This window comes from Pantherophis guttatus, chromosome 1 (assembly GCF_059756535.1).
Source record: "Pantherophis guttatus breed Tessera chromosome 1, ASM5975653v1, whole genome shotgun sequence".
In the NCBI taxonomy this organism is placed as follows: domain Eukaryota; kingdom Metazoa; phylum Chordata; class Lepidosauria; order Squamata; family Colubridae; genus Pantherophis; species Pantherophis guttatus.
The window spans coordinates 212400930-212689287 of record NC_142063.1 but is presented as its reverse complement, the minus strand read 5'-3'; the positions used below and the strand labels follow the sequence as shown (position 1 = coordinate 212689287).

At 39.4% G+C, this 288358-nt stretch overlaps 5 protein-coding genes and 1 long non-coding RNA gene across 19 annotated transcripts; 5 read left to right on the top strand and 1 right to left on the bottom strand.

Moving 5' to 3' along the window:
* Positions 1-24323: 24323 nt before the first annotated feature.
* KCNF1 (potassium voltage-gated channel modifier subfamily F member 1) lies at positions 24324-27071 on the top strand. Its single transcript, XM_034432094.2, has one exon. It carries the CDS (start codon positions 25032-25034, stop codon positions 26493-26495), a length of 1464 nt encoding a protein of 487 aa, XP_034287985.2. The 5' UTR covers positions 24324-25031; the 3' UTR covers positions 26496-27071.
* Positions 27072-123820: 96749 nt separating this feature from the next.
* CIMIP5 (ciliary microtubule inner protein 5) lies at positions 123821-136612 on the top strand. 3 transcript variants are annotated; one of them, XM_034432097.3, is made up of 4 exons: positions 123821-123948; positions 129772-129930; positions 132025-132064; positions 134721-136612. In XM_034432097.3, exons 1-4 carry the CDS (start codon positions 123887-123889, stop codon positions 134910-134912), a joined length of 453 nt encoding a protein of 150 aa, XP_034287988.2. In that variant the 5' UTR covers positions 123821-123886; the 3' UTR covers positions 134913-136612. The 3 variants fall into 3 exon arrangements, with proteins under 3 accessions (XP_034287988.2, XP_087738521.1, XP_034287986.2); XM_087882395.1 differs by lacking the exon at positions 123821-123948 and adding an exon at positions 129026-129634; XM_034432095.3 differs by lacking the exon at positions 123821-123948 and having other exon boundaries at positions 129026-129930.
* A 4362-nt stretch (positions 136613-140974) lies between these two features.
* Positions 140975-155762, top strand: SLC66A3 (solute carrier family 66 member 3). Its single transcript, XM_034432098.3, has 7 exons — positions 140975-141284; positions 147671-147753; positions 147840-147909; positions 149444-149501; positions 151828-151948; positions 152553-152594; positions 154838-155762. Exons 1-7 carry the CDS (start codon positions 141136-141138, stop codon positions 154924-154926), a joined length of 612 nt encoding a protein of 203 aa, XP_034287989.1. The 5' UTR covers positions 140975-141135; the 3' UTR covers positions 154927-155762.
* Positions 155763-161407: 5645 nt separating this feature from the next.
* ROCK2 (Rho associated coiled-coil containing protein kinase 2) lies at positions 161408-256076 on the bottom strand. 7 transcript variants are annotated; one of them, XM_034432100.3, is made up of 34 exons: positions 254685-256076; positions 216638-216719; positions 215258-215358; positions 213707-213844; positions 212725-212985; positions 204561-204705; positions 200327-200465; positions 196917-197008; positions 195129-195288; positions 194578-194659; positions 194307-194318; positions 193314-193402; positions 188985-189033; positions 186651-186786; positions 186111-186202; positions 185674-185920; positions 185302-185408; positions 183819-183978; positions 180958-181118; positions 179280-179464; positions 177139-177208; positions 176086-176189; positions 175783-175969; positions 174933-175026; positions 174756-174850; positions 174458-174637; positions 173868-174033; positions 170818-170888; positions 169893-169981; positions 169258-169336; positions 168264-168525; positions 167363-167591; positions 163545-163679; positions 162373-162509 (listed from the first exon to the last, which is right to left on the bottom strand). In XM_034432100.3, the coding sequence occupies exons 1-34, from the start codon at positions 254829-254831 to the stop codon at positions 162506-162508; spliced, it is 4350 nt and encodes a 1449-aa protein (XP_034287991.1). In that variant the 5' UTR covers positions 254832-256076; the 3' UTR covers positions 162373-162505. The 7 variants fall into 7 exon arrangements, with proteins under 7 accessions (XP_060545272.1, XP_087738517.1, XP_034287991.1 ...); XM_087882392.1 differs by lacking the exon at positions 254685-256076 and adding an exon at positions 235818-236362; XM_060689289.2 differs by lacking the exon at positions 163545-163679 and having other exon boundaries at positions 161408-162509; positions 254685-255151.
* On the top strand, positions 255189-266564 carry LOC148116763 (uncharacterized). Its single transcript, XR_015731311.1, has 2 exons — positions 255189-255329; positions 265988-266564. It is a non-coding gene; the product is annotated as an uncharacterized LOC148116763 (long non-coding RNA).
* Positions 266565-278132: 11568 nt separating this feature from the next.
* E2F6 (E2F transcription factor 6) lies at positions 278133-287049 on the top strand. Of its 6 annotated transcripts, XM_087882386.1 has the most exons (8): positions 278446-278588; positions 280068-280140; positions 281087-281270; positions 281376-281592; positions 283157-283317; positions 283477-283589; positions 284278-284421; positions 286279-287049. In XM_087882386.1, exons 4-7 carry the CDS (start codon positions 281381-281383, stop codon positions 284404-284406), a joined length of 615 nt encoding a protein of 204 aa, XP_087738512.1. In that variant the 5' UTR covers positions 278446-278588; positions 280068-280140; positions 281087-281270; positions 281376-281380; the 3' UTR covers positions 284407-284421; positions 286279-287049. The 6 variants fall into 6 exon arrangements, with proteins under 6 accessions (XP_087738515.1, XP_087738511.1, XP_087738516.1 ...); XM_087882385.1 differs by lacking the exon at positions 281087-281270 and having other exon boundaries at positions 278190-278588; XM_087882388.1 differs by lacking the exon at positions 280068-280140 and having other exon boundaries at positions 278434-278588.
* Positions 287050-288358: the final 1309 nt, after the last annotated feature.

The window sequence follows — 288358 nt, the reverse complement described above, 5'->3', positions numbered from 1 at the left end:
ATTTTCATTTACTCCATAATGGCAAAGAAAGAATCTAGTAGCTTTATTTGAGATAAGTAAGCAAAGAAAGCAAAGTCAAGGTTTTGTAAGATTCCATAGCAATAAGGAAGATCAACATTTAAAACTTAGCTAACACATCGTTTCAATAAACATTTGTAAACTGTGGTTGGGTATGACTCAAGATATGAGGCTAAGCAGAGATGGGCTCCTTAGGCTGGCTCAGCAAATTGTGTGTACCAGCCAGTCAGTGATGGGTTGCCCCCGATTCACACCAGTTCTATAGAACCGGTAGTAAAACTGGCGGGAGGCTCCGCCCACTGACCCAGACGTCATCAGAACGCTACTGCGCATGCGCAGAAGAGCATGTGCGCGGTCCTGTTGCAAACTGGTAGTAAAGTAAGTAGAACCCACCCCTGCAGCCAGTGTAGTTATTTGATGTTTCCATTTGTTATATATATTATGTATTGTGTGATACATATTATGTGAACCAAATTATGGTAACTGTGGTGGCATAGTGGTTAGAATGCAGCATCGCAGGCTAACTCTGCCCACAGCCAGAGTTCAATCCTGATGGGCTCAAGATTGATTCAGCCTTCCACTCTTCATAGGTCGGTAAAAGAAGGACTCAGATTGTTGGGGGCAATATGTTGACTTTATAAACCCTTTAGAGAGGGCTGTAAAGCATTATGAGGCAGTATATACTGTAAGTAAGTGCTATTGCCAATTAATTTAGTACGTCATTTTAACTACTTCATTTATTTATTATTCAAATTTTTATAACTGTCCATCTCATTTATACTTGGCTCTTGGTGGCTTACAAACAATTAAAAGATATAAAAATGACAAAAAAGCACAACCATTTAAAAAACAAGGAAAACAATATACAAACATATAAAAACATAAACATTCATAAAATTAATAGCCAAGGCAATTTGATACACACACACACACACACACACATACACACACACACACACAGAGGCAGGCGGACAGACATCCTATTTTTTTTTTGAAGAAAGTCCCATGGATTCTGCTGATTTGCAGCTTCTGTAACAGAAATTTTATACATTTTATTTATTAATTAATCAAATTCTTATTCCCTTGCAATCACAGGATTATGGCAGCTGACAAAATAAAATAATTAATAAATAGAAGAACATAAATGAACTGAATCCCAGACAAAACACATGGTCTTCACAAGTTCTCTGAAGTTTGATCTTCAGCTATTTCCAGAAAATGGACAGTGTTGGAGACAAGACTTCCCCTGGGAAGTGATTCCAGAGGGCTGGCCCCATCACTGAAAAACAATGCTTCTGGGCTTCAGCAGGCACCTGGAAGCTAATAGGAAGCCAGTGCACGGTCAGCAGAACAGGCGGTAATATATGAGCCGCTTTGATCCTGTGATTAAGGCACCAAGCTAGAATCCAGGAGATTGTGAGATTTAGTCCTGTTGTAGGCATGAAAGCTGGCTGGGTGACTTTGAGCCAGTCCCTCTCTCTTTCAAAGTTACAACAGCACAGAAAAAAGTGACTTCTGACCATTTGTCACACTTACGACCGTTGTAGCAGCCCCATGGTCACGTGATCAACTTTTGGATGCCTGGCAACTGGTTCATATTTATGACGGTTGCAGTGTCCACGGGTCATGTGATCACTTTTTAGGACCTCCTGACAAGTAAAGTCAATGGGGATTAATTTAACAATGTTACTAACGTAATAACTGCAGTGTGGCAAGAAAAGTTGAAAAATGGGGCAAAACCCATTTAACAACTGTCTCACTCAACAGAAATTTTGGAATTAATTAGTCATCATTTGAGGACGACATGTACATGCTAAATAACAAAGGGAAGGGAACTAACCCTTTGAGGCACCCCACAAGGGAGCAATCACACTATTGATCTCTCGATCTTTCGATCTCTTGATCTCTCGGTCTCTCTCTCTCCCCCCCCCATCTGGCTGCCCTATGTTTTAAATTCAATTTACAGGGAAACTGTAATTTGAGTAATCATGGGTTTTATCACTGAGCATTTAGTATGCCATTATGATTAAGCTTTGGCAAGGAAACGAGGAAGGTGAATTTGCTCACAAGGGTGACTCATACTCTAGTGAAACAAAGAATGGACTCCATGTTCCATTTGTTCCAAAGGGTGGTATACAAACTCAATTATCAGGCCTCATTATCAACATCTCAGCAAAGTTGTCAGAGCATAGTATTTCAGGATGGGTGCTCTCCAAGATACTAATGAGATTCCCAGAGCTGTATAAAATCATTACAATATTTTTAAAGTGAACAAAAAACTGTTCCTTGATGAACAATAAGCAATGACTAATCTTTCTTGATTTAACTGGAAATGTATCGTAGGGGATAAAAGGGTCCCTTTGCAATTTTTTTTTTACAGACCTACAATAATTTTCTCCACAATACTAATAATGCATGCAGGCAATAATATGGAAATATTATGTTTTATAAAATAATATCTATGTTCTTAATAAATGTTCAGTATTGTTTTACTTTTAGTGTTCTTCTCAGGCATGGCCCCCCCTTGTGAATTGTATTGAGTGAGATGAGCTATTTTAGTGATTGATGACCTTCAAGGGTTTTGCCATCACAAGCCTTGGAGGATGATATATCTCCAAACGTGGCAACTTTGAGACTTGTGATTTCAAGTCCCAGCATGGCTGGCTGAGGAATTCTGGCAGTTGAAGTCCACAAGTCTTCAAATTGCTGAGTTTGGAGACTCCTGAAATATAAAACGGAAGATACTAGGTCTATAATGTCCAAGCACTTACAATTTTCCAGATTCAATGGAACTAACCTGGAGTATAGGCATTTTGAGAAGAGCTCTTTGTCACTACAAACAGTAAAAACAACAACAACAACAAAAAATAATCAGCTCTCTTTTTAACTTCCCCACTTCAGTGTCTTCCATGAAAGAAAAAAGGGACAGAATCAAGTTTCCTTCCCTTATTTTCTTATTTAGAAACCTGGCTCAGAACCAGCAGGACAGCTGGAATCCCTTCTGAAAGTAACGTACAAAAAGATCCACAGAACCTGAACATTATACCAAAACATTTGCCACCTCTTTGCCAACAATTTTCTTCTTGTCCATTCATTTCATGTTGACTTCTGGAACCACTCCAGAAATTTGGCTTCAGCTGAAAGTTGATATTTCCTCTTCAGAATTAAATTACATTTCCATTCATAGTTCACAGTAGGAATTGGGACTTCTTTTAAAGGGCCTTACTTCAGCAATACAGTATGTCTGTCACCGTTTTATCATTCTTGTAACTTAGCACAGTCCCAAAGAATTTAAAGAAGTTGACTATACATAGGGATGTTCAACAAGCTTATTAGACTGGTCTAAGGTGACCCGAGGGCTATATTTGCACAACATGCCTACTCGCTGTTCAACTATCCTGGTAGACTCAATTAACCCCATTTCCTGCTTTCATAAGCTATGCTGTGTCATAAATTAACAACTGTGGATTGACACTGGTAAAACGTGGTTGGTTTATTTATGGATTAATGTGTCATATCAACCATTGTGTTTCTTGAACAGGTATCTGAATTTCTCCAATTCTGGATCTGAAATGCTACTCACTACACTAAGATATATAAACACAAAAGAAGAACATATGTTGAAACCCCTTTATTTGCTCCAGAGTGAATGCTGGTTTTCATCCGATGCAAAAATTTAAATCACCTTATTTATATCTAGATGATAAACCAGCCTAGAGTTCAAGAAGCTCCTATTTTTACATTTTCATAGCTGAGACACATTAGGGTCCCACTTCTGATTTTCACATCAACCCATACCGCAAAATGGTAGCTTCCCAATTGTTGTGGGTAAAAAGTGATGTGGAAAAGTTGGTTCTCAATGGATTAGCATCTTTGTTTTCAATACCTCGGTATCTGCCATTGTGACTTTTGTCTGAAAATTGCGCAACCACAACCAATATTGTGATGCTTCTGTCCCTTTTTGGAGAAGAGCTTTCCCTCTGATATCTAAACTGCCCCATTTTAGCTCAACTTTGGAGGAAGATTGAAGTCATGGCTCTTTAGGAAAGTGGTTGGGGAGAATGAGGATTGAGTTATGTCTCATTGGGATGGGCCATGAATGGATATCGTTTTCCTTATTGTGATTCCATGTTGAAGTTTTTGTTGCTTCTTGTAAGACACTTTGAACCACATGGAGAGGAGCAATGTACAAGCCACAATAAGAGTAAATAAAATGAATGTCTTAATATCTCTTAAAATTATACACATAAAGCCATCAGTACAGTATTAACTAAAAGGCTGATTTTAAGAGATTTGAATCCACATCACAGGAGTCATGATTACCAGTAGTCAGTTCACTAGTTTGACAGATCACTGTGTATATCAGTGGTTCTGGTGACATCTTCAAAACGGTGCTATTAAAAATGTATATAATCTGGGTAAGAAATGTAAAATTTACACAAGCTCAAAATTTGAGAGAAAATTTTTATAAAATGTTTTATAGATGGCATTTGGATCCCAAAAAGTTAGCTTGTATGTACTCAAACTTACAACCCAAATGTTGGAGATGTGATTGTGTTGATGCTACCTATTTTCATGTTTGGTGGACTTGTAAAAAGGTTAAAGCATTTTGGATAAAAATATGGTGGATTATTCAAAATATTTTTTAAAAAAGGATAAAGTTTACTCCACAATTGTTTTTGTTAGGTATAATTACAGATTGTACGGCTATAGAGACTAATTTGATTCTGAACTTAATAACTGCAGCAAGACTCTTGGTGGCGCAGTACTGGAAGAAGGAAGATTTACCTACTATTCAAGAATGGACATTAAAAGTAGTAAATTTAGCAGAAATGGCGAAAATTTCAGCATATCTAAAGGACCATTCAAATGAGAAATATATGTTAGAATGGAGAAGATGGATTGATTATATTCAAGGCAAATATTGGACTAAAAAATTTCAAATAGCTTACGAATGATCAAAGAGATTTTATAAAGTACTTAAATTTAGTTTAGTAAAAGGGGAGTTAAAAGTTCAACAGAGGAATAGGAGGCTATAGATAATTAGCTTATGTTAGCTTATGATTGTCAAATGTTATACCCTGTATTTTGCTCTGGGAAGGGGGGGGAGGGAGGGGAAGGGGAGGGTTGGAAGGGGAGGAGGGGAGGGGAAGGGGAAATGTCTGTAAAACTTTTAAAAACTTTTCAATAAAAAAAAAATGTATGTCACAGCCACAGATAGTATTAAGGGCACTTGCACCGATGGTGATTGCAATATTCTTCTATTCTTTTTTTAAAAAGTTAGATATTCTAGGAGAACAAAAAAGACTGGAAAAAGGACTGGAAACTAACTGGGGGATCAAAAATGATTGATGATCCTACCTGAATCTGACTCTAAAAATTAAATTAAGGAAGCTATTCCAGATTAAACGACTCCAGAGAAGACAGCTCTCATATATATTTTTTCCTGTCGTCTCCTCATTAAAAACTCCCTCCCCCAAAACCCCCCAAATCATCAGTGCTTAAAGACCACTATTTAAATCAGTTTGGTTTCTCATCTGACAATTTGGTTGGAGTAATACAGTTGCAAAACTGATTTCCACAGCTAACAGATGCCACCTCCGGATTATAATTACATCCTTGTTAACAGAGGAAGAAGATTTGAACTGTCTGGCACTTCTTTTTCTGAAAGCATTTATTAAAAAGTCCCACTATTTTCCCTTACTTTAAAATGAGTGCCTAGTAGTTGTACAATGAAGAGAATCACAAAATGCAAAAGATTGTCAAACTGCAATCTTCACTCACTAGCAGTCACCTGTTGTCCTTCTCCTTGTCCTCTCTTTTTTTGGAGTGGGGTGGGTGGGCTTAATCTAATCATGGTTTCCACTTACTCCCCTCTCTGCCTGCTGTGGTATAGCCCAGCAGGCATTAAGCAGTGTATGACAAACACCAGGTTTTGGAGCATCTCCCACGTTGCTTTGGAAACATAACTTCTAGTTGAGGAGATTTGCACTATACAACTGAAATGGCCTAGATGAAAGAGAGGCACAGGTTTGTTTATACAAACCTTTCACTACCACTGCAGTTATTGCTAATAACCTCTGGCATTTGCTCACATCAAGGATTGATGAAAGACAGGTGTGTTTCCATCAGGGCCTAAAAGTGTGAAAGCAAATCGCTTGTAAAGTGTACTGGTAGAGAACACGGTCATACTGGTACCACAGATTCCAAATCTGCCTCAGAGCAGCTAATTTAACTTCCAATTGGGCATACTTGTAGCAGTCCCACTGAAGTTGATGGATCCCATTCTGACTGGAGGCATTTAGGATTGTCCAGCAAATGTATAATGGGACCCTTTGGTCCCCTATATAATATATTTCAAGCAGGAATGGCCATGACATTTACAACAGATGCTGAATTGTTCTGTCTTTATAGCAAGGTCATACCATTGAGGTTTGGTGATACCAGCTAGCCTTGCTTTAAGCAGTTGTTTCCACATCTTGGTGAAAAAGCTTAGGTATGTTACCAAAGCTAGAAATACGAAAGAACTAGTACAGCTTGTTTAGACTTAAAATGGTTTCTTCCAGATATATTTAGATAAGAACACCAGTGATCTCTGATTAAGATGAAGACATTTGATGTACAGATTCAAACTTTGATGGCCATTGGATAAGATACAGAGAATTGTGGACCAATATATCAAGAGGGTTCCAGATTGAGAAAAATAGCATATATAGATTTGGTAGAGCAGTGCAAACAGTTAAAAAGATTATGATGGAGCCTTACAATCCTTATTTCTGTGGAAACTACAGCACTAAAGCAATTAAAAGAATCCTTAAAGAAAAAGCATGGCTGTCTATGAACATTATTCAAACAAGCTTCAAGGATATGAATACATATGCACATTCATATTTTCAATTATTCATTTATAGTTTAGCCTATTTAAATCTCCAATACACTGGATTTTAACATAGGGCTGTCATATCTGAGCTGTAAGTTCTGGTTTACTCCTACATGGAAATTGTTCCGAAGACATCTTATGTTCATCAAGTTTTTTCAGCCCAGTTTCAGGGCAAGGTAGAAGGAAAATGAAGTAACACTGGATGGGGGAAAGATACCTTATAACTTAACTTTTATTTCAATATATTTTTATTGTTATAGTCAGCATTAATGACTACTATTTAGTAGAATCTATTATTTATTCTGGCTATAAATGAAGAAAATAGAAGTAACTCTATGTATCGTTCTTGGAGCCTGAAATTAATCTTGTCAGATTAAGGCAACTATTTGCATAACTACAGATATATACTCGGGGAATCACTAGGGAGGAGCCATTTTAACCCTCTTCCCGCTGACCAAACTTTCCAAGCTGCACTGCCTCTTTACCCTCTGGAAAACAGCCCCTCCCTACTGGGAATCCAGACTATATTCCATCACAGTTACATATTCTTAGCTGTTAATGTTCCTAAATTTGTTTATCTCTGTTCTCCTGTGCAGCTTGCAGCCTCAAGAATACTTTCCCACAAGAAGTTATATTCCTTAGTATTTTTCTCTTTCTCCCCCTCTTCCCCCCCTTCTCTCCTCTGTATGTTTTTGTATTGTTTTTATGTATACATGGCCCTCCCTTTCATGGGATAATCTTCCTAGGCTTGTTCATGTTCTGATTGCCAAGCAACCCCTGGTCCAGTACCTGATACCTTGCACCATTCTGGAGCTCCTCCAGACTATCTCTCCCTCTATTGTCAGTTCCTATCATTAGCTTTCGATTGCAGAAAGGTACCAATTTAAATTGCTGGTTCAACTCCATAGGCCTTGAGCATAGCCACACCAAGTGATTTGGAAAATCTGCTTGTTACCTGTGCTTGTGTGATCAGCCTAATTGTCCAGCCAGACCCAACTGGCATTTGTTGGTGCTAAAATAGCACTGTCATAGTTGAGAGCTTTTTCTCTTAACTGAAGCTGGTTTAAGGATAATTTAAAGAGGAGGAAGAAGTACTAAGTATTTTTGCTGCCTTGAATTACTTATAAAAGTAATAAAGGGAGGGGGGATAAACATCTAATAAATAAATACGAATGGTGGAGACATATATGAATATGTTGGTTGAAACTAGTTTTATCTCTGTTTCCTTTTCTGTTTTTTTAATCTCATGATTTTAACTTCTTTGGTTTACTGTTTCTTGCTTACTCTGGAAGGGAGTAGTGTTTTTTATATATATGTAAATATGTGTTTCTGAAAACTGATGTTGACAATCTAGAATTAGTTATTAATTCTCATTTGAACAGTCAATGGTGAATCAGTAAACTGAAGGCTTCTGCTTTAAAATGCCAGTTATGTTCCGCAAAATGCTGCAGGTCTGACTATTTTTAGATTATAATTATGCCCTCCACTAGCCACAGCCAATTTCATATGAAATGCCATGAAATCAGAGAAACCTTAAGGCACATACTTAAAACAACTCAAGCTGCCTGCTAATGTGTGATATTTTTGGTTCAATACTTCGGATTTGAGCACTATGAGAAAAGCAGCCCTGAAGCCAGCGGAAGTTTTATCGAAGTGAGAATTGCGGGATTAGATCAGCATTTACTGTTAAATTTGTCCCCCCCCCAAATTTGTGTGTGTGTGTTGTGTGTATATAATGAATAGAACCTTTTCACATTAAAAAATTGATATGGGCCACAGGGTTTAGATTTAACCTTACAGTGCTATATTAACCTAAAGTTGTGTTTATGAAAGGAATCAAATAGGATGACATGCAAGTAATTTCTGATGACTAAATTCCCTTCTACTGGCAGAATTTTATTCTGTGGGATTGGGAAACATCCCATTTAAAATCTCACCGATCTGCAGACAGAGAAATCAGCCCCTGGATCTATAGGCAGAGAGGATATAAAAATATGATACGGAAAAAGCAGAAGGAGGATGTTATAGCTAAAGGTAAAATCTGAGGGCAGACTTAATCAATGCATTAAAAAGGCAAACAACTCCTTAATCGCCCCTTTGAGGCATATCCTGAATCTGAGCCACCAAATGGCTAAGATTAAGATGGAATACAAATTGCCACAAGTCAAATCTTGATTTAGATGAAGTAGAGGCAATGAGGAAGACCACTGTAGCTTTGAGGAGTTTTGATTTCTCCTTCATATTAAGAAAAGTTTAGAAGTTTGGAGCTCATTCTGAGCTAACCTTGTTTTTTGCCCTTTATTTCCTGAATGAAGGACAATGGGTCGCTGGTGGGAAAATCTTCACATAGCTTTTCTTGCTGTGAAAGTCTCAGACTTTCAACTCTCATTCCAGTTGTTATGTATTGAATATGAATAGTTGTGTTAAGCCCTGCTAAAGTGAAACTAACCTTTAGATGACCCTAACTGTTAACTCCCAACTGTTTTGGAGGGAAACTTAGAACATTCATATTTGGGCAGGCTTTTTCAAGGATTATGACTGGTTAAGGCCCTGTGGGCCTAGAGTATAAATTACAGGCATTTGCCTGCTGTTCCTCAGTTCCAGTTTTGAGCCAATAATGTTGTAGCTATGCTGGTCTGCTTCTTGCCTACTGAAGCCCACTACAGAATACCAGTCATGTGTCACCCAATGAGGGTCAGGTCTTCCAGTCTGTTGACCATTGCTGTATCCAGGCTCCGCTCCAGTCTACAGATGCAGCCATGCTCTGGTTGGCTGTTTGTATTCAGCCACGAGTATATAAGGAACTGTCAAAGGCTGACAGCTGCTGCTCCTGTTAGCCAAGCAGCCATTGCTGGTCGCAATGCTAGCAAATCTGTTAGAACAATGTTAGTGAAATAAATCCTGTTAGCTTTTACCTCAACCTGTCTTGCCTCAGTCTGTTCCTCCCTAACAGGGACATAACAGCTGGCGATGGAAGGTGGGATAATTATCCCGACCAAAATAAATCCTGTTAGTTTTTACCTCAACCTGTCTTGCCTCAGTCTGTTTGTCCCTAACAGGGACATAATAGCCATAAAGTCATGGAGCCAGGTTTTGATTAAAAAAAAACCCCTTGGGGTTATTGTTGTTTGTCGGGAACTTCTGCATGGAACCTAGTACTGAGTACTGTGGAAACTGGTCACTTTTGGGGTATCTCTGCTGTTGTTATTAAGGAGATCCTGGCAGTTTGTTAGAAATTTGGGTATTGCTTGATATGTATGCTTTTTATATTACCCTTTTAACTTTGTTTACTTGAACTAATAATAAAACTTAAAACCCCTTTATTTATTGGTATGCTTATTGTCGCTGGATCCAAAAGAACCAATTGGCTGGGTACCTGGGCACTGCCCTGATACTTGGCAAAGCAGTTGGCATCTGTCCATTCTGGCTAATTAGGATTGGATTGTTATTAATACTAACTTTCGTTCTATTTTATTTATTTATTCCTCAAATTTCTACACCGCTTATCTCACTTAAGTGACTCTGGGTGCTTTAAACAAACAACACCATAATATAAGAATGTGACTAAAGCACAATTTAAAGCAGAGTTATGAACAGAGTTAGAATTTACAAGTTAAAAAATAAAAACCAAAGTTAAAATGCTAACAAGGCTAAAAAGTTAACAAGGTGGAGGGAACGCCCTCCAGTCTCCAGCCATTCCCAAGGTAGCATAATAGTCTTGGATTCCCTCTCCACCCCAAGCTAATTGGTAGAGCCAGGTCTTAATACTCTTCCAGAAGACCAGGAAGGATGGGGGCTTGCCTCAAATTTTAATCAAACTATGCTGAAGTATCACTTAAGGTAATTTCTGAACTAGTGGCTTATAGCATATTCCTTGTATCACGTAACTAGTATTGAAGTGGTAAAAACCTGTCTGCATTACTATATTACTCACACACCTAAATTATCTGATACAGAAGGGAGAGAGAATGGAATAACTTGATCATACCTTTGTTCCCCAACAAAGCAGGGGTGGGTTATACTTACCTTTACTACTGGTTTGCAAACAGGATTGTGAGCGCGCGCTCACTTCACTTGTGTGCGCACGTTTTTGCGCATCCGCAGAAGCTTCTGCACATGTGCAGATCACCTATGATGACATCCGGGGTGGGGGGCAGAGCCTCCCGCCGGCTTTACTACCGGTTCTTGCGAACCGGTCAGAACCGGGGGCAACCCACCACTGCAACAAAGAACTGAAGCTCTTTGGTAGAATGGTTTGTCCAGTTATAATTTTCAATTTTAAAAAAAGGTTAATAGATTTGTCCTTTGCCATTAAGCAATTTTCTGGTTTGCTGACTCAATCCATGGGGAGAGACATTATTTCTAAATGTTCTAACCTAAAGGATAAAAAAGACAGAAAGAGAAAAGCGAAAAAGAAAGAGAGAAAAAACAAAGCTGTGATTTATGGAAGGCTAAGCACTTCCACTTTATAAAATTAAATTGAGAATTATGATGTTTGGAAAAATACACATCTGTCTTCCTGAACAATTTGTTCTCACAGTGATGATAAAGAGACTGAAAGGATATTATCAGATGTTATCACATATCCCAGAGTTCCAGATAATTTCGCTAAAACAGATTTATAAATAATAAGTTAGCATTACATTTTAAGTGGAAATTTCTTAAAAGGTAAGGGACAGGCAGCAATCACAATTTTATTTCTCTGGCACGATGGTGAACAGGAACATATGTATGTGTGTACCAATCTCATTAGGATTTACTTTTACACTGAGATGTAAGCAATGCAGCAATATTGAGTTAACAAGTCCTTTGAACCTGTTTTAGTCATTGCCAATGTTGATAATTCAAGGCAATTGAAGTCTCCCATCCCTGAGAAATGTCTTACCCTGGGAAATTCATAAGATGTACTCCCTTTTGTTGTTTAGGAAGGTGGTGAAAATGAAGGTTTTTCATAGTCTTTTAATTCATAATTTGCAGGTGTTTGCAGTGCCAACTGGATACATTCAAGATCTTTTGAACTATAACTTCCAAAATTTCACCTCTATTGGTTACAATTGAGGAATTAGGGAATTATATCAGCCTATCTTAAAGGCAGAAGGTTGGGAATACATACTCGTCTAGTCAAAGCCACCTGCTCAGTGAAATGTCAAAGAAGTGTCCTTGCACAAGAGGGCTTCTGTGACTATGTTTTGTCGAAGAAAACCCATTCATAAATTAATTCATTTGCTTCTACTATTTTAAGCCATCAGATATAGCATTGCCACGACTTACTGTCTAGTAAGATGTTGATGACAAAACCTTCTGCCTTAAGTAGGTATTTGCAAATTATAACAAGTAGGGTGTATTTGAATCTCACTTGAAGAGAAACAAAGTGTGTTTTATCTCAAGCATAATGGGAAAAGTAGCCTTCAGAGGTTATTTTTATATTTGATGTACAAGCAGCGGTCATTCCTTCTTTTTGCTTCATTTTAATAACCTTGGGTGCTGGGAATTAGTCTCTGAGTAAACTAGATGAGATTTTGCAAAATAAGCTTGAATCGCAAGTCTGCAGTAAGAATTTTAAAAAATTGAAAGTGGAGATTAAACAAATACACCAATTATGTTAAGGGTACATTACATAATAAAGTTTGTGTGCGCACACAAGTGTGTGTGTGTGTGTGAAGCTACAGTGCCGGAATGTAGCATTGGTTCTATTTCCTCTGCATTTCTGCATTTATTATTTTATTTATTAAATCTATATGCCACCCATCTTGCCGAAGCGACTCTCTCTGAGCTGTCCCTGACACCATCACCTTAAACCATGTGCCACAGTTGTTTAAATGGAAAACATAGGAAAATTGAAATGTCAGTTTTATATTAGTCTTAACGCATCAAAGCAAAGAAAGAATGATCTGAAGATCTGGCTCTTTTCCCAGACCTTTGGTGAGGATGCCTGAAGCTGCCTTTTGATCTAGATTGTCTTCTCTTGTTCCATCCAGTTCAGGGGTGGGTTCTACTTATCTTTACTACTGGTTCGCATCGCGCCTGCGCCCACTCTTCTGCTCATGCGCAGAAGCTTCTGCGCATGCGCAGATTACCTATGTTGACGTCCGGGTCAGTGGGCAGAACCTCCTGCTGGTTTTACTGCCAGCTCTTGTGAACCGGTCCGAACCACCACTGATCCAGTTGTATTCTGACATCATTATCCTTTTTTGCTGCTTTTTTTTTTGCTTATTGTTTTTAGTGTCTTATTTTCATGTTCAAAATCATGTTCAAAATCATTTATAAACCACTCAGAGACAATGGAAGTCGAGCATCATATTGTATAAATTTAGTAAATCTTCATCTTATCAACCAGGATAATATTGAGCATTTTGGCCTCACGCATGTGATATTCACAGCTCTAGCTATATAATATCACCTACTATCCATTACAACATTCTTCCTGCACAGATTTACACTGGTGTGACACAGGTTCACATTGACATAATATAAATTTACAGTTCATATGTAGAAAATTAAAAACTACAGTACTAAAAGAACAGCTGAGAGAGCACAAGTGGCAACCAAGATGAACCAGTATCAACATCACCATCCCCGGGTCTGACTAATGCTCCTTGAGAATGCCCCATATAACCCAGGAATAGAATGCATTGGTCAACCTGAAGCAGTGGAAAGAACTTTGAGATGGTGCCACACGATCCAAGATCTTGTCCTGACGTAATATTTCCCAAAGCTAAACCTCATGAAATTGTAGAAGGTTCATTTTCACTGCTGCTTATATCACAAGACTTATTTTCATGGGGGAGATAAGAGAGCTAGATTAATAAGAAAGAACAGACCGATGCAACAGTAGTTTTAGTCAGTGAGGTGACTGGAAGTTCAGAAAGATAGAACTTCAAGAGATTGATTATACATATTGTAAAATTGGAAAGCAGCGAAAATTGTATTTGCGCAAAATTGGAAAGCAGAGAAAATCCCTTTAGAGGGAGAAGTAATTATGAAAATATTGGAATGTGCAGAAATGAATAGATTAACATTGGTAATTAAAGAAAAGGAAGAACCGGAGTATTTTAAAGTATGGAGGCAATTATATCAATGGTTAGAGAAGAGATATATATATAAAAATTTAGATAATTGATGAATGAATATAAACGTAAGAAATTTGGGAAGAATGATGTAACAATCTAAATGAAAATATAAAGGTATGATAGAAATATAATATGAAAATGATGGAGGAGGGAGTAGAAGACACAAAACATGTACTCAGATGAAACACTGAATGATTAAGGATGTTTTGTTTGTTTGTTTGTATGTTTGTTTAAAAAAAATAAAAAACTTTTTTTAAAAAAAAAGAGAGAGAGGGGGGGCTATGTTCCAGGGGTGGTCTCTAAATTTTTTTACTACCGGTTCTGTGGGCATGGCTTATTTTGTGGGCGTGGCTTGGTGTGTGGGGGGGTAATGTGACTGGGTGGGCGTGGCCAACTTTTTTTTTTACTTTTAAAAGCATTTTTTCTACAACTTTAAGAGGTTGCAGAAAAAAATGCTTTCAGAAGCCTCTGACGATCCCAGCTGAGCCGCGTGATCATCAGAAGCTTTTTTTTAACTTTTAAAAGCATTTTTTCGGCAGAAGAGGTTGTAGAAAAAATGCTTTTAAAAGTTAAAAAAAAAAAGCCTCTGATGAGGTGGGTGGGGTAAGTGAGCAATGACCGGGCTGGGAACCGGTTCAGGGGCATGGCCAGCCAATGTTATTACCGGTTCTCTGAACTATTACAAATTTTTACTATCGGTTCTTGCAAACCCGTGAGAACCGGGAGCAACCTACCACTGCTATGTTCCCAATATCAGAAGATTTCTGCTATAAAACTAAATGATTTGGAGGAAGTTTGTGAGTGCCAACACTTTCATATGGGAAAAGGACAAATATAATTACACATGCAGCAAGCAACATGCTAATTATTCGGCTATAGGATCTGTTAGATGACATTGTGATGGAACTAATGCTGTCTCCAGCAATGACTTGATCAAACAGCTGTCAGGACCTACTGCCAAAGGGGAGGTCCATTGCCAACTCTAGGCTTACTTGGATTTCCATTCAGTGCACCCAGCAGCTTCAGTGTTTGGTATTATCTTAGGGCCTTTCTATATGTAAGAGTTACACTGCTATTGGGAATGGCAGTGCTCTCATGCCCCCAAGAGAACTGGGGACCTGAGCTGGCATCTTAGCTAATTAACCATCACCCCAATTCTTCTCACAATAAAAAGGTGCTTCCCATATGAACTGGCAGAAAAGTATCAGGAGATGTGAAAACTGGTCAAGAGTTGAGGGAAATTATAAAAATGGACGGGAACCCTAATAGTTTGGAACAGTGGTGAAATCTAAATGGAAATCTTTGGTTTTCTACAACCGAAGAGGTTGTAGAAAAAATGCTTTTAAAAGGCTCTGATGATCCCAGCTGAGCCACCCAATCATCAGAGGCTTTTTTTTTCTTTTAAAAGAATGCTTTTAAAAGGCTCTGACGATCCCAGCTGAGTTGCCTGATCGTCAGAGGCTTTTTTTTTTCTTAAAAGAAAAAAATGCTTTTAAAAGAATTTTTTTAACAATCTCTTTGGCCTAAGTGGTTGTAGAAAAAATGCTTTTAAAAGTAAAAAAAAAAAAGCCTCTGATAATCGCGCAGCTCAGCTGGGCATTGGGGGGGGGGTAGGAATTTTTGCAACCGGTTCTCCGAATCGCCTGATGCCATCGCTACCGGATCGGGCGGTCTGGTTCAAACCGGGAGCATTTCACCCCTGGTTTGGAGCCCAAGTCCATAATGTGATTCTTCTAGAACAAGAATCTGGCTTTGACCACAAAACTTTGAGGAGTGTGTATGTGTAGCTTTTAATTCAGAAACCGAAGAATACAAGTTGTAAACCTACATTTGTTTCTAAGTCTCCTGAGTTTCTGGATCAAACAACAACAAAAGTAGATGTTTCAAAAAGATCCTTTTTATCCTCAGTTTGACTTCTGTTTTCCCAAAACTCTCCCATTTAATCCTTTTTATGCAATGGCATAACTGGTAAAAATGCATTAGCACCTGGGTCATTCAATCAGAGAGTCATTAAGGAAGTGGATTATTTGAGCCATATCAGAGATGGTGCAGAAAAGCCATAGATTCCCAGAGAGACAGCTTATCTATAAACTTGTGAAAATAATACTCAAAACAAAGAATAAATAAGAAGTAAAGAAAAGCCAAAAAGAAGTCTGGCTATTTCTGTCAAATCAACTTCTCTCTTATGAATTCTGAACATATTCTGAAAATCCAAGAGCTTATTAGAGCAGGGGTATCAAATTCGATTTCATCAAGGGCCACATTAGGGTTGTGTTTGACCTTGGGGGGCCAGGGGGCGTGGCCAACTCAATGTCACTTGTGTCGGGGGTGCCTGTGGTGGCCCGAACGCTCTGCCAGCGAAAACGGGCTCCTGAACATTGTTTTTGGCTCAAAGGCTTTCTGCAACCTTCTGCCAGTGAAAACAGAGCTCAGGAGGGCTACCCATGGCCCTTGCGAGCTCTGTTTTTGGCTGCGACGGCCTCCTGCAACTCTGCTAGCGAAAACGGTGGTCAGGAGCTCCGTGGGCGGCCCGCCTGAGCTCTGTTTTTGCTGGCAGAGGCAACACGGGCCGGTCCTTTGCTGTTTCCAGGGTGGCCCCGTAGGCCAGATCTAAGCATCCTGTGTGCCGGATCCAGCTCCCGGGCCTTAAGCTTGACACCCCTGTATTAGAGCCACCAATATGTAACTAATTTATAATTAATTTTATTTGGATTGTTTTCCTTTTTATAACAAGAGTTTTAGCTTCTTTGTTTATAAGCTAATTTTGTATTAAAATCTTACCATGCATAAGACTGCACAGTTTAAACAGCAACCCCTTGTTTCATCACGAAGTTCAAAGTTTAAATTCTATACTTCTTAAGTCAGAACTGAAGAAGCTTTTTGGATGATAAAGCGAAACTTCTTCAAGGAAAAACAAAGCCCAATTGGGGATAACCATGACCTGGATGACTCCATTGTCTCCAATGACTCCAATGCATCTCCATTGATATATCCTTTTTAAGCATCTAACAATCTAAAGCTTTGTCCTTTCTAATTTTCTTGTTGAATCTAAAGAACAAATTGACTGGCCCATCACTGTTAAATTTTACTCCCCTCCTCTCAGACAAAATGTATTTTATACTGACCCCATTTAAAACTCAAGAAATTTTGGAGGCCCAAAAGGTTGCACCTTCTCCCACTGCATAAAGACCCAGTGTTGTTGTTTTTTCTATTCCCATCTGTTGTGTTCTTTTCCAAACCTATATTCTGAAAATATCCCAAGGTTTTCCTGTTTTGCAGAACTTTCAGGGAAATCTTTTAGCAGCATCTCAGTGCCCCAAGCTTTTCCTTTTATTGGAATAAGTGTTTTTCCCCTGAAAGATTCCTAGTTCTAGCAGTCAAAGGGCACTGCAGTTATTTCTTCTTTTCCTCATTAATAGATTTTCTCAACCATCAAGTTAAGAGCCTTGGTGGCGCAGCAGACTAAAGCACTGTTAAATAACACCAGCTGCCTGCAATTACTGCAAGTTCAAATCTCACCAGGCTCAAGGTTGACTCAGCCTTCCATCCTTTTGAGGTAGGGAAAATGAGGACCCGGTTTGTGGGGGCAATAAGCTGACTTTGTATAAAAAAGAACACCGCTTGGGCGGGGAGCGAAAGCCCTACTAAGCAGGTATATACAAAAGTATGAAGGCTATTGCTTAACGCATTGTAAGCCACCCTGAGTCTCCGGAAAAGGGCGGCATATAAATCGAACAAATAAATAAATAAATAAATAAATAAATAAATAAATAAATAAATAAATAAATAAATAAATAAATATTACTAATTAATGTATTGTATTGGATGATGAGGATGGAACAGATAATTGAAAAAAGCAGAATAAATCGAATGAAAGACGTTTTTAAAAATACCATGCCTAAATTAGACAGATTAAGCATCTGCATATTTTTGAGAAGAGATTCAGGGAGATTTCTCCGAAGACAGTTATACTTTCCGAGATGCAAAGCCTGGAAGAGTGGGATGGTGAGCCAGATTGGGATTTTAAAAAATCGCTGCATTTCAAAAATTTAACCTTCAACAGCTCTGTTTGTACATGTCACAAAGACACTTGGAGGATGCTATGCCAAGCTAAATAGCTTGGTGACATCTTTCCAGCAAGATGGCCAGTTCAGTTATCATCAGCTGCTTTCTTTTAGCCACTCGGGCCTCGCAGCAGCTGTTTCTGCTGGCTGAGAAGCATGTAAACAGGATGACAAGCTATTTCCTCACTAATAAGTTATGACTTCCTCCAGCCACTAGTGGGGCAGTGTGACCTCTGTTTTCATTATTGCTATATTGGCACAGAGATAGTTGGGTGGCACCTTGAGATTCTATAAATTGCCAGTGAGGAAATGGCCCAATAATTCCATTACATTTGGCATGATTGGCTTTTTAAAAATCTATTACAGAGGCTTTCAGTTGGTTTTAGCTGATAGACATACTTGAAATGTTGAGAGTACGTTGTGGGCTTTTTCACAAAATGAAAAAGGGGGGAAACTCACACCATGGGTAGTGTGACCTGTCCCAATCTGATGGCCAACTCATCAGGGTGCTTCCTCTCCTGCTATCTTGAGTCTCCTGTCTTCCTTGTCCTGCTTATAACCCCATTTTTTTTCTCTTCAATTCAATTGTATCAGATACGCAGGGATTATCTGGAGTAGTTCCTGGAGTTTTCTTGGCAAGGTTTTTCAGAAATGATTTACCATTGCCTCCTTCCTAGGGCAGAGAGAACTGGCCCAAGGCTCACCCAGCTGGGTTTGGGCTAGAAGTCAGGTGCTTTAACCACTACACCAAACTGGCTCTCAGCCCCAATTTACATTTTTCTTTATTTCTGGGCATAGCCTATATCTCAACAAAGCACCAGGCCCACTTTTATTTTTTTCAAGAAATGTATAGAGGACCCAAATATTTTGTGGTAAATAAACACCAATATTTATCAATCAATAAATAAACAAACCTTAGTTACTGGAGGCTGCTTTAAAAACCAATTTCTGATTTGCTTTTTTTAAAAAATTAAAATTAAACAACAAACGTGTAATTTTGTGTTGGATAATGTAGGAACCTTTGCAGGTGCCATAGATAATACTATAGGACCAGTAGTGGGTTCCACTTACCTTCGCTACCGGTTTGGAACTGTGAGCGTGCATGCGCAGAGCGTCCATGGGTGGGTGGGCGGAGCCTGCCGCCGCCGCCACTACCAGTTCACCCGAAGCAGGGCGAACCGGTAGAAACCCACCACTGTATAGGACCCCAATCTATCAGATGGACCTCTTGCTATTTTTTTAAAAGCTGGGAAAACAGTGGAACCTACTTTAAAACAACATCAAACTGTGATGTATCAATCATCTTTGGTGATTTCTGGATTCTGAATTTGGACATTAGTTCGAGTTTGAAAAGATACATTATGTGCTTTGGTGGGTTCCTCCCGGTTCGGTCCGGTTCGGCCGAGCCGGTAGCGGTGATGATATGACATCACTGAACCGGTTCTCCCCCCCGCCCTCCCACCCCCCACCCCCCCATTATTCTTACCTTTTATTTGGTCCCACCCCCAATCTATTGCTGCCTCCTGAGTCCCAGCTGATGACTAGAGGAAAAAAAACTGTTTAAACTCTTGCCACGGGGCTTCAAAGGGCTGTCCTACAGCTGATCAGTGTTAAAAGCAAACAAATGAGTCGGGTCGTAAGTGCGAGGACTGGTCGTAAGTGCGAGGACCTTCCAGAAATGACTCTGACCAGCTAGCCACGCCCACCTAGTCACATGACATCCAAGCCACACCCACAAAATAAGCCACGCCCACAGAACCGGTAGTAAAAAAATTTAGAACCCACCCCTGATTATGTGTAACTGGGGACTCTAGGCCACTTTATCTCACCAAATCCATATGATACATGATAAAGTTCAACCTATTCTTCAAAGCACCTGAAGGCAGGATAAGAACCAATGGATGGAAACTGATCAAGGAGAGAACCAACTTAGAATTAAGGAGAAACTTCCTGACAGTGAGAATAATGAATCAGTGGAACAGCTTGCCTTCAGAAGTTGTGAATGCTCCAGCACTGGAAGTTTTTAGTGATTGGACAACCATTTGTCTGAAATGTTTGAGCAGGAAGGTTGGACTAGAAGACCTCCCAAATCCCTTCAATCTCTTATTCTTATATTTGTTAAACCATGGGTGTCAAACTTGCGGTGTCACATTGCCGTCATGTGACATTTCATGACATTTTTTTCCCTTCATGGAGCTGGGGTGGCCATGGCCTATGCATGACGCATCAGGCCCATGGGCCGCCAGTTTGACACCCCTGTAAATAAATCAAAAGAAAAAATGAAGATGGAGAAGATGTATTAAAGCTACAGTCTATGTATTTAGTCATTGGTGACACTAAATCAGGGGTGAAATCCAGCAGATTCTGACAGATTCTGGAGAACTGGTAGCGGAAATTTTGAGTAGTTTGGAGAACTGGCAAATACCACTTCTGGCTGGCCCCAGGAGTGGGATGGGAATGGAGATTTTGCAGTATCCTTCCCCAGCCATGCCCACCAAGCCACGCCCACCAAGCAACACCACACCCACCAAGCAACACCCACAGAACCGGTAATAAAAAAAATTGGATTTCACCACTGCACTAAATGTGACAGAAACTGAGATTAAATTCAGAGGAATTGGCAGCTTTTTGACCTGTTCAGGGGTGTCTGCAAAGTAGGACAGAAAAAGTCAAGTGGATTGCTTGGCATGATCAAATCGCTGCTATTTTTATGCATGACCCCAGAGGTTCAGTCACAATGATGTGGTCACCAAGTTTGACTTTTTTGACCATATACTCTTTGTCTCTTGGCTGCTGAGAAGATGAAATAAGTGGATTCCAGTTATACTCACCTGTTGGAAAGACAGTATATAAAGGAGTAAGCCAACGAGAAGGGAAAAACACCATATGAAGAAAACAATAACAGATTCATAATTTCAAATTCTCTTGATATATCTACCTCTCTATTTATGCCCATTATAGCTTTGTGAATAAATGTTTTTTCCCTTCCAGTGAAATTATATGACTAAGATAGAAGAATATTTTAAGAAGTGTAAACCACATGTTTTCATGCTTTTTTGGTTTGATTTAAGCAGTTATTTATAGGATCGTGGCTCAATTAATTGTTTTGTTCAGAGCAGCCCACAAGTGACAGTAATTATCTAGCAGATTTTTTTGTCCTCTTGCAGTGTATACATCCTCGTCTCGCTTATGCAAAGAAAAGTGTAGGTATGTGGGCATGATGTTACTTATTTTTATTTGTTTGTTTTGATACCCTGGTGTGGTAAGGACTTTGGCGATTGTGCGGAGAAAACTGGAGGGTGAAAATACAAGTGCATCCATGACAAGAGGAAAACAAGTGTGTGTGTGTGTGCGGATGATGGTGTGTTGATGGGAATAAAAACAGCTTTTTAAAACAGGAACTTGGCTTGTGCCTTGTGAAGTGTCTAAGTTATGTATCTATCCATCTCTGTGACTGGCAACAAGCAGGCAAGATTAGACCTCCAGGGAAACAAAACAGGCTTAGCGGGGAAGAATCTGCCAGGATGATACAGATCGCATTTCCGAATGCCTTCCCCTTTCTGATGGTGTCTTTTTCTAGTTTTTTTCTGGAGTTTGAGCTGTCTTGGTGAAGTATCCCTGTGTCCCTGTGTTGGTAGTGGTTTGTTCTCTGAGCTTGTTGTTTAGTTTCCGAATGTTTCTTAATCAGGCTAGGTAACATCATTGGGTTGAAGTGTCTTGTTTCAGTTCTGTTCTGTTCTGTTTTTAGTAGAAGTATCCCTGTAATAGAAAAGCAACCCACCAATGGCAAAATAAACCATTGTGGTTTTTTTCCAAGCAGCTACTATAATGCCTTGGTAAGGCCACACTTGGAATACTGCATTCAGTTTTGGTCGCCACCATGTAAAAAAGATGTGGAGCCTCTAGAAAGAATGAAGAGAAGAGCAACAAAGATGATTAGGGGACTGGAGGCTAAAACATATGAAGAATGGATGCAGGAACTGGGTATGTCTAGTTTAATGAAAAGAAGGACTAGGGGAGACATGATAGCAGTGTTCCAATATCTCAGGAGTTGCCACAAAGAAGAAGGAGTCAAGCTATTCTCCAAAGCACCTGAGGGTAGAACAAAAAGCAATGGGTGGAAACTAATCAAGGAGAGAAGCAACTTAGAACTAAGGAGAAATTTCCTGACAGTTAGAACAATTAATCAGTGAAACGTCTTGCCTCCAGAAGTTGTGAATTCTCCAACACTGGAAATTTTTAAGAAGATGTTGGATAACCATTTGTCTGAAGTGGTGTAGGTTTTCCTGCCTAAGCAGGGGGTTGGACTAGAAAACCTCCAAGGTCCCTTCCAACTCTGTTATTCTATTCTATTCCTCTAAAAATGCTGTCCTTGATTAACGTGAGATTGTGGCCCTTCCCTCTATCTGAGTGCAGGCTTGGATGATGTGAGGGTGACAGCAAAAATAAAAATGCATCCATTGTCCAGTAAAAGAATGCCCATGCCTCGGTTGGATCCATGATGTTTCCTTTCTTGTCTCAAAGTGGTCAGTTTTTCATCTGTGAACATTTGAGGAGGAAAAGAACAACATTCTTCTACCTAATCACATAATGATCTCCCTGGTTCCTGAAGAGCATTTTGGAATAAATTCAGTCTTCACTGACTGAAGGATTTTACAAAGGAAAACAATCTCTAGTCCTAGACTAAATTTGTGTCTCTTTTGATAATTCTTAGATTCTGCTGATTCTAAGAGTTGAAAACGAACAGCAGTTTCCTGTATTATCAAGGAACATAACAACTGCATGAGAAACATGTACGGAGACTTATCATAGTCTTAGCCAGCCAGCTCCTAAACTTATCCCTCGCTAAAACACAGCTTCATCCACATATTACTATGATGATGCTACTTTGGATCACTTTAAACTTCTCCTCTGTAATAACGGGAATGCATAATCAAACTTCTTATCCATTGCCACTCCTTTGAGAGGCATGTGGAGGAAACCTTGATTCTGCGTCCAACACAATATTTCACAGAAAATCAGTTTTTTAATCATATCCAAACTCTTTTGAAGTCTTCCTTCCTCTTGCTGCTGCCTAGATGTCTGTAAAGGAATGCCATAATGGGAAATATACTTTGGGATCTCACATTGTGCGAAGCCTTGGTTTGTTTTAATTTGTTGAAAATGGTATGGTGCAATAGTCTATATAAAATGCTTAGACATGAACTGCTGTTAACAAACTACATATAGTATATCTAGAGGTAAATAGCACTGTAATTTAATGAGCTCTTAAGTTTTGCATTTTCTCAGTCAATGTCATTGTTGAGATTTCATTTTAAAGGCACATTTAAGTGCACAAATGTTATCATTAATTACTCTTAATTGAGCTAGAGATCAGTCTGTATGCATGCACACATATGTTACATTTGGGTTTATTGGAAATAAATACAGATAGCTAAGAATGGATCATATTCTTCTTTGAATTAGCTACCCAAAACAAATTTTGAGTAGCAAAAATCAGAATTCTGGTAGCACCTTTTTCTGATACACAGTTTTTTTTTTTTATTAAAAGCCATACATTTTCATGAACTGTAGCTTACTTCATCAGTTATATGGATGTTTAGCAAAACAGATTTATTAGAACTAGAAAATAAACTATTCAAAACGCACTGCAAGGGATGTGCAAACTCACCTGGAGAATACAATACATTAAAATCGTGTCATACATGGTAAGTGTAGCCTCCTGCAGCGGAATGATAGTTTGTGGGTTTTAAACAACTCCTCTTCATTCGACAGTGATTCCAAGAGAAGCTGAGAGTGTCATCTTGGGACCTGTCAATTCTAACTGCACAAGTAAAGACAAATGAAATTGCCCATTTAATTAAGGTATTGCCAATTAGTTCATCGAGGCAGTAAAATCAACATAAGGGAATTAGATCGTGGATGAGGCGAACTGAATTTAGGATGGTGACTAGGCTCAGACGGTAGGTGATAGTTTTGCTCACACCAGGACATGGGGAAATGATCTGCTCCCTTCCTTAAGATAGTCATTGTGCCTATGGACTGGCACTGGGGAAGGCATATTAATCCCCCCCCATTATGTCACATATAATAAGCAGTAACATTTTCCTTTTAAACAGCCATTTCTTCTCCAGCTTCAGTTTCTTCCAGCCTTGGAGATAATTGCCAGTCATTTAAGACCCTTCAATCTGTCCGGATAGCAGCCAGATCCTATTGTGTTTTTCCACAGATCTTGAAAGAAAGAGACCGCGAAGAAGAAAACGGTGCTGTCTATGCTTTTCATTTGCAGTACAAAAACGTGTTTTTGCTTTATTCCACCAGAAGAGGGTGGTCTTTGAAAAGCACTTCGCATCAGCCTGGGATTCCTATTGTGCTTAAAAACAGCAGAGGGAAAACAAGCACAACTTTTCTCCTTGGCACCTTGCTAGACCTTGCCTGGAGCAGACGGTGAAGAAAACACCTGAAGTCCTTCATTACAAAAGGAATGCAAAAGATTTTCCCTTGGAAGCTGGGGAGACACGAGATCGCAAAAGCTGCCAGTGGAACTTAAGATTGTTTTCCTCTCCCTCTCTCTCTCTGCCAGAGCTGTCCTGTGTGGGTACTTTTTGTTCTTCAGGAATACAGCCTTTTCTCCAGGGATGATCTACTTCTGATGGGGAATCTATGCCACTTTGGAAAAAGACAAGAGCAATTCCCCAGCGCTGGGTGAGTTTCCTTAAGCATTTCTTTCTCTGCGTTGAAATTTGTCAGGACAATTCAAATAAATGTGCTCTGACTCAGCAGCAGCCAGATGATCTGTCTCTTTACCGAAGCTTGTTGCACACTTCGCAAGGCTTCGCAACCTGCAGATAGATTTGGGTCCCCTTTCCTAGCCCTGCTGAAAGTCGTTGGAGTTCAGATTGGCTAAGACTCAGTGAGCGTTGGCTTTTTGCAAAATTACTCCAGGTTTGTCCAAGGGAAGAAGCTGCTGGAAACACAGTTGCAAGAAATTTTTAAAAAATGACTGAGGGTGTTAATTTGCAAGAGCTGGACAGCGACAGGTCAGAAAACAGTGAAGAGGTGGAGATTATTGTTAATGTTGGAGGAGTAAGGCAGGTGCTGTATGGGGATCACCTGAATCAGTATCCCGACACAAGGCTAGCAGAACTTGTGAACTGTTTATCGGGAGGTTACGATACGATTTTCTCACTTTGTGATGACTACGATCCTGGGATAAGAGAGTTTTACTTCGACAGAGATCCAGATGCTTTTAAATGCATCATTGAGGTTTATGATTTTGGGGAGGTTCACATGAAGAAAGGCATCTGTCCCATTTGTTTCAAAAATGAAATGGAATTTTGGAAAGTGGATCTGAAATTCCTGGATGATTGTTGCAAAGCACATCTGAGTGAAAAAAAGGAAGAGCTTGAAGAAATTGCCCGTCGGGTCCAATTGATCTTGGATGACTTGGGAATGGACTCCTCCGAAAACAGCTGGACCAAGTGCAAAAAATGTATCTGGAAATTCCTGGAAAAACCTGAATCATCCTACCCGGCTCGGGTTGTAGCCGTCACATCTTTTCTACTCATCTTGACCTCATCGGTAGTGATGTGTGTGGGAACCATCCCTGAACTGCAGGTGCTGGACTCTGAAGGTAAATCCGTAGAGCACCCAGTTCTGGATAAGATTGAAACAGCTTGTATTGTCTGGTTTACTCTTGAGTATGTCCTCAGGCTCATCTCTTCTCCTAATAAGTTGCACTTTGCTCTTTCTTTCATGAACATCATTGACATTTTTGCAATCCTTCCTTTCTACATCAGCCTCATCCTGACCCATTTGGGCACCAAATTGATGGAGTTAACCAATGTACAGCAAGCTGTCCAAGCACTTCGCATCATGAGGGTGGCCAGAATTTTCAAACTGGCACGCCACTCCTCAGGACTACAGACATTGACCTATGCACTTAAGAGGAGCTTTAAGGAACTGGGGCTTCTCCTGATGTATCTAGCAGTTGGGATCTTTGTGTTTTCTGCCCTGGGTTACACAGTGGAGCAAAGTCATTCCGAAACATTGTTTAAGAGCATCCCTCAGTCCTTTTGGTGGGCAATCATCACCATGACCACCGTGGGTTACGGAGACATTTACCCAAAGACAATATTGGGGAAACTCAATGCTGCTATCAGTTTTCTTTGCGGGGTCATAGCCATTGCCTTGCCCATCCACCCCATCATTAACAACTTTGTGCGATACTACAACAAGCAGAGAGTGCTAGAGACAGCTGCCAAGCATGAGTTAGAACTGATGGAGCTCAATGCAGGAGACCAGAAAGGCAGCGGTTCCCATGATAAATCAGCACACCTTCTGGGGGATGGAAACGAACATTCCCAATGGAGCAGACACCAGAAATTCTCCCATAGTGACACTTTCATTCACCTTCTGTCAGACGACAACTATTACCGAACCAGGCTTCAGAGTTGCAAGTAGTCTGGCTCCATTCAGAAGCCTGGAATAAAAGAGAAAGAATAGAGAAGACCCCTTTGAGGTCAGACTTTTCCCCCCCATAGGCTTAAAACATGCAAATGTCTCAGCGTCTCCACTTTCTTTTGGTAAGTCATGGATTAGAGAAACTGAAGAGTGCAGAGAATGTATAGCCAACCCTGCTGATGCAGACTGCCACTTCAGAAGCCAAAATGATAAATAAAAATAAAGATCTGTGCGTCTCTTGGCCAGTTCATGTTTCATGATCGCTTATGCAACCTTGTAAAATCACAAAAGATGTCCTGCATAAAAATAACAACGAAAATATATGTGTATAGAGCTGATCAAAGATCTCTCTGAGTTGCTTGATGGAAAAGTCATTTCAACATTTCTGAAAACTTGGTATGTATAGCACAGATGCAAACTAGGATTTTTACAAGTGAAATCCAGTTGCATATATAATACTCTGGGAAAAGTGTTTTTAAAAAACCTGTAAGATTTGGTGATATAAAACTTCCCTTTTTAGCAAAGAAAAAAGATTGCTTCTGAAGGAACTATAATAAAATAATATTTATGCCAAACAAGAGGATCTTCATTGGATCTGTTTTTCTTATTATAATTTCATTCAGTTCTTTGTAGGAAAGTTCCATACTTTAAAACTTTACACCAGCCTTTCACCCTTTTACAAGTAACACTAACATTCATTTGCCTTCAGTCTTGCCAAAAAGGAGAAATAAAAGTGATCAAAGAAAAACTAGTCACAACAGCATGTATTCTATTTATAGTAGTAAGATGTTTGTGCGGTTTCTAGCAATACAGCATTTGATTTCTTAACAAGGGGACAAATCTCTCATGCAGCCTAGATTCTGAAGGATGGGTATACAGTTTGGAGAATTTATGCGGTGGTATCTATGGACCTAGCCAAATATAGTCAAGCAAAACATCTTATAAAACTAAGGGACTTTAAATGGCCAGAGCCATTTACTTCTGGATGGGGTGGCTTCACTGTGCTTAGAATTTCATGGTACAATTCAACCCCAAAGTGTCATTGATAGTTTACATTTCAAGAGTGGCGGAAGAGAACTGAGTAACTGAAGTTGTGGCAATATCAAAAAGGGTACCATAAATAGGTAGGTTTAAGCCGCTGTTAAAAAAAAAAAAGGAATAATGTTTTCTGATAAACAGAATGGCTAGAGTTGTAATGAAATTTATTGGAACTGGAGTTTGATTTTGAAAACTTATATTTCACTCACCAGCACACTCAGTTTTACAAGTCATGTGATAAGAAAGCCTTGGATCATTTTCTTATGTGAAGACTGTAGACTTCCTTCTCTGAGAAGCTCAGTCACATTGTCCAAGTCTGGATAGCTGAGGCAAATAGAAAATGATGACAGTCTTTTAATTTTGTAACACTCTTTTGACAGATGTAATAAGAAGAATGCAAATGTCCTCTGCCATTGTACTTGCTCTCTTATGTTCAATTCTGATCCATTATATTGGAGGGTAATTTTTAAAAATTAATCATCATGCTTCTACTTTCTTCTATTACTTGGAAGATCTCGATAAGATGGCATGCTATTTGTGGGGCAAGTGGAAAAGGGTTTGAGGCAATGTTTAAACCCCTCAATTTTTTTAAAAAAAACCCTTGATTTTAATTGATTGCATTACGAACAAACAAAGTTGCATAGAAGGTACTCCCTCTTTTTCTAGTCTGATATCCACCCCATAAGATCAATGGAGGCAGAAGCAGCGATTCAGCATTGGTTGAGCATCCATTAATTATTTATTTTTCAAATTTGCACCCAGATTTGAAAGCCAAGAAAGTGAAGCCCATCGTTCCTAGCTGATTAGCAATTGTAGTCTAAGGCACCTGCTGCTTCATCTTGGTTATTCATAAAGTATGATAACCCGGGGTGTGGCACAAAGGCAACACAGCCAGAAAATAAGTACAAGTCCCTTTATTAGCTCCAAACTTTGCCCCCAACGTCCCTTTACTCTCCGGTCTGGAGAAAAACTCTTCCACAAACCTGTAAGCAGACAAAACTTCCAACCATAAATCCAAGATAAAGTAATTAATCCGGCAGGGCAAGCAAGATAAGGAATTCCAGAATTGAAGTAGCATGGACATAAATTAAACCAGTTGGGAGGATGCCAGGAACTCAGATAAAGCAGTCGACACGAACATGCACTCAGCGTTTGTTCCCGACAACCGCCCCTCCCATTTGCCTCTCCTTTTAAACTCCAGCTCCAGGTGTATCTTGTGAAGAGGATCAGGGCCCTTTCCTCCCTCATAAGCCACACAACCCACATTGCTCTCTTCTCCGTTCTTCCTTGCGTGCCCTAGGATGAGGAGGGGGTGGACTTTGGTCTTCATCCGAACCCCGTCTCCCTTGTTCTATCTCTCCCCTGTTCTGCCCAGCCTGACTTTGCTCTTCCCCAGTTTCCTCCACAGCCAACGAAGCCACTCTCTCGCTCTCTGTCAGCTGTTCATCTTCCATCTCAGAGTCAGACTCCAACAGGGGCATGACATAAAGTCTTCCTTCATAGCTGTAATGCTGGATTTTGACTAAGTTGGCCCAGATTCAAGTCCACCTTCAGCATGTAAGTTCACTGGGTGATTTTTGGGCCAGTCACTCCATCACAATCCAGTCTATCTTAGAGGATTGTCATTGTGGGATAATGGATGGAACTGGTCCACCACTAGAGGAAACATAAGTGTTGTGGCTCACCAGCAGCCTGTGCGGATCATGGCTGATCCCGACGACGAGGAGGCTGGTGTGGTGTCGTGCCAGCAGCCTGCGCAGCCGGTGCTCGCGTCGGACAGCGAATAGGCTGAAGAGGATGTGGTGCCAGAGGCAGAGACTCAGCCAGGGCCTTCAGAACCTCCAGAGGCTCCTTCAAGTGGAGATAACGAAGTGGAGGAGCCTCTCCTCAATGCTCGAGCACGCAGGGGTGCCAAAAGGCAGGAGTGGCTACTCAGGAGGAGGAGGTCTACTCGAGAGTAAGGCTTGAGGATAATTGGCCACTCCCTTAGCCTATTTAACATGCTGTTAGTAAGTTTCTTGCTAGAAACAACTTGTAATTATCATCAGAGCATTTTTGGAAAAGTCTTATCGTATCTAGTTTTCTGGTCTGGTTGCCAACCTTTGCCGGACTTTGGTTTATTCTTGCTACTTAATAAATTCAATAAGGACCGTTGGTGTGTGTCAATATCCTCGGGAATCCAGAGCTAGGGCAGAACAATAAGATGGAAATGTATCACCAAACAACCTTGCCTTGAAGTATTCATTAAGTTGTTAGAACATAAACAGCAGCTTATAGTTTGTCTTGGAATAAGGATCTTGAGCTTCCCACACTTATTCTGTTTCTCCAAGCAATGAGAAGTTCAAGAGATACAGCACTTATTGAGATCTCGCTATATTTGAAAGAAAGCCACTGACTTTCATAATTTTATAAATTTATAAAAAAACATTGATTCAATACAGTTAATCATATTGATGACCACTTCTTCCATTTCAAGTCTTGGAAGAAAGAGTTACTCTCCCAAATGCCTCTCTCAATTTTCTGTAGCTCTTTCTTTCTCTATTTTGTAAAAAGAACAGTCAACCGTAGCCCAGTGAGATAAATGCTTATCTCCCTTCTTTCAGGTGAGAGAAGATTTACAGGTAAAAGAGATTGCTACACCAGTCCAGCCAGGCCTGCTGTTTAAATATAATGTGAATTGACTGGAAACAACCTCAGATCCTCAGATCCCTATTTCTGCAAGCCAAACATGCTGGAAGAGGGCTCATACTTCTCTTCCCCTCTGCCCAGCTTCTCCACCTGCTTTCGGTCTTGTGGACAACAGCTTTACCATGTTGCATAAACATTAACTCTGGACTGAATCAAGAGATAGCTGCATGATGCACACGAGTAGCAGGACCCTACAACATCCCTGGATCCCCAAAATTAAACAAAAATGCATTAACATATATCAAATGTTATATTAAATAGTTTTAATATTAAACATTAAAAGTAGCAGAGATCTTGAAAGATCTTAGGCTTTTGGCTAGATTTGGGACATTTTTCATGCATTTTTTGACTCCCTCATCTGCAGAGATGGTATTCAGCCGGTTCGGACCGGTTCAAGTGAACCAGTAGCGGCAACTGTGGGTGGGGTGGCCCCGCCCCTGCCCTGCCCCTCCCCCACCCAGACGTAATGCCATCCAATTTAGCCACGTTTTTGAGGCCGGATGCATATGTGGAATGCATGTGCGCGAGCAAAGCACATGCACAGAAGACCAGGCGCATGTGTCGGGCGCACTCACAGAAGGCGCATACATGCAAGCGAAGCGAGTTTGTGCACGCGCGGCAAACCAGTGGCAACAATATGTGAAACCCACCCCTGCTCACCTGATAACCCACAGTTCCTGTGGCTTGTTTGCCTAAACCTGGCAGGGAGAAGCTGGAATGTGGGAAGAATCTTTCTCTTTCAACAATTTCACTGGTGTTACTGGCCTCAAGCGGACTCCAGGCAAAAGCCTTGCTCAGGAGTCTACAACATACAGGGGACTATTCCACTATTCCACTTTTCTATCTCTTACTATTTGAAAAGGGAAGTTGTGTGCTACCATTGCATCCAACAGCATTTTCACTCCTCCAGAAGATGAGAGAAGAAGAGGAGGGGGGGGGGAGAGCTGAAGACAGAGTCTTCCTTGGTACAGATTGAGACCTGGTGATCTGTGATCTGTGGCACTCCATAAATTTGCAAGTGACATTTATTTTCCTCCAAAACACTGAAATTGGTTCGGGGCCACAGAATCAGCTTATCCGTTTGCAGAAGCATTATGAAAAAGCAACGTTAAGGAGCCCCATTTTAAGAAGTTCATTATGGAACTATCTCACGTCAGGAAAGAGGAGTTCAATCCTCCTTCACATGCCGCTTTTTCCTTTTACCATTCTGATTTCCATATCCTTCTCTCACCGTGAGAAGAGTGTGCCCTTCATCTAACCCCTTCAAATTTGCTGTTCTTTCATTTGAAAATACTAATGCTTTCCATTGTACTTTAAGCAATCAGGGTAACATTTTAATGGAAATGAGTTTAAAATGAAGATGAATTCAGAATTTGTGTGGGGGAAGAGTAGTCCTCTGCCAGTTATATTACACTAAGATATTTACAAGGAAAATGAAACAGGCAATCTTACGCATGTTATATTATCTGATGGAACCTCCATAGAACCGAGGCAAGCTAGATTGGATGACTGCTTCGGTCCTAGATTACATTCTCTGGTAAATATGCTACCATGTCAGCAATGCAGCTTCCTGGGGAGAAGACTGCCCCCAGATCAAGTGGTAACCAGAGGTGGATTTCACATAATTTTACCACCGATTCACCACGTACCAAAAATGTGAGCACATGTGTGCCTTCTGTGCATGCCCTTTTCTCGCGCACACAGCTTGCATACATGCGCGTGGCTTAAAAACATGGCTAAATAGGGCGGCATAGCATCGGGGGGTGGCAGGGGTGCCCACCCGCAAGTCGCCACTACCGCTTCGCCCAAACTGGTCCAAACCTACTCTATGGTAGGACAGCCATGACTCTGCATTGTGCATAATAAAACGGAATCTTTTATATTTGTTCAATTTTACTGTTTTTGGGTTTGAGAAACCACAATATAATATGCTTTCTAAGCCAACTGAAAAGAAATATTTCTTGTGAAAGGCAACATATACATTTTAAAGATCAAATATAAATATTCGTTGTTGGGTTCAGGATTCATGCCGAGACTGGGAACTGCATTTTGTAGAGAGATTTCCCCCGGGTTATGCTTTTATCTTCAAAGTGTTAAAATAGCATAGTTATTCAATAGCACATGGATGGGATGTAAGTCTATAGCAGGAAGGCAGACACTTGCGCTCTCTCAAAGTTTTTGGACAACCTAATGTCCTATTCATGTCTTTTAGAAGCCTCTCTTAATTATAAGTTAAAGTCAGGTTGATTGCAAAGCTGTTCTACTATCCTGATCAGTGAGCATTTCAATCGATCAATCAGAATAGAGCTGGAAGGGAGCCTGGAGGTCTTCTAGTCCAACCCTCTGCTCAAGCAGGAGACCCTATATCATTTCAGATAGGTGGCTGGCCAATCTCTTCTTAAAAACCTCCAGTGATGAGGCACCCACAGCTTCTGAAGGCAAGTAGTTCCACTCGCAAATTGTCCTCACTGTTAGGAAGTTTCTCCTTAATTCCAGGTTGCTTCTCTCCTTGATTAGTTTCCATTCATTGTTCCTTAACTTGCCTTCTAGTGCTTTGGAAAATAATTTGACACCCCCCCTTCTTTGGGCAGTCCCTCAAATAGTGGGATATTGCTATCACGTCACCCCAATTCTTCTTTTCTCTAGAATAGCCAAACCCAAATCCTGCAACCGTTCTTCATATGTTTTAGTCTCCAGGCCTTTAATCATTTTAGTTGCTCTTCTTTGGACTTTTTCCAAAGTCACAATATCTTTTTTGTAACGTGGTGACCAAAATTGGATGCAGTAATCCAGGTGTGATCTTGCAAAAGATTTATAAAGTGGTACTAATACTTCATGTGATTTTGGTCCTGTGCCTCTGTTTATACAATCAAGAATTGTATTAGCTTTTTTGGCTACTGCGACACAGTGCTGGTTCATATCTAATTGATCATCCACTAGGACTCCAAGGTCCCTGAATTTGGAATATATAGAAGAAACACAGAGCGGAAGCTCATAGCTCTAACAAGATCCAGTCAAAACAGGTAAGGACAAGAAAAGATCTATAGCAGTCAAGTCACAGTAGGCAAAGTGGAGACATAGTGGTACAATCAGCAGCAAAAAGACAGAAAGTTGAGATGCCTGCATATGGTCATTAGATCTGCTGAAGAACTGAATCCAGGGCTGTATCCCCAAGCTGGGAGCTACCATCCTTCCCTTCCTCTGGATAACATGATGGACATAGTTTTCCTGAAAAAGAACCCTGAGCTTCATCCTGATCAGAATCTTGTCCAGGAAGCAAAACATGGGGTGAAATCTGGACCAAATGTGGCTTATGAAAATAGTCAGTGTACCATATTGAACTCTTCAAAATATAAAAACATAACCACCAAAGCATAAATGTTATTGTGAAAGCGTCAATCCAGTCCAGTCCAGTCCAGTCCAATGCAATGCAATGCAATGCAATGCAATGCAATGCAATGCAATGCAATCCAATCCAATCCAATCGTTTTATCAAATAAATTCAATTTTAATGTTAGTGAATTTTATATGTAATTTTAATAAATTGAAAGCAAGTATATTTTATTTTGAGCCCACTTTATTTTGAGACTTGTGCCCCCTTACCATGACATTCAAAATCAAATTCTTAGACATTTAAAAATGCGATTCATGAATGAAGGTGAATATATGTATCCCAGGATAATGTTGCAAGAACCAATCTGGATCAGTCACTAGGACCAGAGGTTTTGTCTTCTGAGCTCAGAAGAAAAAAACTTTGGTCCCAATGACCAGCCCAGATTGGATCCTGCAAATTCATTCATTATTATTATAATGCCTAGGAGGAAGAATATATGACATCTGCCACAGTAGTACAACTACCATTTTAAAAAAGTTCACTGATCTCCATATGGCAGATGGTGCTGTAGCTCAGTGGTAAAGAGCATGCTGTGTTTTCAGCAAATCTCAAGACTTCATCCTTGGCATCTGGAGTTTAGACAGACTATAACTAAGGGGAGTTGAGAAAGATCTGTGCTCGAGACACCAGACAGAGAAATGTTGCTAATCACAATAGAAAAGACATGGACCAATGAACTGGCTCAGTAGAATTCATTGATACATGAAAGTGCCAAAAGCTGTGGTTGGGCCATGTTCTAATGGCATCTCTATGTTCTAAAGATGAACCATCCTGTTGATGGCTTCCTTGGCTGGTATGGGAACAAAGCACAAGAACCAGTGGTGAAATCCAATTTTTTTTACTATCAGTTCTGTGGGCGTGGCTTGGTGGGCATGGCAGGGGAAGGATACTGCAAAATCCCCATTCCCTCCCCATTCCTGGGGGAAGGATATTACAAAATCTCCATTCCCACCCCACTCCAATTTGCTGGTTCTCCGAACTGTTCAAAATTTCCACTACCAGTTCTCCAGAACCTGTCAGAACCTGCTGGATTTCACCCCTGACAACAACCCCTGCCAATGGAGCTTCTTTATGTCTACTTCTGGTCATTATAAGCATTGCAGCACACACACCATTTCCAGCCAATCAGCTGCAAAAGGAGATCTTTTTCTCAGGAGAGTTAGGCCAACTAATCAACCAATGGCTTTTCAGTCTCCAGGGCTTCGCCAGGAAGCTACTTGTACAGGGTAAGAGAAGCTAATTCCCCAATGGAAAAGGTAAAGTTTACCTTACAAGCAAATTCATCACTCCTGGATGCGATTTTCCGTACTCGCTTCTCTCCCATTCTTCTACTGTCAGCAAAAGAAACACAGATCGTTTTGGCCTTGCAAATTTGTTCAGCTGTTGACCAAAAAAAGGCAGCTTATGAAGAGTGGCAAGCTTCCAGGATGAAGAGAGCCAGTCTTCAAGATTTTAAAGCTTTCCAGCTTCCCAAGCATTGTAAGCAGAGGTGGTATTCAGCTGGTTCACACCGGTTCGGGAGAACCGGTAGCAGTGATCGCGGGTAGGCCCACCCACCCATCCACCCGCCCCAGCTCCAAGTCATGCTATTTAGGCATGTTTTTGAGGCTGGATGTATGCAGTAACAGCGTGTGTGTGAAGCATGCAAGTGCATGCACGATGAACCTGTGGTAAAGGTAAGTGAAACCCACCCCTAACTGTAAGCAAAATGATTCTCCCACCTCAGTCCCACAGTGAGTAGGATGGAAGAACAGCATTAGTAGGGAACATACTGTATGACAGCCAATTTTCATTTTGTCATTTCTGTCTGCCTTTCCATGGCCTCAGCTCTGAGTCATACATGGCTCCTCAGATGAGAATGCCACTATACACCAGTTTTCTTATATTTTCAAGAGGTGAGTGCATGAAAGACAAATCTTCATTTCCCACAACATTTATCTAACGAATTTCCATTAGAGGAAATCATATTTTCCGGAATCCACCAACCATATTATTTCTAAACTTTTAAAAGGATGTAAGAAACAGAGTTTTAAATTTAGTCAGGAATACTGTATATCTTTATTTTTATTCATAAGGTACAGGCATTTCTGGGATCTTGGTTTCATTTTTGCTCAAGCTGTTTTTGAAGACTTGGATCAAAATTTATTTCAGCATAGACAATAATATTGTCTTATCACTGCTATTTATAAATTACAGTATAACACAGTTTTTGGCTGTGAGACTGATGGCTTAGTGCCTAGTACAAACCTAATACGGTGTCTGGAAGTATTTTCTTCATGGGATTTTAAACATTTTACCAAAAAGTCTTGTGCTGTCTTTCAAACTAGCTGAAGCATTTTTAAATTAGTTTGCTTCATCTGATGCACGAAGTTTATGTCTTATATAGGGTAAGTAAAGTCTTTTAGTTATTTTTTGTGGGAAAAGCCAATCATGGCTACTCTTTCTCCTTTATTCTCACAGATGTAAATGGTGCAATTTGGTAACACTTTCTATCCAATTGAACATGTAAGTATATAAATTGTATTTTTTTTAAAAAAAATATCTGACTCATTAATCTCTGTCATTATTCAACAACTACTACTGAGAGTTACCTGGAGCAAAGATTCAGTGCAAATACTGCAACAGTGTCAGTAACTAAAACGGTCCTAAAAAACAACTCTGCGATTTCTTTCCACATCTCAATGTATTACATCACCATTTGGAACAATAGCAACCACAAAAGAAGAATATATAAATAATGTTGATATCAAAAAAAGCATTCTCATACATGATCACATCACTCCCATACCTCAACTTAAGAATGTATGCTTGGTCCTTGAAAATAAAATCCAAGATCTGTCTATCTGGTACAACGTCTCATACTTATTCCAGAGTAGAGTGTAAATTACTACGGCAAAACACTCTTTGTGTGATGGATAGAGGTGAATGACAGATGAACAGCCTGAATATTATGCAGATCCTTAAGGAAAATACTGTATGCGTATCTCTGCCTTATTGGTCCACTAACATACAGCTCAAGAACCTGTTTTGTTCATTCTTGGGCGAGATTACTCAAATGAAACAAACACAATGTTAAAAAGTTAATGATAATTATGCAGTCACTTACTAAGCACATCTAAATCTCCCACCCTCTGGAATGAATTACCTACTGAGCTCCGGACGGCTCCTGATCTCCGCTCCTTCCGTCGGGACTTGAAGACTTGGCTTTTCAAACAAATAGGCTGAGACTGATTCCGGGCTTTATTATTTATTACTAATTAATTATTTGGATTAAATTATGATTTTATTGTATTTGTTTCTTAACTTGTGTTCGCCGCCCTGAGTCCTTCGGGAGAATGGCGGCATATAAATACATGTAATAAATAAATAATAAATAAATAAATAAATATTATTAAAGGAACCAAAAGATCTTTACAATCCCCAAGGCATGTCACAACTTTTGAGCACCGCTAATGTTTGGAAATTGAAAGTTGACACGCCCTACGTTCAGCCCTTTATTCCTGATTGGATGATAGTGATAAATGTAGAGTTTTAAGAAGCAGACAAATCCACAGAGAATGAAGCTATCACTGCCTTTTAGCCCATCTTCAAAGGCAGCTTACTCTAAATTCTAGCTACTCTGCTCTCGTAGTCTGTTTGCAAACTTCCGAAATGCCCATTGTTGGAACTATGCAACCCAGACAGACACAGACACTGATTATGGGACAGATCCTACAGAGCTGCCCATATATCTCTATTCGTGGTTTGGTTTTTTTTGGATAATGTCCTTACTTTTTAAACTAGCACAAGAAATCCTTTGAAAATATAACAAAAGCTATAGAACCATCCTCAGGGACAGATTATGCTTCACAGTGCTTCTAAAGACACCAAAGTTACATCAATACGTCACCTATTTTCTTAATAAAATATTTCTATTTCATTAAATTTTCTAATTAAAAAATGGCATTAAATAGGCTTTGGAGTTGGCGGGTTTATTAATATACACAGCTTGATAGCAAATATTGTTTTTGTTCTGTCGATGCAACGGATGACATTCCAAGTACCTCTGTCTGAAATCATGTGGAAATCTTTCTTCAACGAGTTGAAATCCACAAGTCTTAAAGTTGCCATGGTTGGAGATCCCTGCTCTAGATTCTGCTTCTTTCTAAAGATAGCCAATCTTAGGCCTAATCTCATTTGAAGCATAAGGTCATTCTAGACGACCAAAAAGAAATGCCGCTGGGCATCCCTTCCTTTGACCTGCCCCAATGGAGAGTAATCAGCTGTAATAAGGCCCCAACAATTGGGCTGATTCCAGTGGGAAGATATGATCTAGTGGGTAACCGTGTCCTATAGCCAGACCATGCAAAGCTTCATAGGATTAATACCAATACCTTAAATTGTCCTTCAGAAGCTAATTGGCAATAAATACAGGGACTGAACCAGAGATCTCATGGGTACCCAGTCATGATTGCCAATGAGTATCTGCATTTTGTATCAGCTTTCTAGATGGTTTCTAAAGGCACATTCACGTACACTGCATTGCAATAGTCTAGTTGGGTGGCAACGAGAACAGAGCCTGGTAATGGCACTGAGTGAAATTCCCAGTTTTGCACAGATCTCCTGGTCAGACCTATTCTTACACTCTGAATGAGTTAGATATTTTGCTCAGCTTTAGAGCTACAGATCAAAGCGGGCAAATCAAACACAGGAAACAGAATCAAGCAATATAATATTTTAAATGAAAACACCGAAATGAAGGTCTAAATAAACAAATCAAACACGGCCAGGTGCACCAACGATAGTAATCAAGGCGCCAGATTGATCTGACTAGAAAAAAAGCATCCTCTCCACTCAATTTTTACTTATTTCCATCTGGTGTCATGGTTGTCCAAGAAGACAGCGAAAAGGTCCTATCGTCTCAGTTTTTAATCAGTCCAACCTTCCGAATAAGACAACGATCCCATTGTTTACTTGTTAGCAAAAGAACAATGCCACCCTTTCCCCCCCTCACAAAATCAATACACAATGTGCTAACTTAGATTTTAAAAGTGATATGGGAGATGTCTACAAATTGACTTTACATCCAGATCCCTATCCTGGGCTGAATTTCTACATTCATTGAACGTACATGTGTAATGTTATCCAAATGCTGCCTATTTATATCATAAAGGTGGGAAGCTCTACCCATTCGAAGCTACAAATCCAACACCTGCAACTCATTTCAGCAGCCCCAGGTGGAAATGTATTTCCAGGTGGCTCATTTTTCAGTACACCCAGACATCAAGGAGAAGGTTTGCTCCTACTGATTTCAGGGTCCATCTTAGTCAATAGCTGCTCTGTTTGGGAACACAGCATGCCCGACTGGAGTCTTTTCCAGTTCCAGGCACCAAAACTAATTTACGATGTTTTTAATTGCTTTCTTTCAGTCCCTCCGTTGGCATACGACTTTGTACTTCAGTCCTGGTGTTTGACGTTTGAGTGCCTGAAAATTAAGGCAGCGCTCCATACATAATACTGTTTTATCCCATCACTGTGACAAGTCATAAATTAAGCCTGCTACTCATGATTGACTTCTTTCCTCCAAACTTTCCATCATTGCCAATAATTAGCATTTATTCTTTTTCACATTGTTTGCTTTTTTTTAGTCTCCCAAATCCTTTATCCATTCTTGAAAACTGCTATATTTATTTTTTGGCGGCGCCACAGGATGGAAGAGCTCTAGCCTTTCTTGGACTGAAGGCCTAGTAGTGCAGCCTTCTGCCATCTCCTTGATGGACATTTTAGCTAAGGATTATGGAAGAAGTGATCTTGCACACACAGAGTCATCATATATGGAATGCAAACATCTAGATCAGGGGTGTCAAACTCGATTTCATTGAGGGCCACATCAGGATTGAGTTTGACCTTGGGGGGCTGGGTGGGCGTGGCCAGCTTGACGTCACTTATGTTGGGGGCGCCTGTGGTGGCCCGAGCGCTCTGCCAGTGAAAACAGAGCTCAGGAGGCTGTGATGGCCTCCTGCAACCCTCTGCCAGCAAAAACGGAGCTCGCACGAGGCCCTCCTGAGTAGGTGGCTCAGTGGCTAAGGCACTGAGCTTGTCGATCAGAAAGGTCAGCAGTTCAGTGGTTCGAATTCCTAGTACAGGTCTCCTGCATGAGCAGGGGGTTGGACTAGATGACCTCTAAGGTCCCTTCCAACTCTGTTACTGTTATCTCCCGAGCTCCGTTTTCGCTGACAGAGGCACCACGGGCCAGTCCTTCCCTGTTTCCAGGGCAGCCTGCGGGCCAGATCTAAGCACCCCACAGGCTGCATCTGGCGTGTGGGCCTTAAATTTGACACCCCTGATCTACATGATATTAGACATGACCAAAGAATTTTCTGTATCTCTTGCAACTTTAAGACTTGTGGACTTCAACTCCCAAAGCTTTGCTGGCTGAGGAATTCTGGGAGTTGAAGTCCACAAGTCTTAAAGTTGCCAAGTTTGGAGACCCCTGTTCTACAACATACACAATTGGACCAATGGGGGAGTCAGGAGGTACTATGCTATGGGAACAGCAGAAAGGCATCCATCAACCTAGTATTATAAATCAGTGCTTGGCAATTTTTAAGGTGTATGGACTTTCAGCATGGTATCTGGGGAAATTCTAGGAGTTGAAGTCTACACATTTGAAAGTTGGGAAGATTGAGAAACACTAATCTAAATAATGGAGAAGTAGATGTAAGCCAAATCATGCCCAACCTTGCAAAGGGTAAAGCTAACTCCACTCAGTTAGCTATGTCCTAGAAATACTAAATCCTATTTGGTCTACCTAGAAAAAGTAACTAAAAAGCTAGTTTCTATTACAGAACTTTCTGGCCATGCCCAGCAACATAAGTACAATTCCCCATGAACTCCCAAGCCACACCTATTGCTATGTGGAAAGAGAAAATGCAAAGCAAAGGGAAAATGCAAGGATCACATCCTTCTCCTTTAAATCTGTCCCTTCTTTCTCTGTAGGGCATAGACATCTGCAATGCTAGATAAATTGGAAGTGTAGAGGCCACTGGTATAATGGGGTGTAATGGAGAAAGGAGTGTGGCATATGAAAGAGAGGAAGAAGTTGGAGAGCATGCATAAGACTGTCTGCAGTGGTTGAAAGCTCAGTTCAGGAGCTGGATGAGGGCTATTTCTACTGGAGAATTGCCAGAGGGACAGAAGATGTAAAAGGTCAGTTCAGAAGGATGGTGGCAACATGGACCCCAAAAGTGGTTGCATTACACCAAGGAAAATAAAGAATCTGAGTTACTCCCACCCCTATCCTTTCTAAAAGTACTAGCAAGCCTCATGACAGCCCAGAGCCTTAGCAAGTTTAGGGAAAGCTCAAAGCACTGGCAAAATGTAAAAGGAAGAAGCTTTTCTACACCAAGGAACTTCTTGAATAAAGATAGCCTTGTGCTTTAAAATTTATGTTGTGTATGTGCCTTGCGTTATCCTGCCAGGAACTTGTGACATACTGCTAGTCTGTATCTTACTCCATCTACAAAACCAGTCTATTCTCAAGGTCCCTCCTAAATGCCTCAAATGTGGATAGGTCTGGGATCATGACTCCAGTCCCACCATCTTATCTCCCCCCCCCAAAAAAACCACCTCTGCATTATTAGCAGGATGTTTTTAATTTGATATGCTGAGAAGAGGAAGTTAAGTTCAATTTCTCATCCCCCAGCTGGTATCTTTACTAACTGGCTCTGTTTAAGAAATATTTCTAGGTAGAAAGAGCCATGGTGGCGCAGTGGTTAGAATGCAGCATTGCAGGCTAACTCTGCTCATGGCCAGGAGTTTGATACTGACCAGCTCAAGGTTGACCATCCTTCCAAAGTGGGTAAAATGAGGACCCAGATTGTTGGGGCAATATGCTGACTCTGTAAACTGCTTAGAGAGGGCTGTAAAGCACTGTGAAGTCTAAGTGTTATTGCTATTCCTATTATACTATAGGCATCAAGGGTTCCTGCAAGAAACGGAAGGGAGCAATCTCAGAAAATCAAGATGCTCCAGCAGATAGTCAGCTTAGATACCAAGACTGCTTTGCAATTGTGATTGTGAAGTTGGCATTTTATGATAACATTCCTGCTAGAGATGCCCTTATAAGCTCATCACTCTTTCATTCCTTAAAATTAATTTTAAATGAATAATAGTAATGCAGGGGACAGCAATTCAGAGGCTTGTATTTATTTTATTATATTTGTTGGCTACCTATTTCGCCACAAGGTGACTCTTTATTGAGACCCTTTATGCATGATTTTTCCTTTAGAAAATAAATTAAAAAAATATCTCCATGGGCTTCTTTGATAAAATAATTCAGCCCTAATAATCTGAAGAGTGAATGCTGAGAATTCAACCCTAATAATCTGAATAGTGAATGCTGAGAAGGTCATTTCTTCCAAAAATGCCACTCCCCACAGTTCTACGGGAACCTGAAAAGATTGACAGGCCCTGCATTAAGCAAAAACACGAGAGTTTTGTGATATTTGAAAATCTTAAGTGCTATAGTAATAGCTGTCTACAAGTAATACCCACATTCTTAACCTTGTCCCTCAAATCTGTGCACTCTGATGCTGACCTGGGAGAAAACTAAGAGTACAGAGAGCAGAGAGGATGACTTGTCCCCATGGTGTGAATTGAGGTCTACTTGCATGGATTTATCCAAAGGGCAACCATATACATTACTGGCACAAACTTTTGTGAATGATCAACCAGGAATGTTGTCCTCTGCTGTCTGAATCAGCTCCATTTATACTAGGCTTGAGGTATTTCAGACGTCCTGTCCACTCTCGTGGCTGCAATGTCACCTTGCATTCATTTCATTCATTTAAGGTTAGTTAAACTTAGATGCTTCCTCCTGAGGATCTTGTGCCAACTTGAAAGAAGATCCTAACCTCTGTGCTTCCACAATAGGAGAAGTGGTGAAAAGCCACGCTGATTTATGTCCGATTCAACTGACATGCAGTCAGAACCACTACAAACCTACTTAGCATAACAGTTGTTCTGGAAGCTGTTTTGCCATTCGAAGAAACTCTGCCCTCGTTTCCTCTTTCTGAAGGGGAAGTGCTGATTGATAACTTTGTAGATCCCGCCTGATCTTTCAGGGAAAGCCAGTAACAATATATTTGACAAGCGTTTTGTCAGTTTCTCCTGTTTTTCAGTAGGCACGCAGAGCATGGGATTATTAAGATTCCTTAATAAGTTTCACCTTTTGTGTTGAATGGGAATGAGGCAGTGGTGAAATCTGAACCGGTTTACTACCGGTTCGCTGGCTGCATTTTTTTACAACCGGCTCGGGCGAATAGGTAGTAAAAAAATGCATTTAAAAGGTAAAAAAAAAGGCTCCGATGATCGTGCACCACAGCTGTGATCGTCAGCTGTTTTTACGTTTTAAATGCATTTTTTACTACTGGCTCAGGTTAATAAGTAGTAAAAAAATGCTTTAAATTTTTTTTAAAAAAAGTCTCTGACGATCGCACGCCACAGCTGTGTTTGTTGGAACCTTTTTTTTACTTTTTTAAAGCATTTTTTTACTACCTATTCGCCCGAACCGGTAGTAAAAAAATGCCTAAAAAGTAAAAGAAAAAGTTCCGACGATCAGTTGAGCGACGTGCGATTGTCAGAACTTTTTTTAAAAAACTTTTTTAGCATTTTTTTACTACCGGTTCTCTGGAACCGGTAGTTAAAAATGCTTTAAAAAGTAAAAAAAAAAAAAGTTCTGACAATCGCATGTCCAGAGAACTGGTAGTAAACAAATGCTAAAAAAGTAAAAAAAAAAGTTCTGACAATTGTGCGTCGCTCAGCTGATTATCAGAACTTTTTTTTTTTACATTTTTTACTACCAGTTCGGGCGAACTGGACCGAACCGGTAGCATTTCACCCCTGGAATGAGGGCAGGGGAGTGTTGGTACCACAAAGTTAGGACAGGACAGTAGTTTTCACTGCTCAGCATGTTTTCTTGGCATTGCTTTTAGATTTCCTTGCAGGGTTTAGGCAGTGAAGATAGAAGAAAAGCAATGGGAAATTGACCCCTGTGAAAACCGAGTCAACTAGCTCCAACAATTGCTAGCAGTTGGGGAAGGGATTGATTAATGATAGTCTTGGCAGCCAAGGGGTCTTTTCCAGGGTGGCCATTTTCAGAAAAAGTTAATATGCTTTGTAATGTAAGCTACAGCATTTAGAACCATCCTTTTGCCCTCACTTCTATAATGGGCTAATTTTGCACAGTGCATGGAAATAATAATAAAGAATATGAATCATTTTTTAAAAATTAAGCTCGCAGACCAAAATTGCAAGCAAAAATACATTCAAAATAAAACTATAGTAAAAACAAGATTAAAGTATTACAATTGGAGATTGCTTGTCAGTGGATAATCGAAATCTGTCTAATTTTACAAAAAGTGTAACAAAATTTAGCTGTGTCCGGGAAGACTGAATCAAAGTGATTTGATAACAACAGCATATTTTTTTAAAAAAAAAACATCAGATCTTTTGCTAAATAAGAAGCTATAAGATGGGTCCTTGAGTCCTTTTAGAGGGCACTGTACATTGTGGCAGGACATGAGCTGTAGTTGCACAGCCCCTTATCGCAAGGACTCAGTTTTAGCTCCTGGGAAGGGGGAGAAGCATTCTTCCTCCAAAATTACTGCAGAGAGAGTATTGAAGGTAGTGCTCTTCAGAATTTGGAAACAGTTAGGTGGTGTAAGTATCACACTGGTTTATAAAAAAAGGTGCTGAAAAAAACATTTTTAGTAGAAGAGGCAGATTCTCTTGGGTTTCCAGGTCTTACATGTGTTGTTTAAATGTGCTGAGTACAGACTGCAGACTGATGACATTAGCTAGTTTGGTAATGAAATGTCTGCCAGAAAATCACCAAGCTCAGAGAATACCAAGGATCCCACTGAGTATCCATGCATAGCCCATCTATAGGAACACCTCCCTGAAAAAGCCAAGAAGACAGATTCCCAACTAAAGTTAGTACATCAGCCATCTGATTCAGTGGACTCTAGCTTACAGATATTGTGCCTGGCTCAATTAAGCCATCTGGGGTTCCTGGTAGGCAGCTTCTAGGGCTACTGATCAAAAGGCATTGGGCAAGTTCCATCTTTCTCTTTTTCATGGCATTTAGAAACATGGTAAGATTTAAAATGATAAATGATGTTGCCTTGCATATAATTTGTATTAAGAATTTTGATTACAATAGTAAAATCTAGCACAAACTAAACTTAAAGAAAGAAAATAGAACAAAGAGGCAGAGTTATTTTAACTTTGAACAAATAAACCAACTTTGTATTTTTTCCTTTTATTTCTAACAGTCTTAATCTTTAGTTTGTTCAAATAATTGGGAATACCTGGAGCAACGTAATGAAAAACAAGCTGTATCACTTTTCTTGGATGCAGATAAGGTCTTTGACAATTGTATTTATTATTTTTATTTTATTTATCAAATTTAGAAACTCCCCATTTCTCTTATAGAAAGATTTCCACTGTGCTTTCCTGTTTAAAGATTGGGAAGATATTGGGAAGAAATTCTTTGGAAAGAATTTTATTTTTTTTTATACTAATTTTTGTTAAAGTTTTTTTTCTTAATATAACATTCAAATGAAAATAAAGACAATGGGAAAAAGGTAAAAACAACAAGGCAGAATCTTTTGGGCTCAAATACATACAGAGAATTTTAAATATTAAAACAGCTTTTCCTCCTTGGACTGACAAATAAACCATTAGAAAAGAGCCATGCAACATTGTTTTTATATATGATAAGTGCAGAAAGATTATATGAATAGAATAGAATAAAAAAATTTATTGGCCAAGTATGATTGGACATATAAGGAATTTGTCTTGGTTCTTATGTTCTTATGTCTAGTTGTTCTGGTGTGCAGAGAGCCCTATAGCGTTGTTTTGATGGTAGGAGTTGAAATAGTTTAAGTACAGGATGCGAGGGGTCTGTAAATATTTTCACAGCCCTCTTTTTGACTCGTGCAGTATGCAGATCCTCAATGGAAGGCAGGTTGGTAGTAATTGTTTTTTCTGCAGTTCTAATTATCCTCTGCAGTCTGTGTCTGTCTTGTTGGGTTGCAGAACCAAACCAGACAGTTATAGAGGTGCAGATGGCATGCACAAAGATGGGAAATTATGATAATACCTACCGAGGAATGGTTAATGAAGATCAGGGAACTTGCTGAAATGGTTAAATTGACTTGTTTGATTAGGAGAAAAAAAAGACAATATCTACATTCATTGGTGACTGGAAAAGCCCTTATGGACTTTTTGCATAAAAATAAAATAATATGATTTATGGTTTTGATGATTAGACAGGATAGAGTATAGCAAGAAGAAAATCATGTAGCTTTAGAGAGAGAGAGAGCTCACAGGGAGAGAGAGGTTAAAACATAATTATAATGATAACTGCTATGAAGAAGATCAGAAGCCATTTCTTCATATCTTCATTTATCTTTTTTCTTCTTTTTATCCTATCTTCTACTTTTTTTCCTTCTGTATGTTCAGCATTTCTTTTCCTTTCTCTTTTCTTTCTTCTTTTTCATTATATTTTTGGTTTGTATTAGCCTGTATTGTGTATTGTTATTATTTATTTATTATTGTTTATTTATTGTTAAAATTTTCAATAAAAATTATATATATAACATATTTATCTGGGTGTGAAGAGATCTCCCCTACAACTTTTTCCAGCTGCTCTTGAATGTTCACTCATTTAGCCTTCTTAAAGTTAAAATGTCTGTGAAGGAGTACCTCCTGGGGTTTCACTACACAGCATATACCATATACATGATGGGTCTATGCTGGGTGCACAAATCGGATCATCAACGACTTTCATGCCCTGCGCTGTGATCTTCTTGCTAACAAAGATGTTATCCATACATTTGTATTTGTACTTTATAATTAATTCTAATTAAAGTTTCAATCTTCCACTTTTATCTGGACTCTTAATTTGTTCATAACTTTGTAAGATCAAAATCTTATCTAGCTTTTTGCTTTTTATTTCGGATTCTTTAAATTCTTAAACTTATAATTAAAGGTTTCTTTCATTCAGGATTAAAAGCAGACTCACTCGATGTTTTCAGATTTGTCATTTCGAAGGTCTCTAATAGCTTAGAAGTAGTTAATGAGAATTTCTGAAAGTGATTAGAAAGTGAGGAATGCAAACTTAGTGTCCTTGAAAAGTCTCCCTTGTGGTTGCCAGCAAGGGGACTAATCCTGTTTTCTCCTGAAGCACAGGCCTACAGAAAACTGCTATCCACTGGTCTTCTCACAGGGAGCAGCTGTCTGGAGCGCAAGTGGGTAATCTCCCATCCTTTCTTATCTGAAGAGGTACCAAGGAACAAGTCTTTCTCAGTTCCTTGGTCTTTATCCCCAGTCATCAGTTTTACTTTCACAGAATTGCCTTCAGTTTGCCATACCTCACCTAAAATGGTAAATAATGTTGTGTGGACCCCCTATACCTGTGATGGCGAACCTATGGCACACAGTGTCCTCTCTGGGGGTGCGCGAGCCGTCGCCCCAGTTCAGCTCTGCCTTGCATGCGTGCCTGCCTCCCGCCAGCCAGCTGGTCTTTGTGTTCCTGTGTGTATACGTGGGGGACAGGGCGCGCGCGGGAGGCCACATGCATGCGGGGTGTGTGTACAGGGGGTGCACATGCATGCATGAGGGGCAGGGTGTGTGCATTTTGGGGGTTTGGGCGTGTATGTGCACATTCACACACACGCATGCACACTTTGGCCACTCGGTCTGGAAAAGTTTAGCCATCACTTCCCTATTCAATTTTATAAATGAGTCAGAATAAAACCTTGCCTGGAAACATTTTTCTACTGTTGGAGACCTTTTCCTTGGCAAAGCTTTTGTACCATTAACAGACAGATGGGAAGTTGAAATTCCACAAATTAAAACATGTCCTGGCACAGCAAAGTTTGCAATTGAAAAATCTGCACATTTATATATTTCTGCACGCTTTCAGAAGGCCTTTCAAAGGAAACATCCTCTCTCAATGCTTAGGGAGTAGGGTGGGCAGTCAAAATTACTCTGTGTGCTCACAGAGTCCAGTGTTATTTTTGACAGATGTCACTGGGAGATGTGTGAATAGGAAAGAAGATCTCATTCCGATTCATAATTAAACTTGGAAGCCAGTTTCACTGTGTTTTGATGTTTTGAAATTCACTTACTTCTGCTCTTGATTGACAAATGCCTTGTTGGCAAATATTAGTACAACTGCAGTTTTAAAACAAAACGGTTTCTGCTAGCAGTTGGTTGTTGATGAATGCCAGATTTGCCAGTGCTTCTCCTTGCTTTCTACAATATAATGATGCTGCTTTCAAATTGTTAACCATATTGCTTAGTCAGACCAAGGAACAGAATGCTTTAATTAAAACAAAACAAAACAAAACAAAACAAAACAAAACAAAACAAAACAAAACAAAACAAAACAAAACAGAAATGTCTTTGCAAAGTCATTGAACATTCGGGTTATAATTTGCCATTAAAAGTAGGGAGTTTATAATTTTAATACAGCTATGCATGTATTTAAACTTTCATTTAGAGAGCTGAGTCAAAGCTTAGTTCAGTCCAATCTCACCACTTTTCCAAATCAAATTGGAAAATCAAATTTGAGCAGATTAGAATCTTTGAATTGATTTGAATAATTCTGCTTATACATGTAAATAGGCTTTTTCCAAATTGATTCAGGAATTGGAATTAGTCACACAAAGCTATGTACAACTGAAATAACAAAATCTAGTTATCAAATATATGAAATATAGATAGTATTCAGAGAATGAATATATCTTTTTCCTCCAATATTTTGTCTATAATACTACTATTGCTTTACCTTTAAGGCAGGATATTTTTGTACAATTACAGAACAGGCTCTTTGAAAACACCAAGGACTGCAGAGGCGTGTTTATGATGGAAAGGTGACAATCACCACAATGAATCATCTAGATTCTAGAATAACGCACCTGTATTTTTCACTAAATAGGAACACGGTGGCTCAGTGGCTAAGATGCTGAGCTTGTCGATCGAAAGGTCGGCAGTTCAGCAGTTTGAATCCCTAGTGCCATGTAACGGGGTGAGTTCCCGTTACTTGTCCCAGCTTCTGCCAACCTAGCAGTTTGAAAGCACATAAAAAATGCAAGTAGAAAAATAGGGACCACCTTTGGTGGGAAGGTAACAGCGTTCCGTGCACCAGTGGCATTTAGTCATGCCGGCCACATGACCACGGAGACGTCTTTGGACAGTGCTGGCTCTTCGGCTTTGAAACAGATGTGTGAGGGGAACCTTTACCTTTACCTTTATTTTTCACTAAGAATCCACAGGTGAAAATTCTGCAGCCTATCGCCTATTTCTAAATTGTTATTTTAAAACCATTTTAAAGCTAAATAAGCCCCCCTCCCATTTTCATGTCCTGTACCTCTCCTTCAATAGCCGTTCAGCAGGAATATCAAGTGAAAGTTTTTTTTAGCACACAAAAAAGCTGACTGCTTTCTTATGCATACTTTTAGGGAGTTTTTATTGTTTATATCTTTATATACCATCCAGGATGGAATAATTATCTCTGTGCTGCAGAGATTAATAAAGAGCAACCCAAAAGTGAACAGCTAATATCACAACCATTTTACAGAGTTTTATAAAAACTCATTTAGTAAAGCAGTTGATAGGCAATGAATTTCTTGTAACTCCAAACACACCTGCATACTAAGCGGGTATTTGTTCATTCATGTCACAGCGCTAACCCACACAGTGGGTAATGAGCCCACTGTGACTGGGTGGTGGAGCCAAGCAGATGAGCTTCCGCCAAATTTGTCCAATGTTTGTAGCTGGTGACTTCTTAGCTCTTCCCTAAGGGTCTGTGCTTCTCGTAGATATTTCAGTTTCCATTCTCTAGAAAAGGGGTTTCCAAATTCGGCAGCTTTAAAACTTGTGGATTTCAACATTCAAAATTCTCCAGCCAACATGGCTGGCTGAAGAATTCTGGGAATTGAAGTCCACAAGTCTTAAAGTTGTCAGGTTTGAAGACCCCCTGCTCTACAGCAGTGTTTCCCAACCTTGCTGGCTGAGAAATTCTGGGAATAGAAGTCGATACAAGTTCAAGTGGCCAAGGTTGGGAACACAGTTCTAGAGCCTTCTCTGGGGAGCATCCCTTTTCAGGAATGTGATGATCTAGTTGATCCTAAAATAAGCAGAAAGGATGTTATTCTCTAACTTATCTCCTGTCCATCAGCATTTATTTATTTATTCAATTTATATGGCTGTCCACCTGCTGTGTGATGTTGGAGGCTAATAGAGGGTTAGAAACAATGGTGGGTTCCCCCCGGTTCGCACCAGTTCTATAGAACCGGTAGTAAAACCGACGGGAGGCCCCACCCACCGACCCTGACATCATCAAAATGCTTCTGTGTATGCACAGAAACTTCTGTGCATGTGCAGAAGAGCACGCGCATGCGCAAGCAAAACGAGCGCCCGCACGCGGCCCCGTTGCGAACCGGTAGTAAAGGTAAGTAGAACCCAAAACCTGATTAGAAACATCAAAAACAAGTAACACTCTATACAATCACCCTATATCAGAAATAACTCACATTTCTGTCACCCTGGCCAGAATCTGGGGTCAGAACCAGGTCTTAAGGTCTTTCAGAAGGTCACCAGGCTCTCGGCTACCTGAAACTTAGGGGGGAAATGTTGCTTAGAGATTGAGGGAGGAAATTTTTTAGCATTTTTCTTCTTCTCCCAAATGCTTACATAAATATTTCTTTCGTTTTGTAACATAATATAAAAAGCCAAATTGAAATAATGTCTTTTCATTTGTAGATAAAACTTCACTCCTGTGTCTTTTTCTCTCTTTTTTTCCCCTGGAGACTTGACATTGTTATTGATTGGAAAGAAGTTTTTTTTCTTGTTTTTTTTTTCTTTTAACAAAGCTTGCCTGGGCGGAAACATGGCACTGAAACTTATAAAGTCAAACAAACAAGTAGTGGGGGGGGATTCCCCCACCACTAACAATTTAAAAGAACAAGTTTTAACTCTTCAATCTCAGAAACCTGATTTCAATATAATAGAATTTCTTTTAGAGGAGATTGTAAGAAGGTATGAGATTGTGAATCAGCATCTTGAAAAATTCAAGCAGGAAATTAAAGAATTGATGAAATCTAAGTTTGATTTTTTGGAGCAAAAAATTTTAAAAGTGGCTAATGGTTTGTCAGAATTTATGATACAGTTGGCTACAAATACTAATTTACTAGAGTCTAAAATGGAAGAAATTCAAGATAAATTGGACAATAGAACTCAAAAAATTGAAAATGATTTGATAAACACTCAGGACAATAGCTCAGAAGAAAAACCTAAAATGGAGGCTGATCAAAAGTCTGGTAATGTAGAAAATCTGCAACAGAGGATTGAAAGAGAGGTTTTAATGGTACAATATAATTTCACAGAATATGCGATAAGACTCAGAGGTTGGCAGGAAAATAACAGAGATGATTTAAGGAAAATACCTTCTGAATTTCTAGCTGGGATTTTAAAGGTTCAACCCGAGGAAGTGTTTTGTAGGATTGACAGAGTTTACAGAATAAATTCCTGGATTGCCAAACAAAGGCAATTGCCTAGAGATGTAGTGATTTATTTTACAGATAAAGAAGTTAGGAATAATATTGTGCAAAATTCCTTCAATTCTAATTTGCAACTGCATGGAAGAAAGATTTGGATTTACAAAGAACTCCCACCTAAGATATTAATGGAAAGGAAGAATTTTGCTTTTCTGGTGACTGAGTTAAAAAAGAGAAATATCCCATTCAGGTGGGATGTTCCAGTTGGTATCATATTGAGATATCAAGGAGAAAGATACCAGTTAAATACTGTTGAAAGAGCGGAAGAATTTTATCAAAACAGATTGAAAATGAACTTAACGTCTTCAGGTATAATACAGGATAAGCAGAAGGAGTTGGAAATAAAGGGAAAATATCGAGCTACAGAGATTGTACCAGATAAACTGCCTTTGGATTTTTTGGATACCCCAGCTGGATTATTTACAAATCTGAGAGAAGTGGCATCTGAATTTAATGTGATGACCTATCAAGTCAAGGACGAGCATGGAAACCAATTAGGGGATATACAAGGGGCAAAAAAGAAAGATGAGACACTAAAACAAAACCATCAAGATCAATCTACAGAGCAGAATCAAAACTGACTAGTTGATATACAATCCGTAGAAAGGAAACCAGGATGGAAACCAAACCCGCAAAAAGAAAAGAAAAAAAGGAATAGGTTGCATAAAAATAGAAATTTCTAAATCAAGCAACAGTGAAGCCAGTGACTTTAAAAATGAATGAGTATGTGAAAATATAGAGGAGGCGACGTATTGGTCAATATTATCCTGAGGATGGTGACAGGCCTCTGCATTGTCGTAATTTTGGGATGTGAAAAGAGCCTTAAACTGATGGACTTTAATTATCTACTTTGGAACTCCCTTTTGTGCTGATAACTATATTATAATTATCTTGAATTATAAGGCAAAAGAGTCATACTGGGGCATGCAGAAGATCTGGTTGTTACCCACTACGATGATGGGAATTAATAATCCTGATGAAAACCACAACTATTACTACATGGAATATAACTATAATGTCACTCGGGTGGTTGTTTTTACTTTCATACATATAAGAGGATATTTACTACTGATGGGGGTAGATATGATTGAAGATTTTGAATATACTGTTGCATCAGCAAGTTATGTTACCCTATTATGGATGATGGTTTTAATAATCCAGTGGAAAGACTTTAAAGAAGATATTATATGGATTATAAATTTAAAGTTATTGTCTTTTCTTTCCTACTTAGATATAATGGAATATATATACATATACTTTTAAGTAGAGTGGGCAATGAATTAAAGATATTAAGAATTGTTGTGTATGATAATTTTGCAGGATAGTGGGTGAATAAGCTAGTTTGCAGACTGATTAGTTTAAGAAAAGGGATTTTTAAGTGATATGTTTAGGGGAGTGGAGGAAATGGATAGAGTGGAATAAATGTTAAATTAGGTTTTACGGGGAGGGCCGCTTTGAAATACTATAGTAATATATATAGATTAAATGTTAAAGTAGGATTTTTTTGTATAGTTTTAAAGTGGAAGGTGGTTTGGAATTGTTGTAATAATATATAGATATAAGTTTGGGAGAGGAGAAAAAGGGTAGATTATTGCCAAATTGGGAGTTATAATACTATTTTGCTAAATTAGAAGTTATTATACAATGTTATAGTATAATGTTTTTTTTTTTCCTTTCTTGAAATGTATGGATAAAGGGGGATGTTATAATATTAATAATATTTTTAGTAAGTAAAGGTCAGTATTTAGAGAAGGGTGTAAGTAATCTGTTATGAATTAGGTTTTTTGTTATGAAGAAGTCACAGGGGGGGACGGGTGGGGAGGGGGGGTTAGGGAGGGGGAGGGGGAGGGGAAAAAAAGGGGGGAAAAAAATTGTATTTGAAAACTTTTTCAATTAAAAAAAAAAGAAATAATGTCTTTTCTGCTTATATAGGAATGATGACTCCATAAAAATAGCATTTTGTTACAGCTATATTTGTCAATCCTGATGGGAGAATTGAAATCTTGAGATTCTTGGACTACAACATAATCCCATGCAAATGTACTAGGACTACCACATATCTCTGGGTTTTCCAAGAGACGTCCTAATTTTATGTTCTTAACGCTGGGGATCTAACCGGGATTTTTAAATTCCCCGAAAGTCTGCTAATGACAATTTTGTCACTTGGGATGCTGCTGACCCAATATGCTGTTGGAAGAAATGTCAATCTGGGTTCAGTTCCAAGTGGGGAGAAAGACACTGGAAACATGGAAGCTATTTGGAAAGATAGTTTAATGGTGGACAGGACCACATGGTTTGAGGTCCTGGGCAATCGAGCCCTCTCTTGGGCCCCGCCTTAGCGCTTCCTGTTTCTGTGTAAGGGCAGGTATCCTGATTGGTTGTCAGACTCCCATGGGGCCATGCAGGGGTAACTTTGTAGATTGTCTTGAGTCCCAGGCTTGGTTGAATCTTACTGGGTGATGTAATGAAGGGGCTTTGGGCAATTCCTATTATGGCTTTATGGCTTTGTCCTGGTTTGGAACTTGAGTGAGGGCTAATCCTATCACCCTGGAGCTGAAGGTCTTTTGTAGATAAGATGGCCCAGTCTTTTGTCTTGTAAATAGGTTGGCACCAGTCTTTCTGAGGCTATTAACAAAGGTGGGGGCTGCTTTCCAAGAACACGTTTCACCTTTTCTCATCCAGGGTGGTATAATATTCTGCCTTTTTAATATTTCCTAGAATATTTCATTCTTCTAGGAGAGGGGTGGGTGCTAACTTCCTACAATGCAAAAACAATGGAAGATTCCTAGGAACTTGACGAGATGCCAGAACTTCCTTTATGACCGAGAAGGTTGTGGCCATGTTGGCAGCCTTTCCAGCTGAATTTTCTTTGTTAACACTGGAGTTGCTCCTTTTCTTGTGTGGCTCTGAACTATTTTTCTTTGCCTTTCCACTGCCATGAACCTCTTGGAAGAGCTAGTATGGAAAAGGCTGGTTGGTTGTGTGGCAGAGGAAATGGTGTAGCAAAAAGAATTTGTTAAGACAAAATCCTTAGGAGAGGGCCATTATGGGTATAGGTAAATAAAGATGACTTCCTGTTCCCTTTAGATCAGTTGATCAATACATCCTAGGCAGATTAGATAACTAAGACTTATAGGAACTGAAATCCAAAATATCTGGAGAATGCTGGACCGGGGAAGGGAAAAATAAAGAACAGATAACCAATGTGGTATAATGTTTAATTTGTTATAATGCATTGGGGATCCCAGGTCCTAATCCACCCCTACTCACAAGTTAACTTCCACTGATTAATGTTGGGCCAGAAACTCTCACAGACCAGCCTACCTCAGAGATATTTTTGCAAGAAAAAAAAAGGAAAGAGAAACATCCATTGCCTTGAATGAGAGGCAAAACATCACTCTAACTAAAAAAAATTATAAAGACAACAGTTCTGCTTTGTTTTCCAAGTACAGAGTAATGCATATAATAAACAGGTCTTTTTCTTCTTCAAAAGCCAGTTGATAAGATTGTAGGAAACAACACTGTAGCTTTTTTTAAAAGAGAAGATAATATTGTCGCTTCTTAAAAATGGGAGAGATAGTATTTTAGGGGATAATATTATAGCTGCTTGGAAATGGAGGGAACTTGTGGTTTTGTGGAAAAAGAAAAAGAGCAAAAAATACATTGGGAACGTGAGAAGGATAATTTATCTTTGGGTCAGCTATATGGAGGAGGGGAGGGAGACTAACCACCAACTTACCTACAAAAATAAGAGAACTGAAGCATTGAATGCAGACCATGGAAAGGATAGATGGACAAAAATAAATGTTGCATTTTGGACCATGCATGATTTTAAACAATAACAACAACAACCAATCTTCTCAGGAACGTCCTTTTTCTTGAAAGGTAAAATTTGGTAACCCACAATGCATTCATGTTCGGATGTCTCTGATTTTTAAGCAAGATTAGCTCATCTTCTTATTAAACTGTAGTTCCTAAATAACAGCTGGGTTACTTATTCCTTTCTAGAGCTAGGAAGTCCATTGTGTTGCTAACTCTGCTGTCACTTCTATTTTGGTTGAGGTTCTTATTTTTTCGCTAAGAAGTAAGCCTTTCTCAGCTGAGGAATCCCATCAAGGCCACTGTTGATTTTAAAAGAAGCTTATAAACTGCAAATTGATTGGCCAACGTTTTAGAATATGATTTCAAAGTAATGTGGAAATTGTCTGCTAAGGTGTCAGCAAGAGTGTGGAAGAAGCAGAGGCATCTTTATTATTGATCACAGGTGATCTCTCTCTTTCTCTCTCTCTCTCTCTCTCTCTCTCATTCACTGTCTCTCAAAATCACAAAATTGTGACTGTGACTCTCAATCAATGCCTTGCAGTCACCATCTTGACTTTTTTGCCTTGCCCATGGACTATAGCAATAGCACTTAGACATATATACTGTTTCACAGTGCTTTATAGCATTTTCTGGGCAGTGTGTAATGTCAGCATATTGCTCCCAATAATCTGAGTCATTTTACCAACCCTGGAAGGATGGAAGGCTGAGTCAACCTTGAGCCGATCAGAGTTAGCCTGCAATATTGAATTTTAACAACTGCACCACCACAGCTCCTCAGTGATTATTTTAAAGAAACTTCTTCAAATTTCATCCCCTCTCTCGAGTTCTTTGCATGTCTTGTGAATCAAGCTCTGTAATTCATAATGAAACAGCCAATCCAACATTCTGTAGCTGGGTGCATCAGCTTGGTAGAAATACTGGTCTTTTCTATAGAACACCTGTATCCAAATTATATAACAGACTCAATCAAAAGGTGCTATGGTGTGCATAGATTGTTATAGCTCTTTACTCCAACATTTATTTCTATAGTTTGAACCACTTAAGAAAAGCCTTTTAACTTCTTTGCCCTCCCCCCAGGTACTTTGAAATGCACAATTTGCATATAGATAAATAAATTCTAGACCCATTCATATTTGCATAGATCTGTACAGAATGGTACGGTAAATCAATTTGAATACCATTCTCTGATTAAAAAGAAAAAGAGGCAAGGAATATAAATTAAAGAAATCCACAGTAAGAACAAGAATCTGTCAGAATGCCAGCAGCTCAGTTTAAAGAACTGTTTTTTTTTTAAAAAAATGCTTTTTATTTGACATGATTCTGAAACTAACAAGAGTTCTCAGCAAATTCTGAACATGTGACAGAAGATAGATGTTGCTACCAGTGCTTTTTGCTGTAAATCAAACATTAAGTTGTGTTAGTTTGGCATATATCAAGGACCTAGAAATATATAGTACTATTTTTAATACAAGCCAGTGTTTTGTTTATTAGCAACTTGTGCATTGAACTTTGTGATGGATGGTTGCTCCTGCGACACTTTGCGGGCTGTGTGAATACAAGGCCCATAATAAATACTTTCCTCTTGAAGGAACTGAAGTTCTCTCTGTGGAAAGTAATTTGGTTTGATTTTTTTTTTCCTGAAGACCCAGACTGGCCTTTTATTTCCACTGTTTTGTTATTTTTCCATTATTGCAATAATTACTTAAAATTATAACCGCTTCCTCTTTTCAATTCACAGTTTCGCACAATCCTATTTCAATCAACATTTTCATCATAACCCAAGAATGGCTGTGATCTTCAACACAATCAGCAGGGGTTTGTGCATACCACCCTGGGGAGTAGAACTTCACTGAATCCAGTGCAACTTGTTTAAAGTGTCGACTTGTGGGAAGTGACTATGTGCCATCAAGTTGTTTTCGAATCTTGGGGACCACATAGATAGATTTCCTCCCTGATGATCTATTCCTTACTTGGTCCTTCAGCTCTTTCAAACGTGCATCCATTGCCATTGTAACTTAGTCTCTCCACCCTGTTGCTAGTCATCCTCTTCTTCTCTTTCCTTCCACCTTTCCCAGCATTACAGCTTTTTCCAGAGAGTCTATATCTGCCACAAAGAAGAGAGGTCAACGTATTCTCCAAAACACTCAAAGGCAGAACAAGAACCAATGGATGAAAGCTAATCAAGGAGAGGGCTAACCTAGAACTAAGGAGGAATTTCCTGGCAATTGGAACAATCAGTGTTTAATTGTTAAATCAACAATTAATCCAGAATTTGTAGGTCCTCCAACACTGAAGATTTTTAAGAAGACCTCTAAGATCCCTTCCAACTTTGTCATTCTGTGCTTCTGTTATACCTGTTTGCAGTACCCAATATTACTATTGTCAGTTGATTAGATTTTTTTCTAAAAAAAGAAAAAAAGAAGAAGCAAAGAAGATAACTGTTATGCTCATATATTTGAAATAAATAAATAGAAGGACCAATAGGACAAGGGCATCAGAATAGTGCTGTAAGGCTGAAAGTTTATGTGGAGGAAGCTGTGGTCCTTTTGAAAACCCTGAGATTTATTTCTAAGGAATCCTAAATTGTTTTTCCTTCCTTCTCTCTCTCTCTCTCTTTTTTAATACATTGTTTGAAACATTTAAAGAACAGAATCAATAGCTACATGAAAGGGGGAGAAGAGGGGAAAAAATTTATTGTGGGTGAACAATAAAAGACCAGTAAATAAACAAAGGATTTACAAGTATCCTAACATTTAAAAATCAATACTTCATTATGTCCTTAGTTAATTAATCAATTAAATGTGTAGAACTACATTCATTATAGCCTCTTAAGACAAGGCAAAAAATATCTATAAAACTCTAAACTTTAATACTGACATTGGTATTACCGCTATTTGTCATTATTCCCCAAATAAAACATACATATAATCATGTAAAGGAAAATAAAAAGAAAAGGGAGGAAAAGAGAAAATAGTTGAAAAAAGCTACGAACTAGTGAGGACCATGGTTTCTTTCTCTCTCCCCTTCCCCAACTGCCTTTGAATTTAAAGCAATTTATATCATCTATGCTGGCACTTCAGCATTTGAATTTTTTTTTGTCTCGTAAAGCTTAATTTGGAAGCTTTCCTCCTGTTTCTGAAGCCTGTAGATAATTATACTGTGTCTACCTAAGAGAGAACAATTTGACGTGCAAAACAAGGAGCCTTTTTATTATGCATCCCAAATTACAGCACTTTGGTTTCAGTGTGATGCTGTTTACAAAGTAAAATAACAACAAGGGGAAAAAAAATCTGAAAGAATTGAAATGGTTTTGTGGCCAAGCAAAAGGGAGATCTGCTGAAACTAAAAGTGATAATCAGATATTATTACTGCTATGTATTCTTGCTGATCAGTCCAACACAGTATTTTAGATTAATTATATTAACCAGGTAACTGGAAACATCTTTAATTGGTATGGACTCTAATATTTCTGCACTAATTTATGTGCGTAGATTTTTAACAATGATATTCTTTTGCCCTTTTCTGATGAGGACTAAGTGAGTCTATGTTTTATTGTGGCACCTGTTTTATCAAGTTTTGTGCCTTGACCTGCGAACTCTCAGCTAGCTAATTGTCTGGTCAGGTTGGATGAAAAAATGTAATCTTTTTAGCTAATTTCTCAGCATAACCCTTTAGAAGGGTCAATGAATGTGCTTTGATCGCAAATGTTAAAAGGCAGCTAGTCCTTTAGATCTGATAGCCACCTTATGCAGGAAAAAAATAGTGGCACAGATAATTACATGGCTAATTAAAAGTTTAACTTTTAACTACTACTATTACTAATTTTTTTAAATTTTTTAATGAATTTTTCCCCTTTCCTTTGATATATTAAGTAAATGGCAGCTTGGAAAAATCCCAAACTTTAAATATAATGTCTATTTATATGTTATAGAAAACTGAACATTTGGCCTTAGCTACCATTTCTTAAGGATAGAGCCAATTTGGTATAGAAGCCCCAGGTTAAGTGTGAGTTCTAATTCTGCCTTAGGCCCAACTCCAACTGGGTGACTTGGGGCCAGTCACTTTCTCTCAGCCCTGGGAAAGAGGTAATGACAAACCCTTTATTAAATTTTGCCAAGAAAGCCAAAGGGACTTGTCCAGGCAGTTGCCAGGAGTGAAGACACATTTGAAGGTGCATATGTGTACACACACAAATACCTATTTCTTAAACCTAACTGACTCTGCCCTATCACAATTCCATAGGTCTATTAACATTCATGCATTCTTCAATTCTATGTTCAAAATTTATAAACATCAGAAATAAATCTATTCCTCATTTATACTTGAGGTATCCATGCCTAGATCTCCCGGGGAAAAGCAATTGTAAGAGGAAGATGAAATGTTCCTTTTAAGAAGGAATCCTCTTCCTTAAAAAAAAGTTTGCACAACCACTTGTCTGAAATAGTATAGGGCTTCCTGCTTGAGCAGGGGGTTGGCCTAGAAGACCTCCAAGGTCCCTTCCAACTCTGTTATTTTGTTATCTTGATTAGAACATCTCTGCCCCTTTTCTTGATGAGACTGCTCCATCAACAAAACAGTCTATTTGATTAACTTTGATAAAATATATAGGCAAACACTATCATAATCTTTGTGGGAAGCCCCCCCCCCAAAGAATGAAATATTTTGGGGAATATTAAAAAGGCAGGATATAATATTTCCCTTAAAGGAGAAATGGGGGAGGGGGGAACTTAAGGGAGGCAAAAACCAGTCCCAGTCTCCATGCCCCAAGCAGAAACTGAGGAGGCCTGCTTTTAGAAATGCAGATTCGGTAATCTATTCAGAAAGACTGGCTCAAGTAGAAACTTCAGATAAGCAACACAATTAATCCAAAGGTTGACAAAATTAGCTCAGACAAACACCTAGGATGCTTGTAGGATTTGTATTTCCTCTTTTGCCTATAGAGCCAGCCATGACCTCTAGGAATCCAGAAGGTATAAAAACCTACCCACTCTCAACTCCATTTTGCCAGCTGTTCCAGAATCACATGTGGTTGGTGGTTCTGTTCATCAATAAATGAACGTTCTTTCCAATCAGCCTCCAGCTTCCATCTTGTTTCCAGTGTCTTTCTTCCAGCTTGGAACTGAACCAGAAGGATTTTCCTTCCAACATCTTACAACTTACAGTAGAGGACTTACAATCTCCATTAATAGTTTAGATCTGTTTTATTTATTTATTTATTTATTTATTTATTTATTTATTTATTTATTTATTTATTTTATTCGGCTTATATGCCGCCCTATCTCCCAATGGACTCAGGGCAGCTCACAATAATAAAAACACAAGCCACAATACAAAATAAAATCTAAAATCTAAAAAATTTAAAATTTAACCCTTAAAACCCCCCATCAGACCAGGTCAAACGATTTAAAAAGCCAAGTTTTTAATTCACGACGGAAGGTGCGAAGGTCAGGCGCTAATCGGAGCTCCAAGGGAAGTTGATTCCAGAGAGTGGGCGCACCCACCGAGAAGGCTCTACCCCTGAGGGCCGCCAGCCGGCACTGTCTAGCCGACGGCACCCTGAGCAGGCCCTCTCTTTGGGCGCGAACCAGGCAATGGGATATCGTTGCTGGCTGTAGGTGGTCCACCAAATATCCTGGGCCTAAGCCATGTAGGGCTTTATAGGTCATCATCAGCATCTTGAATCTCACCCGGAGGGCAACCGGTAACCAATGCAAGCCGCACAGGAGGGGTGTAACATGGGAGTATCGGGATTCTCCCATCACAACCCATGCGGCTGCATTTTGCACCAGCTGAAGCCTCCGAGTGGTCCTCAAGGGCAGCCCCACGTAGAGAGCGTTGCAGTAGTCAATCCGTGAGGTGACCAGCGCATGAGTAACTGTGCGTAGGGAATCTTGGTCCAAGTAGGGATGCAACTGCCGCACCAGACGTATCTGGGCAAATGCCCCCCTCTTTTAGTACCTCTTTTCACAGATGCTCATTATCAAAATTTAATGGAATATGAACTGTAGTGTCTAATATCTTATTTTACTCTTAAGTATATTTTTAGACAATTTACAGGTATTGTTATGCCAGAATTATCATGTTTCAAGCAAATGAATTTTTGAATACCTCAGTGCTGATTAGATTATGCCAGGTATTCATAAAAATATCTGTATGGAACAAGTGGATTCTGTCCAGCAGAGATAACCAGGCTATTTGTTTACCTCAGCTTTCCTTATGTTGGCTGAGAATTCTGGGAGATGCCAACCCAAAATATGGATGCCAAGATTGGAGAAAGCTATTTTATATGATAACAAGGCATCTGGAGTTTCTAGGGATAGTCAGAACGGCTGCATAATTACACAAATTGTGATAAAAATAAATTAATGCATTTTCTGGGAGATTCATTTTAATTAGGATTGGTACTCTTCTAATTTTGGCAAGTTAAAGACTAAAGATAAAATTAGCACAAGATCTAGTTTTAATTATTCTAGTAAGGAAGGATTATAGCGAACAACATGAGGCTATAATGAGCACTTCTGACAAAGCAAGCTGTAGCGGCCCCCATTTTACCTTCTAGGGTTAGTAAGGAAGCCAGAATGCTAAATCATGGACAAACAAACTCCCTTACACTTGAATGTGAATGGCAAGGAAAGAATTTGCGGGAGGATTTTGTTCTCAGTATTATTTGTAAAGTACATTGATGGACAAAGAAAGAAGGAATCTAACTTCAGGATTGCCAGGTATAATTCTTCTGGGATTCAAGAAGGAAAATTCAAAGTTTCCCTACTTCTTAGATTGAGTAGTTAAGCAGATAATTTGCATGAGTTTATACCATTTTATTTTGAATGTGGTCCCATTATAGCAATTTTCCTTGAGGCTCAATTTCCATTTTGGATAAACCTATCCATCGTTTATCCTCACTCTGTGAATTCAATCTTCTTTCTCTAAACTCAATACCTACCCATGTATCACTTGTTGTTTTGGATTGACTAATACAAATAAATACAAATTTAAACAAAAAAAATTAATGCACCCAGAATCACTTCTGTGAGATAGGTTGCCCTATAAATATGATAAATAATAAGTTAATACAAATATGCATCTTAGCACCACTTAGGTAGAATCAGTATATTTGGGTTGCAAAACCTTGGACAACTGCTAGGCAGCAAATCTCTTTGCTGCCACCTTGTGACTATGTGGATTTTGCAGCTCAGGGCCAGTAATTTCAGTCTAGGACTAGGTCTTGGCAGATTAACTGCTAATGCTAGGCTTAAACTCCTTCGTGTTTTTTAATTAATAGAAAGGGGAAGACACAATTCTTCTTTTGATCATGCTCCTGTTTGAAAAACAGAACAGAAGGTATCCAGCAAACATTAGTAAAGCATTAACTACTCTAATCCCCTGTCTGGTGGTGAAATATTTTTTGTTTTACAAATGCTCAGTATTTAATGTTCATCAAAATATTCCAGTAATATCATCAGAAAGAGAAAACAAAGAAGGTTTGGGGGGGGGGGGAACAAAAAACAATGTTTAACAATGTTACAGGAAAGAAAAAACTACAATTCAATAGAAGAGCTAAAAAGGCAGGCAGGTTAAGTATCCCAAGTGTAGTATTCTGCACTACTTTTCATTTTATATTTGTTGTGAGTTCTTCATTATGGTTGACTCCTAAAATCACATGTGAAGAGGCTAGTAGAGTTAAAGGGCTGCTGAGAATTCGAGACTTGGTCATCAGTAGTGGGTTTCACTTACCCTCGCTACCGGTTCAGAACTGTGAGTGTGTGCTTCTGCGCATGTGCAGAACCTTCTGTGCATGCACAGAATGTCCGTGATGACATCCGGGCGGGTGGGCGGAGCTTCCCGCTGTCACTGCTACTGGTTTGCCCAAACCGGGGCGAACCGGTAGAAACCCACCACTGTTAGTCATGTAAAAAAGCTTTTCCTGTGTTGTCTTTCAGAGCCTTTTTTCATCCATGACCATGAAGTAGGCCAATGTCAGAAGTCCTGACTTTATAACAATCGGCAACTCTTTCTGAAGAACCTATCAAAAAGAAGCCCAAAAAGAGAGACAGCAATGTAAAGATAGGTGCACAGCTGTGTAAAACTGAGGTTCAGAAGAAGGCTGCTTGGGATGTTCCTTGTTTCAGTTCTTTTTTATTATCCATTTTTAATAAAAAGTCACAGTCTCGTTCACTGAGAAACTCATTAACTCACTTTTATTAACACATCTGCCCTGGTATGAAGTTTTATTGGTTTCAAAACAAGACTAATTACAGGAAAATATAGTGAACTTTCATTCCAATCAGATTGGGGGAAACATCATAAAAGAAACTGCTATGGATAAACCATATGAATGATTTTATTTATTTGTATCCTGACTTTATTATGTTTATAAATAGGTGAAGGCAGTGAACGTACCTAATACTCCTTCCTCCTCCTATTTCCCCCCACAACAACAGCCCTGTGAGGTGATTATGTTCCCTCTGAATTTGTTTCAACAAAGAAAGAATATCAGAGAAAGCTAAATCTTGGTTGGCCTAAACCAGGGGTGTCAAACTCAAGGTCCGGGGGCTGGATCCGGCCCACATGATGCTTATATTTGGGCCATGGGGTTGCCCTGGAAACAGCAAAGGACCGGCCCGCAGTGCCTCTGCCAGCGAAAATGGAGCTTGGGAGGGTCGCATGCAGCCCACCGATCCCGAACTCTGTTTTTGCTGGCAGAGGGCTAGCAAAATAAAGTAAAAACAAAACAAAAGGAGAAATGTTTCCCCTTTTGCATTTGAGCATGCAAGAAGGGACAGGAAAGGAGAAAGGGAAAGAGGAAAGACAAAGAAGGAAAGAGGGGAAGAAGGCAAGGAAGGAAAAATATGGAAAGAGGAGAAAGAAGAAGAAAGGGGAATGAAGAGGGAAGGAAAAAGAAGAAAAGGAAGGAAGGAAGGAGATTATAATGAGAGGGAGAGAGGGTCTGAGGGAAGTCCTGCCTTAGCACTTGGCCACCACAGGTGTCCCCGAGTGATGTCGAGTTGCCCCCCCAAGGTCAAACACAACCTGGATGCGGCCCTTATTGAAATTGAGTTTGACACCCCTGGCTTAAACTGAGCAACTGTAATTCTTTTTCTTTCCACACAGGCGTATTCAAGCAATGACCACCTCCTGAGACTTGGCTATTTTCGAAAGAAATCCACCCCTTTCTTTCGAGGAAGATTTTTGTAAAAGAGGAGGATTTTTGTAAAATCATGGCAGAATGTCATTCTCATTTTCTTTGCCCAAGCTAGACAAGCTGGCCGAGTAAGTTCATTGATCTTTCTATTGTAAGATTAGAGTAAATTAGAGTAACATTAAAGCAAATTTATATTTGAAACACCTGGATCTTTTATGACTAAACTCAGCACAGGTGTGGGGGAGGAGAACTAAGACTGCTTAAGCAAATTGACCCAGTAGAGGTGATAGTAAAACTGAGGATTTTCAGCATTGTGCAGAATGAGGATTGAAATGTTCTTTTCTTAGTAACGGGAGATTGTTCGGGTTGACATTTCCTATGATTTGCATTACCTTCTCAAAACTGGAAACAGTTCTGTCTTTAAAAGCCCCATTTTACATTTCTAAAAATGAAACACCGCCCCCTCCCCCCTCCACAATTACCTGCTTGATATTTGTTCTTGGCAAGTTTTTCATGGAGTCCTTCCTGCACTTTCATAACATTTCTGTACATAATCCAAAATATACAGAATTTATGTCTGCAAATTCTTTAGTATTTCACTAAAAACTGGCACCTGGTATACAGGGGCTCGAACATAGGTTTTATCCCCTCTTCCTCGGATATCTGGCCATCTTCCTTGATGAGGATTGAGGGGAATTCAAATATTTGCTTTTATTTTGTAAAATTATTTGGCCTAATAAAAACAATGCATTCATAGGGATTTGGGATCTTCTTCCTTCTTCACATGCGTGCTTTTATTTTTATCTTTGATCTGAGTTCTGATGCTAGCAGTCAGGATTGCTAGTTGAGCGATCTGCTCTTAAACGTTTGAATTTATAACATTATTTCCTCAATGGTAACGAGCTAACTAATCGAAATTCTGCTCAGAGAGACAAAAGAGTCAGCTTAGCAGAAAGCATGTTTGACACCTGTTACCTAGCTTCAATCCTGATTCTCATAAAAGCTTGTTTCTAGCTTTTCTGACTTGAAAGAAAAGCTAAATATGTCAGCACCAGATCTGGGTGGGTTTCAGCTGGTTCTGACCAGTTCTGGAGAACCGGTAGCGGAAATTTTGAGAAGTTCGGAGAACCGGTAGTAAAAATTCTGACTGGCCCCGCCCCCATCTATTCTCTGCCTCCCAAATCCCAGATGATCGGGAGGAAATGGGGATTTTGCAGTAACCTTTCCTTGGATTGGGGAGGGAATGGAGAATTTACAGTATCCTTCCCCTGCCACGCCCACCAAGCCACACCCACAGAACCGGTAGTAAAAATTTTTGAAACCCACCACTGGTCAGCACTTCTCATATTTCAGCTGATACCACTTAGGCAACATTTCTTCTTTTTGGGAAAAAAGAATTTGAAATCTAGAATGGAAAGCAACAAGTCTGATTCATTCTCGCTTCCTACTAAATGTGCTTTGTTACAGAACCAGAAAGCTTCACTTATGCAAATAAATGTTAAAAGGAGCAAATTGTGGAAAAGGAAACAGTATGCTGAGACTATTTTTTACCAAAAATATTTTCTAATTACAGACAAAATTTGCTGGCCTAGAAAAATCACATCATTGCCCAGAGTTGTAGCTTTCCCCAGCGTGGTGCCCTCCAAACTACAATTCTCATCATCTCTAACCAGAGTGATGAAATAGTGAGAGTTGTGGAGTGCTCTGCTTAGACTGCAGTGGTGTCAAACTGGTGGCCCACAGGCCAGATGTATCACTCAGAGACCACGCCCACCCCAGCTCCACGAAGGGGGAGGAATGTTGCAATGTATCATGTGACGGTGACGTGATACCACAAGTTTGACACCGTGGCTTAGAGGGCATTTTATAGGGAGGTTTTTCTCAACCTTGGCAACTTGAAGATGTGTGAACTCCAATTCCCAGAATTCCTCAGGTAGCACTCTGGCTGGGGAATTCTGGGAGTTGAAGTCCATACATCTTCAAGTTGTCAAGGTTGAGAAACATTGATGGGGGGGGGGAGGCAGAATGATAGAATTCTGATGGTACAATATGTCAGTTATCGTCTAATATTCTTCCAAAAAGTAATGTTAATGATAGCAAAGCATTTTGATTTTTTTAAAAAAAATATTCTGTTTTTGTTTCCTAATTTGAGTGGTCATTTATTCAATTTAAACGTTGGAGGTGGATCACATATCTTTTTATATGTTTCAGGAGCTTAAATATGAAAAGATTCTGCCTGGAAGTAATTTAAGCTCTTAAGAAGTGCATCTGATATGGTTTCCAGAGAGATATTTAGGTTAGACGGTTACTGGGAAATCGAAACAATATCCTGGAAGAAGGCAATGACAAACTGCTTTCATAGTGTTACTGGAAATGTGTATGTCCATAAGATTTTCATGCATCTGATTGAAGGGGTCTCTACTCTTCCTACTGCAGCAAAAAACAATAAAGGGTATTCCATATACCCATATTACTCAAGAAGAGAATCCATGATAGTCTAGTTATGATCACAATGCCAAAGGAGTTCTTATCTCTGTGGGATGAAAATGCCTTCTTCCTCATTGCTTCTACAAGGAAGGAAAGATTCCCTAACTTGCCTGAAAGCTCTCACTGTACTTCCATTGGAGATCATTCCCACTTTATTGTTTCTCCCACATTTAGTGGTCACTTTGCTGCTGAAATGAGCATCTTCTCGCTCTACTGGTCTTCACTTCCTGCATCTTGAAATTCAGCATCTTGTTCTTGGAGCTTCCACTGTGTATGCATTCATGCTCTCCTTTCATCATTCCCTCCTTGTGGCTATAGGGAAAGGAGCTCAATTGTAACATTGCTGGAACAGCACTATCAAAAGTTGCCATGGCAGCTAAAATGGTTGTGGCTCATCAGCTGCCAGCGGAGCTGGGGGCAGACTGGGACGATGAGGAGGTTGGGGAGAAACTTGGACCAGTTCTGGTGTCTGGGGAAGGCTCTGATGGACGTTCTGCGTTGGATGCAGAGATAGAGCCAGGGCTGTCTGACATTTCCCAGCCACCGGAGAGGCAGCTGCCTTTGGAGGATGATATGAGTGAGGAGGAAGAAAAGCTGAGGCCTGTTCCAGATGCACGTATGCGCAGAGCAGTTAGGAGAGGTGAACAATGGAGGACAAGGAGTCAACCCAGGAAACAAAGCATATGTGGACGCTGAATGGCCCCTCCCTGGCTGGGGAATAAATAGAAGGAAAGGGGAGTGGTTGTCATAGGAGACAACAGTTCGTATTTCTGAAGATTTTGCTCATTATTTGATTGCCCATCAAACTTTTTCTGGGATGTTTTATTTAAAAAAATGGACAAATTTATATAAATGTGTGGCTGGAGAGAAAGAGAAAGAGAGAGAGAGGGAGAGAGAGAGAGAGATGGCAATTTTCTTTTTCCTTTTATTGTACTTGATGGGAGGATATGGTGGTTTAATCATGGACATGAAACTCCTTGAAAAGAGAAAAATATGAGCATTAATTGATTGAAATCACTGCAAAGTCTGGCCTAAATTAGGATTTGGAGTTCACTTTTCCTCTGGATGCATTTCATAAATAGAATCGCCTGCCTTGGATGATTTCATCAAAGCAGAAGTTTTTAAAAATGTCATTTCAAATGTCACATAATTTTCAAGATGTGTTCATCTCTTTTATATTGAGAGTAAACAGTGTTTGTATGTGCTCCATTTTCATCGGCAAGAAATTCATGCTGTGGTACTTAGCTTTTTGATAAGTCATCTCTCAGGAGCAAGTAAAAGCAAGTGATTAAGTTTTCATTTCATACCCCCAAAAACTGAAATATAATTATACTCTATAATGGAAGTATCTATTTTATTTTAATAATTTATTTTATCCATATTTTCTTATTATCAGAATTTATGTATCATAAGTTGTATAAAGCAACAGCTAATATATGGATTCATGCTTCATTTAATGTGGAACAAAATAAATCTAAATTGTTAGAACAGTAAGAGACCTTAATATTTAAGACGACGATTCATTTAAGATTTTATCTAGCTTAGTTTCTATGTGGAAACCATTTTGGGGCTTTTTGCTAGAAACTGAAATAAATGTTATATTAATTTTGGGATTTGACCATTAGAATTGTTTATGGTATAGAAATACTGTGTAACTTTGAATTTTAGATCAAAAGGTTAATGTATTTTATATTTGTATATGTATCAAAGAAAGTTGGAAGTTCCCATTTTTCTGTTTTTTTTTTCTTATTCCTTGACATCTTCCCTTTCCCTCTTTTTTCCTTTTTAATTCTTTATTTCTTGTTTTCTATATTTTACCTTTTGCAGAAATTTGGTAAAATGTTTTTTTAAAAATAGAACAATGATTTATTTCAATATTTTATTTCATCATTATTCAACCCCATTAGAATTTACTATAAATGAAACACTTGTCAACATTCTTATTGCTCATATTTTAATGCCATCTTTTGGATCTTCTTTCCTGCTGCTGGTCCATTCACCATTCATAATAATAAATAAATAAATTAGGTGTGCAAAGAAGGTTGAAATTAAGTCAGATGCCACTTATTCAGCAGCTACATACAGTCATCTGAATTCACCTTTGAAGTGTGATGCAGCTGATGAAAAAATAATGCAATTCTAGAGTGAATCAACAGAAGTATAGCTTCCAAATAAAGTAATTCAGTATTTGAAGTACTGGTTTCAATTTTGGGTGCTACACTTAAAGAAGAATTCATAACAAAAGGAACAAAGATTATTAGTGAACTGGAAACTTATGTGCAGGAAGACTGATATATTTATTGAAGCGCCAGTGAAGTGCACACTCAGCAAACCAGTTGTTCAGCTGGTAGGATCCCACCCCTGCCTTACATTAGTGTGTGACATAGAATAAGGGATCTAAATTACAGAAGACAGATTAACACTAACGAATGTTAGAAACCAAATCTTAAATATCTTAAATATCTTGACGATATAATTAGTTATCCCGAAAGGTGGTGGGTTCCTCTTTCCTGGATATGTCCAAATGTCCAAATGGAAGTTAGGCAGTCATTTTTTTTTAAAATTTTGATTTATATGCCGCCCTTCTCCGGAGACTCAGGGCGGCTTACAATGTGTTAAGCAATAGCCTTCATACTTTTGTATATTTATACAAAGTCAGCTTATTGCCCCCACAAACTGGGTCCTCATTTCACCTACCTTAGAAAGGATGGAAGGCTGAGTCAACCTTGAGCCTTGGAGAGATTCGAACCAGCAAGTAATTGCAGGCAGCTGTGTTAATAACAGGGTGCTTAGACCACTGTACTATCAAGGCTCTATTTGTCTGAGATACTTTAATATGGATTCCTACACTGAACAGAAGGTTGAACTTAGTGATCCGAATGACCCCTTTCAACTCTATGATTAAGTCAAACTTCGATACAGCTTGAACAATGTTATTGTATTTCCATTTCTAACATCACAAAAATAAAACAAAAATAAAACCCTTCAAACTTTCACTATCTCTAAATAATATCCATAGGGCAATTTTTGCAAAGATGTATGTAGATTATTTTAACCATTGCCCTTGATTTCTTAAAATGCTGATAGGCTACTGATCTCAGGCTGAGTCATGCAGCGCATGCACTTCCGAACCGGTAGGGAAGGTAAGTAGATTTCACTCCTGTGCCAAGCACCCAAATTTTGATCACATGACCATGAGGGCACTGCAAGAGCTGTAACCATGAGGATTATCCATAACTTCCATTCATTCAGCATCGTCATAACTTTGCATGGTCGCTGAACATAGGGTCATTAAGCCAGGATTGCTTCTATTTGAAGGGATTCAATTTGCACGCCTTGAACATTAACAAAAATGCTTCATCCACCCTGCTTTCCTCCAAATTTGTAACCATTTTGCCTAATAAAGAAACATGAAAGCCTGCAATTATTTTCTAAACGTTCGATTGTCCTGATAAAGCTATTGCCTCAATAAGATCCATGGCGTATTATTATACCATGGATCTTACTGAGAAATAACATATTAGAAATTTTGAGACAGGAAGATATAAATAAAGGAACCTTTTCTAAAAAAAATAAATGGTTAGATGTGAAAAATATTTAGAAAATAAAAGATACGGTTTTTAAAAGCCATTTAAATGGAACATTCTTTAATCAGTTCACATTTCCTTAATGTGGTAATTTGGGCAATTTATAAACAAAATCAATTAACCATCTGTACAAAGCATCCTAGCATCATTTGATACCCAATTTCTCTGGATGCTGGTGGGTAAAACAAAATTAGCCCAGAAATTAAGCATTCAGGCTATTCATGGTGACTGGAATTAGATTGCCATATGTATTAGGCAGACATGAATTGCTAGTAGTACTTACTGTACACTTTCTGTATATAGAATGTTAACTTCAGAGTGAGAATGGAAGCGAAGCCAGAGTGATTTCAGCAAAGCTCTTTTTATTTAGTTCATACGAACAACAGCAACAGCCTGGCTGACAGTGCTCCTTTTATAGGAGGCTGTCAGCTGGTCAACCAATCAGATTAAAGTATTTTCGCGCTTCAATAGCGGACCTGAGTGAGAACCTCCGCAACTAGTTTCAATTACTCGTTTCAATAAGTAACATAAAACATACCTTCAGTTGGTCTGTAATTTTTAATTAAATTTACAGCATGAACCATAAAGGACGTTTTTCGATTTAAGCATCCAGAATAAAAATAATTCACCAGGGAAGAGTGGATGGAAAACATGTTCAAAGCATACAACTTACCGAAGCTGCTTACTTAATTTGAGGTAAGGTTTTCTGTCAAAACTGAAAACCAGTGAAGAGCCCTAGAACATAGTTGTGTTAAAAAAGGCAACATGTTTAAGCACCTTCACTTTTTCATAACAAGAGAGTCCACTAGCCCATTATGTGAAAGTAATTCTATGCACAAAATGTGCGAAAGGAACTTACTTGCTTTTCAAAGGTATCTTGCTTGGCGTGGTCAGTACCCTATACTATGCAGAGATCAGGATTGGTGAAGGTGAGAACCCCCTATTTTTCTTATATATTTTCTTGTGAACAGAGGGACAGGGGTAACGAGCTTGATTCTTTGTCCACATACCCATCAACACACCCCAATAACTGAAGAGAGGTTGGATATAAACATGTATATACATATGTCTATGTGTCGGGGTGTGAGGCCTCGAGGCAGTGTTGATTCCTTAGAACTTATAGTCTCCTGATTTCTAGGCCCATGCCTTAACCAAACTGGCTCTCTATACATACATACATACATAATACATACATACACGCATATATAATGATATATAGATAAAAGTAAAAGTTTCCCCTGTCCAGTTGTGTCCGACTCTAGAGCGTGGTGCTCATCACCATTTCTTGGCCAAGGGAGCCAGAGGTTGTCCAAAGACATTTTCTGTGGTCATGTGGCCAGCATGAGGCTCACAGAATGCTGTTACTTCCCATCGAAGTGGTACCTATTAATCTACTTGCAGCTGCATGCTTTCAAACTGGTGGGCGGGCAGGAGCTGGGGAGAGGAACAGAAGCTGACCCCACTGTGCGATGTTTGGGTCTTGAACCCAGACTGTCAGCTTTCCAGCTGTCAAACTCAGTGTCTTTAACCACATATACAAAGACTACACCTAGCAGTTTGGCATCAGCCTGGTACTGCCAATTGGCAGCCACTTCTCCCGCAAAGAAAATAAATTGCCTAAACCAGTTGTAACTTCTAGTTACCAATGCAGAAATCCAATTTAAGGTCATTGTCTTGTTCTTAAGAAGCATTTTCCCTCCATTTGCTTTGCGTTTGGCCCCCAAAATAATAATAAGAATATCAAAAGGGCAAACTAATCTTTTGTGAAAGTTCTATAATGTGAGTGATATGAAGCGATACTGAAAGAGATAACTGCAGATAATACAGTTATGAAGCTGTTGAATTAATCCCACAGGAAATGATTCAAAACAAGGCAGATCATAGAAACAGGCTTTATTGAACTGAGACCTGAAAGAATTTGGATGGATGCTTGTGTCTATTATAGTGTATGCTGAAAGTTATTTATTCCAAATAAAGTTTTTACAATAGAGAAAAGAATTTAATATATGGAACTAATTGTATTTGATATGAAAGGTTCTCCCTCTGAATCCTTCCTTAGCTTAGTGCTTGAAGAAATTGTTTCATAGCAACTACTAGGAACAAAACTCTTCTCCCCTGACTTTAGAAAGAAACTATGCTACAACAATTACCCAGATTATTCTGGTAGCTTAATGGGTTTTTCAAAAGCAATTTTTTTTAAAAAAAAAGCATTTTTCTTGCAATTGTTATATGATGGATATTTTGCATGGGAAATTAATAATAAGGTCCATTTATATTCTTTCAGTCTATTTCCCCACCCCACCTCCCAGAGTTTTGAAAATCATTTAAAAGAACAGTTGCTGTCAAGATTTAGTTCTTTACTCATCAATGCAAACTTTTTCTCCAACTCTTTGCAACAACCAAAGATGAGATGCCTTGCCTCTCCTATTTCTAGTAATCTTTAATCATAGATTAAGTTGAAATCCCACAATTTCTGGGAAATCATCCATCTCCAATCTCAGGATTAAGAGATGTTGCTCAGTGACAGGATATTCTTGCTAGATATTTTCTAGCTTTGCCGTTTTTTATGGACACAGAAACTCTTATTTAAAATATTTAACAGAAATGGGAAAGAATCATTTCCCAATCATTGCAAATGAAAACTAGAAAAAAAAACTTTACGTAGAATCTCTACATATATTTTGTCTTGATGCAGCAAGACATATTGTTGTTACTGTGCATTCAGGCATCTAATAATTGTAAAATATTAAAAGTGCTGTACCTAACTGTGATGATCCCTTATGTTGTATACATTTTGTCATATTGATTTTACACTTCATACGTTTTCAACACAATTTTAAAAAAATGTTTTCCAAAGGAAAATACTTTATTGATGCAGGTTTTGGGCCTTTCAAATGATTTAGGAATAAATAACTTGAAGATTGAGAAGATGATCTCCTAAATAAAAATAAAACAGCAGAATCTTGTAATCATTTAAAGTCCAGAAGGTGAAAAGGTCATACTGGAATAGCCCATAATTGTCATAGTGGTACGACATCCTATTTCATAGACTGCATAAATCAAAAAGTAATTTTCTCTCTCCACTAAAAAGACTCTGCTCTCAGTGTGAGAAGCAGACCGTATATATTCCAAAGCTATATACTTAATGCTGCTATTTGTAGGCAGCCAGGCAAAACAATTGTGCTTGATCATTTAAAATATTAAAACATCATAAAACGCCCTTGCCAGCACATTGAAATATTTACATAATAGCAAGGGGATGTTCAGTACAATTTACTGTGGATAGCAGCCCTGTCTGAAACACCATATACTTTTATTATGACATTTCTATTTTGCCAAAGTAGGCCTCGTTTGGGATCCCCTCAGTTTTTCTTCAGAGAATTGTGAGATGAGTTGGACTGAAAGGAGTTGATTAGCCCAAAGTCACCCAACCCAACCATCTGAGGTATACCTCACCTTGACCCACCGTTTTATGTGACCAATCACATTTTTTATTTTTATTTTTTGCCATTGCTATTTTAGTTCATTGTCTAGACATCAGTTACTAGCAGTAAAATCAATATAAGGTATAGATATTCATTTAGGCTGGGCAAATTCATCTTATTTGGTACTTTTTATTACCAACTTTTGTTTAACCAATTTGTTACTTGATTGGGAAACTCTTTCCTACTTGATACCCTGTTTCCCTGAAAATAAGACATCCCCTGATAATAAGCCAAATCAGGCTTTTGAGCGCATGCACTAAAATAAGCCCCCCCCAAAATAAGCCCTCCACAAAAATAAGCCCTCACCCAAAAATATTTAAACACATGTGCATGTCTCTGCCATTTCCTCTGGTTAGGGTTAGGGAGACAGAGCTGGAAATCAGGTAAAACGGCAAGAGGAGCCCCATCTTGCTCCACGTGCCCCAAAATAATAAGACCTCCCCGAAAATAAGGCCAAGCGCTTATTTTGGGGTTTAAAAAAAATATAAGACAGGGTCTTATTTTCAGGGAAACACGGTAGTCTCAGGTGGGCTGCTACTTACGGTGGAGTCATGTTCACCCCATTTCATTGGCCCATCCCACCTGGTCAGTCAGGGAAGGTATGCTGTGGATCCCATCAGTCAAAGAAATATGGCTGGTGGGATCCATGAAGAGAGCTTTCTCTGACATTGCCGCCGCTCTATAGAACATTCTCCACCACCATCATGTTGGCCAGGCGCCCACTCTCCTGGCCTTTTGGAAGTGCTTGAAGACCTGGCTCTGCTGACTTGCATGGGTCCCACAGAAGAAGACGCAGCCATGGGACTAATTAGCACCCCAAAGCCCATTTCTGATCTTTTTAATTGTAATTCCTTCATTCTTGTTTTTAACTGTTTTCATTATAATGTTCATAGATGGATTTTATGCTTAATATTTATTTCTATACTGCCCGGGGTGGTTTTGTGAAGATGGGCAGTTTCTAAATATGACATATATAAAATAAATAAACTTACAAGAAGCATGGTTGTATGAGTTGCAGTCTCAATATATTGGAAGGCACCAAGTAGGGGACACTGATTTAGGGTATGGTAAATATAACAGAATTGGAAAGGACCTTGGAAGTGTTCTAGTACAACACCCTACTCAAGTGGGAGACTCTATACCATTTCAGACAAACGCTCGTCCAATCTCACACCTATATGGATTTGTGAACAATATGATAAAAACAAGCTTGGTCTATTAGGTTACAGCTTGCTTCCTGCAAGAAACGTACAGTCTTTTTCAGGGCCTTCCATGATTATGTCAGGAATTGCTCTTCATCAAGTGGTGGAAGCCCAAAACAAGAAACCTGACAATAGAAGCATATTCTGATCTGATTAAAATGTAAAATACATTACTTATCCACAGTTGTATGATTCTTGTAGAGGTTCTAGAGAAGATTGCACCCAAGCTCTTGAAATGACAAAAATAACTTTAGGGCCTTAGATGGAGTACCTGCAGGGATGTGTAAATTTGGACACACAAAGACCAGATTTATATTCTGCTTTTGACACTTTGACACCATAGAGATTTCATAGGCCATCCTAGTCTCTTAGTCTGTGCTAGGTCCCAGGGTTATTTCCATTTTGTTCCCTGAAACACCTCTTGGCTTTGTTAATAAAACCTTCTAGGAATGTCTAGATCAGTGGTTCTCAACCTGTGGGTCACGACCCCTTTGGGGGTCGAATGACCCTTTCACAGAAGTCACCTAAGACCATCAGAAAACACATATTTTCAATGGTTTTAGGAATAATTTTATGGTTGGGGGTCATCACAACATGAGGAACTGTATTAAAAGGTCGCGGTATAAGGAAGGTTGAGAACCACTGGTCTAGATGTTCTTTTCCCCACCGGCCGATGCAAACTCTGCTTTTATGAAATGAAGAGGAGAAATGACATTTCAGCGGCATGCTAACATAAGGTGACCAGACGTCCCGCTTTTGGCGGGACAGTCCCGCTTTTGAGCAATTTGTCCCGCGTCCCGCGGCGTTTTAAAAAAGTCCCGATTTTTCATTCTGCTCCTGACTCCCGGCTGCCTCCTGAATCCCTGCTGATGGCTAGAGGGAAAAAAAAGTCTTTAAACTCTTGCCGCGGGGCTTCAAAGGGCCGACCTACAGCTGATCAGTGTTAAAAAAAAAATGAATAGACCCATGTCTGCAAAAATAGAAAAAACAGCCCCTGTTAACAGCTTCCGCTAGGTTAATTAGCTGCAAAAAGCTGCAAAAAGTTCCTGGAGCAGATTTCCCCCCCCCCTAGCTATACTGAAAACAAAGGCGAAAGCGAAACTAAACCTGCAAGGTGACAAAATGAGGCAGAGAGAGATTTCTTTCTTTTTCTTTTTCTTTTTCCTCACCAAAAAAGGTAGGTACAAAACTGCAAACAATGGGAAATTTTGGGCAAAAGAGGAGAGTTCAAGATTTTAAAACACAAAAGAAAAAAAGCTCTATTTAACTAGGGAATTGTAATAATTGAGATACTATTAATAATTGTATATTGTGTTGAAAGCAGAAATGGTTAAGTTGTGGTTTGGAGGAATATATGGGGGAAATTATTTGGTTTATTATTATTGGTAAATATAATTAATTGATTTGTAAGAAATTGGATTGCATGGAAATAATTGGAATATTCATGTTCATATTGATTAATATACAAAAAAGATAGTTATATAACTAATTGATTTATATTAAAATGTTGAATTTGTATTAAACAACTGTATTACATAATTACATAATTAACCAATGTGAGGATGGATATAAAAATAGATGACAATGGGAAGGGGTATAATATAGAATAGAAGGGAAAAATTGAATTTGATTAAGATTAGAGATGAGGATGAAGGGTAATATTGGTTTTTTTAAAAAATAGATGAGGAATAAATATGGCAAAAAGGAAATATAGAAATTGTAAATTTAATTGAAATGACTAAACGCTGTTTAAATTTGTGAACCAGCCAAATATTCTGTTCAAAGAAAATACATTGTATGTTTGTATGTGTGTTTCTAATTATTGCTATTTATTCATATTTGTTCTCTTTTATTCTTTAAAGTTTAACAATTCATTCTTAATCTTAATATCTTTATATTTGCTTGGGGTTGGCTTTCTTCCCTTTCATCTTTTTTATTGTACAGCAATCTTTCTCCTCAAACCTACCACCACTCTCTTTTCTTTCCTTCTTACTTTCTCTTCCCCCCACCCTCTTTTTCTCCTCCCTACTTCCTCTTCCTTTCTCCTTCTCCTCCTCTCTTCCTCCCTCTCTTACCCTCACTCCTACTCTAATTTCCATTCCTTCATCCCTCTCTATTGCTGTATCCTTTAATGCATATGGACTACTCAGAGGGCTGAAAAAGTTATTTTTGACTGGTCCTCACACTTTTGACCAGTCCTTGAACTTATGACTGTCCTCACATTTTACATTTTTGCCCTATCTTGTCACCATGTTGAAGAGAAGCAGTTGTGAAATGAGTGACATGGTTGTTAAGAATGCTGCATGGGCATAAATGTGAGGATGGTCATAAGTGTGAGGACCAGTCAAAAGTGCGAGGACCTGTCAGAAATGACTTTTTTCAGCCCTCTGGTTAATCCTTTTGTGCATATGGACTACTCAGAGGGCTGAAAAAGTTATTTTAACTGGTCCTCACACTTTTGACCAGTCCTCAAACTTACGACTGTCCTCACATTTTACATTTTTGCCCTATCTTGTCACCATGGTGAAGAGAAGTTGTTGTGAAATGAGTGACATGGTTGTTAAGAATACTGCACGGGCATAAATGTGAGGATGGTCATAAGTGTGAGGACCAGTCAAAAGTGTGAGGACCTGTCAGAAATGACTTTTCAGCCCTCTGAGTAGTCCCTATACACATAGCCATGGCCACCCGGTCACATGACCAGCTAGCCACGCCCACCCAGTCACATGGCCTCCAAGCCACGCCCACACAATAAGTCACGCCCACAATGGTGTCCTTCTTACCAATGTTAAAATCTGTTCACCTTACCCTATACACATAGCCATGGCCACCCAGTCACATGACCAGCTAGCCACGCCCACCCAGTCACATGACCAGCTAGCCACGCCCACCCAGTCACATGACCAGATAGCCACGCCCACAAAATAAGCCACGCCCACAATGTCCCTCTTTACCAATGTTAAAATCTGGTCACCTTATGCTAACAGAAAGCATCAGATGAAAACATTAACACACAGGTTCATTCCTGAATATTTGTCAATGTCCAGGATCCCATTTTAATTTAAAATTTTAATGCATATAGTTCTTTCTCCCTCATTCAAATTTTGAGAAGATTATATCTTTCTTTTCTGTCCTTCCAGGGACAAAAAAAAAAAATTAAGCTGCTCTTTCTGACTGGCAGATGACTTCACAGAAAAATGAAAATCACAGCTGCAACCATCCAGAGGCAAAATAAATGTCAGCACTACAGATTTAAAATTAAAATTAAGTTTGGGCCTTGCTGGCAATGTTTTTCCTTTATGGTCCTGTGGCCCAATTCACTTTTTGCTTTAAAATGGTAATCGCTCCCAAATTATTTCCATGTTAATCGTATTCTAAATGTTATCTGCATGATTTGTAACACCCACTCAACTTTTGAAATGTCAACAATTGCCAGGGGCCACAGTGTGGTACCTTTTCCTCCTGGTATTTTTTTTCTCCCAGCAACAAAGGTGCAACCAGGTCTGTGGTAATTTTATCAGGAGCTGACTGCCACTCAATTTTGCTTAGGTTTCTGTCTCCAAGGAAACCTATTTTAAATGGATAAGGCAAAATGCCCTTTCAATTTTCTAGACTACAGTTTCCACAGCCCCTTGCAATTGGTGACTGTAATGCACATCTAAATCATCTGAAACCCATCATGATGCTGCTTCTCTCTTTCAAAGGCAACATGGAGTAAATAAAAGATCAGGACTCGTTAAATACGGTCACTCATGCCCTCGTCACTTCACGCCTGGACTACTGTAATGCTCTCTACATGGGGCTCCCCTTGAGGAGCACCCGGAGGCTCCAGCTGGTCCAGAATGCGGCCGCGCGGGTAGTTATGGGAGCAGCATGGCGCTCCCATGTGGCTCCCCTCCTGCGCGAGCTGCACTGGCTCCCTGTGGTCTTCCGGGTGCGCTTCAAGGTCTTAGTTACCACCTTTAGAGCGCTCCATGGCTTAGGACCGGGGTACTTACGAGACCGCCTTCTGCCACCAATAGCCTCTCACCGCCCAGTACGCTCCCATAGAGAGGGGCTTCTCAGGGTGCCGTCAGCCAAACAGTGTCGACTGGCGGCCCCCAGGGGGAGAGCCTTTTCTGTGGGGGCACCCACCATCTGGAACGAGCTCCCCCCAGAGATACAGAAGATTCCGGATCTGCGCACTTTCCGCCGTGCCCTCAAAACATTCCTGTTTCAGCAGGCCGGCCTGGCCTAACTTTCCCTTTATATTGCTTTCGATTTTATTTTAAACTGGGATGTCTTGAATTATCTAGGACCAGAGTGTTTAGTATATTTTAATTGGTTTTTGTTTAATTAACATTTGTATTACATGTATTTTTTATCGTTCGCTGTTCACCGCCCTGAGTCCCTCAGGAATAGGGCGGTATATAAATTTAATAAATAAATAAATAAAATAAATAAATAAAAGAGATCTACCAATGGACAGATCCCAACTAGAGTACTGTATCCCGTTCTGGGTGCTGCTGTTCAAAAAAGGACAGTGACAAATTTCACCAAGTTCAGGGAAGGGCTACCAAGATGGTGAATTGGGGATATGTTTAATCTATGGGAAAGATGAGGGGAGGTATGATAGCAGTCTTCAATACCTGAAGAGTTGCTACAGAACAGGGAGTGAGTTTATTTTTTGTTGTCCCAGAGGGCAGGATTGGGACCAAAGGGTTAAAACTACAAGGAGGAGGGTTCAGGCTAGAAATCAGGAAGAACCACCTGAGAAGTTGTCAGCTAATGGGACCACTTGACACATAATGGATTAAATTTTCATTTACATCAGATTTTTAGAACCTGTCTGTCTGTCAAAGATGTTCTAATGCACGGTGTGTCAAACTCGATTGCATCACATGACATATCGTGACATATCATGATGTTTTTTGCCTTTGCAGAGCTGGGGTAGGCGTGACCTGCGCATGACGCATCCGGCCGCTAGTTTGACACCTCGGTTCTAATGGATCTGTATTTGGCAGGAGAATGATGACTTCTAAAGTCTTTTCCAACTCAATGATTCCATTATTTCTAAATTTCTCTGTCTCCTCTGATCTAACTGAGAGCACATTTTTGAAGTCCAGCCTTATTTACCATGTGTCAGCCCCAGCTCTACGACGATACTTGGGGCCGCCATTTGTGTGGGGATTGCCATTCCGCTGCTGCACGCTTTCGCCAACAACCCTTCCTGTGTCCCTGCTCTGCTGCATCAGCCCCAAGGCATGACTCATTTCAACACCCCAGCCGCATGCTAGATGACTTCAGAAGCATGCACTGCAACAGTTTCTCACCATCCCTCACTTTAAGGAAAGACGGAGCAGTGCAGAACTGGAGCAGCTTGCAATGGATTGGGGAGGGAGAGGGAGGATAGGGTTAATTGGATAATTGAGTGATTGCACTGGGGTGGAGCTGTATGCTGCTTAAAGGGTGATGGGGAGCACAGAGCATCAGCTCCAACAAAGATTCCTTTCTGTAACACTTTAAGTGGCCAGTTAGTACCGATATCAGGATAAACAAACTTGGTTACTACTACGTGCTGAGGAGTTTTTTTCATACTTTATGGAACCTGACACGATGCCACACATCTCCACCTTCAACTATCTCTCACTTATGGTGCTCCTTAAGCAAATTGTTTCTCCAAGCTCCATGACATGGTTGGCATTATCACCCAAAGGTGGTCATTCCAGAGGAGGATCAAGGACCCCTAAATCAGTAAAGGAAAGCAAACACTACAACAAACCATAATTTCAAATCCATGAGTTTGGGTCCTTTTTTTTCTGGAGAAAGAAGAGCTACAGTCTTCTACCTGACCATCCAACTAGCATGGATAATTGATGATCTAACAGGGAACTATGGAAAGTATAGCCCAACATATTCAGGGAATGCCAAACTGTGGATCCCTATCCTTAGTATAATTTTCATTTTCCAAAGAGACTGCTGGAGAGGAAAATATGCAAATTCCACAGCTGCTATTGCTATTTTTCTCAAAAGTTCAAGCTTTTCTGTCTTTCCAGATTTCATCTGTTGAAGAGGAATGTGAATGTTGTGACTATATCAAATAATTATAATCCACATCAAGGGATTCTGGTAATTAGAAATTAGATACACAACCATATTATGAAGAAAACAGCTTGAAAAAGGAACTTTATGAAGTCAGCCCTAATTCTGTTTTTTCCTCCCTACTCAGAAAACAAGTAAAGTCACCTTGAGAGGAGAGGCCAGTTCCTTTCCTTTGAAGAGACACACTATTAATAAATACATTTTTCCCTAGTGTTCTCACATAAGTTCAAAGCTTGTATTCCCCCCCCCCCAATTGAATGTTTGATCCATTGGTTGCCCCAGGAATTGACTGACATTGTGAGCTGAGAGAGTGACTGGCCCAAAGTCACCCAGCCAACTTTCATATCTAAGGTGGAGCTAGAACTCACAGTCTCCTGGTTTCTACTCAGGGGTGGGTTTCAAAAAATTTAGCAAGGGGTTCTCTGCCTGGTTGCTGTGTGTGGGTGGCCATGGTGGGCGTGGCCTAGTCAACCTCCTGCACCATGGCGAGAGGGGGGGATTTTTGCTCCAGAGGCTTTTCTTGAGCCCCCGGGAGGGTGAAAATGGCCTCCCCAGGCTCCGGAGGCCCTGCTGAACATCCGCTAGGCCCATTTTTCGCCCTCCCCAAACTTCCGCATGCGTTCTGCACTTACCGGCATCCAAAACTGGTCATGTGGGGACTCCTGAGAGGGGTGGGGTGGGCAGGGCCAGCCAGGAGTGGGATTTGAGATTCTCCAAACTGCACAGAATCTTAGCTAGAGGTTCTCCCAAACCCCTGCGAACTCCCAGGAGCCCACCCCTGTTCCTACCCTAGTACCTTAATCATTTTTAAATGCATTTTTAAAAACAAACCGGCCTTGCTTTTAGCCTGGGGAGAAGAAAAAAACAGCAGCATGCATATCATACGATTATATGACAGCCATGCTTATAATGCAGAATTTCTTCAAATGATAAGTTTTTCATATTAAACAATGATATAAATTAGTCTGAATCATCTTGCTTGTTCAAGGGCTCACATAATTGCAAATATTTTCTCTGACAATCGCCTTGATTAGGTGAGTGTTTTGAAGGGTATGGATTATTTATCACCACTGACTGTTACAGGTCTTACGTGCCTTAGTTAAAACAAACACACCTGAGCTTGTACCAAGCACAAAACTAAACTGTTTTTGTGTTGCTGCATCTACTCTTATATAATACATAGTTAAATAAAATCCATTAAGAAATGATGTGATTTGGGAAGAGAACAAATGGTCATTTATGTACGTCACAGAACTCCCTCCATTCTCTCGTTCCTTCTGGTTTCTATGGCTGCCATCCTGCCACATTCATGTATTCACAGATAACAGAAGGAATTGATGCATTCCAAATGCACTGATATCTGGATGAGAGAAAAGAAAAATCTGTATATGAATGTAACTTCCAATTTCAGGTGTATACCAGCTCAGAGAACATAGGATCTCCTGCCATGGGCAGAGGGTTTAAATAGAAGACCTCCAAGATCCCTTCCACCTCTATTATTCCAAGTTCTATGTTCTGTACATTCTCACAAGCCCCAAAGGTGCCTTCTTTTATATTATGAGTAGATAGGTATTTTTTTTTAACCACAGGAAGAGTGATTAGTTTTTCCACCCAGTTTTGTATAATTGATTGATATAACTCAGCGCTGACTACTGCAAGCTGTGCTTGTACACCACTACTCCTTGGGAAGGGAAGTAGGATGGCCTATGGAACCATGCAGTATCACAGGACAGGTAAGTAAACCGGTGCTATCCTAGTAGGGGTGAGGCTGCTGTGTAATACAGGTAGTCCTCGATTTATGACCATTTATGCTTAGCAACCCTTTCGAAGTTTAAAAATAAAGTGATGCACAACTGGTTGTCACGCGTGTGACTGCCACAGAAGTCACATGATCATAATTCAGTGACTGGCCTGCGTTTGCTATAATTGCCGCATCCCATGTGACCACCATTTTGCAATCTTTGCAGCTGGCTTCCAACAAGCAAAGCCAATGGGGGAAACTGGATTTGCTTAACGACCACGCGACTCACTTGACAACTGCAGTGTTTTGTTCCATAACCATGAAAAAGATGTTGTAAAACTGGGCATAACCCACTTAATAAGTGCCTTGCATTCTGGTCCCAGTTATGCTCTTTAGTCAAGGACTATCTGTAATCGGAACAACCAAACAAGGTTGTTCAACTTTAGTGTGCTACAAGGTCACACCAGCACTGTTGGTCCAAAGGGAACAGGCAGGAGCAAATTTCATAACTGCAACACTAATTCTGATACTTTCTGCACAGAGATATTTTGCAACAGGTTGCCTAAATTAAAGAAGTGTATTGTATGTGGGGAGGCTTCTGAAAACCACATAGAAATTCCAGTGATACTTTAGCAAGCCAGTTATTGTTACTCACCATTTTAGAATACCATATTTTTCGGACTATAAGGCGCACCGGAGTATAAGATGCACCAAGATTTCGAAGAGGTAAACAAGAAAAAAAAGTTTTTGTCTTCCCTGGCCCCCAGGAGCACTCTGCTGGCCTCCCAAACCTGCGCATCCCATTTTTGTGAAAAATGGGCCCGTTTTTTGCAAAAATGGGACCCGTAGAGCGTTTGGGAGGCCTGCAGAGTGCTCCTGGGGGCTGGGGAGGGCAAAAATGCCCCTGTTTTTCAAAAAACAGGCCCGTTTTTGGCCTCCCCCATGCGTGACGGTTTAGCCCTCCCCACCCCCCAGGAGTACTCTGCAAGCCTCCCAAACCCACTGTGCATCCCTTTTTGCGAAAAACAGGCCTGTTTCATGAGGCCAAAAATAGCTGTATTTGGTGCATAAGACATACCAACATTTCCACCCTTTGTGGGGGGGAGTGTGTCTTATACTCTGAAAAGTACAGTAGCTACTGCTAGAAGTGCAGTGGCTCAGTGGCTTAAAAGATGCCAGAGAAGGTCTATACTCCAGTGGTTCAAGTCCCATCACTTGCCTCAGCTCCTGCCAACCCAGCAGTTTGAAAGCATGTAAATGCAAGTAGATAAATATGAACCACTTTGATGAGAAGGTAACAGTGTTCTGTGTTTTGCCATACTCTTTGAGCTGCCATGTAATGTCATGCTAGCCACAAGACCGCAGAAACGTCTTCAGACAGCACTGGGTCAATGGTTTACAGAAACAGAGATGAGCAGCACACTCTATAGATGGCTATGACTAGCAGAGTTAAAACCTGCAGGGACTCCTTTTATTGCCAGTTTACAGTTGGTTTCCTGATGGAATTCAAAGTGTAAATCTTCCTCTCTTAAAAGTTGTAAGGTTGAGATGCTCCCACAAACTGGAGGGGTGGGGGAGCGTATTTATCAGAGATGAAGTGCATTGTGATTTAAAATATGCCTCATGTGCTCATATGTTAATTTGCTTTTTCCTTTAGATGAGGAACAAAATCCATTTTTTTCTTTTAGATGTTAATGAGCTGTTTTATCTTCACTGTTTCTGCCTTCATCATGCTTAAATATCTACTTATCTGACAATATCAGAGCATAAATGCACTTTATACGGTAATTTTTTAAAAAATGAATGGAAATTGAATTTATGTTCGTTACAAAATGCCTTCAATTGATGATTATGAGCAGCTAAGTTTCAGGAAGTTAAGCATTTTAGACATTGAGGTGATTCTACTAATTTATCTGCTTTGGTCAGAAAGGAAGTAAGAGCTGACAGCTTTTTTTCTTCATTTTGGGTGCAGATCAGTCAGTGCTGTGACATTCTCATTTCATGTGCAAGGCATACAGTATTTACAAGCCAGTTTATTCACAGAAATAGAAACTCAACCCCAAATAATTCTTCTTAAATATTTTATCACGGATCTGGCCTGGCTTCTGACATCTATTTCTCTAGCCTCTCGTCTGCTGTCTACATTTCTTTCTGTTGAACTTTTTAAAAAAGCTGATGAATGGGATTGAAAACAATTAAGTGTCAGGGATGATCCTTTGTAAATTAGAGATCTTGCAAAAAAGATGTGGGAGCACGCATGTACACCGAAAATTTCAGGTTTGGATTGCAAGCACCATTCTGAAAAAAACAGGGCCAGCCACATTTGAGATACAACAACTTGTAGTTTACCTTAAACACTTATTTATGAGTTTATTTATGAGCTCCTGGATGAAAGAGTGCAAATGCAAGACATAAACACATAGATAGATCATAGATAGATAGATAGCTTTGACTTTATCCTATAAATCAAGGGTGTCAAACTCGATTTCATTGAGGGCTACATCAGGGCTGTGTTTGACCTCGAGGGGCCAGGGTCAGCATGGCCAGGGTGGGCGTGGCCAGCTCGATGTCACTCATGTTGGGGGTGTCTATGGCAGCCTGAGCACTCTGCCAGCAAAAAAGGTCTCCTGAGCTCCATTTTCGGCTGCGATGGCCTCCTGCAACCCTCCGCCATCAAAAACAGAGTTCGGGAGGGCCGTGTGCGGCCTTCCTGAGCTCTGTTTTTGCTGCCGGAGACACCACAGCCTGGTCCTTCGCTGTTTCCAGGGTGGTCCCACAGGCCGGATCCAGCCTTGAGTTTGATACCCCTGCTATAAATGGTCCTATTTTGTTGATTGGACACTCATTGCTTTGGAGTTTTTGTGACCTTACTAAATATAATAAATCTTTTCCAGGGCTACCTGATCATTAAATGGGATGAATCAGCCACTTTTGATAGCAAGCTGAAAGGGATCACAGATAGAGACCAGCTTGTCCCATCTTCCGTTTTGCTTAACATTGAACAGCTCTGCCTTGCCTGCTGCTTTGGTTGACTATCTCAGGTGAATCCTTCTGCAAGGATCTCTGAAAAAGACACAAATGAGAAGAATATCTTTCCAATACTTTTAGTTCTTGAGTTTTCATTATTATTCTAACAAAAGGGAACTGTGAGTATGTCAGAAATGGGTACAAATGGCATTGCTGCTCACTGGAAGCAAATAGCAATAGCACTTAGATTTATATACCACTTCATAGTGCTTTGCAACCCTCTCTAAGCAGTTTACAGATGCAGCATATTGCCCTAACAATCTGGGTCCTCATTTTACCCACCTCAAAGAAGGATGGAAGACTGGATCAATCTTGAGCCGGTCAGGATCGAACTGGTGGCAGCTGGCAGAATTAGCCTGCAATACTGAATTCTAATCATTGTGCCACCACAGCTCATACTTCATCACCCCTGGCCAATTTTCATGAAAATATCTTTAAAAAGCAGGTATGTGTGAAAGAAAAATATATCATAACTAGGTCTGACTCAACACAGTGTTATCAGCCTGATAAACTATGACCTTCAAAAACTGGACTTTGCGAAACCACAATTTCCTATCACATCCAAACCAACCAATATTCTCTCTTTCTCTTTTTATTATAGCTATAGCTTAGATATAAATATGTTGATACCTACCAAAGATAGAATTCTCTTCTCGAGAGTAATTTGACCCAGTTTGGATATAAATAAAGCATTTAACAAGGAAAATTTACAGATAGAATTTACAGCTACAGATTTACAGATGCAATAAAACAAAACAAGCTGCATTAAAAATAGGCAATGAGCAAAGTGGACTGAGCCTCCTCACCTATTATTTGTTACAGTTTAAGTCTATTTTAAGTCTATTTTACTGTGGTCCACCACTAACTCTGAATGAAATGATGTAAAAGCCTTGGTGGCACAGCAGACTAAAGTGCTGTTAAGTAACACCAGCTGCCTGCAATTACTGCAAGTTCAAATCTCACCAGGCTCAAGGTTGACTCAGCCTTCCATCCTTTCAAAGGTAGGTAAGATGAGGACCCAGTTTGTGGGGGCAATAAGCTGACTTTGTATAAAAAAGAACACCGCTTGGGGGGGCCGAAAGCCCTACTAAGCAGGTATATACAAAAGTATGAAGGCTATTGCTTAACGCATTGTAAGCCGCCCTGAGTCTCCGGAAAATGGCGGCATATAAATCAAACCAATAAATAAATAAATAAATGTGAAGTTTCCTATCCCTAATCCCTAGGACTAGTTTTTGGCTGGGACCCCAAGTAGAACTGATCCTAACCCTAATGTTAGATTGGTTTTCGTTGCCAATGGGATTTTCCCATGTATTTTACTGTGATACACTGTTAATTCCTGTCAACTATGGTCCACTGTTAAATCCTAATGCAACGATGTGAAGTTTCCTATCCCTGGAAAACAGCTAGGAAACTATCCCTAGCATTAGTTTTGGGCCGTGATTCCAAGTAGACCTTACCCTAGATTTATTTTCCTTGTCAATGGGATTTTCCCAGGTGTTTTACTGTGGTCCACCACTAACTCTAAATGATACAAAGTGAAGTTTCCTATCCTTAGAATACTTCTGGCAATGGCTACTGCATATAAGGAAAATCTTTATAAAATGTTTTATAGGTGGCATTTGCCACCAGCAAGACTAGCAAAAATGTTTAACAACATGTTTGCCAAATATTGGAAATACAATCATACTCCAGGTACTTATTATCACATGTGGTGGACACGTATGAAAGCAAGAAAATATTGGACAAAAATACATACATGGTTGGAAAAGATGATTAAGCAGCATATAGATTTAAAACCAGAAATATTCTTGTTCAGTATAATGCCAGAAAACTATGACATATATAGAAAACTATATATTTAATGCTACATTTATTGACAGCAGCAAGAACTGTATTTGCACAATATTGGAAAAACAAGAACACCCCATCAGATTAAAATATAATGCAGAAAATATTGGATTGTACAGAGATGAATAGATTGACATTGAAAATAAAAGATAAAATAGATACAGAGTATTATTTAACATGGAATAGGTTTAATCGATGGTTAGAGATAAGACGTAGAAATTAGATAAAGAAAGAGCATTGTTATGATCAAGTAAAATATGAATGTTGTTTATAACTGTAAGTATGCTAATACAATCAATAAGATTATAAATAAGCTAATATAATTATAAATATGGTTAGAATTATTATGTTGTATTATCACTATTACTATCAGTATATATCTTTTTCTTTTTTTCTTTTGTAAAATGGTATGCCTGGACAATACACTGTATTCAAAATAAGGTAAAGGTAAATGTTCCCCTCGCACATATGTGCTAGTCGTTCCTGACTCTAGGGGGCGGTGCCCATCTCCATTTCAAAGCCGAAGAGCCAGCTCTGTCCGAAGACGTCTCCGTGGTCATGTGGCCAGCATGACTAAATGCCGAAGACACACAGAACGCTGTTACCTTCCCACCAAAGGTGGTTCCTATTTAACTACTTGCATTTTTACATGCTTTCAGACTGCTAGGTTGGCAGAAGCTGGGACAAGTAACGGGAGCTCACTCTGTTATACGGTGCTAGGGATTCAAACCGCCGAACTGCCGACCTTTCTGATCAACAAGCTCAGCGTCTTAGCCACTGAGCCACCACGTCTCTACGTATTCAAAATACTGTTATATAAATAAAAAAACTTGACTTAAAAAAAAGAAGAAAACCTCTAGGAAACTAACCCTAGGATTAGTTTTTGGTCTTGACTCCAAGTAGACCTAATCCTAAACCTAACCCTAACCCTAATTGTAGAATTATTTTCCTTGTCAAAAAGATTTTCCCCTGTATTTTACTGTGGTCCACCATTAACTCCAAATGATACAATGTGAAATTTCCTATCTTTAGAATACTTCTAGGAAACTATAACAAGGATTATTTTTGGTCCATGACTCCAAGTAGCCTTAGCCCTAAGCCTAACCATCACCCTAACCCTATATTTATTTTTCTTGTCAATTGAATTTTCCCATGTGTTTTATCGTGGTCCACTTTTAAATCAGAATGAAATGATGTGAAGTTTCCTATCCTTATAAAATCTCTAGGAAACTATCCTCACTGTTAGTTTTGAGCCTTGACTCCAAGTAGACCTAACCCTAACCCTAGATTTAATTTTACTTGTCAATGGGATTTTCCCATGTATTTTACTACTAACTCCGAATGAAACCATGTGAAGTTTCCTATCCTTAGAATTCTTCTAGGAAACTATACCTAGGATAAAAATAAATAAAGGTCTCCATTATTTTATGATGCTTATGAATGTATGTAACTTTATGAAGTTACATGCATTTCTAATTTTCAGAAAGGAAGAGACAAACAGGTCCCTCAGAAAAACAAGTGAGGGGCATGTGACTCTTTTATTTACTTTTAAACTCAAGTAATGAAACCACAGGTTGGCTCTGCAGGTGTTCCTGGAGGTCATATTTTGTTCAACACTGTGGAGTGTCATTGTGCAGTTAGATATAATTTAGAACTGTCAGAAGCCTGCTGCTTATCTACTAAATACCTAGTAGTGGTATTGGGAGACTAAGGCTGCATAGCAGTATGAATTTTCTGAATTCTTTCAGGCATGCATTGTTGTTTTTCCTTCCACGGTCATTATTTTATTTTATTTTTTCTGCTTTGTGGGCGTACAAAAGCCACAGATGACATAATAAGCAATTTGTATTTGCTTGATGCCTTTAAAGCCTAAGAATGAATCCGTTTCTATGTTTCTCTTATTATTTGGTACAACCGCTAAAGCGGTTATTTCTGGCTTATTAATTTGCAGTTTAATCAGAAAGGTTGATGGGTAATTTGAAAGAGTATTTGAGGTAACCTCAAGCTGTTTGTTTTAATGCATATTCTTCTCCCTTTTCTTCTTTTTCAGGAGACAAGAATTCAGAAGAAAAATGATTAAAATGGTAATGTTGCATTATTTAAAATAAATGAGTGTAGAGATCGAATTTATGAAATAAAAATAGATGAAGGTCAAATATTTAATAGCCTTTGGTGAAATTATAGCCTTTGAGAAATGCCAGCAATACATAATACTTAGTTTGAATAGTTCCATTAGTTCTATTATTAATTATTCCACCTAGAACTGCAAACAAATAGCTGCAAATAATTTTGCTTCAAGGGAAGGAAAATGCTAATCTAGTATATGCATCCTGAAACAGGGTTTTAGGACTTACAAAAACACTTGCAAAGCTTTTTTAAAAATCATAAATAATAGAGAGCTAAATAAAGTAATGATATTTTTACCATACCCCTCTCAAAAATTTTGTTGAGCAAAATACTCTAGGGTATTTATTTATGTATGTATTTTTATTTTATTTTATTTATTTATTTTTATTTTAATTTGATTTATATGCCGCCCTTCTCCGGAGACTCAGGGCGGCTTACAATGCGCTAAGCAATAGCCTTCATACTTTTGTATATTTTATACAAAGTCAGCTTATTGCCCCCACAAACTGGGTCCTCATTTCACCTACCTTAGAAAGGATGGAAGGCTGAGTCAACCTTGAGCCTTGGAGAGATTCGAACCAGCAGAAATTGCAGGCAGCTGTGTTAATAACAGGGTGCATTAAACCACTGTACTATCAAGGCTCCTTGATATGTATTTGTATCCCACCTTTATTATTTTTACAGATAACTCAAGGCAGTGAACATATCCAACACACCTTCCTCCTTTTATTTTCCGCATAACAACAACCCTGTGAGATGGGTTGGGCTGAGAGAGAGTGACAGGCCCAAGATCACCCATCTGGCTCTCATGACCAAGGCAGGACTTGAAGGAAGGAAGGAAGGAAGGAAGGAAGGAAGGAAGGAAGGAAGGAAGGAAGGAAGGAAGGAAGGGAGGGAGGGAGGGAGGGAGGAAAAATTAATCTTTCAAATGATTGAATGTAATCTGAACCTCAGCAAAATCCACTCCAGTCTTTGCTAATTAACTTTGGAGTTAATCCCAAGTGTGATTGGACAGACAAATTCCTGATGTGTCCAATCACACTTGACCAGGTTTTCCATCATTTTGGTATTTCCCTTCAACGAAGGCTGGTCTTGCCTTACCTTCTGTTCTCACACTAGCCCCCTGGATGGCTCCAAGAAGCAGGGCATGAAAAGAATTGCTGCTTCTTGTTCCTTAGCAACTTGAAAAAACACAAAGTGCCTTTATCTCTGCTAGTTTTTGAGCCATCATGACTGGTTGAGGGATCTATCCTCCATGAATTAGTCTAGCACCTCACAGTTGTCTAGCTTCTAGTCTAACACCTTTAACCACTCCACCAACTGGCCCTCAAAATTTGCCCCACTATAATATTTTTGGTCTACCTCAGATCTTCAAGAAAAACATTGGGTCTATTCAGAGGTGGGTTTCAGCAGGTTCTGACCAGTTCTGGAGAACCGGTAGCGGAAATTTTGAGTAGTTCGGAGAACCGGTAGTAAAAGTTCTGGCTAGCCCCGCCCCCATCTATTCTCTGCCTTCGGAGTCCCAGCTGATCAGGAGGAAATGGGGATTTTGCAGTAACTTTCCCCTGGATTGGGGTGGGAATGGAGATTTTACAGTATCCTACCCCTGACCCGCCCAACAAACCACGCCCAGCAAGCCACGCCCACAGAACCGGTAGTAAAATATTTTGAAATCCACCACTGGGTCTACTGCTACCTATTTTTGTCTTTTTGCAATGAAAGAATATTATTTCAACATCGCAGGGAAGGAGCAATGCAATGTCACTAGCTAGATTCTCCTATATCAGAACTTTCTGAACATTGTGAATTATAACTTACATCATTCCCAGAACTTGGTCATGGGTAACAGAAGCGAGGGGATAAAAATATAAATATATAAAATTGAAAACCTGTCTTGCTCCCATTCTACATTTCCATTTCCATACACATTCCCGCTGTCCAACAATGTTTGCCATTCATACCTGGGAAAAAAATTATTTTCCAACTTTTTTTAAAAAAAAATCATCCTGAATTAATCTTTCAAATGGTTGAATGTAATCTGAACCTCAGCAAAATCCACTCCAGTCTTTGCTAATTAACTTTGGAGTTAATCCCAAGCGTGATTGGACAGACAAATTCCTGATGTGTCCAATCACACTTGACCAATAAAAGAACATTATTGCATTGCATTGCATTGTACGGGCAGCTGCATCAGTCATTCTGCATCACATAGAAAAGGACCTGACGGTAGCATTCTGATAGGAGAGGGAAAATGAGTGACACTTGGACATTTTTACCTTTCTGTATTTGCAAGCTGGATTTGTCTGAACCAGAAATTCAATAACAGCCACTGCAGCTTTGTCAGGTGAAACAGACAGAAGCTGACAGCTTTAATTCAAAGAAAAACTAGCGCTGATGTCTGGGTAAAATAGAGCTCATTCAGCTGATAACCACCGTTAAGCTTCAGTTAAGTTGGCAGAGAATATTTGCAGTGGCAAGAGGACTCCGTATTGGAAGGATCAGAAGACCTTCTTTCCCAAGGTTCATGGCCAAACAGAATCCAATAAAATACATCAAAGAAAATATGCTTATTTGGGTGGCAGCTATGATGGACTGGTCTTCTTTCTCTGAAGTAACAGTAACAGAGTTGGAAGGGACCTTGGAGGTTATCTAGTCCAACCCCCTGTTCCCGCAGGAGACCTATACTAGGGATTTGAACCGCCGATCTTTCTGATCAACAAGCTCAGCGTCTTAGCCACTGAGCCACCTAGGGAGCTCTCTTCTGGTAGGTTTTTACTTTAAAGATTTAGCTAAACATTACCAATATGATGGAATGTGTCAGCTTCTTACAACAGTTTCTGCTTTATCCGCATGAATATCTTCCTCCTGGGCAATCCTTCTGTCCTATACAGATGTTTCCTTATCTATAGTTAACCTGGATGTCTATATAAAATGGGTCTCTTATCTTTGCCATGTCTTCCTTCAAATAAAATAGATGTCTTTTTCGTGTAGCTTTTGCTGTGTGATATGCTCATTTGTTTTATAAAGGCAAGAGCCAGCCTTTTCTTTTTCTGAAATGGCGTTACTACAGCCTAGGCAGTCTTTCATCAACCCTTATTTTTAACTGTACTGTAAATATATAAGGAGAATATGGGAGACAGTGAGTTCTAGTTCTGCCTTAGGCATGAAAGCTGGCTGGGTGACTTGGGCCAGTCACTCTCTGTCAGCCCAAGCCACCTCACAACCCACCTGTTGTTGTGGGGAACTTTTACATTGTTGCAAGGACTCCCCATAGAAATGTACATAGATACCAAGCTTCAAGCTCCCATGTAACACCGTTCCTGCGCGAGCTGCACTGGCTCCCAGTGGTCTTCCGGGTGCGATTCAAGGTGTTGGTTGCTACCTTTAAAGCGCTCCATGGTATGGGACCTGGATATTTACCAGACCGCCTTCTGCGTCCAATAGCCTCCCACCAACCAGTACGCTCCCACAGAGAGGGTCTCCTCAGGGTGCCGTCAGTCAGACAGTGTTGACTGGTGACCCCCAGGGGGAGAGCCTTCTCTGTGGGGGCACCTGCCCTCTGGAACGAGCTGCCCCCGGAGATTTGTCGGATTTCCGACCTCCGTACCTTCCACCGCGCCCTTAAAATGCTATTATTCCATCAAGCAGGGCTGGCCTAAAATATTATTTTAATGGGTTACTGTATTTTAGACGATCGGTCAAACTATTTAATAATTTTAAATTGTTTTTAACTTTTGTATTGTTGGCTTTATCTTGGCTGTACACCGCCCTGAGTCCCTTTGGGAGAAGGGCGGTATAAAAATTTAATAATAATAATAATAATAAAAGATGTACTTATGAATGTTTTGCTACAATCTGCATGTATAATACAGGTAGTCCTCGACTTATGACTGGTCACTTAGTAACTGTTATGATAGACGTCCCCAAAGCTACATATGGCCCAGATTTGAACTTACAATGCTTGTGCCCCCCTGCAGTCACATGAACACATTTTGGGCACTCAGCAACTAGCCTGCATTTATGGTTGTTTGCAGCATCCTCAGGCTGTGGTTTATGACTTTTTTGTGGCAAAATGCACAAATTGTAGACAGTGGATTCACTTGACAAACTGAAGCATTCGCTTAATGACTGCCGCAAAACAAGTGGTAAAATCTGGCTGGGACACATGGTGATCTGTTTAACAACTGGCAGGACTTATGACTGTATTTCGGGCTCAATTACGGTTGTAAGTTGAGGGTTACATGTATCAGGAGCAGATGTCAACAGCCTCTGGCTAGTGTCGCAGTCACAAATATCTCTTGTAAGGTCCGGCTATACGCTTAAGCTCTCAGTGAACCAAAAAGAAAGACTTAAACGGAGGCTTGAATAAGAATCAACATTTAATCTTTGATCAAAGACAAAAGGCTGGGTAAAACCATTCCAAACACATACAAAGAGATATGTATATGGGAGGGTTCACATCTTCAGAGAAGATGTAACCACGTTTTATACCTTTAAAGCAACAGTTAGATCCCTAATTCTGGCCCCTTAATTTATGTTTGTGTATTCTTTGTTGCCCTGCAAAGGAATCTAAACTTCCAATTAGTCTTATCTTTGTTTACTTAATTGGCCACTTAGCGCCTGGCTCCTGAAGACCAGATCTTATCCAGATCAGGCATAAATTAGGATTGAGATGTAAATTACCCCTTTGTTGATGGCTGGAGTTCCAACAGATACGTACCATGTTTTTAGGTGGAACAGAAAGAGATTGATATGAGCAGGTCAAATGGCAGGGACATACGTTTAACAAATACCAGATACATTTCAGAGGCCTAATGACAATATGTTTGTAACAGGAGATACAAATAGAAAGGAATAATATATGTGATACAAAAAGCACAATATATATATGTTACAGGAACCTAATGATTACAGAATAACAAGCTTTTACTAAACTTAGTATATCAGTATTTTATATTCTATATTATTGTTTCCCTACACTCTCAACACCCGAAAGACCCCACCATCAAAATGGTGGTAAAATGGGCATTGCTACTGACATAATTTTCCACACTTTATTTTTATTTTTTAAAAATAAGGGCAGGTGCCTTCAAAAGAACAAAGTATTGCCATTTATGCTCTCAACTAATTGTCACCATTAAAAGGGGGGCTGAAAAGGGCTCCAACTGTTCTGGCAGAGCCTTTAGAGACCAGCTGTCTAGGCCGGGGTCTCCAACCTTGGCAATTTTAAGACTTGTGGACTTCAACTCCCAGAGCTGGCTGAGGAATTCTGGGAGTTGAAGTCCACAAGTCTTAAAGTTGCCAAGATTGGAGACCCCTGGTCTAGGCCATTCAAAAGTTATCCAACCCCTGCTTTTGAATCAAGTTTTCCTTATTTGTGAAGGATTAAGATAGCTGTTTTTATATTGCCAAACAAGAAAAGATATTGCTCAAAGAATACACTTTTTTTTGTATAAAAATATATGCGTACAGATGTAAATTTTGTATTGTACATTTTTGTACATTGTAAAATCGAACAGAAATACAAATGATTTCATTGTAGCAAATTATGTGATTATGCCCTTGGACCTTCGTAGCCCAGCACAAATGATGGGTCACCCACTAAGAAACAGGATACCCTCATTCTGAGAAGGAGGAGTAACCTAGAGAAATGTCATTGTATAACATGTTAATTTGAAATGAGGAAATGGGATGACACGTACCCAAAATTGAATAGGAAGTCACAGGGCTTGGCAACAGAAGTAGAATGACCAAATATGGATCAATGGCAGAAAATGCAATTAGGGGCAGAAGGACACGTAGGCATGAGCAAGCTCTAGGGGCAAATGGACACATTGACTTAAGCAAGGTATAACTCCATAAAAGGTAATAAGAATGGACTGATTTTTATGAAATTTTCCTTCCTTGTTTCTGGCATCCAATTGCATACATGATCGTATTTTGCTGGTGTTTGGGGTCTCAGTTCCTTTAATGGCCAGAACCCTTTTGCTGAAGTGCTTCAATAAAAGTTTTGCGAAAGGCCATCGCTTGTGTCTGGCTCTGATTGGCTCTGATTGTTCAGGCTGACCCATTTTTGGGACAACCCTACCAACTTAAAAGCAATTTGGAGGCCACTAATGCTCTCCCACTTTTGGTTCTTAACGGTTAAACCAGACTGAGACTCAGTTAATCCATGATTATGTGTTAATTAATAAGGCACAGATACATTCTCTACAACATGAAATCTACCTTTACATTTAACTATCCATGCTGTGGAGTTAAGGAAAGAATTATTAAATGGAAAGCATTTCACTGAAGAAACAAATGTTTGCGAAGAGATACAAACAAGATGTTTTTGAAATCCAAGAAGAATGTCCTTGATACTGCAAGAAAGATAGGAATTTTCTAATCTTTCTCATCTTTAATTGCTGCTAACAGCTCTTCAAGGTGCCAAAACGCAACTTGTTCATAACTTCTCACTGTTATTCCAGTTTTAAATAATACACAGGGCCCTGCAGTGATCTGGATTCCGAAGGCAAACTGTGATTTGAAGCACATTTGAGTGTGCGCATAGCACCTGTTGGGAACACGTTAACGTGATGCTGAAAACTGCCCACCCACACACTGAATCACTTTTTGCCCTTTGAATCCATATCTCTGTAAATCCTTTGCAAAAGTACATGTTAATGAAAAAAAAAGATGGAAGCACAGTTATGAATGTCTCAGCTATTTATATCAAAAGATAATAAACTTATCTGCAAACAAGGAAACACTTTGGAACAGAACTTTTCTCATCCATCTGCTCAAATCTCTCTCTCTCTCTTTCTCTCTCTCTCTTTCTCTCTTTCTCTCTCTTTTGCTGGATCACATCTATAAATTGCTAGTAACATGTAAGTTTAGTCTTAATACTAAGGTGACCAATTTTTTTACAATGAGAAGGAGGACACATGCGTGTTTGCCATGTCATGTTTCGGTAAGAAGTAAACAAAGCCACTTGCGCGTGGCGCACTCTTGCATGTGGTGCAGTCTCTCAAAACAATTCTCCTGTGCGGAGCGCATGCATCTCATAATTGCGTCTCGCTGCACTGTACTGAGCCTTGACGAATCGTGATGTCAAATACAAATATGTCACATCACACGCAACGGATCAGATCGGCATCGATCGAATATGGAGATTTACAGATTAGTCTACAAATATCGAAAAGGAGGACATGTAGGAGGACACTTTTCGAGAGGACAGAACTTACAAAAGAAGGACTGTCCTCCCTAAAGGAGGACAATTGGTCACCTTATTAATACCATAAAATTCGATACATTCAACTTCTATTCTCCATTGTTCAGTTGTTCTGTTTATAGTGCTAATATGATCTGTTTTTTTTATTTTTCTATTTTCTTAATATTATTTCAGTGCATTTCAAAGATCTGTATAATATTTTAGACAGATTTCTCACTTAACGTTTTTGTAGGCCAACCCAAAGGATCATGCTGCTCCTTCACTCTCCTCCACAAAATAATTTCATTAAAACGTTGATAGTTTTAGCTGTGATTCCTGAGTACAGTTCTTTGAATTTATTTTTATTTGAAGTTAGGATGGTCATTTTTCTTCCTTAAATGACCATCTTAATAGTAATACATGGGGTTTTTTTTGAGCAAAAATTTCCTCTGCTACTTTTGTTATTCATATGACAATCTGCTTATACATCTCAGAATTCAAAAAAGCAGTGCTTTATGTGGTTTCACAATGGAAGAGAACACCTGGATTTTCAAATGAAAGCCAGGTGGTTTCCATCAGAATACTGTCAACATCTGCTGCTTTTAAAAATGCAGCAGCAAAAAATATAGTTAGGGATGTATATTTTTACTGCTGGACTTTTAAATCAATAAAAAGTTAAATTAGATGTGTTCGTTTAGTTTATTAGGTATAAACTACCTCATAATCTCCAAGTAAGAATTTAGCAGCATTAGTACACTGATTTTTCAACACCTTTCTATTTCGGCCTCTCTAAAAGCCTCTGCCTCTTGACCATTATTGTAGGTTTGGTCAGTTGAAAAAACCTGGTTGATGGTGCCTATTTTTTTTTTAAGTGTGTGTGTGTGCTTATTTATTTATTCTCTTTGCTTTCCTGGCCAAGAAAGGCTTAATTTTAAAAAAGGAATTTCATGATAGGAGTTTTTGGAGGGAAGGAGAGATGCCTATGAATGAACAGGAGTCATACAGGAAAAATCTATAGCAATTACTGTAGGTTGTATAGCCATTATTTTACACAGCAATCCTCTCTTTACTCGGATGCTAATAAGACAATAGTGTTCATAGCCACTGCTCTGAAAGTGTTTGGAACATTTGCTATTCTGCTGCCCTGCAGATACATTGGGAAAATTCCCAGCTAGAAGAGTGAATGGATGAGAGTTGAGGGAGTTATTTTACCAACATATCCAAAGGTTATAACATTGGGAATGGTTTGGAATGGTTTGGAATTGCTTTTGAATTTGAGCCCCAAGGAGAGTTAAGCCCAGGTGAGTTAGATTTTTGCCTCTACTTCTAGAAGTTGCAATGTGCTTTAAAACAAAAATATTGTATATTTCATTGCAAAAGCAATTTATTATTTATTTGTTTGTTTATTAAATTTATTGACCGCCCACCTTACCTCAAAATACTTGAATACAGCTAGTCCTCAATTTATAACAGTTCATTTAGTAACCGTTTGAAGTTACATCACTGAAAAAAGTGACTTATGACCATTTTTCACACTTACGACCATTGCAGCATCCCTATGGTCATGTGATCAAAATTTGGAGGCTTGGCAACTGGTTCATATTTATGATGGTTGCAATGTCCCGGGATCATGTGATTACTTTTTGGGACTTTATGACAAGTAAAGTCATTGGAAAAGCCTCATTCACTTAACAACTGTGGCAAAAAAGGCAGTAAAATGGCAAAAAAAAAAATAATACTTGACAACTGACCACTTAGCAACAGACGTTTTGGGCTCAATTGTGGTTGTAAGTTGAGGACTATCTGTATACCCCTAAAAACAGTTGTCATATATCTTCCAGTGTAACTACACTGAGATAATCTTGATGCTGCAATGAAGGACATACTGGGATGTATCAATACATCCTGGCTACAGATGACTAACACGATAAGCGTTCAGAGGAAATGAGAGTGAGATCACAGATCTGGAAGTGCTCAAAACAGGGCTGGCCTTTGTCCTTAAGAAGAGTGGAATGGCTACTGAATTGAGGCATTATTTGCTGATCATTTTTCTTATTAGTTTATGATATAAGATACAAAAATACAAAAGCAAATTAGTAGGAAAATTAGGGAAGAGAAAAGGGAAGGCAGAAGGGGAGAAAAGAAGGGGAAAAAGGGGAAAAAAAGGCGTTGACTTCCAACTCCCTCTGGTGTAGTAGAATAAGATAATAACATCAAATCTCAACTTTTTACTTTTACATAATAGTATAAATTAGCCACTTATAGAACGACAATTCTATCTAATCTGTAAAACCCAAACTCAAAGTTTCATTTTTCCCCCACCTCAAGCACAAAGTCCAGAAGCGGTTTCCAACTAGAAACCAGCATACTTTTTTCCTTTGATCAAAGCAGTCAGTTTGGCCATCTCTGCTAACTCCATCAACTTTTGCAGCCATTCCTCCATTGTGAGGAGTTGAACAGAGGCGTTATTAAAGAAGATGAGGCAGACAGTGTTCCCCGTCTCGTGTGGGGTAGCCTGTTGCCCCAAGATGCCGCTTGATTGTCAATGCTGAAAAGCGGGATCAATTTTTTATGAAATTGTATTCTTTGTCACTTGAAGCAAAGTGCCTTAAGCTCTGCCCTGTCTTGGCTTTTGAAAATTCTGTAATCGACTTATTTTAAGCCATTCCTTTATGGATGAATGTATAGACTGAAGTGCCTTTATCCCATTTGTATGCCATGGTTCAGTCATGATCTTTGAAATCTATTAAAATGCACACTTTGTATTATGTAACAAGTTACATGCCTATCCTCAGTTATGGAAAAACCACTGGGTGACTTTGGGATGGCTAGTGCTTCTCAGTCCAGATTACTCCACAGGTTTATTGTGGGAAAAACTGAAAGAGGAAGCCCTGCATATGGCATCTTGAGCTCCTGAAGGAAAGAAATAAATGAATAGAATGAATTATTCTATCAAAGAAAGGAATACATTGAGCATAAAATACATGTACAAGCATGTGTCTTGAGAGAAACATTTGCAGATAAGTATTTCATGATTTAAGAATGCATATTAAATAACACTTCTTGTGCAGACTTCGGATTAAATTTGCAAAGGGAACAGAATAAATTTACGGTTGAATACATATGAAAGGGAGATAGACTGGAAATAAACTGATCAACCCTAGTTGTTTTAGAGTAAAAAAAGGAGGTCAGCTTCAAAAGATGCCAGAGAAAATACACACTTTGTACATCCCAATTTCCAGACAGAGAACTTGAGAACATATATTTAAGAGATACGATACATTGGGAAAAGTGAAGCAGAAAATAATACTCCCCAAATTTCAAAAACGAATGAATTCTAACTCAATGGCTCTAATTAATTAAATTAATTAAATTAAATTAATTAATTTTAAGTATAACCATTTTTTTTTTCATTAGAGACAACAATGATTTGTTTTCTGAGGAAGCTTCAAGATCCCCTTTGCCAATCTTGGCATATGAGCTGGAATCAACCCAGCATCAGCCTCAATACAGGTAGTATTCGAATTACGACCACAATTGAGCCCAAAATTTATGTTGCTAAATGAGTCAGTTGTTAAGTGATTTTTGCCCCGTTTGATGACTTTTCTTGGGAAAGTTGTTAAGTGAATCACTGTAATTGTTTAGTTAGTAATGTGGTTGTTAAATGAATCTGGCTTCCCCATTGACTTTGCTTGTCAGAAAATGGCAAAAGGTGGTCACACAAGACACTGCCACCATCTTAAAAATGAATCAGTTGCCAAGTGTCTCAGTTTTGATCACGTGACCATAGGGATGCTACAACGGTTGTAAAAGTGAAAAATGGTCATAAATCATTTTTTTTTCCAGTGCCATTATAACTTTGAACAGTCACTAAACGAACTGTTGTAAGTCAAAGACTACTTCTATATATGAATAATGATCTACCCAGCTGGGAAAAGTAGTTTTAGTTGAAGTCTTAATGGAACAGAATTCAACTCTTACAAAACGATCAACATACACTGTTATTTGAAAAGCAGATGAGACTTAATCTACCTCAAACAGAGTCAAAGTCTTAATCATTTTGACTGGGATGTATTCATGAAACAAAATTCATGAAACATCACTTGTATAATTATTTATCTCTAAAAATATGTGCTATTTTGTATAACACGATTGTTTTATTTAGAGATTTATTTTAAGATTAAAATAATGATTAAGTAGAATACCAAATATAATTAAATTTGAATAGCTCTAATGGTGTAAAATAAAAACATTTATTGATTGTAATTTATTGATTACTGGTTGTAATTTAAAATGATTTAAAATGATTAAAATGAAAGAGCTGCGGTGGTGCAGTGGTTAGAATGCAATACTGCAGGCTATTTCTGCTGACTGCCAGCAGTTTGGCAAATTGAATCTCACCAGGCTCAAAGTTGACTCAGCCTTCCATCCTTCCAAGGTGGGTAAAATGAGGACCCAGATTGTTGGGGGCAATAGGATGACTCTGTAAATCACTTAGAAAGGGCTGTAAAAGCACTGTGAAGCAGTATATAAGTCTAAGTGCTATTGCTGTTTATACTCCTCAAGGTGCTGATGATCCTACATGGCACAGAGAAATAAACTGTCCCCATTGTCTCTACCAGCCTCACCATGGCTGACAAGATTATCATGCTTTGGGTTCCATGAATAAAGCAATGCCATCTGATGAAGCCCAAGGACATTCTCTGCCTCTATGTCCATCCTGTGGACTAATAGCCTCTGAGATCCAGACATCCCCAACTCTGGAAGGCTTTTGTAAAGCACTGAAAAACTATTCCATCACTGCCACCGCCACCACCTCTCGCCAGGTCTGTCCCAGGATGTTGTGTGACTCTTCATGACCATGTATTTGGAATTAATTGTCCCCTACCTGATCTATTTTTTATGCATGAATTATTTTGTCCTTTGATGGTTTTTAGTCAGTTGGCAAATAAGCAGCCTTAAAAATCAAAAAAGTAAGCGACTAAATAAATACATGTGGAATCTGATTTAGTCAAAATATCCCTTTCAAGAAACATTCTAGCATAATGACGGATTGGAAGATGAAGATGGCTGAGCTGGCAGAAGTGGCTAAACCAATTTGTCTAATTAAAGAGGAAATTACAACTTACTTTGTAATATGTTTCTTTCATTTTTTTAAATAGAATTTTCTTTTAATAAAAATTATTCATTAAATATCATTCCAGTAGACAACTGAATCTTGATTGGATTCATTTTCAAATTGTTCTGTTTTCCAGTCTGTTCCCAATTGGTTTTCCCACCAGTTTTTAAAGACATTTGGAGATTTGGAAGCAGTTTAAATGATTAAAAACTACCAGATATTTATTTGCTTAGGAATAAGACCGATATTGCAATGCATGCTACATATAAAGCCATATTGAAAGAACAGAACTTATTTTTGAGCAAAGATTGAATAAGAATTCAGATAAAGCCTGGATAACTCAACAGACAGAGCTCTGTAATTTAACACCAGCTGTCTGCAATTAAAGTAAGATCGAATCTCGCCAGGCTCAAGGTTGACTCAGCCTTCCATCCTTTCTAAGGTAGGTAAATTGAGGACCCAGTTTGTGGGGGCAATAAGCTGAATATACAAAAGTATGAAGGCTATTGCTTAATGCATTGTAAGCCACCCTGAGTCTCCGGAGAAGGGCGGCATATAAATCAAATTAAAATAATAATAATAATAGTAATAATAATAATAATAATAATAATAATAATAATAATAATAATAATAATAATAATGCCATTTTAAAATTAAGAAGGTGATTTGAGGAATGTGCAGTTTCAGCACAAAATTAACTCCCTGATATTGTGAACAGAGGCTTGCCATTGTGCCAAACTTCAAAATACCTTGTTGTTTCCTGGATAAGGAGCTTCAAGTCAATTATTCCCTTGGAAACTGACATTTCAGAAAAAGAATCTAAAGGAATACAAAAGTATTGAATCTTCTTGTTCCAACCTTGGAATGTCCTGTTCCAAATCCTCAGAATATGCTCTCCCAATCTTTCTGAAAATGTTCTGACCTTGACCTAAAAAGGTGGCCACATTTTGGCAGTTTGTTTGATCTGGACATGAAATAAACAAATAAACTGGGTTTTTTTTCATTTTAAAAACAAACTTTATTAAATTTAAAAAAGAATAAAATTATATAAAACATTCACAACCTTAAAATACAATCAACAATATCAATAAACAACAAACAAAGTATATATAATGTATATAAGTACACACATATACAAACCTAATTTTCCCTTTTTTCCCCCTTAATGATGGTGTATAATTATTACTTTTAATTCCATACTAAATTTTGACTTTACTTTCTTTTCCATTGTTTTATCCACTCATGCCAACTGTCCCATATCTTAAAATACTTTGAGTCTTCCTTATCTTTCAATTTCAACGTTAGTCTATCCATTTCTGCACATGTGTAAATTTTTTGAATTATTTGCTGCTCCGATGGCACTTGATCTGGTTTCCAAACTTGTGCTAGGGCTAACCTAGCTGCCATAATTATATGTAATATTAGGTACTTTTTTCCTTTCTAATGTTTTGTTTAATCATTCCTAACAAAAAAATTTCTGGTTCTAACTCAATATCCTCCGCAATTATTTCTGATATCCAAATTTTTATTTTTATCCAATATTTCTTAATTTGGGGGCAAAGCCACCAGACATGGAAGAAGGTTCCCTGTGCTTGTTTGCATTTCCAACACATTGGATTAAGGTTTGCATACATCCTTGCCAATCTCGCAGGGGCTAGGTACCATCTGTACCACATCTTGTAGTGGTTCTCCTTACATGCTACAGATTTTGTTATTCTATAGTTGGTTTCCAATAGCCTTTTTTTTTTTTTTTTTTTAAATTTGATTTATATGCCGCCCTTCTCCGGAGACTCAGGGCGGCTTACAGTGCGCTAAGCAATAGCCTTCATACTTTTGTATATTTTATACAAAGTCAGCTTATTGCCCCCACAAACTGGGTCCTCATTTAACCTACCTTAGAAAGGATGGAAGGCTGAGTCAACCTTGAGCCTTGGAGAGATTCGAACCAGCAGTAAATTGCAGGCAGCTGTGTTAATAACAGGGTGCTTTAAACCACTGTAGTACCAAGGCTCCTTTCCCATTCTTCCAGTTGTATATTTTTGCCAATATTCCTTGCCCAAGCTATCATTTGTCCTTTGACTAGATTTTCAGCTAGGTCAAACTCCAATAAGTATTTATAAATCTTTGAAATCGAATTTCCATCTTTGGCTCCTAATAGTTTGTCTAGTCAGTTGGGATTTATTTCAATTCCTCCTTCCTCATTATCTTTATTGTATCTAGTTTGTATTTGTATGTAGGGCCACCAATCTATTTCTATGCCTTGTTCCTTGAGTTCCTGCCGTGTTTTTAATCTTCCTTGGGGATCCAGTAATTCTTTATATCTAAATAACTTTATATCTAAATAACTTATGGGGTTCTAATGTGTTGGGGTGTGTTGCCGCCTCCAATGCAGATATCCAGCTGGGAACCTTCATATAATGTTTGTTTTTAATTTCAAACCAAATGCCAATCAGTGAATTTCTTATTATGTGATCTTTAAAATGTTTATAGGTTTTGTTCCCGGCATTCCACAAATAGGCATGCCACCCCTTTAACAAATCGTGACCTTCCAATTTTAATAGTCTGTAATTCTCCAAATTAACCCACTCCTTAATCCATGTTAAACTCGCTGCCTTATAATACTTTTCCCACCAAATAAACTGTTAAGTGAAACCTCTGTTTCAAATCTGCTTCTAATTAATTGTGGACAGAGTCATCGCACTATGTTGGGAAGCACCCAGCCTGGCAGGGAAGAGGGATCAAACACGGAGCTAGCCTGGAGTCACTGCATGATTGCAAAAGGCCCAGGACTGACCCCCACCCCAGGTTCCTTGGCACCTTATCTAACTGTTTCCTAGAGGAGACTGTCAGGCTGGGGAGATTCCTATATTATAGGCAGAACATAATAAAGTTGTTAGCTTGAACTTTGCACATGTAGGTCTGATACACTAGTACTATAGGAACCTAACAACATCATGTCATAATTTTGTTCCCATTTTTCTATTTTAAAGTGAGGGCCCTTTCGTCCTACATTTTCACATATATAAAAAGGTAAAGGTTCCCTTCGCACATATGTGCTAGTCGTTCCCGACTTTAGGAGGCGGTGCTCATCTCCGTTTCAAAGCCGAAGAGCCAGCGCTCTCCGAAGACGTCTCCGTGGTCATGTGGCTGGCATGACTAAACACCAAAGGCGCACAGAACACTGTTACCTTCCTACCAAAGGTGGTCCCTATTTTTCTACTTGCATTTTTTACGTGCTTTCGAACTGCTAGGTTGGCAGAAGCTGGGACAAGTAACGGGAGCTCACCCCGTTATGCGGCACTAGGGATTCGAACTGCTGAACTGCCGACCTTTCGATCGACAAGCTCAGTGTCATAGCCACTGAGCCATCACGTCCCCTTTCACACACACACACACACATATAGTCCTATAAATAAGAAACTTATTTAGCTACTTTAATGGCTGGATGGTTTATCTAATTAAATGGTCCGCAACTATACTTCGAGCTGCCTACTGAATGACATAATTTTACCTTTTTATTGGCTGTGTTGGGAGTTGAAGGATCACATTCGTGACTGTTTTAAATTTGTTTTAATAAGGCATCAAGAAAATAGATGCACACAGCACTGACGGGCTCAGTTTGAATAGTCACTTCCTTTCCTTTCTAAAAACACGGTGCTTTAAAGGGCAGCTGGCAATGCCAATTATAGCCCAGTGCTTGCATGGACACGATAAGATTCACTCCTTCCATCCTTCACCAACAAATTGGATTAGGCTGTGCGTCCCTTCCACAGCTGACATGCCTAGTGGGTGATTCTCTGCCCACTGCAGATGAATGGATCCCTCTTATCTTAAAAGGACAATAACATGTTTGGGCCCGGAAGTCACATTGAGAGAAATGTTAGACATCTGAAAATGACTTGTCCTGCTTTGTCTGCCATGGGTCCCTGAAGGAGAATCTGTTTTAGTGACAAAAATCCCCTCAACTTCCAACTCCTGGCTAAATTCTCAACATTTTAACTGGTTCAATATATATATATGAAAGACTGCAAAGATAAAGCAGCAATCATTTTCATTGGAATTTTTTTTTGGAAGAGGCAGGGAGAGGATAATTCTAAGATTTTTCTTTGCAGGAAGATGGTTTCACTTTGAACAAACCACTGTATCTATTCTTCCATCGATTCATTAACATTCATTAACAACTCTCTTACTTCAGATTTGAGTCTTAATGGCATCTGTTTATAGCTTTTATCCAAAGAGAGCAGTTACAGTTTTTAGAACTGCAATGAATCCATTTATAAAATATACTGCTCAAAGAAATAAAGGAACACAAGCAGAAGATATTCGAGATCTGAATGAATGAAATAGTCTTATTAAATACTTTGTTCTTTACATACAGTAGTTTATACACTGCTCAAACAACTAAAGGGAACACAAAATTACTGTATGTAATGAACAAAGTATTTAATAAGGCTATTTCATTCATTCAGATCTCGGATGTCTTCTGCTTGTGTTCCCTTTATTTTTTTGAGCAGTGTACATTAATATATTGCATTTTCCAGAAAACCTCTTGAAGAAAATAGGAAAAAAACCAAAACAAAAGGAAAATTCATGGGAAATCGTACTGCTTAGCGAGATCATTTTTGCCCCCCCACCTGAAACTATTTATATTTTAAATTTATATTTGTGGATTTATATTTCCACGAAATACAGCAACTCTTGCTTTACTTAATTTAAAATAGTTTTAATCCCCCTTTTCTACTTTAAAAGCTGGGAATGTGACAGTATTTCTCTGATCAAGACATAAGCCAATCAGGATGTATAGAAATCTCAGAGTCCGTTTTATACACAATGGGGATCTTGGGGAAACTGCACCCGCTCTGTCTTCTTGAGTGTTTAGCAACACTTTCCGAGGGCCAATTCTGCTCTGTGGTACTATTAGGCCAGGAACTGGGGGCAGACATCTGGGAAACAAGGGCATGCATGGAGGGGAGGAAGAGGCGTGATGACACTTGCAATGATGTCATCATAGAAATACTGCAACTTGGACAGTTGCATCCAATGTGTGAAAATCTAACTACATAAGGGTAGCATTTGTGTTCTGATGATGTTGTGCAATTGTTAACATGTAACTGTTGTTATAACCAGTAGCTTGCTGTCATATGTCATTGCTGGGATCTCACTTGACAAAATAAGCAGAGATTTCTCAAACACAGCCAGTTTGGCTCAGCATAGCGTACAACCATATAAATCATTTATTGTACCATACCATCTAAGGAGATAAGTAGTGGAAGACCAATAAATGCAGAGTATACAACTATTTAACTGCAGCAATACTTCACTGACTTCACTTTCTATATAGACTGCAATATGTTCAATTTCATTTCAAAGAGTCTCACGCTTCCAGGTATACAGTTGTAGAGGATCTGAGAAACTTCTCATGGAAGACAGAAAAGCTCCATTATACAATGGATTCTGCTTTGTTTTTTGTTTGGATTTTATTCTACATTTCATGGGTCATTTAGTTTATTATAATTTATTTATTTATTAGTTCAATTTATATGCCACCCTCCTCCAAAGACTCAGGGCACCTTACAATGCACTTATAGCAATAGCCTTCATTCTTTTGTATATACCTGCTTATTAGGGATTTTAGCCCCCCATAAGTGGTGTTTCTACAAAGTCAGCTTATTGCCCCCACAATCCGGGTCCTCAATTTACCTACCTCGGAAGGATGGAAGGCTGAGTCAACCTTGAGCCTGGTGAGATTTGAACTTGCACTAATTGCAGGTAGCTGGCAGCTAAGTGCTACATAACAGCACTTAGACTCCTCCTAATTAACATATTATCATTATTGTCATCACCATCATCATCTCTAAATGTGTACGCTACACCTCTTGAACATCTTCGGTTATACACAGAGTGTGTGTATGTGAGAGAAAGAGAGAGACAGAGACAGAGACAGAGAGACAGAGAGATAGAGAGAGAGACCATAAAATGCAGGAATGGCATACAATGAATGGCACAACCAAGTAGCTGGCATTGCGTGTACAAACATCTTCACAGTGTATGGGCTAGACCAGGGATGTCAAACTCAAGGCCCGTGGGCCGGTGCCTCTGCCAGCAAAAATGTAGCTTGGGAGCCTACCCCAGCCTCCTGAGGTGAAACACAACCCTCAATGAAATTGAGTTTGACACCCCTGGGCTAGACCCTCCCCAAGTCCAGATCCCACAGAAAATCATGGCGAATAAAAGGGCTAAAATCCTGTGGGACGTCCAGATCCAGCCAAACAGGTAGATACTGGCCAATCAACTAGACACTGTGGTAGTAGACAAAGACCAGAAGACAGTGGTGGTGAGAGATGTAGTGGTGCCAAGTGACAGGAGCATCAGGAAGAAGAGTAGGAGGTGCTGCAGAAGTACCAGGGGCTGAAGGAGGAACTGGAGAGGATGTGGAAAGTAAAAATGATCCCAGTGGTGGTAGGAGCAGTTGAGGCTGTGGCTCTTAAGCTGAGAGAGTGGTTCCAACAGATCCCAGGAATGACCTCAGAGATTTTTGTCCAGAAGAATGCAGTGCTAAGAACAGCTAAGATCCTGCATAGGATCCTGACTTCTGTTGGAGGACCTGAAGGAAGACACAGACCGTCCATACAGGTCAGAAGGGAATAGGAACACACACACACACATTAAAAATCACACTACACCAAACAGGCTAGCACTCTAAAAGGCTTTGATAAGTTTGTTCCATCATATGAAAAAACAGGAGACCCTCTAGCTGTACAAAATAAAATGGTTCTGTAGATAACTAAAGCAATCATTTTGAACTGGTCTCAGCACTGGGGTGTTGTTTATTTATTTTATTTTATTTATTTATTTATTTTGTCAAGCATGTATTAGATAACAGATATAAGTATAAACATGATTAAGAATACATGAAATGGATACATATAAAAAGGAGACATTAGGACAGGGACGGTAGGCACATTGGTGCACTTATGCACACCCCTTACAGACCTCTTAGGAATGGGGCGAGGTCAACAGAAGGCAGTCTAAGGTTAAAGTTTTGGGGGTTTGGGGAAGAAACCACAGAGTCAGGTAGTGCATTCCAGGCATTGATCCCTCTGTTGCTGAAGTTGTATTTTCTGCAATTGAGTTTGGAGCGGTTTACCTTGAGTTTGTATCTATTGTGTGTTCGTGTATTATTGCAGTTGAAGTTGAAGTAGTCATTGACAGGTAGGACATTGTAGCAGATAATTTTATGTACTACGCTTAAGTCAGACCGAAGGTGGCGTAGTGCTAAATTGTCTTAAGCCCAAAATTTCAAGTCTGGTGGCATCAGGTATTCTGTTATGAACAGAGCAGTAGAGGACTCTTCTCATTAAGTATCTCTGGACTCGCTCAATTATATTAATGTCCAATATGCAGTGCAGGTTCCAGACAGATGAGCTGTACCAGTCCTTTCAAGAGGCAGACCTCCCAAACTGCCACATTCTGGGCCAGCTGCAATTTCTGGACAACCTTCAAAGGCATATTCAGAAAATCTCCTGTAAGGGGCTGGCAATGCGTTGCAAAGAAAGGAGAGGGGGGAAAAAATTTCCCGGTGCCCCCAGGAGAGAAAAAAGCTTTTCGAAAACACGTTTTCTCAAGGAAATTCTTTTTTAAGCACACTCTTAAATGGCAGTTTGCCATCAAACCATTGTGACAGTCTGGGGGGGTAGAGCAGATTGATAATGGCAATTTAAGAGTGCGCCTGAAATAGAAGTCAGTATGAAAAATGCTGAGCTCCATTAAAAATGTTTCTTTTTTTCGACACCTGGAGGTTCAATGCAATATTCCCCAAACTGAGGCCCAACCATTCCATTGGGATTCTGAATTGTAAAGTGAATGTACTTATGGGGTGCAAACCAGTGGTGGGTTGCTCCCGGTTTGGTCCGGTTCTATAGAACCAGTAGTAAAACCAGTGGGAGGCTCCACCCACCCACCACAACATCATCATGGGATGATCTGTGCGTGCATAGAAGCTTCTGCGCATGTGCTTGCGCGCTCCCGTTGTGAACCGGTAGTAAAAGTAAGTAGAACCCACCCCTGGTGCAAACCTTCCCTTAGATGCATATTCCGTGTACAAGCCCTGTGGTCTGATTAGTAGTAGTTATTAGAATCATGCCTGGAATGCTAATACAGGTAGTCTTTGACTTACAACAGTTCATTTAGTGACTGTTCGAAGTTACACTGAAAAAAGTGATTTATTACCATTTTTCACACTTACGACCTTTGTAGCATCCCCCATGATCATGTGATCAAAATTCAGATGCTTGGCACCTGGTTCATACTTATGACCGCCGCTGTGTCCCAAGGTCATGTGATCACCTTTTGCAACCTTTTGACAAGCAAAATCAATGCAGAAGCCAGGTTCACTTAACAGCTATGTTCCCAACTTAACTGCAGTGATTCACTTAACAACTATGGCAAGAAAGGTCGTAAAATGGGACAAACATCACTGAACAAATGTCTTACTTAACAACAGAAATTTTGCGCTCAATTGTGGTCGTTAAATAAATGGGAACAGTTCAGCCCAGGGCTTTGAGGAAGATAGAGTACTCCTTAAGGCAGAGGTTCTCAGAGTGTGCATCATGATCCTCAGGGTTAGGGTTAAGCTTTGGGCTTGAGTGAGGTTGAGCATTTTTACAAAAAAAGCTGATTAGGTTTGCACTGTGACTGGTATATAAACTCATTCCTGCTTACCCAGACAAAAGCAAAGCCCCATATTCATTCATTTTTTATTTATCAAATTTATTGGCCACCTGTCTTACCACAGGGTAATTCTGACAGCACACTTGCTTCACCTGTGGATGCCACTTGCAGAGGCAGTGCAGGACTGCTGTCAAAATTTGCACTTGCTTCACCTAGGACAGGGGTGTCAAACTCAAGGCCCAGAGGCCAGATCCGGCCCACAGGGTGCTTAGATATAGCCTATGGGGTTGCATTGGAAACAACGAAGGACCAGCCCTCAGTGCCTCTGCCAGCAAAAACAGCGCTTGAGAGGGCCGTGGGCGGCCCTTGCAAACTCAATTTTTGCTGGCAGAGGGTTGCAAGAGGCCGTTGCAGCTGAAAATGGAGCTTGGGACTCCGTTTTCACTAGCAGAGGGCTCGGGCCCCCACAGGCACCCCCAACATTAGTGACATCAAGCTGGCCATGCCCACCCTGGCCCCCCAAGGTGAAACATGATCCTGATGCTGCCCTCAATGAAATTGAGTTTGACAACCCTAACCTAGGACCTAGGCAGACCCATAGAGGTCTTGTCCAGGCAAAACAAAGGCTAGAATAGGTTTTAAAAGATGGCTTAAGAGATGGTCCAGCACTGGTCATAACTGTTAATCACAGTTTCCTTCCCTCCTTCCCTTCCCTTCCCTTCCCTTCCTTTTTTATATGGACTTGAAATTGCAAAATATGAGGATCCTGGCTTTAAGAAATAGGATAGAATTCAACTCTGTTATTCTTCTAGTCCAACCCTCTGCTTAGGCAGGAAACCCTACACCACTTCTGACAAATGGTTATCCAACATCTTCTTAAAAATTTCCAGTGTTGGAGCATTCACAACTTCTGGAGGCAAGTTGTTCCACTGATTAATTGTTCTAACTGTCAGGAAATTTCTCCTTAGTCCTAGGTGGCTTCGCTCCTTGATTAGTTTCCACCCATTGCTTCTTGTTCTACCCTCCTTTTGGGAGGCACTAGGTCAAGGACATCAAAATCTTCAGCTTGTTGACTCATTGACTCCTTCATGAAGTTCCAAATTATTCATCAACCCCCAAACATTTATTACATGAAAATAATGCTATAAATATCACTTTAACTAATAGTATTATGAATAATAATAATAACAATAATGAATATCCCATCGACCCTTGGGGATCAGTACTGACCACTTTGTACTAGACAATTATTTCTTCTGCCAGTTCAAACATTACAGCTCCTTTGATTATTTTTTTTAAAAAAATTGCACTCATGTCAGAAGCACCCAGTCACTACCCGGTTGAAAGGATGACTGACATTTACAGCAGATCCATTTCGATCCATTTTTTCATTGTAAAAGAGTTCCAGATGGGAAACAGATAAACAAAGTGGCTGGACAAAACAAAACAGATGAGTATGATGAGTTTACCCTTTGGCAAAATCCTCATGTAAATGCATTCTTTAAGGCGCATAGTTAATTATTATTTAGAAATGTGTCTTTGCCAACAAAGGCTTTTATTGGCAAGCTAATTCACTTGGTAGAGTTATTGTGATCTTCTCAACATTGGTGGCTATTTTGACTTATTTATCTGCTCTGGAGAAAATCCATTGTACAAAAAAAGAGTTTGACATGGAATCAGTAGGGTATGAAACGTATTTCCTAAAACATCATACCGGGAACAACTTTTTTCTTGCTGTTCTCATACATTACTACAAATCATCATTTATTTAATCCAGTTTTCTTTGAACAGAATGGTGCACAAAGTATAGTATTATATGCAGAAATTTAGAGGTTTGTGTTTCCCTTTTATATCTATATATTTCTATATTGTCTGTCTGTCTGTCTGTCTGTCTATCTATCATTATCTATCTATATTATGAGCCGCAGTGGCTCAGTGGTTAGAGTGCAGTACTGCTACTTCTGCTGATTGTCAGCTGCCTGCAATTTGGCAGTTCAAATGTCACCAGGCTCAAGGTTGACTCAGCCTTCCATCCTTCTGAGGTGGGTAAAATGAGGATCCAAATTGTTGGGGGCAATATGCTGACTCTGTAAACCACTCTGTAAAGCACTGTGAAGTGGTATATAAGTCTAAGTGCTATTGCTATATTATATCTCTCCTTCCCTCCCTCCCTCTTTCTCTCTTTCTCAGAGAAAACCTTCATACAAAGGGGGTTTTTTGGGGTGGGGGGGAGTGGCTTGCCTTTGCCTGCTTCCTAGGGTTGAGAGAAACTGACTGGCTCAAAGTCACCCAGCTGGCTTCACATCTAAGGCAGAACTAGAACTCACAGCCTCCTGGTTTCTAATCCAGTGTCTTAACCATTATATCAAACCATCTCTCTAGTTTGTGTTTGTGTTTTGGTTTTTTTAAAAGCCAGAAAGAGTAGAGACTGAAATTTAGGGGTTTCCCCCACTTTTGAATAAAACTTTATAGTTTCTTTTGATTACTAAATCACTACTATTACTAAATTTGTTGTATTAAATGAACAGCAAGAAGTTCTCAAATGAAATTCTCAATTCCCCAGAAACTTTTCAGCTCATCTCAGTAGGTAGCCAAATGCAGCTGGAACCTGTTTGATCAGCATCCAAAAAATCTGTGCACCTGATTGGGCCATCATGACTGCCTATAAATATAATCCATGTGAGTTATGTACATTTAATAAGGTCGCTAGGGGATGGATAACATACCAAATGAAGCAGCTAAGGGGTGAAGTAGCAAAGTAACATAAAAGAGAAGCCATTTGCTGAATTGTCTTCCTCCATTTGAGAACAGATTGAGCTGACTATTAAATAAACCAATCTGCAGATTTCCATTGGACTGTGTTTTATTTTGGTCATGAAATAAAATTTCTATTACAGCAACATGTATCCTACTTGAGCTGGCTGCTGCCAGACTATTAACTTTAAAGAAATAGGGAGGAAACATACTGTGGGGTAGAGTGCCAACACAGTGCCTGACAGTTGAAGAATTAACATATTCCTCTCAGTTCAGGCCTACCTACGAAGAAGAAAAATGTATGTTTGAAAAGTGTCTCAATGAGATGTAGCAATTTTGAGGTTCTGTTGAGCACTTTCACAGCTGCCTCTGAAGTTTGCATCTTCATGAGCTACCTAAACTCTGGTCCAGATGAGGGTAATTGTGGTCAGCACTCTGTTCTTTGGGAATGTTACTTCCAACTATGATCCCAGAGGATCTGTGTCCAAGAATGGAACTAGCCATGATGTATCCCCATTCTGAAGCTGTCTCCAGTTACTGGAGTTACTAACAGCCCGCTAAATTAATGGGCCTCTGATTACATCGGATGAACCTTTTAAATTTGCTGACTGCCTTAAACATCACACAGCACAGCTTGTTATATAATAAGTTTCAAAGGGTTAAGGAATCCAACAGGAGAATCTCACAATGTAATTTTACTGAATATGGTAGCCATGAGGTAAACAGCATTATCAAGGCACATTCCCCAAGTGTCTGTGGATAGAATAAGGCACTTAGCTATGTTCTTAAAGCATTTTGCTTATGTTCTTGTCAAGCTAGCTTACAGAAACAATTCCTCTGAAAGCACATGTCAGTGAGAACAATGATAATGACAAGATTTCCATCATTTTAATGGCATTTGATTAAATAAACCACAGAACTGGAATGGCATTGACGCTGAAAGAATCAGACACTCCACAATAAAGTTCTGTGTAAGTGCATAAAACTACATTAAAGTATTTCCTGCTTCCTTTTTTTTTTTCAAAAGTTAATTAGAATAGTCATACTCCACTGCTGTCAGACAAGATTTTCTTCTGAATTCTTTTATTTATCAGCCATGAATATTATTTTGATTATTTTTCATGCTGCATTAATTTTCACCTCTCCTCTTTTGGATGCTATTTTAACTTCCCTAAAAATGTTCACTCTTTCCATGTACCAATTATTACTGACAAAGATCTGTAAATAAAGAGTACATAACCATGCACACCAAAATAGATAATTTCAGCATGATCTTTTATCATATTTTATATTAGGGAAGTTTCTCTAAGAGCCCAGGAGAAAGCATGAGAACTCACAAAGTTGGAACTTGTGGACAAAGATCTGTAAATAAAGAGTACATAACCATGCACACCAAAATAGATAATTTCAGCATGATCTTTTATCATATTTTATATTAGGGAAGTTTCTCTAAGAGCCCAGGAGAAAGCATGAGAACTCACAAAGTTGGAACTTATGGAAATGTAGCATGATTGGCATACTAATTTTTCTTATACTAGGAAAAAAAGCAACAATCTAAGAATAAATGTTTAGGTCCCATGTTCCTATCATCAATTGTACATAACTTGGCAGCCCACTGGTCACAAAGATCGAGGAGGGTGACAAATAATAGTGCAGGAGAATTTGCTGCTATGGGAAACAGATTAAATAATTCCTTTCGACTATATTTCGTTTTGGTGCTAGAATCATTACTGCCAGGTGAAGACCAAGTTCAGATTACTCACTGCCTATAATCATCTTGTATGACTAATTTTGGAATGAACTGTTTCCCAGCATGCTTAGAATGCTTTGAAAGAGCTAGCGTATTGTTAATTATGTTAGGATAATTATAGAAGGCCAACGAGATCACTTCATCATACCACAAAGCTCATTAATATCGTTCTGATCATGTCCTACCAGCTAATCATCACTTAACATTTGAATTTAAGTTTGAAGCAGTCCAAGCACATATAATGGCATTTAATTTCTCTGTCCAGTTCACAGTGATTTGCATATGTCCTCATGCCAGGGGTGAAATCCAGCAGGTTCTGATAAGTTCTGGAAAACCGGTAGCGGAAATTTTGAGCAGTTTGGAGAACCGGTAATACCACCTCTGGCTGGCCCCAGAGTGGGGAGAGAATGAGGATTTTGCAATATCCTTCCCCTGGAGTGGGGTGGGAATGGAGATTTTGCAATATCCTTCCCCCAGGAGTGGGGAGGGAATGGGGATTTTGCAGTATCATTCCCCTGAAGTGGGGTGGCAATGGAGATTTTGCAATATCCTTCCCCTGCCATGCCCACCAAGTCACACCATGCCCACCAAGCCACGCCCACAGAACCGGTAGTAAAAAAATGTCTTGTTGCCTGTAGTTCAGGTTATTGTGTGTGTGCATGTGTGCGTGCGTGTGTGTATTTTCCTCTTTGGGATCATTTTTCTTAGCCATTTTCAAAATAATTTCACATTTCAAAATAATTTCCCATCTCAGGCCATTGGTGTATCCTGTAGAATGGGAATGTACAGCTTGTTCAGCTTTCATTCTGTGAAATCAGACCATTGGCACAGATTGTACTCTAGATTTCTTGATATAAACAGGAGAAAAGGGCCCATGTGGTATCACAAAGTGTAAGACTAGGCTCAGGGAGACCTAGGTTCATCTTAATCTACTTCGCAGGATTGTTTTAGAATAAATTAGATTGTCTGTTGAGAGAGGCCTACAGAGCCTTCCCAGGATGGAACTGTACACAATTGTACAGTTTAATTGTACAGATTATGGGGGCGACATGGCGCACCCATGTAACACCTCTCCTGTGCGAGCTGCACTGGCTCCCTGTGGTCTTCCGGGTGCAATTCAAGGTGTTGGTTACCACCATTAAAGCGCTCCATGGCTTAGGACCGGGGCATATACGGGATTGCCTTCTGCCACCGATAGGCTCCCACCAGCCAATACGCTCCCACAGAGAGGGGCTCCTCAGGGTGCCGTCGGCCGAACAATGTCGACTGGCGACACTCAGGGGGAGAGCCTTCTCTGTGGGGGCACCAACCCTCTGGAATGAGCTGCCCCTAGAGGTTCGTATGATCCCCAACCTGCGTACCTTTCGCCGCGCCCTGAAGACTCTTTTATTCCAACAAGCCGGGCTGGCCTAATAGGAATTTTTAAATTGGGTGTTTGTTAGTTTTTAATTTCGTGGGCCAAATTTTATATATTTGTTTTTAAATTGTTTTTAAATTTTGTGGTTTATATGTGTTTTAATATGGCTGTACACCGCCCTGAGTCCTTTGGGAGAAGGGCGGTATAGAAGTTCAATAAAATCTAAATCTAAATCTAAATCTTAATATTTAATCTGTTTGAATTAAGAATGAAGGTAGACAACACACAAACTGTGTAGTCCTGCTCCAATTTGTGATTTTATTTATTTAATTAAGCATGGTTTCACCTAATCTGGATCAATACCACTGAATGAATGAAAGGGGAAGTCTAATCATAATCAACAGACCCTTTATTTTATGGGTGAAATTGTTCTTTTTTTTAAAGAACAACTTTCAGATCAGGCCATACATAGTTACAATTAGGTAAGTAGGATCATGAATTAAAACTGAACAACCCACAATTTTGTAATCATCTTAAAAAGTAACATCTCCCTGCCTCATTTGTAATTGTTTGCAGCTTCTTTGTCTTCTAGTTTTGCTTTTTCATTGTGAGGAGCAGGTGAGACACTGATGAAATGAGAGTTTCAGTTCTTAATTTTGCAAATTTGCTTGGCCCAGATTTGTGCCCGAGCTCTAATTCTACAGAACTATCTTTGCTTATGATAATTCATAATATAATGACTACATTCACTGTACTGCAGTGCTGGAAAAGCAACAGTAACCGATTTACCCACCATCACTACCACTATATCTCTTTGGGAGAAACGAGCTGAAATCCATGCATAAGTGATTCCCCTACAAAAATGCAATTAATAGAATGCAAAACATCTTTTTGTAGTGCAATATACATAAACAATTAAAATTCCAACTGATTTGTTAAACTCAGTGTGATCATTAATTTTAATCAAGCCAACATGCCTAGGATAATCTTAGTGAATCTTTAACTGGTGAGAGTTCCCTGGGTTTATTATCTCCTTGATCTACATTTGCTGAAAATCACACATCACCTTTTTGCCAGAAAAAATGACTGTGAAAGGAGACATTTTGTAAACATTTGAACTGCTGGAAGCAAATCGGGTCATGGACTCAATAATCAGTTGTCTTTTGCCCTAATGTTGACAGGGCTAAGAAATCCACAGTCTTAACTCAAGAAGGCAGAAACTATAAGTTTTCAAGAGCTAGGGTTGAAAAGCACTGTAGTCACTATGAACCAGACACAGTGATAATAAATCTGAGCCAAAAGACTTTAAGTCATGAGCGTCTGCTGCTTCCGGAGAGAAAAAATTAAAATCCCAAATTCAGGAATCAAAAACATAACATGGCAAGACTGTTTCATAAGTCACAATATTATGGTACTTAATTTAAATCTTTTAACTGTTTATGAATATTTCCAAAGTGCTTTTCAGGAGGAGAAAAAAAACCAGGATAAAAATTAACAAAACACTTAACAATCTCATTTCCAGCCAAATAAAACCCCTCTCAGGCCTGAGCAGTTTAGTGAACGATTGCCAGCCCAAACTGCTTGCTCTTTCAGCTTCATATTCCACACAGGGATTTTATGAGAATAAAATAGGCCATTGATTTTAACTTTTATTCTTCTTCCAAGAATTTACCGCAGAACACATAAGTGTTCCACACCATTTGATTCTCTTAACATGAGCAACCCTGGAAGTGGGAATGACAACATACAGATCCTGATAGCGAGCAAGTTGCATAATATAGCATTCAGTGCAATTTAGACTTGTGTCAGTCGTCATGACATGATTGACACAAATCACATAATTGTGATATTTGCCTGATGACATCACAATGCCCCGTTGTTCTGATATCATGACTTGTTTCAGACACCTATACTTTTATTCTGATAGTTTGGTCATGCATCAGTATAATGCAGGATAAGGCATATTTGTGGCTTATCAAATCTGTAAAGCCAACCATTAGCTATAAACCAGGATTTCAGGCTTATAGTAATGTATGAACTAATCAACTTTTGTTTATTCAGCAATCCATGATTCAACAATCCATGGCTTAGGAAAAAAAGTGAACATTACGAGGGTCACTGCTGTAACATTGTTTAGCAAGCTTTGTGGGATAGTAAAAATATCAATCTAAGACTCGCCAATCTTCTGGCATATTAACCATTTATATCCATTTTGTAACCCATCTGTCTCCTTCAATGAAAAAAATGGACTAGGCAATCTCACTGAGATTTCTGCACCAGAGGAATGAAGCTTTTATATAAGATCTAAACCAGAATTAGTCATGCTTACCTGCTTAGAACTTTAATCTAAACTCACCAGTATCCACCACTTTACATTGTATCCAAGAAGCTTCTTCAGCTCTGACAGGATGGTGGGGAATAGAAGGATTTCTATTCCGTGCAGACAGCTGGTCATTTGCAACCTTTTAGAGGGTCATTGAAACTCTTGGAGGTCGTTGAAGCACAAAACAGTTGTTTTATGTGTGCCAAAAAACAGAAGACTTGTAGCAGCTTTTCCAACTAGCAAATTTTATTAAAAGGCCTAACTTTCATGAGCTGCAGGTTATTTTTTTTAATTTTTTTTTTTAATTTGATTTATATGCCGCCCTTCTCCGGAGACTCAGGGCGCTTTACAATGCGTTAAGCAATAGCCTTCATACTTTTGTATATTTATACAAAGTCAGCTTATTGCCCCCACAAACTGGGTCCTCAATTTACCTACCTTAGAAAGGATGGAAGGCTGAGTCAACCTTGAGCCTGGCGAGATTCGATCTTACTTTAATTGCAGACAGCTGGTTTTAAATTACAGTGCTCTGTCTCTTGAGCCAGTGGTCCCCAACCCCCGGTCCGCGGACCGGTGCCGGGCCGTGGAGTACCTGGCACCGGGCCGCGCAGCGGCTGGGGGACATGAACGCTGCAGCGCAAAGGCTCCTGGGCCGTGCGCAATGGGCCATGCGCAAAAGCTCCTGGGCCGTGCCCCCACCCCTGCGCGCGCTCAGCGGGCCACGGCGATAAAAAGGTTGGTGACCACTGTCTTGAGCTATCCAGGCTCCTTGAGGCAGACAGACTCAATTAACAATTGTAATGTATTAAAAACTCATTATATTTCCTTGAGACATGTTGAGATAGTCTGAAACACTTTGATGAACACAAATTCAGTCGTCTCTTGCTTAATCATATTGTTAAAAGTCTCATTTTTCCAAAATGGTCACTTTGGAAAGATCTTCAGTAGTGGGTTCTGGGAAATTGAAATATTCTGATACAACTTTGCCCTTGTTTTGAGCCCTGATGTCAAATTTGTGTGCTTTCATTCTTCATGCAAAGTTTGTCCCATTGATCCTATGTAGAATCTGGAAGCATATAGGTATCCATGGCAATTGGTAGGGGACCTGTAAAAGTGATGTTTATGTCTCCATTGTGTAGTTTTACCATGACATCAAAGCAGTGGTGAAATTCAATTTTTTTTACTACTGGTTCTGTGGGTATGGCTTGGTGGGCGTGGCTTGGTGGGCATGGCAGGGGAAGGATACTGCAAAATCCCCATTCTCACCCCACTCTGGAACCAGCCAGAGGTGGTATTTGCCGGTTCTCTGCACTACTCAAAATTTCCGCTACCGGAACCGGTAAAAACCTGCTGGATTTCACCCATGCATCAAAGGGGGAATTAACTACAATTGCTTTTGCATAGGAAAACCAGAGCAGGTTTAATGTCAACTGTCCAGTTGGTGAATCCAGAAAAAGAAACTCCTGGGACATTATTTTACCAAGAGTAAACTTTACTGAATAAACCACATTGGCACAGGAGAAGTGAAACCAGCTCTGAGTTTCCTGCGCAAAAGCAAGCATAATTAATACCCCCTATTCCCCATATGGGCCACCCACAGTCCAAAACATCCACCAATCTCTTCTGTTCATTTTGTCATAAGAAACAACCAGCCTGACTGACTAGCTGTGTGTTTTCTGGTCATTGTGATTCTTGCCTTGCTGTGGATTGACTGGGATCATGCCTTGTGAACTTTAACTTTTCTTGCCTCATGAACCCTCTTGTATTGTGGATTTAATTTTACCTGGTAGGTTTATTTTGATTGGGAAACTTCCAAGTTTCTTGGTACAGAGTCTCAATATTCATATAGGATACAACAGAGTTATTAGGGAGACCGGAGTTCAATCTTCTTAGGAAGTCTACAGTGCCTCTTATGTAGCTGGGGAAACTTTTTCTAAGCATCAAGACCTTCTCCATTGACTTTTCCCCAAACATTTTAAGTTTTAGCTTTATTATTAAAGACCAGCCTTTCTTTCCCATTGTGTGCTCTTGCAGTGTCTGTTTTGCAACTCCAATCATCCTTCCTTACCCAGTTGCTACAATTGATGTCAAATCTCTCTGCAGGTAATATAGAGTAGCAGATAACTCAGTGGAGATCTTGACCAATGGCTTTTAAGCTATCATTTGCTTGAAAGACAGAGAAAGAGCTCTCTTGGCCTTGAACTTTTGGATTATTTCAGCAATTTCAAAATCGGGAACAGAGGAATTCCATAATTTTGCTTACACTGAAATCATCTGACTTTTGGGAAGTATGGATTACTTAGTATGGACTCAGCTCCAGTTCCTAAATTCTTCTCAGGGATAATTATAGAATTAAAGTGCTGAAGAATCTTGAGTTGGTTTTTTTCCTTTTGGTTGTTACTTTTGTTACCTGTCCTAGATGTTATTCCTGAATGTCTCTCTTTGATACAGTATTTCATTTCTTTCAGTGTAGGATAAACATTCCTCCAACAGAAACAGCTCAGGGATGAATTGTGGGGAATGTGATGCTCTCTGAGCTTGGTTATTTGTTTGTAGACATTTCATTGCCCAACTGGATAACATCAGTTGGGTAATGAAGCATTTGCAAACAATCAAACACAGAGAGCACCAAGTTCTCCAAAGAAGTATTATTGTCCAAACTTAAGGCTGACAAACTTTGCTGAGATGCTTTCTTCAAGCATATATCAATAACCAACTTTATTGTGCTTCACCAAACAACTGTGAGATTAGCAAACAACTGTCAACACGTCTTTTTTTTTTTTAACAAATACTTTTATATCTAATTCCATAAAGGAATCTTCACTGTAATCATGTATATATATATAGAGAGAACTACCATATTTTTCAGAGTATAAGGTGCACTTTTTTCCCTCCTAAAAGAGGTTGAAAATTTGGGTGCATCTTATACTCCGAATGTAACCCTGCATGGTACCCAAAATGGCTACCCAGAACAGCTGCTGCCTTCTCTTACTATTTCTCCGCTTTGACCTGCTTTAGTCACTGGAGCTCCCTTCAAGGATCAGCTGTGCTTTTTCCCCCAGCTCCAATGTGAGCAAAGCGATCGTCCATGCTTTGCCTGCTTTTCTAATTGCTGGTTCCTCCAACAATCAGCTGTGCTTTAGAAGCACAGCCCCAATGAGCCTCAACCTCAAAACCAGCGAGCGAACTAATGTGCTGGGACTAACCAGATGAATACCTGGTAGGCAGAATTTTTCCCCCTATTTTCTTCACCAAAATCTAAGGTGCATCTTATACTCTGGTGCATCTTATACAGGGGTGCTTCGCTCGCACGCACACGCTTCTGCGATTTCTCAAAAGCTTCCTGATGACGTCGGGGTCAGTGGGCGGAGCCTCCCACCGGTTTTACTACTGGTTCTTGTGAGCTAGTCCGAACCAGGGGCAACCCACCACTGATCTTATACTCCGAAAAATACTCTTCTTCTTCTTCTTCTTCTTCTTCTTCTTCTTCTTCTTCTTCTTCTTCTTCTTCTTCTTCTTCTTCTTCTTCTTCTTCTTCTTCTTCTTCTTCTTCTTCTTCTCCTTCTCCTTCTCCTTCTCCTTCTCCTTCTCCTTCTCCTTCTTCTTGTCTTTTTATTTAATCATCTGCCTATTTGGAAAAGAAGCCTGGAAAATAAACAAGCAAAGGACAAGAGAGGAAAGGAAAGGATACATTCTCTCCATCAGTTCATTTTTTTCCCCCTGTCTTCCTTGAATATAAAGATTAATCCTCACTTTATTCTTGTAATTATTACAAGACTGATAAGAAGCATGTATTTATTTTATTTATTTATTTGTTTAAATTTCTATACCGCCCTTCTCCAATATAGGACTCAGGGCGGTGAACAGCCAAAGTAAAAACAAGACATACAAAATCTAAAAACTGTTTAAAATAATTAAATATTCTGGCCGTAATTAAAAAATTCCAATTTAAAATCAGTTTAAAATTTAACTCAAGCCATGTAGAAGACAGACTTTAAAAAACCCAAGCATCAGACTCCCAATTCAGACAACAGCCATTATTTGTATGTATTTTTAGAATGCCTTCAAGGCAACGTACAATGACAAAAATTAAAATGCTTATGTATTTTGTTATTTACATACAATCTGGGAGGATATTAACAATATAATGAAATGAGATTTCACAGTGTTGAGCTGTAGTTTTGAATTTAGTTTTGAATAGTTTGAATAGAAGTCACCCAGAGTCATTGATTGAGTTGAATAAATAAATAAATACGTTCCAGAAAATGAAAACAACATTCATTTTTGAAATCTCAGTGGAACGATACTACTTTTGAGTTATCCCATTTTTTTAGAATCCAAAAGAAAATAACTGAATGTTTGATGCCATATACTGGGGGGAAGGGCCCTTTGCTCTCAGTTGAGTTCTCACCTACCTGGTTAAGTTTACTGTCCCCTGAAGAGCTCTGATTGTGTGGAATGCTCTGCTCCCGCCTCTTCTTTCCCCAGGATAGCCCCATGTAGGAAATGAGATTAGTCTAATGGCATGGATGTGGCAACCCTAATCTGCCTTTGAAAATCCTTCCCCCAAATTTAATCACACATACAAAGCAGCCCTTTCCTTCATGTAGGAAAAAAAATTAAATAACTGCCATGTGCTAATGAACTATATAGTGCTTGCTTATTGCAATGTGTCCTTTTTGTTTGGTGACAATAGAAGTGGCTTATTAAGAAATATTTCATTGTCCCCATCTCAAGGGATTTGCAGCTGAAGCAATTAGAAGGCTTCCTGAAAAGCTCCCATAGATCCTTCAACCAATGGACGTGTATTTGAACTGTAAACAGAAGCTGAGGTTACCATGGTATACTCTTCTGGCAACCAGCAATTGATATTCTTGGCAAATAGCGTGTCTGGGGAAACACACTGCTTCTCTGACTCCTTGGCACAAAGTAACTTTCCCTCGTTATGGCTTTTCCAAGTCCTTTTTCCAAGGCAAAGGATTTGCATCCTCAAATTCACTCAAGGAGGTATGTTCAGCCATTGGTTTCCATATGTTATTAGTGACTATTGGCATTGAGATTTTGCATAGAATTTTGCTCAAAATGCCCTATAGGGTGTTGTTCTCACGGGATGTAAGGCAGAGGACAAATCTCTTCAAAGGGACTTAAATTTCTCAGATGTCTCCTACGCCTGAGTGGCATAGGAGGCTAATGCCTCCTACTAAGGCAGCATTTAACATCCAGCTGCCTGCAATTACTGCGAGTTCAATTCTCACCAGGCTCAAGGTCGACTCAGCCTTCCATCCTTTCTAAGGTGGGTAAAATGAGGACCCGGTTTGTGGGGGCAATAAGCTGACTTTGTATAAAATATACAGAAGTATGAAGGCTATTGCTTAACACATTGTAAGCCACCCTGAGTCTCCGGAGAAGGGCGGCATATAAAAATAAAAAAAAAATTAAAAAAAGGAGATGTATTTGACTTACAATTTGAAGCCTGGAATTCGGCAGGCCCAGGTCTAGACTGTGTAATCTCAGAACCATAACATGGCTTGATGCTTGCCATAGAAAAGCTGTCAAAAATAAACACAAAAAGAACATTGCAGGCCAGTAAGGAAAGTCCTAAAAATGAACTTGTCATATTTTGGTGGTGCTATAATAGCTGCTGTGTTTTGTTTTGTTTTTTTTAGAATCTTTATGTAACCTGCTTCTGTTATTAACTCTGGATTCTGTTCAGTTTGAAACTAATTATTGCACTGCTTTATTTGGGTTTGTATTCTGAAAGGCAACCTAAAAGGATTCTTAAATGCATGCTTGTTCAAATAACTCTGAACTTTAGAAATGGAATTTATAGGATATTTTATAGTCGGCTATTCTTAGAAATTACCAGGCAGGATATGGAGATTCTCTGATTCAGGAACTCAGTGCCATAGTATGCGGGCATGCCAAGACTCCTCTGAGATGGACATTCTGAAGAACAATTATTTTTCAAGAAAAATTGGAAGGTAAGACATGCCCATGGGATATCACAATCACAAACACACTCCTATGAAGCTTCACAAAAACTACATATTTCCATGAAGGATTTGAATGCATGTGCATTCTTAAAGGCAGAATACTTACAAGATAATAGAATACAATGCTGAATTCAAGCTCTTTTAAAATGAGTTCTACATTGTAATTTAGGCATTCCACAAACTAGTTCCTGTTAGATATATAAGGTCCCATCACCCTTGACATACCGTGTTTCCCTGAAAATAAGACCCTGTCTTATATATTTTGAACCCTGAAATAAGCACTTGGCCTTATTGCCATGCGCTCAAGAGCCCGATTGGACTTATTATCAGGGGATGTCTTATTTTGGGGGAAACAGGATAGTAGCTAAATCTATGATGGTTGGATATTTGTTTGTTTATTCATTTCCCACCTTTTTTATTTTTACAAATAACTCAAAGTGGTGAACACACTTTCCTTCTCCTATTTCTCTCCCCCAGCTGTGAAGTCAGTTCAGCTGAGAAAGAGTAACTAACCCAAAGTCACCCAGCTGGCTTTTATGGCTAAGGTGGGACTTGAACTCATTTCCAGCCTGGTGCCTTAATCATTACACTAAACTGATGGCAACTGTAGTCTTTCCATGTCAAGCTCTGTTGGAGAAGGTTGATAGCTTTGCTATGAAAGTGACTTTATTTCACTGGGATTATTTGGAAGTGTCTCAATTGGATCATTCTTCAGGTAGTCCTCCACTTACGATCACAATTGAGCCCAAAATTTCTCTTGCTAAGGGAAACATTTGTTAAGTGAGTTTTGCCCCATTTTACGGCCTTTTTGCCACTGTTGTTAGGTGAATCACTGCACTTGTTAAATTAGCAACACAATTGTTAAGTGAATCTGGCTTCCCCATTGACTTTGCTTGTCAGAAGGTTGCAAAAGGTTGATCACATAACCCCAAGACACTGCAACCGTCATAAATATAAGTCAATTGCCAAACATCTGGATTTTGATCACATGACCATGGGGAAACTGTAATGGTTGTAAGGGTGAAAAAATAGTTGTAAGTCACTTTTTTCAGTGATGTTGTAACTTTGGAAGGTTACTAAATGTAACTATTGTAAATTGAGGATTACCTGTAGCTATAATAGATAAAAGAATATTGAAGTCAATCTAAATTTGATTTAGTAAAATAGCATTAAATAAAACATTCAGGAAATAAATTTGGACATTTATTTATCAACAGTTGTTCTATAACATTGATACAGGTAATCCTCGATTTACAACCACAATTGAGCCCCAAATTTCTGTTGTTAAGCGAGACATTTGAGTTTTGCCCCATTTTACAACCTTTCTTGTCACAATTGTTAAGTAAATCACTGCAATTGATAAATTAGTAACCTGGTTGTTAAGTGAATCCGGCTTCCCCATTGACTTTGCTTGTCAGAAGGTTGCAAGAGGTGATCACATGACCCCCTAGACACTACAATAATCATAAATATGAGTCAGTTGCCAAGCATTCGACTTTTGATCATGTGACTGCAATGGTCATAAGTGTGAGGTTGCTACAATGATCATTAAGTGTGAAAAAAGTTCATAAGTCACTTTTTTCAGTGCCGTTGTAACTTTGAACAGTCACTGTTGTAAGTCAAGGACTATCTGTAGTTACAGAGCATCCCAAAGCAATGCACAAATTCTAAAAACCTTTTAAAATAAACGAGGTAAAAGCAATGTATTAAAAGATAATGTCAGCCATGTTCTGAAACATTTGAAAAACTGATTTATTCCCTCTGGCGCTGGGATAAGATATTAGGTGTTGTACACTGTCTATTTCTTTGAGAACCTTGGCTCCATTGTTTAAATGTTATTATTGTGGTTTTTAATTGTGATAGTTATGTTGTATGGTACTTGTTTAACTGTTAACTTTTCTGAAACAAGAGTGAGATTGGAGAAAGTCAACACAGATTACAAAATCTGGGTTACAAAAGGCATGTAACCCTGTAATGTTATATGGGAAACACCCTGGGAAATTGGGTGAAGAGACAGTGCCAAGGGAGCAGTCAGATAAGTTACAGCATAGCCCACAATTGCACAATGAGATGAGCAAGAATCTCAGAAGAGACCTTCCCTAGTTTCACAGACTGTAAAGAAGATGGAGGGGGAGGTAATTGTACTTTGAGACTTGCAAAATTCTGTCAATGTAGCTTTAAAATAAGGTAGAATTAGTTCATCTGATGATGATTCCTATCTGGTTTATTCAGAGGTGGGATTCACTTACCTTCCGTACCGGTTCGCAAATGTGAGCGCGTGTGCGCTCGCTTGCTTTGCTCACATGCACCACTGTCCACACATGCTCAGCCTTTCATGCGCATGCCTTCCGCGCATGCACACAGCCTCCAAAACTTAGCTAAATAGCACGGTATTATGTCAGTGTAGGTGGGCGGAGCCTACCACAGTCGCTGCTACCAGTTCGCCTGAACTGGACAGAACCGGCTGAATCCCACCACTGGGTTTATCCCTCAAGACTGACAAAACCACATCAACGTGGGCACAGGGCTTACTAGCCTGCAGGAAGGCTATTCCAGGTGTCTTCATGTGGAAAGTCGCCCTTTGTCATTGCCAAGAAGCAGCCCATGGCATGAAGAACAGGATCTCCTCAGAAAAGTAAAAGTGCCCATGAAACAGATAGAATCCAAGATGTTATTCCACCTACGTTGATCCTGAATTAGTTAAGGCTTTATTTATGCCAACACTTTAAATGTGATTTACTAGTAAGAGACCTATTAACACTGGTATAACATGTGGGCATTTTAGCCCTCCTCCCCAAGGAGTAGCATAAATAACAGAATTCAGTACTGAGTTGTAGCTTCCAGACCAGACTCAAGATCATCATCAGCTCATAGTGTGAAATAGCTTTAAATAAGTTTGCAAATGTTTTTGTATGAATGTAAAGTTAGCATTATACAGTAGAGACCTTTTGAAAAATTCATTCAGAAATCAGCATGGATTGCTTTGTCCTACACCACCCTCTTTTGGCCAAGATCTGTTTTGCAATTTTAAGCTGTTTGCAATTAGAAGGAAGTTTATCTTCATGAGTGTTGTAAAAGAGGCTGTTTGAAAGTCTCGTGTGACTTTTCCCTTCACAAACAATTTTCAAAGTCTACATGAAAACATCTCTCAATGCGTGCATGTTGGGAAAGATTTTGTGAGGATATGCTCTGGCAAATGCAGCTGCTTTTTCTGTCCTAGTCTCCATGTTTCAGACATCCGCTTCCTCCAAACTCCAGGAAACAATTGGGACAGGTTGTTTTGGGGAAATTAAAATAAAAGTTCCCTTTTTGCAACTCTGTAATGCCTTAATTTGGGGTAGAGTCAAGGTGTCAGGGCAAGTGGATGGAGCTGAGCGTTTACTGGCCGGATGCCCTTCCTGATGCTATGCAAAGTTCACAGCAGATAATTTTTCCTTACGCCCTAGGAGAGAAACATCTGCCACTATCCAGGATTGAACATGCAACCTTCTGAGGGGGAGGTGACAGTCTTCACCACTAGGCCACCATGCTGCTTAAATTGGACAATGAGTTTTGGGGAAATTAAAATGATAACAGTTAAAAGATGAACAATGGTAGATGCAAGCATTTCGTATTGACTTATCGGTACCAACATTACAATAACGTGGTTAAAATCAGCCTAAAATATGAGATCTAGTAAGAGCATTAATTAAGCCTATAACGTGTATGGGGAAGCAACCAATGACTAGATCTTATATTTTAGGCTGATTTTAACTGCGTTGTTGTAATGTTCGTACTGATGAGTCAATACGAAATGCTTGCATCTACTGCTGTTCATCTTTTAATTGTATTGTTTAAAGTATTAAAAGAGACCAATTGTTTGAAATTAAAATGACTCTAAATTTCTGTTATCTAAGACTGAAGTGTGGGTTTTCTTGGATCTATGGGGGTAAGTCTGCTTGTACAAATACAGGCAGTGTTTTTCAATCTTGACAACTTTAATTCAATATTGGGAGTTGAAGTGCATGCAGCTTAAAGTTGCCGAAGTTGAAAAACACGGAGGAGGAGGAGGAGGAGGAGGAGGAGGTGGTGGAGGAGGAGAAGGAGGAGATTAGCAGCAACTTAAAAATTTAGCCAAGCCCTCCAGCAGTTGTCTTTATTGAGCACACGCCTTCTGTCCATGATGAATATTCATAGCAAGGAGTCTGGTCTCCAATGGAGACAGTAAACACAGGCTAATCCAGGCTCCCTGTCTCTTTTGTTTCAGCTCTGCAGGAAAAGCTCAGCAATTCAGGGGGAAAAAATCCTTTTAGTAAAGGGTAAAATCCCTTTACCTGTCATTGTCTGTTGTTATGTGATCAGAAAGCTTTATGATGCAGTGTGGATCTTGGAAACAACAAAGAAATATTATTTTTATTTCCGGAATATCTATATACAGATAGCCGGTCACTGTTTCATAGTCCCTGAGTGTTTTTTTTTTTAACTCACTGAAATTTCTTTCAAGTTCCTGTGCAATGTGGAACTGTCCAAAAATAGACTGCTGGGCCCTCTCACAAGTGTGATCCAGAACCTCTTAGGAAACTTCAGAATAAATCATGCATTTCCCTTGCTCATTAACCATTTATGTCAAAAAGTTTGGCCGAGAAATTGCTGAATTGGTGAGCATACCGCATTCTGGCTAATGCTCTCCCACACTTTTTTTTTTCTGGGATGATCCAATTGTAAGTATTACAAACAGAGTTTATACGATGGGAAGCAAAACAAATGGACTCCGAAGCGCCACATCAACGGGGTATCCGTTACCGGCAAACAGCTCTACTGGAGATTTAGCCTCATATTCTTCGCTTTCGTTGAACAGCAGGTCTGGAAGAAGCCCACTTGTTACCTCCCAGAACTTCGGGAAGGCTTCAAGCAAAATCTGTGGGGAAGAGCAAGAAGCTCTCAAGAGGGACCAGGTCCAGCAAGACAAGATCTGGAGAGAGGCTGTGGAGGCTGAGAGGAAGGCAACCAAATATTGGTGAGTAACTTGGGAGTGTGTCTGTCTTAAAAGCTTTGATACAGTGGTGAAATCCTGCCGGTTCTGTCTGGCTTGTGCGGTTTGGCAAACCGGTAGCCTGGACGTCGTTACTTCCTGGTTTTTACCCTCTGCACATACACAAAGCCCTCTGCACATGCACGGAGCGTCAAAAATAGGACGTGATGATGGTGCACTTCTGAACCGATAGGGAAGGTATGTAGATTTCACCCATGCTTTGATATGACTGTTCACGTTTGATTGCTCATATGTGCCGATCTGCATAATACTAGCCTTTGCCTGTGACTTTTACAGAATAAAAGCAATGTAAACTTAGAAAAAAAGAAGAGTTAAAAAAAGTGATAGTTAAAAAGAAAGAGAAGAGATAGAAAATGAGGGGGGGAGGAGAAGAAAAGGCAGTAGTTATACAATGAAACAAAAAATGTTAAAAAGTTATATTTACCGTCTTTTTCGAAGTATAAGACGCACCTTTTTACCTCCAAAAAGAAGGTGAAATTCTGAGTACATTTTATAATCCAAATGTAGCCCCGCCCAGCCTCTGAAATGGAGGTTGAAAAAAAAGCCTCTGAAACCTCCCTTTGAAAGGCTGAAAAATGGAGGTTTGAGAGGCTGAAAAAAAAGCAAGGCGCAGAGCTCACAACCAACGAACCTGTTGCTAAAGTTTACTTCTGGGAACAGCTGATTGGGGGTATTCTGGGAGGCCGATCCACCCCCAATCAGCTTTTTTCTTATTTTCCTCCCCAAAAACTAAGGTGCGTTTTATACTCCGGTGCGTCTTATAGTCCGAAAAATACGGTATTTGGTACTTACCAAGCACATCTAAATTATATTGAAGTAACCAAAATATTTTTACAAACCCCAAGATATGTCACCGCTTTTGAGCACCCCTAATGTTTCGAAATTGAAAGTGGGAAACATTTGACATGCCCTAGACAGGTAGTCCTCAATTTACAACCACAATTGAGCCCAACATTTCCATTGTTAAGCAAGGCAGTTGTTAAGTGAGTTATGTTATTCCCCATTCTATGACCTTTTGCCACATTTGTTAAGTGAATGGCTACAGTTTTTATGTGAATCATGTGGTCATTAAGGGAATCTGGCTTCCCCCACTGACTTTGCTTGTCAGAAGCCAGCTGAGAAAGTTATAGCTGGGGATCATATGATCCCGGAACTGTGCAACTGTCATAAATACATGCCTTTTGCTAAGTGCTAATTTGCTAAATTTTGATCACATAACTGTGGAGATGGTGCAATGATTATAAATGTGAAAACTGGTTATCTCATTTTTTTCAGTGCCATTGTAACTTCGAAGGACACTAAATGAATGGTTGTAAATCAAGAACTATCTGTAAATACTTTCATACCTTATCCTCTCTACTTAAAATTACATCATAATTCCTCTGCTCCCTTCCATCTTGAAGCATATTGATATGCTTGTCAATAGTTTCCTACTGGCTGATAACATTGTGGGACAGAAACAACGAGAAAGAAATTGAACAATCCCTAGATATGCATGGACATCTATGCATACACACACACATATATCCGCACACATATGCATTTATACATATACAAATTTATGCCCATTTTCAAACCAATATAAAATAAAAATGAATAATTCATCACATGCATGAAAAAAAGCTACATCAAATGAAAATATAAAAAGAATAAAACAAATCTGTACTTACAAATACATTCCAAGTTCACCGGAATATGCACGCACACGCACAAATATACATATGTACTTATATATTCATTAAATGTGGGTGTTGTGGTTATAATGATTAATTAAAATTTGTGATTACCAGAACTAGAATAAATGAATAGCAACATAAACTCTAATAAATAAGATATGATTCATCTCATTCAAATCGCGCACTAGTTAAGAATTGGAGATTGTCTGTCTATCTATCTATCTATCTATCTATCTATCTATCTATCTATCTATCTATCTATCTATCTATCTATCTAACTATCTAACTATCTAACTATCTAACTATCTATCTATCAAATTTTCATTTGTTTGGTACAATTATACTCAACAATCATAAAATATATTATCCTTTTACATTGAAGGTATCAGAACTGGAGTTTCCTAAAGGACTATGATCCCCTGGTAAGTTAAAATCCAAATATGCATGTTAAAAGTATACTGACATGTTTGAAACAAGATTCCCCCCCCCATATTTTCACATCATATATTCATCCTGAATTAACATAGTCATAGTTCAAAATGGTCAAGGATGAACAGGTGATGATGCTTTACACTTGGTGGGTTCATATATCACATTAGACAGTGGCTTACTTTTATCATGGAGCAGATAAAATCAAGCAGTAACAGAGTTGGAAGGGACCTTGGAGGTCATCTAATCCAACCCCCTGTTCACGCAGGAGACCGGTACTAGGGATTTTAACCGTCGAACTGCCGACCTTTCTGATTGACAAGCTCAGCATCTTAGCCACTGAGCCACCTAGTCAGAATAGCTTGATTCACAAAAACAGCTTATGCTCTTATCCAGTGAAGGCTCAGCACAAAATGTGGAGGGTTATCTATCTTGCCATTCTCTGAATTGGGAAATATGTAAAGAAAATCTCCCCGAATACCGGTCATGGATAGCTCACGTTCTCCTTCAAACGTAGCCTTCAGTGAACAAAAAAGATTTCCATTGTTTCCATTTTGCATAGCTCTATCATTATGATTCATTGCCTTCTAAAGGTAGGCAAAAATGAGGAGGGATGCTCCTTTTTCATGTAAGCCTGCCTAGGATATGGGCAGGGGCATTTTCAGAGAGTTTTTTTTAAAAAAGAGTTCAAGATGATAGCCATTACCAGGACAATGAAGCTCCACCCCTTTTTAAGGTTGCCATGACATACTTTTTAATGGGCTTTGATCACCATCTTTTTTTAAAAAAAAAAATCACCTCTGGGATTAGAAAAAAGAAACCCAGAGTGGAACGCCTTTGTTCTTTCCTGAATAAAAATAAACAAGATAACTTATTAGCTCTGGAGATGAGAGGGAAAAGCGCACACGCATGCACGCAGGCACATACACACACACAAACACAGAGTTAATATCTCAGTCAATTTACACCAGGCAAAGTGGAAACAAAACCCGAGGACTTAAAAAACTTAAGAAAGTTGGAGAGTCAAGGAAAATATTTCCCTGGAGACTGAGGGAATGAAATAATTAACCTTGACTTCAAAGAGAGAAAAAAGGGTATTAAAGTAATGTTCCTGACGTTTGAATGATGCTGCAAAACAGCATTTTTCTAAAGAAAATCAGGCAATTTATAGCTTAGAAAGAAATTGGTAGGGGTGGAGAGAACAGGGTGATCTCAACAAGATGTTGGTGATAACTGGAAGGTATTTTGGAATTGGGTTGTTGTGCTGACACAGTAAACTTACACTGAGAGAGGCTCTTGAAATCTGAAACAGTTTTACAAAGTTAGAATGGTTCAGCTTTGAAATCAAGAATATGTCCTCTAGTCACTGCCAATGATTTCTTGTCATCCTTTTTGGTTTCTACACATTAAGCCTAGTTTTATAGGAATATTTTACATCTCAGCTCAATATCTCATTTGGTTTTTTGTTGGGTTGAGCGGTTGTCTGTGTTTCTATCCATGGACAGGACAAAACTTCCTTTTCTTTCCTCTTCTTTCTGAAATTGTCACAAGATCTGGAAGCTGCCCACTATTATTCAGGCTAGAAGAAAAACGGGGTTTCCTTTGTTTCTCTGTCTCTCATCTCTAAAAACTAGCATCTATACAGCAGGGGTGGGTTCTAACTGGCTTTACTACCGGTTCTCTTTGTGCGCGCGCTTTGCGCACGATTGCCTCTTCGGTCATGTGCTTTGCGCGTGATCGCCATGTGCATGCTCACTTTGCTCGCCTGCGCGCCAAACTTGCGCTTTGCGTAAGCACGTTGCAAATCTGCCCAGCTGAGGTGCGGCAATCCGCTCTGCCGCACCTCTCAGCTGGGCGAAAAAAGAAGAAATATAAGGTCGGCATAACGCCAGGGCGGGTGGGAGGGCCCAGCTCCCAAAGACAGAGAACTGGTTCGGTGATGTCATATCGTCACCGCTACCAGCTCTCAAGAACCGGTGCGAACCAGGAGCAACCCACCACTGCTATACAGCCTAAGAAGTGAATTCAATGTGTCTCAGCCAGTCATTCTAATGCTATGCTTTTAAGACAGGAATGGTTAAAAAATAACCACGCATTAATAATATTTCAAAAGTATTTTAGAATTATGAAAAATTGAATGCTTTGGATAACGCTATACAGATGACTAAATAACAAGTATAGCATTAGAGTTGAGTGAACTGTGTTTTAAAATATTGCTAAATGTCCTTTAAAAGGCACGTCCATTATTGTATTATATTTATTGCAGTGATTATTTTGTATTGCAAAGGTTTTTAATTAACTGGATTAGCAGTTTGCTTACAGCCGCAGAATTTTTCATACAAGATAAAATTGACTTTGGGTCATTATCATAAAATACAGGCAGACACAACAGCCATTAAAACAAGGTAATTTCCAGAATGATTGTAACAAATGTATGAAAGCCAGAACTATCCGTGTGTTTTTATTATGATAGCTAAATCCTAGAGTTATCAGAATTTTGATCTGCTCTAGTAAAATACTTCTAACATTATTGTGTTTATTCTTGAAATCTTTCCTAATTCCCAATGGAATTGATTATGTGCAATATGGCATTAGAAGCATTTCTAATTAAACTTTTATTCACATGAATAACTGAATTATATTTTTTAGGGCAAGAAAAAAGTGTCTGCCCAACTCCCTGAATATATATCAATATTTTCGGACAAAATTCCCAATACCACCAACCACGTTATTGGCAGCAGAATGAACACTGATCTTGGTAAAACACTGATAAAAATGGACTATTTCCTCAATTATGGAAGAAGAAAAACAAAAACTGAGCAAGAACTCCAGCCTTCCTAGAACTAAAGAGAAAACTTGCTGTTAAAAAAGTGCTCATCTGTACTTTTTGAAATAGGATTAATGTCAAAAACTTAGTGCATTTACCCTTTCAGACTTAATTCTTCTGCAGACCGATTGGCGATGATATTTAGCAAATTAAAGTTGATAGCAAAGTTTTGCAAATATGATCCTTGAGCACAATCATATGTAAACACTAATCTCTACAGTTTCAATGTTTAGAAAACAGTGGTGCTACATCCCAATCTTGAAAGCATAAACTGCATGAGGTTGTGTGGAGGTCCATTTTCTGTTTTTTTTTTCATTCTGTAGGAAAACTGTATTTCTTCCACCAAAATTAAGCCTGAAATTTTATTGCAGATGATGGGGTGACCTGTTATACATTGCAAAGACTTGGCTGGACATCAAATGTGTCTGTTGGGGTTTTGCGTATGGTAGAAGGGAGGAGTCATCCAGGACACTCTGGAGATTGTCAGAGGCACTGCCCTGCAGATAGCCAGATGTGAGACCTTACTTGTGAGGTTGAGTGTTAGGGGTCAATTTGGATTGCTGCAGCTAAGCCAGCTGTCCAGTGGTGGGATACTGCCGGTTTAACAACCAGTTCGGTGATTGTGTGCTATGCGCGTGCATGTGCTTTATGCGCATATGCGCCTAATACACGCTGTGCATACATGCACAGTTTTACAAATACTAACCTTCTGTGTTACCGCTTGGGAGTAACACAGCTGATGCGCGACAATCCGCTGTGCCGTGCCAATCAGCTGAGAAGATAGAGGTAAGTAAAGTGCAGGGGCAGGTGGGCGAGCTGACCTGGTTCATCCCAGCTGATTGTTCTAGCTACTGGTTCGCCCGAACTGGTCCGAACGGTAGAATCCCACCCCTGCAGCTGTCCTAGTTCAGAGCAGCTTCTCTGACTGGGCTGCTTAACGCTGTGACTGTGCCAGTTGTACAGCTGTTCCTGTTCCTGAATTGGGAAGCACTACATGCAGTCATTCTTGCCTTAGCCAGATCGTGGTTGGATTATTGCTATGCATGGTCTTGAAGACACTTCAGGAACTGTAACTGATTTGGGATGCAGTGCTGTGTGAATTGATGAGCATATCTCAATACACCCACCCAACACCCACACCCACACCCATAGGCAACACCACTATTTTATAAATTGCATTTGTCCCCAGGAGTCTTCCAGGTGCAATCCAAGGTGTTGATTATCATCTATAAAGCCTTACATGGCTCAGGACTGGATTATCTGCAACACTTTCTCCAATTATTTCTACCTGCCATACTCTATTAGGATAGGTACTCTTTAGGTGCCTTCCTTGAAACAATACAAGGGGTACTAGGAGGCATGCCTTTGCTGCTGCAGGACCTGACTTCTGGAATGACCTTCCCTCAATATATGGGTTGGTCCTGTCCTTGATAGCTTTTAGAGAAGCACTAAAATGGCTTCTTCTTTAGGTATTAGAGCTGGGATGTTAGAAGCAAATGTGGTTCCCTAATTGTCCATTATTGTTGCAGTTTAATTATACTATATATATAGTAAAGTAGCTTTCAGTCAGAATAATTCAGGAATCCTTGAGCTAACTAGAAAGATCTTTTCCCCATCATATTCAAGTTTCAATACTTTCCTGCAATGAAGAACATTTACATTTGTTAGAAAACTTGGCAACTGGCATGAAATAAAATTGTCCTGTGCTTACTAACTTACCTTCTACTAGTCTGATTTCTTCTCTTTTTTAGTTCATATATGCTGATCAAGATCAGGAAGTCTAGGATTTTTCTCTCTATGGTTGTTCGCTGCTTTGAGAAATAGTTCTAAGAGTCTCTTTTCCTGGATTTTCTTTTTTTTCCCCCTTTAATGTTAGGATCTAAATAAAAAAAGAATCTTCTCACCCAGTTCCAGTCACTGTTCATCTACACAGCTCTTGCACATTTCTTTGTTGCCTCGGCTGTCTCAGCTTCATGGCAGCCATGATAGTTACTTTTTCTCCTCCTTGTGGATGAGAAGGAAAAAGCCCTGGGTCAAGCAGGAGAGTTGCTGTTCTCCACGACCTGCAGGGCACCCTTCTTTTCTTCACCACCCCTACAGGGTGGTTTTAGCTCCTTTTGGAGCCCTCCAATGGGGAGAACACGGCACAGGAGCGCAGAGACCCGCTCCTCGCATCCAATCTCACTGCAACGTCAGCCAGAAGTCCTTTTTTACCCATTTTTTTATCCATGTTGTCTGGCTGTAATATTATCCTTCTTATGTTCTTTATTACCCCCTCTTATTGGTATTATTATCATGATTATTACTATTACTGATCATTATTATTACTCTGTTGCTTTGCATATACACTGAGAACTTCCCAACCAGAGACAAATCCCTTGTGTGCCTAATCACATTTGGCCAAATAAAAGTGTTCTGTTCTGTTCTAACAATCTAATGAAGCATTTCACTTAAGCTTATGTCTTAACAAAATTTGTTACAGTAATTGGGAAAGATGCTACCGGACTCCTGGTTTTTGCAGCCATTGACAAACATAGTTCTTCCTTTACAATATCCAGGTTATAAGTATCATAGATTGTGATGTATGGTGTATTATAGTAAATATTGGTTACTTTAAGCAAGCCACTATCTCTCAACAGCCTCCAAGCATTTCAGAGGAGGTAATAAAATAATCCCAAATCGGCCTTGAATTTCTAGGAAGATGAATTGAATAATTTACACTGATAATAATCTTATACACACTATTCTTAAAATAATTTTTAAAAAGTTGCTACTGTTATTAAAATTAATACATTAAAATTTCCTAGGTTGTTAAAAAGTTATTTAACACATTAGAAATAGAAAAACAATACAAATTCATTAATAGCAATTAGCAAAACATAGCATATCAAAAATATTATAAAATACCTAAAAGCTTAATGGTTTAATACCAGAAAGTGCTAATTTTCAGAAGGGATGAAGAGATGATGATGATGACAGTTGTCATTGTCATCATCATTATCATCATCTCATCATCCCTTCTAAAAAGATTTGGGATAAACGACATGTCTTTATTTTGAAAGAAAGGTCAAGCACAATGATACCTCACATTGGAGAAGAATTCCTTGTTCACCCCCCATGCGTACTATATTTAGACTTCAGCAGGCATTTGACAAAGTAGACCACAACCTACTTCTTGGTAAGCTAGAAAAATGTGGGATAGACAGCACCACCACCGATGGATTTATAACTGGCTGATAAACCATACTCAATGAGTAGTCCATAATAGTATTATGTCTGCATGGAGGGAAGTAAGCCGGGGTGAAATCCAGCAGGTTCTGACAGGTTCTGGAGAACCGGTAGTGGAAATTTTGAGCAGTTCAGAAAACCGGTAGCGGAAATTTTGAGTAGTTCAGGGAACCGGCAAATACCACCTCTGGCTGTCCCCAGAATGGGGTGGGAATGGAGATTTTCCAATATCCTCCCCCTGGAGTGGGGTGGGAATGGAGATTTTGCAGTATCCTTCCCCTGCCATGCCCACCAAGCCACGCCCACCAAGCCACACCATGTCCACCAAGCCATGCCCACAGAACCAGTAGTAAAAAAAATTGGATTTCACCACTGAAGTAAGCAGTGGGATACCACAAGTTTCCGTCTTAGACTGGGTACTCTTTAATATCTTCGTAGATGACTTAGATGAGGGAATAGAAGGGGAACTCATCAAAAGTGCCAATGACAATAAGCTGGCAGAAATAGCCAACACCCCAGAAGACACACTCAGGATCCAAAAAGATCTTGACAGGCTTGAACAATGGGCCCTATCCAACAAAATGAAATTTAATATGGAGAAAAGCAAGGTTTTACACCTGGGCAGGAAAAAACCAAAGGTACAAGTACAGATTAGGCAAAACCTGGCTCAAAAACAGTAACTGTGAGAGGGACCTTGGAGTCCTAGTGGACAATCACTTAAACGTCAGTCAGCAATGTGCAGCAGGAGCCAAAAAAGCAGTGGTGAAATCCTTCGCTGATGGGCACCGGTTTGCTGCCCGCACATGCGCAGTGCATGCCAGATGTGTGCTGCGCGCATGCATGCACAGTCCACACCAGATGCACGCTGCATGAGCATGCGCAATCCACACCAGACACACTTTTGATTTCCTGCTCTTTTTTTTACTTTTTAAAGCATTTTTAACTACCAGTTCCAGAGAACCAGTAGTAAAAAAATGCTTAAAAAGTAAAAAAAAAAAAAAGTTCTGAAGATCAGCTGAGCAACGCACGATCGTCGGAACTTTTTTTTTTTTACTTTTTAAAGCATTTTTTTACTACCGGTTCAGGCGAACCGGCCCAAACCAGTAACATTTCACCCCCCACCCCTGCAAAAAAGCTAATGCAGTCCTTGGTTGTATAAACAGAAACATAGAATCAAAATCACTGGCTGCACTGGCTCCCTATTGGTCTCCGGGCACAATACAAGGTGTTGGTTATTACATTTAAAGCCCTACATGGCTCAGGGCCAGGCTATCTTTGAGACCGCCTTCTACCACATAGCTCCCAGCGACCAGTAAGATCCCACAGAGTTGGTTTTCTCTGGGTCCTGTCAGCTAAACAATGCCGGCTGGCAGGCCCGCGGGGGAAGGCCTTCTCTGTGGCTGCCCCAGCTCTCTGGAACCAGTTACCTCCTGAGATCCGGACTATCCCCCACCCTATTGGCCTTTCGGAAAGCGGTGAAGACCTGGCTTTTCCGGCAGGCCTGGGGCCGTTGATCTCGCTGTTGCTTGCGAGATCTGGCCATGAATGGTGTACATGGGCTTTTAATGTTTTTAAAATGTTTTTATAATGTTTTTAAATAATTTTTCTATGTCCATTGTTCACATTGTTTTTGCTGTAAGCTGCCCAGAATCCCTTGGGAGTTGGGCGGCATAGAAATGTGATAAATTAAATTAAATTAAATTAAATTAAAGGGGACATGATAGCAGTAGTCCAGTATTTGAGAGGCTGCCACAAAGAGGAGGGGGTCATCTTATTTTCCAAAGCATCAGAGGGCAGGACAAGCAACAATGGATGGAATCTAATCAAGGAGAGAAGCAACCTGGAATTGAGGAGAAACTTCCTAACAGTGAGAACAATTAACCAATGGAACAGCTTGTCTCCAGAAGTTGTGGGATTCAACACTTAAGAAAAGACTGGACAGCCACTTGTCTGAAATGGTACACGGTCTCCTGCTTGAGTAGGGGGTTGGACTAGAAGACCTCCAAGGTCCCTTCCTGCTCATTCTATTCTAAGTTATACTGCAAGACACAGGATGGCAGGTAATTTCTGAGCGTGCTCGATAAGCACACCGGAAACAGTAAAAAAGGCTTCCTTGCTGCGGATGGTGGTTTCAGGAATCAAAGCTGCTCTCTTAAGAAAAATGCTAAGGGCTGCAGCTAGATTTAAGCTACGCTTAATGATGCCAGGGAATTGGAATGATTTTATTTTTTTAAAAAAAAATAGATCTCCATCCTCTCCAATTAAAGAAAGCGCAATTTGGAGTTGGAACTCAGATCAGAACATGTCCTGGCTGGCACCTGGTGTGAAGGGTTTTTTTTTTAAAAAAAGATGCCTCTGGGCATGTGCAAAGTACAGCTGCCTCTGCCTTGAGCAAATAAGAATAAGAAGGGGATGAGACGAAGGAAGAGAAGAATAATTTCTTTTATTTTATTATGGCTAAGACACTGAGCTTGTCGATCAGAAAGGTCGGCAGTTCGGCGGTATGACTCCCTACTAAAAGTTCTCCTGCGTGAGCTGGGGGGTTGGACTAGATGACCTCCAAGGTCCCTTCCAACTCTGTTACTGTTACTGGTTTGAATCCCTAGTACAGGTCTCCTGCGTGAGCAGGGGGTTGGACTAGATGACCTCCAAGCTGTTACTGTTACTGGTTTGAATCCCTAGTACAGGTCTCCTGCGTGAGCAGGGGGTTGGACTAGATGACCTCCAAGGTCCCTTCCAACTCTGTTACTGTTAATTTCCCCAAATCAGAGTTTTAATTGGTCGAGGCAGGCAAATCTCTCTCTCTAGGCTGGGAGTAAGATCCTCCGTTCTGAACTCCGCCGTAACCATGACAACCAAGACTCCTTTTTTTCCCCCCCTCCCCTCCCCTCCCACCATTTTCACCCTCTCCCCGCCCTCGTCCGTTCGACTCCGGTGGGCGGGGCCGCGTCTTCACGGTGGGCTGAAGCTGAGGCCGGGCGCCGCCTTGCTTGGAAGAAGCGGGGCGCGATGGATCCGGGCTCGCTCTTGCTGGAGGCGGCGAACTGGAGCACCATCGCGGCCTGCCTGGTGCTCAAATTGCCCCAGGGAGCCGCCTTGGTGGCCGCCAGGTCCGCCCGAGGAGTCAGCCTGGAAAGTTTATTACTGGAGCTCGGCGGGTAAGGAAAGACTTTTCCGCCAAGTTGCCCTGCGGCGGCGGCAACAGCAACAGCGGCAACCTCCGCGCTCTTCTTCTCCCGCCTGCCCGGTCTTTGGGAAGGAAGGGGAGGCTTCTTTTCCCGGTGTCCACGGAGGAGTTGAGACCTGCGGAAGGGATCGCGGGTCGGCTCCTCTCCCTCCCCGCGACCTCCTTCCCCGTTTGGAGGCTGCGGCTGTTTGTTGCTGGGCGGCGATGCCAAGGGGGCTCTTCTGAACCTGCCCCGCCGCGGGCAAAAGGGAACGCCCAGCCCGAGTTCGGCTGCGGATACATAACGTAACCTCAAGGGAAAAAGAGGTTGGCGACTAATGGCCGTGGGGTTTTTTTTTTCCGAAAAGGAAGTCCTGGGACACGAAGCGTCTTCTGGGACACCCTCTGGAGCCTCATCTGGCCTCTCTCTCTCTCTCTCTCTCTCTCTCTCTCACACACACACACACACACACACACATATACACACACAGACAGACACACACACAGAGACACACACACACACACACACATATACACACATATATACACAGACAGACAGACACACACACACAGATATATACACACACAGACAGACACACACACACATACACACATATATACACAGACAGACACACACATACACACACACACACACACACACATATACACACACACACACATATACACACATATATACACAGACAGACAGACACACACGGAGACAGAACACACACAAACACAGACAGACAGACAGACACACACACACAGATATATACACACACAGACAGACACACACACACATACACACACACACCTTTCCGGCTTTGGCCGCTTTGCTTCTTTTTTTCGTCTCCGCACAGGAATTGGGCTTTTTTTTTTTTTATTCTGGGCGCCACTTCAAGCCAACAGCTGCCCTGCCCTTTTCTCTGGGCTTTTCTCCAGTTTGGCTTCGTGGTTTAACAAGAGGGTTGTAGGAGGCCTCTAAGGAGGAGGAGAATCTGGCAAAACAATCCTTTTTGGTTGGATTTGAAAGCCAAGGAAAAGAAAAGTTGCAGCAGCCACTGTTCAACCCTCAGTTGCCTCCCTGAAAGGAAGCACATATAGAGAGCCTAAAACGGGGCTACAAATTCAGTCCCAAAACCCCTTCCCAGTTCATACAATATTGGCAGTCCTCAATTTGTGACTGCAGTTGAGCCCAAGGTTTCTATGGCTAAGTGAAACATTCGTTAAGCGCATTTTGTCCCATTTTATGGCCTTTCTTACCACAGTTGTTAAATGAATCACTGCTGGTGTTAAGTGAATCTCGATTCCCCTTTGACTTTGCTTGTAAGAAGGACACAAAAAGTGATTGCATGACCCTGGGACACTGCAACTGTCTTAAATATGAATCGGTTGCCAAGCATCCGAATTTTGATCAGATGACGGTGGAGATACTGCCATGGTCATAAGTGAGAAAAATGGTCATAAGTCACGTTTTCAGTGCTGTTGTAACTTTGAATGGTCACTAAGTGAACTATTGTTAGTTGAGGATTACCTGTAAATATAATAAAAGATAACATTAGTGCCATGGAGCATCTCATGGCTGCATTTCCCTTACTATGCCAAGTAAAATTTTTCTATCTAAGATACTTGAGGTTCCAGGCCAAACCACTGGGAGTCCCCACATTGAAGTTCTTAGGAAACGTTTTACTTTTCTGTAGAAGTGGACTTTTGCAACTTTTTCTAATTCCGTGTTCTTTAGCTGTGTCAACTTCTTTCTCCCTTTATTTGGGCTGAGTTAGGTTGTTTTTCAGACTGTTTACCATAACAACCATTTGTCTGGAATGGTATAGGGCCGTGATGGTGAACCTTTTCGGCACCAAGTGCCCAAACTGGAACGTGCATGCATGTGTGTACATGTTCATGCGCCAGAGCACCGGAAACCCAAAGACCAGTCGGCTGGCATGCGCATGTGTTTTTTGGCTGTTTTTCGGGCTGTTTTCAGGCTGTTTTTGGCCATTTTCAGGCCATTTTTCAGGCTGTTTTTGATCCAAAAAAATGGCCCAAAAATGGCTTGAAAATGGCTCAAAAACGGCCTGAAAACAGCCCGAAAAACTGCCTGAAAGCCTGGAAAACGCCCTGAAAACAGCCCGAAAAATGACCCAGAAAACAGCCTAGAAAAGGCCCGGAAAATGGCCTCTTTTTGGGCCGTTTTTCAGACTGTTTTCCAGCACTCCGGTGCCAGCGCTGGAAACCAGAAGAGCAGCTGGTAATGGCATGTGTGTCCACAGAGAGGGTGGCATGCGTGCCATAGTTTCACCATCACGGGTATAGGGTCTCCTGCTTGAGCAGAGGGTTGGACTAGAAGATCTCCAAGGTCCCTTCCAACTCCGCTATTCTCTAAGCTGCGTGCTCTGAAACCCACAGTAAGAATAATAAAGCATGGGGAATCTAAAGCTGTATATCGTAATCTCTTACTCGGCTGTTGCACTTCATGGATAGTTGTGCTGAAGCTTCCCCCATGGAAGTGAAGAATGACATTTTATTGTGCTGATAGTGACAGTTCTGCAATTCCTAAGTGTCTTGTTACTCTTTATCAATACCTATCTATAAAAAAAAAAACAAAGTGCATTCTTGAGGCAGACAAATGTGGCCAAATGTGTTCCTTTCATTAAATGATTTTTATTCTGTCTTCTTTGTTCTTTGCAGTTTTATAATAATATCGTTACAAGCTTGTGAGTCAGTGACTCTGGCGGACTGGCATTTAAGCCTCTCCAAAAGAAAAGGAAGCCAATTCGAGCTTACCGCTGTGCCACAGGAAGTCAGAGAAGCTTTTAACTTTTTTGTATGCCATTTAGTTTGGGGGAGAGGTTTGGCTCCTTACATTCTGATTTGAACAAGAAAAGTCTCAAGTCATTTTTCTGATCTCGTCCTTGCACACTTTGCCGACTCAGCCAGTGTGCTCCTTTTTTAATCTCCAAATGGTTGGCAAATTAGCTTAGTTTCCCTCGCCTGTGCCTGCCAGATACTTCTCCCATAATTCTCAGCCAGCTTTATTATTGGCCTTGCTGGTTGAAAATTCTGTACATCCTGAGGATACTGGGTTGGAAAAAGCTGAGGTACTACTTTTTGTGAGCAGATGACACCTTTGCCATGTCCTTAGTGCTCTATGACATCTCTACTCTTGGCTTCCATGACTTTGGCGGCGTTGATATCTGCAGTAGAAAAACTTACATACAGGTAATCCTCAACATACGACCATAATGAAGCCTGCCCATTATGGTCGTAAGTTGTGATGACTGTAAAGGGGCTCATCACGTGAGCGATCTGATTTTATGACCTTTTTATTGCAGCAATTGTTAAGCAAACTTATCATTTGTTGTGGGCATTTTTGTCAAAAACGAGAAGTAAACACTGGTTTTCAGCCAAAACATAAAAAGTGGTCATATGATTGCATGACTGCATATGGCCGTAAATGCAGGAAAGTTATGTGATTGAGATACGCATATTGAGATGCAAAGCGGACCAAGTTTAGGTCCAGTGTGAGCATTCGTGTTCTCATTGGCACTTGTAGAAAGAGCCACTTCTGGTCTCACATAGGAAGTCTGCACTTCATGAAAGCATGATGAATTCTGTAAGGTGAATGCAAACAAGTATTTTCCCAAATCTATGTTAGGTATTGTGCAGCTTCTTTAGGCAAGGCACAGATGCTTCACAAAATGTGAAATCCTTTCTCCTGCTTCAGATCCAAGTTCTGCATGCCTCTGTTATGTGGTATTGAAATCAAGATTGGCACAAAATAGCTTTTCTTCCTTTCAGTTATATGGAACAACTTTTTCTTGGGACTCTACTCCTCTGGCATGTTTTGTGGGAATTGAACATCCAGAATTCTAGATTGTATCAGAACAGTGAAGTTTGAGAAAGAGCTTCTAGTACAGTGAGGGCGAACATTTTTGGCACTCGGCGGAAACATCGTGCACTTACGCTCATTGGGGCCACGCTCCGTAAAAGCCGAACTTCTGAGTTCTAGCATGCATGCACACATGACGATGAGCTGGCTAGCACATGCGCAGGCCAGTTTTTGGCACTGCTGCGCATGCGAAGGGATCACACTCCAGAAAAACTGAACTTCCAAATTCTGGAGCGCATGCACACCCGACAATCAGCTGGCCGGCGTGCATGCGCACACCGGTTTTTGGCACTGCCGTGCACACAAAGGACAGCTGATCATTGTGCGTCCATGTGCACCAGAAACCCGGAAGATAAACAGGCAAGGCCGGGTGACATGGCTTTGCGTGCCACTTTGGGCACACGTGCCATAGGATCACCATCACAGTTCTAGTAGAATTAACATAGAATGGGGTCCAGATGACGATTTCAGTATTTGGCTTTGAAAAGCTTCTTGAACAGAGATATATTCTGTATTTACTAGCATTAAAATGAGCAGGATTGCTCTCTTGAGTGACTAATGCTGCAAAAAAGAACCAGTTTATACTTTATTTTTTAACATTTGCTGACATTTTAAACAAGCATTCCCTTTTAAAAGCTGTATTTCTAGAGCAGGCTGTACTTACATGGAAGTGGGGAAAGGCTCTGAGACTGTTCTCACAAGATCAAAAACTATTGTATCCCAAAGCTGCATATATGTTTATGTGCATTTGAATTTACTGCTAATCCCAGTCCAGGAGAAAGTTTACTACAGCTTTTAACAGGAAACCAGGCCTTCTTGTTATTTGTGAACTAATCCCAAGTATAAACTACAACCCTGCAGAGGTTTGAATTTCTCTTCAAGTGTTTTGTATAAAAAAGTAAAGCTTTGTTCAAAACATGGCACTAGATCCAAACATGTGAAATCCAGCTTTCTCTCCTTTCTTGGCTCCTGTTGTTTCCTGTAATAGGATAGGATAGGATAGGATAGGATAGGATAGGATAGGATAGGATAGGATAGGATAGGATAGGATAGGATAGGATTCTTTATTGGCCAAGTGTGATTGGACACACAAGGAATTTGTCTTGGTGCATTCGCTCTCAAAGACAAAATACATTCATCAAGAATCATAAAGTACAACACTTAATGATAGTCATAGGGAACAAATAAGCAATGAAATCATATTAGGAAACAGTCAATATAAGGATACCAGCAACAAGGTTACAGTCATACAGTCATAAGTGGGAGGAGATGGGTGATAGACGAGAAGATTAATAGTAATGCAGACTTAGTGAATAGTTTGACAGTGTTGAGGGAATTATTTGTTTAGCAGAGTGACGGCGTTTGGGAAAAAACTGTTCTTATGTCTAGTTGTTCTGGTGTGCAGTGCTCTATAGCGTCGTATTGAGGGTAGGAGTTGTAACAATTTATCTCCAGGATGTGAGGGGTCTGTAAATATTTTCACAGCCCTCTTTTTGACTCGTGCAGTATACAGGGTCCTCAGTGGAAGGCAGGTTGGTAGTAATTGTTTTTTCTGCAGTTCTAATTATCCTCTGAAGTCTGTGTCTGTCTTGTTGGGTTGCAGAACCAAACCAGACAGTTATAGAGGTGCAGATGACAGACTTATCACGTGGTTGTAATATCACAGTTGGTAAAAATCACAATTGGCAGAATTAGCCTTCTAATTCAATTTCAGGAGCGTATAGGGTAAGATTCCGGGCGCTATAAACGCTGTGTCCCTGGCTTTTATTTGACAGCTCTTGGCCTGCTTCCTTCTCTATCTCCTGCTTTGTTTTAAATGTTTTTAATATTTATGATTTTAATTGCAAGCAACCCAGTCACTGTTCAGAGTGAGGTAAGGTGGCATATAGATTTAATAAATAAATACAGTACAATACATTACTTCTTTGGCTGCCCTGGGAAGATCAAATTCTGCCTTTGTGCCTTGGTTTGGAGATGCCTTTAAACTCAATTGGTTTGTTCTGAATATTGTGATAAATTGTTTAAAAATTGAGGAATTATTTGGTGTGAAGTTAGGCCCATGGAGGAAGAGGAAGAATAATAAAGCTTGTTCTCAGATGACTGGGCTGCAGTGGTGAAATGTAAAATTTGTTACTACCGGTTCTGTGGGCATGGCTTGGGAGGGTGGGTAATGTGACTGGGTGGGCGTGGCCAACTTTTGTTTTTTTTACTTTTAAAAGCATTTTTTCTACAACCTCTTCGGCTGAAGAGGTTGTAGAACAAAATGCTTTTTAAAGCCTCTGATGATCCCAGCTGATGATCGTGCTGGGCATGGGGAGGGGGGCGCATGGGGGGGGCAGGGATTTTTGCTACCGGTTCTCCAAACCATCCACCACCATCGCTACCGGATCAAGGGATCCGGTCCGAACCGGGAGCATTTCATCCCTGCTGGGCTAGTTACCGTATGTCTGAATTGGCCCCATTGATTGATGTTATGCTTTCTTTTCCAGTTTCCTTGTTTGCCTGAGATACATGAGTTACTACCATTATCCTCAGCTAACATATATAGAATATCCCCTCATGATTATGCAAGGTAGGATTTGTTCCTCATTTATTATTCCACCATTCTTTTGTTTTTCTCAATCATGTAGTAATGAACTTTGTTTTGTTTTCTTTCAGATATCATTCTTTGCCTGCTTGTTCTGCATTTCAATGGCAAAATGAAGCATGCTTTGCCTTACACAGTCATGTATCCTTCACTTTATGGATTTGTTCTTTTCCATTTATATCATTGTTCTTCCATCCCATTTTTAGAATTAAGCCTTCTTCCATGTTTCTTATTAGATGTTCACATGTACAAGATCTTAGCCAAACATTTTCTAGTGGGATTAATGTCGTTCATTGGCAATTGAAGTTTCTTTAATGGAATAGACAAACTTTGTGAGAAGTTTTCAAGTGTAGCAGAAGTGGGCCTGCTTTTAATTCAGGGATAGAAGAAGTGGCTCTGCCATGTTGTTGGGCTACAAAATCTATTATCTCTGTTAACTGTTGGGCATTCAGGCTAGGACTGGTGGATTTTGGAGTCCAAAACTTCTAAAGAAGTATTTGGAAGCTCAGCTTGTATAGGTGAATATATATGTGATATTTTTCATAACTTACTTGGGGTCAAGCTTTTATAGGAAATTTATACTCATTGGATTCCGAAATGAAACTCTTTTTTTTTTTTTTCATTTTGCAGTTAGGATGGATGAGATCATAAAGACATTGTTAACTTAAATATGTTACCTTAAAATGATCATAAAGACATTTCCCAAGTATCACAAGAACCATTGTACAATAGTTTGTTTCCCAATTGGATCCCAAGTGGCCTGGAAGTTAGAAATTTGTGGATCTGGACTTGGAGTGTGAAATGAAGGCTGAGAATGTCAAGTTTATTCATTCCATGACCAGTATAAATCCATCTCTGCAAAATGGGTGCAATGGGGCTGTAGTGCTTTGGATTCAGATCTTTCACAACAAGTAGGGACATGAGTATAGCATTTGTCCGCAACTCTTTAAAGCAGCTACATCATTTCCCAGGAGCAGGATGCACCTGTATAATAGAAATAGCACTTATATACTGCTTCATAGCAATAGCACTTATAGACTGCTCCCTCCAAGTGGTTTACAGAGTTAGCATATTGCCCCCAACAATCTGGGTCCTCATTTTACCAACCTCGGAAGGATGGAAGGTTGAATTAAACTTGAGCTGGTCAGGATCAAATTCCTGACAGTGGGACAGAGTCAATCTGCAATACTACATTCTAACCACTGCACTTGGGATTCTGGGGAAAGATGCAGCTGTGGCAGCTGTGGCAAACACAAAGATGCAGCTGTGGCAAACAGTTATATACTCTGAAACCCTTTTCTGATCTCTCTCTGAACTGCTTCACAATTCTCATTTGTAATACATACTTGGATTTGCTAACCTCCAAGGAGCTTTCTTGGGGATCCTGAGGGCATGTCTACGCAGTTTGGCTGAACATGCACAAGTAAAAGCAAATTGTTAATTAATAATTTTAGGCTTATTAGTTCAGTCATCTTCTCCTGATGAATAATTTAATGTATGTGGATGTGAAGGTTAAAGATGATTGAAATCAGTGGTATATCAAAAGGATTGCAAATAAGGAAAGGAGAAGAGCACAATAAAGTGACTGCATCGGTTAAAATCAGATTATGCCACAGATCCACCAAGCATCCTTTTAACCTTCACCTGCATTATGTATCTTAACCTGAAAGGTTAGATTTGTGGCAGGATGGTATGCTATAACTCTGCAGGAATGGATATTGGACTTGAGTATGGTAAGGAGTTGAAAGAGTGTGCTTATGTAATTAGCCATTCTACATGTTGCAATTTGTAATGGGAAATCACCCCGAAGTGTGTGGGGCAGGAACTTCATTGAAATGAAAAATCAGAAGCTCATTGTTTTATCTTCTGCTTCCCTTCACTTGAATTAAGATGCATCATCACTTAATGATATGGCATAACCCTTGAAATTGAGTCGCTCTACATTTTGTGTTGATTGGAAAGATGTTGCTCTTTAGGCCATCATGGGTCTCTCTGCAGGGAGGCAAAGAGGAGGACAAGTGACATCATATGGTTGGTTTGGGCACAGCCCAGTGTATGCCGTGCTTACAAAATAGCTTGCTACTTCAAGCTCAAGAGGCCAAAATAAAGAAAGGGTCTAATTGTTTCCTTCAATAATTTTGGTATTTCATTAAAGTTTAGAGTGTTTCATTAAAGTTTGATTAAAGTTTAAAGTTCTGTGGGTACACTGGGCAATGCCTTGAAACACCTCAGTATCTGCTTGCCTTGTTGTAAAGCCAGCCAGGTCAAAGAGCCTTGGTAGTACAGGGGTTTAAGGCACCCTGTTATTAAGCTGGTTATTAAGACCAGCTGCCTGCAATTACTGCAGGGTTCGAATCTCGCCAAGGCTCAAGGTTGACTCAGCCTTCCATCCTTTCTAAGGTAGGTAAATTGAGGACCCAGTTGTGGGGGCAATAAGCTGACTTTGTATAAATATACAAAAGAATGAAGGCTATTGCTTAACGCATTGTAAGCCGCCCTGAGTCTTCGGAGAAGGGCGGCATATAAATCAAATTTAAAAAAAAAAATAGTCCAAAAACATGGAGATTTGGAAACATAAGATGAATAAGTTAGGATAGAAATTGTATCAGAAAATTCAAGTTTGTCTAGCTTTTAACTGTTATGAAGAAATAAATATGTTAACTTAAAATGATCGCCTAACCTTGGGAGTGACCAAATATTATTTTACTACACTACTGATCAGTATGATTATTAATGAAGGCCATACCTTACAATAACCTAGAGCAGACATCCTTCTGGGGGCTGGGTTGGTTATCTGAATGAACCAAGGGGATGAAGTAATGAAAAATGGTAAGGGCAATTTTTTTAAAAAAAAGAAAACTATGTCAAGTTATTTTATTTTTATTTTATTATTTTATTTTATGTATCTAAAGTAGTTGCCACTAATTTTTGCCAGTTGTAGCTTTAATGGTGATTGGCCCAGTATAGTACTAGGGCCTCAAGTTCTCTGTCCCTGGGGCAGTAAAACACTAGCCTGCATCAGCTCATCAGTCTTGGCTAAATTACTGGCTGACTAAATGATGGCCTAGGCCAATATAATCTAGCCCAGGGGTCAGCAACCTGCGGCTCCGGAGCTTCATGTGCCTCTTTCATCCCTCTGCTGCGGTTCCCTATTACTCAAAATATGCGTCACAACCACCAGTGTGCGACATCCGTTGGCACACAATTTATTGAGCTTTTCAACCCCCCGGTAGGCCAATTATGGATAAATCCAAGAAAAGAAAAGTTTTAGAAGAAAAGAGAACGTTTAATTCAACTACATATGCTAGTTTTGTGGCCGCTCAAGAAATAGTCAGGCACGGGAAGGGTTTTGTGGCTCCCGGTGTTTTCTGTGGGAAACGGGTCCAGATGGCTCTTTGAGTGTTTAAGGTTGCAGACCCCTGGTCTAGCCCATAGTTAGGATATCATCACAACTCCATATATCCTGACTTCTTATCAGCCCTTTTTAAATTGGGTCTAAAATGTGTCTCTAGGTATTAGGTGAGAATAAGTTGTTTCCCATTTCTACAGTATTTACTGGTTCGGCCATCAGTTGCAGGTTCCTAGAAAGGGGCTGCAGTTGCTATGGGGTTCTGTTTTTAAGTTACTGATTTTAGTAGCTGTCTTTTTAATAGTCTTGTCACTTGTGTTATGTATGCCACCGTGGAAGAGCCCCCAATTAAACAGGATCTACAATAAAATACCTTTGTTGAACCATGATTTATTAACTATGGTAGGTGGATTGTACAATAGTCTTAAATCCAACAAATCTCAGTATGGCTTTGCATAACTTGCAAAGGAATTGTACGATGCATCGGTGCAGACCGAAGCATTAAATGTCATCTTCACTAGCTGCCAGCAGCCTTGTTGGATCTGAAGCGGAATATGCCCTTTGGGTCCTGGGACATGAAATCTTTTTTGAATAGGCAGCAACAGTGATTCAGTTTCTGCTTACAAAAAGAATTGAGCGATGGGACACCTCCTATCTTTCAATGTGATCTTTGTTTTAACGGTTGCATTCCTATTCTTCCATTTCTGCAGAACCTGAGCACAGTGGTCAGTGCAGCAAGTAAACTTGCTCAGCTCCAGTGTCTTTGGCAGACTAGAGATTCTGAACAAGTGAGTGCCACAACTTGGGGATTAGCCATATACACCTGTGCAGGTAAGCAATATCTATCCTATCAATATGTTTGTGGAATTTCTCAGTATATGTTTTTTTCCCCCCTTCGGTTCAATCATGTCCAATTCTCACTTTTTTCAGAAGTGGTTTGCCATTCCCTCTCTTCTAAATCTGAGAGAAAGTGGCTGATCCAATGCCACCCAGTTGGCTTTGTGCCTCAGCTAGGACGAGAACTCCTGATATTCTGTGTGCAGCCTGATGTCTTAATCACTGGACCAAACAGAATGAAATTTAAAATTATTGGAAAAATTTCAACGTTAACGTTTATGAGCTACTGTTAAATGCAGTTTGTTGAAATAAGGTTTTAAGTCCTGCAAAAATTGATGAGAAAATGAAAACAAATACCTGAAAGATAGTATTTTTGGTTGAAAGATTATCTTATGGGAGGAACATGTGAGTGCATACCAAAGGGGAAGTAGGAAGGAACATTTCAGGCAGATGCTTGACAAGATTTCTCCATCAGACATGATAACGGTTCTGCATATCTTATTTGCCAGGATTGAAAGAGAATTGTCAGCTAAAGTATGAAACTCATTTGTTTAAAATCTGCTAACTTTCAAAATCTCTCGCTTTCTCCCAATTAAAGCAAGAATATTTACAACATTAATGACTACAAAGGATTCTACAGGTAATGTTACATTATTATTGGGGAGTCTTTTAGCAGGGGTTTTAAACATATCTACAGAAAAAGTGGAAGTGTAGAGGAAGGTAGAGATAACAGTGGCACAGGATGCAAGAACTGTTAGCAGCCAACAGTATCTCGGCTCTTGGAAAAGTGGGACCTAAGAAAAAGACTCAAAATACCCCTGCTTTGATTTTCTACGGGACAAAAGGCTTTCAGATTGTATTATACTCTATAACAATAAAATACCAGTACAGGTAGTTCTATGTTAATAACCACTTCCTCAGCAACTGAAATTACAGTGGCACTCAACGAGAGGTAGTTACCACTGTCCTTGATGTTTCAGCCCTCCCAGGACCCCCACAGTCACATGATCTCAATCTGGGCACTTGACAGCCGGCTCACTCTTACAACCATTGTAGGATCTCAGAGTCACAGGATTGCCATTTGCAACCTTCCCTGCTAGCTTCCCACAAGCAAAGTCACTTCCATCCAGCAATAGTTACCTCAACCCCTTGCTAGACTCACAATACGGCACACCTGCCCCCCCCGACACACACCCTCCCCCACCTGGCAGCAGCCACTCCAACTCTTGATGTGCTTGCAGCATACTGTGCTGATCCCTCATGCACCCTTGCCAGCTGTCTAGTGCGTGCAACTGGTTTTCGCACTGTGGTTGCTGGAAGCCAGCAGAAAATTATGTGGAAGGCCTTGCTTAATGACCTGTGAACCTCTCTTAAGGACAGCAGTGGGGACTGTGAAGATTGCCATCAGTAAATGATGCAGTCTCATGAAGTGATGATGTGCTTTATGTCCTTATCGCTCTGTGGACTACTTGTAGTCCTTGCAGTCTCCTGACCTGGCGTCCTTTGGAGTACCTATATGTTCTTACTGGCTATGGAAGACAAGAGAAGAATAACTAGGGAAGAGCTCTCGTTAGAATAAAGGGCTAAATAGAATAACCCAAACTTTCCCATTCACAAGCCACTTTTTTTTTTTAAATCAAAAGGAAAGTGTGAAGCAAGGAATCTTTGACTGCAAATCTTAGTCATGTTTGAGCAGTTGAAACAGGCAGTGAGAGGTATGGGGAAATACAACTAATTTCCCCTTCATCATTCAGTCATCTGCTGCCCTTCATTCACTGGAAAATCAATGGAGGACTTTGCTGAATTTGCACAGCGTTCTGTAAAATCTGGGAGGTTCCTTCAGGGGATGAAGGAAGGATTCAAAACCAGCCTATGTCCTTCATAAGCATCTCATCCTCCAAAGCTTTGAATAGGAGCACTGAAGGGATGAATAGGAGTGCTTTGAGTTAGGAGTGCTGAAGGGGTTCTCTTTGCAACTATGATCAGAACAGGAAATTTGCCTTCGCTGTGCAGATTTAATTATGCATGTTTACATGTAGACAGATATTGTATATTTTCTGGGAAGACAGGCTTTAAATTTATTATTAATCCCTTCTATTTGAAAACAACAAAAAAGTAATTTTGCAAATGCCTCATCAAGGTAGAAAGGATTTCTTTACCTGAAAGTGCTGAGATGATGATATAGCTTTATGAGAGCTGACTTTTAAATACTGTGATTGTGAGGTATTCTATATAAGTGACACAAGAATCTATGTAAGACGTGGGAATTCCTCTTATAATCTAGTCAAAGAGTGGTGGGGTAAGCATCTGTCACAATGTCATTATGTAAAATGGGAATCACTAGGAATCCTGGAATGCACTTTTAATATGGTGAAGGTGTAACAGAATCTTGAAAGCCTATCAGAAATTCTCTCTACTTCCACTTGTACCTAACCCAATCGCAGTGTTGTTTTGAATTTCTTTCTTACACTTTCTACTTTCCCAGGGCTCAAATATCTAATGGTTTGATGTGGCTCTTTTCCTGCTCTTAAGTCAAATTCACATTCCCACTCCATTAGGAGATTTGGTGTGCAGAAGCTTATTTCTGGGAATATCACTTTACTGAAGGGCTTGTTTTCAATTTGCAACTGCTCTTGTGCCTTTCTTAAAACACACACTTCTTTTAAAGAAACTACAAATTTGGAGTTTGGAAGGAATTGGGTGGGGGGAGGAACAGTGTGATGCTTTGTATGAGGAGAAAGGTTCAGGAGTTTCTCTTCTAGCATAGGTATTGTGCTATTAGTTTGAAAGCTATTGAAGCTATTTCCTAAGTTTAAATTTGATTTGCTTGTTTTATTTTAAGGTATGTAATTGCTAACGAGTATTCTTTCCTCCTTTTCCTAGTTCTGATCCGTTTTGTAGTCATGATGGCTCTTAATATTTGGGTCATCGCTACTATATTGGAATACCGGAAGGCTAAGAAACAAGACTAAGATGCAGATCCTCCTCCTTTTTAAACAAAAACTAAAATTGAGACATTCCATTAAATGAGAGCTGATGTTTACATACTTTACATGTACCTAACATTCAGTGCCAACACCTCAGGTGCATTGTGATGTTTATGATTACTGTTTGTAAAAATAATTGGCTAGATGAACAAAGTATTTCATTTTATATGAGCAGATTGCATAACAAACTTCTCAAACTGGTTGATTTTTATTTGCTGGTTATCTCCGCGGACAATCCCACCCTTCTAGCTCAGTAGGACCAATAACAGTTCAAGCCAACAGAAAACTAATGTTTTACATTTATTGAATTGCTGGCTTTTCAGAACTGTATTTCTGGCAACTGTTACCTGTGGGGGTTTTTTCATTAAGGTGAAATTTATCCTCCAAAGATAAACTAGCCTATGAGGAAAACTTTCTCCGATTTCCTCATGCTAAATGGCCCTCTAAATCTTCATCTTAAAAAAAGACCTGTGTATTTTATTAAGAGTATTTCAAAACAGCTTCAACTACAAAATAATAAATAAATCCTTTTATTTCAGTTCCTGCACTTTAAATATGTTAAACTTGATACTTTTTTGGGGTTTATGTGTCAGTCTATATTTTTTTGAACCAAATTTGTATCGCTATTTTGAGTAGCTGTTAACTGTTATACTTTGGTTCCAAATATAAACAAATACATGAAACCTGAAGAACAACAATATTTCAGCAATTCTTTGAACTTGGTTTAGTGTCCCACTAGGTTTCAAGAAGTATAACTGTATCATTAGTGCTTAATTCTCAAAGTTACTTCAGCAATAAAGAACGGCGGCATTTCAAAAAAAGATTAGTAAAGCTCTGTGTCTATTCTTTGAACTAAGTATGCAGCTTTCTGCATTTAAACTTAATTAAGGAAATAAAGTGCTTTTGTTTAATGTTAAGTGCAGTACCTTAATTACATTTTCAAAATTTCTTTAACTCTTGAATAATTGTGCATCTCTAATGGGAATTAAAAAAAAATATATGACCTGCTCTATCATGTGGGAAATTATCATCAGGGAAATTAAGTATTTATGAGTTCAGCTTGTCCCGGTAAAGGATTTTTGTCAAATTATAGATACAACACATTTTATTATGGAGGTGGGAAAGCTATTTTGTTTAGCCTGGTTTGTCAGGATTTTTGTAAGGATTAAAAGAAAAAACATCTACATGCATTCCATCTGAGATGACATAAAGATTAAACATTTTAAATTACAATACCATGTAAGTTAATGTCTGTTGTGAGTGTTTGTGTGTGTACCTTCGAGTCAATGTGGACTCCTAGCGGCTATTTGGATTAGTCCCTGCAGTTTATTGGACAAAGTTTTGTGAAAGATGTTTGCTATTGCATCCTTCCTAGGACTGAGAGGGAGTGACTGGCCCAAGGTCAATCAGTTGGCTTTGTGCCTAAAGTGGGACTAGAATTCAGAATCGTCTCCTCCTCACCTGGTGCCTTAACAGACTAGACCAAAGTGGCTGTGCACTTATGTATACATATGCAGTGCATTCAGAAAGTATTCAGACCCCTTTCACTTCTGTCAATTTTGTTCTGCTGCAGCCTGATTTTACAAATGACAAAGTGAAAATAATGTTAGAAATATCTGTACATTTATTAAAAAGAAAAAAACTGAAATATCACATTGGAATAAGCATTCAGACCCTTCACTTAGAACTTTGTTGAAGCACTTCAACAAAGCAATTATAGCTCGAGTCTTTTGGGGTATGACGCGATAAGCTTTGCATACCTGGATGAGGGGATTTTCTGCCATTCTTCCTTTCAAATCCTCACAAGCTCAGGTTCGATGGTGACCGTCAGTGGACAGCTAATTTTGGGTCCCTCCAGAGATGTTCAATAGGGTTCAAGTCAGGGCTCTGGCTGGGCCACTCTACAATTGGTCCCCAAGCTGTGGACCACGGCCCACTACCAGTCTGTGGCCTATTTGCAACCAGGCTGCGTGAGTGGCCGGCTGGTGTGCGTGCATGCGCATGCATAATCCCAGTTGTGAGCATTGCAGGGGCTCGCGGCCCAGCTTCTGTGAGTGTCGGCACTTGTGGCCCCACTTGCACAAGCGTCACAGGTGCTTGCAGCCCCACTCGTGAGCATCGGCGCTTGGGACCTCACGTGAGTGTTGCGGGCGCTCTCAGCCTCACAAGCAATGGGTGCACATGCATCTGCCCCTCCCACAAAACCATCCCTTCTTTCCCTCCCCTCCAACCCAGGCCACCAACCTGCAAAGGTTGAGGAACTCTGCTCTAGGATATTCACAGAGTTGTCCCTAAGCCACTCCTGTGTTGTCTGGGCTGTGTGCTTGAGGATCGTCATGTTGGAAAGTGAACCTTCAACCCAGTCAGTTTTCATTGAGCTTATTCCTGTACTTTGCTGCATTCAGCTTTCCCTCAACTTTGACCAGTTTCCCAATCCCTGCTGCTGAAAGTCACTTATTTTGTTGTTGCCACTTTCTTAATACTGTCCTAGGGAGGTAATGAATCTGTAAGGGACAAAAGTCAGAGTCCAACAGGCAAGACTTCTCTAAATTATTATGATCTATAGTAACAAATCCCACAGCTGAGTAAAATCCTAAATCATTGGTCATTAAAGTAGGACATATTTCTTGTTTAGTTATCACAATTGGGACCAGCAGCTTTGTCATTAAGTGAAGCTGTCACTAAGTGAGAAATCACATGACTCTGACTGCTTCCCTTTCTCCAACTACTCTATCCGTTGGAATGTTCAGCCCAGTACTGGGATAATTAGCAAGACAAGAATTGTTGGTATTTGAAGAGGAAGGGATTGCAGACAGTAGGGAATATTTTTTTAAAAATGTAGTAGGGCCAGAGGTGGGTTTCAGCAGGTTCTGACCAGTTCTGGAGAACCAGTAGCGGAAATTTTGAGTAGTTCGGAGAACCGGTAGTAAAAATTCTGACTGGCCCCATCCCCATCTATTCTCTGCCTCCCAAGTCTCAGCTGATTGGGAGGAAATGGGGATTTTGCAGTAACCTTCCCCTGGAGTGGGGAGGGAATGGACACTATCCTTCCCCTGCTACACCCAAGCCACGCCCACCAAGCCATGCCACACCCACCAAGCCACACCCACAGAACTGGTAGTAAAAAAATTTGAAACCCACTGAGTAGGGCCCACAGCCTAGAAGGGGGCTGGAAGCGCATTATACAAACAGCCCAGTGTATTCTCCATTGGGTGTCTGCTCACTCTTGTACTCTCTGCTTTGGGTGGGGGGGGGGGAGAGGAGAAAAAACATGAGCCAGCCACAAGAGATTGCCTGCAGAAATATATTTCCTCCCCCCTCATAGAAAGCAAGGGAAGGGATTACAAGAGAGTAAGCGGACTTCTAATATTTTCATCCGGAACTTCCAAAATCATACTATATATCTTAAGCAGATAACTTTCTCAATTCTTATACATCTAAATCATCCAATTCTCTTTCCAACTCTTTATCTTGGACCTCAGATTTACTCTCTAGAATTTCCACTCTTATTTTATATTGTCAGATAATTTTTCAATGTCTTTCTCCATTTCTTGTCTTAATTTTACAAATCTTTCATCCATTCATTTCTCAAAATCATCATTTTTCCTAGAGAATTGCTTCTGGTGGGTAATGGCAATCTGACTTACTCTGTGGCTCTCCATAGTTTGGCAATATCTTTTATCTCTCTGGATCAAAGGAAGATTGTGGAATTAAATGTGTGACAGAATTTCCTTCCAATTAAACTGGAAAAAAATTTGCAACTAGATACTCTGGATTTTTATCTCTGCTCCCAACTGCAACAGAGCTGATATGGACATTTACAGCTTTGCTTTTTCCATCTCCTAACTGTTTAAGAAGCAATTAATTATAGATGCAGCAAAGATAAGATTTTTCTTTGAGGATGTTTGAAACGTCAATTCTTTTGGATAAAAAGGATTATCCAATTCTTTTGGATAAAAAGGAAATCATGCTCAGGCTTCTTTCTAAAAGCAAAGTTCTGGTCTGCATTTAAAAGCCTGAAAGTCACTAAATAAAATTACTTTTTAAATATAGATTTTCACATAACCATGTAAGAGTCAATTGAATCTATATACAATGCAGGTTTCAAGTACAATGCAGTTATTCACATTATTATTTTTTTTTAAAAAAATCAACTTGCTAATATTAGTATCTTACTCAAATAGTTTATTTAAAAAAAATATATTTCTTCCAATTCAGATCATCCCACAAATAACAATTTATAATATAAAATATGTATGCCATTAGTGAATTGAAACAAGGTTTATTGTTTACATTTTTTAAACAGTAAGTTTTGTATGCAAAATATGCATTTCCTAATATATTTTGTTGTACACTCACTGTTCAGAGCAAGCACACAAGACAATATTCTTTCACCGTGTCATGAAATTGTAAAAATTAACCAAAATAGAAGTATATTTAAATGTGCAAGCTAGGATATGCATTATTAGATCCTTTTATAGGTACATGATTTTCAGTGGAAACACCCATGTTATAGGTCCAAGTGAATTGATATTTCTTGTGCGTGATCTACTGAAGTGAACTCCTAACAAGTGAGGCTTGAATGAGCCAATCTAAGCGTGTGATGAGCTCAGACGTAACCGCATACAACTGCACAAACAAATGGGACATATGTAGGAGTCCTGCTTGGTGAATTCTACACCAATTCCAATTTTTATGAGGATAGATACCAAATAATTCCTGGTCCTCTCATTTTAAATACTCAATTTCTGTTACTGAAACAAAAACAAAATCTAGTGAAATGTATCAGTCCCTTTCTTCAAATAATAGATTCTACATTCCATTGTTATCATACAACACCTGTGCATATATATGCATACATTTTTTTAAAAAAATCCCAAAGTAGAGTTTCCAATATTTTTCTTTCTTTCTTTTTTTACTCTCATTGTGTTTAACATAGCATCCTGTAGTTCTATATAAAACATGCATTTGTGGGATAAATTATGGACATGGCATGAATGAGTTTACAAATTATATTCTGTACAACATAAAAAAAAATAGATTAAGTGCCTCCGTGGCGCATTTTCCTTCCACAAGTTCTCAAACACAAAACTGAGATTATTTTCCTGTTGCTAAAGCTATGTGCTTAGAGAATAGGACTGAAAGGTTTAAAATACATCTACAGTATTTTTCAGTTATTGTAAAATTCCTTAAACATTGTGCGATGAAAATGTAAAAATAGTTATATTTTTCCAGAAATAAAACACACAGCTAAGATAGTATGAAAAAAAAAAGTGAAAATCATAGCACTTAATAAGGAGAATACAAAGTCTGTGACTAATACTGAGAATTGAACAAAGAACTGATTTCAAAATACCTATGCATGAAAGTTATATATTAGTTCTAATACTACCAGTTCATTGTTTCTGGAAGCAATGTTTAGCTGATTCCCCCCTCCCCTCCCTCTCAAACCTATTAGGTACACATTCATATAGACTGACATTGATATAAACTATTACATGTAAACATAGTGCACTATTATTCTGCAACAAAGCAAAATTGCATTTAAGAGCTGGTAAACCTCTGCATTCTTTTATCTCTTAAATATCAGGAATGAGCATAAACTTTAAGGGGACAAAATTAATTTAAGGCATTCACAACTGATAAAACAAGACTTGGGACTGCTTGTTAGGTAATAAGTACATACCTGGGACTTTTCATTATATTTAACTGCTGAGTGCAGACATGCTGAATAAACAAGTATGAATGATATAAATGTCAACTTTATGGCTTTATACAAGTGCATAGTTGCAAACTGTACTAATGGAATATGAATAAATGTATAAAAATAAAATGGGAAAAAATTTTAAAAACACTTTTGCAGCATTACAATACAATGTGTTTATTTAAACACCAAAATACATACAACACACAGTATAATGGTCACTTTTTAAGATGCAGTCTTCATCGATCTGATATAACCCTGCCACTCATTGCTTTTTTTTTTTTTTTTTGGCAAAGTTGCTGGTAGCGTTTCTCTCCAGAAGCTGAACAAGGATGGATTCTTCACGACTCCTCATCATTTTGATCCCTGTTGAGTCTTTGTGGAAAGAGCTTCAAGAGAATCTCTCTCCTCCACCCACCCACCCCCAAATGTTTAAATATATTTTTATTTCAAGAGGTCTGTGAGTGAGACGTTCTTGCTCTGGAGACATTTTGTTGTTTTGGCTGCAGACTAGGAGTGTCGTTCACCCGAAGAAGCTGGTTTTTACACACAAAGATGGTGATGGAGACACATTGGAGAAAAGAGTAAGCCACGACTTCTAGGTTTTTCACGGAAGCCAGATTTATAGCTTTCTCGTATGAGAAAGGGATAGGTGAAGGCGTGGAGAGGAAAGGAGGGGGGGGTGTGGAGAGACATGTGAAGAACAGACAGCAAACATCACAGTAGCTCAGGCACAATATAGCAACAAAAGAGAGCAGATAATAAAACCAAAGCTCTGATTTTTATTAAGCGTTATTTGGAAACAAAAGACCTGGCAGCTGCTCCTGTTTGGCCAGATGGAATATACTGACCTTGGCAGGCAAGGCCACTGTCCAAAGCACACTTGATGTCTTCCTCCTGGGCGTTCTTGAGATCTTCTTTTCTTACCATTCCAGGCCTTGAGGGCAGAAGCTTGCAGGGCACGATGATCAGAGAAGGTCAAGGCCCACGGCTTGTGCAGAGGGCACTGGCTGAGGGCATTCCAATTGATGGAAGTCTCTTCCTTGCTTTGATCTCCAGAAGGAAGGGGATACCAGGCACTGCTGGAGGCACGGGGAGGTGCGGTGCAGTGCAGTACCAGTGGTAAAAGGGATTTCTTCATATTTGGTGATACAGGAGAATCTTTGTAATGCAAGTAGTCATTGAGTTACGACTGCAGTTGGGGGGGGGGGGTTGTGAGGTGTGATAAAGCACGATGCCACATGATTGCTTGGTGACCATAATCACTAAGTCCTGGTTGTCCCTAGTAGTAGATAGCCCAAAATGCAGTCTTGCAGGTCATTAAGTGGGAAGCAGAGGGAGTCCCAGGTAAGGAGTGCAGGGGTGCTTGGGGGGGGGGGAGCCTTGAGTAACCCAGAGTAGGCCACATGTGAGTTGGGGATGGGGTGCTCTGTGTGGTGCAAGTTCAGAAGGCCAGGGAATGAGGGTGCAAGGTATATGCAATCACAGGGAAGGAGGCCATGGAAACAGGGCACAGGGAGCCTGTGTATGTGTGTGCACATGTACAAGCTCAGGGAGGCCTTAGAAAATGGGTGCAGGGTGCAACTTTCCTTGGGTTCCCTGTGATTGCATGCAGCCTGCGCCTCTTTTCACAGCCTTCCTCTAATCACATGCACTCCACACCTGCCCCCTACCCACCTGACTCCTGCGCCGGGCCTCCCCCCTGCGGCATATCCCCCACTTCCTTTCCTGGGCCTCCTTCTGCTTCCCATGGCTCTTGAGCTGCCTGGTGTCAACGGCAGTCATAACTCAAGGTACGAAGTTTCAGTCTTATTTCAGAGGGATGAAGATCACCTTGAAAACTGCATTCCCAGAAGGCAGTTAGCTGGAAAAAAAGGAAAGAAAAGACCTCAGTCAGTTTAAATATAGTAAATTCAAATTCATAGTCTGTGGGTTCTAAGGAAATAGAGGTAGGCAACGAGGCAATGCTGGATCTCTCAGCCAATCTGGTTCACATTAGCAAAGCAAAAGATTTCTCTTTGTTTATGTATTTATCTTAAGGAGCAGTTAATTTCTTTCCTTCAGATACCCAGCATTTTGTCACTCTCATTTCAAATTGATTGTCACAACTCACTTTGTTGCTAGAGGGAACCGAATAACAAAGCTGTTGCAGGATCAGAGATGATGCAGAGAATGATGCAAAATGGGGCAAAATTTAGAACTCTCAATCACAGATACTCTTGGTCAAGAGGAAAGCAGCCCATGTATGACACAGAAAGTCCAAAAATCTCTAGGGTGGTAGTGAAAAAAGTTGTTTAATTTTGGGCGATAGCGTGATGGGTATTAGAATAGAATCTAGTTTACATTTCATTTATTTATTTAAAATATTTATATAGCTGACTATCTTTCTCCCAATCAAAAATGATTCGAAGGAAAGATTATATTCCTCTTGAAGTTGATTTGAAAATTAGGAAATCCAGCCTCTTTAAATAATTTGTTGGGGGATGGAGGCAAGAAGTTCTATCATTCCTATGCTGATTATCTAGTGTAATATATTTGCAAAGCAAGTTATACCACACTTTAGTATGACGAAGATACACCAAAGCACGGAAAATCAAGTTTTTACCTTGTCACCTATATATGAGCTTGCAGCAACATGTGACATAACAAAGAATAGATCTGAATGTTCAAAAGTGGATTTGCACAAAGGCAGCCATACATGAAAAATCTACTATAAGAAGCACATGTAAATATATAAGGGATTTTGACATTATAATTTCAAGGCAATAAAAATCATGCATGGATCAAATTATTATTATTATTAAATTTTAAGCCAGCACATATAGCTCTACTGGGAAAAATTGAAAACGCATGCTGTAATAAAACCAATGCATTCTCCTGCAGATATTCATCCATTTACCTCTTTAGAATAAACACATTGTTATCATCATCGCTATCATCAAGATCGTCCTCAGCATCATCAATATTAAAATCAACATCAAAATCAATATCATCAAATGACCAATCCCAGTCTCTACATGCCACACCAATCAATCTGGAAAATGAGGTTTTATTGTGAGCCAAGTCAAGGACAATTCTGAACATCAAAACTACTGAAACATTTTTCTTGTGCATGTTATTACCATTTCTGATATTGGTTAAAATGTAAGAATCATATGCACAAGTCTTATGTACATTCTTAAAATTAACTCCTGGATGTCAAAGTGTGTCTCATAATGTATGGAATGCATGGTATTTCCCAGCACAAATGACCCAGGGTTTTCATTTATTGTCAGTGCTTACAAACTGGAATGATGAAGAATTGGCACTCACAAATCTTACAGAGTCACCTCATCTTACTTCTGAAAGTACTTTGCTAGTGCTTCAGAATTTTTCCAAGGAGGCAGAAATGAGGGAAAAAATCAGCAATTTCCTTGGAATATAACTTCCTGGCCATAAAACTTTAGACAGATACTACCACTTAAAGAAAAAAGTTTGACAGAAAAATATGATTTAACATCACGTGCTTTTATCTCTGTTGTAGAATGTATACAAATTGTAAAGCGTATGCAAGTAAGTTTAAGTAATTCATACTGACCTTACTCTACAAATGTAGACTTGTGGCAATTTTATGTGTCAAAATACAAAAAAACCCACACCACCACCAAGATGTAAAAACAAATGGATGGCTTTGTGTGATTAAAGCAACTATGTGAATGTCGCATTAGGCTTGCATATCTGCTTATCTCAGATGCAATGCTAAATGGTTTAGTTCTAAGTAAATGAATCTAAAGTTCGGTTACTCCTGTGTGTCCTTCAAATTTTACTCTGATCATACAGAATTCCTCACAGTGGTTCTTCCTGCAGCATAGCTCATTTGGGTATAAGTGATCTCTGTCCCTAGTATCCATTGTGGCATCATGTGGTGGCATCTCAATTCATATGGGGCATTTGGGAGAAGAAGAACAAAAACAACTGTCCATTCTGCCTGCTCTAAAGCTGAATAAGTTCGAAGAATCTTTCATGAGATTTTGATTGAAAGTTCAATAAACGGGAATTGAGGTGCACCTTGGTAAATCAGAAAAACGTACTGTGTTTCCCTGAAAATAAGACCCTGTCTTATATTTTTTTGAACCCTGAAATAAACGCTTGGCCTTATTGCCATGCATTCAAAAGCCCGATTGGGCTTATTATCAGGGAATATCTTATTTTGGGGGAAACAGGGTATTGAAGGATCAAGCGCATTCACTTCAGTTCTCCCTCCCTCCTGCTCATGGCAACTTGAAAGCTTCGCAAGTTGACAATCTCATTGTGTAAATCTATCACTGAAGTCTCCAACAGATATGTCATCCTCTTCAAAATTAAAGCCTACCCTTTCTATTTTTTGTAAAGATATCTGTGGCTTTTGTTTTTGCTTTTTCAGATGCTGATTAGTTAACCAACACTATTTGATTATGAATCAGAATATTTTAAAATGTTGCTAAATTAATAGAGCTGTGCTGTCAAAACATATCAACTGCCTTTGTAAATTCCACTACTGAACTATAAACTAAAATGCATTTGGCAGTCAAAATGAAAGAACATCTCTATTTATACCTGTATAAAATCAACCTTTTATCCACCTTTTTTTTAATAAGTTACATTGCTGTTTATCATATTAATCTATGAAGGAACAAGCTAAACCTAAAGCATATTTCCTTAATAAAAAACATATATTCCCCAAAACTTTGATATTTAGGTTGCAGTTGATATCATTTGTATTATGCACACCATGTATCAATTGTGTAACATTACACACACAATATTCTATAGTTATGCATACACACACTTGCACACACATTGGGGTGCTACTGCAAATGGAAAAACCCACCAGTTACCCTGAGACTAAGATAGGAGGTAAGCTAGATCTATCCTGTAAGGATAGTGGGATAAACTGTGGACAGTGTGCCCTCTGAGGCAAAATGTTAGGTGCAACCTAACATAAGTTGCTGTCAAATAACTGTTTCAGTCACTGAATGTAGAATGACATGGTCCAGGAGAAGGTTCAGCATAACCCAGGAGGAAATAGGACTTTCCAGATTCCTCTGGAACTTTCTGTTCCTGGATTGATTTTACAGATCTCTACTTCCTGCCTCAAACTTTAATTATGACTACTTGGAGAATACTGATCTTAGCATTACTAGTAAAAATAGAGGTTCCGTATTCAAGAAGAGAACTGTAACACTTAAAGCCACTTCATAATTTCAAACGGATTTAAAAGTATAGTTTTCTCTGGATTAAATTAGAACACTTACTCCATTATTTTTACAGTCTTTTCCAAACATCAAAAGGAATTATCTATGCTTCTTCAATAATTTATATGCAACAATTAGAAGAAAAAAAAACAGGGCAAAGCATGAAATGCACACAAAATGCTTTTCACGCCATTAAACAGACTCAAAACTGGTTGGTTGTTAAATGACAATATTTTGGTTTTAGATTACAGCTCCCTAATGAAGCATGGGCCATTGTAGGTAATAGCAGTTGGGTAATGCAAATGTAATACATTTTAAACTGCTTAGTATTTTAAATAAACTATTAAGCTAATTATTATACAAATACTGTTTATTTCAAAATATTGTCATTTACGCTTTGTAGCCAAATTCTCACAGTTAGTTCTCACTTAACATGCATCTGTACTTCAATCATAATTCCCTATTACTTACTCTTGATATATTAATAAAAGAATATAGTATAGAAAAAACACAATTCAGTGAAGAATAATTCGCAGGGCAGGCTCAGTACTAAAAAATAAAATAAAACTGTGGTGAAGTAGTGGAACCCAAAACATATCATGTGCTGCTACACTTTTAACAAGTGAACAAGTGGGCTAATATTTCCTATTGGGTTCAGATCTACAGGTACTTATTTATGCCTTTCTAAGATGGGTGAAATTCCACTGATGATTTATTCTACACTGTTACCCTGAATTGAAAAACTGAGGAGGAAGGGGTGGCCCATCCAATAGGAATAAGCAAGCCAAAGAAAACTGTAAATCAATTTGGCAGTAGGGCACCTGCGGCATGATTTTAGAGAAGATGCAGCTGTTTCCACCTGTTGCAGGCAGGTGCTATATTTGCACTCCCAGGCCTTATAGATATTGCACATGGACTGTGCAGCCCTATTTATCTGTATACCGCAGGCTCCAAATAAGCAATCTAGTTTTTGCTAATAAAATCAATGCTTGTCTCAAACCTTCCTAGCGTTATTGTTAACCTAGCATTTCATTGCTATGGATACATTTTAACATACTGTATGTCTTCTTAACCTCGTCACAAAACTCCCACTTCTGTCACAAAGGTAAAAGAAGGTGTCATGTAGAAAATCCTAGGTCCTATTTTAGTACAAATGCTAGGTGAAATGTTAATACAGTATATATTGCTAGTTCATGTATGATATACCATATGCTAAATAAATAAAATAAAAATGCAGACCTGGAATTTCTAAGATTTAAATTTCACTTTCTAAATCAAATAATCTTACTATAAAGGAGATCTGCATAAACCAAAAACTTTTCGTTCCCTCAGACACTGGATGAGAGAAGCAAAGGATCCATGGTTCCTAAGATCTAAATCCACAGGTCTATAGGATTCAGCCACAAGAGAGTGGCTCATCAAAGAAATACTTGGCATGATTCCCTCAAGTGCCCAGGACAGTGTTCTAAAAAGTTATCACAATTTTGTACATGTAATTTTTTACCTTGGGGGAAAGCTTTCTTTTTTATTTGGTGGAAGCTGTTTGCTTGGCCGCCTGAGAGACTGGCTCGTCTGGACCTTCATGGAAGTTCTGGGTGAAGATCGTGCAAAAGGATCTGGTGCTGGAGGCTTTTTGGGAATTTTTTTTCCTAGGCGGTTCACCCATTTTTGCTGTTCCTCTGTAGAATTAGCTAACACTAATAGATTCTTTGCAGTTGAAATATCATAATTCACTGAAATATATTAAAAACAAGTACTTTAGAACCGAATCGTATTAGTACAATACACTGTATTTGAAGAGAAACCATATCTTATTTTGAAAAATAAATGTATTTAATTTTTTTTTAAAAAACAACACATTAAATTACACATTAAACAGCATTTTTGTCCAATCAAAACTAGTCAAGTTGAAAAGGCAGTAGTTTAACCCGATGTGCAACTTTCCAGCTGAAATCGAGGTAGAATTTTAGCAAGATTTTTCATAGCATTAGCCTTTGAACAATTCAGCCAAGTATAGTCAAGATAAGCCATCTAAATTTTATTGGATTCTCTGATGCCACGAGAGTGTGCATTTTGTTATTTTTTGCCTGAATGATACAGCCTAATTAAAGGACATCCTTGGCTTTTGTGCATCTCTGTGGTAGATTGCTACAGAATTTGAAAATCTGCATATTCTTCTGGGTCATTTTAATCTTAAGAAATTCTAATCTAACTATGGACTCTGAAATTTTCTAAGGATCAATTTGCAATCAACTTGGATTTTATTTATTTTAAACTTACCTTTAAAGGAGAATATGTGTAGCTCAAGGTTGATCATCACTGATGGAGTTACCTAATTTGGGTAATGAAACATCTGCAAGAAAACAACCCAGCTCAGAGAACGCTAAGGAACGCTCAAAGCTTACCTTTGCAAGGTGCTATTATTTCTTCTTTTTTATCCATGTGATCTTTATGGCATTTGATATGGCAACGGCGACATTCAAGAGCAGGAGGAGGTTTGAACATGTTCCACAAAGGCTTCATGCAAGCTTCACAGTTGGTTGGAAAATGATAAAGGGTAGGTATAAACTCATGTCCCTTGTGGCAAATATAATTTGATTTTTCCCCTGATGATTCTGCAGGAAACTCTTGTTCTTTTTTACTTTCTCCTTCATTATCGTACAGGATCTGGAATTGGGAAAAAAGTCAGTAATACAGATAGAGAAAACATCTATCTAATGACAAAAGATTAATTATGGAAGAGTTTCAAATGCTTCTTAAATATTCCTCCTCCCCACAGTAATTCTTAGCAAGATTTTTCTTCTATTCTTAACATGGGAAAACAGTGGTTTTCACCACCTAATTTGACAGCATGCATAGATTATAATTATTATAAAGTGGTTATAAAATAACTTATTTCTGCTGAAGAAAAAATATGATTCTCAGTAAAAGATATGATGCCTCACAAAAAATCTGGAAAAATTCAGGCAGTTTCCCCCACTTTTTTCTTTGCAAGATTTTTTGAGTAAAAAAAAATCCTATAGAACAAGTTTTTGTTTTTTTAATTTGATTTATATGCCGTCCTTCTCCGAAGACTCAGGGCGGCTTACAATGTGCTCAGCAATAGCCTTCATCCTTTTGTATATTTATACAAAGTCAGCTTATTGCCCCCACAACTGGGTCCTCAATTTACCTACCTTAGAAAGGATGGAAGGCTGAGTCAACCTTGAGCCTTGGCGAGATTCGAACCCTGCAGTAATTGCAGGCAGCTGGTCTTAATAACCAGCTTAATAACAGGGTGCCTTAAACCCCTGTACTACCAATTGCCCCTCAGTGTGTTTATTTCAAGTTTGTCTAATAAACATGGCATCTCGTCTTTGACTACATTATATCTGGTTAAAAGTTTTTAAATAGGGATACCTGGAAAATCCTGGGAATATCTTTAGAATCTGCTCTGTACACATCCGTTTGTGTGACAGGTCGAACATGGAACAGTTTGCTATAGTAGCAGAAATGCAGATATGAAACAAAAATGTAAGTTAATTAACCGTGAATCGCTTAAACATGAAGCCTTCATGCAGCAACATTTCTAGAAGTTTTCCCATTTACTTCATAGAGCTCATCTTGGACTTTAAATAAGATTTCAATTGTGCTCTTAATCCAAACTTTGATTTTTAAAGCTTTCTCAAGGTTCCATCCACTTACAATATGTCTGTCTGTAGAATGGATTCTCCCCCATGCATCCATTTTGGATTAATGATCTAAATTTGATTAATGGAATGCCCATTAAAATTTATTAAATTTATGACCATTTAAAATCATAAAACCCTAAAAACACTGTATTTTAATGACACAAATTTCAGATTTGCTAAAGTTGCTCTGCTTTACACAATCGGTTGGTAGAGTATAGTAGAATATTTACAAATTCATCAAAGGGATCTAATTTATTTTAACTAACTCACCATACTGAAAGATGGACTTTGTTGACAGGGTTCCAGAATCACAAAAATATTGACCATATTCAAAACGTAAAAAAAAAAAATCACAATACTTACTCTATGTCCAGTACCATGTATGGATTGGATTGTTCCTTTTCTTGTTCATTATGATAGAATAGTATCTTCTTGCTGCTGACTATAATATACTGTTAAAGAATACAAATATAAGTATAAATTGCAAATTGGTTTTATTTATATAATCAAATTTTGTATGGCAACTTTTTGACAAAATGAAAATATGTAAAATGTTATTTTAATAAGGAAATGTAAGGACCAGGTATCTTCCAGTCTGGCTAGTCAAAATATAAGAGAATAGCCTCTCTTCCTACAAAACATATTTCATCTTAAACTTCAAACAAAATATCCTAGTTTTTAGTTATTTATTAAATATATTTCTATGCCACTGCAATAAAAACAACTATCAGCAGTTTCCATAGAAAAAATATAGCATGAAACCAGTACAAAAAATTTAAAATACAACAATGTACAATGTATAAATGAAATTTTAAAAAAATGAGAGGATAAGTAACTTGATACTTGCATAAGTTTTGGGCAACAATCGACATATTACCTTACCACTCATCTCTAAGTTAGGACAACCTAAAACTAAACATCTGGATGGAGGGCTGTTGTGTACCTTTTTCCGCTGCACAGCTTTTGAAAATTTTCTAAGCTCCTACACCTAGCACTCCCCACTGAAAATTTACCCAAGTAAAAGAAAGTCAACAAACAAAACTAAAAGACAACTCTCTCTGATTGTGTATGCTTATCTCATAGCACAATAGCTACAAGATAATAGCTTCTTCACTAATAGCTTCTTATGCTATTAGTGAATCAGTCTTTGACTGTAATACATAGCCAGGCTCATAATTTCTTAAAAACAGCACAATTGCAGAAACAATGGTTTGATTCTTTTGTTTTTGAATAGCACCTAGTGGTGCATATCATGTCAAAGTAACATCCTAAAAATTGTATTATTTACCTTTTTTACCCAACCAAATTTCTTTGTGTTGTTTCTAGCAGGCAATGATAGCCATCCTTCAAGTCGTGACTCTGAAAAGGATTGAATTAATTTTTTAAAACAGTATTATACAGATATCCCATTGTTTTAATGTTATGTCTCATTAAGAAAAATGGCATTTATTACACGTTGTATTAACCTATAAACTTACAAGCAATAAAACAGCTGAAATTTACAAGCAAAACAAGCGACGTTCTCTTACAGTTATGCCACATCATGTAACGATGTCACATTCTTATTAGTAAATATATTATGGCCCAGAGCAGAAACATAAAAAGCATTATTATTGCTGCCTTCCACTCATTTTTACAAAAAATTAAACACAGCACATATTTTGTATTGGAAGATACCCTGCAAGGGTTCTCAGTGCAACATCTGGCTGGTCTTCAGCTTGGGAAGTTGAATAAAGCCACCTGATTATTAGTTCAATACAGAAAATTAAAATACTTTCCTGTTTGGAAGAGAGCAATTAGGTTTCAGGATTGCAAGGAGCATCATATTTAATGTAGAGAGTGTAGTGTGCTTTCTTCCAAAAACAATTACACCAATTTTTGTTTAACATTATTATTTAGGATAAAGCACATTAAAATCAAATAAGCATGTCTGACTTCTTTAAGGAATTGTTGCTTTTATAGATCTTTCTCAAAGTGCAGCACTGGAAATATAGTTGGAATTTAAAATGTACTGAATTTTAATTGGAGAGATATTAATATTTAAACTGGATAAGAAGAATTTTTATTTTATTATAAAAAACTGATTTTAAGTTGGACGTGTTTTGCACAATTATGTACTAATGACTACATGTGATTGCTAAGATGCATAAATTAATCTTGCAAATGAGTATAGAAGACTAATATATTTAAGACATGACCAAAACTTTGGTAATAACATAATACTTGATCAACTAGAGAATATGTGGAGTAAAGGACTGAAATTTGCATGGAATTATAACTTGAATGAGGACTTTTGTAAGATGATGTACCATAAAAGATGTATATGGAAGTGTCAAATATATGTTGGAAATACAATCAATGTGAAGGTACTTTTTATCATCTTTGGTAAATATGTAAAAAAAGCTAAGGAATATCCAGATATATATACTTTTTATATATATCTAGATCAGATATTTACTTTAATTCAGAGAATTCTTAAATGTACAATTGAAACCAGGGGGTTTTTCTTTTAAGCTTGAGGGACAAACAGATTAAAAAAAAAGAAACATCATGGAACTCATATATGACAATAGCAAGACCTCACTATATGCAAAGATGGAACGACTCAAATATGTCCAGAATGGTAGAATGGATGGTGAAATTATTGGAATTGGTGGAGATTGTGAAGCTGACTGGTTTGATTAAAGAAAACACTTTACCTAACTCCCTTTCTACTTGGGAGCCACTCTTGGATTTTTTTTGTTTGAAATTGAAAGAAATGAAATTTTAACCTTGGATTTTGATGATTAGACTTGTTTAAGATGATAAAAGTACTGTCTGTTATGGTTTATTCTAGTTCAAAGAATCATTGATTTTTACATTTTTATCTGTATTGATGAAAGGCAGAAATTACTTTTTTTGATAGCTTTTTTGTTCTCCAATTTTGTATTCTCCAATTTTGCTTTTTTCCTACCCCCTTTCTCTTTCTAATTATTTTTTCTCTATTTTTTTGCATTTTATACTTTTTTGACATTTAATAAATTTTTGGGGGGGAAAGGTTGAGGGACTGGGGCACAAAGACTTAAATGAAGAAGATTTGGATAAATATGTATTTAGATGCAATTTATTTATTTTTCATATTTTTGAACTGCCCATCTGCCTCAGAAAGTGTATAAAAAGAGTGTATATACACTCTGGATAGTGTATAAAAAGTCACAAAAATCTTGGAGAATATCCTCTTACCATGTCCTTCTATTTCTTAAAGATACAGAGCGATTTCTGAGGAGAGATACATGATTCTAGTTCGGGAGGGATTTTTTTGTTGTTCAAAATCTGAACACCCTTGCCATAGTACATAATCTGAAAAAATTTCCACCACCACAATCTAAGTCTAAATTTACTCATTTGGCATTTAAATGACTGTATTGAAAGAGTTTTCATAATAAAGTCTCAACTTGGACTTTGAGTTTTTGGAGAGAGTGAAATATTACAGAAAGTGTGACAGTTTGAAAAACACAAAGCTACAATTAGATGGACTAATTTAATCTGCACTTCTAATTGAAATTTCCCCTCACAAAATGGTCAGATCCTACCATTTCAGTGAAACAATTAAAGCTTGCAGTAAGGGCCTCATTTATACAAAATACTGTAGGTTAAAATGTATTAGAAATATGGATCTGCAGATAAAGGGAAGACATGCATATCTCATGCACCTACATGAATGCAACATCCACAGAATCTAAGATTAAAGATTAAGATTAGTTGCTGCTGCTTTCTCATGCGGGACATTCCTCCTTGGTATCTACTGTCCTCAGTGTTAGTAATGGAAAATAGGCAACAGCGTTTCATCACTACACATTTTCTGGAAGGTCACCTGGATCGTCAGGTTCTGAAGGGGGTTGTGCAGAAGACACTGGTTCTTCCTCAGAGTCAGAATCAGAATTGAGAAACACACAAGAGCTGGAAGGTTTAGTAGCAATACTGACAGAGGTGGAAGAGCGTTGGTAGGTAAAAGACATAGATTCTGAAGTGTGGGACTGAGTGATACGAACTAAGCACCCAACAGAAAGAGGAGGGGGGGGAAATGCAGAAAGGATTAATGAAGAATAGTTTTTTTTAAAAAAAAAAAAACCTCACAACTGCTGATTTTGAAATAGAATAATGCAACAGATCTGGATTTGCCTAAGAACTATAACCTACTTTTGACTTATTCAAAGGTAGCCTGATGAGAAAGGGTTAAAAATTTTAACGACAGAAGGATGGAGAGATGACATTCCCAATTGTAACTTCCCAAAATAGAGAGTCATTAATTGTAATATGTCTCCTTTTCTTCCAAAAAAAGAGAAGGACGAATCTTACCAGGGAAACTATCATCCGTTTCTACTTCACCAGGGCCACATATGCTGCTGTTGTCTAGGCCAATATGTATTGTTTGGAGCTGACACCGAAGCTGTTCTATGTCGCTATCTTTGCTGTCCAGAGCCATTTGTAGTTCGATTCGTATCTGGCTCTCTTCTGCTATTTGCTGTAAAAAGAGATTGACGAAGCACAATCAGAATTAATCTTTAATGCATGATAAAGTCTTGCTTACAAAGATGGTTCTGACAGCAATCTCTTAACTCAAACCACTAAAAGCGAACTACCATGGGATTTGAAGAAAATAAAAACAATTAAATAGCTCCTATTTCAGTACAGCTGGGTGATATAGTGAAATTGGGAGACTAGAAAAAAAGTGAGACAAAGCTCCTCAGATGTTTTAAACTATCATCAATGCCTGCCTCATAACCACCAGTATCACTCGCCACTGGAAGGATATTAGATTGTGAGACGTTCTCTAATGATTTTCAAGAATACATGAAAAATTAAGCTAAAGAATAACTATGTCAAATAAATGTGTAAATAGCTGAAACTTTCATGTAGATATTTTTACTATCATATAAGATACTTACAGCTTGCATTTCATTGATTTCTTTCTGATATTTAATCATCATCTGAGTTAATTTTTCCCGTTCGGTTTTCAACTCCATATGCAGTTTCCTGTTCTCCTTTTCTTTTCTTCGGACATCTGTGTCAGCTCCTCGTTGGATGGGATTTTTTCGATTCATAACTTCTGCTAATTTATTCACAGCCTGATTATAAAAAAATAATAAATGGGCTTCTTTTTTATGTTATTAGAATTGAATACATCCCCGTCTCTCCATTATTATCGCAGTGATAACTATGGTCATTTTCTCATTTATACATTACCTGTGTTTTCATTGTTCTCTCATAAGCCAGCTGTTTCTCAAACTGAGTCCTTAGCAATCCAAGATCATTTTCTTCTTCATTCAGATGGGCAAGCCCTGTCAATAAATAACAAAATAGGTAGCACTTGTGAAGCTAACATGAAATCAAACGCTTTCATTTTTAAATTTAAATACTCACTTTCTTGAATTTCCTTCAGTTTGTTATTCAGCTCTTCCTTTTCATTTGCAAGGTTTGCCACATCACTAGTCAAAGTTCTATTTGCTTCTTCCAACTAAGATACAGAAATTATAAGAAGTGTCAGTCACAGAAGAGAAACAAGCCAACCAAGCACTTAAGTAGGAGTTGAGATTCCAAGTGAGGATGGGGGAAGGATCGGGGAGGAGGCAGAAGCTCCCAGCAAAGGAGCTCATGGCAGCGGTGTGGGAAGCAGACAAAAAAAGAAGTTTAAAAAAAGGATTGTAAGGGAAACATATCTAACAGTAGTAGAGTCTAAAGGTAAAACTAAGAAACAGGGCTGAAAACATTTAGCACAGCTTGAATTTAGAAAGGGAAATCACTTGCATCAGAAACCATCAGCACATCTATGCTAGAAAAAAATGTTTAAACTAGAATCCCTCTAAACTACTTAAAAATATACTGTGCTCTCAAAACATTATTATACACTCTGATGATCATATAACACAAGTCCTGAAATCTACAAAAGGTCCTATTGCAAACTCTTGTACAAAGAAATTAAATTTATGGTATGGAACATTTCTGATGCCATAGTACGTCTAGCCAAATTCAGAGCCAAAGCATCAGTGACTGCAGTGTAACATTATACTTGGTATATTTATGGGGCAGTTTGTAAATAAGTTTGGTCCCTGGAGGTTTTAAGTACTGCTATTTGTTGCAATTTCTCATGCAGTTTTTTTTAAAAAAAAAAACCCAGGAATGCTTCATGTTCAAGGGACAAATTTGTACAGATTGACAAGCCTACGATTCGAGTCTTGTCGAATCACTTTGCTGTTTCGAGTGAATCACTTACTGATCCTATTGTGGCATCTTTTTCAGCAAGCTCCTGTTTGTGCCTTGCCATCATTTCTTTGATCTCCAGTTCTTTCATGATCTTCTCTTTTTCCAGGTCAGAATACTGTTCCTCAGCAATAGAGCGAGCCAACTGTTCGGAGTCTGCCTTTGTTAATGTGATCTCCAGTTGTGCTGCCAAGGAATCCCTGTAATAAATTAGTATGAATTAAAATTAGTATCATAATAAATTAGTGTTATGGCCGAAGATGCTTTATAGGAGTTTTCTTACTGGCTACTATTATTCAAGCTATCATCGTCTCACCTCTCTTCTTGCAACTCTTGTATCTTTTGCTGTATTTCTTTACAAAGTTTGGCCTTTTCTTCACATTCTTCTTTAAGTTCCCGAACTTGTGTTTTATACAGCGTCTGAAATGTTTTACAAGAGAACAGCAATATAGATATTATAGCTTTGGTGCAACCAGATCAATGGAAAAAAGTTGTGTTAGAAAAACTGCCCGTTTTAATTTAAGATAAGGAATCTTCATAACATTTTTGCCAGGATTAAAATATATGTAAAACAAGGATTTGTCAATATTACCCACAATGACCAGATAAATATCAGTTGTCAATATTATAAATAGTCAAAGCTATCAAATATTCTACTTGAGTAAATTAATCCATATATTAATAGTTATTATTGTAAAGGTTTCCCTTATGCAGTCATTTCCAACTCTAGGGGGCGGTGTTCATCTCCGTTTCTTAGCCAATGTTATCCATAGATACTTTCTGTGGTCATGTAGCCAGCATGACTATACATATATTGAAAATAAAATATATTAGGAATATGACAACCAGTATGATGTAATGATTAATGACCCAGACTAAAAGTGGGAAAAGCCCTTCAACTCAAGAGACCTTCATCCTTCAGTGTATTGATTTGGGCTGAGATGGTAATAATAGGATTGTTACATTTTTCATGTCAGCAAGTCATACCACTGAGCTAACTTTGATTTTCAAAAGATATTCAGGGTTGGACCTAACTAATATCTGGAGAGATTTTTATCAGGCTGATAAAAAGGCAATGTTTTATTATTGCCAAAGAACCAAACTGAATAGGAAGTGAAACTTGCGGATATGAAATAAATCTAGTAACTTGAGGGGCACCACAGTATCTCCATGCTGATAATGGTGCTTTATGCACTTATGAAAAACAGTATGTGATATGATACTAGGCCAAATTTTTAGAAAAATATAATGCACAGTGACTAATAAATCAACAAATCCCAGAATATTTACAACTGTGTGATAAACACAAAAGATACATAAGGCTTAACACTTATAAACATAATATTGAGTATGTTAATATTTTACATACCGAAAAATATTGTTCTGCTTCAAGTTGGTCTTGAATTTCCTTCATCTGCCCATCTGCATCTTGACGCTCTCTGACAAAGAATAAGATAAATGCAATTTTAAAGTAATACTACTTCCATGACAAATGTTGCTGGAATGGACTATTATCTTCCTCCTTCTTGATTGCCAAGGCCGAGTAAAAAAAGTTAATCTTTTCAAAGTTTTGTCAGTTCACACTTCATTAAATGAGGAATTCGAATTCGAAGGAAGACAATGAGACTATTGGATGCTTGCAGAGGGGAAGAGGGTATTACTCATGTTCTTTCAGATTCCTTGCTATATGATATCGGTCAAGAACTATGGTTGCAGGACTGTCTGACCCAAATGCACAAATTCCTTCTTTAAGACATAAAGTAAATACAAAACCTGCTTTAATCTTTTGGATAGTTTTGCACATTCTGGATTTTCTGATTTATTTGGACTAACTGAAGGTACAGTTTCCTTTAGCAGAAAGGGCAGGCAGGGCCTATTATGTTGTTGCTTCACCATTACCCTCAAGAAAAGAAAACCAGAAGCTAGCTCTGGAAAGAAGATTTTCCCTTTCACTCAGGACTGACTAAAGATAGTCCTTGCTTTACAACCAGAATGGAGTCTGGAATTATGACCGTAAATCATTCTGGTTGTTAAACAGGTCACCACATGACTACACCCAATTTTATGACTTCTATAGCAGCAGTCGTTAAGCAAATGCCATGGTTGCTAAGCGAATATTGTGATTGTTAAGGAAACCCATTTTAGCCAATGGATGTTTTTCTGGCAAACTGCAGTCATGGGAACTGCAAACAGTCTGGCGTAGGTTACTTGCCAAGCACCAAAAATACAACCATGTGACTGGGGGGCGGGGGGGGGGCGGCGGCAGGGAGGAGAACGGTTGAAACCAAGTTATAAGTAGCACTGGGGAAAACTGTCATAACTTCAAAGTTTGAACAGGTTGCTAAGTGGCCAATCATAAGTTGAGGATTATTTATATTTGGCCCCAGACTGTTCCTTATTCTTGTCTTGTACCTCTCTTGCTGTTTTGGCTGAATAGTAGATCTTGAGTCTCCACTTCACCTCCTACCTAATCCTTATTGGGCTGAAAGAAAAAGAGGGAAACATAACAAATCCTATCTGTCTACCAAGCACAGTAACTCTTTAGTTTTTCCTGGACAGGATCAAGTGAAGTGATTTTCTGTTTGTTGCAGCATGAAGAAAAGTTCTCTTTATGATATGAGGTAAAAAAAAAAAAAGACAGAGTTTTCCTATTTCGTTATACTTGGATGGATGTTCCCCAAGCACGAACAGACTGGGAGACACACCTTCCACCTGTTCCTACATGGGGAAATAAATGACCTCAATGGATGGACTTTGTCCTGAAATGTCCTTTGTTGTCCTAAAGCTCCACCTCTGACTTTATCTGGCCTACAGGGCTGATGAGGGAACAAACCCAGATTCTTTTTATTCCCTAAGCAGATGCACAGCCACAGAATTGCCTATGTTGATGAGGTTTTAAAGTCAATTTTTCCATAGCAATTTATGATACAGTTACATGCTAACTAGGACTCAGAAGGAGCAAAAGCAAAATATCAAAAAAAGAAAAAATTCATTATTGAGATTTTATTGTTATTTTTTTACTTATGGCTATGAACTAAAGTAACTCCCCCATATATCTGTAGAATATCCCTATGTCCCTGTGAAACACCCTACCCTCAGAGGTGAGAACTGCTCTCACCCTTTCAATCTTCCCGAAGGGTGTTAAAACTTGGCTTTGGGCCCCTGAGGGGGTACTCACTGGAGGTGGCTGATGGGGTAAGAAGACCTCATCCCCATGCTCGCCATCTCTAGGGCCTACTTTTTGAATAATTTTAAATTTGCATATATTTAGTATTTTAATTGCTTTTATATTTATGTTTTTATGATCTGTAAGCCGCTCATTTGCCTGATAGGGGAGATGGATGGCATGTAAATTTAAGAAACAATAATAATAATAATAATAATAGTATCAACACTGCTGAAGAATTGATTGAAACCCTATGTGTATACCAGAATTTAGCATTCCACAGCTCAGTCTTGAGTCACAATCAACTGTAATGGAACAGAATATTTATTGCTGAAGGGACTTACTTTCGTAGCTCATTATTTTGCTTTTCTAGGCTTAGTTTAATTTCAATAAGATGGTTATTCTCTTGTTTTATCTGCTTCTCTGACACCTTCAGTGCATTGAACTGCTGGCTTTGCATTTTGAAATCATTTTGGATGAGGCAGCGCTTTTGCGTTTCTTGTTCAATTTTCAATGTCAGATTATCCACCTGCAAAACAGATTGATACTTTGTAGATAGACTTTTACGACCACACGCATGGAAAATAACATATTTCATGCTTGTGTAATTACATGATGTCAATTTTTTAAATAACTGGACAATCCTTCTTGAATACCAGCTGCTTTGAAATATAACCTAATGGTCTTATATAAAGAGTAGTTTTAGTCAAGGATTTTCTCCTAGTTTATTGATTTTTGTTCCAGCTGCAGAGTAGGATAAATTGTCTCTAAACAGAAACTGTAAACGAAAGCTTTACAGCTGTAATGGAAGATTTTATTACAAAATTAATATTCCATTTCTAATTGAAAGCCAGTCCCATTCTCTAGTCAAACCTCAAGAGTCCTATAGGTGTGTCCTTTCAGTCTTACAGCCCAATTTTATAGAATTGTCAATGCCCAGTGGGACTTATACCCAAGACTAAGTTTAAGTCATTTTTATCATGCATGATTTGAAAGCCAGTATAATCAGTATTAAACACTCTACCTTGAATTGGAGAATTTTGAAACAAGTAAATGAAAATGTGTATTCGAAACAACACATTAATATTCAATAAAGTATTTTAGCACTATAGGGAATGAAGGTGGCAATTTGTAATGTGAAGCCAAATATTTTGATTAACATTCCCTGAAGTGCAAATAGCTTTTGTTTTTCACTTAAAAATTTCACATTTCAAATTACTTATAGAACGGGGGAATAAGACCCCAAAATATTCCATGTAGGAATACAATATACCTTTAGCTTACACCCTAAAATAAATATGCCTGATTTTTAACCTTTCCCAGTGCTGCACCCCCTGACCCCATGCTCAAGTTCTGTGATCATCAAAAGGGACACCATGGAGCATGATGTGCTGCTAGCATTTGACAAAGAAACAAAGTACAGGTAGTCCTCGAGTTACAACCATTCATTTAGTGACCATTCAAAGTTACAACAGCACAGACTTATGACCATTTTTTGCACTTACAACTGTTGTGTCACATTATCAAAATCGAGACACTTGGCAACTGACTCATATTTATGATGGTTGCAACATTCCAGAGTCATGTGATCCCCTTTTGCAATCTTCTGACAAGCAAATGGGGAAGCCAGATTCACTTAACAACCATGTCAATAACTTAACAACTACAGTGATTCATTTAACAACTGTGGTAAAAAAGATTGTAAAATGGAGTAAAACTCACTTAACAGCTGTCTCACTTAGCAACAGAAATTTTGGGCTCAATTGTGGTTGTATGTCGAGGACTAACTGTACATACTCAAAATTACCTATAGAACACTTTGGATTCATTGATTCCCTCAATCTAGTCCACACTTGGTTTTGATAAAAAGTTAAGTAAATATCAATTATAAAAGTGGAACAAAAACGTAGATCTTTATAGGGAATTATTTATCATAACTGTAACAAAAGATGGGGAAAGCTGTAAGTAGATGTAGTGTAGCAAACATTAAAACTGATTTTTTAAAAAACAGTTTATACTTACATCTTCACTTAGTTTATCTTTCTGCTTAAGCAACTCGTTTATTTTCTGCTGGGATTGCTTCAGATCGCAGTCCAAGATAGAACACCGCTTTTCAACCTCCAGTAAACAATTTTCTACTTTTTGCTTTGTAATTCTTTCTTCTGAAAGTTTCTTTTCCATTTCTGTGAAAGGAAAAAACCCAGCTATTTTGCTATTTGGAAATTCATATTTGCATATAGTACACTATTGTTATAGATAGATAGGTAGAACTCTTTATTGGCCAAGTGTGATTGGACACACAAGGAATTTGTCTTTGGTGCATATGCTCTCAGTGTACATAAAAGGAAAAAAAATACATTCATCAAGATTCCATTACAAGATGGTGCCGCCGAAGGCTGCCTCAGTGAAATGCTCTCTAGTAAACTATTGTGTTGATCATGTCCAGCTATAAAATGTGCTTAGAATAGGAATCCCAGAGCTTTTCACTATCCTCATGCCAATCCTATATAGAGGTCAGGAAGCCACAGTACAGAGAGAACACAGGAAAACAGACTGGCCCCAGGATGGAAAATGAATGAGACAAAATTGTATACTCTACTTTATTTATTCAACCTATGCGCTGAATATATATGAAAGGAAGCTGGTTTGGAAATAGCCAAGAGCGGTTTTAAAACCAGAGAAAGAAGCATCAATAACTTGTTCCATGGCTGAAATGCAAAGGATCTGCAAGTTCTAGTAATAAAAGTCAAAGAGCATAGTGCAAAAATGACTAGAATTAAATATTAAAAAGGCCAAACTAATCACAGCAGGTAAAAGAACCAGCATTAGAACTGACAGTGAAGAAAAATACTGAAGTGCTGGATAGCTTGTCTTTTTGGACTGATGATAACCGTAAAGCAGTGGGTCTCAACCTTCCTAATGCCGCGACCCCTTTAATACAGTTCCTCATGTTGTGGTGACCCCCCAACCATAAAGTTATTCCATTGACCATTGAAAATATGTGTTTTTGGATGGTCTTAGGCGACCCCTGTGAAAGGGTCGTTCGACCCCCAAAGGGGTCCCGACCCACAGGTTGAGAACCACTGCCGTAAAGGATCCATCAGTCAAGAAATATGTCACAGATTAGTGCTTGGCAAAGCAGCCATGAAGGCCCTGGAAGGCCCTGGAAAAGATACTCAAATGCTCTGATTTGTTTACCCATGATGGCGAACCTATGGCAAGCATGCTGGAAGTGGCACGCTGTTGTGGCCCCGCCCTCTGAGCCTGTCCCATCGGAGGAAGAAAGCTCCGAGCATGAGGAAGAGGAGTCAGCCAGGCCTCCCTCTCCAGGCCCCTCCCCTCTGGCATTGTCTCAGGTGCCGGCCGAGGGAGAGGAGATCAGTAGGGAGACAACTGGCTCGGATCAGAGTGACAAAGAAACATCATTCCTGGACGCACGCCTCCGAAGGCGTGATAAACATTTGCAGCAGCTTAGGAGGCGTGCTAGGGATTAGAACTGAGTCACTGGACCACACCCCAGAGACTATATAATAGAGGGTAGTGGTCAGTGATCCTTGTGACGAACAAAAGTAAACCTTGGATAGTCACTAAAGCCTCATTCGGAACTGCGGAGAGAAATATTATTTCTGCTTGGACTTTTTGCACATTAAGTACCTTATCTGTCTGTTTGTGAAAATAAAGGCATTTGGCAGACGGTGTGTCTATCGCTGCCAAGTGGTAGATAAGACCTGGGTGTGTTTCAAAGTGTTTCCTTAACCCTCGGCTGGCTGTGTTTGTGTGTGTGGGAGTACGGGGACAGATCACACGCAGAGCCATCTCTTCGGGCACGCCAGCCGTCGCCCATTGCTCTTCTGGGTTCTGGCCTGGTCTTCGCGCGTGCGGGAGCACCGTAAACTGGAAGAGCAGCTCCCCGGTGCACCGGGAAGCTGAGCTTCTGCTCTCCAGCATGCCTATGCATGCCAGCCAGCTGGTCTTTGTGAGCGCATGCGTGCCAGAAACCAGAAGACCTTTCAGTTTCTGCTCTTCCGGTTTCTGGTGCTGCTTTCCAAATGCTCTTCCAGTTTCTGGTGCTCCTGCACATGCGTGCTGGGGAGCTGCTGTTCGGGTTTTTGGTGCTCCCCTGCCCGCACGTGCTCCCGTTCGTCAACACTGGTCTATACCTATAAAAATTATAATGGTGCAAACAATGGTATTCTTTGTGACACTCCATGAAAGTGAAAGTTGGGCTTTGAAGATGCAGGATGGGAAAAAATATATATATATTTGAACTCTGGTGTTGAAAAAGACTCCACAGAACACCTTAGACAGACAAGAAAATAAACCAAGGGATCACTGAACAAGTCAACCAAGAGTTCTCATTTAAGGCACAAATGACCAGACTCAAAATTATCCTACTTTGGACACATCATGTGAAGATTTAGGAAACTGGAGCAGGCTCTAATGATGGGAAAGGTGGCAGGAAAGAGAGGAAGAGGATGGACAGCAACTAACAGCAAGATGGACTCAATTGCAGTGGCATAGGTAAGCTGTTGGAAGACTTAAAGAACTAGATTAGGGGCAGATTATTATGGAGAAAAATTATGTGATCGCTAATAGTTGACTCCGACTTGATGGCACATAGACCAATCAATCAAACAAACAAACAAAACAAAGTTTTAAATTAAGATTAGCTTCTGGGTTATAATAGTGAAATATATTGATTTATATTGGTAGGTCTTTCTCAATTTTCCTTCTGTTCCTGAACTGACTGTATAACCTTAATCAAATAATTATTTCTCTGTGGAGTCATCCTGAAGCTAAACTGTCACATTCATGTTTTTGAATAGGAGGCTGAATATAAATATGCTAAATGAAGTTATGAACATGTGAAATTAAATGCATACCTTTCATAGCTTCAGACTTAGCTTCCTCAATCGATTTATATATTTTATTTTTGTCTGCTAGTCGGGCTTTTGTTCCTTTATGTTCAACCTCTTCTTGCTCCAAGTTTTGTTGCATGACTTTAAGCTTGTAAGTCATATCTATTTCCATGTTGCTCTTCTCCTGTTAGGCATAAATCAAAATATCTCATAATTAATATGAACCTCGTGTAAAATGCTTTATGGGAACTATTGGTTATAGACAGAAAAAATGTAGGCTTTGACCTAGGTATTCAGTCTGCTACTTCAATTATTATGCAAGCAAGCTAATATTAAAACTATGATGACAAGCCTAATATGAGATGATAAAAGTCACTGATCAAGGCAGAGTGTTAAATTGGATAGAAACCAAAAGAAAGAGTGATGTACATAGAGAATGAGGATACCCCTCCCCACACACACACACATACACAAACACATCTGGTTACATATAAAATTTTGTTTTTCTAATAGTATTCTGGCATGGATAACTATGCAACTCTGCTTAATCTAGTTACAATAAATCCCTCCCAGCTTCTCCCTAAAATTTACAATCAAGATACAGTTCATTAACATGGATGTGCAAAATGTTTTGCCCTCACAATAACTATTAAAAGTATTCTGAAGATTTTATTTAAACCTCAATATAAAACTTGGATATTTCAAGTTTCCTAGTTTCCTTTAGCAAATAAGGACATGTTGATGTGAAAGTAAAATGTTGACAGGGAAGGTAACCACATGGCCAAATACAACATGACTGTTTACAGCTGTATGTATGCCATTCTGTCTCTTAAGTTACTGCGATTTTTAAAATTGTTACAAAAAAATAGAGAGATTCTGTGGGTAGATTGCTGTTAAGAGTTCATATTGGCATGTGTGTTATGTTACTTTTACTTTGCAGTTGGAAACTGCAAATATGTGTGCATGCTTTAGTATGTTTTACAAGCACACAATGTTATTGCTATTGAGGTTTCGTAAATGCTCAGACTATCACAATCTAGGCTTGGTTGATCTGTCTAGTCTTGGGACACAAATGCATTGTGTGCATGGACTTACGCTTCAAGCCTGTTGCTGTTCTTGAACTTTATTTAAAAACTGTTGCTTTGAGATTTTTGGCAAATTCTGCTGCCTTCTGCAGTCCTTGCACTGCATTTCATTTTGGCTTTTATTTTGTTCCAAGTTCAAAGCAAAGATGTTATGAACCCAATATTCACGGAAAACCACCACCTAGTTCACTCTGTGTGGTTAGGATTCAAAATCTGGGCATTCATGTGGCATCTGTCAATAACTCTTTACAGAAGCTGCATCTTTTCCAAACTGGTGTAGCTTGATTAGAGGAGCTACTGACTCCGAATCATGTTTTCCCCTTCAAATCTGGAGTGCTGTAGAATTCTATTTGTAATGCTATGAATAGGACCTTATTTTATTAGCTCAACTGAACAATATAATTCTTTTTTTTTAAGTTTACCTTTTCCAGATCTGTCAATTTGTCCTGTAATTGTCTTTTCTCTGCCTCTATTTTAGCTATTGTATTCTTCCCATTTTTTACTTCTTCTTCCAAATTAAGCACTCGACCTAGAAATATTTAAAAGATTTCAACAAGGAAAAAAGCATTATGTACATATCAATTAAAGTGTAACCCTTTACACGCTTTGATTAAAAAATCAAATCATTGATGATATATTCTGAAGGCAGAAGGAAAGTGAGAATAATTAGCTGATTCCTGTGAATGTTGATAAATTACATATTTAATACATCTAAAATCCCAATTAAAATGGATAATCACAGTAAATGGCCCCTATGATATGAAAATCACTTTCTAAGAGACTGTTTTTCATACCTTGTAGATCATGGATAATTTCTGATCCATTATTCCTATCTCTTCTTTCAGATTCTAGGGCTGACTGCAGATTCAGAAATTCCTTCTCCAGTCGAAGCTTTGTATTCTCTAAGGCACAGTTTTTATCCTGCAGATCTCTGTTGTTAGCTTCTAGCTGCTGAATTTGCTTTGTACTTTCTGTTTGGTTCTTTCTCAACCTGGCTGATGTATCAGACTCCGTGCGCAGCAAGGCATTGGCTTCATCCAGCTATTGAGACACAAAAATACATCACAGCATTACATACAAACTAAAAAAAAAAAAGCTTTTTTTAACAGACACTACCATCCATTTACTGTAGTAAAGCGTAACATAGTTTTTAATTATGAAGTTACTCAGAAATTAAAAGTCTTAACTAAGTACCATTAGGAGTCTAATTTAAAACAGAATGGTAACTTGCCTGTCTTTGTAGCTGAGTAATTTTTTCATTTGATATTTGGGAGTTTTGATTCCTCTTTTTCATATCCTCAAGTTGATCCTTTAAACTGTTCACTGAAAGAAAAACAAAGCACTAATCCCACCATACGGGTTTCATAACAGTATGTCACAAGTTATTCCAAGCAGCAAAGGCAGAATGGGATTTATCAATGCTCTTCTCCCTAATGCAGAGGTGGTATTTAGCAGGTTCTGACCAGTTCTAGAGAACCGGTAGCGGAAATTTTGAGTAGTTCGGAGAACTGGTAAATACCATCTCTGACTGGCCCCGCCCCCATCTATTCTCTGCCTCCCGAATCCCAGCTGATCGGGAGGAAATGGGGATTTTGCAGTAACCTTCCCCTGGAGTGGGGAGGAAATGGAGATTTTAAAGTATCCTTCCCCTGCCATGCCACACCCACCAAGCCATGCCCACAGAACCGCTAGTAAAAAATTTTGAATCCCACCACTGCCCTGATGCCACAAATAATGTAGGTTTTTTTTTTATTGTTTCTGGTGAACATACCATCGTTTTCTAGATTGCGTTTTCTATCTGCTTCGTGTTCTGCCTTCCGCTGGTATTCTGCATTCTTATGCTGAAGAAGAGCCTTTTCCCTTTCCAGCTGTCTGAAAGAAGATTCTAAATGTTTCCTTGAAGATGTCTAGGAAAATCATGGAAGAAGAGAAACATGTGATGGGGACATTTTTCTAAAATTACAGTAAGGAGTCCAACAAATTTTCTTAATGCAAAAATCAAAAACATTTCTCATTCGACTGCAGCAAATATACAATATAATGCTCAGCAGATGGGATCGTGCCAAATTGCTTCCAAACAGCGGAGCAGTCACACAGTTCCATGTGTTAGAGCGCTAGGGTTTGAAAGCATAAAAGCAAGCAAAATGGATTTCTATCTAAACAAGCAATAGAGGGAGTCCTCCCTTAACAACAGCAGTTGGAATCAGAATTTCTGTTACTAAGTGACATGGTCATAAGGCATAACTTCATGCAACAGCACGGCTTAGCAACAGCAATTCCAGCACTTTTGGTTGCTGTCATTAAGTGAACCCTGCAATGTTGTTAAGCACATTATGAGGTCACCATTTGCAACCTCCAACCAGTTTCTCCATTGACTTGTTGAAAGCCAGCAATGAAAATCGTAAATGGCGAAAAAGTGAATGGGAGTGTTGGACCATTGTAAGTACAAGGACTGGTTATAAGTCCCACTTGTCCAGTGCTGTCGTAAATCTGAATAGTTGCTCAACGAGTGATTGCTAAGTAATTGTCAGTTCTCTTAAGAATTCTCTCTGTTAATATAATGTTTCATATAATTCATTCTGAATGATCAGCCTCATTGTTAGAGGATGCAGAAGACTGATACTAGAAAAGATTATCAGGAAAGAACTCAACTTTCTCACATTTGTCTGGTTTGCACAGTGTATGAAAATATAATCCACAATATATAGACTACAAAGGCCAGACTCAGGAAACATACTGAGTCAAAACCAAACAATCTACAATGTAACAGAGCATGTTATATGGACCTTGTACTGCATTTTTAAAAATTGCAGATAATGGAGGTTTACTTGCACAAGCCGTCTCTAGCATAAGTAACAAAAATCCTACTATAGTGAGACCTAGTTCATCGACACAATGATTGATGGTTCCCAAGGTATAAAAGACATAGAATAATCAATTTAGTGTACTTGATTTTCAGGATTGGCTACATCACTAATACCAAAAGAGCTATTTGGCTGGATAAAAAATACCTCCTTTAAACTGACCTTGTCTACTAGAGGCTTTATAGGCAGGTCCATGAAACAAGAATGGCAAGAATGCAGAAAAAGATCTGCCACTGCCTTATTTTGCTATGTTTTTCGACTTCCTTGTGTAGCCATGGAGAATCCCATCAAAGCACTAGCGAGGGCCATCCCTTCTTAGCTTCTGAGCCCAGATAAGGCCAGCTAAGTATTGCCACGCAGCTGAGAGATTGAACTGCCCCATGGTACATTGCGAAGAGGACCTTTGCCTAGTTCTCATTAGTAAGCAAGCGTCCAAAAGCTAAATATCACATAAAAGATTGGCGTTTACTTGACTTCCTACCAAAAAACAACAACAGATAAGCTGGGACTGAGGAACATCTATTGTATGCTTTTTCACTGATGCAGTGCCACAGCCTCAAATGTAAAGAAAACATGCCAAAGTAGAAATGTAAATAAAATACTTAGATAATCAAGGCTGAATTCGATCCGCCTAAGTTCCAGAGGAGATTGCCCTTCCCTTCCCAGATACATTTCCTGTGGCATCAGGTGGCTCATTGCCTCACCTGACTGTTATTTATCCTTTTAAATCTTTTTATTTATTTATTTTTGAAAGAAAAGAGTTAAAAATAATCTGGAATACATCCCCAATGTTCAGAAGACAGTACTATGTCTACACTCTATTAAAGGCCAAATAAAGATAATGTGACTTAGTCAATACATTGTGTGACTTTGGGGTTTTCCAAGTAAGAGTTTATACCCAAGTGCCACAAAAGAATTGAACTGATTTTTCCCCTCAAAACAGATTCTGTACTAATTTTGAGACTAAGTGAACATCCTTCTCAAAATTTTCATGTATGTAAGTTCAAATGCTGACTATATGCAAAATAGTTTATTTTATTTTCATAATCTTCCGTTAACAGTAACTTAATTTTTATTTACTATTAAGCATCTCTAGCCCACAAATTCATTAACTTTTTTTCAGAACACACTCAGTGTCTCAAATTAAAATGATAAAATTCAAAAATTCAAAACAAAGTATTTTGCTGTATATAATGCAAAGTATTATTACACTCAAAATATAAAGCAAATTATTAATTTACCTCCTCATCCAACTCCTTCATTATTTTCTCTAGACGATTGTTAATAGCTCTGTAGAATAATTAACATAAGTGTGAGAGAGGCACAGAATTATAGATAAAGATTTCCTTTAGCATAAAATCTTCTCCACAGCAAAAATTTAACCATTTATAAGTGCGCAACTAAATACGATTCTTACACAATTCTCTTTAGCAAGGCTTATTGAGAGCGGTAGAATGAAGTCAGATTTCCAACAATTCTTATATTTTGCAGGTGGCCCTTTAAATAATGATCTCTTGAATTTCTATCAGTCCAGTTATATATGCAGCTGCTAAATTACAGATAGATTTAAACTTTCCAAATTCGCCTCAAAATTCACATTAGCTAAATTGTCTAAAAATTGGGCAAAATCCTGTGTTAAATAAGACACGAACAGCTTGCAAAAACCTAAAGGAGCAAGCAAAGAAGCAATGTGGACTACAAAAAGAACATTTTGATGATTTTCTGTTCTCTATTTACTAATATTTGTTCATGTAATGACAATGTATATGCTACCTATAGAACAGCAAAAAGAAGAATTTGGAAGAAGAGAAAGCATCCATACTTAATACTTCAGTCTTGTTTGTTAATTTTGGAGATTTGGGTTAGATATAGTAGGATCTGCTAATTGAACAGATCCCTATTCAACCTTATTTAATACAGGATTACGTCCAATTTTTAGACATAGTTTTCTGCAATAACAATAGCACTTAGACTTATTACCACTTCACAGTGCTTTACAATGGTTTACAAAGTCAGCCTGTTGCCCACAATAATCTGGGTCCTCATTTTACTGACCTCGGAGGGATGGAAGGCTGAGTCAACCTTGAGCCAGTGAGATTCGAACTGCCGAATTGCAGGCAGCTGGCAGTTAGCAGAAGTAGCCTGCAGTACTGCATTCTAATCATTATGCCACCACAGCTCTTAACTATTGTATTACCACAGCCTCAAAATCTTCAGGCCCCAGAACCCTCTCTGATCATCTCAATATATTTTCCTGTCATTTTGTGTAAGTGCAAAAATAGGCTTTACAGAATTGAACCCCTTCACAAAAAATCCTTGGCAATGCTACCCTCCTCCCTCATAACCCTGGAAAACAAAGCCCAAGATCCAAACAAGTGTCATATCCTTACCTATTGTAACCTCTCAACATCTCCCTCCATATTTTATATGCTCTCTCCCAGCAAGCAGGACACTGTCCAGCTTTGCTCTGTGTTTCTACCCTCCAATTCAAAAAAAAAAAAAAATCACTACATACCAATACACAGTAGCGCTTAAAACTTGTGAACACTTTTGGATTTTTAGCATTTCTGCATAAATGTGACCTAAAGAGTGATGTGTTCTCTGCAAAAGTCCTAAAACTAGATAAAGAGAACTCAAATTAAACAAATGAATCTAAAACATTATACTTGTTTATTTAGTGAAGAAAATGATACAAAACAACATATTTATGTGTGAAGAAAGTATGTGAACCTCTAGGATTAACAGTGCATTTGAGGGAGAAATTTAAGAGCCAGTGTAGGTCATCCTCCCTTACTTAAAGAACAGAATTCTAGGCATTCACTATCACAGTCTGATCTTTACAACTGAGGGATATAAAAGGATTTCATGACTAGAACAAAAGAGATTTCTAAGGGCTTCTGAAAAGTAGTTTTGATATTCACCAGGCTGGAAACAGTTACAAAATTATTTGTAAAGATTTAGGACTCCACCAGTCTACTATCAGGCAGACTGTATACAAATAGAGGCAATTAAACACCATTATTACCCTCTGAAGTAGTGGTCAGCTGACCAATTTCACGCCAAGATCAAGGCATGGAATACTCCAGATGACCTCAAAGAACCCCAGGGTAACATCTAAGGAACTAACGGCCTCTTTTGCACTGACAAATGTCAATGTTTGTACGTCCATCCCCAGAATACTAAATAACAAGGTTTGCACGGCAGAATGGCAAAGAGAAAGCCAATATTCTCCAAAAAGAACCTTGCTACCCCTCTGCAGTTTGTGAAAGACCACATGGATAAAGCCAGAAAGTTATTGGAAGAACGTGAAGGGAAAAATTTAAAACATAACTTTTTTTTCCTTAAATGAAAACGTCATGTTTAGCAAAAAGCAAACCTTGATTCTAGCACAAAAACTTTGTGCCATCTGTGAAGCCTGGTAGTATCGTGGCTTGGGCCTGCTTTGCAGCCTCTAGACCAGGCCAACTTGCTATTATTGATAGGATGATGAATTTTGAATTATACTAGCAAATTCTACAGGAAAGTGTCGGGATACCTGTCTATGAACTGAACCTATGAGAAAGCTAAGCCAGAAGAAAGTTAATCTTTTGGAAAGGCCAAGTCAAAACCTCTTAATCCTTCAGAAATGTTGTGGAAGGACCTGAAGTGAGCAGTTCATATAATAAAGTTCACCAACATCTCTGAGTTGAAGCTGTTCTGTAAGAGGAATGGATTAAACTTTCTCCAAGCCAATGCACATGAATGATCAACAGCTATCAGAAACATTTAGTTGTAATTATTTCTGTCCAAGGGAGGCACACCAGTTACTGAAAGCAAAATATATTTTTGCCACGCACAAATATGTTTCTTTGGTTCATTTTTGTCGAAGAATAAATGAACAAAATAATGTTTTTAACTTAATTGTTCTCTTCATCTAGTTTTAGAACTTGTGTGGAAAACAGATTGCATTTTAGGTCGGATTTTTAGGTCATATTGCTCTTTTGTCTTCTCAGTGGCTTTCAATTTCATTTATCATGGTATCTGTTGAGACCAGTTCTGGAATTAAAGGTGGCAGCAAAGTATTACCTGGTTCTCCTCTTTTCTCCAGGGCTGGTTCCAGTCGGTATTGATGGGTGAGAGAATCCAGTCCATAGCCCCTACTTTGTGGGGTGCAACAGGACTGAGGATTTTCTCCCCTCCTAAGTGACATGAGGCCACTGCAGGGGTGAAATGCTACCAATTTGCTCAGGTTCGGGCGAACCGGTAGTGATAAAAACTACCAGTTCGGGTGAACCGGCAGTAAAAAATACTTTTAAAAGGTTAAAAAAAAGGTTCCGACGACTGTGCGGCGTTGGAATCTTTTTTTTTTTTTAAAGCATTGTTTTACTACCTATTTGCCGGAACTGGTAGTAAAAAAATGCTTTAAAAAAGAAAAAAAAAGTTCCGAGGATCGCACGGCACAGCTGATTGTCAATCAGTTGTGCCGCGCGATCTTCGGAACCTTTTTTTTTACTTTTTTAAAGCATTTTTACTACCTATTCGCCGGAACCAGTAGTAAAAAATGCTTTAAAAAAGTAAAAAAAAAGGTTCCGACGATCACAGCTGTGCCGTGTGATCGTCAGAATCTTTTTTTCCCCTTTTTTAAAGCATTTTTTACTACCGGTTCCAGTGAATAGGTAGTAAAAAATGCTTTAAAAAAGGAAAAAAAAGTTGGCCACACTCACCCAGTCACATGAAAACCCCCTCACTACAAAGCCACACCCACAGAACCGGTAGCAACAAATTTTATATTTCACCACTGGGCCACTGGGTGATATCATCCAATGTTTTGGGGGGATGTTATCACTAAAATGCTTATGATACCCATCTTTATATTTCTCCCCAGGGCTACTTGAATGATGTCATGGATACCTTGTCCCAATTTCTAGAGGCTGTGAAGACCTGGATGTGGTACTACAAGCTTTGAGTTAACCTTATTCCATGTTCTATGTTCAAGCAAGGTTTAACTGGGGCAGAATGCAGCAGCATGGGCTCCAGTTACTTGGCACATGTAATACCACTATTACATGTGGTAATAGTGGTATTACTATTATCTTTGGTTGTCTGTGTGCTTCTGGGTGCAATTTAAGGTGTTGGTTATCACCTTTAAACCTTTCATGGCTTAGATGGGCCCCAACTGTGCACAGGGACCTACTTCTTGGTTGTGTTAGTGAATTGCTGTTTTTCAACTGTCTCTATTTTTAATTTTATATTGTTCATTATTGTTTTTATTCTATTTTAATTCTGTTTGTCACCCAGAATCACTTGTTAAGATGGGCAGTCACATAAATTGGATACGCAAACAAAACATATTTATGCAGAGGTATTAAAAATTCAAAAGAGTTCACAAACTTTTAAACACCACTGTATATAAAGTGTAACATATAACAGCTTTTTGATATTACAGCTTTTAATATAGGAAAGATTCTTCATTTATATTACATGTATTTTTAAGGAGTGGATTTGGCCTATGTCTATATAATTTTAGTTTTAACAAACTAAAATTATATTTTGAAGAGTTTCTAATTTTTATAAAGAGAATATAGTTATACCTGTATTTTTGCTCGAAGTCATCTTTGGTTTGTATTTCATTACGGAGTTGATCTTCTAATTTGTTTATTTTTTCCTGGAATTGTATAAGCTGACAGAAAAAAATTCCCTGATTTTTAGGCATTTATAAGTGACAGAATTTAGAAAGTTAGTGCATAAAAATACCCCTATTTATATAGCTTACATCAGAAGTTCCTAAACTGGGATGGCATGAAGAATTTGGGAGTGGTGTTGGTAGTGAGTATGTGAAATTTTTACAAAAGGTATCATTGTAGACAACTATGCAGTAATTTTCAAATGAAGGTCTAATAATCCAGGGACAAGTTGATGAGGTGATGGAAATGCTGAAGGTCAGCGGGTGAGTAACATAAACATCAATGCTGGACAAGATGATGGAAAGATGGAGTTAGAGATCAATAATTACATTTACTTAGGCAAAATGAAGGACAGATTTAACATTATTCATCTAGAGGCAAGATGTCTTCAAAATATAAACAGGCCTTTTGGTGTTAAAAATCTGGGAATACCTGATTTATACTGATCATTTCTTTACTAGTTATTTGCCAAGGTGAAAGTAAATTGTTTTTATGATAATATATAAAACATACTGAACTTGCTGAAACACATGATATTGAATATAAATTAACACTTCAGTCAAAATCTTGCAGATTTGTCATTATCATCATTGTCCTTAAGTTACACTGTGGTGTTACACTGTGTATTTTAAATTTTTAAAGCAGCAAACTTTACAATAATAAATGTGAAGCCTTTCCTAAATTATTCCATATTTCCTAAATGAAAGCCAACCCAAATTTGGTAAAAAAAATTGCATAGACATAAATCCAATGTTATGAAAGGTCCATTTACGAAGTTTTTTTTAAAAAAAATTCTTAAACTGAGATTTTTTATATTTCATGGAAAGAGAGAGAGAGAATGTATGTGTGTATCGTGTAGCAATACATATCGATAAAAAATCTTCAGAATAATGTGCTTACCTCTTCACCATCCTGTAAAAAATAAAAATCAGATACATGCTTAAAAACAGGATACGTTTCCATTTTTCCCCAATAATCTATATTGCTTGATTTAAATTATCCTCAAAAATCTAGTTATCTAAAGCTTAAATCATACAATGACAAGAACACCTTTTATTAAAGTGGGTAATTCACAAGCAGTTCTAGATTTGTGCAATTAATTAACTACTGATGCACACATTTTCCATACATATGAAATAAATGTTTAGCAGATTAAAATATGAGTACTTACCTCATTTTTCTTAAGTTCATTTGTCCCATTGTTCTTACAGGGTTCAACTTTCTTACCGAGCTCAGGAAAGTCACTTAGCAACCTGTTCAAAACAGAAGTTTTCAAAAACTCTGGCCACTGTGCCAATCAACTCATTTTAATCAATTCTCTCTAGTCCTAATCCCACTAGACTGTGCTCAGAATGAAGGCATTTATTTAGAGTTAGCTCTATTAACAGACAATGGAGCTTTTTGGTTAATGGGGGAGGAGCCTAAGAGCTTCTTAAACCCATTTTAAATAGAAAGCTTCAAAAAAAAAAGCCTATGCAAGCAGATATATTGGAATACAAAATGCAGGTCAGCATAACTGACTATAAGAGCAATGCCTCTATTTTGTGTGTATTATATTCTTTCCCCCGAAAATGCAGTAATAAACATTTTGGCAATTATAAAAACATAATCCAATGGCATGCATACATACATGCATACATGTGTAACACATATGCACAAGTAAAATCACTGCTGAAAAGTAAGGTTAATTGGTATGTATATTTTTTCACATATACTACATACAGGTTCTCTCTAAAGTAAGTAAATCCAATGAAAGGCAGTTGGTTTCCAACAAATGCTTTTGGGACTGGAAAGGTTTCAACATCTCCTTTGTCATCTTCAATATCATCAAAATTGCTGCTATCTATATCACTACTCAGTTCGGGTACAACTGGTGCAGCAGCTAAAAAAAAAAGTAGATACCTGTATTAGAACAAAATTCAATGTTCTTATATTAAAACAGCATTTTTCTTTCTTTTTTTTAAATTTGATTTATATGCCGCTCTTCTCCGGAGACTCAGGGTGGCTTACAATGCGTTAAGCAATAGCCTTCATTGTATACTTATACAAAGTCAGCTTATTGCCCCCACAAACTGGGTCCTCAATTTACCTACCTTAGAAAGGATGGAAGGCTGAGTCAACCTTGAGCCTGGTGAGATTCGAACTTACAGTAATTGCAGACAGCTGATGTTAATCATAATGCTATCAGTCTGCTGAGCCACTAGGCCCTTCTGTTGTCTTTAAGGTTTAATTTTGTATCACATGTCAGCACCAGGGTCTCAACTGTTACTCTATAAGGAACCTCATTTAAAAGGAAATTGTCTCTTATTCTCTCAAAGCCTCTATAATGTTTAATCCATTGTGGAAGGCCAGAATGCCTCTCATTGTATTCTATAGTTTCAAAGTAAGAGAATTATTTTAATTCAATGTGCAATTAACTATTTTGCTTCAGAACAATCAAACAGCAAGGTTGCTTATTCCAAACTGGGACAAAATTTAAATTATTTCAGAACCCCTATTAAACAAATTAATCAATGTTATATATTAAGAATAAATGTTTGACTATACAAAGCTGACACGATAGATGTGTAATTCCTAAAAGAATTGTGTCTAAGATAAAATATGTAAGAAATTTAAATTTCATTTAGGCTCCCATAATCTGTCCCTTTCAAAAAAGCTTTCAAGTTGAAAGTTGGCTGCTTTATCTCAAAGGTGTTTTTCCAAAATGCAACTGGACTTTCTTTACTTTTATCCCAAAGGTGCTTTTCTAATTGCTTTTTGTCCCAAAGGTGTTTTTCCAAAAGAAAAATGGATTTCTTTTCTTTTCACTTTTTGGAAAAGCACCTTTAGCTCAACCATGACATGGGATGATTGAGAATCCCCATAAGACATCCATTGCTTTAAGAACGAAACGCAATCACAATAGACTATGAATATGAAAAACTTCATAAAGAATCAAATATCTGCATTGTAGATTCTCTCTCGCTGAACCACATGGATATTAAGATGGTTTGCAAAAAAAAAATTGAAATCTCCTTGTATTTTATTTATGAGTTAGTACACTCCAGGGTCTCCACCTTTAAGCAGTTTATAATCACCCACCACTAATCTTTTCCCCAATCCAATTCTTCTGTAAGCACAGAGAACATGAGAGTGTTTATGAATCTTTTCCTACCCTGTAAAGGCAAGGCCTCTGAACGTAATGGAAAAGCTTGCCCTTTCAAGTGCATAAGACTGTTAGAAATGAGATTTGCACTAAATGAAATATTTACTGCAAGAAATATGCAAAAAACAATGAAACACCGAAGTTGATTTTAGGAGCGTTTCACCAACTTCCAATCTAGAAACTTTACTTTGGCATTTAGTTGTAAGTAATCGTAAAGCTTTCACGTTTGCTGAAAAGTGTAATTTTAAAAAACTGAAGTTTTTACACAGTAAATATCTTACATTTTAAATCCACATTAAACTAATTTAGGCACACACATCCACACAAAAGGAAAATGCATTTTTTAAATTTTAAAAGATACTTACTGTCTCGAATGCTATTCCAATCCCATTGATCATTCTTAAAGAATAGATGAGATTTAATTTCTTCAACTCCACTCCTCCCTAGCCGCACATCCCTAAACATGGCAATTAAAGTCAAATTTTATTATAAGTTCTACAATTTTCTATTCTGAGGCAACCTATTCACAGTTTTTATTTCGATGCCAGGTTGCCTAAATGTGTAAGATATGCTATAATTTTTAACTGTTCATTAACATTAACATTGCAACCTGAATCATCCCAGTACATTTGCTACTAAATTTCTCGATACTCTCACATATACTGGTGAAATAACTGGAATTTTCGATCTGCCACGTGTGGAGTAAGACATAATTCCAACTGCACTCAGTAGAAAAGGAATGCTGGAAAAAAGCTCTTTTTTAAAAAAACCCACCCTACAAGTTTGCCAAACCACAGTGCAAATATTTCAACATAAGTGACAGAAGACCTGGCTTCCTAACACAGAAAGTTATTCAAACTTTATTGAAATAAGTATTTCAAAGATCACATCCTTTAAACTCACCCATACCCATATTCATATTTTCCCCAACAATGTATAATGAACCCATTATGTAAGCAGCAAACTCATTTCTTTTTAATATAACAATTTTGTGTTCCTAACTGCACCTCAGGAAATACTTGTGTATCAAAATTAGTCATATAACTAATAATAAGTATTACCTTGCTGACATACATATATACACATACACACAAATATATAAACATACACAAACAGGCCTACATCATAGTAGAAAGGAATATAAACTCAGAGTTGTCCTCTTTAAAACTTCAAAATATTTTACTTCCTCGTGTATTTCTTTACTCCTTGCCCTCACAAGGGGACAGAAAGTTATACAAAATGAAGGTCTTAAACTGCAGCTTTAAGCACAATAATTTGTCTAATAATATGTATACATTGTGTGCACAATTATTAGGCAAGTTGTATTTTGGAGGAATAATTTTATTGTTGAACTACTACAGTGCTCTTGGTTAATCCAAAATGTTAATAAACCTCAAACCTGAATATTTAAGAAAGTAAAAGTGAGGTTTTGGCTTTCTTAGGAGAATATCCATGTGTGGCACAATTATTGGGCACCCATTAGAGTGCAGAATTATTATGCAACTAAACGAAAAATGAAAATTTGCCCATCTCACTCGTTTATTTGCATCTGTTAAAGTGAGAATAATAAACAAACAACTTAAAATGTACAAATAAATATTTCTGACATTTCAAAACAAAAAATCAGTGACCAATATAGAGTCTTCTTTTCAAGAACACTCATAAGTTCATAAAGTTTCTTGATCTGTTGACGATCAGCATTTTGTGCAACAGCAACCACAGCCTCCCAGACACTATTCAGAGAGGTGTACTATTTTCCTTCACCGTAAATCTCCCGTTTTAAGAAGGGCCCACAATTTCTCAATAGGGTTTAGGTCAGGTGAGGAAGAGGGCCATGTCATTATTCTTTCATCTTTAAGGCTTTTACTGGTTAGCCATGCAGTGGAGTACTTCGATGCATCGGATGGAACATTGTCCTGCATAAAAATCATGGTCTTCTTGAAAGATGCTGATTTTTTCCTGTACCACTGCTTGAAGAAAATGTTTTCTAAAAACATTGGGAGTTGATTTTGAGTCCATCTTCAACCAGAAAAGGTCCATTTTTAATAATACCAGCCCATACTAGTACCCCACCTCTACCTTGCTGGCTTCTGAGTCGAAGTGGAGTTCTGTGCCTGTTATGATTCTGTCATGGGCCCATCCATCTGGTCCATCAAGAATCACTCTCATGTCATCAGACCATAAAACCTTTCTCAAATCTTTGGCAGTTAATGTGCATCTTTTTTTCTCAACACATTTCTTGCAACCCTGTTGACTATTTGCAACAAAACATTTGATGGTTCAGTGATCATGCCCCAATATCTTAGCAATTTCAAGAGTGCTGCAACCCTCTGAAAGACGTTTTACAATTTTTGACTTTTCAGAGTCAGTTAAATCTCTTTTTTGGCCCATTTTTCCGGAGGAAAAGAAGCTGCCTAATGATTATACACACCATGATATAAGGTGTTTATCTCCTTAGACCACACCCTCCCTCATTACACAAATATAGGTAAAGGTTCCCCTCGCACATATGTGCTAGTCGTTCCTGACTCTAATGCTAATCTCCATTTCAAAGCTGAAGAGCCAGCGCTGTCCAAAGACATCTCCGTGGTCATGTGGCTGGCATGATTAAATGCCAAATGCACACGGAACACTGTTACCTTCCCACCAAAGGTGGTCCCTATTTTTTCTATTTGCATTTTTTACATGCTTTTGAACTGCTAGGTTGGCAGAAGCTGGGACAAGTAACGGGAGCTCACCCTGTTACACGGCACTAGGGATTCGAACTGCTCAACTGCCAACCTATCAATCGAAAAGCTCAGCGTCTTAGCCACTGAGCCACCACGTCCCTTTACACAAATATACATCACCTGATATGCTTATATCCACTAAGCATTCAAGTTAATACAGCTTGGAGGTGGAAAATATGCATAAAAATGAAACAGTCAAAATACTTATTTGCCTAATAATTGTACACACTGTAATTTTCATCAGTTCATATAGCCCCCAAGAGAACCAAGAAAATCGGGATCATTTAACTGATCTTGAATATTCATAATAGTTAGGAGAGAAGTTGAAGGAAATCAATTTTGCTTATATTACCAATATTTAAACTTGGTTTGCATTGTCCCTGACACTAATAAATGCAAACTGGGTGGCAGGACAAGTAGGAGACCGCCTCTAGCACAATCAAGTAAGATGTATGGTATGTCTGGTGAAACATAATGGCTGTTGGGGGTTCTTTTTTACCTATACTCTCTCCAAATTCAGTGAGATATTTATAAGCTGGTAAACCTAATTGCTATTATGAGCTGTGGTGGCGCAGTGGTTAGAATGCAGTATTGCAGGCTAATTCTGCCAGCAATTCGATTCTCACCAGCTCAAGGCTGACTCAACCTTCCATCCTTCCGAGGTCGGTAAAATGAGAACCCAATAGGACAATAGGCTGACTCTGTAAACCACTTAGAGAGGGCTGTAAAGCTATATGAAGCGGTATATAAGTATATAAGCTATTGCTATCGTTATTCCGTATGATTCCTAGGAAAACCTGGTAAGTACTTTCTAGGAGAAAAGGTTTCTTAACCATGAGGGCTTGATCTCATGGAATTTCTTATAATTAAGCCAAGTTGAAAGTACTGCCTAAACTAATGACAAATTTAAGTTGGTTTTGTCTACAAATGGAGTATCAAAGATTGTATGCACAGATTATATCAGTGAGATCTCCCAAATGCCTGTTTGGACAGAATAGTTTACAATAACAAATTCACCCCAGTAAGGAAAAAATATGTTTACAAACCTGTCTGTTAAAAAAGCACAGATAAGGTCCTTTGCCTGCTTTGAAATTTCTACATCTTCTGGGAAATGCAATGAGTTCTTGTGATCCATTATTTTACTGTATGTTCCCACCAATGAATCAGCATAAAACGGAGTATCTCCTAAAAATTCGAAATGTAAAGGCATTATTGTTGTGGTTGAATCTTAAAGATTAACATAGTGTTTAAGATGGTAAATTGAGCATCCGGTGCTTAAAGATTCAAAACTTAAACTTGCTGGTCCTCTTCAGATCTGAACTGGGCCTCTATAATCTTCTTCCTCCCCCATCTCTGCCTCTCCCAAGAATAAGTGACATTAAAGGTTTTGCTTTCCCTTCTCTTCTAAAAATTAAATAGAAAAATGTCTGGAAAGCTCATAATTTACACACCAACAAATCCAGAGTCAAATTATGGTTTACAATTCTGATTTGTTCAAAACTGTAAGTTGAAATTAAATGTTTAGTTGGTAACATATCAAAATGGTGGTTCCCCTTTTTTTCCTTCCACCCAAAATACCGCAAATTACCTCAATGTCCTTTGAAAAAGCAGATCTTGTAGAGGCATTTGGGAAAAAGAAAAAGAGAAAAGAAGCATTCCATTCTATCAAGAGAAACTGCTCCTCTTCATGAAATATATCATTTAGGTTCCAAGTTGTACCCAAGTCTGGGCATAACGAGCAATCCTGCTTAGTTTCACAGCAGAACTGTTTTTGACTACTTTATTTCAATTGTTCAAGAGGAGATGAGGGAGAAACTGCAAGTACTAGCTTCATGAAAACTGTACGGCCTTAACCCCAACGAAGATTTATCTTTTGCTGAAACTCACATGACAATTGTTTCTAGTATGCATAAATTGTATTTCCTAGTGCTTCAAAACAATGAGTCTAACTGTATACAACATTCCTTATTACAGTATCACTAACTTTTATACAAATATTTAAAGAAAACATGTTACATCATAGAGAAGAGAATTTGCTACTGAGAATGGACAATTTGCTGTCATGAATCTTCTATCTCAAAAAATGCCTAGGGGGAGAGATTTATTGTGCAATTTATCTACGAGTAGCTATATAAATTCCTAATTTAAGCAACAATTGTTTCAAAATTCTCCAACCTATCAAAGGCATTTTCCACATCCTGAAAAATCACGACGGTACTAATTTCAATTTTTCTGAATATATACTTTGGAATTACAATTGATAGTCTCATATTACTAGATACTTGGTGGCCTTTTCTAAAAACAATGACATATAATTAAAGGTAATATCATATTGTAATGCATGTGCCATTCTAAAATCTGAATGGTATTGGTATAATCAATATGTAACACAACAAATAAGAAAGCCATCTGCATCGATAGGTTCTTATTTACACTGGTTTAATGGTATCAAATATTTCTCAGTAAGATAAAGGGGCAAATAGTCATGTATAATCTTAAAAAGAGCTATAATATATAAAAATTAATTAATTTTGTTCAGGATTAAATGTATCACAATAATATACAATCAAGAATTTAAATAGATTGCTGATTTACCGAGTCAGAATCACTATATTCTTAAACTGGATATCCTAAATAAGAAACATACTTATATTCCTGCAATGGTTTGAACCAGCAAATCACATTTTTATCTCATTGTCAATATCTGTTTAGTGAATATTCTGCTTTGATAAAGTTCCTGTGTCTCACTCATAGATGCTTTATATATCTTAGTAGAATCTTTCATACAGAATAGCAGAGTTGAAAGGGACCTTGGAGGTCTTCTAGTCTAACCTCTTTCAGGAAATCTTATACCATTTCTAAACCTTACGCGTATTAAAAATTTCTTTAACTTTTCCCCCATTGTAATCTTTTGATTTTCTATAAAGAATAAGCTACAATGCAATAGGCATTGAAATATGGATGTAGAATGTCTACTTATAAAAAAAGCTTCACATTTTTGCAGAAAGTCTATTTATAGAAAGCTACCCTGTTTCCCCCAAAATAAGACATCCCCTGATAATTTATTTAATTTTTTTTTATTTTGATTTATATGCCGCCCTTCTCCGGAGACTCAGGGCGGCTTACAATGCGTTAAGCAATAGCCTTCATACTTTTGTATATTTATACAAAGTCAGCTTATTGCCCCCACAAACTGGGTCCTCAATTTACCTACCTTAGAAAAGATGGAAGGCTGAGTCAACCTTGAGCCTGGAGGAATTCGATCTTACTTTTAATTGCAGACAGCTGGTCTTAAATTACAGAGCTCTGTCTGTTGAGCTATACAGGCTCCTCCATAATAAGCCCAATCGGGCTTTTGAACTCATGGCAATAAGGCCAAGCGCTTATTTCATGGTTCAAAAAAATATAAGACAGGGTCTTATTTTCAGGGAAACACGGTATTTATAAGAAAAACTTCAAATTTTTGTTGTACCTTTTATAATTCACAGCCTCTTTTGTAAAGATAATAAAGTAATATTTCAATACCATCAATATAAAGGGGGCAATACTTCCTATAGTAACTGTTAATTTTACTTGGGCACAGTCTGACATTGCTATCAAACCTATATTACATATATGAATATATTTATCTAGAACTAGAATACTACAAACTAAACTAGTTTAGAATAACTCTAATGTGAAACTTTAAAAAGGTATATTCTTCTTGCAAAGGATTGAAAGGTTGTGATACATCATGTCAATCAATTAGTTTATAGATATTCTAGAAACATCCTTAAAATAGAAGTATTTTCTGAAATGTGTAAACAAATTTTTAAAAAACGTTTTACCACTATTTAGAATTCCTCCTTTTGTATTTTGCCTGCCTTTGCCTTTCTTTATTCAACATTCAAGTTTGAAATGTTTAGAAAAAATTAGATTGTAATGAACTGTATACTAATTGAAAAAGAGTTTATTTAATAACATGACCTAATAAAACAATGTCCAAAACATCTATATTAATTTCATAAATACTATACCTGAAAAGTTCCTAGTAGAACCATAATGATTATTAAATTTATTAAAGCAGCTTCATCACGAATATTTCTGAAACATTTATTTCTTGCTCCATTATAAATTTTGAGCACTTGTTAATCAAACTAATTTTTGAACAACCACCCCTAGTAATTTTCTTCCTCTTGAGAAAGAATGTGATTTCCTTCCAAATCAAAGGGGCCCACTTGCCACGACAAATGTAGATTATTTGGGGGGGGGGAGAGCCTTTCTATTTTAGGACTAGGTTTTTGAACCAAGTGAAATAGAAATCCTGATAAGTAGCTTCAATTTCAAAATTATGCAATGGCTGAAGAAATCAAAACCTCAGATTCATTTTTCCATCAAAGCAATCATAGGCTACAAATATAATGTTTAGCTAATATAATATGTAGAGAAATAGTGTGTTCTCTCTCTCTCTCATCTATCTAGCTATATCATTTGTCTGTCTGTTTGTCCTCTCTCTTTCTCTCTCTCTCTCTCCCTATCTCATCTGTCTGTCTGTCTGTCTGTCCTCTCTCTCTCTTCTATCTAGCTATATCATCTGTCTGTCTGTTTGTCCTCCTCTCCCCCGCCCCGTGTATAATTGCTATATAAACTCTGCAGTCAGATAATCTCATCCTGAAGATCTTTGTTTTTAAAACATTTGCCATTTCTATGAAAAGTGGTTTATCAGAATTTTTAAGCTGAGTAACTATTTCATGTGACTTTATAACCAGCCTTTTTGTCTCTATTTTTTTTAATCTAAAGCATCAAATAATCTCCTTAAAAAGCTCTAATTTCTCCTTTCAATTATTTTAACAAGATTTTTATACGCATAAACCAGTCATTATAAAACTTTATATATAATTGGAAAGAGCCTTTAAAATAGTGAGAAGCCTATTTTTGTTTCCTTTCCTTTCGGATTTGGGCTGGACCCAGTAGAGTCCAAAAAATAAAACTGCTTTTCCTTAACTAAGAAATAATTAAAGTTGCACTGTTCAGCACGTTAGATTGAAGTGCCAATTTTCCATGATATTTAGGGAAGTTCATTTTATAAGAATCCAAAAAGCATTACTAAAAACCAGATTCACTTAGGGACCAGTAATCGCAGCAGCAGCAAGAACATGTGAGCACACATACACACACAAACCTCACAGATAGAGCAAATCTATATTATATATTTGCAGCAATTACATCACTAGAACATATTAAGTATTATCAAGACAAAAATCCATATACATGCAAGGAAAAAACAACAACACTACTTACCAACAAGCATTTCAAACAGAAAAACTCCGACAGACCACCAGTCACATTCCCGTCCATAGTATCCATCACCACCTTGTGATTTTAATACTTCAGGTGATATATAATCTGGTGTACCAACAGCTGTATCACAACGCACCATGCCAGTCTATTCAACCACATAAACAATGACAATTAAACAACACTTTGATAGTTAACACACTTTTTTTTCAATTTTTCTTTTCATTTTAACCATACTATTTTTTACCAATATGCCTTGTGCTTCTTTTACACGAAGCTTAGGGCTCAAGTATAAAACATTCTTGTTCACTGAAGTGAAGGAGTTAAGCTTAAAGATAACAAAGTCAGACAAAGTAAACAAAAGCTGAGAATGTATGCTATGTCCAGTTAATGGCTCACAGAATCAACTGGTTTGCAATAAATTTCAAGAGAATTTTGGAGCTGCTCCTACAATAACAGAAAACAATATATAGTCACACCTCTATTTAGAGTAACTTAGTGGCTGCAAGCATTCCAGTTATGGAGTATAGCCCATATAAATCTATAAAGAAAACACATTTTTCTGATAGCTTATCTATGTACTAGTAGTAAATTGTAGTGCAATAAAAGTTGTGAAGCAGAAGTTCCAGGTTCAATTCTTATTTTACTTGCCTGCACATTATCTGTTATATTTAACACTAAAAAAGTAACCTGTTAGTAGTAGTGATCCACCCTGAAAGAAATATATATTTTAAAGACTGATAGTGACATATAATGTGCAACTCTTGCTTTGGACATTATTATGATGCAAAAATTACATAAATCAGATTTGTTCATTGCTTTCATACTAGAAAAATTAAAAACCACATTAATTCATAACTCAGAACTGTGTTCTGAGCCTACTAAAACCTGCAGCCTACTTTGAAGAATATTTGGAAGCTTCTGATGGTGCAAAACATGGTGGCCCATGGGCAGCTATGGTTGCCAACCATTTAGCACATGTCATACCTCTGCTTTACAAACTACATTGTTACTGTTATGCTTCTGGGTACAATTCAAAGTGCTAATGCTCACTTTTAAAACTCTTCAAGACCTGGCGCCATATTACTTATAGGAGCATCTCTCCTCAGGGTATCTACTCATCAGGACAGGCATGCTCTGGGTCCCCTCTGTGAGAGAGTGCCATCTGACTGTGCCCAGAAGAGGGCCTTTTCTGTCATGGCTCCCACTCTTTGGAACATAACCACTTTTCAAGATCAGAATTGTTCCAATCCCATTGGCTTATGCAAGGCATTAATACCTTGGCTCTACCATTAAGCCTGGATCTCTAATAGTTTTGAGTGCATTCGTTTGTGGGTTATATAGGTAGTCCTTCATATACAACCATAAGGGAGCCTGGCCATTATGGTTGTATATCATAAGAGTAGTAAAATGGGTCAGTCATGTGACCCACCCGATTTTGTGACGGTCGCTAAGAAAACAAAAGGTTTGCTATGGGTGTAGTCCACTTCTTTCACTAGCATCCTCTGGAGAAAACGCTAAAGGCTCAGTATCTCAGTATTTTAGAAAACTAAGACTCAGAACCTTTGGTATTTTCTCCTCCAGAGAGCAGAAGTACGCTAACAAAAGAGATGGATTCTGAAGAAGAAAGCGCGAAAGGCTCCGAGCCTCAGCGCTGCAGAGCACCGAGATTCAGAATCTGTGGCATTTTCTCCTCTGGGATCCACCTCTTTTATTAGTTTCCTTCACTTCTCTGGAAGAGAAAATGCTAAGAAGGCCCTGAGCCTCAACACTGAAACACTGATACTCAGAACCTTTCAGAATGTCAGTTTCCCTAGCGTTTTCCCCTCTAGAGGAGAAAATGCTAGCAAATATCATCATTCTCTGGATGATTCGGAAGACCCCCTCCAAATTGCACAAGAGATTTAGAGAAGGAGCTTTCTGAACCATCACGGAATTGGGCCTGCATGCAGGATAGAGCGAGGCAATGAAAAGGTAAATGAATCCAAGCATTGGTAGTTTGGAAAGATGATCCAAGCGTTGGTGGGGCTAGTTCGCTGATGCCTCCCAGCCCGTTGCAGGTTTCCATGTGCCAGTGGGCACTGGACCTGTCAAGGACTCTCCCAACCCCTGCGGCATGCATGCAATGAAAAGAGCTTGGATTGCAGTTGTTGAGTAAAGCAGACATGTAGGTGCCTCGTGTAATAACTGTTATGACTTACAATCAAAATTCCATCCTCAATGGTGGTCGTAAGTCAAGGACTACCTGTATTTGCACACATTAGCATCACCTGAGCAGCTATTATTAAATTAAATTAGATATAGGGAGACTTATCTGGAAGGAGAGATAAAATTCTGCATTATTTTACCACACTGTTTAGAAGAGTCTAGTGAAAAACCTGGAAAGAATTATTACTATGATTATAATCAAAACTTATCATAGCAACTATGTATGCATTTAGGGCTCTGCAAAACTATCTTAGGAAAATATGAAGCTTTAACAGTTGGCCATGAAAGGGATACAACAAAAGAATTGTTACGAAGTTATGGGTAGACAGAGGAAGACTCAGGTGACAAGAAGTTATACCTCTTAAGTGGGACAAATTTACTCATTTAGGGGTAGGATGCCAACTTCTAAAATATATATTAAAGCATTGCTAGCTTTTCAACGGAAGAATGAAGTCCAAGTACAGAGTCAATTCTGTATCCATATTTTACTTTTCACCTAGAAAATAAGGAACTGTAGCATGGCACAGCCTATGTAATAGAGACAAAAGAAATGGTATAATGTATTCTGCTATAGGCAGAGGGATTGCTTATATTTCTATTAAAAGGTTAAGCATAATTTAAGATGCATGGAAATTTAAAATAAGCTTGCAGAAAGAGGATCTTCTCTAATTAGGACTAACAAATTAACTGTCCATTGTACAAGTATCTTTTATCTTTTAGTTTCAATCTGCTTTAGCCGGTTTTTTAAATAAACCAGTAACTGTACTAGGTAGTCATGAAGTTTTAATGTTCTGTACTTGGTTCATTTCAAAATTGACTCAAGTATAAAAATATTTTTCCTCCTAAATTTTAATGGATGCATACTGCTCTCTGATCTGTGGAATCACAACTCCCTTTTAACAAGGTCAGCAATAAAGAACTATTCAATATATAAAATGTTTGAAGCGTTTATTGGAGATTAAACAACCCCTTTCAGAGATCTTTCCTTCCCAGATTCCCCAATGCCTTCAACATTGACAGAGCTTTTAATGTACTTGAAAAGTACTTCAAAAAAAATTCATGGAAATATTCAGAGATGCATTTGCCTCGAAAGTAGTTCATGTTGAAATGTATAGTGCAGTCAAACATCAGGAGTTGATGCAGAAGTACAATGCACAATTACTCCCAACTGAAAGTTATGCACAGAGAAATATGAGAGTTTTAGTAATATAGAGATTAAAATTTAATACATTCTCTCACAGGACAGGAAATGTTTTCTCAGTTGATAGACATATTTCTGGCAACCTAGATATATACAAAGCCCAAAGGATGGGATTTCTGCTGATTTGGAGGGGGAGGTGTTCATATTTTTAGATCTGTTAAGCCCTTCCAAGTTTATGTCTTTTCAACTTTTTGCCAAAAATGGCATGATTAAATATTTTAATAATTTATAAAAGCAAAAAGAAAAATCCATCCACTGTATAAAGTTCACTGATTACTTCAATAAATATAGTAGGCAAATAGCGTCTTTATTTTAGAACAATGATATCTGCAAATCAAAACTTGCATATTCTAGTTTACCACAGAAAGAATTTTTTAGTCCAAAATGACCTATTTGTTTAATTTTAAAGTAAACCAAAAAGCCACTAGGGGATGCTAAGGGATGCTTCTGAGTAGGAAATACATGATAGATATTGCTTTTATTAATCAACAAGCGTTTATGAAAGAGGTTTTAAAATACTGAAAGTATATTTCTCAATATCCTTTCTCAACCTGTTGTTCTTCCACACATATATGTAAGAACCTTAATAAAAATATCATATCCGTTCCAGAGGAAGAAATCACGGATTGAAGAGAGTTCTGAAAAGCAGAATGAATGACCACAGAGGGATTAAGAACTAGCAAATAGACCAGCTCTTCAATAATTCCTCTCCAGGTAAGAAAAGAAGATTGAGATTACTCACAAGTACTTCAGACAAGTACTGCTCATCCCATGGCAACTGCCTAGTTTAGGTGAATTTAGAGCTCCGGGAGACTAGCCATCTTGCTCAAACTGCAGTCAATACTTTTGAAAGGACACAAAGTTTGCATACTTCCTTTTCCGATCATTTTTAGCTATTTTCAGCTATCAGAAAGCATTGGATGATCTCTGTTATTATTATTCTAGTGCTACAGTATTTATTACATTATTTTCATATAAGGGTTGATGAACAATGTGAAACTTCACGAAGGGCTCAATGAGCTGAAGAATTTGGGGTTCTGGCATAGTAACAAAAAAGAATTTCTCATGTTTGCAGGTGAGAGTTCGTTCTAGAGCAGTGGTTCTCAATCTTCCTAATGCCACGACCCTTTAATACAGTTCCTCATGTTGTGGTGACCCCCAACCATAAAATTGTTCCTAAGACCATTGAAAATATGTTTTCCGATGGTCTTAGGTGACCCCTGTGAAAGGGTCGTTCGATCCCCAAAGGGGTCCCGACCCACAGGTTGAGAACCACTGTTAATCTAGAGAGAATTGTGTGTGTGGGGGGGGGATTAATCATCATGAGCAGCAATAACTGTTTCCCTTAAGTTATTGCTGTCTGTAAAATATAACTGGCCATGAGCATGGAGAAATGTATGTATGAATCCTTTTCAAGTGCCCACTGTACACAAACTATCGATTTAGAGTTAATACACCCACTCTTTAGTTTGATAAACTCCACTTATGATGAGGAGATTGAGATATTCTGATAAACAACCAATACCCAGATGTTTTGAAGGCAGCAGCAAATTTTTTATTTGTAGCTTTAGCTCATAGGAACCATTTGGACCCTTCTATGCAATTTTAACTTTATAGGGATTCTTAGATAAATAGAGTGCTGTATGTTTTAAATTCTATGACTTGGTATTGGAGAGTAAGTAAATATTTTTAAAGAAAAAAGAATGATATTCATAATGGTTGAATCAAAATACTATTCTAATTTATTAGCGCTACAAAAATTTAGCGACCACTAGAATGGTTTGTATGTCTTCCTAGGTTTTGCAGTTCAAATATGGTAGTCCTAAATTAACTAGTGAGGCTCTTTTGTTAAAGGTTCCTAAGTGTGTAACTAATAACATTGAACAGAATATAAAGAGAATTTCTACTTTAGCTCCACACTGAATGTCATCTTAGCTTTATCATCCTTGCAGCTTCTCTAAAGCTCTCTCTGATTTGTGTTCCTGTTGGAATCTATATATATAAAAGCGAAAGCCACTGACGCATTAATCACGAAATCTCCAGAACTGTAAAGCCTACAAACTTGAAATTTGCCAGTATGTTCCTCTTGGCTTCTAGGTACTCACTAAAAAAGGATTTTTCGAAATGACCATCAGAGCATTAGTATTTCCTATATTATTATTAACATGCTCTGATGCTAAGGAGTTCTACTCCCCCTCCCCACATCAAAAGAAATGTTCCAAATGCAAAACACAAGCAGAGGTGTTTCACTTTCAGTTTTACTTTCACAGCAGCAAGCAGCTTTACTACAGAACAATTGAGCTAAGCCACACCAGCCTCCTTCCTGTCTCCTTGCTCACACAGCAAATACTGTTTGAGTTTCCAAACACCCCTCAACTCTCTCACACACTGACAGGATGGTAGCCAGATAAATAACCGATGGATGCTGCATGCTGGGACATTCTACTACCTCTCCCCCTCTGTTCCAACTGCCAGTTGCATTATATTAACACACACTGATGCTACGGAGTTAGCATTCTGCATTAAGTTTCAGGCTGCAAGTGTTAATTTATCAAGCCTGAGCACATAGTTTCGTAGCGAAGCACGGGCGTCCAGCTAGTACATTTATAAGTCACTGTCTGGCAAATTGTATTAATACAACTAAGGAAAGTGGGCAAGAAAAAAAGATGGGTCAGAATGGAAGAAAAAACAATTTAGAAGGGAGAGTGTCTACAACTCATCCAAATGCCGTCAAGCTATCCATCTGTGGGTTTTTTTCCCCATGAATAGAAATATACATGTAATATGAATATATTTTTCCACATATATGTGGTATAAGCAACTTTTCTATTTCAACAGCTGCCAAATAATTCATCCTCCCTACACTGAGGTAAGTTTGTATGGGAGAGAATGTCTGCCTTCAGTTATCTCCAAATTTTATGGGTGATTAGACATTGCAATCCGCATCATTCTAACACAGGGGGGTCAAACTCACATCATCACAGTGCCATCATGTGACTTATTGGGATTTTTTTCCCCCTTTGCTAAACTGGACGTGGGCATGGCCAGCACGTGACGCATCCGGCTTGCGGGCTGGGAGCTTGACAGCCCAGCTCTAATACATCTAGAACAGGGGTCAGCAACCTGCAGCTCTGGAGCCACATGTGGCTCTTTCATCCCTCTGCTGTGGCTCCCTGTTGCTGCTCAGCTCCACAATTGATAGGGCTTTCGGTTAGGACAAGTAGAGGAAAAAGGATGCCATGCTAGGAGGAGACTCTATGGTGGGAGATCCAGACTTCCAGTCAGCAGAGGAAAAAGGACGCTGCGCTAGGAGGAAACTATGATGGGGGAACCGGACTTCCGGTCGGCTCCAGAATTGAACAGGGGCTTCCAGTTAGGACTTTTGTGGCTCTTTGAGTGTTTAAGGTTGCCGACCCCAATCTAGACCAACATATTAACTACCAGACCACACTGGCCCAAAATACAATTGTTCATTCACCAGGATTAATCATTTCAACCTATTTCAATGTGTTGGCAACTTGTTCAGTAAGGAACATAAACCATGGTTTCAAGGGCTTCATACAATGTTTTCAGGTGTTCTTCCTCCTGCTTCCATCTCACTATACTGTAGAAACCTCTTACATTTGACAGGTTCCTTCTGAAAATAAGGGAAGCCTGAAAACTAGATTTTCATATAAGCTACAGATCAAACCATTCTGAAAAAAACCTAAGTGAGAAATAGTGCTATGTGCGATCACTGGATTGTCATAGAAACACTGTCTATTTTCAATGTCTTTATTCTTTAGGGTATTCTGAAAACTAGTAATAAAGAAAGCAGAGTGTTTGATAAACCTTTCCTTACAACCAGTATTGTCAGTATAGCAAAGTTAGAACTTTACAGCAGAACTTTAGAGCACAGCAACACGTTATCTGCCAGATTAGGGTTACATCTGTATTATTTTTACTTTTTTAGATTTTGTAATCTTGTCTTTATTGTTTTTATAAATAACTTAAAAAGCAAGGAACATGTCTCCCATCCCCCCCACTATTCTCCCCACAAAAACAAAGGTGGACTGGGCTGAGACTGGACCAAATTCATCCAGCTAGTTTTTCATGCCTAAAACAGAACTATAACTCACCGTCTGATGGCTTCTAGCCTTCACCACTAGACCAAACTGGCTTTCAGGTTTTATTAACTTGAACCCCAGAACTATGATCTAAACTCCTGAACTTTATATATCTGTCCATCAACTTTAGTTCTCTTTTAGTTTTCAAAATAGATGATTACATTATAATACACTTTACATTTTCCTATCTCTCTTGAGAGTAGGTGTGAGATTGAATCGATTTGTAGTACAGAATGATATCCCAAGCCAGCAGTTCAACCTCAATGTTACAAACAAAACAAGCAAGCAAGCAAATAGAATGCTGGTCAAGTACCTTAAACCAATACCAAAAATACTTAATGTGATAGAGACACACTCAAGCAACAGAAAAGTATAATTTTAACACAGAGAAGTTTAATGTTACATAGTACAGATAGAAGGCAATAGCTGAAAGACAGTAGCTTGGTTCAAGAAACCAGGTTAATTTATTACAATAGCAAGCACTGAATCACAAATCTTCACAGTAAGTATCTCAGCCACCGCACTATGTTCAATATTAACCATAGCATAATTAAAATCCTTTCACTAATATTCATATGCTGCCCAATAACAATGAGGTTCTTTCGATTGCACACACTATTTTTGAAACAGACACGATGACCCAGATACTTACGTCATCCATTTTCATACAAGTACCAAAATCTGCCAGCTTCAGATGTCCGTATTTATCCAAAAGCATATTATCAGGTTTCACATCTCTGTGTATCAAGCCCATGGAATGAATTGCATCGAGAGCAAGGACCACTTCAGCTGTGTAAAATTTGGCCCACTTCTCAGGCACATCATAATTGCTCATGAGGTTGACAAGATCACCACCTGGCATGTATTCCATTACCATGTATAGGTATCGGTCATCTTGAAAGGCACTAAAAAGCTGTTTCCAAAAGAATAAAGTATCAATAGGTTTTTTTCCCTCTATGTGAAGCAATAACTACAACTATCATTGGCTAGGATGGAAAGTGATAGCCATTTAGAGAATTATTAGATAAGAATCTGTATTATAATTATAGCTTTCAGTGTTATGTTGTAATACAAGGTTCTTGTTAATAGCAAAAACGTTAAATTTCTGCTAGTTCTAAGCCTTATTTTCTCCTTTTCTAAGAAAAAATGTCTCTTTATTTCATGGGCTACTATAAATCACCTTGGTATGGTTTTTGAATGGGTAGGAAATTCCTAAATCCTAGGACTTGGGTAAACAAATGGAAGGACTCTCTTTCAAAAACTAACAATGCACAGAAAGGGGCGTTGGTCTTACCTGATACGCCCTAGGCAAAAGCACGTCTGTCTTTAGCTAGGACTGAGTCAAAAGCTGGAGACCGTTGGGGTAGGCGTGTCCTCACAGCTTTGACAGACTCAGTCCTATTGGCTAGCAGACGAGGACAACCCATTCCTGGATGCTATCTCCACTTCAAGGGAGAATGTGTGTATTTTAAATCAAGGAATTATATGAGCAGCTTACAATATATTTATATCAAATTCTAAACCCATCAGGTATCAAAACATAAAAATTGCTATTTCACCTATTTATATTTTCCCCATTTATTTACATTTCCCTTAAATTACCACCGAACTTTGTACACAAGAAATATCCATACCTGAACTACCCATGGACTATTGGCAAAGGCCATTATATCTCTCTCTTCCCAGAAGAAAGCTGAATCTGACCTTTTTAACATCTCAAATTTACTTAGCAGCTTCATGGCATATGCTTTCTGTGTTATTTTATGGCGAACCTGTAAAAAAAAAAATCAGGATTTAAATAATATAGAAAGTTGGATATGGAGAACCAATAATAAATACCAAAGAACAATCCTCTAAGCGTATCTGAACACTGAAAAGCAATAGCCTTCAAGAAATAGAATTAAAAGACCAGAAACCTGAAGGGTAAAACTCTTAGAAAGAAAATATTAAATCAACAGCCAAAGGGAATACACTTTTATAGGATGGTCAGCCACATACACACCCCTTCTTTATTTTAAAAAAGCAGTTATTACAAAACAAAATAAATGTCCATAATGGGACAATCAGCGCTGGTACCATCATCAAGAAGTTGAGGAGAGATCTAACATCCAATTGGCACAGAAACAAAAATTGTTTTTTTGGCAATTCCTTCCATCCCTCCTTAAGCAGAAAATATTAGAAAGAGACAAAAAGACCTTCTAGAAAAAAGCCCATTCTTCAAGCCATTTATTATACAATCATTGAAATGTTTCACGCTTGTCCGTGTTGCATATAGACGTTTATAATTCCCAAGCACCAACAACTGAGTTAGCACCATCTTTAGAACAGAAACACTTCTGATGTTAATAGTCAGAATTTGGCTCTTTCCTATGAACTGATTAAATTAAAGCCCCAAAACAGCTTCAATACATATGCATCTTTCAGACCCATGATAAAACATGTGCTTCATTCTGAAGAATTCTGGCAATAACTGTGTAGCATTCATGTCTCAAAAATCTGTTACATCTAATAATAACAATCTGATTTGCCAATCTTCTACAAAAAATATAAAACATCCTTGCTGAATTTGACCACAAACCTCTACTGTCCAACAGTGTTTTTCCATAATGGCCAACAAAATGCCAACAGGAACCACAAAACAAAACAGAAACGCACAAACACACTAATACTCTCTCATAACTGGAATCAATAAACCAATACTTCCATTACTGGAGATAATATGCAATCATCATGGCAACAGGCCACTAATTCCCTCATCATCCCACAATTTATCCAATATAGCAAGATAGTTGACCGTCCTTAAATTTTGTAACAGATTCCATGTCAATGCACTACATAAAGTCATACTTTCTTTTATCTGCCTATCTAATTATCTAGAAATGGTTTTTGTTTCTTTTTAAAAAATGGCCATCCACTATTCTGTAATCTTCACAAACTTTCTATTAAGCCACTGTTAACCCATAATTAGTTCATACTTATCAGTGTAAATTAAATATGCACTTCTGCTCCAAAGCACATTATTTATATTTGCCTATGTTTTAATTTACTTTATTTATTCATAACTTTAAATTATTCTGAGATTACCCACTAACCCAAGAAACCTAATGTGTGGCCATAAAGAAAAACACTATTCTTAAGAGAATTAATGGAAACCCAAATGTTTTATGATGATATTAGGTTCTTACCAGCTGTACCACACCAAATGCACCTCTTCCAATCACTTTAACAACATCATAATCTTCTACTTTCATTTGAAGATCACGCATTTTTTGTACAATTTTTTCATCTGAAAAAGTTTAAAGAAAAATATTTGTGCTATTAAAATAATATCCACGAAGGATAATACACATTAAGCCACTAACAATACAGAAATTTAAGACTAGTAATTACAAATGGCATAGACCATTTAATCTGCAATGTCAGGTTGTATTTTCAGTGCAATGCACAAAAAAAACAGATCCTTTAAAGAAGTACAGTGCAAAGTATTATCTTTGTAAAATAAGAAAAAGCAGGCCTTAAATCCATAAATACAGGTAGTCCTCAACTTATAACCATAATTGACCCCAAAATTTATTCTGTAAGCAAGACAGTTATTAAGTAAGTCGTGCCCCATTTTGCCACCTTTTTTGACAGGATTGTTAAGTGAATCATGTGGATGTTAAATGAATCTGGCTTCCCCATTGACTTTGCTTGTCAGAAGCTTCCTAAGAAAGTTGCAAATGAGAATCCCAGAATCCCGGGATGCTCCAACTATCGTAAATATATGCCAATTGCCAAGCACCCAAAGTTTGATCATACGACTATGAGAATACTGCAATAGTCATAAGCGTGAAAACTGGGTCATGTCACTATTTTCTGTGCTGTTGTAATTCTGAATGGTCATTAAATCAATGGCTGTAAATCAAGGACTACCTGTCTACATAAATAGCAAAACAAAATAAAACTATGTTTGTTAAAACAGCATTGTTAACTTTACCCACCATAATCAGGAATACTTTAACTATGAAATTTAATTATAAGATGTTAAAGTACCTTTAAATATCATATTTTAACTTTTTTTATCATTGACCCTTGAAATCAAATCATACTATTTTGGATTCTCTCCACACACACCTTCACCTGCTTCAAGTTAGTCTGGACTCCTGGCAACCTCCTGGACAAGTCCATGCAGCTTTCTAGGCAAGATTATCTTTCAGAAGTGATTTGTCACTGTCTGTTTTTCAGAGCTGAGTGTGTCTGGTAGCCCAAAGTCACCCAGCTGGCTTTGTGCTCGAGGCAAGACCAGAACTCACAATCTCCTGATTTCTAGCGTAATACCTTTAACCACCACACCAACTGGTTCTCCCATTTTGTTGAGAACTAAATATGTAGTTTCAGAGTTCCAGAATATGATATTTACTATTAAATTACTATTGACAGAGTCTATTATCATAATATCGTGACAGCAAATCTCTTTTAGAAACGAGGGGCAAGCTTATGTGGATTAAGCAAATAAAAATGTTATATAATACATATAAAAATATTCTTCATCTACATAGGGATATTTATACATAAGAAAAACTTACATCTGTTAAGGAAATTATCTATGTTTTTGTTCTTCCTCAGTGCTGGATAATCCAGATCAAGGACTAAGGACTTTAAACCATCCTAGAAAAAAAGAAAAAAGGGAGAAAAGGGAAAAAACAAAGGAAGATTATTTTAGAAATTTCACCTTTCCTTACTCCATGAATATTTGAACATATATAGAACCATGAGATTCCAAACACACAAGCTTTCCATTTGCATATGATGTTTATCCATATTTTAGGAACAAATCTTTCAGAATGGAATTTATCTTCTATTTTACATAGTTGTATGTCCTACATTTCACTTACTATAGTTCATATTATACATACTTTAGGCTATCAAAAAGCAAAATTAGTCAACTTCTACTTGCACAGCAAGACATTTCTATTGCTGCACCTTTTCAATACTACCTCTGATGTATTCTGGCACAGATTTTGAAGGGCACTGGATGGGAATTGGGAATCAAATCTGCTGATGGATATCATTTCACTGCTAAATAGATATCATCGGATATATTGTCATATTTGCTAAGAAGCAATTCCTATAACATTCAATGGGATTTATTCTAAGGTAAATACAGGTTTGTAATTAAGAAAATATATTCCCGCTGTAGACCCTACTGGGTTTTAGTTCTTTAAATCCTTAAAAGACTTGACTCTTAATCTGGGGCTGGTCCCCAATGTATGTAGAAACTTGGTTTTTTAAAAACAAATTAGTGATTATAATGTATGATATTTTCTCTGGTGCTATGTATTTTAATTTTTGTATTATTGTATTGATTTTACTTTATTTTTAATTTTTTCATTATCCAGAGTCGCTTGTGGACATGGGGAGCGGGGTCACACAAATGGAATGAATGAATAAATCAATAAATTTACTGCCATGTTTTCATTGCGACTCATTTCCAGTTAATGAGATTGTTTCAGGTTATGAAAACTTCAAAATCCATCTCATTTATTTCAGAGACACAGCTCAAGACTGTCTACATCGTTTTGAATCTTCTCACTTTCACCTAAACTATCAGCCACTTTTCAAGGTTTGTTCATCTGTATATTTTATAAGCCTTTCCAACAACTCCCAACATTTGCATCACTAATAAAAAATATATATGAAAAGTACAATGTCTTCTGCCACTCCATGATGTCTGGATCATTCGAACAGTGCTGGCACTCAAATACCTATCAAGAACTTGTTTTGTAGGAGAACACCTTTCTTCATTACATTCTAGACTTCCCTTCCCAAAAGGAAAATAAAGATCCTTTTTGACAGCATCATTATCACTAGACACAAGTGCAATGTGCTGTTTCTCTACTCAGGCAACATCCTAGTTCTCTTAAACCTGGATGTGAAATCATGCTGTTCATTACAAAGTCCACAGTTTTTTCCCCTCCAAAATATCTAGCGGATTCGCACACGTAAAGGTAGGGGAAAAAAAGAGTAGTAAAAGCAATATAAATTGATTAAAGTATTTTTAGTTATGATATTTGTCATCTTCATCATGAACCGTAACAAATATTCTTCTAATCTCAGGTAAATACATTTACTACTCTGATATAACACACAAAAAAGGGAAGCAAGTATCACCCAAATCAATCATTCTAAAATGGTTTAGAATGCGCAGAAATTTGCAAATTTTGTAAGACTTTCCAGAAACAGGAGGGTACCCATATTAGTCTTTCAAAGCAAAAACAAAAAACCAAAAAAAGCATTTTAAATATTATCAATTAATTTTAATATAAATTTTCATTCATAACCAAACACTTAATGAATACCTGGGAACATTATAAACCTCTCCCCTACAAGACTATGCATTCTTCTAATACTTGCACATCTTTCCCGCAAATGAGCCATAACATGAAAGAAAATTTCAAGTTCCACCTCCACAAAGAGCAAGATATTCAGAGTTTCGTTAATAAAGTATGTTGAAAGAGAATAGGATAAAGTGACAGAAATATCAGCAACTGGATTTTCCCTTTAGAAGGGACTTCCTCGGCCACTCAGCTCCTGGGAAAACTGGTGAGGAGGCTATTTTCTTAACAGGTAACAAAAGAATACCCAAGAGAGTCAAGGATGAGAATCTCTCACAATTACAGAACACAATTGCTCACAAACAAATAATTGTAGAAACAGAATATTTAAAGTCATGGACATGCATGCATCATTCTAATTTGCTGTTTTGTGTTGCTCTTGTATTTCTATTGCCCATTTTGTGAGTCTTTACAACTGATTAATATCATTAGGAAAAAAAGCAAGGAAGTCCACATTCTAACAGCATACAATTGAAATGGTCATGTAATATATCTTCCATTCATTTCTGTAATATTTTGGAGCGGTTGTTGTAAAGAAAGAAATTAATTCTAATCAATCTTACAAGATGTTTAACAGACTGTATCCATGAACTACTTGGAGTGCTATATCAAGAACTAGTTTGTTAATAATTTGCAATTAAATCATGAAGAAATTGATAAATCTATTCTATTACAAGAAAGATTACCAATATGAGATCAAAACCTTGAATATCTGATAACTATCCTAAAGCCTATTTCAATGGCCTAACCAACTTACAGAAAAATAACTATTTTAGTTCTCATGCTGTTGAAATTTGGGGTGAATTGAGCACATCCTCAAAACGACAAATAACACAAATTACACTACAAAACAAATTCAGCAAATTTTGTCTCCAGCTTTTTTTCTTGCCAACGTTCTGTTAAACAATCAGTATCATGGTGAATTCTGAACTGCTAAGGTACAGGGGTTAGTTAGTTTAAACCAGCCTATTAACAATCATCCTTCAAATATATCAAATATTTTTTATCTGTCTTTTTATTCCACTGATATACTACCTTCTCAATCACAGACTCAGGGCAGTTTACAGTAACAATCAACAATAAAATAGCCACTAAATGCAAGTAATAGAGGTAGTCCTCGACTTACAATCACAACTGAGCCCAAAATTTCCATTTGTAAGCAAGACAAGTTGGACGTTGGTCTTACCTGATACGTCCGTTCTCGCTATGGAGGAAACGGTAGTCAGATTGGGAATGACACCTCTATGCAGCATAGGATCGAGTCTGCTAAATTTGCCTGGCTCCGCCCTCCTGCCCCAGTGTTTCGGTGAGGGCGCTGTCGCAGACCGCCGTGTCTTCCTGTAACGAGAGAGAATTAATAGTCACCCACCCCATTGACCCATCTGAGCCGGACCCAGAAGGGTGGGGCTGACTGCCGTTTCCTCCATAGCGAGAACAGACGTATCAGGTAAGACCAACATCCATTCTCCGTATAGGAGGGAAATGGCAGTCAAATTGGGGACATACCAAAACTGAATGTCCTCCAGGGCGTGAGAGCTCCAGCCCGGAATAGTCAAGGTTGATGTACCGCCTGCAAAACTCGACGGCCGAAGGCCACATCTGCCGATGCGAATGAGTCCACCTGGTAGTGGCGGATGAAGGGAGTAAGGGTCGTCCAAGTGGCCGCCCAGCAGACCTCTTCCAAGGGAGCCCGAGTGGCCCAGGCCGCAGACGTGGCTGCACTCCGTGTTGAGTGCGCCATTATTTGTGGAGGCACTGGGAGACAAAGTTGTTGGTATGCTGTACCAATGGTGGCCCTAACCCAGCGTCCCAGGGTGGGGCCTGTGACCCGTGTGACGATAGAATCCGCTTGGAAAGATACGAAGAGAGCTTCCGTTTTACGGAAGGGACTCGTCCTGGAGATGTAAATCCTAATGGCTCTACGTACATCGAGAGTGTGCCAGGAGCGCTCCAGTCTGTGAACGGGCCGAGGGCAAAAATCCAGAAGAACCAGCTCCTGCGCCCGGTGGAAGATCGAATTCACCTTAGGTAAAAAGGCCGGGTCGAGGCGGAGGATGACTCTGTCAGTATGGAAGATACACAGATCCTGGCGGATGGAGAGAGCTGCCAACTCCGATATATGACGAGCCGAGGTGACTGCGGTTAGGAAAGACACCTTGAAGGACAAGAAGCACAGGGAAACCTGGTGAAGAGGTTCGAAGGGTGCCACTGTAATGGCCCGTAGGACTTTGTTCAAGTTCCAAGTCGGAAACCGGTGTATAACCGGCAGTCTCAGATTTTTCGCTCCTCGAAGGAAATTGCAGAGGAAAGGATGTCGGGCGAGGCAGTCCATGGAGCCGCAGGACAACACCGTCGAGATAGCTGCCAACTGGCGACGCAGAGTGTTAGGGGCCAGGCCCGCATCAAAACCCTCCTGAAGGAAGGTAAGTACATTAGCTACCAAAGCAGCGACCGGATCAATATTGGCCTGGCCGCACCAGGCCGAGAAGGAAGCCCAAGTGGCCTCTTAGATCCGTTAAGTCGAGGGACGGCGAGCCGCTTGCATAGTTGAAATGACCCGGGCTGGGATACAGGCCGTTGTTAGGAGGCTCCATTCAGCCGCCAAGCAGTTAATTGGAGGCTCGAGGGGTCCGGATGGCAAAGGGCGCCCTGAGTAATAACCAGGTCGGAGAGCGGAATGCGCCAATGGGCTGCCACTGACAGGATTTTCAGGTCCGTGTACCACGGCTGCTGGGGCCAGTGAGGGGCCAGAAGAATGAGTTCCGCCCTCTCGTCCAGCATCTTCCGAATGCATTTGGCGATCAGAGGAAGGGGGGAAGGCGTAGAGAAGGCCGGGGGGGCAAGGGCTGCGCAAGGCATTCGTGGCTTCTGTCCTGGGATCCAGGTACCTGGAGAAGTACCGGGGTACATGGTGATTGAACGAAGAGGCGAATAAGTTGACCAAGGGAGTCCCAAAGCATTCCGCAATCGCCTGAAAGAGAGGCTGTTGGATGCTCCATTCGCCTTGGTCCACCCAGTGACGGCTGAGGGCATCCGCCTGGATGTTCGAGGCCCTGGAAATGTAGTCCGCTTTGATGAAGCGCAGATGTTGCTCGGCCCATAGGCCCAGACGCAGGGACTCCAAGAGAAGCAGCCGCGAGTGGGTGCCCCCAAATTTGTTGATGTGGGCCTTTGCGGACACATTGTCCGTGAGGACAAGGATATCCTTCCCCTCCACCAGAGTCTGGAATTGAAGGAGAGCCAACCTGACGGCTCGCAGCTCCAGGAAATTGATGTTGTTCTGATGTTCCTGAGCTGACCACAGGCCCTGAGCCATATGATGGTCGAGGTGTGCACCCCAGCTGGACAGGCTGGCGTCTGTGACCAGGGACAGGTGAGGAGGCTCCCGAAAACAGGTGCCCCGAGTTATGGCATGCGATGTCCACCACTGGAGAGACGAAAGGACTTGGGGCGTCAGCCGAAGGCGAACCAGCGATGAACCCTGACTGGCCCGCTGATGCGGGAGCAGAAACCACTGGAGCTGCCTGCTATGCAACCGAGACCAAGGTACTATTCCGAAAGTGGACACCATCTTCCCCAACAGACAGGATAATTTCAGGGTAGAGACTGAACCTTCCGACCTACACTGAGAGGCCAGAACCCTAATGGTATCCTGACGATCAGGAGAGGGATACCATCTCTTCGAGGGGCAGGGACCCAGGGCAAGGTGGCTCTTAGCCCAATTTATAGAAAAACCATGACTCTGCAAAAGGGAGAGAACTCTAGACAAGTCCCGGTGAGCATCGGGGAGGGAAGGCGAGAGGACCAAAATATCATCTAAATAAAATTGTAGATGGACGGGAAGAGTCCGGATATGTCCAATTAGGGTGGCCATAACCTTGGTAAATACCCTAGGGGCCGAGGAGAGGCCGAAGGGAATAGCCCAGTATTGGTAATACTCACCTAGGAAACTAAATCGGAGGTACTGGCGGTGGGGGCGGCGATGGGGATGTGGAGATAAGCCTCTGTTAGATCTATGGAGGATAGAAAATCCCCCGGACGCACACACTCGAGGATAGTGAACAGAGTGTGCATTTTGAACCGTCGATAGGTTATGTAATGGTTCAAGGCTTTTAAGTCAAGAATGGCCCGCCATCCCCCCGAGGCTTTCCTGACAACGAATAGACGGGAATAGAACCCCAAGCCCCATTGCCCCCAAGGCACCCGTTGGATTGCCCTGATATCCAACAGGTGAGAGATGGCCGAAACTATCATTTCCCTCTTGATCCTGTCCCGTGAGACCAGACAAGCGAGGAAAATGGGTGGGGGGAGGGAGTGGAATTCTAAATAAAGCCCTGATCTGATAGTGGACAAAACCCAGGCATCAGAAGTAGACACCTCACACTGGTGGAAGAAGAGGGAAAGGCGGCCCCCAATGGGAGGGTCCGCATGGGGACTAGCGGGATCTCCTTGGGAAAAGATCCCTCCCTCCCCGGAAGGAGCGTTTGGAGAGGAACTTGCCCCCCTGTCTGACATGGGAATCCGGTTGCTGGGGCCTGGATGGAAAGGACGTTGGTATCGTGGCTTGTAAGTACCAGACTAGGGAGCTCAAAAGGACTGGAACTGAGGAAGGGTGGAAAAGCAGGAATCGGATCGCCTGGTGACAGAGGGAAGAATCTTGTGACGGTCTCTTGACTTGACGAGTAGAGGTTCCAGGGAAGGACCAAAAAGACGTCCGGAGGTATAAGGAGTGGATGCCAGTTGCCATTTGCTGCGCAGATCAGCATTCCAGTTCCTGAGCCAGAGGAGACGGCGAGAGGTCACGCTGGATCCAAGGGCCTTAGCTGCAAACCTAGTGGCATTCAATGTCGCGTCCGCCGAGTATTCAAGGGCTGCAGAAATTTTGTTCAAGTCCTGACAAGATCGAGAATCAGAAGGTGAGATACGGTCCTGAAGTTGTTTGATCCAGAGGAGAGCGGCTCTATTAAAGAAGGACGCCGAAGTTGAGACCTGATGGCCCACGCAGCCGCTTGATGACCCTTGAGCAATGTTTTCTCAGCTCGCCTATCCTCCGGGAGAAGAGAGTCCTCTGGAGGACCAGTAGGATGGGAAGCGTTGCAAAGGGCCACAATAGGAGGATCCACAGATGGAGGTTGGAGGATGTCTGAAAGAGCGGGTGCAGAATTGTAAAGGCGTTTGTCGAGCCCGTTGGGCTGGGTCCTGCCCCCGGGATAGCCCACTGATGGTGAAGCACATCCAGAAATAGCTTGGGAGCAGGAATGGTCTCTGGGTCAACAGTGGGCTCTGCAAACATGGCAGAAGCAGGATCCGAAGAGGTAGTCAATGCAGGATCAGCGTCAACAGTTTCTAAACGAGTAGTAGCTATAGCTTTATGCAGTAAGGAATGAAAGACTTGAGGCTGAAAAAGGCCAATAAATGGAGGTTGGTCAGGGATCAGACCCTCATCGTCAGAGAGAGCAGAGTCTGGCACATCATCGGCCTCGGAAACAGAGACCTGATCAGCAGAAACTGGGGAATCGGCAAGGTCCTGCTCAGATATGGAATCCTCCATTTGCGCAGGTTGCTGTGTATGAGACACAGCTGTTGAGTCAGTCAGCAAATTGCCCTGCTGCATGCATTGGGCTAGGCCTAGTCTGATGGCCCTAGCCAGGATGATCTCAAAGGCCTCAGGTAGCTGAGGTGTAGGAACAGGTGGAGCAGGTGCAGGAGCCTGGGCCTCCCCCTGTACTTTGTGAGGCCCCTCAGGAGCAGCAAGGTTTGAAATAGGGGCTCTGTCCCTGGGCAAGGGTTAGGGCCATTGGCTGCTGGTACATCTGGAGAGAGCTCCCTAACTGAGCTGCCAGCCTGGGATTGAACAGCCTGGCCCTGGGAGGAACATCCTGAGGCGTGGATGGGACGACAGGAACCACCTGGGATTGGGCCCTGCTAAAGGCCTTCTCTAAAGCCTTATGGCGGCGCTGGTCCACCTTGGAGGAAGAAGCTAACGAGGATGAGGAGACCTTAGTGGTCTTAGTGCGTTTAGGCGGTGGTTGAAGGCCAGAGGAACCCTCCTTGGATCATCCTGTGCTTGCCGCTTCCCAGAGGAGCTGGCGCTGGTTGAGGCCTTGGGCCGCCTGGTGTCCGCCATTTTGGGGAGGCTCACTGGAGCGCAAAATGGCCACCCAGAGCGTGAAGAAAAGCGCGAAAGGGATCGGAGGAGGGCTCACCTCACAGGACCGCTGCGGCCAAGCAAATCGCCCAGAAGAAGCTGCTCCAAGGATTGTGACGACGGGCGAATGCAGGGGAGTTCAGATCGCTAGCCAAGGGGCTATTACTGCGATCGCCGCTGACGGGAGAGCCGTTGACAGCTGAGCCGCCTCCCGAGCAAAGAATCAAGCCGCCAGCTGTCCGGCTGTTACCGCGGCAACGAGGACTTCAGAAAAATACGCCGCCGGTCCTGTCCGCAAAGGTGCTGGATCGCCAGCCATCAGCTGTAAATGCGATCACTGGGACCTGACAGTCCAACTGCAGGTCTGTAAAGCTGCTAGGACAAGGCCGTCAAAACGCAGCTTGGCTCCCCCGATGGTCGGGGAGCGCAGATGGTGGAGTTCGCAGCTCGTAAAAATCAGCTGTCAGCAAAGGGGCTCAGCAAAAAAATAGATTCAAAACAAAATAGCCCCTAAAAGCAGAAAACTGTCTAGTTAAGCCAGAAATTCTGAGATTGACACGGCTAAACTGGGAAGACACGTCTGTCCAGCATAGACCGAGTCGAAACAAGGCCAGGAGGGCGGAGCCAGGCAAATTTAGCAGACTCGGTCCTATGCTGCATAGAGGTGTCATTCCCAATCTGACTGCCGTTTCCCTCCTATGCGGAGAATAAGTGATTTTTGCCCCATCACTGCAGTTGTTAATAACATGGTTGTTAGGTGAATCTGGCTTCCCCACTGACTTTGCTTCTCAGACGGTCACAAAAGGGGATCACTGCAACTGTCATAAATACATGCCAGTTGCCAAGTATCCAAATTCTGATCACATGACCACAGAGATGCTACAACAGTGGTTAAGGGAAAACGGTTGTAAATCACTTTTTTCAGTCCCCTTGTCAAGTTACTAAACAAGTTGTGGTAAGTTGAGGACTACCTGTGTGTGGGTCATAATAAAAGTGTAGGACGATAGCATTATAAACAGAACAAATTTAACAGTTAAACTTTAATTTTAAGAGGGAACTATTCCACAGGATTGGGGCAACAACAGAAAATCAGCCATCTTGTGGCTTTAATTCCTCTGAGTTTATAGAAGTACAACAAGCAACCTTCTGGGATGAACATAATGAACAGGGTGATCTGGTAGGAGAAGCAGGTCTTGTAAGCATCCAGGTGTCAAGCCAGATATGCCTTTGTAAGTGAAAACCATCATGGTGAATTATATCCAGAAACCAAGTGGTGACTAATGTAGGGCACTGAAATACAGGTGCTCTTGGCTGGTTATGCCTGCCAGGAATCAGACTGTTGTGTTTTATACCAGTTGCAGTTTTCAAAAACGTTCCTCAAATTTCAGAGCCATGGGGAAAAATTGAAACCTTTAAAGAAAATTACAAAGGAAGTCACGCCCAACCTTTAACAGCAATACCATGGTATAAAAGGAGTGTTTCTTATTTGCAGTAAGTAAATTAATACAATATTACGGATTTGGGAACCGATAAAACAGGAAAGCCTGTCTTTGCTTTTCAGCTATGAAAAAATTATGAAGATTGAACTGACCAGCTACCCAATGCTTTCTTTTTTTGTACTGTCTTGACTGAAATTACATATCTTTAATTTAACAAGTTTAAAACCGAGTAAATTGAAAATGCATACCCTTGTTTTTTGTAAAGATAACTACTTTTTGCTCTAAGAAAACTACCATAACAAAACAATATTAATACTATTTAAAAATAGCAGTTGTTGTTCTAACACATTATGGTAAAAAAATATTTTCCAAACCATCCTCAACAATTAATTAAATTGGAGCTGATTTTATAACTGTCAACCTATTTCCTTAGTACTAAAATCATTATTCCATTTCTTGTAAGATTTACTGGGGGGGGGGGGGGGGGCTAACAAATTGCTTTATATGTTATATATTTTTCAAAACTGAACTTTCTCTTTCTCTTGAAGTACCACAAAGTATATATTCAGGTTATAATAAACAACAAGAATGCATTTAGAAATTATTATAGAAGCTTCTTCACTAGTGCATAAATCGCTATTTAAATTGAACAGAAAAGAACAGAGCAACAGAGCTGGAAGGGAGCTTCTAGTCCAATCCTCTGCTCGGGTAGGAAACTCTATACCCGTTCAGACAAATGGTTATCCAATCTCTTCTTAAACACTTCCCAGTGTTGGAGCATTCACAACTTCTGTAGGTAAGTCGTTCCACTGATTAATTGTTCTGTCAGGAAATTTCTCCTTAGTTCTAGGTTGGTTCTCTCCTTGATTAGTTTCCATCCATTGCTTCTTGAAATCAAAATTAAAATTAGATTTAAATAGTTAAATTTTGAAGGCCAGAAAATCAGATATATCCCACTATAAATGGAGAACTATATTTTTATTTTTATTTATTTATTTTTATTTAAATTTATATACCGCCCTTCTCCTGAAGGACTCAGGGCGGTGAACAGCAAAAGGTAAAAACACAAATAAAAAATTTAAAAGCAATTTAAAATAAATTAAATAATTTGGCCCAACAGTTTAAATACCCCATTAAAATTCAGATTAAAATTAAACAATTTAAAAATTTAAAAATTAGGCCAGCCCGGCTTGGTGAAATAAGAAAGTCTTTAGGGCCCGGCAGAAAGTTCGTAAGTCCAGGATCGTCCGTATCTCCGGGGGGAGCTCGTTCCAGAGGGCAGGTGCTCCCACAGAGAAAGCTCTCTCCCTGGGGGCCGCCAGTCGACATTGTTTGACCGACGGCACCCCGAGGAGCCCCTTTCTGTGGGAGCGTACTGGCCGGTGGGAGACTCTCAGCGGCAGAAGGCGGTCTCGTAGATATCCAGGTCCTAAGCCATGGAGCGCTCTGAAGGTGGTAGCCAACACCTTGAATCGCACCCGAAAGACCACCGGAAGCCAGTGCAGCTCGCGCAGGAGAGATGTTACATGGGAGCGCCATTACGCTCCCATAATCACCCATGCGGCCGCATTCTGGACCAGTTGGAGCCTCCGGGTGCTCTTCAAGAGGAGCCCAATGTAGAGAGCATTACAGTAGTTATTGTGTGGTCAATAATAGTTATATGTTGTGGCCAAAGCAATGATATAGCAGGGAAATCAGGAAAAAAAGTGCCCTTGAGTAATCTGGGCAGTATTTTGTTCCCAGAACACAATACATGGTGTCTTCAAAGTTATAAATGGATTGAGGTCTGGGACTGAGGTATCTTACAGATCATTTTCTCTTCTGTGTCTATCATCATATGATCTATTCATCATTTAAGGCCCTGTTCCAAATTCCTCAGATGTCAGAGGCTTGATGGGCAGCAACAACTACAGCTTTTCCATAGGAAACACCCTATGGAATAACATTCGTCATAGCCTGACAAAGACAACACTGTTTCTGTTTCCAACTGTGATCTATCATTTGGCTGGGTTTTTTTGTATTTGGTGTGGGATGGAGTTTGGGGTTTTGTTTTGTTTTTCAGGGGATGTTAAGTATTTAAAAGCCTTTAAAATAATAACGGGATGAATGATGAAACATTCAAAACGATGCTAACATAACTCCATCATTAGCAAGAAGCAGGAAACCATTCCACTTAGAATTGTATATCATACAACGTATGTCATTTTATAATTGCAGTCAAGATTACAGCCCACTTCTTTGCATGTTAATCAGGAAGGTTCTGGGTGGTTCTTTTTATTCAAAAGACACTCTGCAAAGTGCCTTTGAACAAATTGACTGAAATTGCCTACTGCTCCTCCCTGAAACAGACACATCCTTTCCCAGAGGCAGCGTGGCTACCTCAAAGGCTTTCCCAGGTTGTTCGCACATGTGTATAAATGCACAGGCGGTGCTTTCTGCCAGGACAAAATGAAGCAGCCTTATAGGTACACACATACACAAATGAACTCTTGAAGCAACCATGCCTAGCAACCTGAAATGTAGCTGCCTCAAAAAAAGAAACACCGCACACTCACCAACATACTTTGCAAGTACCTTAAGAAAGCTCTAATGAGACTCCCCGCCCACCACCACCATTTTTATTTCCAGGTTGGATGTCCTATCTTTCTCTGGGCCATACAATCATACTCAGATACTATTGTACAGCCTCCTTAAAAGAAGGAAGTGTTCATTCCTTCTGCATACTTCTTGCTTAAATCCTATTCAATTTGGATTTGATATCTATTCAGATATCAAATGGATATCTAGAAGAATTTATGTGGTAAAAATGAATATATTACTCAGAATAATGTTTTTGTTTAAAACTATACCTGTTTTAAAAAATGATGCACCTTTTAAGCAATGGTTGAAAAGTTACTTTTTCATCACTGTTGTAACTGTGAAATGAGTTAGTTAAATGAGCAACTGCTAAATGAGGACTGCCTGTTACTTTAAGTAGATATCTTAACAAATATTAAACAAAATTTCCCCCTTATTTACTGCTACTTTTTTTCAGCAGAGAATGTATGGCCAACAAGTTAAATTTAAATCTAGTCCCTCCTGGAAAAGATTTGATCGATCAGTATTAGCTATATAGTTGTTGCTTAAGAATCTCTAAGATTGCCGTATTCCCTCGACACCCCAAGCAGTAAAAGAGGAAGGAAAGAAGACTCGAAACCATAATCATATACATCTTTTTCACATGTTTACATGACACTTAGTCCCATGTTACAACTCATAGTAGGGAAAGCGGTCATACTCTCCCATTAAAAATAATCAAGGACCACAAAGAAATAGCTGGCATGCCCATTAGCCATTCAGCAACGGTGTGGCAACAGCGATGGAGTTTTGGCAAGGCCTGAAAGCACTGGAGTTGCTTGGCAATGTGTCTTTGGGGAGAAGCAGCTATGAAAAACTAGGTGGTGGTGGCAGATCAGTGGTGGTATTCAAATTTTTTCCCTACCTGTTCTGAGGGCGTGGCTTGGTAGGCGGGTCATGTGACTGAGGGGTGAAAACTTGCTGTGAGTGACAATTAATTGGCTATGTTCAGTCACATGACCTCCACCAAGCCACAATCACAGAACCCAGTAGGAAAAAAATTTGAATTAATACTATATTTTTCCTTAACATCACCCATTATCCGAGGCCCCAGAGCTTACACCCACTCTCCCTTAAGTGTGATGCATCACCCCATTTTGGAATGCTTGCCCAGGAAAGTTCCTCCAGCGCAGCAGCAGCAGGCAATGGAGTGCACTTGCGCAGCCGGCATATAGAACAGGGCGGTGATAGCAGTGGCGCATTTTATCTGGAGGTTGGTAATTTTCGCTGCAAGAAGCCTGCAGCAGCTGCCTCTTTTTTTCCAGCCACACCGAAAAAAAGAGGAGGCGGCTGCAGGCATCTTGTGACAAGGAGGGCGAGATGCAGGCTGGCAGGGAGCCCAGCGGTGATGGATCAGCCAGCCACGGGAGGAAGGTAAGGTCGCAGCTGCGGGATGAAGGAAGAGGCAGTCGTGGGGAAGGAAGCGGGGAGATTAAGGACTGGTGACTCTGAAGGAGGGGAAATGGGGTGACATGTTGCGCTTAAGAAAGAGCGGGCAGCGAGCGGACGGAGGCTCCGGGGCAAGGCCAGAGCCGGGGAATGACACATTCCCCAACCCGGTCAAGGTAGACAGTGAGCAGATGGCAGCTCCGGTGCCTCAGGGAATGGCATGTCCCTGGGCCCCGGCCCAAGGCGAAGGGCAAGCAGGCAGCATGCATTGCTTACCTTTGGTGAGCTGAGCAGAGTGGGCAAGACAATTAGCGAGGCAATTAGCTGGGCCACGTGGCGAAGACAACATATATAGGGTGGGGATGGGTAAGCGGGGCAAGCAGCCAGAAGGGGCAAGTGGCGAGCATGGTCGGGGCCAGGCAGAGGTGGTATTTACCAGTTCAGCGAACCAGGACAAATTGCCGCTACCGGTTCCCCCGAACCAGTTGAATACCACCTCTGCAGCAGATCTCTTCTAATAGCAGTGATATTTGGTGATAATCGATTGCTGAGTTTTCAAAAAATGCGGATGAACCACACAGCGCTGTATGGTGGGCCACATGCAACTTACAAGTTGTGTAGGCATGTTATGATGTATTTAAAATTACTGCCAAAACTTAGAAAGCAATGATTTTAGGAATATGGCTATTCTGTACTAGAGTTCTGAACCCCTGATGAATGAAGGGGATGGGGGAGAGAGTATACACCATAACAGGCCATCAATATGGAAGATAACTAATCCAGGAAATGACATATTCTCTGTCTAGGCCTCATAGATAGAAAACACTTCACGTAGAAAATATGTTATTAAAGTGATTTCACTGTTGACTTCCTCTTATCCCTTTTTGCAGTAGTTTGAAGTCTGCCAAAACTAAAAATAGCTTTATCTAACAAAACACATCCACAGGGTCAGCACAATTATATGCACAAGAATGTCCTTAGACCTCTCAGCCAAGGTATCTTTTTTTTTTTATCCCCACAATATCTGAGATATTCTAGATATTCTGTTTATTTACAGTATACTGCTGGAATCCCCTGTGTTTGGGAGAGAAACTTTACTAGGTTTAGCCACAGTGCAAAAATATTTGCTGCAATTTAACAGCCCCAAGGGAGGGCCTACCCTAAATATTAAATGTTTCCAGAAAAATCTCCAGGTCATTAGAATGTTCACAAGGAACAAAAATCTGCAACCATCCTTCTCTCCGGCTCAATGTAAATTTTGGAAATGACTAAACCAGTAATAAATTAACTGAAAGTTTATGGTGGAAAGACTGTCAGGCATTTCAAGTTCAGATTTTAAAAATGATAAGAGTTAAGCTACTTGCCATCTTAGTAGATTCAGGGCCATCTATAATTTTGATTTGTTGCCTAATTAACCTTATCTTATCCTGAGATAGAGAGACATATACACAGACCCAAGCACACCCCCTAGTATGAAGGATATCTGTTTCAACTTCCATGCTAGTAATATATAAAAAATATTAAATTAGGATATGAACTTCTTGAAAGCTGCAGCCTAAAACTGGAAAATACTTCACATAGTGTATTTAATATTTAAATGTATGTTGAATATATACTTATTTAGCCTCCCATCTGTGAATCTGGGGACGGGATGAGAGGAACCATACATACAAATATTAAAAACTCTAAAATACTCAAACATAACTAAATAAGAGATGAAACATTAAAAAACCCAATTAGTGAGAAAACAATTATACCACCACTTTGCTGGGATTCTCAGAATTGATGGGAAAAAATGCATGTTAAGGGCTTTCCAGAAGGCAAGCAGGGATGGGGTCTATCTCACCTCCGAATTGAATAAACCAGACAATTTTGCAAGAATGTAATCCATAGTTGGCTGGCAAAAGTCCCATCTGTTGCAGAATTACATAAAAGTAGAATCTCAACATACTTCTATTCTTATAGGCAACTGACTCAACCTACATTCCAACCATGAGTTCCATAAATCTCTTAACCAATAACTGTGGGTGGGGGGGCTGATGGAAATTGTTCAGAGCTATGTTCGTTCTCAAATTGCTAATCAGGACACTGTTATCTTCAAGGCAGTAAGAAGTCAAATCATTCTTCATAATTTTCTTTCTGTAAAACTAATTGCCAAGTACAGAAAACATTTTAACAAATGTATCCATTTGTTGAGAAATACTGGATAACAAGCTTATTAACTCTATAATAAAATACCAGTGATAATTTTAATGTAACTATATATGTAAGTAGAAATAATTCTTGAGATTTTAAGTGTCTTCATTTCTCACATCCCACAGTCCATCTGCTGTCTTTTTTCGTTTCACTTCAGTTAAGAAGCGTATGACATATTTTCTGTCTATGCTGCAGTAGTCACAAAGACTTAATTAGCTAATGTAATTTGTTCCAAGAAGCAAGTAACTATTTACAGATTCTCTGACTGTTTTTAATATTTCAAACCGTTTATTGTAAAATAAAAAGAGAAATAATTCCAAAAGAATTGCCCTAATTACCTGAAGTTTGAGATCTTGCGCTTAAAAAAATAGATGTATGGAGAATTATATTTTGTTTTGAAAGATGAAATATTTTTCTTCCATTTACTACATTTCTCAAGAAGCCACATCTTACTTATTAAGGATGGTCTTGCAGATCTGTATTCACTCTTCTTCAGTAAAATATGGGAAATAAATAATTTATGCCTAAAAAGTAGTTATATTCATCAAAGGTAGAACATGTTGTAATTGTCTGCTTACCGTGCCAAGATTCAGAATTCTCTCTTTAGGGATATATACAAAATCTATCACAGATTTCTTACAAAGTCTTATTCATTAGTTCTGACTGTCATGGCACTGAAAGTTGTAAACGTGCAATCCATGGTATCTCTTGTTCTTTTTTGCAAGCTTCTATTCTAAATAGCATATATCCGGGAAAATTCTAAATACATTAAGCAAGCAAGAGAAATCCACAATGTGTCCTATACAAACATACTATCTTGCTCTTTTCCAAAACAGAACTGCAAAACAACGCCAACAATAATCTGCTGATATATCTCTGGATTCCTGTAATGGAAAATCAAGATGTCAACAACTCAAGTTATAGACATGATGTGGGGTGCAAATCTGACTCTACTTAGCATGAATCTGCAAGAAACCATACTGAGTCTTCTATGATTCTGACAGGAGAGTCAGTAGGAATCAAGATTATAAGGTAAATAGTATATCCTGGCAATCAATGAACCCAAATTCCAAAAGAGCTCTCTCTCTCTCTCTTTCTCTCATTAGCCACCCTCTCTTCTCATGTAGACTGCACATGGGGCAATCATGGTGAAGCTTCTCTCTTCCTTTCAGAAGAAAAAGGGAAAATCTTTATATCTGTTTCACTCTGCCACAAAGCTGGGATAAGTGTGACAAGGGAGTTATGCGGGACAGCAGATGGAAGAGTATGTGCTGGGTAGAACAATTGGTGGCAATGGTGAGAAAATGAAGACGGATGGGGCATAAAGGAAGAAGCACCCACGAGCAAGAATGAAAAAACTCTTCCTCTCCAAATGTGACAAGGCTTCCTTGCACAAGCACAATTCTATTTACAGCTGCAACTTATCAAATAGAGGCTGTTCACACTTGCCTCCAAAATACCTTTCTTGACCTTTGGCTGCGCAGGACAAGTCTGGCCAAGGACAGGTCCTCCCTGCCCAACCTATGGGAACATTTTCAGTGATGCCTCCAAAATTCAGCAAGAAATGCAATGGCTTTGGAAGCAATACCCAAGTGCCCTGGGAAGATGTTTTCTGAGAAATTAATCCATGTTCCTCCTTTTTCTGGAAACACCATTAGTTGTACTTAAGTTTTAAATCTAGTGTCAAGGTTTTTAAAATCAATTGAAGCATATTTCCATTTCCATAATACCAGGAGGACATCAGGAAAGAACAGAATTTTAGCCCATTGATTTGTACCCAGTGTTTATTTCATCTTAGAAGAAATGCTGTTTCATAACTTTGTGGCCTTTCATTACTGTAATTTTTAAACACAAAAGTTTATTTAGGGACAATGTTACACAGTATACACTTTTTTTATTAGAAGGTTACAAAAGTTATCACATGACCCCAGGACTATGCAACCATCATAAAACTGAACCAGTTGCCAAACATCCAAAGTTTGATCACGTGACCATGGGGATGCTGCAACGATTGTTAAGTGTGAAAAATTGTCATATATCACTTTCTTTCAGTGCCGTTGTAACTTCAAACAATCACTAAATGAACTGTTGTAAGTTGAGGACCACATGCATTTACTATCACTTTACAATTTCATCTGGCAGTAGCAGAAAATAAAATAAAATTCCTCCTGCTAATATTTCTTATATACCACCTTTCCTACCACCTTTCCTATTACTTTTAATGAAAGTGACAAACTGAGACATAATTGTTTAGAATTATAAATCAGAACCCTACAGCAGTTCATTTAAAACCTGTGGAAATATCAGTTTCACATACATTCAACCATCCTGAACTGGGAAAAATGGTTTTAGCAACTGGCAGTCAGGAAAGAATACATCTATCCTTGCAGATTTAAAGCTGAGTTTACTACTACTATATATAAAATTAGCGTACTCATCATTTGCTAAAAATATAAGCACAAGTATTCTGCAGCATATCTTAGTGATTAAAAAGTCACATCTTATTTTGGCAGCATATATTTAATCCAAAATACATTTGTAATCAACTATTTTAAATCATATAACCTTAGTAGAAATCCTCCTCCTGATCCTTAAATAGGATTTCTAGAAATAAGTAATTAAACTGACTCATAACCTGAACTTATAACCTGAATCCTTCTTTGAAAGCACATATCTATTTCAATCACAGAGTCATGATACAAGAATTTGATTTTTATCATCCAAAACTCAGAACATTTTGTTTCAAAAACATCTACTTCACCTATCTTCAGTCATCAAAATGTGTAAGATAACTATAATTATCAATTTACCATAGGGGTTACTTTGCTGATTTTTAAGCTGTTTTAATTTATTCAGGTTGTTTGTGAGCTTGTGCACTGAAAACTTTATACTGCCTAGCTAGCTAAATCCTTAAGAGGAGACTTGGGACTTTCATGCCTTCAGAATTTGCAGCTCCCCTTGTACCTTTAGAACAGAATTATTCACTAACATAGAAAAGAATAAATTATTTTGATTTTATAAATATTCCTACTACAAAGGGATAATACATTTTATGATTAGATGATTTTATGAACAAAAAATTATTTAAAAAGATCTATATTTACATAAATCAGTAAAGTGAAGTGAAGCCATGATTCATTAATTTTGATAAACTCATACTAGATGATTTGAATTACTGAAAAGGAAAAGTCACCTTTGAATTGTGCTTATTCTTGGCGACTTCATCAATATGCCCATGCAATTGTCATGTTTTTTCTGCTATTCTGCTAGTCTACAATTGTGGGATTTCTTAGTGGTCTCCTATCCAAATTCTAAGCAGGTACAACTCTGTTGCCTAGTCCTGTTAAAGGCCCATTACCTCAGCACCATAAAACTTAATCTACTGGCATAGGAAACTTCAGAGAACAATAGGGACATTCCCACCCCACCCCCCAATAGATACCCAATCTGTTTCTAAAAGACAGGAATACAACTCTAAAATAGCAGGGTTCACACAACTAATGTTACAGTAGTTCTTCATACATTTCCAATTGCTTGCATCCTAAGAAGAGAATACCTACTGAATGAGTTTTCTTGTACTCACCTCTTCACTACAGCCTCCTCCTATATCACCAAAAAAAAAAAAATGCCCCACCACTCAAGAGTTATTGGACATTGGAAGTAGCAGTAGAATATGTCTTTAGGAAGCCCACCATTAGCATATGATGTCTTCTTCTCCGGTTCAGAGGCCGTCTGCTACTTGTCTGCAGGTGGCATGTAGTCACAAAGATGACTTTGTGTAAACAGATGTGCTCTCTACTTCATTATAGGAAAATCCTGAGATACAAACCTCTGTTTGCTTAGGGATAACTTAAACTGCAAGACCCAGAAGAGATTCTCATGCAGCATTCCCAAATATTTTTAAAAAAATGTTTAAATGTCTCTGGATTTGCATTTCAAGTTTAACGTATGCAGGATTTCACAAGAAAACCTGGCACTGAATATATGGATTTTCTTTCAAAATATAGCCAGTTTGTTTAAAGTGGATTTTTGTGTGTGTGTGTGTGTGTGTGTGTGTGTGTGTGTGTGTGTGTGTAGAAGAGATCTCTTGACTTTCCTGCAACTAATCTCTGAAAGTATTTCTCAACTGAAGATCTTCCGTGGGAAAAGGCTACGTGGCAGCTATTGTTTTCATTTGTTCATGTTTTATTTGCACAACAAATACAGTACTGTAATATTACTTTTATGTATTCACACCTCACCCATCTGTACAAATCATAAAGTATAATCATAAAAAGATTGTTTAAAATATCATCTTCTACATAATAGAACAGTAATTTCAATAAATAAGTAATTTATTATATATTTGGATGGTGATAAAAGAAATGGAATGATTATTGATAATTAAATGTGGATTCCTGCTTTAAATGTTCTGGAAAGGAACTTAAATTAAAATATTGTTTGATGGTGATATCAGAAGAGCTTTAGGACTTTACTTAGTAAGGCATTTAGCTGTTCATCTCTAACACATTTTCCAAATTTCTCAAGCAATTAGAACAACAATCCAAAAGAAGAACTTGTTCTGAAGTCTGCATACTCTATTCTTGGGATAAAATGTAGCTTTTATCAGTAATCTGATCCCTAACAGAACACTTTAAAAATATCTTGATTCAATTTCCTTCTGTCTAAAGTTTTAAATACCTAAAAACTTTCAGGAATGGAATCTGCCTTAAACAAAGAGCTAAATACCATTAAATAACCCATGTTTTTCAAACTCATAAAATTGTAGACATTCCTATGCCCACCCCCAGCATCCCACCCCCAATTCTATATAGTGGGAAATACAGTTGAAGTTCTTAGTCTTCATTAATAGATGTAATGGAAAATATTTTTTGCATTAGATACCAAAGTTAACTCACAGTCCCAATTCCAGAAAGGAAGTTTGTCATTCCAATACTTTTAACACAAGCTGATCATTTTTAGAGCAAATGACTCCTTTCTTCTTAAACAGAAATATTTGTGGCTGGAAAGATGAACTATTTATATCACAGCAAGTCTCCAAAAACCTATACCTAATTCTAACAATTAAGCCTCGTTGTTTTCATTTATCTCAAGGATATAACTTATGAAATTGTGATTATAGTACATTTCTTGATTACACACATAGATGCACACATGCACACTGAAAGCGAGATAGTGCCTTTCAGTCAGTGTTGACTTCGGGAGACTGCTTAGCTAGTTCCTAAAGTTTTCTTGGCAACCATTTCTGAAGTGTTTGCCCTTGCTTCCTAGGGCTGAGAGAGAAGATAGGCCCAAGCTCACCCAGATGGCTTTTCACCTAAAGTAGGATTAGAAGTCATGGTCTCCCAGTTTCTAATCTGCTGCCTAAAGTACTACACCACCTTTTTTTTGGGCACACAATCACAGGATTTAGCAATCTTTTTTGTAGCCATAAGCTACATCTTTTAAAGAGCTCAAAGAGGAAGGATGGTTGAAAAAAGTCATCACAAAGGCCAGAGCCACCATTTTTTTGTGCTGAGAGGGATAAGATAAAAACAGGACGGGACAACTCGCCACAGCCAACTCGCCATGGACATCTTGCCATAGCTCCACATCCATTTGTACCACTCAGGTGACCTTGACGACAGAGAAAAACCTCTAGGTGGCCTCAATGACTCGCTAAAAGAATGCAAATGACCAGCTAAACAGCAAGGAGTATAGGTCCTTCCATTCCTCACCATCCAGTCAGAGCTGAAAAAGCTTCTTGGATGAGAAGCAAAACGTCTTCAAAGAAAAAACAATAAAGTCCAGTTGCCTCTTGAAAAAAAGCACCTTTGGATCAACCATGAATTGGACGATTGAGAATCTCCATAGACATTCACAGTTTTGTTGTTCAATTGCTAAGATGTGTCCAACTTTTTGCGACCCTATGCACCACAGCATGCCAGCCCCCACCCCCATCCTCCACTGTCTCCCACAGCTTGCCCAAAATGTTCATTGCTTCAATAACATTGTCTAACCATCTCATCCTCTGCTATCCCCTTCCCCTTTTGTCTTCAATCTTTCCCAGGGTGTTTTCCAATGAGTCTTCTCTTCTCATTAGGTGGCCATTAAGTATTTGAGCTTCAAGCTTCAGTATCTGTCCTTCCAAAGAACAGTCAGGGTTTATTTCTTTTAGGATTGACTGATTTGATCTCCTTGCAGTCCAAAGGACTCTCAAGAGTCTTTTCCAACACCACAATTAAAAAACATTAATGCTTTGGCCCTCAGTCTTCTCTATGGTCAAACTCTCACAGCTTCTCGATTTCCTACTTTAGCATTCCAATCCCCTATGATGAAACCATTCACAGAAGGTATTGCCAATAGCCTTAAGTGCTATATGCAATGTAGTCAGTTTGCAGATAAGTCAATTGCAACATACTACAGCATTTATTTGACATGCTCAAATTGAAAAGAGGTAACATAAAATGTGCCTTGTTTTTCAAATGGTTTGCCTTTCTCTGGTATCCACTCAGCAAAGCTGCACCAAACTCTGGATTTTTGTTATTGTTATTAATAACAAAATACTTTTCCAATTCTACAGCCTAATAAGTACTGTATCTTAATTTTAACCTTCCAGTTTATTTATCGCAACTAAATGCTAATAGTTTCACTTTGAGAGTACCAATATTATCACAATTTCATAATATTTTATTGCCCTTTAGATCAAAAGATGTATTTAAGGTGTGTTAGACTCTCCAAATAATGTATCTGAAAGAATGGATATCAGATTTTTTTATTGGAAGTATAAAAATTGAGCCATATCATGTGGGCATGGGATCATTTAGTACATGCAAAGCTAGTATATTAATGTACATAAGCAAATTATGAGAAAACCTTTCAATGTGAAATGTGTTAAAATAATGTTGAATTATATGCCAAAGATTTGGAATTTGGCTGTTTATCAGGTATTATGGTTGAATTGGGGGAGAGCGGGAGAAAATGGGACAAATACATTTAACTGAAAATCTACTTTCTTAAGCTTCAAATCTAAAGTTTAAAATGTTTTTAAGTACTTTGATACTACTTGCTAATTAATTGCATACTTTAAAATCCCCAAACTGATATCACCTTTGTTTGAACTGCTATAAACTTTCAGTAATCAACTACCAATATTTGGTTGACTTAAGTTCTGGGAGAGCTGTTTTCAAGGGGAAAGCAAACTACAAGTGGTTTATTTTTGTGTTTTCCTGCCATAAGACTCAGGAACAAGCAGAAGGGAGAAAACTAAAAAAAGTCACATCCTGAAGCAGAATGAACAAATAAGGCTTTCTGGTTTTCTCAGACTTTCTCACATCACAACTGGAAGTACTCCAACAGTTTACACATAAATTTAAAGTCAATATTCTTCTTATCCAACTCGGAATGAAATAAGCATAATATATCATGGTAAAGAATCAATGCCCTGTATCTAACTTAAAAGGAGTATTAATTAATTACTTAAAAGTTCAAGAGCTATGTCAAGAAAATGTTTTCTGCACATTAAAAAATATTTGGTAGTGCAAAGTCACATGAATCAATCACAGATAATTTCTGCATGATTTTTGCAATCAGAACACCATTTTTTAAAAGAGCCAACCATGGAAATCATTGCTAGATGATAGAAGTACTAATTGTCATTACTTCTGTTACTTCACAAAGGAAGTCTGAGAATATTTTGCATTTGCCCATTGCACAAACTATGGGAGGATCAAATGTCAGCCATCTACCACTCTGTAAATCACACTGCTAAAACTGTCTTAGTTTATTTTTGCTTTAAAATAGACTTTCAGGGTTTGATTCCAACAGTGCTTACACAAAGATTACCTTTAAACATAAATACCAAATTAATTCTTTTAATTAAGTTACTAATAGCACATTGCTAACAAAGCAAATTAAAGTAGATTTTCTCACCAGTGATATTTTTTTTAAAAAAAGAGGAGGCTTGGATTGCCATGTGAATAGTTATTAATAAGCTTTTGTTTCCATAGGAGTCAATAAATAGAGTATTAGTTTGCTTTAAGTTCTATTTTATTGAAGAAGACAGGTCAATTAGGACAGGTCATTATCAAATCATATTCTTGGTTCAGCAATATAATTATCTTCTGGTGCAATGCAAAGTAATTGAATTCCAACTTTCATCTGATTATATCTTCATTATGTTCAAGTGGTAAAACTTTTCCTAATTCTACCACTAAAGAAGGAGGGGTAGGAAAAGAAAGGGGGGGAGGGAGGAAGGGAGGAAGGAAGGAATCTTGACTACCCTTATTCCAAATATGGTATTTTAGATTTTGTTACCTTTAGAGATATTTCACTTCCAGAGCAACTGCACCTATAAGGTTTGTTTTTAACCTTAAGTGCCCTTAGATAATACAAAATAAATTGTGTTTCATGTATGAATAGAACTGAGTAACTGAAAAACTTGGGGAAAGAGCAGTTTTCATTCTCCTATTATGACGTAGACAGGCAGAAAATAAAACTTTAAAAAGGTATCTTTATTCTTGCTTTCTATGGCAAATTATTGGGTTACAAATGGCAAATATCTTTATGCAACTGAATAAACTGTTCTTATTCTAAAGTTGAAAAATGCAGCCATGCCTGTGACTGCCTTAATTCTAGGCTGTATTTGGGACAAAGGCTTTCTTTGAGACCAAACATACAAGTTTTCTGCATACAACTAATTGCACAATATGCAGGCTTCACACAGCAACTTTGTTTTTAGCAGAAATTCATAAAGAATACCCATGCGGCATCCCCAGGCCAGTCTCACTCTGGTAGCAACTCCTATTTCTTTAATTCTGGCAGTGGGTCTTGCTGGAAAGAATGGCAAAAGCATTGTGAGGCTTAAGCCAACAACTGTTTCACTCATCACGGCTGTTTGTCCATGCTTGCCATGTGGATGCTATGGAATGTGAATAGCACTTTGCTTAATCAGCTGATATTAAGCAAGGTCACTCAGTTATCTGGTAGCAAAGGGAGTCTGACACAAACCACCTGGAGAACAGAGAGAAAAATCCAGTGCTGGACTAATTCATACTTTTTCCTTGAAAATAAAACAAAATATGATAGCATTCTGAATACACTTCTGAAGTTGGCCTCCAAAATCTTGGGTAGCTTTGGACCAGGAAGCGAATGGGGACAAGATACGGTATTCAGCCCTTTCCATTCCTGCCCTCCATACATTCATTCATTTGAACGTTTGGAAAAAAAGTGTTCTTGCATTGAAATTCAAGTATAGATCTCTGCAAAATCTGGATCACATGGAACATTATATTGTAAACTGTTGTAAACTAATATAAACATTATTGCTTATTTTCAGACTTCAGGCTAAATGTACTAATCAAGTAGATAGAACAGGGGTCACCAACCTTTCGAACTTCAGGGACTTCAGGGACAAATTAAAAATTTTAAATCCTGCGGACTACTAATATGAATCCAGCGCGCTGCTTGTTGAAGCACTTGGACTCCCAGTGACGGGATGGGGTCCTTTAGGCACTTAGTTTGGCCATCTGTTTATGCAACCTTAAACACTCAAAGAGCCATTTGGACCTCTTTCCCACAGAAAACAAAACACAGGGATCTCTCATTTCTCCCCCCCTCTCTTTGTCTCTCTCTCATCTCTCTCCCTCTCTTTGTCTCTCCCCTTTCTCTGTCTATCTCTCTCTCATCTCTCTCCTTCTTTCTCTCTCTCACCCACCTCTATCTCTCTCTCATCTCTCTCTCAGTCTCTCTCATCTCTCCCCCTCTCTTTCTCCCCCCTCTCTGTCTGTCTCTCATCTCTTTCTCTCTCATCTCTCTTCCTGTCTGTCTCTCTCTCTCTCCCCCCTCTGTCTGTCTGTCTGTCTGTCTGTCTGTCTCTCTCTCTCTCATCTTGATTCTCCGGCTCTCTCTGGGTCTCACGGGTGCTTCTTTGGCCTTTGTTGGTGCTGGATGCATCTCGGTCCCTCGGGGAGATGCACAACCTGCTCTCCACCCCGATACACTTGCCTGACCTGGCTGCAGCCGATGCTCTATGTTGTAATGGGCTCCAGGAGAAGAATGGAATGCCGTCTCCCCCATTGTGAAGCGCGCTAAATTTAACTGTGCTGTGAGAGCAGCAGGCAGGCTATGGAGGCGCCAACAGCAGCGGTGGAGAGAAATGGCTGGGCCAGGCCAGTGTCTCAGGGCTAAGAGGAAGTTGCACGTCTCCCCAGGAGACTGAGGTGTGCGGAACACCAACAAGGGCTGGAAGAAACGCTCACAAGATGCAGCAACAGATGAAGCTTCACTCCCGCTCTGGAATATGAAAAAAATCTCCATCTCCCACCCTTCCCTTCTCAGGCCAGGCGAGGAGTGATGGTAGCAAAAAAGGCACTTTATTTATTTTTATTTATTTTATTTAGGAATGCAAGCCAAAATAAACAAGAAAATGGTAAAATAATGCCTATCACTCTAAATGAATTCAAATCAAGACCAGATGGATTATACCCCAAAATTCTGAAGGAACTAGCAGATGTGATCTCAGAACCACTGATCCATATCTTTTGAATATCTGGAAGCACTGAGGAACTAACTACCAGATAACAGGAAAAGGGCTGATGTAGTTCCCATCTTCAAAAAAGGGGAAAAAATGGATCCAGAAAATATAGACCTATCAACCTGACATCAATACCTAGGAAGATTCTGGAAAAGATAATCAAGCAAAAAATCTGCAAACATGTAGAGGCAAACAACGTCATAAGCCAACATGTGTTTGTCAAAAACAGATCACGCCAGATAAATCTTACTGCATTATTTGACAGTGACAAAATCGGTGAACTGAAGGAACACTATGGATATAATTTACTTGGATTTCAGTATGGCATTTGATAAAGTAAACCATAACCTAATACAGTGATGGCTAACCTTTTTGCCGTTGCATGCCAAAAATGGGAGGAGCGCAGGGGGTTTGTGCGCCTGCGTGCCCACACCCATAATTCAATGCACCCTGCCCCCGCACATGAACACATTACCCCCCCTGTGCTCCCCCCGCTTTTGGCATGTGATGGCATGGTGGGCCCAGTAGGCCCGTTTTTCACCCTCCCCAGGCTCCAGAGGCTTTCTTGGAGCCTGAGGAGGGCGAAAATGGTTTCCCCACCCCTCCAGAGGCCCTCTGGAGGCCAGAAATGGCCATTTCCCAACTTCCAGTGGGCCCGGAAGGCCCATTTTTCACCCTCGCCAGGCTCCAGAGGCTTCTTGGAGCCTGGGGAGGGCGAAAACTGCCTTCCCCACCCCTGGAGACAGACCATTTCCTGACTTCCGTTGGGCCCGGAAGGGCCGAAAATCAAGTGGCCGGCGCACACATGTGTGCTGGAGCCGAGCTAGGGCAACGCTCACGGATACGGCTCCGTGTGCCACAGATACGGCTCCGCATGCCACCTGTGGCACACGTGCCATAGGTTCGCCATCACGGACCTAGTACTTGATAAGATAGAAAACTATGGGTTAGACAGCATCATCACCAGATGGATTCGTAAGTGTCTGACCAATCGTACTCAACGTGTAGTCCTTAACAAAACGGCTTCTACATGGAGGGAAGTATGTAGTGGGGTACATCAAGGCTCTGTCTTATGCCCAGTATTCTTCAATATTTTCGTCAATTATTTAGACGAGGGGATAGAAGGGGAACTCATGAAATTTGCAGACAACATCAAGCTGGCAGGAATAGCTAACACTCCAGAAGATAGGCTCAAGATACAGAAGGATCTTGACAGACATAAACACTGGGCCCTATCTAACAAAATGGAACCCAATGGTAAGAAAAGCAAGATTCTACATTTAGGCAAGAAAAAACAAATGCAGGTATAGAATAGGTGGCACCTGGCTGAATAGTAGTAAGCAACAGGGTCTTGGAATCCTAGTAGACAATCACTTAAATATAAGCCAGCAGTGTGGTTGGGGGAAAAAAAAAACCAGTCCAAGGCTGCATTAACAGAGGGGTAGAATCAAGATCATATGAAGTGTTAATACCACTTTATAATGCCTTGGTAAGACCACCTTGGAATATTGTATCCAAAATTGGTCACCAAAATGTACAGGTAAAAAGATGTTGAGATTCTAGAAAGAATGAAGAGAGAGCAACAAAAATGATATGGGGACTGGAGATTAAAACATATGAAGAATGGTTGGAGGAATTGGATATATCTAGTTTAATGAAAAGAAGGACTAGGGGTGACATGATGTCAGCGTTTCAATATCTAAGGGGCTGCCACAAAGAAGAGAGGATCAACCTATTTTCCAAAGCACCAGAAGGCAGGACAAGAAGCAATAGATAGAAACTAATCAGGGAGATAGAACTAAGGAGAAATTTCCTGACAGTTAGAATAATTCATTAGCGGAACAACTTGCCTCCAGAAGTTGTGGGTGCTCCGACACTGGAGGTTTTTAAGAAGAAATTGAACAACAATTTGTCTGAAATGGTATAGGATTTTCTACTTGAGCATTTTCTACTTGACCAAGGATAGGCAAATGTGGCCCTTTTACAACCTGTGGACTTCAACTCCCAAAATTCCTGAGACAGCCAAGCTGGCTCAGGAAGTCTGGGAGTTGAAGTCCACAGGTCATAAAGGGGCCATATTTGCCCACCCCTGGACTAGAAGACTTCCAAGGTCCGTTCCAACTCATTATTCTGTTTGTTCTAGAAACCCTTCTTTCTCATGAGGCAATGAGACATTCTGCACCTAAAAACAAGAGCACAAAGCATGTGGCTAATTCCTATTGGCATATTCTTCTATTAATGGATACTGACTTAACCACAGCAGGTGAACACATTGCAGCCTAAGTTTTTTAAAACTTTTAACAAGAGGAAACAGAAGCAACAGGTTTTTTAGGACATCTTGATTCTATTTTTATTCTAATCTGACCATACTAACACTACTGATTTATCCACTTTAGCAGACTCTCAATATTCCTGTAGCCTTAAACGTTTGACACAGTTAGACCTTGTTACTATTCAGATGAGAGAATCAAGGAATGCCAAAGTTGCAGACAAAGGTAAAAAGCTGAAAAATATTCCAGAACATGGTACTATCAAACCTTTCCCACACTGGTGGTAAGAAAACTACATGGAAATCATATAGAAGTCAAGCACAATTAAAATGAGATTTTCCCATTAATTCAGCAAGTGGTAGCACCAAGCTAACCTTGGTTGTTGGTTGTTCTCAAATGCTAGGTAGGTTTAGTCTGGTTAATATCTAGAGGAGAGACTACCAGGAAATCCCAGGGTTCTAGCTTAGACTGGGAAATCAAAACATAGCCTGAAGAAAGCAGTGTCAAAGCATATCCATAAAGTTGCAAAGAAAACTACATGGAACTATCCAAGAAATAATCAGGAACCAGGCTGAGCTTGAAGTAAATTTTACCTTCATCATCATGGGAACAGTATTCATCAAGTACAATTAAAAGCTAATCCCTATTGCTTTAAAAGCATTAACCATTGTATAATAAATAAGGCACTATTAGCTCTACTTTATATACATCCTAAACTATTACTTTATATACATCACAAACTATGATTTACTAAGTACAATGACTACATTCAGATCATAAGCTAAGCCAAAACTGAATGTCATATTAGGAAGTAGTGTGATGTGTACACCAGTCCATTGTATCTTATTGCCCATGCTTTTATGCATTGTTGGCTATAGGACGAGATTAAAAGATAGGGCTTTCATTCAGATTTGCCCTCTGGTGAAGCCTTAACAAATATCATACTGTAGTTGTTATTGCCTTTTACATTTGTAAATACTATGAATTACTAATAACTGTAGTGCACTAAGCCCACTGGGAATATGAAATATGCCACATTCTATCACTGCTTGGCATGTTCTTTGTCTGAGGTTCCAAGATTATGTTTATTTCTCTTCTGTCAGTGATCCAAAGCCCTAATGGAGAAAAAGATGGTATTCTTATCCCCAAGGCAAGTTACCTTTCATTATCTCAAACATAAAAGAATTGACCTTAAATATATCCACATTTCCAAGGAATTTTTTAAAAATATAGTAGAAAGCCACTGTTTCTTCAAAATCAGAACTGTTTTGTTCAATTGAGTTTTCCAAAATTCTCAACATGATATACATGGAACTTTAAATAAACACAGATCTATACATATCCCAGTGGGACGCGGTGACTCAATGGCTAAAATGCTGAGCTTGTCGATCAGAAAGGTAAGTTCAGTGGTTCAAATCCCTAGTGCCACATAACGAAGTGAGCTCCCGTTAATTGTCCCAGCTTCAGCCAACTATGACTCTAACCACTGTGCGCTTCAAAGCAGAGCTACTGCTCTTAATGTTATGAAAATTGGACTTCTGAATTCTGAAGGTTCATTGCATAATATATTTGACTAAAGATTTCATGAACTGTTTACTAACTCAAATCCAGCTAGAAAACACCCTTCTTTCAAGCCTTACTAAAACAAATATTTATCCTGAAACAACTTTAACTCTAGCACTATGTTTTCATGAGGTAAATCAAGATCACAATTTCATCTTTTGCACTAGGACAACAGCAGTCCAGCACTAATGCATAATTTGAGAAAACTTCTCACTTACTATGTCAGTAAAAATTATAGAAAAATCCCATAGAATACAGCAAATGTTAAAATAGATATCACCAACCTGCTGTCCTCTTGATTCCTTAGACTAAAATATTTTATCAATTCTAACCTGCCTGTTTCTGGCCTTTCTAGTTACCCTGGACTGGCACAGAAGCAGGCTGTAGTTCAACATCTAGCCAATAGATAGAATGTAAGGTCTTATTTTTTTCCTATCTATGTACCACTACAAAGGTTAGAAAAAATACTGAATAGAAGGCATAGAAAGAATGCCTTCTAAAAAGGTATTTAACATTTAAGTAGCCATATCACACTGCTGACTCATATTCAGTTTGCGATGACTATTATCACAAAATCTTTTTCACAATCTCAACTATCCCATATTCTACACTAGCATGTTTGAGTTTTCCTATGCATTTCTATTGACTATTAAACAGTCAGCTTCCTTAACATCTCATAATAATTTTCAATTGTTAGCCATCCCAGTTTTACGTTATTTGCAAATATGAAAAGCAGTATTTCTATTCCTTTCTGTATATTGTTAATGAAAACGTTAAAGAAGCACTTGACCCAGGAGTAAATATTGTAGCATTCCATCCCTCATTCCAGATTAATAAAGAGTGATGAGGAGTCTTTACAAACCATATTGGCTGTACCGATATATCATTCTAACCCAAAAAACAGTTTATCACATCATGGCTAAGTATGAAATAAACACTTCTAAAAAAACAAATGGAGGTATTTTCTCCCCCCCTTTTGTTGCTATCCTGTTACTGACAACAAAATCTTTAAATATGGCTGGGGTTGCACAACACACACTTTAGCCTAACAAATCAGCCTGTGTGATGAGTTTATGGCTCAACGTGTTATGTAAATCTAGAAAATTGGACTGAGTAAGTCACAATGAAATGAAACAGTTAGCTTATAATGCAAATGTAGTTTAACATATTGAGTAGAACAGTGTTCTAATCAAAAAGTAATCAGGTTATACACAGAATAAGACAGGCAACCCATAAATTGCCATTTACATGATCACTAGAAATAAGTATTATGGTCCATCAGTATTTGTCAGGCCCACAACAGGCCCTGTTGTGCAAGGCTGTGGTTGTGGGGATAAAAGTGGAACAAGAAATCCTAAGTGTTTTACTTCAAACTTCTGGAGAAAAGGCAGGATATAAGCCTACTAGTTAAATCAACACTTTGATAAATAAATACTGTTTCAGAGAGGCACATATGCTGATAGAATTATAATTCCATCCTGCTCTGCCAGAGGTGCCTTTGCTTTATCTTTAACAGAAGACAGAATAAAGGCAACCACTAAACTAGAACAATCCACAGAGTTTTAAAGTGTTAGATTTGAGCATAACCTTTTAAGTGTTTAACCACTCTGACTAATAACCATATATAATAGCAATAAATGACAAAGGGAAAGGGAAGTCACATTACATATAAGGAAAAAGTATATATTCCCTGTAACACTCCTGTAAGTAATTATTGTGAAGTTTTAGATCTTAAATCATTAAAAATACACAAAATAATCACCATTAATTTACTCCATTCTTGAAAGTGTAAGCAGAACTAAATGCTGAATACTATTATTTCCAGCACTCTAATGATGTTCAGCAGAAAAATATTCTCCTTCAACTTCTGAACCAATTGATTAACTGGTTGTTATTAAAACATATGGAGAAATCGGTAAAATTCTTCCTATTAAGGAAACTGCTATGGACAGAGCTCATTCATTAATTCCTCAACAAATGTGGATAAATACATATATAGGAAAAATCCTGTTTCCCTTTAAACAAAATTCTATTTGCTGTTTTCATATTAATAATAATTAAACTATATAATTTACAACTATTATTAAACATACCAAGCTATTTATTAATCATGACTGTTATCACTACCCACTTTGTTGTAAAAACTGCTAAGCTCAATGAAATTTGAAATCTATCAACTTTTACAAATCTTTCACACATTGAATTGTCAAATAACAACAATGAAGGCTCTTTACTTTCTGGAGTCTGAATAAAAAGATACATTTAATTGTATCATAATATCCATACTTAATCCATTTATTTTATATAGACTATGGGGACTCTCCATGCGCCCCTCACCTGCCTTGCCTCATGGTGCTGACCCACTTCTTCTCCCAGCATTGGTGTGGCACTGGAGCAGGAGGTACTGGTGTCACGGCTGCAAGGCAAGGCAGTTGTCGGGGCTGGATAGTCTGGCTGCGGGGCCCTCGAGGTAAGCCAGTGCGTGTGCGTGGGGCAGCCCACCCCGCCTCGTGGCTGCGGCATTGGCACGTTGCTCAGCCTCCTGCTGCTGTGTCACGCCAGTGCTGGAAGAAGTGGGCCAACTGCCACATGAGCTCCTGCTGCACATGGCTGCCATTGCGAAACAGCTGTCAAGCCATGGATGGCCTGGGGACCCTGGGAGCCCTGAGGTAAGCTGGTGTGCGCATGCAGTTCCACTCCTCCTTGCCTCACTCCATGTCGGAGGCATCACAAGCAACCAGATGGATGGGCGGGCGGGCAGCTGCGCAGATGCTTAAATGGGGCTTATTTTGGGGGTAGAGTTTATATTAGATGCACACGCAGAAAACATGCTAGGTCTTATTTTCAGGATAGGTCTTATTTTCAGGGAAACGCGGTATTAACTAAGTGAACTAGAATTTACAGAAAAACTGAATAATTTTATTCAGCAGTTATCACAACTTTTGCAAGGTAATACATTGCTCTTCCCAAATGTAATAAGAATTTCATAAATTGAACTATTACTATTACTCTTCCTTCTCCACATCCCAAAAACACACAACACAAAAGATAAAACTTAAGAGCTGAATAAGAATTCATTTTACTAAACCTTACTGACACTGCAATCTTTTTATAAAAACAAAACTGAATTGTTTCTCAATTTCTATTCTAATTACATGAATGAAATATCACTAAGATATATCAAACATGAAATTATTGTTGTAAAGGATATGTTCTTATGACCAAGATTGCAATAAAAATGAAAGTTCTTGAAATTTTCTTTAAAAAACAGTGAAGTTTTATTTCAAGTAGATATTTATCATGTCTTCTGTCCTATTCAAAGAACTCAGTCACAAAAAAATTAATCTATTTTATTTAAACAAGAGTTGTGCAATCATGCCATCTGCTACAAAATCACGTAGTAAACAGCAAAGTATATTTTTCACAAAAGCAGAAAAAAATCTGACACACTACCAGCTTTTCTTGGTGAAATTACTTCAAATCAGTAATGATGTAAATAAAAGCACAATTGTGCACAGTTAAAAAAGGTTCAAAATAAATATTTCAGACTTTGTGCGAGCATGGCATTTCTGCTAATCATTAAAAAAGCTTTTTTTAAAGTCCCAAATCAGTCCAAAAACAATACCTCTGCTTTAAAGATCCAACTCTTAAAGCAGCTACAACTTTTTAGAGATTTATGCAGAGGCCTGAATAAAATCTAACTGCTTTAAAAAACAGAAAAGACTTGCCATGTTAATGAGAAGTCATTCAAAGCTACAATTTTTATTACAGAAGAACTGAAAAGAAACATATCAGAATAAAGTATTTGTCTGGTTTTTTTGTTATCTACTGTATTTATTCTCGATACTCTTTCCTTAAAAAGCTAAAATGTAATGGTGCTGGTAACAGGGATATTTTCTTCTGGATACAAGCACTGAAATGTTTTGAAATATTTCTAACAATTATCCCTAGCAAAATTCTCCAATCTCATGTCTTCTAGGACTACCTAATTAGTTTTCCCAATCAAGATGATAACTTGGCTATAATGTAAGAAATGGTAAACCAAATCTAGGAAGAAGACAACACGGTTGTCTTGCACTGTTTGGGAAATTGTGTAATTCAAGATGAGTCCTCCAAAGCCAATCCTAATAAAGAAAAAAAGAGGTCAAATTCTTGGGGGAAAAAGCATGATAATAAGGGAAGAGGAGCATCAATATTACTATTAGAGGAGGGTTATATCTCCAAAACAGATTAAAGAAAAATGATAAAATCCTAAATTGAAACAGAATTGGATAGTTAAATATCAACAGATAGAAACAATGCTCAAGGATATGAAAATAACAAAAAACTGGATGAATTCTTTGTCTCTATTCTATAATAGAAAGATACCCCGGTCAGTTTGTATTAACATTCTCAGAGAAAAATTTGTACCGAGAAAATTGAGTAACAGTCAACAGTATCTTGAGAGATGACACAATAATAAATCACCAGGTCATGATCACATCCATCTGGGAGTTTTTAAAAACTCAAAGGTGAAATTGCTGACAGACAAAATATGCAACTTGTCTCTCAATCACTTAGTGCAAAATTGTATCCAATATGACATACAACTTTTAAAAAGATGATCCAAGGGAGATTTAGGAAATTATAGACCAGTCCACTTAAGATCCGTTTCATTCAAATAGACAGAAATGATAAACAAAATATAAAATGGAAGAATATGCTGTGTGCAGATATAATTGCTAATATATTCTGTAAGTAAATATATAAAATAATTAATTAAAAAAATAGAAATTAAGAGTAAAAATGCATAATTTTTTCAATGAAGCAAAATAAGGAGTCATTTAAGTACCTTGTCTGTAATAATGCTTTATAACGTCATATTATTCACAAGTAATCTTGACATAAAAGTATATTAGCTGTCAAATTTCCAGGCAGGTGGTAAAATCCAAAAGTGACTGTTCCAGAAAGAGCTCTTTCAACTGGCAGAATGGTGAGCCTAACAGTAAACGCAGTTCAATTAAATTAAGTTGAACTAATGTGATGCATTCTAGTGCCCAAAACTCTTAACTCCATATATTCACTTATGTGGTTTGAACTGTCTGTAACTATCCAGGAAAAGGATGCTAAGGTCACAGACAATAATTCAATGAAGTGTTGACTCATTTCATGGTAGGGATCATGCTAGGGATCATTAGCAAAGCAACTGAAAATAAAATTGCCAACGCTGCAATGTCTTTATACAAATGTATGTTATACCCACATCTAGAATATTGTATGTGGTTCTGCTTGCTGACTTTGAAAAAAATAAGTAACCGAGTTTTAAAAAACGCAAATAGAGGGTTTTATAACAGCTTCCTTTTGAAATAAACACATAGTATCTAGAGGTGTTTAGCTTGGAAAAAGAGTGACTGAGCAGGGCTAGTAATCAAAGCATGTAAAGTGATATTTGACATGCATAAAGTGGAAGATTTTTTTCCTCTCTTAAAATTCTAGGGCCAGGTATTATCCAGTAAAGCTGAATAAAAGGATATTAAAACAGGCAAGAAAATGTTTTTTTATACAGCACATAATTAAGCTGTGTAAATCAGTACCACAAGACGTGGTGAGGGCTATAAGTTTAGATGATTTTAAGGGGGGGTTGGATAAATTCATACAGGACAAATCGATCAAGCCTTAGATCTTAAAGAGCCAATTTCAACTCTACATTGGGAAAATATGCCTCTAAATGCCAAATGCAAGAAAACAAGGGGTGGGAGACTCAATTCTTCTGCTTCTAAGCACCCCAAAGGCATTTGAGTGGCCACTGTAGAATAGAATAGAAAAGAAAATACTGGACTATCCAGGTTTTACCCTGGCCCACAATCATAGTATACTCTATTGCTGAATACTGCACACCTGTATGGGGAAGTTGTCATACTAACAAGATTGATGTTTACTTTAATGACACCATGAGAACGATATCTGGAATCTTTACATCCACACTCCTCTCATGGCTAAATGTTCTTTCTAATATTGCCCCTCCTGATCTCAGGTAACAACATAAAGTCCAAGAATGGAATAAGATAAATACGTCATTGACTCCTAGAGATCTTCCAATACATAAAATATTAAGACTATCTCTCACCAGGCTTAAGTCTAGAAAACCAATTTGGGATAACATACCGGTCTTAGATCTAGATGAGGAATGGCGATTAAGATGGGCAACTTTTAATAACCATAACCAAACAAACCATGCAGATCCAATAGACTAATTCCAGGAATACAGCTGCCCTGAAAAATATGGAGCCCACTGAAGAGAATCAGGACAGGCCATGGCATAACTAAGGCAAAACTCTTTAAGCGGGGAATGGCCGAGAGCCCACAGTGTGACTGTGATGCTCTGGAACCAACTATAACATATGTAGTTCAAGAATGTCTCCTCAGGAGATTTCAAAGCACCTGTGATGATCTCATCACAGCCACACCAGAAACAGTTAAAACCTTAGATACTGAATTATAACATCTATCCCAGTGCAATTCTATAGCCCCATATTATGTTTATTTTATTATGGTTTTATCACAATTTTTATTCCTCTATTATATTATCCACATATCAGTGGATATGTCAGTGATTGCATGGCCTCTGTAGATGTAATATGATAAATAAATAAACCCTAATCCAGCATGGCTCTTCTTAAAATGAGGCAGACACTAGAGAAAAGAACCAGATTGAAGAGTCTGTAGTAAGCATGTATTGCTGTAGCACAGAGATGCCCATATTGTTTAGTCAGTTCCTGTATTTTGGCCAAATAGAACTGAGTCATTCTTACAGATGGCTCCAGCTGCTTCCCCCCCCCCCAAAAATGCCTGCAGGATAAAACTGGGGGGGGGGGGACAATTCTTTTTCTGCAACCTTGGTGTGAGGTCACTGCTATCTCAAAATATAGACAGCATACTGACTCTACAGCTCACTATTTCATATTCAGTACTGGAAGAATTTCAAATGGTATTCCTTAATAAGCTTTATAGCCGAAATGAAGTGTTCTTTTAAACAAACGTTTGTCATAAGTTTCTCTCTTTTTCTTTTTTCTTTTTTTTTTTTTTTTTGCAGCTAATAAAGTTAATCATTCCTCCTGAATCTACCTTCCCAAGATACACAGTTTCATTAAGTATTACCATAATTTCTAAAGTGCCTTCACAGAGCATGCAACAAGTCAATATTAGTTCCCCATTAACAGAAATCAAATTCACTACAGCATCACTGAAAAACAAGAATCTGAACTGAAAAGTTAGTGGCAAAGACTGGACCTCTCAATACAAGCAGCTTAAACATGGACAATGTCTAAATAATTGAACAAAAACATCAACGATCGAAAGTAAACTTTAAGACTCTTAAAAAGACTGCTGGGTTTTTGACTCCCAAATCGCAAAATTCTGGGAAGAGGCAAGGGACACCCCTCCACAACCCTGCACCATGCAAATCGTTATTTTTCACCACACACGTCGTTTTTGTTCCAGAAATCTTATTTATCCTCTCACTGGGACTTTATTTCAGGGATGGGGAGGGAAGGGGCAGAATCCTTCAATAGGACCACCCCTTCCCCTTTTTATCATGTCAACACACTTCCGTGAGAAAAAAAAAAAAGAGTGTTCTTCATCGTTGCCTCGTCCACTCAATCCAGACTCTCAAATAAAAATTCCTTCAGTGTTGAGCGTTTCCGAGCGCAGGGAGGGGGCAGAGCACAGGACGGGCATTGTATTTTAGACACAAACGTCCACTAAACAGTTAAGTCTCTCCGGCCCTCCAGTCAGAAGTATTCAAAACTCTCCATATTGAGAAACTGTACTGGTGTACAGTACATCTTCCTCTCCCCGCCCAGCGCTTCCAAAGCAAAAAGTGGGAGCAGGCTCCGGTCTTCCCATCCAAGTCCTGAGCTATTCTCGCCTCTTTTCCCCAATCACGGAAAACGCGGGAGGTGTGGATTCTTCCAAGCATAACGTAGCTTTAAAGCACCCCAAAGGAGATACAGCTCTGCCTGCATCCTTGCTTGCCCTCAATCTCAGATCTTTTTTTTTTTTTTGCACCTTTCTCTAATCATATACACAGACACAGACACAGACCGCCGCCATCAATTGAACTCACCAACAAACTTTCCACATTGACCGGAGATCTGGGGTCCCGGATCATGGACTCCAACTTCCTTTGCCGGCTCGCCAAATGCCCTTCCCCGGATACCGGCGGCGGGGAGGCAGACATTTTCGTTACCTGTCTCGGCTGCTGGTGGTTCATTTTCACGTTCGCGGCGGATCTCTCACCGCTTTTTTGTCCCTCTGGGTTCTCGGGCGCCAAAGCAGACCCGGAGACCGTCGCTTGATTGGAAACGGAGGAGGCGGCAGCGGCAGCAGCGGGCGGAGACTCTCTGCCGTCTCCAGCCCCGCCGATTGCTCTCCACTTCGGGGCCTGCCGAGTTTGGGGTGAAGGAAGCAAACAATCCGCCGGGCGGAGAAAAACGGGGCTCAGTCCCAGCCTCACCCGGCCAGGCCTCTCTCCGGAGGAGCAGCCAAAGAGGTGCAAGCGGACGACCTCCTCCTCCTCGCCTCCCGATTGGGGCGGGCACTGCTGCCGCTGCTCCACCCGCCCGCTTCCCAGGCATGAACAACCCAGAAAGGGGGAAGGTGGGCGCCTGGAAGGAGAAGGGAAAGGGAAGCCGCCTCGGGAAGCCCCGCCGCGGCCTTCCTGTTTCTCTCCTTGGTCTCTTCTTCTGCAGCGACGAGGCGGGAAAGGAAGGCAAGTTATGACCGAGCCCCCCACGCTGCCTCGGCCATTTTGCACCAGGTCACTCACTACCCGTCGGGGAGAAGACAAGGGAGGGAGGGAGGGAAAGCGGCGGCGGCGGCGCCCGACTTCCTCCCTCCTCCTCTTCCTCTGTGGCTAGAAGGATGGGAGGGAGGCGGCTGGGCCCGCCTCGCTGGGTCTTTCTCTCTCTGGAGGCGTTTCTCTCAAGGGAGTGGGCTGCCCCGCGCTGACCTCTGCTAGTTGCCGCTTCGTCGGCCGAACGAGTGATTGAAGCTTCTGCCTCCTTCTCCTCCTCCCCCCCTCCTTTAATTGCAATTACAAGCTTAAATTATTTTAGCAGCGGCGGCGGCATGATTACTACTACAGCGATGGCTTCCTCCTCGTTACCCACAAGCCTTCGCTGGTAGAAGGATCCCCACCAAGAGGCAGGCGGGCGAGGAGCAGCAGCGGGAAAGAGAGACCAGTACGGGGGAAGCTCTCTCTCCTCGGGGCTCGCTAATATAAGTCCCTGAGCTCAGGCGTGAAAGGTTGTGCAATTGGTGCGGCAGGGCTGGTGCTTATTCGCCTTAGTTTCTCACCCACCCTTCAAGGGACTTGTTGACTGAGCTCCAGGAATGGCACGCGCGACGATAGGCACAGACGTATATAGGTGCGTGCCTTCCTCGAGATATAAGCTGCCCTCAGGCCATCCAAAATAAGCGGGTGACTCCCTGCATGCCGCTCTTCTCTCGCCCAGCCACCTTCCGCCTCCAATCGGCTGATAGCAAAGGCGGGGAGGGAAAACAACGCGATAGCAACCGAAGTGGAGCGATTAGCCTCAAGAGGCGGACCGGCCGGTGATGCTTGCGGGATGGCACGCAGACCATATAAAGCTCTGAGGGCGACTGAAAGGGAGGGGGGGATGGGCTTAAAACTCCCGGCAGCATCCCTTGAATCAGCTCGCCGGTTGTTTTGGGGGAGGGGGGATTTGGCCATGGAAGGGGGGGGGAAAGCCGGCTTGGGTTTGTCACGACAACAGCTGAGGTGCATGTGCGGCATCCCCATGAAGCGAAGCGCTAAGCCAGGGAAAGCTATCCTTAGCTGAAGTGACGCCATCAAGTTCTATCCTGAGGGGGAAAGCCAATATTTATGACCTTTGTTATGGTAGACAAACGCTTTATGAAGAAGCAGGGGAAACCTTCTGCCTTGAATATCCAAACCAATAGGACCGCAGTACCTCTAGACAAAAATATTCATTCCCGTTATGTCTTCTGGCTTGGGTGGAGTTTGATTTGGTGGTGGTTGTTTTTTCTAATCGTTTTTGCAGAACTGTGGCATACCATTCACAGTTCATGCCTATTACTTTGATGGCAAACTGGCCTCTGTCCATCACCCCCACCAACATAATATACCGTGTTTGGATTTCAAAACGTCTTCCTTTCTGCGCATAGCAAAGGGTGGTTGTGAGCATGCATAGAATGTTTTATTCACCTACAGAAGGGCCCCCTCCTAAAAAACCTACCCCCTAATTAGAATTAATGGCATTCTGAAATTAAAAAGGACACACACGGTGTTTTGGATAAGGAAAGATTACCTGTTAGCTCCACAGCAGGAAGCTGGTTCTGATCCAGTGGGTGTACTTTCTGCCCCAAAGCCTTTTTCAAGCCAGATGATACTAAAAGGAGAGATTTGGAGAAAGGAAGTCTCACCTTACCTTCTCAGACATGACATTTCTTTCTTCAGCTATGTAGACCTGTATTTTTCAAACGTGGCATGTTCAGGTTGTGTGAAGTTCAACTCCGGAATTCCCCAGGTAGCATGTTGGCTGGGAAATTTTGATATTTGAAGTCCATGCATCTTAAAATAATTGCTAAATGTGAAAAATACTGATATAGACTCAAGAGCTCTCCAGAATAAAAGCTGTAAATGTCCAGCACAAACGGATTTCCTGCCTTTCCTGACAGTTTATGAAGAAACTACAGCATGGCAGCAGCTAGAAGCTAGTTTTGGTTTGAAGTGATTCCAGAAGATTTGTTTTAAAAATCAGAGCCTGGATACCAAAAGAATGGAAGATGCTCTGGAGCTACAGCGTGATGCTTTAGATAACACCTTTTGGGAATTTTGCAGCAAACTAACTAATGCAATAATCTGTAACACTGTTTTCCATACATGTAAGCAGATGTTATATTGAAATATTGCAATGCAATGCATTTAATACTAGATAAGGTCTAGTTAAATTTTCAAGGATAACATATGCAGATACGGCCTAAAAGAGCTCACATGGAAATGGTGCATTGAAATTGTTATCATCCTATCTTTTTCATCTGCTTTCAAGTCTTGCCTATTTAATATCATGTAAGAACATGCTTTCTCATTAAAAGTTCCTGAAAACTAAAACAGCACTGTAGTAAAGATTTCTCATCAAGTATTAATAGCATTGCCCCTCAAGTACCAGCTATGCCATCTTTCCTTTTATATGAAAAAAAAGAAAAATATTAATATCAGAAGCCAAGAGAAATCTAAATTAAGTTTTAAATCTTCAGAAACCTGTATTTATTGAAATCAATGTGATAGAAAACATGAAGGCATTGAATGTGGAACAATCAAATGAGAGATATGATCTCATTGCTAGTTTTATTGTGCAAAATTTTTGGAGGGGAAAAAAATCCTGATTTCAAATTACCACTAAATGAGGCCAGCATTTAGCAATAACTACATGTACTAATTTCCCAGACAGCCTTTTAAAATAGTGGTTTTAAATGGATAAGTGGGCCTAAATATTAAAATTAAATATTGTCTGAAGAATAGTGTTTATTTCATTATAAACTATCAAGCTGATAAAAGAAAGTATAGTAGGAAACAGTTTCACTCTTATATTTACTTAGGCCAATTAATCTCATACTTTTCTATTAATAAAGTATAGACTGGAGCCAACTTGAATGAGGACCTCCCAGTTCTTGCTTTAGTCAGGAAAGAAATTGCATGGAAAGCATCCAAACAATAGGTCAAACCAAGCAAATCTAATGACATCTACTGGCACATCAGTCAAAACAATCAGCATAATAAATAAACAGCAGGCTTTATATCATGTTTAGCAATCTTCTAAGGGGATGTTTCCAGTTTTGGAGATGTAAGAGTCTCTTATTTAATGGTGCCATTCTATCAAGCTACCAGCTTTCCTTCTCAAACCTTCAGTTTTATATCATCCCTGCTGCCCTTCATTCTCCTATTGAGCTGGCCAGCACTTCCAAGTACATACCACTCCAAAAGCACCCCAAATGACAGCCACATATCACTCCACCGCTGCCCTCATTTTTCCTTTATCAGCTTGATTTCTTCAGGGAGCAAGAGCTGGGCTGGGGAAATAACCAAAAGGAAAGATAGTAGCAAGATGCCACCGCATGTTGACCACAGGAGGGGAGAAATGCCAAAAGTTAGGAGGCAGAACAAGACAGGAGTTTCCATCAATAGGTTTTGCAGTTCCAAAGCTGTCACCACTGCATTTCTTCTGGAGGAGGAGATGAGCCGATGGTTAATCAAATTAACTTCCAAGCCTTGTGGTGCTGCATCCATCACAGCGCTGCATTAGTTGCATGTGAAAAGATGCCAAATAGCATGTTAGAGGACTGATGTATTTTTGAGGCAATCCATTATTGAATTCTGACTGTAAACTCAACTGTGGTTGTAAGGTAACATGAATCGCTTTACCCAAAGTTATTGTGTCTCAGAGGAGATATCTCCTTGCCATGGATATGTATGCTTTATGGTGGCTTACAGCAATATTACCTCACCTTGGTGAGAAGAAAGTTCATTCTATTAGGTCCTGCTTATGCCTGGACATGCCTGGAGATGAAAAAAAATGGCTGATTCCTTAATCTACATGCCACTGCAATTAAATTTCTCATAACAATAAAAAAAACCTTACATGGCACTGCATTTTAGGCAGTGCAGGGAAGAGATGGTAAGCCTAGAAAATGTTCTACAAACTCCACACTGTATCTCCATGCTAATGTTGGCCGGATCTAAAATCTCATATATTTACAGCTTGTTATCACTGTGCATATTTTCCCCATCTTAAAGGGAGTTCAGAACCTTTATAACTCCCAAAGACTGCAATTCTTAAACAGCCTGGGGTTTTCTTAAGAGGCAAATCTTGCAGTGTTCTCTGCTCCATTTCCTTTCCTCCAAAATTTCAAGGCTTTTTAAACAGGAAGGTCAAGTGTGGTGCAGAGGAAGGATTGCTCTTCTATACCTACTCTTGCCCCAGATTTTCACACAAAGAAGGTGGTTACTCACTGTTCTCTTTTCTTGTTAATTTCTGGAGATAGATCTGCCAAAAGAAGACATTTTGAACACCTGAGGGAAACCAATTAGATGAGGAGAGTACACTAACTATTACAAATGGCAGTATAAGTACAAGCTGTACTGTCTCAAGACTCATTTAGGATTTCAAAATAATATCTGAAGAACATTTACTTTTCAGATTCATGGGCATAATTTGAAATACCAAACTGCCTTTGTCTCTTCTTGACATTTCCTAGTGTTGAATTGCTCTTTATAAAGCTTTCTAACAACTCTAAAATTTATTCCCCAAAAGAGCAATTAGATATAATTTATAGTGTAAAACAGAGTTGTATGTATTACCTCATAGGTGAATTTTCTAACAAAATAGAAAATTCAGACAATCACAATAATATAGCAATCACTTTTATCAAAACTGAAAAAAAAATAATTTAAAACTCCTGATTTGGAAAAGAAAAATTACCAGAGACAAACATTTACCAAGTTCTTAGTTGTCAATTCCAATAACAGAAAGATAAAAGTAAGTTCATCTACCTTCCAAAACTATTGAGCAAGCATGATGTCACACAATATTTACAAAGAGAAAGTCCATTTGTGATGGAGTGCTTGAAGTCTCGGGGCACTATAAACTTTGTAATCAAAATAAATGCTTTGTAAGAACAGCAGACATGGGAGTGTGGAACAGTGTAACCAAGTGACCAGATAAACAACATGGCAAGTTTTTGTTCCTTTAAAAGAAAACTGATCTGCAGAAATCTACCCATTTGTTCTTGGTATGAATTAAACTCATTCTTGAACTTTATATCAAATTTATTAAACACAAAAGCTACAAGACCGTTCCCCCCCTCCCAAAAAAAGACAACAGATCCCTGTAAAACATTTGTCTGCATGAGCATAATGTGAAAGCATGAACACAGGTCAAACTTATTGTCTAGTGCCCTTCATGAGCCAAAATCATCAGGTTATGATGTGCCATCCTGCCTGCCTGCCTACTGTATCTACCAAAAAGATTTTATATTCATCTAATTAACATTCTCTCGATACAAGTTCCTCAATGAAAGATACAAGCCTACTTCAAGAATTCCACCAAAGGAAAACTCACCACCTTCTCTGGGATTCCACTCTTATGCTATTTTTATCATTAGAAAGTTTCTCCTAAATTTGCCAAAACCAGCAGCTTTGCAGTCTCAGCTCATTTACTATAATCCAGCCCTTTGGAAATCTTCTCCTTTTTCTGCTACTATCCTTCTGCATATTTGAAAGCAACTGTCAAGTCTTTTCTTAATCTTCTCCAAGCTACATATATGCAACTTAACATTTTTCCATAGAAGTTTGAAAGAGACAGATAATGATGGAGACAACATTATTCTTGGCTGGTGTCAAACCCATTGCAATATGTTTGGGCTGCATTCTGCCCATTTGCTGTAAAGTACTTCACAGTACAAGTAGTCCTTGACAACTCGTTTAGTGACTGTTCAAAGTTACAACAGCACTGAAAAAAGTAACTTATGACCGTTTTTCGGTTATGATCTTTCCAGCATCCCCATGGTTCATGTGATCAAAATTCAGATGCTTGGCAACTGGTTCATATTTATGATTGTTCACCCCACCCATCCTTCCAGGACACACAGCACTTGGGCCTGAACCTCACACATCCATCACACTTACCTTTTGAAGTTTCTGGGCTCCATGTTGGGGAAAGAGGGCAGGCCACGTGTCCCTGGCCCGTGCAGCAGTGACCACAACCTGGCCATCATTTTCTCCCATCCACTTTTGGGCAGGGAGGAAATGGCAGGTCCCAAACTGTTTTGTGTTGCTGCTTAACAAGGTCTGCACAGTGCTGTGTAGACCTCATCAAGGCAGCAAAATAAAGCTGTTTGTCTCTTGGCCATACAGCGGTGACCCGAATGAGGCCACCATTTTGGGGGGTGGGATAAAATGGGGGCTGCTTCTGGAATCGCCCCATTCAATCACACAAAGAAACAATCCATTGCAGCAATCTGAAGACCTTAGAGGACTTCAAAGACAAGTGAGGAGGGTGTTTGGTCTGGGGGTGGGGAATTAAGCCTATGGTAAGAACCTGGTGGGAGTGAGAAAAGGCCTGTGGGGACCCAAGGGCCAGGAAGCAGAACACGGGTTGTCTTCTGGTGTGGGGAACACCTTAGGAGGGCTGGGCAGGCGGGCCTGAGCCCATCCTACAGCTCTAAGGGCCCCCCACCCCACCCGAGCAGAAGTGGGTTTCAGCAGGTTCTGACCAGTTCTGGAAAACCGGTAGCGGAAATTTTGAGTAGTTCGGAGAACTGGTAAATACCACCTCTGACTGGCCCTGCCCCCATCTGTTCTCTGCCTCCCAAGTCCCAGCTGATGGGGAAGAAATGGGGATTTTGCAGTAACCTTCCCCTGGATTGGGGAGAGAATGGAGATTTTACAGTATCCTTCCCCTGCCATGCCCACCAAGCCACATCCACCAAGCCATGCCATGCCCACCAAGCCACACCCACAGAACTGGTAGCAAAAATTTTTGAAACCCACCACTGCACCCGAGGCATCCCATACTTCATTTAATGACTAGCACATGCATTTACCGATTCATTGGGGAGACCAGGCAAGTGAGAATGCCTCCCCTAAGGACTGTTGCAACATGCAGTCTTAATGAGCAGGCTCCGTTACAGTCGTATCTCGAGAACTACCTGCATTGCATCCTTGTGATAGCGTAACTCTTCCTAGTGCAGTCAGTTTCCTATCATCTAGCCGGGTGGAAAGAAACCCATTTGTCTGCCATTTTGCTTGGGGTGCTCCTTTTGTATGACTGCCGTTGAGAAATCAGGATGCTGACAATAGAGTAAAAGGTATGTAAAGCAAAGAAACCATTTTTTTCTGTTCTTTCTTTCCTTCCCATTTTTGGCTCTGTCTGTTTTTTCCATTGGGGACTTTGCAATTTTCCTCTTTCCTTTGTTATTTGTCTATTTTTCTTTGGTTCTTCCTCATTTTTTTTCATACTGCCCTCCTTGCCATGTGTCTTTTTACTTTCCCCTCATTTTAAAATCTTTTTTTTTCCTTGTCCATCCTCACCTTTTTTGGAGAGGGGAACCTGGCAACACCTGGCTGATCTTTTCTAGACTGAAGACCAAGCAGAATTGGACGAGAGATATCATACCAGAGTTGTTTGCTTGACTGAGCAATAAAAATAGACAGAAAAATTTCGGAAGACAGCAGCAAGCCATTTCTCTACTGTTGCCATGAAAACTATATGGATGTATCTGTGACACCCAATTGAAGGATAAATGATTTTTATTTAAATCTGAGGGTTCTCTTACTCCTTGAGGTGGCAGAATAGTTGTATCAGCCCAGGAGCAAAAATGAGTGAGGACAAAGCAATTCTATTTAGATCTACTCAGATGTATCCCTGAATTGAGTGGAACTCAATCCCAGGAAAATATTCATAAAATTGCAATTCTAAGAATTGGGGGAAGGGGATGAGAGAAAGACAGGACTCACTCTAGCATTCTAAATTAAAATATTTAATAAAGGTGGGATATAAATTTTAAAAATTGCTTTCAGTTGCCCACTCAAGTGGCAAAATATCTTGGATTGGTAAACTAACCCTTATTCCTCACCTCTTCCACTTGGGCCTGTTTTGAGCCATTATGATAAGAGTGCAGTGGCAAGGCAAAAATCCAGGTAGTTCTCAACTAATGACTACAATTGGTATTAGAACTTCCATCACTAAGCAATGCAATCATTAAGTAAGCCCCTGAACATATGACCTTTCTGCTGCTGTTATTAAATGAATTACATGTTCGTTAAGTGAGTCCACCTTCCCCCATTGATTTTACCTGGAAGCCCCCTGGGAAGTTCACAAATGAAGGTCATATGACTCTGCAATGCTGCAACCATCGTAAAAACCTGCCAGTTGCCAAATGCCCAAATTTTGTTCACATGACTTTGCAACGCTGCAATGGTTCCAAGTCACTTTTTTCTGTGCTGTTGTAACTTTGAATGGTTGTTAAATGAATGGTTGTAAATGGAGGACTACCTATGGCCTAAATACGTGGCCTGCTGCTGAACTTTCTTAGGGTATCTCCAAAGTTAATGTACAACTGGGATTTTATGCTTTTTATTATTGTTATTGCCATTTTTGAAGAAGGGGTTTGGTTTTTTGAAGTTATGGATTGGCACCATTTTCCTAATATAGGATCAGGAAAGGCCCATCTGCAGAAGTGCAGAAACAAAAGGGTGAAAGTCTTCAAGGAAATCAGGAGGGTACTTCTAATAGACAAGGTCTGGGGACAGTTTTGTTCCTGCACATATGATGCATGTGGCTCAACATTGGCAACTTTGAAGACTTGGATGCTTGCTTTTTAATGTTCTTGGTCAAGATGTGCTTTTTCAATGTTTATCTGCTGTGGAATTATCTATTGGCTGTCCCATATGACATTGAGCAAGTCAGGTGGTAACATATTCTGGACCGAACATGGAAATTAAAGACAAGTGCATTGATTTTTTGGCTGGAACTTCTATCAGGAATACCATACCAGTTAAATTTCAAACTGCACTTCTGTGGAGTTTTATTTGCCAGGATAGCAATTCAATTAATGTATTCTTGTGCTTGATCAGATTCCACTCACAAAAGAATCAGATGGAGATATATATGGCCCCCCAAATTTAGTGCCACTAACTAATGGAGATGAAGGGAGGGAGAGAGGGAGAGAAACCCTCTAATGACTAGACGGTGACGCAGTGGTTAAGAGTGCAGTACTGCAGGCTACTTCTGCTGGCTGACTGCAATTTGGCAGTTCAAATCTCACCAGCTCAAGGTTGACTCAGCCTTCCATCCTTCCGAGGTGGGTAAAATAAGGACCCAGATTGTTGGGGCCTCCAGTTCAGGCAATCCCTTGACACTGGGAGGAAAGGGCTTGTGGCAACAGAGTTGGGGACAAGAACTTGCTTAGTTCCAGTTGGTCAGACAGGTCTGTTGTGGGATTGTCCCTTTCTGTCTGGTTCTGGGGCTTGGCACCTGTTCTGCGAGACGGGCTGGTGGCAAGGAAGACTAGCTTTTACAGTCACCTTGTCCTTTTTAACTGGGTTGGTTGACTCCTTCACAGGTGACCTAGAAATGGACCTTGCCCATCCCTGGTTTAGAGATTGTAATTAGTAATGCAATTGAAAGGAGTCAGTCCTTGCATTTTCCTGCATAGCGGGAAATTCCCTTCACAGTCACCTTGATCCTCACTTCATGTCTTAATATAATGTTCATAGGATAATGTATAGCTGTGGGGTCATTGGTGCTCTCTGAGCGTAGTGATTTTCTTGCAGACGTTTCATTATAGCACAATCCTTCCTCTGTTTCCAACTCTTCAACAAGACAGGTTAAAAATTAGCAGCTAGCTCTGAATCTTTTGCACTTCTTTTATTGTAATCATTAAATGATTTCAACAGCTTTTCTTCTTTTGTGCTAGCATTGATGCTTTATTTTGTTGTTTTGAATGTGGATTAACTGCCAAGAAAAGTGAAGATATGTAAAAGAGGCTTGGATAGTCTTCTACTTCACTGCAATGAGGCTGTATAGTACTATTCCAAGTCTAAGATCCTCATATTTTCCAAACATCCCATATCATCAAATAGAACAGCTCACCACCCAACAAGTCTCAACCTTTAAATACCTAGGGGCGGTTTCACAAGCTTTCGGAGCCCAAAATGCCCATCAGGATTATGTATCCCAAAGGGCACAGAAGTCAGCCTCAGCAATGAAGTTTTTTTATCTTAATCCAGATACACAGTTCATTCCAGCTGTTCTTAAGTTATTACAGTTTTGCCTAGTTCAATTAGATTTCTACCATGAGATGGCAACATGAATTCAGAAGAGCTTTATCCTTGGCTCATTTTAACCACAAGTACACAGTTAGGAGGAAAGTACAAGAAAATCTGGTCAAACCGTGGTGTCTTTATGAGGCAGGTGCAAAATGTTATGATTCTGTTATTTAAGAAAACCTACAGCCTGTGTTTTGTTATGCAGCCAGTTCTACAGGAACATGCCTTTGCAATTGATTTTCCTCCTTTTCTCAAAATTCCCAGGGTATTCTTACTCATTTTACTTACATCACCTATTAAGCAACACAGACATGTTTTCTTTAAGTGCTGCTGAGTTTTGTTATGTGGCGTGTAAACTCCACCTACTATGAGTCTTAATGGTTAATGGTTATGTACTGCTTAATCATATACTTTTTTTTTCTGACTGTGACCGTAATGAAGTCTAGCCTAATATAATCTTAGGATAATGGTAATCTAAACATGTTTTAAGCAAATTTATTTAAAGATATGATTAATGTTTATAATTACATCACACATATGTGTCTTTCCAATTGCAGCCCTGAATTGTAAGAGGAACATGCTAGAAAGAGAAACCCGGTCTCTCCAGCTATCTACTAGAAGGAAAGACAAGAGGACGATTAGCAGCAAGATGGAAGCTCAGTTACAGTGGCGAGAAGTACATCATTGGAGACTTGGAGTAGGGATAGGTTGTCATAGTTCAGAGTGTTTCCTTCTTTTTATGTTGTGCTAATATACCTCCTTTCTTTCAATTCCTGCCAAATTCCACTTTTCTTCTCATATGTGGGCCCTGAATATGGAATTAAATGTAAGAAAAGAGCAAATATTTGTTTAATGGAAAATTATTGCATTATTCTCAGCAGATGGTTAGATGCTTCCCTGGAGGTTTAAACAAATATATTCAGTTATATTAATAGAATGCTCATGCTATAAATATCAGAAAGAAATATGCTACATGTATGGCAGAATTTCCCTGTTATAGAAAAGAATGATTACAGATAGCAATGTAAATAGATTTAACAGGAACAGAAGTTCCATGGATCCCATATGCTAATTTTGTTGAGCTATTGGAAATGAATAAAATCAGATTCAGACTTGAATCTCTTACTATTTCAAGAGTCTCCAAAATCAGATGCACTGGAGTTGTATTTGCATATTAAGAACCCCAGCCTCTCTATGTCTGCATTGAGTTCCCGTATGGGGAGCTAATTTCCAGGTAAGAACAAAGAGTACTGTGTCTAAAAGCAGTGCATCTACAAAATTATGCTATTCTTTCCTTGAAGCTCTATTACTCTATCACAGAAAGATCACTTGCAATAGATCAAGGGCATACATGCTATTTGATGGGCAACCAGCCAAAGACTAAGTAAAAATAGAACAAAAATTAAATTTTGATTTAATTTAAATTAAACGCCACGGTGGCGCAGTGGTTAGAGTGCACTACTGCAGGCTACTTCTGCTGGCTGCCTGTAATTTAGCAGTTCAAATCTCACCAGGCTCAAGATATTTAGCCTTCCATCCTTCCAAGGTGGGTAAAATGAGGACCCAGATTGTTGGGGGCAATATGCTGACTCTGTATACTGCTTGGGTTACGTAAAGCACTGTAAAGCACTGTGTATATATTTACGTAAAGCACTGTAAAGCACTGTGTATATATTTTTTATTTTTTTTAAATTTTATTTCAAATTTATATACTGCACCTTTTCTCGAGAAACTCAGGGCGGTGTACAGCCAGATTAAAAACATACAATACAAACATTAAAAAACAATTAAAAGGATATATATTAATTTGGCCCCAATTTAAGATAACAAACCAATTAAAAATTAAAAATATGTTAAAAAATATGTTAAGCCAGCCTGGCTTGCTGAAAAAAGAAAGTTTTAAGGGCACGGCGGAAGGCACCCAGGTCTTGGATTCTCCTTATCTCTGGGGGCAGCTGATTCCAGAGGGTAGGTGCCCCCACAGAGAAGCCCTCCCCCTGGGGATCACCAGCCTACATTGTTTGGCTGATGGCACCCTGAGGAGGCCCTCTCTGTGGGAGCGCACAGGTCAGTGGGAGGTCATCGGTAGCAGCAGGTGGTCGCAAAGATAACTAGGTCCTATGCCATGGAGCGCTTTAAAGGTGGTAACCAACACCTTGAAGCGCACCCAGAAGACCACTGAGAGCCAGTGCAGCTTACGCAGGAGCGGTGTTATGTGGGAGCGCCAGGCGGCTCCCGTGATTACCCGCACGGCCGCATTCTGGACCAGTTGGAGCGTCCGGGTGCTCCTCAAGGGAAGCCCCATGTAGAGAGCGTTGCAGTAGTTCAGGCGCGAGGTGACGAGGGCATGAGTGACTGTGCATAGGGAATCCTGATCAAGAAAGGGCCGCAATTGGTGAATCAGGCAAACCTGACAGAAGGTCCCCCTGGCTACAGCCGTCAGATGTTCCTCCAAGGACAGCTGCGTATCCAGGAGGACTCCCAGATTGCGTGCCCTCTCCGTGGGGGCCAAAGACTCGCCCGTGATAGTCAGTGATGGAGTCAACCGACTATATCGGGATGCCAGGAACCACAGCCACTCAGTCTTGGAAGGGTTGAGCTTGAACCTGTTCCTCCCCATCCAGATCCGCACAGCCTCCAGGCACTGGGACATCACTTCAAGGGCATCGTTGGGGTGGCCTGGGGTGGAGATGTACAGCTGGGTGTCATCAGCGTACTGATGGTACTTCAGCCCAAAGCCACGGATGATCTCACCCAGCGGCTTCACATAAATGTTGAACAGAAGGGGCGAGAGGACTGACCCCTGAGGCACTCCACATATAAGAGGCCTTGAGGTCGATCTCTGCCCCCCTGCCAACACGAACTGCGACTGGTCTGAGAGAAAGGTAGAGAACCACCGTAGCACGGTGCCCCCTATCCCCAACTCTTCCAACCGGTGCAGCATGATACCATGGTCAATGGTATCAAAAGCCGCTGAGAGGTCTAACAGGGCCAGAACAGAGGAATAACCCCTGTCCCGAGCCCTCCAGAGATCATCGACCAACGCCGTTTCCATGCTGTGCCCGGGCCTGAAACCCGACTGGAATGGATCTAGATAAGACGTTTCCTCCAGGTACTGCAGAAACTGTCGCGTGACCACACTCTCAACAACCTTCGCCACGAAGGTTGGAGACAGGACAATAGTTGGCTAACACTGCCGGGTCCAGGGAAGGCTTCCTGAGGAGAGGCCTCACCACTGCCTCTTTCAAGGCCGTGGGGAAGTAACCCTCACTCAACGAAGCATTAATAATTCCCTGGAGCCAGCCTCGTGTAACCTCCTGGGAAGCCAGTACTAACCAGGTGGGACACGAATCCAGTAAACATGTGGCCGCACTAAGTCTCCCCAGAATCCTGTCCACGTCATCAGGGGTCACAGAGTCAAACTTTTCCCAGATAACATTCTCAAGACTATTCCTCACCACTCTGCCCGAATCTACCCAGTCAGAGTCCAAATCCCCCCAGATCTGAGTGATTTTGTCATACAGATATTGTCCGAAATCCTCAGCCCTGCCTTCCAGGAGGTCCTTCCGCGCTTCCGGGTAGAGCAGGGAGCGGGTCACCCTGAACAGGGTGGCCGGACGATTCTCTGATGATGCAATAAGAGCGGAAAAGTAATTAAACTTTGCCGCCTTTATCATCACTAGGTAGGTCTTAATATGCGACCTTACCAGTGTTCGGTCAGATTCAGCGAGACTGGCCCTCCAACAACTCTCCAGGCACTTTTCCCTCAGCTCCTCGGTAAACCAGGGAGCCATGAGGGATTGGCACCGGGTCAGAGGCCGCAAAGGCACGACTCGATCCAAGGCCCCACCAGCCGCCCGATCCCAGGCAGCCACCAGGTCTTCAGCCGAGTCGTGTGCCAGATCCTCAGGAAATGGCCCAAGCTCCATCTGGAACCTATCAGGATCCATCAGGCGCCTGGGGCGGACCCATCTAATTGGCTCCGCCTCCCTGCGGCGGGGTGTCGCGGTTAAAAGGTCCAGACGAAGGAGTGAGTGATCTGACCATGACAAGGGTTTCATGTCTATATCCCCTATAACAAGACCAGTCAACCACTGGCCAGAGACAAAAATCAAGTCCAGTGTGTGGCCCCCCCTATGAACTAACTGGGGCCATGAACTAACTGGGTCAGGTCCATGGCCGTCATGGAAGCCATGATCTCCTGAGCTATCTCTGACGTCTCACCAACAGACGGCAAGTTGAAATCACCCATGACCATAAGCCTGGGTGTATCAACTGCCACCGTGGCTATCACATCGAGTAGCTCAGGCAGGGCTGTTGCCATGTGGCAGGGAGCCAGGTACGTAAACAACAAGCCCATCTGAACCCCATGACCCCATCTCACAAAGAAGGACTCACATCTGGCAATCTGTGGCACAGTGGTCTCCCTCAGACCGAGACCTTCTTTAATAATAACCGCCATCCCCCCTCCCCTCCCCTGGGCCCTCGGCTGATGGAATGCTCTGAAGCCTGGTGGGCACATCTCAACTAGAGGGATCCCTCCCTCCGGGCCCAACCAGGTCTCCGTAATACCCGCAAGGTCCACTCCCCCCTCTTGAATAAGATTGTAAATGAGGGGGGCCTTATTTACCACGGACCTGGTGTTGCACAGCATCAGTCGGATGCCCAGGTCCTGAGTAACTGTGCCACCTAGTATCCGAGAGGAGCCTTGGGGACCGGGGCGCGCAATTGCTCTCAAGTAGCAAGTGTGCACCCCCGACACATGATATGGTCCCCTGCTCCCGCCATATCTGCCCCTCCCATCCACCGTGCTGATGGTACATCCCTCATTAAGATAGCCCGCCATCCCCTCCCCAATCCCTCGTCCAGCACCCTCCAAACCGTTACCCTGTGTCGGGCTCGGCCCCGACCTTGGTGGATTACCCCCCCCATCCTCCTTGGTCACCCTCCCAGTTCCTCTTAAAAAATTATTAAAAGCCCTAATTAAAAAACCCCTCAATTCCCGCTTTGAAACATGCCACCTCTCCGGGTCCCAAAACCCGTCCTTGAGGTAGGCCCTCGATAATGTGGAGGGCCACGTCTGCGAGAGGGGGGCATCTCGCAGTGCAGTTAGCTCAGCTGCCAAATACATCCACTAAGAAGACCAAATGGAACTGGAATCCGGGTGGGGTCCAATAAAGTTCTATAATAAAGATGGTAAAGGAGATGGTAGAACCATGTGGAAAGAACAGCTGGCCGCCACTGTTCTCTCACCACAGTGGGAGGAGTCCCAGGCCTTTGAGCACCTCTGCAGGATCAATGTCCCAATCACCCTCTAAATGCTATGCTATTGCTATTAATGTGACTCCTCTGTGTTTTAATGTACTGATCTCACATTAAAAATTATAGTTTGGTGAGACCCCAGTTTTTGTGAACTTGCAGGTTCAGTGGTAATTTCTCATTCTGGGTAATTTTTAATTGTAATAGAGAGGAAGTGGCAATGAAACAAACCTCTAATTTTGATTGCCTCAATGTTATCACTGACAGAAGTAATATCCATACATATGAACATTGTATATATCGTGATCATTAAACTCATTTCCCTGGTTCAGCTCCCTGGGCCCCAACGTTGTATATACCGCATAGCACTGCATCCTGATTCATCTAAGGCCTTTCAACTCCATGGTCCATAAGTTGTGATTAAGAACCAGAAAGCATATGCAGATGCATGTGTCCACAATGCTATATAATATATACATTAACACCTCAAGGAGAGACAGTGGGAGGGAGGGAGGAAGGAAAAGAATGAGTGATGAACCTAGCTTTCCCAACCTCTCAACAATTCTGCCTCCAGACTTCAAGTTTCCCATGGTGGGTGACCCTGATGTCACCATGCCAAGAACAAGCATTACAGACAGATGTTTGTAATTCAGTCATTTCTGGGGGATACAAAACCAAAATTACAGCCACTGAGTAATTTCCCAGTCAACACACATGATATTTGGAGAAGTAATAAATATTGAGATGCTAGTCTATAAGACTTGCACAGCTATAACTATCTGCTTTTATAGGAAAAAGAATCAAAGTACAATCTCAAGGAGCATTTGTTAGGAGATGAGCTCAGAAGAATGCAAAACCAAGGCCATGTCAATAATAGCAAAATCGTAGATAATAGGACATTGATATATAAGGAAACAGTGATTCTTACCTTTTGGGATGGAGTAAGTTACTTACTACCCCATTCAACATAAATGTGTTTATTGAAGTTTTTTTTTCTAGATCTGAATTTATTATTCAACTTAACTACACTTCTACTTTGTTCAATGTGCCACCCCAAGAATTATCTTGTGCATAAAACAGAAACATTTAGAAGTCTGAGAGAGAAAAAATAGCACAAGTCTGCCACCTGGAGTGACACAGTAAAGTCTTCAATATAGCCAAACAATGACTGTGATATCATGCTATGGGATGTATGACACACCTTGCCACGTACATCAAAATCCTATGATATATCTACGGGCAAATCACATGGAAGCCAATGGATCTTTCCCTCAAGAATTTTGCAAAGAAGAAAAGGGGCGGGGGGGAATGTAGGACTTATCTCTGCACAAAAGAAGGGATAGATGAAGTGAGTTCTGTCTTAAAGGAAAACAACTATTAAATATTTCTTTCATATTCAGAGGAGTTGTTCAATTTAACAATGTATTTGGCGTTGGCGCTGTTCAGTCACCTTTCTGAGAAGGCAAACAAGATTCTACTTTGATGTTTTTGAAGGAGCTTTTTAGCAAGGGCTTCCTTGTAAATTAGATATCTTTGAAGCGGCCATCAGTTCCTGTCAAATATGGATTCTTTTTTTTGGGGTCCTGTCCTGAGCTCATGCAAAATTCAGGGCTGACTGGAAATCAGTTAGTGCATCCCATGCGAAGCTCATGTGAGTTTTGGGAAGATGAACTTATTAATTAACACTAAGACTACTCTATTTTTTCTGGAGTACTGTTTTCCATTGGAAGGAGGACCCTCCTCACACCTCCTGGAATTTTCTCCTTTTTGTAGCAAAGGAGCCCTCCATTTTTATTACGGAGCAGCTATGCTGCTTCCTCTGCACAGTGGCTATAGGCAGTCCTCCACTTATAACCATTTGTTTAATGACCCAAGTTACAATGGTTGGCCAATGTCTTCTTTCAGATTTATTTTGAGAAAAAGTAAAGGAGGCATTTCTGGGAAATCATATTTCCAAGGATTTTCTTCACATCGACTTTTACTATTAATCCTGTAAACACTAAATGGCTTAGGACCTGGTTATCTACGGGACCGCCTGCTACCACAAATAGCCTGCCACCGGCCAGTACGCTCCCACAGAGAGGGGTTCCTCCAGGTGCCGTCGGCCAAAAAATGTCGACTGGCGGCCCCTAGGGGGAGAGCCTTCTCTGTGGGGGCACCTACGATCTGGAACGAGCTCCCCCCGGAGATACGGATGATCCCGGATCTGCGCACCTTCCGTTGTGCGCTTAAGACTTTCCTATTCCATCAAGCTGGCCTGGCCTAAATCATCTCCCCTTTTTAAATGTAAATTTTTAAATGTAAATTTTAATTTGTTTTAAATTATGGGGTATTTTAAATTCAGCCAAATTATTTAATTCGTTTTTAATTCATTTTAAATTTTTTGTATTTATGTGTTTTATCTCCTGGCTGTTCACCGCCCTGAGTCCTTCAGGAGAAGGGCGGTATAGAAATTTAAATAAATAAATAAATAAATAAATAAATAAATAAATAAATAAATAAATAGATTTTTCAAATCAATATTAATCTTGTGTCTAATCCCTATAATTCTTCTAAGATTAATTATGATCTCTCAAAGTTATGATCTGGAAGGAACTATATTAATTTTTTATTTGAATTCTAAATATTAATCAATTTCTGGAAATGTTGCTACTTGGAAATAATCATAGCACAGGCTAAGAAAAATTGCTGGGATATACGTTAGTGAAAATGCTTCATTTTTACCTGCTCTGCCTCTGCAGCTAGCAGCACATAATAGATTGTTTTCTGTAAAGTTAAATCTGGCTGATAAGATAAGAACTAAAACTAAATTTCCTGGGGATTCTATTTATTTCTGTGTTCATTTATGGGGGGAGGGGCATGTCTGTGTTGAAGTCAGTGTAAGAGAAATATAGCAGATTTCCAAAGGCTACACTGTTTGCCAAATTGAATGCATTTTTAAAGTATATTATTTCTAACATCAGTGATGGCTAACCTTTTTGTCGTCATGTGCCGAAAGCGCGGGTGCATCCACACCCATAATGCAATGCACTTGCGACCCCCCCACACTCCACCACCCTCGTGCATGTGTGCGCAATCTTCCCCCGCCCCTGCGCATGCCCGCGTGACTCCCCCATGCTCCCCCGCCACCTGCACACGCGACCCCGCTTCCCCCGCCCCGTGCATGCACACATGACTTCCAGCACTTCCCCGCCCTCCATGCATGTGCGTGCAACCCCATGCATGTGCACACAACACCCCGTCCCATGCGCATGCACGCATGTATCCCGCATGCACCCCACCCCCGCCCCCTCTGTGCAGCAGAGACCTGAAAATCAGTAATAATCCATGAATTTCTTTTCAATTTCCAATACTGCATATATTGAAAATGGTGAAGTCCACATGTTAACGGCCCAAAGTCCTGGGGTTAGGATTTCAAAGCAACTGGTTGTCTTTGCTTATTTGCTTTGCCATCTTTCCAGAAGTCAAATTCACTAAAAATCAACATAACTCCTCATTTATGTAAAACAAAATGTTTCAGATTTGAATATAACAGACTGTATCTGTATAACCAAACAAGAACTAGCAGCACATCCTGTCTCTGGCCTTCACCAAACACATCAACACTGAGGACAGATGCATTAAGTTCACAAGGGAAGATATTAAGGAAAACAGTCTGGCTTTCCTGGAGAGATCAGGATTTATATTTTGATTCTCACCACCTACTGGCGCACAAAATGGGAGTGATCAGAACCCTACATGACTGGGCTGAAAGTTTGTCTACCAGTAAAGAGGGAAAAGAAAAAGTACTAAAATATGTCAAGGAATCTGTCAGAACTTGTGATTATCCTGAGTCCTCATCAAATAAAAAATAAAAAAAAGACCCAGCAGAAGCTCCTCCATTACAGACAAGAGAACAACAAATGTAGCAACATTGTCATTTCATATATATTGCAGGAATATCTGAAAACCTCAGTAGGATTTTCCAACTTTAAACCCAAGAATATACAAGTCAGAAGCTTGTCCACACCAAGAGTGAAGAAGTACAGATAATAGCAAAACTATAAGTTAATCATGAAACACTCCAATATGAAATCTTAATTCAGCAACATTTCTTAAAGTTTTTCTTTCTATTTTTTTATCTATTGTGCACTGCCTGGTGTCACTTTGGGTGAGATAGGGAGGTTTATAAATTTGTTAAATAAGTAACTAGGTAAATAAATAATTTTTTAATGTCACTTGAGGTACCACATAAATTAGGGCATTTTGCTTTCCTTTTCCCTTTCCACTCCATTCTTTTCTGAATTCATTACAGTATATTGTAAGCCTGAGCCCCATTTTTGTTTCATTTTGGTTTTTGCTTGTTTTTGCTGTTCACCTCGAGTAGCTCCAGAACAGATATTCTAAATATGAAGTCTGGTCACGCCTGGGCATGATACCAGTAAATGACAATATGCAGTATGTAGGTCAAAGTTGAGCTACAAAGTTCTTGATGCTCTCTGAAGTTGGTTACTTGCTTGCAGACAGTTCCTTACCTGAATAGGTAACATCTCCATTGCTAGAAGGGGTTTTACTCCCTGTTTATGTACAGCATCTTATCCTGCCAGTGTTGGTGGGGCTGCAGTTGTTTTTGGCAGTTCTTGGATTAGGGTATTCTTTTCTAATTGGATGTTTGTCAACCATGGTTTTATGACTAATAAACGCTACTAATTTGAAACTTTGTTCTATAAAAAGGGCTTCCTTTAGAAAATAATACTACAACATAATTCCTCTCGTTTATAAACCCTGCCAGGGAATAAACGGGATAGTCTCAAAAAGGAATGATACATGTCCTCTTTCAATGTTGTGGATCAACTGTGGCATGGATCATGAAGCATAACCGCATGATACCCTGAAGTCAAGCAACCCCCATGGACCGCTGCCAGTGGCCCAATGGATATCAGTCTGGATGCTTTCCCTCAAAAGGCATCAGAGAAGTCTGTCATGCCCAGCCACATGCACAAAATTTCCCAGGCCTAACAAATATAATCCTCAGGTGCCTGCTAGCCATTGTTATTACAGGTCCATCGAGGGAGACACTGCTGGTATTTCTGGGCTCTCAACTTCACCCCACGTTTCTGCCATGTTTTACCAGGGACCTCTGTGATTTACCTATCCTCCACCTACACTTGAATGTTGCCATGTCAGGTCATGGCTGGTGCTGTCTCCTGATACCGGCAGTCATCGGGGCATGGCTGCAGCATGTGTGCAACACACTGTGACAAATACATAGTTCAGCACTTTGGAAATATGGTTATTGTTATCAGTGGGGCTTTCAATTGACCCAACAGACTATTCTCCCTACTTAAAATGGACATTTATAAATATATAGCATACATTTTATATCAAATATGTATTAGTGAAAACATTTTGGTGTCCGTATTACTAGCTATATTAATATAAGCTGAGTCATGATGATTTAATTCATACAACACACCAAATCTTAATTTTACAGGGTGGGTTTATGTAACAATCTGGACTTGTGCTTATTAGCTAGTTTGAGGGATAGCATCTGATATTGTGTTGAGACTTCATAAAATCGCTGCCCAATCCATGCCAAATTAGGGAAGACTTGATGACCTACGATTTAGCCTGAACTGTTTTTTAAAGTTATTAACTGAATTGGGGGGAAAAAATAAGCCACCTTATGCTTACTTGTGCCTCACTACAATACAGTGACAGTCTGCCATGAACTGTGAGGAGGGGGAATGAAGGGAAGGGGTTGCTTAGGAGAAAACAAAAGTAGAAGCCACCTCAAGACCCCACTCCAAGGTCACCCAGCTGGGAGAAGGAGGGACCACATACCAACCTGGTAGTGGTGGGTTGCTACCGGTTCGTTCTGGATCGGGCAAACCGGTAGCGGCGGCAGCAGCAGGAGACTCTGCCCACCCACCCAGACATCTCTGCGCATGCGCAGAAGCTTCTGCGCATGCGCAGAAGCGTCACATGCATGCGCCCACGAGCAAACCAGTAGCGGCCAAAATTGAAACTCACTACTGCAACCTGGCTTCAGAATGACCGATATGGACACATCTTGCAGGAACTTGATTGACGGGCAGTGAGAGGCAGGTGGGGACGGGAGTAGAACTTATGTGAATTTGGCTTGCGAATCTCTGACTTTGCATTACTGCTTTACACTTGTCCTCTAATAAAATTATACCTTTCTCAACAAATGGAGCCAAGGATTGTTGGGTTTTTTTGGGGGGGGGGAGGATTAAACTGTGAGAGGTCCGAGAGGGTTCAAGAGCTGAGCATCCTACAATGAGTTGAGCACCCATTACTTGCACCAGCTTCTGCCAACCTAAGAGCTTGAAAACATGCAAATGTGAGTGAACACATAGTGGGAACGTCATAGGCTCAGAGCTCCATGAGCTTATCCTATAGACATGCTAGCCATATAATCAAAGAAGAGAATGCTGGCTTCCCTCAGCTAGGAAACCGAGATGAGCACTTACCTAGTTAGGGTAATGAAACGTTTGCAAGAAAACAACCAAGCTCAGAGAGCACCAAGCACCTTCATTTCAACACTTGAGCTACAAATGTTCTTCTTTATTCACAAGTCTTTTGATTCCAAGCCCACTTTCTTTACCCAAAAGTTAAAATAACACAGCGTCCCCAATAACAAATAAATTCGTTTCAAAGCATCATTTGTTGTCGAAAAGCTTGTAACCTTTATTATTAACTTATTTATTTATTATTAACTTCGTCTGTTGTGTGGATGTTTGGGTGGTTTAGGGGTGGGGAATTTGTGGTGGGAGTGTGTTTCAGGATTGTTATGTGTGTTGGACCTGGTCTTTGGGTGTTGTGAATTTTGTTGTATGGGTATACTGTGTATACAGGTACAATGACAATGAAGTTGTTGTTGTTGTTGTTATTATTATCTCTTTTACTCATTAAACATGAAAGTCAGTCAACTTAACATTTAAAAATATGTCACAAATACGATTGACTGGTGCTAATGATTGATACGGGCTGCCGCCAGAGTCCTAGGTATCAACCAATTATTATTATTATTATTTACTTTATTCATTAAACATGAAACTCAGTCAACTGAACATTCAAAAATGAATCACAAATACCATTGACTGGTGCTAATGGTTGATACGGGTTGCTGCCAGTGTCCTAGATGATATTATTATTATTATTATTATTATTATTATTATTATTATTATTATTATTATTATTATTTAGTTAAGACATGCAAGCAAAAAAAAAAGAATTGCACGTACATATTTAAAGAATTTCTTAAAAAATTAAATTAAAAAGCAAAACAAACCAAAAGAACTTTAAAACATAATAAAGAGAGCATTCTTAGAAGCAGTTGTCCCTGGAGAAACCTTGAAAACCCCTAACTTGGAGATGAACACATTTCCCGTAGGCAAGGCGGGGAGGCGGTGGCGGTGGCAGCCCCGGGACCCGAGCCGGACCCCACCCGCCCATCGCAGAGCAAGCCTGAGCGGCTCCTCGACGCCGCCTGATCCGAAAACCAAGGTCGGAAGAGGCGCCTTCAACTCCTCTCGCTTTGCCCTGAGGCAGACGGAGGTTCTGCTCCGCTCGGGGAGGAGCGGGGGGGGGGTTAAAGCTCCCGCTCGGGAATCCCGCAAACGGCCCGGCCCAAGGAAAGCGCTACGAAGCGGCAGCCGAAGCATCTCCCCGGAGGAGGAGGCGGAGAAGCAGAAAGCGGGCGGCGCTTTGCTGTCTCTCCCTCCTTCGCCGCCTCTTCCTCCCCCCCCCCCACCTCTATTGAGGCGGAGAAAGGCCAGGGGCGCCGCCGAGGGAGAGGCTGGGCCAAGATGGCCGCCCTGGCGTTGGGCCGGAGCCCCGGCCGTGAGTAAGGAGCAGCAGCTGCGGCTCCCGTCGCCTTCCTTGGATTTGCTGCCAGTGAGTGAGGCAGCGGGTGGGCCAAAGCAACCCGCGGGGCTTCTGAAGGCCTCTCTCTCGCCTTGCGCGGATAGGAGAAAGGACGGAGATGGACTGGCTTGGCCGGGCTGGGTGGGTGGGTGGTTGCCAACTCGGCGAGTTAGGGGAGCCCAGCGGGGCTGAGGAAGGAATAGAATAGAGTCCCCCCCATCCGTGAGGAGGATCGGAGAAGGGAGGGAAAGAGGAAGGAAGGGCCGGAGGAAGGCGCTTTTGAAGGCGGCTCCTTCGGCTTCTCTTAAAGGGGCCTTGAGAATGAGATTAGGACCGGGCGAGGGGAAGGGAAGGGAGGGGAGTTCCCGGGCTCCATCTGAACCCCGTTTGCGTTTTCTGGGGGTTCCGCAGTTCGTCTCGAACTTCGTCGTAGCCTGCGAGTCTTGGGGGTTCTCGGGGCCCGGTGGGATAGGGAGAGCTGTCGCCCTTGGCGGTCGGCCTCAGAAAGATTACCGGTGTGTGAAAGGCATGAGGCATCAACCCTTTGCGTTATTAGCCAGGTTTAGTTCCTAGAGGTCCTAGAAGACCCTGGGCTTCTTGCTACAGTACAGGCGGTCCTCGACTTAACGACGGTTCGTTTAGTGACCGTTCAAAGTTACACCGGCGCTGAAAAAGAGTGACTTACGATCGTTGTAGACACTTAACAGACCCTTGCAGCATTTTGATGACGGTCACACCAGAGGTGGGCTTCAGCAGGTTCTGACCAGTTCTGCAGAACTGGTAGCGGAAATTTTGAGTAGGTCGGTGAACTGGTAAATGTCACCTCTGATTGGCTCCACCCCCATTTATTCTCTGCCTCCTGAGTCCCAGTTGATTGGGAGAAAATGGGGATTTTGCAATAACCTTCCCCTGGAGTGGGATGGGAATGGAGATTTTACAGTAACCTTCCCCTGCCACGCCCACCAAGCCATGCCAAGCCCACCAAGCCACACCCAACAGAACCAGTAGTAAAAAAAAATGAAACCCACCACTGTGTCACATGATCAAAATTGGGATGCTTGACAGCTGATTTGTATTTATGACGGTTGCAGTTGTCCCGGAGTCCGGTGATCTCCTTTTTTGCTACCTTCCGACAAGCAAAATTCAATGGGAAAGCCAGATTCATTTAGCCACACTGTTACTAACTTAACCACTGTAATGGCTCACTTAGCAACTGTGGCAAGAAAGGTTCGTAAAAGGGGCAAAACTAATTTAACAAACGTCTCACTTAGCAACATAAATTTTGGGCTTGTTGTGATCGTAAGTCGAGGACTACCTGTATTGGCTGCCGGGATCCAGAATTTTGTGACTGCAGAATTGCTGTAATAGTTGTAAGTCCAAGGACTGGTTGTAAGTCATTTTTTTTTCAGTGCTGTGGTAACTATTGTAATGCTATTGTGGAGCCTTTTAATGAATTGAATGGTTTGTGGGTGGTTTGTTTTTAACTTCCATTTAAATCTTTTAACACAGAAAGATGCTCAGAGATGAGATCCTTTTCGTTTTTGTACTCCAACCCCAATTTTTACTGAGTTGCCATCAAGAGGTCAGCATTTTGTGTTGAGGTTAATCTAAGATCTGCAAACCAATGCCTTTTTTGTTTTTATTTTCTTGAATAATTCCTTTAATAATACATTTATATGGTTGGTCACCTTACTGGACATGACTCTGGGCAGTGTACAAAACCAACAACTTATTGCTTATATCATATCTTTCTGTAAGTGATTCAGTTAGGAAGTAGAAACAAAATGCATGAATGGGAGTGGTAATCTTTTGAGGGACATTAGATATGTAATCATGTAGTGTTTTGAAGGGATGTTGGAGGACCTATTTTGAGCTAATAGGATAATTATGTCAAGGGAAAATGTTGTGGTGCTGTTTTTCTTTAAAATCTCTCTTATCTACCAAACACATCACATTTGCTGTAAGATTATTCACATAGCCAGATTATCACAAGATCAGCAGTGTTTATTGAATTTGCACACTGCATCATTCTTTTTTACTCTTAAATACAGTGCTAGACACTCCATAGGCACGTACAAAAATTGAAAATGAAGGTGAAGAACAGTTGATTTCTGGTAGCCATAAAACAATGAAGGTGGAGCCTTTACAAAACTTAAAAATTCTTATTTTCTCATTAACATTTTATATTGATACGTGTGTAAATATAAAGTTTTTAAAAACAACTAATGCAAAGTAATTATAAGGAAGGAAAAAATCAAAGAAAGCTAAAACTGCAAGAAAGAAAGAAAAGCTAAAGGAAAAATAGAAAAAAAAGATATAGTACAAAGAAGTGGTTTCCAATCTTTTTTATAGCATTTATAAGTACAATTATAAATTTATCTCTTTCTTTAAAGTTATCTCGTGACTCTACCCTATCTAATAATCAAAATCATAAATCATACGTTTATTTTTTCTCTTTTATGCAAAAAGTCCATCAGGGTTTCCAATTGGCAATAAATGTAGGTATTGTTTTTTCTCTGATCAAACAGGTGAATTTGGCCATCTCACTTAGGGATGACAAGTCATGATGTCATACTATGGCAATACTGGATCAGAAATGTCAGTAAACAGCGCCTGTTAATAAAACAGCACAGCACAAGTTCATGTTTGCCAATAATTGAAATATATCTATATATAGTTCCATATGAATTTGAGCTTTTTTAAATCTGAAAGGTAATGTGTTTTTGCTTAAGGTATGAACTTTTTAGAGGCAATGCAAATATGTTTCATTATTGAACTGGTGCCTGTTAATCTGTACTTTTATTTAACCCTATGCAGAATCAATGAAAGGCAGAAAGCCCCGTTATGATGGATCTCTGGTTCAGCTGACCAGAAGATTCATGGATCTTGTCAAAGCTGCTCCAGAAGGAGTCCTGGATTTGAATGAAGTATCTCGTTTGCTAGGAGTACGGAAGCGAAGAGTATATGATATTACAAATGTGTTGGATGGAATACATCTTGTTCAGAAAAGATCCAAGAATCATATTCAATGGGTGTAAGTTGGCTCTTTTTTTCTAACTTTTGTACTTGAGATCCTGGATATTTAAATATGATGTGGCACATTATTTCAAACTATTAATTATTAAGAGTGTGATACAACTTGGAAGGCTTCTTGGACACAAATACATTATTTTAAATTAATAGCCTTGTTCACTACCTCTACTACGGATAAAAGGATACAGGATTGACCTAAGGATTACTCCAATTATATATTTAAATATTTGAGTTTGGCCTATGTTCTAAGCATCATAATACTGTAATTGAGTATCAAACTATTGAGACGGAGAAACCTCCTTGCTTCAGCTCTTACCGCAATACAATCTCAAGTGGAAAGAATCTCCAATAATGATGCAGAACTTCTTATATATAAATATTATTAATGTAAGACTTGTAAAGATCTTGGATTGTGTAAAAATGTACACAACAGTATTTATACAATTTACACAACCTGATCTAATAAGAATATCAGTGAGTTTACAGGGTTAAATCTGCACAGGAATAGACTATTAGTATGTATGTATGTATGTATGTAGTCCCACAAAATGTGTAGCAGCTAGTGATACCTGATTTTAGAAGTTTAGACAACCTGTGCCCTGTTGGGTCATCGTTTAAGAGATATTTCATTACCTAAACAGCAAAATGACCAAGGGAAGGCAAAAAGCAGCAGGAGCAGGAATGACTGATGGTTTTCCCATTGTCCTTGTGGGAAGTTGGCATGAAGCACTGGAAACTTCCCTTCCCTTCCCACTCCTCCTTTCTTTTCCTTACGTCTTTTCTTTCCTGCCATTGTTTTCTTTCTTCCCTTCTTCCCTCTGTACCTAGAATTCCTGCTTGTTTCCCCATTTACTTTATTTGTGAGAATTTTGCAGTGAGAAAGTAGGGAAGCCAGCAGGAAGTTGCAAGGGCAAGGCCAATAGACAGATAAGTGGTTGCTACCACGTAGGGAAGAAGCAAAGGGAATGCACAGGGATGAGGGTTGGGAATGATAGGGGGGATGTGAGAGGTGCTGTGCAAACCAGGGAGGGTGCGCAAAGGGAAACAATAAGTCAAGAAAGTGCCTGGGGGTCGCAGGGATGTGCAAGAGTTGCTGATGGGTTGGGAAAGGTGATTGGGAGGGCAGTTGGGGCCAAGAAGGGTATGTGGAGTTCATTCCTCATTGTTCCTCCCTCCCTTTCCTACTTCTTTTCCCAGAAGGCAGGTATGTAGATTCTGCTGACTGTGGGAGGAAGCAAGGGATTGCATGAGTGTCACCAAATGTTGAAAATGAGGATTATGTGACCCCAGCAGCTGGCAGCACTGAAGCAGCCATAGCTTTCCCAAATTTCATTTCCTCAGGAGTAAAGAGTCCCAGCATAAGATATCCCATTTGAGGTATCTTTGTTGACAAAGTTTTGATATACCATTTTGCCCAGTTCAAGGTTACAGACACTAGAGTTTTAGTAGTATATAGATATTTTTATGCTCTCATTAAATATGATTTTGGTATTGATAAAATGATGCATTGCTACCTATACCTTTAAGCTTAAACCTTCTATAATTTTAAAAAAAAATTATCTTAGGGGTTCAGATATTAAGCATATTACTAAACGAACACCGGAGCAACAGAAGTTAAGAGATGAACTCTGTGATTTGACAACAATGGAAGAAGCATTGGATGAATTAATCAAAGATTGTGCTCATCAGTTGTTTGACTTAACAGACGATAAAGAAAATGCAAAATATCCTTTTTCCTTAACATTGACAAATGTTCAGAATTGCTGGATTTGAACAATATTAGGTTTTTGTGTAATTATAATACTTTAATAATTATATTGTATATATTAAAAGTAAACAATAGTTTCTGCTACTGCTGTTAAAATTTCTTAACTGTTGCATACATTAGCTTATGTGACCTATCAAGATATCAATAACATTCAGACATTTCAAGAACAGATTATTATTGCAATTAAGGCTCCAGAAGGAACCAGAATGGAAGTACCCCCTCCTAAAAAAGTAGGTACTTCTTGACTTGATTTGAATTACTGGGATTTGATTGGATGGATAGCTGTACAAAAGATCTACCTACAAAGACCAACAGTGAAGTTTTCATTTTTATTTTAAATGTCACAGAAGGAGATTTGCCTCATATGTTTGTAAATTAACATACTTGTTGAAAATTTAACTATAGCTTAGGCTGCCAGCTTCTACATGGAAATTAACATACTTGTTGAAAATTTAACTATAGCTTAGGCTGCCAGCTTCTACATGGAAATGAAATTACACACATTTTTGGTTTCTTACTCTACAGTACCTCATTCTGAAGTTTCAAAGGTATCTGAGCTGATTTCATTAGGATCAAACTGTAATGATTTGAAATTAAAATGATTTTGTCCCACTGATCTTAAGCAAAAACCCTTAATGAGAAGCTTGTGAAGAGAATGGGAGACACATACATATCCATTGCTAGTTTCAGAGTTCGAAGCAATACGTAAATCAGCAGCGTAAGGTATTTGGGATCTTTCCTGAACTGCTTACCTGGAAATTCTTGTTACATTCTCGGTAATTAGAACTCTTTCCTGTGAATATGCTGGCACACTTTGAGTTTTGAAATACAATGAAATTTATGCACCCTTCATCTATTAAAAGATTTGTCATACTGTAATTTGTTATTTAATCTTGAAAACATATTGGTCTTTTTCAGGACTGCATAGAAGTACACGTTAGAAGCACAAAAGGCCCCATTGACATTTACTTATGTGAGGTGTCGTTAGATAATCCAGATGTTAAAGCTTCTGAAAATACAGATGAACTTTCATGCGAAAGCAAATAGGCTGATTTGCTGGAGGTAAAGTACTGAACTGAAAAGAGATAGTAGAGATGTGTGTAAGCTCAAGATAAGGAGTCTAATGTCAAGAAATAAGAATAGGTACAATCGAACCCCCCTTTTTTAGTTAAATGATTAAGATGGGATTGACATTTTGACAGAAGTCCTACAAACAAGTAAAATGTTTGTATAAACTACTCATGACTAAAGCATTTTGCTTTTTTCTTGAGACTGTTAGAATTGCATGTTGCAATCTGATAGCATTGGGTCAGGATTAAAAAAATCCAAATTGGAAACAAAGGTTGAGTGAACTTTCTAGCACTAGTTATTTATAACCTTACTACAAGAAAGATAACACTATATAATTTACATCAGTGGTTCTCAACCTGTGGTCCACAAACCCCTGGGGACCCTCCAATGTCCTCATAGGGGGTCTCTGAAGTCTTGAAGAAATGTTATGATTTAAATCTTGAGTTAAGTCTTGGGGGTCTGTGGTCATAATCCGTGGCCACAAAAGGTATTTAAAGGGGATCCATGGTGAAGAAAAGGTTGATAACCACTGATTTATATGATACCATTAGGTTATCAATAGATCTCCCCAAGGACTGTTGTTAAGGGAGGATGGAAAGTTTGCGTTCTTGAATAGGTAGTCCTCGACTTACAACAGTGGTGGATGCAGGCCAGTTCTTGAGTATCTGAAATGCAGTCACAAGTCCGCAGGGAAGGCAGTCAATCAGAGCTAGATCATAAATGTCTTTTGAAGGATCTGTCATAACTGAACAGTCACTAAAAGACTGGTTATAAATTGAGACTACCTGTTTTGGTGTTGAGTTTTGGTGCTTCAAGTAGATAAATTTTATCGGACATTAACTCTACAAATGAACTTGCTTTCTCTCATTCCCACATAAGAGAAGAGTATCTTTATTACTGAATATTGAATTTGTAATCATCACATTAAAGGTTTTAGTCATAAACCTAGAGATTTGTTTGCTTGAAAGCATATGATACAGTTTAGTTGTACGTTCATTGTCCATGCACATTATTTTAGTTGTACCTAAAGTAAGTAAATATATGTATACAATTTAAGAGGTAAACATTGTGTGTAATAGTAGCTTCTTTAAAAAAGTGAGAGTAGGTTATCAGGAGAAATATTAAAGGAAGTTGAATGCAATGGGAATGAGATCCTTAAATAAAACAAAAAGATAGAATATAAAATGAATGGAGAGTGAATGAATGAATGAATTAAGATTATGTACAAAACTGAGTGACCAAAAGTTGTCTGGTCATGTAGAGTGAATGAATGTGAATTGGATCACCCACCTAGATTTGTTCAGATGAGATAGGCAGTCATAGAAATTGAATTGATGATAATCACGGAAGAAGCAGAAACAGAATATTTTCATTTTTTTTGGTTTATTTTTGTTAAAATCTCCTGCCTTTTTCTTACAACTTCCCACCTTGTTTTGTACTTCCATAACTTTGCTTACCTAAGCAGAAGTACCATGATACGTATGCATGCATTGATATTATTGCATTGCTGTGGTTAAAGGGCTTGGTGGCTCAGCAGACTGATAGCATTGTGATTAACACCAGCTGTCTGCAATTACTGTAAGTTCGAATCTCACCAGGCTCAAGGTTGACTCAGCCTCCTTTCTAAGGTAGGTAAATTGAGGACCCAGTTTGTGGGGGCAATAAGCTGACTTTGTATAAATATACAAAAGTAACAAGGCTATTGCTTAACGCATTGTAAAGCGCCCTGAGTCTCCGGAGAAGGGCGGCATATAAATAAAAAAAATTTTTAAAATTTTTTTAAAAAATACTTCTCCAGTATATGATCCTATTCTAAAATAGTATGTGTCTTAATTTTAACTTTGGCAGTGAATCATATGAAGAGTGGAAGAAAAAGTGAAGGATTTGATTTCTAAACTTCAGATTCAAGGATTTTCCAAGATTTAAATCACTGTGGACCAATGCAGAGATAACAGGTGTTTCTCTTATTTTTTTTTTTTTTTTTTAAAGAATGAAATTGTGGACACCTCACCTGAGAACTTGCTTCCTGTTTCAGGAATTCCCAATGGCATAAAAGAGAAGAATTAAATGAACGTATTTCCTTTAACCCGCTATATCAGATCCAAGGTTTATTTACGCTGGAAAAGTGACAGTTAACACAACACAAATGCAGAGGCATACACTAAGGAATACTGCTTAAGCAAGTCGGTCTTAAGTTTTACAAAAGTGGCTTAGGTTTGTCTTCTGATACAAGTCCACATACTACCTGCCGTAATTTATTTCATGTAAGTGGCTTCTTTTGCAGCTCAATGAATAGTAGCATTTGGATTACTTTTACTGCTCTTTCGAAAGATAGCTCTTTGAAACTGAAGAAATGTATTAACGCTTGCTTGCACAACAGTTGCTCCAAGGTTGTTTTGAACATGGAATAAAATATAAAAATCCAAAAGGGGAAATGTGTTATACAAGAAAACTAGAGTAGAAGAAATAAGGTTTTAAAAAACAAGTCTGAAGAAATTGAAATTGCGTGGACCCAGCTTGTATGCATCATGTTTAAATGGTCATTAAATAAAATTTGGGAGGCAGAACTGCACTCCTGAATCTGTACAGCAAATAATAATAAAAGTGTAAATATGGAAAGAATGGACTCCTTTTGTCTTCTGTAATTGAATGGAACTTTAAAGTAAAAACTTCTGTATTTACAGTACATCTGTGCCGCAATCTTACTATTTATTAGCATTAAAGCTGAACTGAATTACCAACTCAGTTGTGAATATCCATGTAGCTGCTGAAATCTGGGCTGTCTGGAGCAGGGGTCACCAACCTTTTGGACCACTAACTTCATAATTTTAAATCCTGCGGACCACTAATATGATCTGCCTAATGACCGGCTGGGTGGGCGTGGCTAGGTGGTCATGTGATTGGGTGGGTGTGGCCAACTCAATGTCACTCACGTTGAGGGGCATCTCGCCAGCCTCTACTCGCCTCTCCCCTCCCAGCCACTCCTCGTCTCCCCGCCCGGGCTCCTTAGGGCCCCCAACAGGAAGCAGTTGTTGGAGCTAAGCAGCCACCACAAGAAAGAGTTGGCAACTCTTCAGATTGGATCTGACCGAGAAGGAGGGTCAGTAGAAGTACCTCACCGAGGACTAAAAGCATAGGTTTTCCAAGCAGAGGGAAGACCTGCAGGAGTGCAAGGCCAGATACCAGCATCTAGAAGCTCAGCGGGCTGAGATGGTCAGCCAGTTCCAGGCCATGATACAGTCCCACTGGAACAAGGCCCTCCGGCTCTTCGCCACCAGCGGCGCTTCCCTCCAGCCTTTGCCCAAAGCGCCACACCAGGAGGCTGAAGCAGACCCCAAATTTGAATTTCTGTCCCCCTCTGACCCATACAAAAAGACCCCGAAGGGGGGAGACTGCAGCAACACAAATGTTCGTTGCATGTATCTGGCCCAGGGGCCGTAGTTTAAGGACCCCTGATTTAGTGCAATATAAAAAATGCAAATAATTTTTCTGTGGACCGCCAAAATTTTCTCGCGGACCATCAGTGGTCCACAGACCACCAGTTGGTGACCGCTGGTCTGGAGTGTCAAAATTATAGAGTAAAGAAAGGCTATTGAATCCAACCCCTGCTTAGTGCAGAAATCCAAAGACACTCTGGGACTCGACACATCTAATAAAGGAGAATGCATTATCTGTGTGGAAGTGATTCTCTTGATAACTGCTCTTGCAGGTCAGACATTTGTTCATTTGTTTTCCTAATAAGTCATAATTTGCCATTATTCTAGATCTGGCACTCTGGAATTAGTGGGACCATGTTTTGTTTTTCCATCTGACATCTTTTCAAGGATTTGAAGAATGTTGCCATAATCCTACAGAGTTTCAAAATTCATTATACAGTAATATATTTAATACAGTTTATTAAAAATGATACTAAACTACTGAATACAGT

Coding starts and splice junctions, on each gene's coding strand:
- SLC66A3 (XM_034432098.3), top strand. CDS start 141,136: ATGGATCCGGGCTCGCTCTTGCTGGAGGCGGCGAACTGGAGCACCATC. Junction 147,910..149,443: donor GCTTTGCCTTACACAGTCAT/GTATCCTTCACT, acceptor CTGAAAGGTTAG/ATTTGTGGCAGGATGGTATG. Junction 152,595..154,837: donor GACTACAAAGGATTCTACAG/GTAATGTTACAT, acceptor TCCTTTTCCTAG/TTCTGATCCGTTTTGTAGTC.
- CIMIP5 (XM_034432095.3), top strand. CDS start 129,662: ATGGGAAGCAAAACAAATGGACTCCGAAGCGCCACATCAACGGGGTAT. Junction 129,931..132,024: donor AGGAAGGCAACCAAATATTG/GTGAGTAACTTG, acceptor TTTACATTGAAG/GTATCAGAACTGGAGTTTCC. Junction 132,065..134,720: donor TAAAGGACTATGATCCCCTG/GTAAGTTAAAAT, acceptor TATATTTTTTAG/GGCAAGAAAAAAGTGTCTGC.
- KCNF1 (XM_034432094.2), top strand. CDS start 25,032: ATGACTGAGGGTGTTAATTTGCAAGAGCTGGACAGCGACAGGTCAGAA.
- ROCK2 (XM_034432100.3), bottom strand. CDS start 254,831: ATGAACCACCAGCAGCCGAGACAGGTAACGAAAATGTCTGCCTCCCCG. Junction 179,465..180,957: donor AAGATAAACTAAGTGAAGAT/GTAAGTATAAAC, acceptor TCTGTTTTGCAG/GTGGATAATCTGACATTGAA. Junction 175,970..176,085: donor CAAGAGTTGCAAGAAGAGAG/GTGAGACGATGA, acceptor AATTTATTACAG/GGATTCCTTGGCAGCACAAC.
- E2F6 (XM_087882389.1), top strand. CDS start 281,381: ATGAAAGGCAGAAAGCCCCGTTATGATGGATCTCTGGTTCAGCTGACC. Junction 283,318..283,476: donor CGATAAAGAAAATGCAAAAT/ATCCTTTTTCCT, acceptor TGTTGCATACAT/TAGCTTATGTGACCTATCAA. Junction 283,590..284,277: donor AAGTACCCCCTCCTAAAAAA/GTAGGTACTTCT, acceptor GGTCTTTTTCAG/GACTGCATAGAAGTACACGT.